Genomic DNA, 238,846 nt, shown 5'->3' on the forward strand with positions numbered 1-238,846 from the left:
ATAGAGGGAGTTTTGATGATGTGCTCCTTCAATGTTGCTCAATGTAAAGTTAATATCCAATATTGATTTGTAACATTCAATGGTGTCACTATAACATTTAACTTAGTATTTTTGTTACAATTGACAGAAGTGGACAACACAGTTGTTTTCAACTTAATTATCAAAAAGCACTTTAAGTTGCATGAAATTTGTCAGAAAGTTGTCTTTCCTTTTAAATATGTTAATGTTCCCAAAAAGATACATAAAGAAGTTTTATGTTTATGAGTGTTATGTTTGTAGACAATCATCTCTGCACATTAATTAAATTACTTTTAAGCAGAATAAAGAAAATTGGTTATTATTCTTTTGGAGTTTTAGTTTAGTTTCTGTAAAATATAATTTTAAATGTAATGTAATTTCAAATAACACCAACATATATTTTTGGCCCACAGCCCTCCATCAAGATAATTTTTTGGCTCTTCATAGGAAAGCATTTGGGAGCTCACGATCTCAAGGGGGATATCAGAGCCCTGTTATTTATCTGAACAACTGTCAATGTGTCAGTTACACAACTATAGACAAAACATATTTAAATGTGGATGACTGCCCCAGGCCCGCTAGGAACCGTTTTTTGGAGGTATAGCAAAAGTATTGTGAGGTATTTCCTGCTTTGACTTGGCCCAAGAAGAGCAGGCAGCAGATGTGAACACAACTGAAATGCTCTATCGTCATTCAGAGCACAAATCAGAGATATGTGATACCATACAAAAGTGTATTATGGAGGGGATGATGGTAGTCATGGCCACCCACAAAAATGTATTTCATTCATATTAAATGTTACCTGAGATGGTTCAGCTGCAGCAGCCTGAACAGCTGGAGCAAGTGGGGGGCGGGTCTGTGGATAGACAGGTCTCTGGCTGGAAGCCTGGGCGGGATGGACACACACACATTTTTACAGTATATAATTACATATATGTGCACATATAATGTAATGTAACTCAGTTGTTATTGAAGCGAAACAGGCGCTTCTCTTTCTGTTTATTTTCCTGAGTTGTTGGTTGATGAATATCCGCAGTTAAACTCCCTGACTCGAGTTTTTAAATATACGTATTGAACTCTTGACATTGGACTGTGGGAAACAACCACACACACAGACCTTTTCCTATTCTTAGTTTTTTTTTTGCTCAATTAATATGAAGTCAAATTTAACATGTTCTTAAGTGTTCATCTCTTCTCTGTTCAAAAATGTATGTTTTAATAAAACCCAGAAATGCCTCCATACTGCTCCTGTGGTGTGGTCCAAGTGTGCGTAAGCCCAAACATTAAAATTCGACTCGAAATGGGGACATTTACACCATGTTGTAAGCCCAAAAGTGTGATAGCGAAAGTAGCAATGCACCCTTCATGAAACCTTGGGCGAGGCCTTCTGTTTATTGTGTGCGGCCTGTGTTACTAAATTGAGAAGTTTCCCTTCCCTTCGAAGTCAAATATAACTTGATGAGGCTTAAGATATCAAGTTCACCTGTGTGGCACCAGCAGCGAGGACACTGAGTCCAAACAGCATAGCAGTGATACAGATCAACAGCTCCAACACCAGGAAGACCACCAGCGTCCCCAGGATCCCGTCAATCAACAGCTAAGTGTAGTCAGAAAACAGGAGAGTCTCAGGACATGTTTCTTATGAGTTTATGGCATTTTTGTCTTCTTCATGCACTGATTAAGACGTAACATCAACATGACCTATCTGACCAAAGTGTTACTTGTAACAGTAAGTAAGTCACTTACTTTACACTTTTGCTCGATCAGCCCGGTGCATTTCCTGAAACAATGTTGCTGCAGTAAATAGTAAAGACAAAGAAACATGGAGTGTGCTTTTTCACAACTTGTTGTGTCTACTATAAATTCATCTGGTTCATTTATGTGCAGTCATACATCAGTGATTTCTCTGTGTATACTACATAGCCAGTGTACACAAGCTACTATAGGTTTGCTCATTACCTCAACCAAAGACAAAAAACACACAGCCAATTTCCATGAAATGATGTGAAGGAGTGGAACTGTCCCAAGGGACCCTATTACATTTTAGGGTACATCCTGATCAGGGAACAGAACAAAGAATTTCTTTCACTTTCTTTTTTATTTAAATTTGTTTTAATTGAGTAATTGAGTAACTCATGGATCTTGATTTAAAAAAAAAAAACACTTAAAAGCTTCTTTAGGGGACTGATATTTATGAGTGTGTGCAATTTGGTGCAAATCCAAACCAAAATCTGGATCTAGTAAATAGAAATGTGGTTTCATAAGGGGACAGTTGGGCTTTGGTGGAGGTAAGCATTCTAATTGAGTGCCACTGGAGTTTTTATTATTCCTATTAATTTACAAAATGGGTGAAGAAGTGAAAAAAAATGTCCCTTATAGATCCCTTATATTTCCCCCCAAGACAGACTGTATTTCTAGAAATGGTACATCTGTTTAAAAACAAAAAGTTTAAGTCCAAATCATCCTGTGTAAATCATAATTTTATAAGTAGTATTAAATAAAAATTTACTGAAAATTGAATTATGAAAATCAGACGTTCCTTTTGAATTGTCTTTCAACAGAAAGATTTAAAAAAACAAACTTATGAAAATGGCCTGGACAAAAATGATGGTACACTTAACTTAATATTTTGTTGCACAAATTTCCTCCACATCCAGGGAGGTTGGTTACAGTCCTGTGGACCTTAAACTTCTAAATAATATGTACAACTGTAGTCAAATGAAAATCAAGCTGCTTGGAGATGGTCTTATAGCCTTCACCTTTAAAAAATTGTCTATACTATTATTTTATTCTCCTGAGACAACTCTCCTTAGCTTTCTGTGATCCATGTTCCGTGTGGTACACACCATGATATCAAACAGCAAGCTGACTACTTTTCAACCTTTAAATAGGCAGACACCTGCGATGCTAATTAGAGGACACGCCTTAGTTTAACATGTCCCTATGGTCAAATTATTTTGAATCTTTTCTAGGGATACCATCATTTTTGTCCAGGCCATTTTCATTAGTTTGTTTTTACAAAAGGAATGTCTGATTTTCAGTAAATTTTTATTTATTATTCCTTTTGTCAGTTTCAGGTTATTTCAGTGACCATTCAGGGTTTTTCTTTCTTTAACAATGGGTACCAACAATTTTGTCCAATTGTGTATATAGAGAGCTTTTCTAGTCCACACACAGACTTTTTCTATGGCACAGCCATGTTCAAATCTGGGGCCATATATCATATCACTAGGAGTCAACCTGTCATCAAGAGTTGACAGAAAAGAGGTTTACACTTAGCGTTCTCTAGTCACCAGCTTATTGAGAGTACATTCAACATTTGGAATAGGTTTTAATGGTGGTTGATGAAACCTTTAAGACTTAACTGGTGAATGCACTCCAAGGCCGAGCTACTTTACATGATCAAAGATGACTGTACGCTTAGCTCCAATGATATCACTTACTATATTACATAAATGTCTCTGAATAAGGTTTCAGTGTATTTGCTATTTGCTCATTCACCACAAAATCAACCTGAATAACATTGTCAGAATATGGTCTTATAACAGCAGCTTGTTTGCAACCAAACTCAGCCAAAGACTGCTGTCCTAAGTGATCAGATTACAAGGGGACTGCATTAAGTTTGTCTTGTTGCACCTGGCATTAAATTGTGTCCTGTTTGTGTCTCCACATGTGATTAGATCTCACTTCCCCACTCTATATGCAAGCAATAAAGTACGTTATTTGTGTTTGCACAGACCAAATTATGTTTTCACCCAGTATACATATGTGTCCAACGATAATGTTTGTGTGTGTATTTCAGAACAAGTGAGAAAGAAAGACAAAGAGAGTGAGGAAAGTCAGTGTCAACATGGCCAGTTAGGAGCTATGTTTAGCTTGGAGGTTTTGAATATGACCCCCAATGATTTTATTTTTGTAACATTGCAATTCCACTTGTTATTGAAATTGTATAGTCCCTTACATTGGTCAAATTTCCAATAATGCCCCCCCTTTTTTCAAAATTTCAGTCAGGCTCATTTTTGTTTTTGAAATCAGTTTTTGAATTCACACAATAATAATAATCAGCAATATTAGACAAAATAATGGACTGCACTTTTAAAATTATAATAAGCGGAGTTGACACATTAAAGTACAACATATGACACTATCAACTAATCGTGATCATTTAGTTATTTGTGTATATGAAATAAATGTTTATAACAAATGAGTAACAGTAGTTTTCACAGTGACATATGACATTCATTGTTTGATTAAAACTAACCGACATAGAGAAAAGTGTTTTATGTATTTAGGGATACATTTCTGTCCTGCAAACATTGTTTCAGTCTTGCACCAGGCAAGACTTATATTTTCTAAAACAAGCACAGTTTTAAAGACATTACCACGGCATGTAGCTCCAGTCTGCGACAGTGTTCACAGTGGTAAGAGTCCTGGCGGTAGGGGAGGTGTTTGGACATCAGACCCAGTGCAGCAGTGGCAAATGCGGCACTGATGAGATGCAGCACGAGCGTGCATTTGACCTGCAAATTAAGAAAACAGTGCACACATACAATAATGTTTGTTATTTTCGTTTTGGTAACATATATTAAATACTGTCTTGTATTTATTACTACCACAGTACAAACACCACATCCTTTAATTTTTCTCTCACTCTCTCACTCTGTCACTCACTCACTCTCATTCACAGCTATCTAGTGAGGATACTCATTGGCATAACGCAGTCCTTGGCCCCTTACCCTAACCATCCAAACTAAATGCCTATCCCTTGACCTAAATCAAGCAGAGTTAGAGACACTACCTATATATATGTAGTACAGGGTCCCTCAAGGTTCCGTCCTGCGTCCCCTCCTCTTCTCTCTGTACACCAACTCTCTCAGCTCTGTCATTCACTCACATGGCTTTTCCTACCATAACTATGCTGATGACACCCAACTAATCCTGTCTTTTCCCCGATCTGAAACACAGGTATTAGCACGAATCTCTGCCTGTCTGACCGACATCTCTCAGTGGATGTCTGTACACCACCTGAAAATTAACCTTGACAAGACTGAACTACTTTTCCTCCCAGGGAAAGACTCTCCCACTACTGACCTGACTACTAACTTTGACAACTCTGTGTTAACCCCCACTCAGACTGCTAGGAACCTGGGGTTGACACTCAAAAGCCAACTCTCCCTTACTGCCAACATTACTGTAACAACTCGTTCCTGTAGATTCATGCTGTAAAACATCAGGAGAATACACCCCCTTCTCACTCAGAAGGCGATGCAGGTTCTGGTCCAGGCCCTAGTCATCTCAAGCCTAGACTATTGTAACTCTCTCCTTGCAGGTCTACCTGCTAGTGCCATACGACCTCTGCAGCTCATTCAGAATGCAGCAGCTCAACTGTTTTTAACCTAAATTCAATCACACTACTCTGCTACCCTTCACTGGTTACCAGTGGCTGCCCGCATCTGTTTCAAAACATTAGTACTTGCGTACCGTGCTGTGAATGGATCAGGTCCAGTCTACATCCAGAACATGGTCAAACATAACCCCCCATACCGTTCACTCATCTCGGTGTCTGACAATCAGCTTATTGTTTCCTCACTGCGAGCTAAACACTCATCAAAATCACTACTGTTTGCTGTCCTGGCTCCTAAATGGTGGAATAAGCTTCACATCGACATCCTGTCATCAGAAAGTTTACACATCTTCCGCCACAAACTAAAAACATAGCTCTTCCGCCTATACCTTGAATAACATTTTGAAACTAACAATTGAGTAGTACTTAGATGGCACTTACTTATAGCACTTTGTAGTTTATCTTTTATTTTGAAGAAATTGTACTTTCTTGATTCTTGTGGTTCTGGGTTTGTACCCTCATTGTTGAATGCACTTATGTAAGTCGCCTTGGATAAAAGCGTCAGCTAAATGAAATGTAATGTAATGAAAATATATATATATATATATATTTAGTTATGAAATGAGAGGTCACTAGGACAGGCTAGGGTGGGGTTGTGCAATATATCTAAGAACAACAAAAGAAGGTTAAAAAAAGGTGAGGATGTATTCTTCTTATAAACAGGCAACTCAGGTAATTCTCTTTCAAAATGAAAGTCAACTAACAAACGAAAAACATCCCAGAGGAGATAAAGATTCTTTCAACTGCACAGAATTTGCACACAATATATATATATGTCAGGATATTTCTGTTAATTGCCCTCCCCCAACAATTTGATGACCAGAGTGACACACAGAGCTGCAGCCCTATCCGCTGGTACTACCACTTCATCACAGTGTAACTCAAAGCCTCAGTGCTGAAGGGTGATCGGCTCATCTGTATCATTATAGAGTACTTGAAAAGGTCCAGACTGTATCACAAAGCTCTGCTTCTGTAGAACCCAGACTTACCCAGAATAGAGTAGGTCTCCTCCCACTATGGACCAACACAGAACCAGACAGGGTCACCTAGAGGGGTTACAGTACAACACCCTTAAATACAGAATATGGAAGAAATGTAAGTGTCTATAGTCAAGTCGATCATCATGCAGTTCTGAGAAAAATAAGAAAGGCAGATGTAAACTGAGGTGGGATATACCTATGCATTGATTAACACTACCCACAGTTTCCCTGCCTCTAAAGCAGGGTTCTTAAACGTTTTTCCGGCAGGGGTCCACCAAACTGGTGGAGAGATGGCGCAGGGACCCCATACTATATATATTGTATAAAATTGTGTTTTATTTTAAACTGTGCCTAGTGCCATGTATAAACATAGTTACCCTGTTATTGTGCATTCAATACTAAGCTATTCAAATATAACACAAGTTCATATATTCATGTTTTTAATTTAAACATGTGCTAGGTACAGGGTGGCCATGCCACTGCCATTTAACATACATCTTGCATACAACACTGAGCTATTAAAGTAATTCACGGAATCATTTTTTTATTTTAAATATGCATGTAGAAGAGACAGTGAATCCTCAAGCCATCTGTGGATGGCACACATACTCCAACATTAGTGAGATGTCGGACCCTTATATGGGTGGCACACAACTTATCTAACCATGGACGGATGGAGGTTGTCAGGCAGAGGGTCAAATCAGCCTCTCAATATGTTGGATTCATGTTAATGTGCATTTAAAGACATTTATATTTGTGGGAAAAAATTGTGTTAGAAAATAAATCAGATTATAAAAATTAAAAAAAATGATCTACTCAACCAAACATTTGGCAAGCCCCCTGCAGTAAATCCACGGACCCCCTAGGGGTCGCAGACCCCCTGTTGAAGACCTCTGCTCTAAAGCCATTCAAAGACATGAACTCCAGAGGATGTCCACACAATTAGGTAGCACAACGTAGCAGGACATCCTCTGGTCGAACAACAAAGAAACCTTCGTAGCATTTAGATAAGGTGTGGTGCAGCATGCAGAGGCAAGACTAAGGGATGAATTTCGCTGTGGAGTATATTTTTTACAGCCGATTGACACCGGTGTCTGCCTTAATCACCAAAAGTTCTCTTGACATCTTCGTAAATATTTTCTATGTATATGGGACTGCTATTTCACCACTACAAAAAAACTGGTTTAGTCCTTGCAGCATGCAATTGAAGGGAGTGACTGATTGCTGGAGAAGTGATTTTCAATATGTCAGGTAGGTCAGGGAATAAGAAAAGAAAAGAAAAAGGAAAGAGAAAGAAAGCAAACGGAGGGCAAATGACTGTTGACTTATTTATTTTCACACAAAGGTGAGAGGTGATAGTAAAATAAGAATGTGGACTTGAACCAGAACGACATGTCCATTTATTTTTCCACACATAGTCAGATCTCGCTCAAAAACGACAACCACTTTGCAATAAAGGTCTCATACAGATACACTGCTTATTACACAAATTCACTGAACAACCTTTCAAAATAAGGCAACTAAATATTATAGCTGACATTCACACAGGGTGATGATCTACCTGTTCTACAGCGGAGCTGTGTTTATACAGGGAGCTTTTTATCAATGTAAGTTTAGAAATGTAAGATGCTATTTTTTAAGATTTGTTTTATACTTTAGGGAACAGTGTTAATTTTGGCAGCTATTTTTGATTTAGTCTTAGTCTTAGTCTTTTGACGAATATGCAAATTAGTTTTAGTCACATTTAGTTATTTTTATCCACATGCTTATGCGTTTTCACGGGCCCGTAGCGCAAGAGCCCTTCCGGGTCACTTACGTGCTTATGTATCCCTTCTGAGTTCTTTTGCTTTCACTGTGTCTCTCTGAGCGAGTACGCGGGGCGGGGGGGCGGAGCTACGGACCGGTGCTCTATCTGGGAGCGCACAGGCACACACAAAGACACACAGACTCGCCCGCTCCTGATACTTCATGACGGCCTGATACGATGATGTTTTTAAAATGATTGTGACTACCACCAACATTTTCGTCTCTTCTCGTCTCGTCAACGAAAGTTAAAATAGATTTAGTCATAGTTTTTATTTTCAAAGATCCGTTTTCGTTACGTCTTCGTCATGGAAAAAGGGTCGTTAACGAATATTTTTCGTTATAGTTTTCGTCAACGAAATTAATACTGTTAGGGAATTACTATAATAAATGTTAAATATTTTGGCAATTGAAATGTGGCAAGATTTCATATTGTGCTAAATTAAGCTTATCAGATTATTATTACTTATAATTATTTGGTATCTACTGTTAATTAGTGGCAACCCTTATGAACACAACAGATTCCTTTGTATAGTTGCAACTGTTATTTGCAGAATTATTTTTCTTTAAATACATTAGGGACATCATGAATTTCACATATGGAGCTCCTTCAGAGAATTTTCAGAGATTCTAAAGGGTTCAGTAGATATCCGAAAGCAGCTTAACTGACCTGTATGACAACAATCAGGAAAAGGGCCACATCCCCTGTAAAGTGGACCTCATGGATCTGGAGCACAGAGGCACTGAGACAAAGAATCAAAGCCCCAATAACAATCTGGATCGCCTGAGTGGGGGAAAAGTGGAGGAAGACAGCGCATTTAGCCTTATCAGAACAGAACAGAACAGAAAAGGCTTTTTGTTTGACAAATGCATATGAGAGATAATAATCACTGACTGACAGCATATTTTGTATCTGGTCTGGAATGAATCTGTACTATATGCTTGCTCGTTGTGGTAACTATTAGGTTTCTCAATAATATTGTAAGTCTTGACCTTACGATGTAGATACTATTAATTAAAAATGAATTGAACTGAATTGATTTTTAATTGAATTGAATGCTCACGCCCAGAGTCTTGGGCTCCATCTTGAGGTGGGACTGCAGTTGGCCTGGGGAGAGGGTCCCCACTGCAGGTATTGGGTCTTTATCATTAAGAGCCATCCTGCTGAAGAAAGACAAATGACAGCTTTAACAGAACAGTAGATACAGATGTATTGAGTCCAAGAGAAAGTAATGGGTAGGATGGGTAAAATGTTACTACGGTGATATGATTGACCTCAGAGACTGGTCTGTCTAATGATGTGCCTTGGTTTAACATAATTCGACTGATGTGCTGGCAGGAACCTGCTAATGAGGAAGCAATACCTTGATTACTAACACAAGGGAGGGACGGCTACTAACTGAAAGATGTACACACGGTATATGCTCCAAGAGGAAAGAAACATCTTAATAGTGTCTCTTTATCTTTAGGAGTACTCACAAGCCAGGGTTTACTGGGAGCAAATACCTGCTTTGTGTTGTGGTATGCTCTGCACAATTATCTTGTATAGATATAATGTGTAATATACAATAAACATAATATATAGTGGCATATACAGTAGTGTGTGAGTATGGTCAAAAATGATTTAACACATGTGTGTCCTTGTCTGCATGTACAGAGAGAGTGGCTCTACAGCGCCACTAGAGGGAGAAAATCCACAGGGTTACTTTGACACAGAAGCCTTGTGACTTAAAATTGATATGGTCTTCAAATGGTGCATAAACACAACAGGAACTGTCAAGCACAAATAAACACAAATAGACAAAAACAAATAAATACACAAATTAATGATAAAGTATTTAAATGGTATGTAGATAATTCAGGATCCATACTCTGACTGATGTTTCAACTTCGAGTACTGTGAGATGCATGTTTAGGCACAGAAATAGAATTTCTTAACTTTGGGTTGAACACTACAGCAACCTATAGGCAAAGCAATTCGTAAGCGACTCTACTTTCGATCAATCAATCAATCACACTGTATTTGTAGGCCATATTCACAAATCACAATTTGTCTCAGAGCTTTAACAGGGTGTGACATCCTCTTCCCTACACAGACTTAATGTCTTCAATGCTGAATGCAAATAATGATGATGTTAATATCTTTTATTTAGTCATTTTGGATCTTTTCACTGATACGACTTTCAGTCAAAACGTCGACGTTGCTTGGACACACACACTCTAACCATAAGCCTCAATGTGCTAGCATGTTCTGACAACACCAAGGAGGTTCGTACCTCAATTTTTGCCTCATTTTACCCTAATGTTAGATTAATTTTTTTAATGTCAAAGTATTGGTTGGAGATATATGTTATGGGTCCCAAAATTGATACCACAGCAACAAAGTATATCTGTAGAATACAGCATGAATGCAGCAGCAGTAACGACACGGAGCATTCAGTTCCACATCCAGACTGCATCTTATTCAAATTAAACACAATTTCAAGTACAAGCATTTCTTTGAGTGTAACTGCATTTTAAGTGCATAAAACATACAATCAATTATTATGGTGTCTCTTTCCTCCAAACATCTTAATATACATCATCACTCATAAAGAAATATAAACATTTACAATATAGACCTATTGAACATGAGCTTATAACTGGTCTTTATAAGGCACAATAACAATACATGAATTACAGAGTCTATGTGTGTCGGAGCTGAACTACACACTGTAAAGTAAACAATATACTATCGCGACCCGCCTGCAAGACGACGTGCAGGTAAAATAAACACCTATACAGGCGAATGTAAAGTTTTACCAGTCAACATGTCTCAATGACACCCGTGGTGATCAAGCGAGGCTTTAGGAGCTAACGTAGGTGACTCTCACCCACTACTACCCTGTAGAATACAGGATGGAAGCAGCAGCAGGAACGACACGGAGCATTCAGTTCCTCATCCAGACTGCGTCTGACAGTACGGGGTGCAATTGCTCCCGTGCCAAACGTTCCACCTGAGTGCTGCTGTCATTTACAGATTTCTCTAATGAAACTACTTAAATTACTGTCAGAGTAATTAAATACAATATTTTTGGCCATACCACATAGAGAAGGGGGCTTCTCTATGCTGCATGCAGGTGATGTGGAAATGTCGCATCTAGGCCTATCTTTGTGAAGAAAGCCTGCAGACTGACTCCCAGCAGTGACAGGCAAACAGTCATGAGTCAGCAAAACCAAGGACCTCTGCTTCTCTAGCAGCCCAAATGCATGTATGAACAGAACGACCTCTGTAGGCTACAGCAGCGGTCATAGCACAAGTATTTCTGTGAACTCAGAGCAGAAACACAGAGTTGACATCCAGTCATTCATGGAGTTTAGAATGAGCATACATGATCTCCGATGAGTGCGCAGCGAACCTGGCACTGCTCCAGGAGCCGACGCGACATAACAAATTAATCTGAAATGTCCAGGTGTCCCACGTTGATTTATTGGATATACATGATCAATACCCGAAGTAATGTTTCGATATACACACAAACATTAACGCAAAATGAACACAGACGCTTGTTTTCAAGGACACTCCGTCCCGTCTCAGACGACCTGTCCTTGTTTGTCCTGCGTGAGGAAATGCGGTGAACAGAGCCTCTTACCTCAGCTGTGTTGTAGCAGCTCGACGAACCTCCTCGTGATGATACACCGCAGAATGTGCTCAGTGTGGCTCCTCTGGAGGCTGCAGAAGGGTGTGTTCAAGAGCTGGATGTCACTGCAGCAAAGTGATGCTGCCACTTTTTTATAGACTTCGCAGTCTGATGCATTCTTAAAGACCCCCTCCGAGCGCCCCCCCCCCCCCCCCCCCCCGAAAAAAAAGAAGCAATGCACACATTTCTGCACAACACAGTATAAGTTACAAATGCCCAACAAAATGAAAAATAAAAGTGAATGCAATACGCTTCTGTATTCTTCTGTTTTTTTTTTTATCTTGCCATTGAAATAGGCCATCACTTCACTTCATGACTTTAATGCTGTATCTAGACCCATGTTAGAATATCAAATTTAATCAAAAGGCTGTTATGTGGGGTGGAACTTCTAGCTCTAGGTCCAACCCTCCTCCTTTGATGTGCGGCAGGATGATGTGCTGTGGGACGATGTGCGCCACAGGATGTTGATGTGCACCGCAGGATGATGTGCGCCACAGGACTATGTGGGCCGATGTGCGCCCCAGAATGATGTGCGCTGCAGGATGATGTACGCTGCAGGATGATGTGCACCAGGATGATGCCGCAGGATGATGTACGCCGCACCAGTGATGATGATATGTGCTGCAGGATGATGTGCGCTGCAGGATGATGATGTGCGCCACAGGATGATGTCTGCCGCAAGAGGATGTCTGCCGCAAGATGATGTGCGCTGCACGATGATGTACGGTGATGATGTGCACCGCAGGATGATGTGCGTGGCATGATGATGTGGGGTGATGATGTGCGCTGCAGGATGATGTGCGCTGCAGGACCATGTGCGCCGCAGGATGATGTGCGTGCACCGAAGGATGAAGTGCGCCACAGGATGATGTTCCCCGCATGATGAGGTGCGCAGCAGGATGAAGTGCGCCCCCCAGGATGGTGTGTGCAGCAGGATGATGTGTGCTGCAGGATGATGTGCGCCGATGATATGCGCTGTGTGGTGTGTGCTGCACGATGATGTGCGGTAATGTGCGTGATGATGTGCTACGTACGATGATGTGCGCCGCAGGGCGATGTGAGCCGCAGGAAGATGTGCGCTGCAGGAGGATGTGCCCTGCAGGAGGAAGTGCGCCGCAGGAGGATGTGCGCCCCAGGATGATGTGCGCTGCAGGATGATGTGCGCCAATGATATGCGCCATGTGGTGTGTGCTGCAGGATGATGTGCAGTGATGTGCGGTGATGATGTGCACCATGCCATGATGTGCGCTGCAGGAGGAAGTGCGCCACAGGATGATGTGCGCTGCAAGACGATGTGCGCTGCAGGACATCATCGTGCTGCGCATCCTGCGGCGCACATCATCCTGCAGCGCACATCATAGTATGGAGAACATCATCCTGCTGCGCACATCATCACTGCACATCATCTTGCTGCCACATCATCCTGCAGCGCACAGCATCCTGCAGCGTACATCAACGCACATCATCGTGCGCATCCTGCTGCTCACATCATCCTGTGGCGCACTTCATCCTGCAGCGCACCTCATCCTGCGGCGCACATCATCGTGTGGCACACATCATCCTGCAGCGCACATCATCCTGCGGAGCACATCATCATGCGGAGCACATCATCATGCGACAGACATCATCCTGCAGCGCACATCACCGCACATCATCCTGCAGCGCATATCATCACTGCACATCATTGTGCTGCCACATCATCGTGCGCATCCTGCGGAGCACATCATAGTATGGAGAACATCATCCTGCTGCGCACATCATCACTGCACATCATCGTGCTGCCACATCATCCTGCAGCACACAGCATCCTGCAGCGTACATCAACGCACATCATCGTGCGCATCCTGCTGCTCACATCATCCTGTGGCGCACTTCATCCTGCAGCGCACCTCATCCTGCGGCGCACATCATCGTGTGGCACACATCATCCTGCAGCGCACATCATCCTGCGGAGCACATCATCATGCGGAGCACATCATCATGCGACAGACATCTTCCTGCAGCGCACATCACCGCGCATCATCCTGCAGCGCACATCATCACTGCACATCATTGTGCTGCCACATCATCGTGCGCATCCTGCGGAGCACATCATCCTGCCGCGCACATCATCTTGTGGCGCACTTCATCCTGATGCGCACATCATCACCGCACATCATCGCTCAGCGCACATCATCATGCGACAGACATAATCCTGCGGCGCACATCATCACCGCACATCATCCTGCCTGCACGTCATCGTGCGGCGCCCATCATCTTGAGGCGCACATCATAGAGTCGCAAGATAGCCAGAGTATCTCTTTTGAATCATTTTGCCGGTCCAAAGACCGGATAAATGAGGAGGGCTGGACGTAGAGCTAGCAGTTCCACCCCAACATTTAACAATACAGGACAAGCTCTCGATACAGCATTAAAGTCACAAAGTTATTTAGAGAAGTGAAGCCTACTTCAATAGCAATATAAAAAAAAAGAATCAACAGAAGAATACGGAAGCTTATTGCATTCACTTTTATGTTTTATTTCTTTAAGCATTTATCTCGGAATTTCCACGAAAATTATCTCAGAAAAACTTAATTATTTTTTCATATTTAGTTCTAAACGTATTTAGGGTGATTTTTTCTCACTTTCTGTACGTCCTATAGCGACCATTACAATTATGCAAATTAGGCGATGGCGTCATTTAGCGACATCTAGCAACTTTTAGGACAGCCAATAGCTACTTTCCCTGATGAGGAGGTGGCAACACTGTGCAGGACTCCTGCGTTAAGGCGGAAGGGCTCACGGCAGCACCCGCTGGTCGCTGAGGACAGTAACTGCAGAACGATACGTGCTTTCACGTCAGATTCCAAAACACCAGAAAGTTGGTAACACAGTGTGTGTGTGTCTCATAGGGTGTGTCTGAGAGAGTGAGCAGAGCGGGGGGCGGAGCCCCGGCGCCTGATTGTGTGTGCTGTCCGCGACACACACAACACTGTTCAGGAAGCCACTGCAGAGGGGCGGCTCTTCAGATCCGCGGGTTGCAGACCTCTGTCTCCGGCGAAAGAGCAATTTATTTACTGCTCCGCTGTTGAAGAGATGCGGACGTTTAAACATTCGGCGCGCCACACAGTTTGATAATCACTGCTCTATACAGTGGATCCCCCCCCCCCTTCCGTTCTATTTTGGAGACCCAGAGGTGAACTGTCCCCCGCGCCCCATCCCCCTTCTCACACAGCATCAAGCAGGGGCGCTGCAGTTGCAGGGGGCGCCAATTTGCCAATTCAACACACCGTGATATGATAGATAATAGAAATCCGCTTAGCAGGCCAGATTACTTTTTTTTTTTTTTTTTTTAAATGCTCGTGCCGCCCCCCACGTGACATGAGAAACCGCCACTGACTGCAGCTTCCAGCAACCTGACCTTTGCATAACGCTAAATTTTAAAAACAAGTAGAACCGCCCCCCCCTCCAAAATAAAAATCCAGATTCTATGAAAATGCTGCTAATTATTTTACTTAAATACTAAGTTTATACACAAAATAAATAAATAAACATTATGCTATATACCCTGTACTTGCCATTTACTTATTCTGCCAACTGGCAAAGAGTGCTATCTTATTTCTGATAATTTTTTACATATAATTAATGCCTCAAGGGGTTTTAAGAACTGTAATACCTTGGCATCAGGACGGAAAGGGCCGGCCTTGGCAATGTTGGAGTCCTAGGCCAGATTTCAGATTGGTTACATTCATTAGTTAATAAAACCACTTAACAAAAAAATTATTTAAAAGATGAAATACTGGATTTGTGTAAAATGCACATCAGATTCCACTTGATTTTTGCATTTTAATGCAATAATAACAGTGTTTGACATCGTGAAATGTAAAACGTGAGGAAATGCTATACATTATTTATTTCACATGCATTCAAATAGCCAGTCAAATAATCATGTATCCCCAAGAACTTTGGGACTGTGTACAGATGAAAACACAGGCAGACAAAAAGCTATAAAAAATTATATAAAAGAGTCTGAAATCTGCTGTACTGACAGCTAGCTAGCTATTTATGTCGACAAAAATAAACATTAATGATGTGCAATTCTCGTGTGAGAAGCCGTAAACAGGAAGCACATTTCTCTACGCCAGTTCGGGGGTAAATTATAACGTTTTTTACAGGTGACTGACCTACTGAAGCCTATAGATGCCACCTCCACAGAATAGATTGTGGGCTTGTGTGTGTGTTTAGACACAACTGACAAATGTGTGGAATAAGTACATAATTAAAGATGTGGAAATTTCATCATGTGGGGGCCCGATTCGCTTGCGGCCGCTGATTGCAAACCCGAAAAACACAAGCTACAACCACTGGGGGCTTTGCATGTGTTCCCTGTTTTGTCTTTGCATGCTGCCTGGCAAATCAAGGGAACATCCAAAGAATAGAGCCATTTTTGCAAAATACTTATTTTACATAGCAAATTAAAAGTTACACTTCACATTGTCTAAGTATATTTTCCTGGTCATTTGACTCAGGCATAAAACAAGTATCCGCAGGCTGCTCCCATCACAATTTCGTAGGAAATGTTACTAAAAGTAATTCGTATAAATTCCACTAAATTGTGAGTCAGGAGACTGGGGACACGTGACCTATGCGCTTCTCTCTCTTCGTGAAAACAAAAAACATGGCGGACATTCATCTAACCCTAACTCAATATGAAAAATACATATGAAGTCTGCACTACGGTGATTCACCAGAGTGACAGCCGCAGGAATAAGTTGTTCCTGAACCTGCTGGTCCGGGAACGGAGGACCCTGTAGCGCCTCCCAGAGGGGAGGAGGGCAAACAGTCTCGGACTGGGTTGTTAATGAACAAAGCTGTCTCTAACTTGATCCAGAGTGAAACATATGATTAAGTATAAAGCAAACCTACATATTGACTAGCCATTAAATACCACTTAAAACAGATTTGACAGATTTGATCCAGCTTGGACCACAACTACACCTGAGATGGCCTGTGTTTGGAGCAGGATGAAATGTAAACTTTGTCGTAGAACAAAATTAAAGACATCGTCGTAAAAGTCTTGACCTCGGGAGTAACATTATGTCAGTGGGAAAATTGTGGATGGCTCCTGCTCCTCAGGGATGACTTTGAACCTTGCACCGGAGTCAGTTTTGATGGCTTACAGGATAGAAACTACCAGGGGCGGCCGGCCAATAGAGGGCGATAGGGCGCCGCCCTCCTTGAGTCAAAAAAAAAAAAAAAAAAAAAAAAAGATAATATGCCTAATATTTTTTTTTAATAATATATCATATGTATATATTTTTTAGTGATAATGATGCTAACCAATACATTTTGTAAAAAATTAAGCCTGTTTTCCTCTGAGCAGTTGTGTTTCATACCAACCGAGCGCTATGGGCGATTTCAGCCTGCCTGGAAATCGCCCCCAGCGCTCTCATTGACTTTCATGTAAAAGCTTTTTTTTTTCAAACTGCAAGCCCTGCAATGCATTCTCTATGGGTTCCGGGAGTGCTTGCACTAACGTGATTCCGTCATATCATACGTACACTACAGTGAACGTCACGTGGTGCTTTGCTGCCGCCGCAGTCACGTTCACGATCATCATGGCGAATATTACAGCTCAGAGCAACTCCATCATTTCATTTAGAGAATTACCATTTAGTCGTCGAAGCAATCAGGAAAAATTGGCTGTTAAACAATTAGGACCACCCCGACCAAATTTAAATATAAAACAAATATCAAAGAAAGGAGGCAAGTCGTACACCAGGGGATTTTCGCGGTGCTGGTACGAGAGGAAAAACTGGCTAGCAGGATGCGAGCTAGCCAACGGACTCTTCTGCTACCCCTGCTTCCTCATCCACCCTGATGGCTGCACCACAGAAACACCTTGGACTACAACAGGTTTCAAAGATATGCATCATCTGTCCGAAAAAATAAAAAAGCATGAAGCATCGAGGATCCACATTGACAGCTGCTTAAAACTGTCAGCGTTTGGGAGCGTCAACATTGCTACGCAGTTGGACGATGGCTACAGGCTAGCACTGCGTCGGCACAATGATGAGGTGGGAAAAAATCGCCACATTCTGGGCCGCCTGATCGACGGTGTTAAGTTCTGCGGTGTATTCGAGTTGGCCTTGCGAGGCCGAGACGAGAGCGAGGGATCCAGCAACCCCGGAATTTTTCGAGGATTGGTACAGTTTATTGCATCCCTAGATGAAGTTTTTGAGGAGCATTTAAAAACGGCCACCGTCTTTAAAGGCACATCCAAGACCGTCCAAAATGAGCTGCTCGACTGCATGGCAGCTGTCATTAGGGCACGCATTACGGAGGAGGTGAAGTCGGCCAGCTTCGTTGCGATACAAGCTGACGAAACAACGGACGTCTCGACTCAGACTCAGATGGTCATGGTATTGCGATACATTGATGGGAGCCATGCTGTTCAAGAGCGTTTTTTTGAGTTTGTCCCCCTCTCGTCTTCAACGGCTGACTCGATTGCCACTGCTATTATGGAGAGACTGAACAGTCTATTCACCGAGGAAGAGAGGGGTAAACTCATCGCGCAAGCATATGACGGGGCCAATGTGATGAGAGGAGAGAAGGCTGGTGTGCAGCAAAAAGTGCGAGAGCATTACAAAAATGCACATTATTTACATTGCTATGCACACCAGCTGAATTTGATCATGCAGCAAGCCACTTCTCAGGTCCCAGCAGTGAGGGTTTTTTTCTCGGATCTGAATGGCATTTCTAGTTTTTTTAGTCGGTCACCCAAACGCACCACCATCCTCGACCAGGTTGTTGCACGAAGGCTGCCAAGAGCATCGGCCACAAGATGGAACTTCAACAGCAGGGTCGTGAACACAGTCTATGAGAACCTAGATGACCTCATAGAGTGTTTTGAAGCCATCAGCACAGACGGCTCATTTGACTGCACCACAGTGAGGGAGGCATCTGGCTACCTGAGGATGCTGCAGGACGATGACTTCAAGTTTTTCCTGCATCTATTTCATCAAATCATGCCTCACGTTGACATTATGTACCAACAGCTGCAGAAGAAGGACATTGATGCAGTCTTCATCAAACGTGCTCTGCAGAGCTTCACAAGCAGTGTTCAAGCCATACGGTAAGATAAGTTACACTTTATTGTCACCATGGGGAAATCTGTCTTGGGCACAGTGAATGATTGATTCATTAAAAACTATTAACTATAACTATTGCACTTGAACTTGGGAATAAGGTGCAGGTGCTAAAGTATGAGTGCTAAAGTTAAGTACTTTCCTATTTATTGCACATTATTCTATTGCACGTTCTATTGCATCAGCTTAATGGAGGCCAGAACAAATTATCATTTTAAGCGATTTGATTTGCATCTTAATACACATTCTTCTGCCTGATGGCAGCGTTTCATATTCAGGGAAACTATATTATTTGCCTTTTTCCTAACTCCCTTTTAATATAGGCTCTGTAATGGCTCGTATAGGAGATCTTAAAACAGGACAAAACATACTATTATTACTGGTTTTCTAAGACAGGAACTGTAGGTAATTGCATTGACATACTGAATACGTTCATATACTAACACACACTCTCCTTGTCTGTCGGTTTCAGGGACCAGAGCTCATCTCCAGAGCAGCAGCAAGTAGCAGCAGGAACTACAGGAAAAAGGAGGGCCTTGGGAGAGCAAGACAAGCAGAGGCTGTCTAAGGAGGTAGATGATTTTGTAGTTTTGTTTGTTTATTTTCTTTTTTTGTTCTATTTTTCTCTCACTTCACTTCATTGCATACCTTACTGTATTGTATTCTAAAGTCATGCAGACCTCCTTTTTAAGGCCTCTGGAACCTAGTGTTAAAAAATCACCCCTTCTGTATTTACAGTTACATTCAAGGATGGATGGTGGCAGTGTTTTTAACTCATAGTGTACTTCCAATTTGTGATATACTCTCTTTATTTTGACAGGTCTGTGACACCATCTTGGGCCATGCAAACGAGAGGTTCTCTTTCACAAGCCACCTTGTGAGTGCAACGCTGCTACAAGGAGACCTGTTTGAGCAGTACTCCCATGTGTTCCCTGATGAGGCTCTGAACACCACTGCCAAGGCATACCCCATGCTGAATAAGGCGAAGCTCAAGACTGAACTGTCCCTTATCTACGAGAGTCCAGATTTCAAGGGCTGCAGTGGTGCATTGGCACTCTACCAGGTTCTACAGAGGAACAACCTCCACGAGACCCTATCTGAGACTGTGGCTCTGTTGAACATCCTCATAACCACTCCCATGACAACTGCTGAAGCTGAGAGGTGTTTCTCGACCTTAAAGAGAATCAAGACATTCCTGCGAAACTCAATGGGACAGGATCGTCTCAATGCTCTGGCCATGCTTTCCATGGAGAGGGAACTAGTCAGGAACATGCCTGATTTTAATGAGAGGGTCATTGATCACTTTGCTGCTTTGAAAGAGAGACGAGCAAAATTTCAATACAAGTGAGAAATGTTTTTTTAATGTTGTTGTGTTGTTGCACTACTCAAATGTTGAATTGGAAATAGCTGTATTAATTGCATATCATTAGCCAATTTTTTTGTTTGCTTTGTAATGTACATGTGTCTTATGGGTAAATTCTTGTTAAATAGCACCCAATGTTTTGATTATCACCTTGGATCATTCTTGTTTTAGGAATACTGTAAATATTGCAATGAGTAGGCTATGCCACTAGTTTTTATATATGCTGTCATCAAGTTGTGTGATGAGAACTGTAAATATTATAATTACTAGGCTATGCTAACATCCATTTTTTGTTAAATCAGAACACAACTGCTGCACTTAAAATAAATGTTATCAGATGGAGAAAGAGTATTGTGATTTATTGTAAAGCAGTCTCTTTTAACTTTCCGAGGTATTTAAGGAGGCAAAATGGTAGATGAAAATGTACCGTTAGATGACCACAGTGGGATAGTTCATTCATCAGCCAAAAGCATGTTAACATTCACTATAAACTTGATTTAGCTGTATCAAAAAAATCATATAGAACATGCAGTCGATGTCTGATGTTGCCATTTAGCTGTTCGATGAGGTAAGCAGAAAACAATCTGATTGTACCGTGGATCTTAGCCATCATCGCAACAATTGCCCCCCCTGAGAAATTTGTCAGGAGCAGCCACTGGAAACTACATATGCAACAGACATAGTATGAACTATTTTGGAAAGGTCTTGAACTCATTTACCATAGCCCGATGCAAAACTATGGGGGGCGCCACTGAGTAGGGCCAAAATTTGGAAAAAACTAGATTTGACCGTTTTATTAGTAAGAAAAACTAAATTTGACTAAACAGGTGTTTTTCTCACACCAAAAAAACATAAAGAAGAATGCAAGGTTCCCGGTCGCAATCTCACATATTAGTGAAAACACAAAAGATGGGAACAACACACACACGTACAGGAACGCCATTCAATTTGTAGTTCTATGTATGATTCTTCCTGCTTGAGAATAGGGTTGTGAAAATAGGGTTTTGTAAACATATTAGTGTTTTTTTTTCTAACCATGAATGAAAATATTGAAACTGAAACACACATATCTCGACATAGATATCATCAAAACAAATTTTTAATGAGAACGTTGATAAAATATAGCGTTTTCCACAAGGAATACAGCAATCTCCACCATCATGCTTTATCAGAGCGCTGCGGAGGTCTGCGGAGGTGCATTTTGTAAGATTCTGTACGAAAATTTGGACATAACTTTTAGTACGATATCTTACGAACCGTTTCATGAGACGTGTTGCTTTAGGACAGCCTTCCTCCACCTGCACAATATCATAAAAATTAGACACATCCTTTCTCAAAACGTTGCTGAGAAAGTAGTCGATGCACTGTTACTGAACTAGACTGGATTCTTGTAATTCCTTATTATCAGAATGTCCCAGTATGTCTTTGAAAAGCCAACAGTTGATCCAAAATGCTGCATAAGCACTAACAGGAGCTAGAAGAACAGATAACTTTACTCCTGTATTAGCTTCTCTGAATTGGCGCCCTGGTCACTGTGACCTCTCAAAACACGTTATGTCTTGTGAATGAGATGTGAAGTCATAGCAACGTTAACTCCTTCAAGGTAAAATAAGTGTTTTGTGTTGCTGTCGACTAACAAAGTTTTAAGGTTGCACTTCATGTGCACTTTGGAAACACTACCAAAACGCTACACATTACACTCACAGATAAATGATCACAATTAATTTATTTCTGAACAAACAACTACATAAGTAAAGAAATTGCTTGAGAATATATTTCTAATGCCTATCAGAACAACAAAGTACTTACATTAATAAACATTTCAGTAGCCCACAGGGTTACATTTAACTGTGCTAAATTGGGAATTACTTCCATGTGCTTTCAATTTACGAAGACAATGGGACACATTACCAGGAAAAGAGACAACTGTAACAGATGCCCCCTGCTGAATTTATTTAGCAGCTTGCATAATGGTATGAGAAAAAAGCTCAGATTGAGTTTTTTGTGAAACAATACCGAAAAAGTGCAAATACAATTAAGCAAATAGTCCATGAAAATGTGGGCATATTGAAAAGTGAGACATTGAATGTCGGGGCTTACAGACACTTGACATTTGGCAAATTCGACTCATAACTATGTCATTTATACCATGTTTTAAGCCTCAATGTCCGCTGTTATCTTCAACCGGAGACGTGTTCATGTTCAAGCACACACACTGCACAACCTTGCGCCTCTATGCCCTTGCCCAGGGGGCACATGATGACATCAGCGCTACTCAGCAGTTACTACAGCTTTGCAGTGATGCTACCGGAACTAGTGATGCTACCAGAAATTTCATGAGTTCTAGCTGATTGACCTTGCAAACCCTTGGGCAATAGCTTGTTTGCGGTTGTGCGCACTATCATGAATGTGCCTCCAAGCATAAGGATGACAACACCAGCTTAGGCTAAAAATATGGTGTAAATTATGCCGGCTCAGGACATATCAGATTTTCTGAGTTTACGGACACTTGGATGACACCACAGGAGCAGTATGTAGGCATTATATGTTTTTTTCTCTAGTTTATTTTACATTTGTGGTCACCAGGATCCTCAAACGTATTTAATTTATCCTGAAACACCACAAGTGTTTTGTAGACGCAAACACTTCACCCACCCCTCCATCGGCATAGTGGTGAGTAGATAATGAATGAATTTGTCATGATGGCACTGTAAGAATAATATTTAAATATGGGTACAGACATGTAACGAGAATTGATTGAAATTTAACACACAAGCTCAATATTCTATTCAAAATGCAGGCTGGACCATATTGGATTTTTTGCTAATTTGCATAGTGTGGAGAACATTCAAATGAATTCCTTTAAAACTAATGACCATTTGGATTTTGGATTAATCAACACCAATTTTGATATACAGCGTTGGGGTATTGAGATACAACACGTAAAATATCCTTAGAATCTGAGTAATGATGATACAGCAGGCAATTTATTTTTAATATTCTCATTGTTCCTCTGTTAGGCCTCAAACAAAGCCCTCTGCCATTTGTGATGTTCTAAGGGAGGGAAGGATAGGGTTCAGTATAAAATAATTGTTCCGTCGCAAGGTGGTGCTAAAACAGTGTTTGTCAGCACTGGTTCCTACAGCAGCCGAACAGTAGTAGGACCTCGGTGCTAAAATAGGAAATTACTGACACTTTAAATGTTGTTGTACTCTTTAGTATTTTTGGTCTGTGAAGGCCTAGGTCATGTGCAACTCTTTAGTCTTATGATCGTCAGAAAGTTGCTTTATATTGGCTTTGATGCACACACAGTTTAAGAACTGTAGTTCAGGCATACGCACCACTTACCCTGACTTCTTCAACGCTTACTTAAATCTTAACAGAATATTCTTAATATGTGAAGTATTTTAAGCTCTAAGGTGAGGTGTGTTCAATATGCAGCTAAAGTGTCTTGGTCAGAGTCAATTGTTGGGCTAGTTGTGATGTCTTAAATGTGTGGGTTGAGGTACAAAAGGCCTGTCTTTCATCTTGCAAGCACTGTGTGCAATCCCAGCAGCCAGCAAATCCTTGTCTTGTTGCAACAGCTGTGTTCAGTGTCATGTTGTGGAACTAGAATTTTTTTTTCAGAGATCACAATTTTAGGGAAGCTGCAGCTGGTTTGATACAATATCACAAGTAGAATGGCACTCAGTAGCGCACATACCTCTAACAAGACCCAACAGTCCCCTAAAATGGAGTCAGGCTGCACCAAATTACACATACTCATAGATATCAGTTCTGATATAGGCCTGATTTAATCAAGATCCATTAATTATTCCCTGGGAAAACAGTGCAAATTTTGAAAAGCAGCCCATCTCGCAAAGTTAAAGAAAGTGAAAAAAAACATCCTTATACCAGGTGGAAATCTATTAAGTTACTTTTGTGTCGGGGATTAAGGATTACATCTGAAGTAGGCTCCTGAGCATCACCGTAGGCCAAGCCAACGGTGCATTCCAAACAAACAAATTATGAATGAGAACTGCACTAGTCTAACTAGTAATTCCACGAACGTTTGTCTGTCAGTCTGTTTGTGGAATGCATATCTTGAAAACTGTTCATCTAATCAATTTTAAATTGCCTGAAGAAGCCATCAATATTAATATTGGTATAAAATTGGATGAACATGCTGTAGAAATCTCCGGGGATGGGGCAGTGTGCCTTGAGTCTGGACCGAGTTGAACACGTCTTCTTCTATACGTCCTATGATAAACTAATGCAGTGGTCAGTATCTGGGTCAAACCGCTGGTAAAAATTGCAATCAGATCTTTTAGCATTTAATGAAATATCTCACCAATCACCGAATGACAGATGGTGCTTCATGACAAATGCTCAGAAAAACTTTCATATCAGTTTCAATATGACTTTGTATATCAAATGATCAATATGAATGAAAAGAACCATATCAGAATGTCTTTGAGAGAACACTTTTTCACTATTTTCCAGCCTTTCAGATTTCCCCACCTTTGCAATCAATAACAGTTAGAATGAGCATACCCTTTTTGAATTGTGAAGGATTTTGACTGCAAAAGGTTGTGCATAGTCTGACAAAAAATATCACTGTGGAAATTTTCTATTTATCATATTTGTCCCGAGTTAAAATCATCACTACATGCAGTTGATTATATAAAATATTTTTTTCAGCTTATTTATGACCCCAGAACCTGAAGGAAAGTAACAAATGTTTTGTTTGCAATAACTCCACAATATCAACACTGATCGATGCTTTTCTTAATGAGTTCATCAGACGTACCGCTCGCTCTTTTGCACAGGTGTGCATGCACGCACACAATAATGCTTATAATTACTTTTCAGAGTCTACATATGCTACTCACTGTATGGGATCTATTTACGCAGGGAAACTGAAGCAGAAAGACTTTAACACCGTATACTCAAGCATTTGTTTATTATTATTAAGTCATATCATCATTGCAATAGTCAGTTATCGCATGTTTTCCTTATATCGTGCAGCCCTAGATCAAAGACTGACTGAACTGTAAAAACACAGAAGGAACAAATTGTACTGGATCAGTTTTCACCTTCTAGTAAGTGAAAAATCCAGAACATCACAGCCTGTTTTTCACAAGAAGAAGTATATGCCTGCAGTTAAGTACCACTGGAATTACCACCCACCTCACCTCCTACCCCACTCTAATCCGGTCTTATCTGTAACAGCTACAATTTCAGGAACTGTTCAGATGGGAGTGTTGGGCAAATGTCCATTAGAGCCTGTGAGTGCTCCGTTACAGCCTGAACCACTGGCTTGTCCACTGTTCAGGGTTTGTCCATTGCGTTTACTCAGAGACTGGTTCCCCATGAGGGCCTCCTGCTCCACAGGGGTCCTTCTGTCTGAGTCTCTGGTTGGAGTCCCTGAATGCGGGGCTGTTCGGCTGTGGCACCGCTGTCTGATGACATACAAAAGCATTGTGATCAGTAAACTGATGGAGAGTACCAGCAGAATTGATACAGCCACCAGCTCCTTTAGATAGCAGGGGCCCGGAACCAACTGCAAAGGGTCCCCATCCTGAAAGCCAACCTCCTTCTGCCCAGATTGATGTGTCCACATTGTCAGGTTCCTGCCCTGCTGCCTGGTGATGACCTGAGTTTCCCTGCTTGACCGTGTTGGCTCAATCTCTCCATTTCTTATTTCCATCCTTTGAGTCCCAGAGGTGTGCAATCGCGGTCCACCTCTAGACACAGTCTGCATGATGGTTATGGGTTGTGTCTGAGGCAGGGTGGAACTGGTTGAAGTATGAGCAATTGGGTTGCTCTTCTGTTTTACATGATAGATGGCCATAGTCTGCTGGTAGCCATTCTCAGTGGACAGACATAGGTAGTGGCCCAGCGTGGCAGGGGTGGCCACAAAGCTTAGACTCCCGTCCCCCAGTTGCAGGTACAGGTCGGTGGACAGCCGGCTGTTAGGACGCTCCCACATCTGCTGGGACAGCTGTGATGCCGCGGGACACTTCAGTCTCACCACTTCATTTAGAATTACAGACACCAGCTCACCTGTAGGACATGATGCTGACACAGAGATTACAACTTAACAGAGCCCAAAATACACAAGGAGCCTCCATGTTATTATTCACATTGCCATCAGATATGAAAACTTCCAGAAGTAGTCTAAACCTGCTAAAGCATCTGCTGCTCATTCAGTAAATGCATACATGTGTAAAATAAGCATTTCTACATCGCATTACATTACACTATATTAGGGGCAGCCATGGCTCAGGAGGTGGAGTGGATCATCGTCAGTTCAATCCCAGTCTCCACCATTCCACTTGCTGAAGTGTCTTTGGGCAAGATACTTAACCCAAACACCCCCTGACACCTCTGCTGGCAGTGTGTGATAAGAGAAAGTGCTTCATATATATGCACCGCATGAATGTGTGTGAAGGGCAAAACTGCACACTGAAGCATGTTAAGTTATCATCAAGACTAGAAAAGTGCTTTATAAATACAGACCATTTACTACATGCTCCATGAAGGCTCTTTACTGTGATATGGGTTGTGGACTACACATTTTACCAGTTTACATAATCAAAGTTTTCAGTTACCTTGGTTAGAACCAATTCATGCATACAATGTTTGTTAGAATATTTATTGAAGAACATTTCTAGAATGAATACTGTAATGTCAGCTGACACTTACCTGCAGACAGTTTGGTTGGTCCGAATCGGGCTCGATGTGGTAATGTTACACTTTTGCATGCCTCCTCAACATTCCCTTTGTCTACATCCTGGCATCTGCAGAGGTAAAACTACAGTCAACAGAGAGGTTGGTACAGATGTCACAGACTTACTGCTGATGACTGTCATCTTGAGTCATGAGTGAAAAGGTACTTCCATTTGCTCAAAAACTGTCTTCAGGTCCAATATTGTGGTTTTAATTACATTTAACAAGCTTGTAGCTATAGAATAAAAGCAGTTAATATCAAGTCACCTACTACTCCCTTTCTTCCAACTCCCCCACAAAAGATGGCCCACCAGCTTTACAACCTAGAAAAATATTTCTACATCAAAAACCAGACTTTCCTTTTTTTTAATTAACTTTTTTTGTAAAGCACCAAATCAAAACATATTATCAGTCAAGAATAGAGAAACCCAACAGTTACCACAACAAGCAAACACTTTGGGGACTTTGGTGCAAAAAAACTCCCTTATTATCTGGACAAATCCTCCAAGAGAACCAGATTCAATGTGGGCGGTGAGAGTGAGATGTTTATGTTGTAATGTATCGGTAGGATTTTTTAGACATGACTAGAGAAGCACTGTAAAATACAGACCATTTACCATTTAAAAAAATAAAAAATGATAAAGCTATTAATTAAGAATAGTAATATAATAATTGGAAATGTTATGGTTATCAATTAATAATATTTAAATAATTAATGAAAACAATACAATTATCAATTAAGAATAATATAATCTGTAATTATTACTTATTCGTCGCGGGGCACCACCCTGGGACCAACAAGTCAATCTTTAAAGATCAGTCTCAGTTTATAAAATTTTAATTAATAATCTTGTGTGTGTCTGCCTGTCTGTGTCTCTGTGTGTATGTGTGTGTGTGTGTGAGACAGAGAAGGGGGAGTGGCAATGGCGTATTGACGCAAGCGTATCGCGCCAGGAAACACACTGAAAAAGGATTTTAAACGATATTGATGACATTTTATATGATACAAATTATCAAATAGGCATCCCATACTTTGAATTCCCCTTCTGTTGTCCTGGAGTTTTAATTTTACCAATGACATTATTAAATGTCCCCCTCTGCCCATCCACTACAGCCAAACAAGCAGTGATAAAGATAAAAAGAGAGAGAGAGGGGGGCTACGTATTCTCCACATAGGCTTGAGTGGAGAATACGTAATTTACCCTCGACACCCAACATTTAACGGAGCAAACAGCGGAGAAGTTCTTCAACATGGATGACATTAAATTAATAATTGAAGTGGAGAAGTACAGTGAGTTTTATGATCCTCGGAACATGTTGTATAAAGACAACACCAAAAAAGACAAATGATGGGACGCTGTTGCTTAATGTTGGAGCAACAAGTAAGTATATGCTTGAATACTACTGGATCAACGCGTGTTGCAATGCAATTCACCGCCAGAACACTAGGTGGGGTAACGTTGTTTGTCTAAGACAAAACACACAAAGAACAGACATCTTCTTTTTCAGGATAAGTTCTCAAGGAGCGGCTAGAAAATCAGCAGGAGTCCCCAAAGGACCCCCATGACATTTTCTACCACCAGGGGGAGACTCCTAGGCCTGCTGGAGACTTCTTGAAACCGCCAGGGGAAATTCCTAAGCTGGATCAGAATGTCCCACAAGGCCTCAAGTTAGATTTTCCTTGTGTTGTGGCCAGCACGCTGGTTCTCTACCCCAACACTATTTAGGTAACACCATAATGTCTCTCAGGACAGACCATCGGAAAATGTGCTAAATAGTTGAATTCAATATAAAGAACATCCCCTATTCCCTTTTAAAATATCCAATAGTATAGCTTTATGGGAGTATTGATTTTTTTTTATTTTGCATTAAATTTGTATTATTACTTGACTACTGGGTAAATTACTTACTGTTGTTTTAATACCTTTTTATCTAAACACAAAAAGCTTTGCATTTCTTTTAAATAAAATAAAATCTGTAAACAAAAAACTCAAATGTTATCTACACCCCATAGTGAAAAATATCAAAATAATACAGCTTAATAAAGCAATTTCAATAGACCAGTGCTATCATTTTCATTATATCAACATATCTATCATCAAAGGACTCAACAGGGCACATTTTTACCAAAATAAATACAAATGTAAAAAATGTGTTGTACTCACAAACTGGTCTGGGTGATAGATGCCTCCACGCAGGCCCTGTTGGCATTGTCCCAACCACAGAAGGGGTCTCGGGCCAGCACACATTGAGCACATGTCCAGTAAAAGGAACAGTTTGCCGTTGGAACCCTCACCACACCCTCTGATGTGGCAACGTATATCACCCCCTGCAGTGGGACAGAACAGGATCGAGCAAATTTAACATAACTGTAAGATTAAATTTACATGAAACTCTTTGAACCTGTTTTGTTTCAAAACAGAAGGATACAGTCCCTTGAGCAACGGAATACTGGAAAGAAACAATCAAACACTCACAGCAGTCACCTGTAAGGTGAAACGGGAAAATGGATGTGACTGGCACGCTACCCTAGACTGGGCCCTTATGGCTGAGGACAGTATGCTAAATTTTCATGGCTACAACCCTTGTCAACTGGTATTTTGGCAGAATCCTAACCTCCCTTCTGTATTGTCAACCGTTGATAGTCTTAACATTGAACCAGAAAACATAGATGCTGATGTACTAAAGACATCTCTTTTAGGGCAGGCTGTGGCTGAGGGATAGAGCGGTAAGGTTGGCAGTTCAATCCCCAGTATTCCCGATATGCATGCTGAAGTGTCCTTGGGCAAGATGCTGAACCCCGGATTGCCCCTCATAGAACAAAAACATGCTGCTAATAGTTGCACTGTATGAATGTGTGTGTGAATGGGTGAATGTAAAACTGTAATGTAAAGTGCTTTGAGTGGTCATCAAGACTAGAAAAGCGCTATATACATACAAAACCATTTACCATTTAACAAAGCCATTTAATGTAGCCAAACTCGAAGAAATAAAGAACCGGCACAATAATGATGTTTTTGAAGAAGTTGAAGGTGCAAGTCAAAAATTATTGTGGTATTGTCTCTAAAGCACGACTTGTAGCAAGAGGTTGTTGTGCAATAGTAGGAGTAGAATTGACGTTGGCTAATTATTAATAATCATGAAATATGATTATTAAAATAACAATTATTTCTTAAAAATAATCAAAAAATGATAAAGCTATTAATTAAGAATAGTAACACATTTAATTAGAAATGATACGGTTATCCATTAATAATAGTTAAAATAATTAATGAAAACAATAAAATTATCAATTAAGAATAATACAAATCTGTAATCATTGCTTATTGTCGCGGGGCACCACCCTGGTTACAGGGACCAACAATTCAATCTTTAAATATCAGTCTCAATTATATAGGTTATATTAATAATCTCAATATTTAGTATTAATGATTATATAATAAACAATGAAGGGTTTTAAGTTCGAACACAGGCTATAGTAATCCAGCTGTATACACATACATATGCACAAATAATCACAGAAATACAAATACTTTAATTACAAAAGTATTTATTAAAAAGGGGAAATAAAGTTAATGTTATTTCAATGATTCTTCATTTAACAAACTCCAATATTTCAAAGATGGTAACAGCAGCAGAACTTATCACAATTGTCACACATGTAACTTTTATTCAAGGTATATTCGGAAGAGATGTGTTTTTAGTTTGTGGCAGAAGATGTATATACTTTCTTCTCTCCTGATGTCAATACAGAGCTAATTCCACCATTTAGGAGCCAGGACAGCAAACAGTTATTATTTACTTGAGAGGCTAGCTGTCCATCGCAGTGAGGGAGGAACAAGCAGATTCAGAGCGGAGTGAACAGGCTGGGGTGTAACATTTGACCATGTCCTGGATGTAGACTGAACCCGATCCATTCGCAGTACGCAAGTACTAATGTTTTGAAACACGCCTAGGTGTAGTGGTTAATGTTGTGGTGTAAATATAATGGCGGTTGCAGTCTGTTTCAGTTGAAGAGTTGAATTGAATAAACATGTTTATTAGGTATAATAATAAAACCTGGATATTACGCAATATTCCATTATTAAAACAAAACAGAAGTTGTAATAACTTGCCTTTATCACCTTAGAGATGCATTATATAAGGATATAGCTTCTCTGGATGGCATCGCCTTTGCATCCAAATAAACTGTGTGGAATCTGAGCGTTATCTCTGAATTGGACAAATGCTTTGACTCACATTTAAAACAAATTTCAAGGACTGCCTTTTATAATTACAAAAATTAGGCATGTCTTAATAGAGCGGGCGACCTCTAACCAGAAGGTTGGCGATTCAATCCCAGTCCTCCCCATTCCAAATGCCAATTACTGAACCCCACACTGTTCCTGATAGCTGTGCTGTTCTCATAGAAAGTGCTGCCCATAGGTGAACTGTATGAATGTGTGTGTGAATGCTATACAAATACAGACCCTTTACCTATTATCAGGCTCCACCACTAACTCTTTAAGGACTCTGCATCTTGTCCAAATGCTGCAGCAATTGGACTTAGAACCAGAACAAGAGATCACTTCTCCTGTAATAACTTCTCTACTGTGAATTTCAGTTAAATTTTCTACATATAATTCTCTTCCTCACCTTTAAAGCCCTTACTTAGATTTCCCAATCATACCTTACAGAGCACATAGTACCATATCACCCCACTGGAGCACTGCTCTCACAGGATCCAGGCTTACTTGTTGCCTCAAACGTTTTAAGAGTAGGAGCCAGAGCCTTCAGCTATCAAATGAAGATGAATGTGTTATTGTGCCTGCATCCCGTTTATAAAAAAAGCAAAAATAAAAGACACAATATAAAAATAGCACACAATAGTATTACAAGGTAAAATCTGAAAATACAATAATATATGTTATGCTGCTATAGGCAAAGTTTGTCGGGGGACACATAGAGCAACTCTTTACTCTTCTCCCTCTTGATCACATTAATGTCTAATCAAAACATGTTCGTAGATGACCTCTTCCCCAGAGTGTTTGTGCTTTACCGTTGCAGATCAAGTAATGCGGCTGTGGCTACTTTGTGAATTGTGCTGGCAACTGATCGTGGACTATGATTAGAACTAGATTGTTTAGATATATAATGTTCTTGCCAATACTATTACTGACAATAACACAGTCATTAATTACATAGGCCATGTGTCTCATATAGGGCACATGGCCCTCTCAGTATTTACCTTGGGTATGGATAGCTTCAGGCTCTTGATAGGCTGAGTTTGTGCAAAGACCTTAACCTCCTCAATGATATGGGCCCCACTTGGCAGCAGCACTGCTTTGTGTAGATAACCAGATTCTGAAACACAGTTAGTGAGAAGATAAAGATAATGTTAATACAGTAGACAGATATTATATTGTACAACAGAGTTGACAGCAACATCCGTTTGCATTGAGTTTCAAGCCATATCTCCAAACCGATAGTTCCTCTCACCAGGTGTGACCAGTTTAAACTCTAAACAATACACTGAAATTAATCCAAAGAGATGAAGGTGAAGAAAAAGAGTAATTTCATAAACCCAATGCACTTAGTCTATTTCCACAACTTCCAAAATGCTTTCAGCGCAGAGTTCATCTGTTAAACACTCAACTTAACTAGGCAACATCTCAGGACTGAAATGAACAAATATAATATCACCAAAGCTCCTACAATGTTCATAATAGTGACACTATTCCCCAGGCATCATGAAAAGGGGAATAGTATATGGATAATTATTGGCTGGTGTAAAATTACATAAAAACGGTCCAATCCACTATAGTATTGATTTAAAATAAGGTCACCAGTCTAGTGACCATGCCAACTTGTGCAGTAGAGTTTAAGATCATCTAATCTTCTCTGATTTAACTCAGGTTTAACAAACAACGTCTGGGTTGACAAACCCTGACTCATGTTAAATGGTACTACAAAGCTGGCTAAGAGGTTGGTCATTCATAAGAGAAATATTGTTGTCACATATGGTCTCTATAATCTTAATATGTCATTGGATTGACATGTAAGTGCACTAAAAATATGCCAAAACTATAAGGATACTTGCTATTTTTAACTCCAGTCTATCAATTAATCCTAAACCTAAACTCAGCTACAAGTCATTTGAATGTCTGGTTCTTAGTCTTCCACGCCAATCCAGGAACCACCAACAGACAATCATATTTGCCGTAGTTTACCGTGCTCCCAGGGCTCATACTGAATTTTTAAAGGAATTCCCTGAGTTTTTATCAAACTTAGTCCTAAAGACCGATAAAATTATTATTGTTGGTGACTTTAATATTCATGTTGATAATAATAAAGATTGCCTTAGCGTAGCATTTATTTCAATACTAGACTCTATTGGTTTCAGTCAGTGTGTGCACAAACCTACTCATTGTGGTAACCACACACTTGACCTTGTATTATCGTACGGTGTCGCAATTGAAAATTTAACAGTACTTCCGCGCAATCCAGTTCTATCAGACCATAATTTAATAACCTTTGATTTTTCAATAACTGAATATATGCCACTAATAAAAAATTCATTTTCTAGATGTCTACCTGATAGTGCTGTAGCTAAATTTAAGGAAATAATCCCAATTACATTTAAACCCGTATTAGCAGTAGATATAAACAACAAATTCTTTAAAACCCTGAGCTCCATTGAGATCGACCACCTCGTCGATAGCTCTGCAGACTCATTACGATTAACATTAGACTCAATAGCGCCTCTAAAAAAGAAAAATGTCAAACATAGTAAATTAGCTCCGTGGTATAATTCCCAGACAAATGAGTTAAAACAATTATCAAGAAAACTAGAAAGGAAGTGGCGCTCCAGCAACAATGTTGAAAACCTCATAGACTGGAAGAATAGTGTTAAAGAATATAAAAAGGCTCTCCACAAAGTAAGAGCCGCCTACTATTCAAAACTAAGAATAAAAATAACCCCAGGTTTCTCTTCTGCACTGTAGCCAGGCTGACAGAGAGTCACACCTCCACCGAACCCAGTATTCCTGCATCCCTAAATAGCAATATCTTTATGACCTTTTTTAATGATAAAATTCAAACTATTAGAAATAAAATCAACCATCTCCTGCCCTCAATTGGCACTAATACCCTCCCAACAACAGAGATCTCAGAAACGGCTGAGAATCCTACCCATTACTTAGACAGCTTCTCTCTGATCACCCGTGATCAGTTTACCAAATTAATCTCAGGTTCTAAACCAACAACCTGTATCTTAGATCCCATTCCTACCAACTTACTTAAAGACATTCTGCCCCTAATTGATAGTTCGTTACTTAACATTATCAATCTGTCATTATCATCAGGTTATGTACCACAGTCTTTTAAAATAGCTGTCATCAAACCCCTACTCAAAAAACCCACCCTAGACCCAGAGGTTTTAGCCAATTACAGACCAATATCTAACCTCTCCTTCATTTCTAAAATCTTAGAAAAAGTGGTAGCCAATCAGCTGTGTGAGTTTCTCCAGGAAAATAATATATATGAAGACTTTCAATCGGGGTTTAGAGCCAATCACAGTACAGAGACAGCCTTGGCAAAAGTCACTAATGACCTTTTAATAGCTTCAGATCAGGGACTTGTGTCTGTCCTCGTTCTGTTAGATCTCAGTGCAGCATTCGACACAATTGACCATCAAATTTTATTACAAAGACTAAAACAGTTAATTAACATTAATGGAACCGCCCTTAACTGGTTTAAATCGTATTTTTCTGATCGCTCCCAATTTGTGCAAATTAATGATGAGTCATCTGTGCGCACCAAAGTTAATCATGGTGTTCCACAGGGCTCTGTGCTCGGCCCAATTTTATTCTCATTATATATGCTTCCACTAGGAAACATTATCAGGACACACTCTGTAAATTTCCACTGCTATGCGGATGACACCCGGTTATATTTATCAATAAAACCTGAACAAAGTAATCAATTAACTAAACTTCGAACATGTCTCAAGGACATAAAAACCTGGATGACCCGCAATTTTCTCTTATTAAACTCAGACAAAACAGAGGTTATAATACTTGGCCCCAAACACCTTAGAGATGCATTATCTAATGATATAGCTGCGCTAGACGACATTGCCCTTGCTTCCAATGAAACAGTCAGGAACTTGGGAGTGATCTTCGATCCTGATTTATCCTTTAATAGTCACTTAAAACAAATTTCTAGGACCGCTTTTTTCCACTTGCGTAATATTTCAAAAATTAGACATGTCCTTTCACAAAAAGATGCAGAAAAACTAGTCCACGCCTTTGTTACATCGAGACTGGACTATTGTAATTCATTATTATCAGGCTCCAGCAGGAAGTCGTTAAAGACTCTACAGCTTGTCCAAAATGCTGCAGCACGTGTCCTGACGAGAACAAAGAGAAGAGAGCACATTTCTCCAATATTAGCATCGCTACACTGGCTTCCAGTTAAATCTAGAATAGAATTTAAAATTCTCCTCCTCACCTTCAAGGCCCTTAATAATATAGCGCCTTTATACCTTAAAAGAGCTGTTAATACCTTATAAACCCACTAGAGCACTCCGCTCCCAGAATTCAAGCCTACTTGTCGTCCCTAAATTCTCTAAAAGTAGAGTAGGAGCCAGAGCTTTTAGCCATCAAGCCCCTCGGCTGTGGAATAATCTACCACTTTCAGTTCGGGAGGCAGTCACCATCTGTTCGTTTAAAAGTAGGCTCAAAACCTTCCTTTTTGATAAAGCTTATAGTTAGAGCTAATTAGTGCGCCAGAACGTTACTTGTTCTATTTTATGACACATGACACACGGAGCTTCTCTTTCCAGCTTCTCCTTCCTCTTCTCCATCCCTATCCCCCTTCCCCGGAATCCCTTTGCTTTATCACCCGCAGATCCAGGGCCTCTGTGGCCGCACCATGGATTACGGTTTGTGGATCGCGCACCGGGGGTCGCGGTGTTGGATCCAGTGTGGCGGATTCTGAGTCATGTGGGCTGATCGTGGTGCTGGTGGCGGACCCTGTATCGCGTTGGCATTGGGCACGGGCAGTGGACCAGGACCGCAGTGGTGACTTGTGATGGGTCCTCCTGGTGGGCGGCGGTGGACGGTGACTGAGGACTGAAGTGGCGTCTGGTCTGGATGGTGGATCGTGGTCTAGATGGTTGCTGAGCATGGACTGTGCTTCATCAATGCTGCTAGAGACTTTGATTATTGATGATGTTCTCCTGCACGTGGCATCTATTGCACTTCTGTCCGTCCTGGGAGAGGGATCCCTCACATGTGGCTCTCTCTGAGGTTTCTACATATTTTTACCCTGTTAAAAGGTTTTTTTGTAGTTTTAACTTACTCTTGCTGAGGGTTAAGGACAGAGGATGTCACACCCTGTTAAAGCCCTATGAGATGAATTGTAATTTGTGAATATGGGCTATACAAATAAAATTTGATTGATTGATTGACTTGAATTTTAATCTATGTATATACTCAATTTCTGAAATTGACTTGTTACTCACTGAAAATGAATCTAGAAATTATCCTTAAAGGAGGAACGTGCAGAGCTGGCTCAGCAGGAGCAGTAACAGTGAGGTGATTGACACAGCTGCATTGAATTGCCTAATCATCTACTCCTTTAAATGCAGTAGCGACATTAAGCAAGGACTTAAGACTCATATTTAAAACGTTGCTCTGTGTCCCGTGTGTTCCGTGCTGCCTCAACCCACGGTAGTAACTGCTCGTGTTTTCAATTGTGTAGCAGCCTAATCCAGTAAAGTTAAATGTGACCCCCTTCTTCAGTCCTCCTCGGATGCATGTTCATACGCACAGTCACAGCTGAGAAATGCAAACACTCGCTCATGGGTATGTGTGGCCTGCTAGCATTGCCACTTCCAATGTGGACTTTTAGACTTAAAGGGCAAACTATACCTTTAAGCTGTAGTGGACCTAGCCGATGTGGTTTAACTTTTTTGCCACACAAAGGTTTTATGGGGCACACCTCTGTACACTCAACTTGGTTCTGCACAAATAACTGTTCCCATTGAGCAGGTGGAGGATATTCTTCTCATTGACATCACACTGGGTTTTTCCAAATACTTTGTGGAGAACTTCCATGTCAATACTGGCCTAGGCAGAATTGACTGACCCTCAGTGGTTGATGGCAGAGAAGAATCAGAGTTATCTTCTCCAGCCCCAGTCACCGGGTTGGTATGTGTACATCTCAAAATATATTTCCCGTAGATGTACATCTACGTGCCTATAATACACATGAAATCCAGACCCTAGACAATGGCACAAGCAAGGGCTACTGCTGGCAAGACCACTACAGGTAAAGTGCATGTGTGACCCTGTAATGTTAATGTTATCTCATGTTATCTTAAAAGGCCATCTTCCTCTGCGATCAGCCAGGTATAGAGCATTTCCTAAAAATATATTCAGATCCACACCTTCCCCGTTTGAAAAAATCCCCAAAACTCTTCACTCGGTAGGGTGTATGATGATCCAGCATCCAATGGTTAAAGTCCCGAACAACTGACATGGTAGAGGTCTTATAGGTGAGAAAAGGAAATCTTTCATTCTTGGCTGTGTTTGTAAATAAATGCACTATAGAATTGCTTCCAGCAGAGAACCCAGCTGAAGTTGTCGCTGTTGCTGTTGAGCAGACTTAAGGTGGGTGGGAGCTTTTACGTGGCAAACAGAGAACTGATGTTTTTTTTTCTAATGATTGGCTGGGAGGTGGTTGTAAGGCCTTTCGACTGGGACTGACAACTGTCTGGGGATGTTTGGGAGCAGTAACATACTTCTTATACATACTGCTATTGTCGTCCTTCAGCAGCCACCTGCTGTGACTATTTCTATTGAATACTACTCCCTTGAGTCTGGGGTACCACTTTTATGTAATGGTTAATAGCTGTTAATCCCCGGTGCCAGTCAGAGTCAGTCAAAATATAATTTAGATTAGGTGCCAAAAACCCTTCAAAGGAGATGGTTCTGTGACCAACGCCTTAACCCTCCGCACACAACAAATATAGCAGCAAGTAAACAACAAGCTAGAATAACTGCAACAAAAAACAGTATTCCAGTGTATGATACAGAAGGGAGATGTCTGAAAATTCACAATTAAAAAAACAATTCATAGTACTGCTTCAATCTATGGCGGGAACAGGGTACATGTGCATGTCACTCTCAGACACAAATGATTCAGAGTGACAGGTACACAGACTAACGAGTGAAATAAAAGTTATTGTGTGTGTGAGAGAGAACTCCATTGTATTACACAACTGCACTGAAACTATGAGGGAATGACTCGACACAAACCAAGTTAGAGATTTCTTGTGTTATTGTATGAATGTTAAACTTGTTTTGGTTCATTAAGAATTATTGACAGAAAAAATTTGAATATTTTGGGCTGCCAAAATCTAGATAATTACTGGAAAACACTGCCTCCAGTTTGAGATGCAGCCTAATCAGTCTGGAAATGAACTGCAAGATTAACAGTGCTTGTGTGTGCAGTGCAATGAGTTTGTTTGTTCTGACATGGCTGGCACCCCACTCAAGCCCGCTAAATTCGTACCTACCTGTAAGCAGAAACAGGACAGTGTAGTCTCTGCTGTTGGCAGCCTGGATTCTCTGGACAGTCAGGTGGCTGTACTTATGCTCAGCAGACACCATGGTCAGACTTCTTCTAACTGGCCGAACACTCTCGTCTGTCAGGAAATTTTCTTTGACAAAGCGCAGGGCGTTGTCTGATGCATTGTGCAGTCCACACTACCACACAACAACGCAATTAGACAGTAGTACAAATTAAACAAGCTTTTTTACAGTTTTATTGTATTAAAATGATTCTTACATGTAGAACTGCATTTATCCAATTCAGCATGCCCTATGACTTGTTGTCATAGTTTTTCCTATCATGTTATTTATTATTCAATCTAATTGAGGAGTTCTGTGAACTGTGATAAAACTGTGATAATAACAGACGTGTTTTATCATTTAAATTGTTCATCTTCACTTTTTGTCTCAGAAGGTTTGTTTTAATCCGGTCTGTCCTTCTTAATTTTTTGGTAAAGATGTGCTCACAGATCTCAGCTATTCACTTACTGAGTACAATGTCATTGTGTTCAAAAGTTTAAAAAAGGCCCTATATAAAATAAACCTTATAACTTGAATCTTGGGCACTTTGAAACTATATGAAACTGAAACAATTTAGGTGAGTTTGGCTCGTAATGGCCAATACATCTGCCTGCATGGCTTATAGTTTTACAAACTCTTAGAGAGACCCTTGTTTTTTCCATTCAAGGACTATATGAGCGGTCTTGTTCCCGTCCCTTCCCATATAAATGAGGAGTGACCATTTACCTCTCCTGGATTTGCGACCTTCTCTTGAACACGTGTGCTCCACTGTAACGTGTCTCGGTTCAGGACTTTGTAGTTACCAGAGAAAACTGATTTGATGTCACTCAGACGGAATGAACACACTGCTGATTGTCCAGAATTGACAGACCTAGGAAAAAAAGATAAACATTAAAGACTCAATGAATGAGAACAACTGACAAAATTGATCTCAGAATAGATCTCATGTAAAAAAAAAATAGGAATGACTGAAATTGGTCTGAGCAGTGCGAAGATATGGTTTCCTGCTGATCGAGGTTTACATATTGTATCCTAACTGCTTTTTAAAACTGCCACTCTGCCTTGTCCAAATTTATTATGTTGTTTTTTCAACAGTTAAAACTGTATATACATTTTATAATAGTAGGTTTTTATTTTAATGACATCACTCCACTCATCGTTTTATGTGATGAAGTAATTGAACTAATTCTCAGCTAATATATTGAATACAATTTGGGGCCAACGTGGCTGCCCTCAGAGTTCCCATGGTTTTGCAACACCCACCTTAGGAAACATATCATTTATCTGCTTTCAGCACAACATATAATGTGCTTTGTAAGGCCACTGTGACCTTTGACCACCAAAATCGAATCAGTTCATCTTTGAGTCCAAGTAAATGTATGTACCAAATCTAAAGATATTCCCTAGTGGGTTTTTGAAATATCGCATTCACAAGAATGAGACAGACGGCCTAACGGAAACACAAAATGCCTCCGTCCAATGGCTGTCACTGGCACGGAGGCATAATGACCGTGATGCAGTGGGAACACAGGCCACCAGAGCTTTAGGTAAAGGAGACAAATTCATGTCATTGCCTTAAGCTTACTAACCACTGTGAGGTGAAGATACCATAAAAAAGAGTATCATCTGCAGAAGCTCCCTCTGCTGGTGGGAGGGTGTCAATATCCTGGATCACATTGTAGGGTAGCTCATTGTCAGCCTGGCACAACAGCTGAGCCTTTGCAAATGTTGTCCAGCGTCGCTGCAGGGTCCTCTGGCCGCCGATGTCACTCTGACAAAGAGGGGCAGAAGGCATCAAGCACAATGCAGCACTGTTACCTGCTTGTAAGAACCCACAGTGTTTCATCTAACCCAATGAAGAGGCAGCACCTCAACCCCCAAAGGAGTGAACAACAACAAAAAACTGAGAATATTCCAGCCTTCAGCATGTAATGTTACAGTGTCAGGTGTTCTAACAGCTCAGAGGTCTGCAAAGACTGGAGTCAGCTGCTTGACTAAGTACTACTGAAAATATAATTTTCTGAAATGATTGATAAATGTGGCTCAATATATTGGGTAAGGCAATAAATTACCATTCAAAAAGAGACTGACCCAAGGTAGCAGCCAAGACAACTATGAAGAGACCTGAAGACATCAGCTCACAGACACTTCCAATCCCATCTGACGGAGCTTCAGAGAATAAACTGCTTAAACAGCTAACAAAGGGGCTTAAACATAGAGCTGAATTAAGGGTACGAGTATTGTTTTACCTGAGAGATTTCCTAAAATGTCAAAAAACATGTCTTCATTGAGCCATTATGGGTTGTTGACTTTAAACTGATGGCAAAATCAAAAAAGCGTGTAAAATGGGAAGGTCTCTGAAGCCATAACAATATTTCTCCACCATTCCACAGCAAACTAATGCATGATGTACAGTGGATATAAAAAGTCTACACACCCCTGTTAAAATGCAAGGTTCTTGTGATGTAAACAAATGAGACAAAGATTAATCCTGTCTGAACTTTTCCACCTTTAATGTGACCTTTAACGTGAACAATTCAGTTGAAAAAACAAACTGAAATCTTTTAGAGGGAAAAATAAAAAACGAAAAAATGTGGTTGCATAAGTGTGCACACCCTCTTATAACTTGGGATGTGGCTATATTCAAAGGTAACCAATCACATTCAAACTCATGTTAAATAGTAGTCAGTACACACCTGCCATAATTTACAGTGACTCTGATTGATCCAAAATAAAGTTCAGCTGTTCTAGTAGGATTTTCCTGACACTCTCCTAGTTGCAACTTACAGCAAGAGCCATGGTTCGCAGAGAGCTTCCAAAGCATCAGAGGGATCCCATTGAAAGGTGTCGGTCAGGAGAAGGGTAGAAAATATTTTCCCAAGGTATTAGATATACCACGGAACACAGAGAAGACAGCCATCATCAAGTGGAAAAAATATGGCACAACAGTGACATTACCAAGAACTGGACGTCCCTCCAAAATTGATGAAGAAAAAAACTCTTGGAAGTCAGGGATGCTTCCAAGAGGCCGACAGTAACATTAAAGGAGCTGCAGGAATTTCTAGTAGGACTGGCTGTGTACTACATGTGACAACAATCTTCCGTATTCTTCGTGTGTTTGGGCACAGGGTGGCAAGACGGAGGCCTTTTCTTACCAAGAAAAACATCTAAGCCCGGCTAAATTTTGCAAAAACATACATGAAGCAGTGTTAATTTTGGCAGCTATTTTTGATTTAGTCTCAGTCTTAGTCTTTTGACGAAAATGCATTTTAGTTTTAGTCACATTTAGTCATTTTTATCCTTCTTAGTTTTAATCTAGTTTTAGTCGACGAAAACAAATTCCATTTTAGTCTAGTTTTAGTCACATTTAATAGCCACATTAAACTCCTTTTCTATAAAAACATATAGCTGGAGCCTAATAGCTCAAAAATATATATTTAGTTTTAAATGTGAAAACAAAAAGGGAGAGCAGGTCAGACTGGAGGCGAACACAGAAACTGCAGCTCGGTAGAAACCAACTGCAGCTCTTGCTCTGATCAAGAAACTGAGGCGCTGATCTCTGATCAGCTGAGACCAGAGAAACTCTGTGTTTCACTGTTTCCATAGTTAAGAAGCAGTCAGTCACTGAGAGGCTTCTTCACGTGTACTAGCTATGATCTTGTGTCTCTGAGCGAGTGCGCGTGGCAGGGGGCGGGGCTACGGACCGGAGCGCTATCTGGGAGGACACACACACACACACACAGACAACCAGACTCACTCGCCCGCTCCTGATACTTCATGACGGCCTGATACGATGATGTTTAAAAAATTATTGTGACTTAGTCAACCACCAACATTTTCGTCTCGTCTCGTCTCGTCAACGAAAGTTAAAAATAGATTTAGTCATAGTTTTTATTTTCAAAGATCTGTTTTCGTTACGTCTTCGTCTCGTCTTCGTCATGGAAAAAGGGTCGTTAACGAATATATTTCGTCATAGTTTTCGTCAACGAAATTAACGCTGACAAGAAGTCTCCAAAAAGCATGTGGGGAAATGTGTTATGGTCTGATGAAACCAAGGTGGAACTTTTTGGTGATAATTCCAAAAGGTATGTTTGGCGCAAAAACAACACTGCACATCACCCAAAGAACACCCTACCCATAGTGAAGCATGGTGGTGGCAGCATCATGCTTTGGGGATGTTTTATACCTCAGCTGGAACAGAGGCCTTAGTCAAAGTGGAGGGAATTATGAACAGTTACAAAATACCCGTCACTTTTGGCACAAAACCTTCAGGCTTCTGTTAGAAAGCTGAAGATGAAGAGGAATTTCACTTATCAGCATGACAAAAACCCAAACATACATCCAAATCAACAAAGGCATGGCTTCACCAGAAGAAGATTCATGTTTTGGAATGGCCCAGCAAGAGCCTGTAATGGAAAATATCACTGACCAGTGTCTAAGGTATTGGAAATCCCCTTACCAAGTGTCTCACTGCTGTGATACTGTCTACCTGACAGGATGGAACCCTTATTTGGTGATGTTTTTCTTTAATTGGTACCAGGGACGGTAGGGTGAGGTTTTTCATCTAACTGGTACCGGGGACGGAAGGACACAGCAGATAAGATAGAGGATGATCTCATGTCTTTCATGTCTTCTTTTTTTTTCATATCATGTCTTATGAAACGCCTCTTTGTATAAGTTCTGGCTTCTGTGAACTTACATCCAGTTGTTCCATTTGGAGCACCCGTGCTCGTTGTGTAAACTCTGCAGAGCTTATTGTTATAAAGACTCAAAAGCAACTCCGGTCTGAGAATTTCATTATTTCAAATCTCAAGATGAATTTCCATCACATTTTTGGCGTCACGAACAGGATCCCTTGAAAGATCATCTGGACCCGAGAAGTCTTCGGTGGCTGATCACCCAGGAGAGAAAATCTTCTGCCTCTACCTCCAACACTGAAGAGAAGAGAGGACCGAAAAAAAAACTGGGGCTCTGGACCTTCTTCACAGGGATCCAAATACCTCTCTTTGGTCATCTTAAATCTGGAGAGATGTTGAAATTCTGATTTTTGTGACTGTTAAGGTGATTTCTCAAATACGAAATACGAAATAAGAAATCAAACATTTAAGGGTTTTATTTGGAACAGGTGTATTAGTCATTGTCTCTGGATTATTGTGGATTATTATTGTTAATCTGACCCATTTTGTGGCAATCATTCTTGTGGCATTTTTCCTGTTTTGCCAGAGAAAGAAACAAGGATTCGTGGAGACGTCCACGTCTTAAATTAGAGTGTTGTGAAAACTGTTGATGAGTCCATTTTCACACAGCTAATTAATAAGGTTATGAAAATTGTTGATAAGCCAATTTCATAGACCAGACAGGATGGGTAACAAGGGGAGTCAAGGACCCCAAAACCCAGAGGGTCCTATTGTGGACGCCATGGTTGCAAGGCACGGATGGGAAAGTGTGACATATCTTCCAGTATGGTCCAGAGACTTTGGTTTTCCTCCTAACGGGTCATTCAGTGTCGACAAAATTAAACTTTTAAAAGAGAAGCTCCTCGAGAGAGAGGAAGAGTTAAAAAGCAAGAAAAAGGTCAAGGTCACAATGTGGAAAAACATTGAAGACAATAAAAAGTGTCTTGAAATGTGGGAAAAAGAGGCAGAGTGTAGGGACAGGAAAAAAACATTTAAACAGATGGCTAAGGTTGACAAGAAGGAAACTGAGAATGTTGAAAAGAAAGTTGAAAAGAAATCATATACATCTCTTTATCCTCCCCTTACAGGGTTTAAAGGGCCTCTCCTCGACGCCTGCCTCCCTCCTCCCCAACGACAAAACCCCCCTCCATATGATGTGCAGATACCAGACTCCACCGCCGCTCTGCCAGTCTATGGAGACGGGGCAGCTGGAGGACTGAATGATAACGTCACCTCTTCCTCATCTCTGGGCTCCGATTCCTTCTCTCCCATTGCAAATAGAACTCGTCAACAGCAGGGAGAAGTGATAACTGCTCCTATGATAAATGTCATGGGACCAACCGGCCCAGCCCTCGTCTACCGCCCCTGGACTGACGCAGACATGACCGAAGCACTGAATCACCTCCCAGACCCACGGAACTCTGGCACAGCATTTTCCCTCCAGTTGGAAACATTTTGCCGTGAATTCATGCCAACAGTGTCTGAAATCAGACGACTTCTAATGAAGAAATTAGGCCCCACTGACTTTGCAAAAATACGTCAGCACTGTGGAGGTGACCTCCGTCTGACTTCGCCAGACTGGGAGGATGCGGGTAATGCAGCATATGTCAACGCTCTCAACACACTCCTCAACGCCCTGAAGACCGCCTTCCCCAATAAAATTGACATGTCCAAAATAACGGGGTGCAAACAACAACCAGGCGAAACCGTAGGAGATTTCCTCACACGTCTGACTGTCCTGTTTAATCAACAGAGCGGCATCCCCATACCGGACGACCTTGGCAATGAGCCAGGGGCTTATGAAACACATCTGAAACAGGCCTTCCTGAATGGTCTGTTCCCCCCACTACGGGCAAACGTAGGCAACACCTGCATCGGGCTTGAGGATGCTCGCTTGACAGAGATCAGACGTCATGCTGAACATGCTGAACGCCAACACAAAGAAACCAAAGACAGAGAAAAACTAAAAAAGGATCAACAGCTCCAGAAAGCACAGCTAACCATGATGCAGGCTGTTTCAGCCTTGTCAAGGCCAAGTAGCAAAGATAACGCTGATAGCAGAGCCAACTTCAATGAACCAGGAAGAGGGGGGCGCGGGCGTGGACGTGGTCGTGGGAGAGGCTTCTATCGACAATTTCAAATTCCCAAAGATGAGTGTATGATCTGCAGAGAAAAAGGACACTGCGCGAAGAACTGCCCCCACCGGCGAGAGGAGGGAGAGACAAGAACTTTCACTGCCGACTGAAAAAGAGAAAGGGAGGAGATGGCAGACGGGGAGGAGACGACCAATCAACCCGCCGAGGATCAAAGAAAGGAAAGTGAATCACACACACACACAGACGCTAAAGCAATGAAGTATTCGCTTGCCAAACTAACCGAACACATAAAAACAAGCTACAGCAATGAAGAAACGCTTGCCAAATTAACCGCACACACACACACACCAGATCACACACAACTTTGTGGTACTTATGTTAAGTACAATAGTGATGCTTTTAAGAAAATGCCACAACTCGAACTGTGTGTTAACGGTCACAAACTTAATTTCATGGTTGACTCTGGTGCAGGTTATTCTGTGGTTAGGACTTCAGATTTGCCCACATCTCCTGAGATGAGTGGTCGCTTTATATTCTCTCAAGGTGCCAGCGGTGCCACTGTAAAAGAAAACTTCACAAAACCTCTCAAATGCACCGCTCAGTTTGACAAACATCAACAACATCCCATAAAGTTTGAACATGGTTTTCTGTTGTCTCCCTGTTGCCCAATTAATCTATTAGGAAGAGATTTGATGATTGTGTTAGGCCTCAACTTAGTATCCTCCTCTGAAGGAGTGACGGTTACACACAATTCTTCTTCACCCACATTCACAATGTCACAGACCACACATGAGCAGATGTTTGCATATCAGTGGCAACTTCCTATAAATGCCTCCACTGATCTGCTCTCCACGTCGCACTCTCTTGTCACTCCTTTTTCGGATTTCATGCACACTGATTCATTGCATTGCACCTCACATGTGACAAGCACAGCAGATCACGTTTATGAATGTCTGTTTTTGCCTTTTTCTGATGATTCTCTGAAAGTGTCCAATGTTTTTTGGTCTGGTTCCAAAAGTGCAGCTTTCGTCTCACTCACTGACCAACAGTTGGCACTGTTTCACGTCTCGAATTCCAGCCCTCACATCCCGCTCTCCAAGTCTCATGATGACAAGTGGCAAGACTTAGGCCCATTTGTCAGATCATGCCAGGCTGCCGTTGATTGGCAACCCACAACCAGGCCTGACGTAATGTATTCCCCCAGTCTGAGTGCATTTGATCTAAAAATGTCTCCAACCTTCTGTTGTCCAGCCACACGCTCATTTGTTGTGACTGAAAATCACCTTCATTCTTATGCAATGTTGTCTAGCCCCTCTGACATTTCTCCTTTACTTTCAGATCTGCCTGAAACACTGTGGGCAAAGGACAAATATGATGTGGGCCTCATCAGAAACTGTGATCCAGTCAAAATCACTCCAAAATCTGATTACAGGCCATGTAAACAACAATATCCACTCAGACAAGAAGCAGTGGAGGGGATACGTCCTGTTTTTGAATCCTTTTTGCAGGCTGGAGTAATTGTCCCCTGCCCTGATTCACCGGTCCACACTCCACTGTTCCCAGTTAAAAAGATCAGAGACAAAGGTCAACCTACTGAGTGGCGGTTTGTGCAGGATTTGAAGGCTGTGAATGATGCTGTAATTTTTCGATCGCCTATTGTTCCCAACCCATACACGCTGCTTTCCCAAATTCCGCCTAATGCAGTGTGGTTTTCGGTTGTAGATTTATCCAACGCTTTTTTTAGTGTTCCTGTCCACAAGGACAGCCAGTACTGGTATGCTTTTAATTACGAAAACAAGGCCTACACGTTCACACGCTTATGTCAGGGCTACTGTGAGTCTCCGTCATTGTACAATCAGGCTCTCAGGAACAGTCTTGAACCCCTCATCCTCACTCCGGGTTCAGCTCTCTTGCAGTATGTTGATGATCTACTAATTGCCAGTCCCACACAGGAGCAATGTGAAACAAATACGATCGCTTTGCTGAGGCATCTGGCTCGTGAGGACCATAAAGTCAGCCTCAGCAAACTACAGTTTGTACAACAAACTGTCACGTTTCTGGGTCATGTCGTCACCAAAGATGGCAAATCCCTGTCTGATAAGAGAGTAGAAGCTATTGTTAACATGCCAAATCCCTTGACGAAGAAACAACTCATGTCATTCATCGGCACATGCTCTTTCTGTAGAACGTTCATTCCTGACTTTGCTCTTCTTGAAGCCCCCTTAGGTGCTCTGTACCACGGCAAATCACTCACTCCTCATGAACGTGTCGTTTGGACTCCAGAGGCAGACGAGGCATTTGTCACACTGAAGAAGACGCTGCAGCAATCTCCCACTCTTGCTCTCCCTAACCCTGACAAACCTTTTGTTCAGGCTGTGGATGAGAGAGACCGCTGCATGACTTCCGTCCTCCTTCAGTCTCATGGTGACAAGTTTCGCCCTGTCGCCTACTTCTCTGCCAAACTTGATCCGGTGGCAGCTGGCCTTCCACGTTGTTTGCGTGCAGTGGCCGCATGTGAAAAAGCCGTTCTTGCCTCACGAGACATAGTAGGTTACTCTGACTTGACACTCCTTGTTCCTCATGCTGTCTCTCTCATTCTTACAGAACAGAAGACCTCACATCTCTCTGCTGCTCGCTGGTTGTGGTATCACACTGTTCTTCTTGACATGCCCAACATCACAGTGAAACGCTGTTCAACTTTGAACCCAGCCACGCTTCTTCCGCTTCCGGAGGAACAACACAACTGTGTGGCTGAACTTCAAGTCCAGTGTTCCCCACGACCTGACCTCTTTGACGAACCTCTTTCTAACTCTGACTTGATTCTGTATGTCGATGGGTCTGCCTCAAGTGACCCTGTCTCTGGTACTAACTGTGTTGGTTTCTCTGTTTGTTCAGATAGCGAAGTCCTCGTCTCGAGTTCTCTTCCTCATCACCTCTCAGCACAGGCAGCAGAGCTCATCGCACTCACGGAAGCATGCAAACTGGCTACTGGTAAAACACTCAAAGTCTACACTGACTCCAGATATGCGTTTGGTGTAACTCATGATTTTGGTGCCCTTTGGCAACACAGAAACTTCCTCACATCCTCTGGTAAAAAGATAGCACAGCATTGTCTCATCACAGATCTTCTATCTGCCATTTTGCTCCCAAAAACGGTGGCTGTATGCAAATGTGCTGCACACACACGTGCTACGGATGTGGTGTCTCGGGGAAACGCCAAAGCAGACACAGCGGCTAAAGCTGCAGCTCGCTTACCACCTCCTCTTTCAAACAAACAATTGGCTGCACTCACATCTGACATGTCCTCCTCTCTTTCTGCAGTACAGTCCACTGCTACTCCTCCTGAGATCTCCCTATGGAAGAAGTCCGGTGCTATGTTCCAAGCTGGTGTGTGGTATGGTCCTGACAACAAACCCTGTTTGCCAAAACATTTCTTTCCCCATTATGCTAAGTTATCTCATGGCAAAGATCACACATCTAAAATGGGGATGTTATCTATGATAACAGAACATTGGTTCACGAAAGGTTTCTCCACCTATGCTCAAAAGTACTGTCAGGCATGCGTAATCTGCGCCACACACAACGTTGGCAGGCCAGTGGCTGTAACCAGCCAGGCAGCTCACCAACCACCTACTCGACCTTTTGAACATCTGATGATGGACTTCATAGAGCTGTCACCATCAGAAGGTAAATCTCACTGCTTAGTGATGGTCGACATGTGGTCAAAATGGGTTGAAGCTTTCCCTGCCTCAAAACAAACTGCAAGTGTGGTCACCAAAGCATTGTTAAGAGACATTATTCCACGATGGGGAATTCCTAGCAGGATTTCCAGTGACAACGGCAGACACTTCGTAAACGAAGCTGTCAAACAACTCGGTTCTCATCTAGGTATGGATGTGCGAACACACTGTGCATATCATCCAGCCAGTGGTGGAGCTGTGGAACGAGAGAATGGCACACTCAAAACTAAACTTGCAAAGTGCTGTGAAGACACAGGTCTTGCATGGACAAAAGTCCTGCCTCTGGTGCTGATGTACATGAGGATGAGAAAACGAACAAGGTCTAATCTTTCACCTTATGAGATTCTTTTTGCAACTCCTCCCCACATTGGTGTGGCTCCTCCATCTTCTCCGCTTCCATCCACAGACTTGTGTGATGATAACATGTTGTCTTATTGTGCTAACCTAACTTCGTCTCTTTCAGACATCAGGAGACAGGTGACCTCCTCCCTTCCTCATCCAGCTACTGAACCGCTTCATAACCTCCAGCCAGGCAACTTCGTGGTGGTCAAGGACTTCCGGAGAAAGAATTGGCGCTCACGCAGGTGGCAAGGGCCTTACCAGATACTGCTCACAACCTACACAGCCGTGAAAGTTGCTGAAAGAGCCACCTGGATCCACGCCAGCCATTGCAAACGAGTACCATCTCCATCGGACCAGCTGACGCCTTCAACTGAAAGCACACACACTGATACTCTCCCTCCAGCTTGCGTATGTGTTTCTTATTGATTTCACTAGACAAAAACAGCTATTGCAATTATCCTTTCAACTTCATATTTTATGATGCCTTAATTTAAATCTCTGAATTCTTAAGGTTGATGTGTTACTTTATCAATCAAATTTTATTTGTTTGAACATACTTAATAATATATACATACCACTTCTGTCCGTCCTGGGTGAGGAATCCCTCACATGTGGCTCTCTCTAAGGTTTCTACTTATTTGTCACCCTGTGAAAAGGGTTTTTTGAGTAGTTTTCTTCCTTACGCTTTATAAGGGTTAAGGGCAGAAGTTGTCACCCCATGTTTAAGGCCTATGATATTTTCAACCTTAGATATACTTTATGTTGACATTTAACATTTTATTACATTTTAATATGAGTTACTTTTGCCAATCAATACAGTATGTTACATTTTGATAATGGTTAATGAGAAAATGATTTTGTTTGACCTGATTTCCTTCCATATTTTTTCATTTTAAACGCTTGCTCCATTACAGGAAAATAACTTTTTTTTGTTTCCTTTCCGCAAAAACAGCAACGGCTACCTATTGTGGCCTCATCGCCAGTGACTCTGTATATAGGATTGCAGACTCTACGATTTTCTTCTATGATTTGATGTTTGTTACTGATGTTGATTATGATGTTTCTTGATTATTTTTCGTTAGTGATCATATTTTTATTGATGATCAAATGGGGGAGTGTAATGGAAAATATCACTGACCAGTGTCTACTGACCAGACTAAGTGTCTCACTGCTGTGATACTGTCTACCTGACAGGATGGAACCCTTATTTGGTGATGTTTTTCTTTAACTGGTACCGGGGACGGAAGGACACAGCAGATAAGATAGAGGATGATCTCATGTCTTTCATGTCTTCTTTTTTTTCATATCATGTCTTATGAAACGCCTCTTTGTATAAGTTCTGGCTTCTGTGAACTTACAGCCAGTTGTTCCATTTGGAGCACCCGTGCTCGTTGTGTAAACTCTGCAGAGCTTATTATTATAAAGACTCAAAAGCAACTCCGGTCTGAGAATTTCATCATTTCAAATCTCAAGATGAATTTCCATCACAAGCCCAGATTCCAATTGAACATCTGTTGGGTGATCTGAAGAGGGCTGTCCACAGGAGATGCCCTCGCAATCTGAAAGATGTGGAGCCCTTTTGCAAATAAGAATGGGCAAATATTGCCAAGTCAAAATGTGCCATGCTATAAGACTCTTACCACAAAAGACTGAGTGCTGTAATAAAATCAAAAGGTGCTTCAACAAAGTATTAGGTTAAGTGTGTGCACACTTATTTAACCAGGCTATTGTAAGTTTTTTATTTTTAATTTTTCCTCCTAAAAGATTTCAATTTGTTTTTCAACTGAATTGTTCACGTTATAGGTCACATAAAAGGTGGAAAAAGTTCGGACAGGATTTATCTTTGTCTCATGTGTTTACATCACAAAAACCTTGAAATTTAACAGGGGTGTGTAGACTTTTGATATCCACTGTATATATAAACTCAGTGACACTTTATGAAGCTCATATGGTCTGTTTCTTATTAACTTACATCTTCTGTAAATTTGATGTACAGTAGATATTTTATTGGAACATTACCAGATATTGAGATGTCTTTCCAATATTCTCTACCTGGGATTAACATACAGTATGTAATAAGAATATTAATAACATTTCTGAATGTAATGCAGTCCTGTACAACACCACCACTGACTTTGACTTCAATACCATTACTTAAGACAGATTTGAATTAATACCTCTATGACAATGACAAATAACTAATCTTCTTGTATGAGTGGCTGTTGCATCAAGTTTGTTGTTTTACACTTACCATGCAGATCTGAGAAACACGAGAGACAATAAATTTGTTGATGAAGTCATACTCTCTGCCCACTTCACTGAAGAAGAAGTAGATCTTCTCCTCATCAGGAATGAAACTGGAGCTGATGAAGGTTGGATCTAAAGCAAGCCGATGGCAAAGTATTCAGAAATATAATTTTTGGAAATATGTCATCATCATTAAAGCCAATAATTTTTTACATTAAAACAAAATTATATAATACAGCATATTACCATGTTTGTTAGTCCTCTTTCAACTCAGTTAGGGATTGAAAATATATCAGAGTGTCAAATCCAATCATCAGTGCAATAACCATCATCTTGACTGAGATTCTTGCAGTCAAATATATTTTAGGTGAGTCAGTGTCTCTTAGTGAAGATGCCTGCCATGAGTACAGGCCTCTGCAGACCCAGAATCAGGGTGAGTTTGAGCGAGATGGAGCCAGCAGCCCTTTCAGGCTCTGAAATAACATTATCTTCTGCTTAGAAGAACAGCTTAATATTGTTTTGATGTAGCTAGCATACATTTGCTCGCAAGGATAACATTAGCATTAAATCACTTCCTTGCCATCATCACAGTTTAATACTCTTACCACAAAACTACAATGGGAAAGATTTTAAAATCCTGAAATACTGATACAGCTCTGGGACACAATTATTTAGGCCTAGACGTAAAAATGCGCTAGAATTAATATTCTAATCTAATGCTTAATCAAGTGCTTGAAACTAACATTTGTGTTGCAATTAACTGTGTGAACATTACACAGAAATAAATTCTAGTTAGAATAACGTGACGTTGTAACTTAACCAGAATATTTATAGGGTCATTTAGAGACAGTTGAACAGTGCCAGCTTGCTAAATCCATTACACTTTACTTAGTCCTTTAAATAAATCTGTATACATTATTATTATTTTTAATTATCTGTTGCCATAATTAACAACATCATTAGAACATCTATAAATATCACAATTATATTTTCATTTTGACAACCAGTCTGACCAATCTGGTCTCTCTCCTCACTCTCATTCCCCTCTCCTCCACCCACCTCTCTCCCACATTTGTCTCCACTCATCCCAACTGGTGCAAGCAGATGGCCGCCCACATGGTTTCGGATTCTGCTGGAGGTGACTTCATGTTAAAAAAGACTTTTCTACGGTGGCCCTGAGAGCTCAACGAACAGCAACTTAAGAAAACACATGCAAGTTGATAAAACACAAGCAAAGTAAGAAAACAAATAAAGCTGTCCCAAATTAGTTGAGCACTTGGCAGAAGCGATCCGAAAGTATGACCTCTTGTATAACCTCTGAGGAGCCGGAGTGGCGATGTATATAAACACTCGACGAAGAAGAAGACGTCTCTTCTTTGTGTGTTTGTGTGACAAAAAAAGTTACTCCGCCTAGTATTTTGGCAGTGAATTGCGTTGCAAAATGTGCAACACATTAGAGAAGCATAAACCAAAACGAGTCCGTCGATGCAACTGCGTGGCCTTCCGCGGTTGCAGTCGCAGGACTATAATTCGGCCTTAACTGCAGCTGGGACTGCTGTGCCAGGCTACTGGGAGACTGAAGGCCGATTTATAGTCGGGTTGTACGCACGCACGCAAGACACGCAACACGGCCCTCGCGTGCCCTCTTGCGGCTTATGCGCGTCCGCCATTTTTTCTAACTATACGACAAAGCGACGCGAGCCTCATGCAGCCCGCAAGGCTTGTGATTGGTCTGCTTACTACATCCCGTCCGGAGTATAGTTTCCGGTTTGGTGCCCCATAATACGCGGAAATGACAGAAGATTTAGAAGAACGAATTAAGTTTGAAATAATATGAAAACTGATTTGTTAAATTCAGCGTTCGCGAAACTTATGCACAACACTGTACTGTAAAGCCACTGCAGAGGGCCTGAAAAGCCGCGTTCGGCTCCAGAGCCGCGGGTGGCCGAACCCTGTGTGGAACCAAATTTGTATGATGTATTGGATGTTTTTGTGTCTGCTGTGGCAGCAGTGTCCATCACTTTTAGCTGTCCTCTGGAAACACTTCCGTTGTGTTTTCTCCTCTACTTGCAGCGCGTTTGTCTATTTGCAGCGCGTTTGTCTATTTGCAGCGCGTTTCTTTATTTGCTTCGCGTTTGTCTATTCACTGCGCGTTTCTGTAATGTGTTGTGTTGTGAAATTCATGAAGTTGTTTTATTACTTTGCTTGTGTTTTGTTAACATGTTTTCATAAGTTGCTGTTCATTGATCTCTCAGGGCCTACATACAGTTGCAATCAGAAATATTCAACCCCCTCACCTCAACAGACATTATAGTGATGTGGATGACAGATAATGACAATAAATGACAAAAAAACCTCATCAAACAACAAAAGATATTTATTGATGCGTATTTGCGTTATTTTGACAACAGAAGTTGACTTAACTTTGAAGTTAGGGTTAGTGGCGCATCCTCTAGCTTTTATAACTTCTAAAAAATATTTTCGGTAAGTGCGGACAAGCTTCTTACACCTCTAGATTGGAATCTTTGCCCATTTTTCAAGTGCAAAAGCCTCTAGATCAGTGATGTTTGATGGCTTCCATGCTGCAACTGCCTTCTTTAAATCCCACCAAAGATTTTCAATCAAATTTGAATCTGGTGACTGTGAATGCAACTCCAGGACGTTCCAGGATCTTTTTCTCAACCAAGCTTTGGTGGACTTGGAGATTTTGCTGTGGATCATTGTCTTGCTGGAAAGTCCAATGATCACCAAGGTTCAATTTGTCAACAGAAGGAATCACATTCCTCTTTAAAATGGCCTGGTATTTCTGTGAATCCATGATGCCATGTACACAATAAAGATTGCTAGTTCCTGCCGCAGAAAAACAGCCCAACATCATCTTTGACCAACCTCCATGCTGGACTATGGGGATGGTATTCTTCTGGTCATAAGCCTGTCTTTTAACACGCCAGACATACCGCTGGTCCATACGTCCAAACAGTTCCAGTTTGGTTTCATCAGTCCATAGAACTGTCACCCAAAACTCTGTAGGCTTATCCAAATTCCTCCTGGCATATTCTAGTCGACTTATGATGTTGCTTGTGGTCAAGAGCTGAGTGCTTCTTGGAGCCGGCCATTAAGTTCTTTATTATTCAGTGCACGTCTTATAGTTGCCACTGCAGCACTTGTACCAGCCTTCATCAGGTCATCCTGTAGGTGTCTTGCAGTCACACAGGGATTTATCTGAGTTGTTCTGACTAAGTTGCTGAGGGTCCTTGATGAAATGCTGGGCTTTCTTCCATGGCCAGGCATGTTTGAAGCTGCTCCATCAGTTGTAAACTTCCTTATAATGTTTCCAATTGTGTCTCTTGGAATATCATTTTTGGGGGAATTCTTCTTCTACCCAAGGCCTTTCAGGTGTGATGAAATAATCTCCTCTCTCAGCTTTTGTGTAAAGTCCTTTGTCTTTCTCATGATTGAAACTCACCTTGAATACCTTCATGGGTGGGGTTTATATATGCATCACAGCTGAAGCAAATGAAGGATCAGTGTAGCGTTCCCAAAGGCTTAATAATGTTTCAACTCAACTTTAGGACAAAAAAACTGTCAGACAGCTTTAAAAACAACAATATTATATAGGGGTTGAATAATTGTGACATGGCTATCTTAACAAAATATACTGCTAAATACAAATACTACATCATGCATTTTCCGTGTTGATTTTCTTTATCACTCAACTCATAAAGAAGGCATCCGAAGCAGAATCTTGATCAAAGAACAAGATTCTGTCTACTTTAATTGATAAATCCTTAAAATCTTTGGGGGGTTGAATATTTCTGATTGCAACTGTACTTTTATATATGTCTTTATCATTAGCTGGACGATTCAATACCATTAAGATGAGCCTTCTCCCTAAATTCTCATATTTATTTCTATGTGTTCCATGCGTCCTCCTAAAAGTATTCTTTAAAAAGATTGGCATCCTTATTTCATTGTTGAAAAAAATTGGTACCTGCATAATCTCTTACTGGATGGCAACTATATAAAAGTATTGTATACGGGATACACACACCTTTGACACTCCTGCTTGGCTGCAAATTGAATCTAGCTCTCTGCCCTATTGGTTTCATCAATTCCCTTTCTCACCCTCAGACTGTGATTTTGCATTTCTTGAAAAATTTAGCAATTTAGAAAATTCTAAATACCCATTTCTACTTATACTCCAAATGCATCAACTATCTTTTTCCAGCTTCCCTCTTAGACAATGCATTTTGTCAGTGGTTCAAAAAGGGTATTTGGTGCATTAAACATCTGTATAATGTTTGGGGGCGGTGGGGTAGAGCGGGCGTGAAGGTTGCCGGTTCAAACCCCACTCTTCCCTATCTGCATGCCGAAGTGCAAGATACTGAACCCCTAAGTGGCCCCTCATTAATTTTGAGTGTACTAAAAATGTACTAAAAATGTCGCTTTGGACAAAAGCATCAGCTAAATGACATGTCATGTATAAAGACGGCATTTTATGTCATATGACAAGAGAGCAGCCTTCAGAGAAGCAAAAAGCCTCCTGCGGACCTGCACGGGGGTCAGATACGGGCTACGTTACCCGGCAACACTGGTGATTACGCCAGAAGGAGGACAAACGAAAAGCTTTGAGAGCCCAAAAGACGCTGTGGACTACATCAAGAAGAAATTGAGCCCCGGGTCAGACCTATAGACGGATCTGATTCTGGCTGAGTAGATACTATACATGCTTACACTGTTGAATTGGTTGGGGGATCAATGTAGGCAGGATATTGTTCACCAGTCCTGACAACATTGACAAAATATTTGGCTTCAGTGTATATTTAAAAAGAAGTTATGTATACATATTTATAATCCTCATCTTTCTACAAGCTACTATTGTCCTCCCTCATACTACTGTTTTACTCTATTCAAGGTTTGAGGGTTGAATGTTCCCCCTTGACTATTGTTGCCTACCCTTTATGGCATTGTTTTCATTTCACTGCTTTACCCTATTCAGGACCTCATTGTGGAGAGCTCCCCCTTTTTGTTTTTCCCATTAGGTGAATAAGTTAACAGGGTGATGTTATACTTTTCAGACTAAGAGCGATATGCACGGAGCTGCACACGGTAGGCTTGGTGTGCAGGAGATGGTGGACCGGTTGGCCACGAGAGAGCTCGCTAAAGAGCATTATATTTGGGTTAGTGTTTATATATGTTATGTGTTATGTATTGGCTGTGTCTGCGTGTGTGATGCCCCCCCCTTCCTTTCCAGACCCCCTCCTTTTAACTTTTTTGCTTTTGTTGCCAAAGGCCACAGTCTTCTGCCATGGCACCAAACATGGATCCGAGCAGAATGGCCACAAAACTGATGAGCTGGAATGTAAGGGCGATCAATAATCCATTTAAACGGAGTAAGGTATTTTCACATTTGAGAGACCAGGGAGTAGAGATAGTATATCTACAGGAGACACATTTGTTGAACAGGGACCACCTCAGGCTCTGTAGGGGGGGATTTTATCAGGTTTATCACTCGGATTTCAATAGTAAGGGTCTGGGAGTGGCCATCCTCATACACAGGAATGTACAATTTGTAGAAACAACCACTATAAAAGATAAACATGGTCAGTATGTTATTGTAGTTGGAAAATTATTCAATATGCCAGTGGTTCTGGCAAACATATATGCACCCAATTAGGATAATGTTCAATTTTTTAAGGACCTATTCTCATTATTACCAAATTTGGAAACTCATAGTCTGATCCTAGGGGGAGACTTGAATTGTGTCCTAGATTCAACTCTGGACCACTCTAGTCCAACACCCAGTGTACTGAGCAAATCAGCACAATGCATTAACTCCTTCTGTAAGGTATATGGTATATTTGATCCATGGATATACGTAAACCCAACCTCCAGGCAGTACTCTTTTTATTCCCCACCACATCTGACGTATACTAGGATTGACTACTTCTTATTAGACAATAAACTGACCCCTATAGTAACAGGTATAGAATACTCTGGAATAGTAATATCCGACCACAGCCCAGTCATATTGAAACTTCACTTTCCAGAAAACACGCCACCTCAGAGAATGTGGCGCCTTAATAACAGGCTATTGGCAGATGATAATTTTACCAAGTTTATAAACTCACAAATAGTTTTTTTCTTAGAGCTTAATGACACCCCCGACATAAGCAGTGCCATTTTGTGGGAATCCTTAAAAGCTTATATTCGAGGACAAATAATTTCATACAATGCTGGTGAAAGGAAAAGAAAGATGAAACGTACCACAGAATTAACAAAGGCAATAAAAGAAGTTGACCTGGCAAATTCTAGGGCTCCCTCTGAGGAGCTACAGAAAAAACGTATTTTGTTCCAAACTGAGTATGATATCTTAATAAATCAGCGTGAGGAGGATCTATATCTTAGGTCGAGACAGGATTTCTATGAACATGGTGAACGTGCAGGTAAGCTCCTCAGCCACCAGCTGAAGCAGTCAGCAGCCGCTGATATGATAGTGGAGATAGGGGATAACCTGGGGAATAAGATTATAGATCAGAAAGGTATTAACAACCAATTTAAGTCTTTTTATAAGGATCTTTATACTTCGGAAGTAAATGACAGGGGGCGAGTGAAGGATTTTTTTGAAAATCTGGAAATGCCATCCTTAGAGAGGGCAGATAGGGATAGATTAGAGGGTCCCCTGACTGCAAGGGAGATAGAGAATGCGATTCGAAACATGAAGACAGGCAAAGCGCCGGGCCCTGATGGGTTCCCGAGTGAATTTTATAAAACATTTGCCTCTAAACTGATACCCCTGCTATGTAGAGTATATGAGGAGGTCCTTGACAGAAAAACTTTACCTCAAACAATGTCACAGGCTATGATCTCTGTGCTCCTTAAGAAAAATAAAGATCCACTTAAGTGTGGATCATACCGCCCGGTGAGTCTACTTGGATGTGATAAGATATTGACCAAGGTACTGGCAGCTAGGATTGGGCCTGTTATAAGTAAGATAATACATCCTGACCAGACAGGGTTTGTTGCTGGCAGACAACTTTCCAATAATCTTCGTCGCCTTTTTAATGTGATATACACGGCCGAGGATAACATTGAGCCTGAGATTGTGATATCCTTAGATGCCCACAAAGCCTTTGATAGAATAGAGTATCTCTATTTGTTCACGGCCCTTGAGAGATTCGGATTTGGTCCTAATTTTTGTTTGTGGATTGAGATAATATGTGCGAACCCCCAGGCTATGGTAAGAACAAATAGTATAATATCTGATCCTTTTCCTCTGTTTCGGGGAACAAGACAGGGGTGCCCCTTGTCACCCCTGCTCTTTGATGTGGCAATTGAGCCCCTTGCAATAATGCTGAGGAATGCTGCTGGACTGGGGGGAATACGCAGGGGGATGCAAAACCATAAACTTTCTCTATACGCTGACGACCTCCTCCTTTTCCTGTCGAACCCTGTCACAAGCATCCCGGTGGTTCTGGATATTATCGAAGACTTTGGGAGGGTTTCGGGTTATAAAATTAACCTAGAAAAAAGTGTTATTTTCCCAATTAATAAACAGGTGAGGAGACTATCATTCCAGGCCTATCCTTTTACAACAAACAAAGATAAATTCACCTATTTAGGTGTTACTGTAACAAGTAAATACAAAGACTTATTTAATCATAACTTTAAAGTAACATTGGACAAGGCAAAATTAGATATGGAAAGGTGGTCATCTCTCCCAATATCATTAGCAGGGAAGATAAATTCTGTTAAAATGACTGTAATGCCACGGTTCCTGTTTTTATTCCAGGCAATACCAATTTTCATTCCTAAATCTTTTTTTAAAGAACTGAATAAATCTACCTTTATTTGGACAAAAACAGTCCCCCGGATAAGAAGAGAGTTCCTAGAGAGGCAGAGAGAAGAGGGCGGCCTGGCCCTACCAAATTATAAGCATTACTATTGGGCTGCTAACCTACATAAGCTGTTGTTTTGGGTCTCACAGTTAAATGATGATGAAACCCCAGTGTGGTTACATATGGAAAGATATGCATCTAGCCCGGTATCCCTACGCTCCCTGGTCTGTGCTCCTCTGCCCTTAAGCAAACACCTTTACACAAAGAACCCTGTTGTACGTGACTCTATCAAAATCTGGGTCCAATTCAGAACTCATTTTAAAAACGGAAACGCCCTCCTGTCTGCTCCCGTTTATGGCAATCACTTGTTTTCCCCAGCCCTTGGGGGAGCAGCGTATAAGGAATGGTATAGAGCTGGGGTGGAATGTGTTAAAAATCTGTTTAAAGATGGTGTATTTATGTCTGCTGCTCAGCTGGAGAAGGAGTATGGAATCCCCTTAAGGACTAACTACTTCAGATACATTCAGATTCGAGATTTTGTGAGAAAGACATTCTCCTCATCCCTTGAATTACCACAGAATGGGTGGATAGATGGGCTATTGGACATGGACCCGACTCTTAAAGGGACAGTTTCTATGCTTTATGAGAATATCCAGAGGATGGCTTCCCCGTCCCTTGATTGCATAAAAAGGAAATGGGAGTAAGAATTAGAGTTGGACATATTACATTACATTACATGTCATTTAGCTGACGCTTTTGTCCAAAGCGACTTACATTTTTGAACATTTTTTATAAGGGGCCATTTTAGGGGTTCAGTATCTTGCCAAGGACACTTAGGCATGCAGATGGGAAAGAGTGGGATTCGAACCGGCAACCTTCTTGTTGCAGAACACCCGCTCTATCCCCTAGGCCACGCTCTCCCCGTCTCCCACATATCAGACGATGAATGGAGATGGGCAGTAGAACTAATACATTCTTCTTCTATATGTGTTAGACATGGATTAATACAATTTAAGGTGTTACACAGACTTCATTTGACAAGGGACAAACTGGCAAGAATTTACCAGGGAGCTGGTCCAACTTGCCCTAGATGTAAACAGGTGCCAGCCAACATATGCCATATGTTCTGGTCTTGTCCCAGGCTCAAAGAGTTTTGGACCAAAATTTTTTAAACCTTTTCATCCATCTACGACAAAAATATAGAGCCCGGTCCTCTGGCAGCCATTTTTGGTGTGGCACCAGGGGAAACACAATTAACGATTGCTCAAAGGGAAGCAATAGCATTCTCTTCATTGTTGGCCAGGAGACTGATCTTATTTAACTGGATAAAGGCAGCACCGCCAACACACAAACGGTGGGTAGAGGAGGTGATGGCACACCTAAAATTAGAACATCTTAGATTTACTTTGCAAGGCAACACTAAGATATATTCTAAGGTCTGGCAGCCTTTTATTTCCTATTTTGAACGTGAGTTTTCATCTGCTCCAACATAATTGGCAGCTTCTGAACCCCCCCCCCCCTCCCCCCTTTTTTTTTTTTATTTATTATTATTATTATTGTTGTCATTTCTATTTAAGTATTTATTTTTAACCCGAGAGTGTCTGGACTACACGGGTGGTGGGTATGTCTGTTGTCTAGTAGTAGGATCTGTCTTGTTATTGTTCTGTCTGTGTACTGTCCTGTACTTGTGATGTATGTTTTGAGTCCTACTATTTTGTTTTGTATGGGATGTCTGATGTTTGAATATGAAAATCAATAAAAACACTTTGCATTATTATGTCATATGACTAAATCAAGAATGAGTTTGCTTAACAAACACATAATCTTTTCAAAGTCAGTTTCCCCAATTTCAGTCCCTGCTACTAAAAGCTCACCTTTACTTAATCTTAGAAGCCATACCAGAGGTAAAGGAAATAGTATCCAGGCTATATACAACTATATTTAATATGGAAGATTCACCACCCAAATGATTCGGAGACTTAAATATCAGATGATCAATGGGCTCAGATACTTAAAAGTATTTTCTCCTCATCTATTTTTGCAAGGCATTCTCCTATTCAGTGTAAGATTGTGCACAGGTTAAGGCTGACCCTACCTGTGATAGCTATAAGCAGGTCCCTGCCAGCCTTTACCACACATTTTCATTATGACCCAGCACAACTACCTTCTGGTTCTCTATATAAGATTTACTCTGAGTCTGAGATGCATCTCTGACAACTTAACCATGCCCTTTTCTTGGACTTTTTGGTGTAACATCAGAGTATCTTACCCTGACAAAAGAACAATTAAACAGTATGGCCTAATCAGCCCTCTTAGCAAGAAGACTCACTCTCTTGAATTGGAAGGGGGATCACCCCCCCTTCTTTGACAGACAGATTTGTGAGGTCATGCACCTTCTTAAACTGGAAAAAATAAGATAAATGCTGCAGGCATCTACTGCGAAGTTTAATGTAGTGTGGCAGCCTTCTATTTCTTATGTGGGTTGTTTGACTCAATCCTTGATTCATCACTGTCGATCCCAGAACTCTCTAGACTTACTGGCTGTTGTCGTGCCCCAGATCAGCTCTGTGTCAGTTGGCTGTTTTTCACATGTGCTGCTTGTCCACTACTGGTGGCAGAGCTGCTGGTTTACCTCCTGCATTTCCTTCGAAACAATTTTGTACTAAACTAAATGTCAGGACTCTACGGTATGAAGATGCGCATCTTCCGATCTGTTGATAACAATCAACTCGCTGTAGGAAAATTCCACTGATCAGTGTCTAAGGTTCTGGAAATCTCCTGACTAGGTGTCTCACTGCTCTGAACTTGGCAAACAGGGAATTTGCTACAATATCTGTAAGCGTTTCTGTTGATGGAATCTATTCCATTGGTTAGTAAGGGCTTTTTTATTTTGAAATATTTGCAGGAGCGGAAGATGCACAGGCTATATTCAAGTCAAAGCCTAAATGTAAAAACATTGTGCTGCAGTAGCAGCTCCTCCGCAGAACATATTGCTGAACTGAGAAGCTACATATTGTGCATTGAACAGATGCTATAAATATGAATTTATATTAATGTAAAAATTGTGCATTGAATAGATAAAGTTGCACAACCGCCTTTCTTTGTGTATATTTATGCTCGTACGTCCAGACTTTAACAGACATTGCTAAAAATAACAAATATGACCCTTCTGAGTGGGTTTTTCAGAAGATATCAGAGTGGTAGATCTCGGCTTACGTTTTGAATTAAAAATAGATCTTTGGCTCGAAAAGGTTGGTGAACACTGATTTAGACTATCTGTGTTATCTTTGTTAGGCCTGTATGTCGCTTGAAAACACAATAAAAACATACCTTGACCATAATGGAAGTTTTGTCAATCCACAGTCACCACATTGTCTCTTTAGTTTTATAAAGTCTCAATCTTACTATGTTAAGTGCCTTGATATAATGTATGTCATGATTTGGCACTATACAAAAACAAATACAATTGGATCGTGTTCATCCGTTCTTGTAGTAGGCTACTCCTCTTATGTTGGAAAAGTGCTATATTAATCGTAGAGACACCAGACTCACCCTCCAGCCATCCTAATGTGTCATCCAACTTCAGGTCAACACGTCTGCCCTCACTGAGATGCCGGGAGATAACTGGTCGGTTCCCCCTATAGTCTGCCACTGTCCCAGTATACAGCTCTCCATCTGAGAAACAGACCAACACATAGAAAATAAAAAGCAGATCATGTCTCTAGAACAATTGATGGTTTCTTGCATGAAAACAAATATTCCACGGACTGGTACAGGACAGGGCCCAGCCTGAACTTTTCTCAAAAGGGGGGGTGTTTCAAATCTATCAATCTTCTCTCCCCTCTTTTCTACCCATCTCTCTTCTCCTCCCCATTTTTCCCTGCTCACCCCAACCAGTCAAGGCAGATGGCCATCTACATTGAGTCTGTTTCTGCAAGAGGTTCGTTCCAGTTAATGAGGGAGTTTTTCCTCTCCACTCCAAGTGCTGCTGTGGGAACTGTTGGCTTTCTCTATAAAAAATGTTTAGGTCTTGACCTTCAATGTAAACTGCCTTGAGATAATGTATAGTATTATTTGGCGCTATACAAAGAAAATTGAATTGAATCTCCAAAACAGAAATCACTCCAACAATTTCATTTTACCTGAAAACAATAAAATGTTTGCATTTGTTCAACTTTTGTAGGGAAATTAATCTCATTTTTCAGATCAAGATGAACTGTAGTCTAAATTCATTCTATTGATCATGCCTTGGCTTTGTACCTGGAGCCCAATACACACATTATGTGAGAATACATTTAATCAAGGTTAAGTGCCAATTATACTGTATGTTCACTTTAATGTCAGTGAATCTATACATCCCTTTTCTAAATCATGTTGATGTTGCTGCTGATGTGGGATTTGCACCCATCCTAATAAAGCTTCTCTCTAGGATCTATAGTGTGTGACTGTCTGTGCATCAAACCTTTGTTGTTTTATATCTTTTACAATTGAAGGTTTTTATGGAACAGTTTTATCGTGCGATCTAAAATAACACTGTCGGTGTAATGTTTATAATAAAATGGATTCTATAAACTAAGTTTAATTCATCAGCTCACGTCTACATCTCCACTTTCCAGAAATGTTTATACGCATGCTAGTTAGTATACAAGTATGCACTTTCTCCCACCAAAGTTTGAATTTATGGATCCTAACTTTTGCATGAGAGGAGGCGTGCGCATCTTTCAAACCCACTTTTGTGTGTATCCAATGGTTAAGAATAAGGCCCCTAGTCATCATAATTGTGAAGCTCAATGAAAAATGTTGTAATTATTTTCAGAGAGTGACATACCGATCATCATATCCGCCTGCATTATATGCAAGCGGGATAACTATTTCTTAGTCTAATCCAACTAGAAATCAGACAAAGCTTAAATAGAATGTGTGTGTGAATGGGTGAATAGCAAAACTGTATTGTGAAGTTCTTTGAGTGATCATCAAGACAAAAAAAGAGGCACATCAATACAACTCCGAACAGACTTCATCTCTAGTAAACTAGCCTCAGCTTACATTGTATTCCAGCAGCTGTGATTGCCTTACCTACGATGATAGCAGTGTTGCGTTGGAAGGGGTCATAGGGACAACGACCTCTTCCTTCATCAGGGTTGATACTCATTGATAACGTCTCTGTGTCCTGAAAAGAAAAGAGTAGAAGGTCAAGCTGATAAACAGAAGTATCAATCAATCAATTCACACAACTTTTAATTAACTAATTTTAACTACATGTCCAGTGTAAACTATTAAAATGCATCAACATTACCCATCTGCAACAATGTTGAGCAAATCAATCAGCTCGAATGAGTTAAAATGTTTGAGCAACAAACTTACAACATAGGTGCAGCGTGGGCTGAAGGCAAATGTTCCACAGGCATAGATATGGGAGGCGTTCAAGTACTGCAGTACACGGATGAAATTGGGACAATCAGCCTAGAACAAGCACATAAAGAACAACAAGTTAGATGTTTCCCCAACAGCAAGCAGTGTGTGCCTAATGCAGGACTTTAATCCAAATGTTTACAGAACAGACAGGGATCTATTATCATAGTATGCTTCACCTACTATGAATTCAAAGTGGTTGAATAATATATAATAAGTGTTTACAGTGTCATCAGTATGCTAGAACAATTTGACTTGTCTGGTTTAGTTGGAGTCCCTTGTTTTGAACTTTGAAGTATTTGTGCATCTGTGCAAATCAGCTACTTGCCATTTTCTTGCCTTTCATGGAACATTGCTCAACATCTTTGTCTGAAGGGCTCCAGTCCCGCTGAAAGAAGAGAAGAGTTACACTCATCAGAGATTCATATGCGTCTTTACCACAAGCTACATCTGAACCATGAAAAATAGGGATTGTAAAGATGCAAACACATCTTTACATCCCTATTACAAAGCTAGAGTTCCTGCAAAGTGGTGGAAGAGAAGATCTGGGTAAATGTTCAGAATTCTGTGCAATAATATTTTTACACTGATGAGACATACAAAAACCTTTTATAAATTTGATCAGAACGTGTTTGTGCATCAGTTGTATTTGTTTTGTTGCAGGAAATACTGGGAGAAATACGGTTCTCACACAGTCACTGTTTCAGACACTGACCATGTACTTCATATTAAGACCACTCACATCTCATATCACACATAAGGCACAGTAGAGTCACAGCCAGGAACTGTGCCTTTGCTGTTAATTGAATAGAGAATCAATCGTGATTTAAACCTTGATACCAAATGGCATCATAATATAGAGGTCGAGCTGACACATATCCAATCATCATTTGACTGATACCTCCGCTAAGGTGTGTTTGTTTGTCAGCAGGATTAAACAAAACTACTGAACAGATCCAAAGAAAACTTGGTGGAAGAAACTGACTAGGCCAAAAATGTCTCACATTTTGGGCACGATCCAGAATTTATTTCTTGTCAATTTTCTTCAAAGAGTGAGATAAATTTGATTTCTTACACTTTACTCTGTTCCTATCCATGGCTTAGACTTTGATCAAATCCAAAAAACTAAAGCTGTGATGCAGGTGTGTGGTAGAAATGTGACATTAATTAAAGCCAACATTGTCTGGTTGTATTTTAGCAGATCTAAGCGAAACTTTTCAAAGGGACTTCACAACAATAGGTGTCAGTGAGAAAAAAGGGCCCAGCGTTGTATGAGCCTGTATTTATTTTAAAGTAGGTGGAAGTGTTATCTGTCCAAGGTCAACCAATGTGAATATTTTTGCAATTTCCTCTTCACTAAACATTGTGAGGTAAGAGTGTTTTTAAATATGTGAGTTGCAAACCTCCTCCAAAATAGGCATCTATATATTAAATAGATAGAAAGAATCCGGTGGGAGTGAAAAGCAGGAGTTCCCCTGCTGGATTCACTGTGAGCGAGGTGAATGGCTAACAAGTGACATACAAAAGAAAGAAAAAATTTCTTATATTTTATATATATATATATATATATATATATATATACACACACACATCTCATTGTCCCGATGAACAAGTGGAGCCACACATGTAGAAGAAACAGTTGTGGTGACACCGACGACAGTGTCAATGTGCTGCAAACAAAATCATGTGATCTCCGCAGCGAGATAAATACACAACTTCCTGCCTCTGCCTTCTGTACCAAGCTGCATCACCTCTCGCCTGCATAATGTCTGTGCAGGGAACCTCCTGCTGCGCTATGCACGTGTGAAAAGCAAACTGTGGGTAAAGTCCAGACCCAATTCTCCGGATGATAAAGGCTATACTGTTAGAGGAAGTTCCTTGTTTTTCCTGTTTTGTAGTGGTTGTGCTGCAGTGACACTAATGAGCACTACTTTGTGACTGTAGAATAAAACGGTTCATATTATCTGCATTATCATCATTGTAAATATATTCCTTCAAAGAAGATATTAGGCAAGAAACTCACTTTTATGTATCTGGTTGATGCCCTGGTGTTCTGTTAAAGTAAAGAACGGAGATCCAATTAATTGAGAATTCTTGGCTTCATGATCTGAGAAGATTCAATTCTATAAGTTTACTCTAATAAGAGTTGGTGCCCATTTTTCTTGTTTGGATCACAACACCCAGAGAGGGAGTGAGACTTCATTCGGTGCTCAGGACACCATTACTCGACTTTATCTTTACATAGAAACTAGAAAGTAGTTGTTAGTGCCTACATTAATGTTTAAAACCTCTTATAAACAGCTTTTCAGTAATGATAATCAAAACTGCAGTATCCTGTAAATGGTCAGCATCTGATCATTTGCCTACCTTGGTCTTTAGTATGATGGCGTCCTTGTGGCTTACATCCAGTGCTAACAACGCATCTCGAGCTCCTACATACAGCATGTCTCCACCCTCACTGAGCAGCAATGTGGTGGTGTTGCTGACATCATGGCTATTGAAGCGGGTGAGCTGTCTCCCAGGACTTCCTGTTGTACACAGCACAGCAGTTAACACTGGGATTCTGTTTTTTGTTCAGTTTACTCAGACAATTAAATGCATCCAGGTAAACAGTTTGCTGATCTAGAGAAAATTCAGCCCTATCTGATTGTGTCTCTAAAAGGTGAATGTGGCTTTGCAAACACAATAAGGCAACAAGGGACTGAAGGAGCTATAGACAGCAGCAGATTATTCACTTTACGCACAACTTAACTGACGCTTTTGTCCAAAGCAACTTACATTTCAGTACACTCAACATTTTATGAGGGGCCATTTAGGGGTTCAGTATATTGCCAATGACACTTCGGCATGCAGATGGGGAAGAGTAGGGATTGAACCGGCAACCTTCATGTAGGAGAACGCCCACTCTACCCCCTAGGCCACACCGCCCATTCATCTATGTTAGAAAAGGGGCCTATAGTACGGAGCAAGTTCAAGATACCCAGAATATCTTTCATTATCTGGATTCACTGGAACTAACATTGGCTATCCAGGATGACAGACATCGTAAGAACCATGAATTAAGCACCTAATAGACATTTCATTTTGCAGCTGTATCACCCTGCCGCATGTCCTAAATCTCCCACTGAAATGCGCTCACTTACCACGTTAACAATAAACACGATCACTAATCACAAGTTTTAAGGGTCTAAACAATACTGAATAATACTTTGCGTTTGTTTGATTCCCTGAAGTTAATGTATCAAAACATTTTGTGCGCATGCAGTTCCCGCTATACACAACACAAAATGAGATGTGCAAAACCAGGACCTCAGGGTTAGATAACCTGCTAGCATAATCGGATATAGTGACATCCAATAGCAATAAATTTACTGAGGGATATTTTAAATAATCATTTTTATTGATTTTCTAACTGAGTAATGTTTTTTTGACTCATAATTTTTTTTATAATGAACTGTGTTGTTTTTGCTGCTAAAGCAGAGAGAAGAGAAGTAATTCATGTTGTGATGAGCTCAGTCTGAATGAAATGTTGATTAGTAATCATGGAACAATTGAATAGTGTTTGGATCATTAAGGTATTGAATAAATCTGTGTCCTAAATTGCTCTTATTGTTATTTTGAATGTAGTGATAGAAAATATTAATTATTCAAGCCTGGCAAGAATTCATTAAAGCTACTATATCTGCTTCTCTTTAGAATATCTGACTTGACAACTCTATTGTCCTTTTCATGATTATGTCTCTTGGTCAGTAGTTAAGCTGTTAGCTCGAACTTAACCTCCTCTGGTGGTTAGAGGTGCAATGAAAACCAGCTTCGTAGGACTGAAAAACCTTCGAAACTACAAATCTTGATCCATCGCACAGGCCCCATAGATGATAAAGGTTACAATTAGTCCTCAACCAAAATCCTTTTTTATTTTTTTACTTGCTGGGCATCAAACACACTTGTACTGTGCTGCGGCTCTGCTAAGTGCCTTCCGCCTCAAGTATGGTTTTATATGATGTGCAGGGTTGATCATCAATTACAATTCATGGGACAAATTTTTGTAACTGCCACCAAGTGAAAAATACCAAGTACCAACTACAATCACTGCCTTGCCTAAGTCAACAAGTCCAGTTGCAGGAAACTTGGTAGAAAAGCACTAAGTTGGCAACACAGAGAAATAACAGTATCTGTGATTTTCACCCAATCCCTTTTTCAAGCCTTGCCCATTTGGAGATGTACCTCCCACTTGGTTATCTGCAGTCTGCCCATTAGCGGGGGATGGAGCTTAATGAATCCAGGCATTTCACAAAAACACATAGCACATCCCTGTGCTTAAATCACATCTTAAATTGCCAACAGGAAAAAGAAAGACACGACCTTACTCACCCATAGGGAAGGAGACTCTGGGAGTGAGCCTTGTCAGACACTGGCTCAGAAAACCCAGCAAGGCCACAGTGAGGGACAGCAGGCTGTGAGTCTTCATTGCAGCACTAATGAGGGAGTCTGACCTCAGCTACATTTATGGTCAGAGGGTGACACTGGGTCTGATGCTGTGTCCCCCAGTTTGTCAAAGAATTTGTAGGAGGGGTGGAGGTCCCTGCTGAAGCCACATACTCTGGTTTGTGCAGCAGATCATTGTTGGCTGTACACACACACACACACACACACACACACACACACACACACACACACACACACACACACACACACACACACACACACACACACACACACACACACACACACACACACACACACACACACACACACACACACACACACACACACACACACACTTTTTAAATTTCAGAATCTGATGAGTCTGATTTGAATGTAAAAACGACTGACTATGAATGTAAAAACAAGTTTTGGCTCAAAACCCTTTTTGTGAGGAAATTGTGATAAGTCCTCTCAACTTTTTGATAGTTACGACATGGTTTTGTAGTTAAGATTAAGGTAAATATATATATATATTATAAATAAGCTTTGGGTAAGGGGTTAGGGAATGCATTATGTTGAGCTTGGTCCTCACAACTTTACAAGAGTGCGTTTGTGTGTGTGTGTATGTGTATGTGTGTGTGTTATCAATTATGTGTAAAGGACGTGCCGATACTGACACACGTGGTGCCGTCCTTTATCTCTGCATTGAGCCTCACGTCCTGCTCCAACACTCAGGCTGTGCATTATGGGTTCACCTTGATGCTCCCTTCTCTCAGAAACACTGGTTTCTCTTGTTTGTGCAACAGAAATCGGCCGTCAGATTATCTAAGTCCTCTTGTCTGTAAATGTTCCAGAAAAAACAACACTCCTCCAGCTGATGCAGAACTGTGATCTTACATGTTTTAGCGGGTGGCTTCCGTCGTTCCTCTCTCCCCACTTCTTCTTCCTTGACCGCTCGAACACACAGGTTGCAGTCTCCTGACTCGTTGTCTCTGCTCCGGTGAAAATAGGAGAGAAGACACTTTAGCCGATGGGAAGGAAAGGCTGACCGTGGTTAAGCCTATACTATAACAACAATGGCTGGGACCCTCCTCCCATCTGAAGGTCCAACGGGCTCCAGGCTCCATCTAGAGGCGCGCCCTGCACATCACAGCCTGGGTCGTTTGGACCCCTCTCTGGTCTGAATCTGGTCTGAATTTCCCGTGGGATTAATAAAGTATCCATCTATCTAGCTATCTAAGCTAAAACTGGGTGTGCCACTGAATCTAAGGCACCCCGTCCAATCACAAAAGACATGCCCACCTCCGACAGGTGGCCATAGTACATGACCACTCAGGTCACAGTAGGCTTTCACACTAGAAAGCGGTCACACACTCAGCAAAAGGCAAGGCCCTGATTTAGGTAATAAATATAAAAGACTCCAGTTAATAGGTGGTACATGTGTAGTGCCCTAAATGGGCAAATAATGGAGAAAGAAAAATATCTACAGTATGTACTAGCAATCAAACAATGCAATGCTTCCTGTTAGAGTTGCAAACATTTTAATTTGGGAATATTATGCCTGTCAAAAAGATAATTTACATCAGTTTCTTGCTTTAAATATGCTTTGTGTCATATACAGGGTATTAAGGTTATAGGTTAATATTCAACTCAAGGCCCACTTACTAGTTTTTTCCCTAAGAGCTTTTATCTCTTAGAGTTGATTAGAGCTCAGAGAGATACATTCACCAATAGTGTGTGATGTAGATTTGGGGGGAAAAGTAAGAAGACCTTGAATTAAAATAATTTTGTAAAATGACTATCTCCATATAATATTATCATACATGGACGACAGTGTTTTTGGAAAGGGAAATAATGTTTGAAACAGTTAAGTAACAGTAAATTAAGTATAATCTGTATGGGTACCTGTTGGGTATCTTGATGCTGTCCTTAATCCCTGTCTTGATATTTTGCTGAAGAATCTTCTGATGTTGTCCCCCAACAGGTTATCTCATCTCCTCAGGGTCCTTCACGTACAAACTGTTACTTCAGAGTTGGTGAAAGTATATTGACATGCACAATAATTTCAGGCACACAGTGGATTTTTCTCTCTGAGACGGTCCTTTCTTGGTTCTTCAGAAAGCTACTTCTATATATTCACCATCCAGCTTTATCTTAGAGTTCTGCTGTTGATCAAAAATATCTGTCTGTCTGCCTGTTGTGTCACACCATTTCAGATTAGAATCCAGCGGTGTCTGCAATGAAAAAATTCAGATTCAAACTAAGGCGTGTCAAATTAGTAATAGACAGGCTTCATGGTGAGAGCAGCAGGGAAATGAGTGGGTAAGGCTAATGGCTAATGAGGAGAAAAGAAGATTGGAGAGGATTAGCAGTGACCTGGAAACCGCCACGTGTAACAGGCTATACACCTCCAAGCATCAAACATGAAGCTACTTGCTCACAGGTTGATAGTGAGCAAAGAGTTTTAAATTGTGAACACCAACCTGATAACATGGAAGTGACATCCGTTTTCCTGGGAAGTGTCAATAAGTTTTGGTGCTCAATTCATTGTCGAACACGTATTTGGTTAATTTAGTGTGTGCTACAAATTCTAAATAGTATGGTTAGGGTAAGGTTGTATGTGTGTGTATGTGGGTATGTGGGGGGGTTATTATATTAATATACTATAAATATAACAATGTACTTATAGGGGAGAGCGGGGTAATGTGAGACATTTTTTACATTGGCTCCCCTCTAGGCGAGCAACAGGATATATCAGTAAAATGTACACATTTCCCATTAATTCAGCATGTTTCCTTGAAATGGAAATTATCAGAATGTCGTCAGGACAAAGGGCAGTGAAAATATGATTGTTTTTAAAAAAGGGTCTTGTATCTCACTTTACCCCTAAGCTTGGGTAAAGTGAGACAGACCAGATAAATCAAGGGGTTAAAGTGATCCACTTACTTTTTCCACTTTAAAACTACCATAATAACAGATGTTATAGTTCAAATCCTGACAGCTAAATTGACAACCACTAATATCGGACTAGTAACAGAATCATGGGGATTGGTCAATTAAGCACATTTATGATTATTATGATTCATATGATCTCTTGAATCCCTAGCTTACCTGCACATTGTTTATCTGTCCAATTGGCAGGGACAGGGATATTGTCTTTCTCTGCATATTCAAATACCAGTTCACGGCACTTAACTGGAGCAAGGCCATGGAACTGGTCAGCTAGTTGTTTCAAGTGACGGCCAGCTCCTCCTCCATCTCATCTGTGAATATTCTCTTTGCCTCAGCTACTGCATCCCAGGCTACTAAGTTTACTTCCCCTTTCTCTTTTTCTTTATGAATCTTTTGAGGGTGGTCTTGTTAATATTTCTATCCCTTCCAGCTTTTCTTAAGGACTTCTTTCCTTGCATGACCTCAGCGGCTGCACTCTCCATCTCTGCGTGGGGTGTTTGGCCCTAGGTTGTCTAACTGGTGTAGTTTCTTGGCATGATGGCTTTTCTACAATGTTTATGACATTAAAAATAAAACATATGTAATGTAATATTACACATAAAATATGTTTAAGACTAAACTTCACTTGTGCTTCATGTCTCACTTTACCCCACAGCATTTGTCTCACTTTACCCCACAGCCACCATTTATAAAAAACAACATCTCTTACCAATTCAGGCTAATCTTCAGCTAGCATCAATCACATGGTTTTATATGTTGGAAGTTCATCAACATGTATGATATAAGTTTTTCTACCTGAATCAATTTTTTTTGACACAATTGATGAAGTTCAAAGCAAGAACATTTACTTTTACATGCAAAAAACACATTTTTGTGAAAAAACATACTTACCACAGCACCAGCACCATCTTCTCCTTCATAGCATGGGGGAATGGTAGGGGCTTGAGAACATAATGGTCACATGACCTCAAATGTGTTCCGTTGCCTAGATACAGGGGGTGTCTCACATTACCCGATGTCTCACATTACCCTGCTCTCCCCTACTGATAAGACATTGTCAAGGTGACTTTCTGAGATTGCAGTGACTGTCTTAAGTAATATTGTACTCTACAGAAATAGCTGCTTTCCATCATCAAAATAGTTTCATGCATGTCCCGCATAGGCGTTAATACCTGCATGAAGATACCACTGATTCAGTAAATGAAAGGGAGTAAATTACGATGTGGTAGATTTCATGGAATGCAGTGGACATACAGAAACACAAAGTGTCAGTCATTGATTGAGCTGTTAAAGCTTGTCATGTTTAGGATTGGTCCCTTGCCTGCTGTTAAATATGTATGTTTGTATGTATGTATGTACTATACATGTATAAAGTTTGTTCAGTTTATGCAGTCATGTGTAACTGATGAACTGTGGACTCATTCAATTATTTTGACATTTCCATTCTTATCTAACCAAATGTGGATGGAGATATGACAAGACACTCCTATGCCTAGTGAGTTCACAATGATCTTTACTTCAGCTGCTCTTCACAAAATCCTACAGCTATGCTGAATCCCTATGGATTTTACCTCATCATTCAGCTGTCTTTGGCGGCAGGCATGATTTCTGGTAAGATCAGTGCTCTTTTCAAGGAGTTCTAATATAGAAAGATGATAATGTTTTAAAATGTCTCCTTATACATTTTGAAAAAGACAACCAAAGATAGATAACTAAAACAAACCATGTTCCAAATTACACTGTGGCTGCTCCACTTCGAAAAAAGTTGATTATTTTGAGCATTTTACACTAACGACTGAAAACCAGTGGACTGACACATTAAGTTTTATCTGTTGGGGTGTTTTTGTTTTTACAGATTGGAGCATTCAGCAAACTCCATGCAGATTGAATGTAGGCACCAGGTGAGACATCATATCGTGTAATAACACTATTGTTTTTAAGCCTCGCTCAGAACTGGACTATTCTTATGATCTTGGGTGGGAAATTACTATATGCTACTGTAAAATAACATTGTGTAAATGGAAATAATAAAAATTTACTATCTGTCATAACTACTTCAACTTGAAAGTAAGAAATATAAAGAGCAGGAGTATTATAGTTACAGTATCTATTTAAAAAGTCACATCAGAAAGATAATTGGATATTTGAATGTGGTTTAAGTGTTCCACATTGGTCTGCTTAACATATGAAACATGAATGCAGTCATTAGCATTTAGCTTGAAGCACATTCCAATAGAGTTGTTAAAACATCTTCACAGAATTAACTCTACTATGTGGGACACAGACCCCATAATCCAATAACAATACTCACACACCCAGTGTGGCCCAGGGCTTAAATCATATACATTCCTGCTCACCATTATTGGCACCCTTTCATTTTTTGCATAACCTGTACAATATCTTCGGGGATGTACCAAATTTATGTCATCAGGATCTTTTAATTGAAAATTCAAAGAAATCGAACAAAGAAAATTGTTTTTTCAAAGTGCATATTGTAATTTCAAAGAAGAAACAGAAAAAACATCATGTGCAGCAATTACGGCACCCCTCTTTAATATTTGGTTGCACACCCTTTGGCAGTGATGAAAGCCTCCAGTGATTCTTGTAGCCATCTATAAGCTTCTTGCACTTCTCAGCTGGTATTTTTTCCCACTCCTCTTTGAAATTTGTTGAAGCTCTTGAATGTTTGCAGGGTTCTTTTCCCCAATAGCAGATTTCAGCTCACCCCAAAGATTTTCAATCTGATTGAGATCAGGACTCATTGCTGGCCATTTTAAAACCAATCCATTTTATCCTTTTCAACCATTCCTGCATGCTCTTGGATGTGTGCTTTGGGTCTTTTTGTTGCTGGAGGACCCATGATCTTCTCAAACCAAGTTGTCTTCGACTGGGTAGGACATTTCGCTCTAAAATCTCTTGATAATTCTCTGATTTCATGATTCCTACAGTCAAGGCCTCCAGTACCAGATGCAGCAAAGCAGCCCCACATCATTATGGATCCTCTACCATGCTTAACTATTTGTAGGGTGTTCTTTTCCTTGTAGGGTTCATTGCGCCGTCTTTAAACAAACTGCTGGTGTGCACAGAGGCGGTTATGGGCACGGGCGAACCGGGCAGCCGGATGATGTGATGTGATGATGATATACGCCGCTGGATGATGTGCGCCACATGATGATGTGCGGTGATGATGATATGCGCCGCAGGATGATGTGCGCTGCAGGATTGATGTGCGGTGATGATGATATGTGCCACACGATGATTTGCGCCGCACGATGATGTGCGGTGATGATGTGCAGCAGGATAATGTGCACCGCAGGACGGTGTGCGCTGCAGGATGATGTGCGCCACACAATGATGTGCATGGAAGGATGAATTGTGGCGCACGATGATGTGGGCAGCAGGATGAAGTGTGCCCCCCAGGATGATGTGCGCCGCAGGCCGATGTGCGCCCCAGTGTGATGTGGGCTGCAGGATGATGTGCGCCGATTTGCGCCCCAGGATGATGTACGCTGCCGTGCAGTGATGATGTTCTGAAAAGGATGATGTGTGCTGCACGATGATGTGCGGTGATGATGTGTGCCTCACATGATGTGTGCCACACATCCCGCAGGACTATGTGCGCCGATCTATGCTGATGTGCGCCCCAGGATGATGTGCGCTGCAGGATGATGTGCGCCACACGATGAGGTGCGCCGCACCATGAAGTGCGCTGCAGGATGATGTGCGCCGGATGGCGCACATCATCCTTGGTTGGAGGAGGAGGGTTGGACCTAGAGCTAGAAGTTCCACCCCACATAACAGCCTTTTGATTAAATTTGATATTCTATCATGGGTCTAGATACAGCATTAAAGTTCGCTCGGAGGGGGTCTCGCCTGGGGCGCAATTCCATGTAGAACCGCCACTGGGTGTGCATTGCCAAAAAGCTCTTTTTTAGTTTCATCTGTCCTCAGAACATTTTCCCAGAAGGACTGCGGTTTGTCCAGGTACTCTTTGGCAAAGATCAGTCGTTACTTTTTATGTCTTTTCCTCAGTAATCGTGTCTTCCTTGGCCTTCGCCCTTAAAGCCCTGTTTGGTTTAGTGTGCGGCGTATGGTACTTGTTGAAACCATAACCCCCGACTGTTCCAGGTTGGCCTTCAGGTCTTTGGTTGTTTGACGTGGTGTTTTTTCCACCATCCGCACCAACCTTCGAAGACTTCTAACATACATTTTTCTCTTCCCCCCACGTCCAGGTTCTTGACAGTTCCATGCTTGGCAAACTTCTTAATAACACCACACACTGTTGAAACAGGGATACCAAGGTCTTTGGAGATGACCTTATACCCTTTGGAGGTCTTGTGTATGCTAATAATAGCCCTGCTGATGTCCTCAGACAGCTCCTTTATCTTTACCATTGTGACAAAGGAACAGGGAATAACAGGTGGCTTTTTAAAACATGGAAGTCATCATTCACTGGCTAATATATGTCATATGGGCACAGACAATTTATCAGAGGTGATTCTCATTTGTGATTTACCACAGGTGAGTCTTAATGTGTCTCCATACTGATTTACAGCAAAGGGTGCCAATATCAGTGACACAGCAAGCTTTAAGTTTTTCAATTTACCCCCCCCCCCCATTGTTTATTGTTTTAAATTGTTGTTTATCATTTGCTCTTCTGTATCAAGCATGAATTCTCTATAGAAAAAAGTTGTTTCACTTGATTCATTTTTTCAGGATATTCAACATTATGTTCTTCAACTTCTTGGGTGCCAATATTGGTGAGCAGGACTGTACACATAAAACAATTGGGAAGAAGAAGCCACGATTGGGCCTTTGACTGTTTTCCTTTTAGACTGTACATACACTTCATTCTACTTTATTTTATATACTTCATCATCAATGAAATATCAACATTATTAAATGAAACACTGCATTTATCAAAGACCATATTACAATTCATTCAAGTGAAATACTGCTATAATTGATCACTGGGAGTTGATTTACTTCCTCATTATTCATCCACCACTCTGTTTCTAGGGTCTGTCTTCAGATGATTCCTCCAAGGATCGACCGACCTGATCCGGGAGATGCTAGAAAGTGGCAGACTCACCTTAAAAGTGACACCAAGTCTAGTAATAGTGTAGATTTGTTGTTTACAGACAATAAATACAGCTATGAGAGTATAGTTATTATGGAAGAGGACCCTGCAGTTATTGATTCAGCCACTTACCTGTATGAGAGAAATCCCAGTGCATCAACTCTGTTTTGGTACAAGGAGGGGACACTGTCTTTTCTCAGAGGAAGCTGTTTTTTTCCTAGTAAAGATCATGGTGTCATACTGGTAGGCCATGGCAGCAAAGTTACCAATGAAACAACCCGGCTGGCTGGTTATGACTCAGAGAATCTTGCCAGATTTGTGTCAATCCTGAAAACTCTACAAACCTTTGGTCATCTTAGCACCATCAGTCTCATTAGTTGCAACATTGGAAATGACAAACACTTTATGCTGCAGGTACTACAAGTTCTCCGGTCTCTCAATATAGAAACAAAGCTGCACCTTTATAACTCCGTCTTGTCTGTGAGCTTTGATGGTGAAATCATGACCAGAAATGATGGGATCTGGAGGTCCCATGACCTTAGCCGAAAAGTAATTGCTGAACTTGACCATACTTGCTGCAACCTGCTGACCAAAGTGGAACTTGGCTGCACAGGGCCAGTGATCCCTGATTATAAAGGAAATACTTTGTCTCTTCAGACATTTGAGTGGCCGAGCCATCCTCAAATGTTTGTTCCAATGGAACTGCGCAAAAAGTACCTTTATATAGAATGTCTTGAAGGGCTTACTTGGAGCTTGTTCTTTGAGGAAAATGAAAGAAGGCGGGCTCCTGATCATGTCCCAGACCATGATTTAAGACACGTGAGGGCAATATGGCTTATAAAGCCAGGACCCGAAGAAGAAGAAAACATTGTCTTCAAGCATATTGTTGACATTCATGATCTACTAGTGGAGATAAGATACAATGCCAGAGAGGATGTTGCAACTGACCTGTACTATGTTCTCAATGAATGCATTTACAAAGTAAACAGGAGAAATCTTAGTGTCAGTCTGGTAGGCAAGTTTATTAGCACAGGAAATCAGGCTGAGATTGAACACTTCCGTCAGAATTTCAATGATCAGCAGAATGAGTCCTCCCTGCAGGAGCTGAGAAAGGGTCTCAAAGCATACAAATTCAATGACTTCTGTCGACAGACTTTCCAGTTCCAGCAGTGTAATTATAACTGTGAAAGATGGGGTCGTTACTTCATGGCAGCAGTGTTTTCAGCATCTGTGCGTAACTTCAGAACCTTCTCACTTTTTCTCATGAGTGTCATAGGCTGTGAAGTAGGCCGCTCACGGGGGATTGACAGCCCCCTATGCACAGCATTTGTTGGAGATGACCACCCCATGGTTAATGAGCAGCCCTGGACTGAACATCTTAATCGGGGATTCTATGGTTGCACTGTTGACAACTATGAAATGGCTCCACAAAACAGACAGATTTGGTTAGATCAAGTTGTTGCAAAGGAAAATGCACTTTACATCAAATCAAAGCAGATGATGAACACTGTCAACCACGATGAGCAAACAGAACTGGACATTTTTGGGCGGGTCAAAGTCATGAATAAGTATGTTTTCTCATCTTATCTAGAATTCTTTCGAGGTACGCCTGAGGGAAAGAAGCTAAAGAGAGGATGTACACCTACATTCAATGAAAATCTAAATCTGTAATATTGGTCTTACGTACACAAATGTAATTTATAGCATCTGTCATTTTGAACAGATGTGCCTGAGGCTGATATAGTCTAAGCTTTCTTGCAAAAATAGGAGAATGGAAATTATCTTTACATACTAAATAAAAGCAATAGAATGGCTGTTACATCAGAAAATGATCCTTTAAATATAAACTACTGTTTTCTTCTCATGAATCAAATAAATTATTCAGCAATAAAAATCCCCTTGTTTAATATGTTTATTACATACAATTTTCTTGTGGTGTCACAAAGGTCAGAATACAGAGAATTACAAAATATAAATACAAAGAATATGCAGAATCACAGAGGATGAAGCATTATTATTTGAAACTTTCAAACCACACATGTTTAGATGTTTCTGTTTGGGAGGTTTCTCCAGTTGAAACAGAATTAACATGCTGACATCCGAAATATATAAAAATAATTGTTTCAGTTCAACTTCTAATGCATATAAGGTTAAATTGAGATGATTACAATAACATAGACTCAGACAATGTTTACACTGAAAAGGGTACCTACGATATGATCATTACAGATATTGTGAACTGTCAATTATTATTTATTATGGAGTCACAAAGGAATTGTATTTAAATGTTTTAAAGTGTCTGAAAGTCAATCAGTGGTTCTTCATAATGATCTGGCCTTCACGCGAATGGTGATGAATGCACAGCTGTGCCTGGTCAAGACTTGAGTTAACATGTCTGACATGCAAAGGTGATTATACTATATTATTGTAGATTAACTATATGGTTTGCATTTAAGTGGTTAACTAGTGATAAAAACTGACACCAAAAGACCCTGCTCATATTCCCTTTTCTAAAATTGTGAATGATGATCTTCTCAATTTTAAGATATTGCTTTCATTTGAAAGCTCACATCTTGTGAGCTTTGAGCTGATTGACGATTTCCTAATGATAATGTGGATGCAACAACTTTGGGTATTTCACCCTCCAGTTATTTGTGACAGAAGGCCCCATAAATTAGAGCAAATAATGGAAAGTGATAATATTCACTGTAATAATGTCCAGCGGCCTATTGCACCAGTTAATTCAAATTCAGATCAAATATGTGTCACACTAGTCAGACCACATGTTAACGCCGAGGTATTATAGCCCATTCAGACCCACTCTGAGACAAAAATGAGAAAGAAAGAAATAAAGTACACCTGAGATCGAGAGAAAGCAAGCGTGCACATTCTAAGAAAGGAGAATCTTCACTCCTCACCAATGGTTCAATGTGGCACTAATGCATATTGAAATTGATGTTGGACACATTTGTTTGTGCATGTGTGTGTTATTAAATGACATTTTATGTTTCAAACATATTGAAGCCATTAGAGCATTGATGCTGATACCTGTAGTCATTTTGATCTGGAAACTGTCTTTGTTTAGCTTCATCACAGGACAATCTGAGAAATTGAAACTAGCTTGAATTGTACTTTAACTGGTGCAAAGGAAGCTGGGCATTACACAGGCAGGGGCATGATATGGAAACCAGTCAGATGGAGACCACATCATGAGAACTTGTAATATTTTTGAAATCCTACATGTTGAGAACAGCTTGTTGTGAGCAGAAAAACTTTGCACCCTTGTATTCTGTCCGACACCTGAATAGGAGAATGATTTACGTATTGTTACTGAGTTTGGTTAAATTCCGGGTTGGAAACTCAGAGCTTGCTGATGTGTTAGGCTGAAAGCCTGCTCTTCACAGGAGGATGCAGCTGCATGAGGTGCCCTTCTGGCCGCTGAGGAGGCCATGCTGCGAGCTGGCTAATGACTGGATTAATTTCCAGAAATGCTTGAAAGAGATGCCCTCTCCATCACCTACACCCATCTCCTGCATGATCTTGCCCAGGCCCTGCTCTGTGCCAACGCCCTGTGGGAACACAACAAAACATCAATACTTTTAAAAACAATTGGTGTTTGTTTCCTGAAACCTTGCTCCGATGTTAAAGGACCATTCGGGTTAATTTCGAATTGGTTCTTATTGTCAGTCATTTAGAACACTGTACTTATCTAAGTTCCGCAGGCAAATTGGAACATTCTGATGTCAGTAAATAGAGTCAGAAAAGAAGAGATTGCTTTCAGATGACAGAGACAGAATCTTCTCCATAATAGAAACACCCCACTGTCATTTTCTGACCAAAACTGTGATAATTTAATTTTCTTTGTATGATGAGCTTTATTCACAGAAAAAATTGTATGACATAATTTGAAAAACAATCACATTTTTCGAGGGTACAAAACAGAGAACAGCAACAAAAGGTGGACAATGTTGACAACTTTACAGAATAGTTTTGTTTCACTCATTATTAGGACCTTAACTCAGTTGTATTGGAGTCTCCTGTCTAGCGCTGAGGAACTTTATGGTCATTTTGGAGGCTTCAGTCAGTAGTTCTATTCATTTAACCTGCATAATGCTGACAGAGGTTCCAATCATTTTTGTCCAATCAATGTATCATAGAGCTAGCAACCTGTCCTGGGATTGGCTCCAGCCCCCCTGCAACCCTTAAAGATAAGTGGTAAAGACAATACAGGTGTAAATATTCAGTTTCATCACAATACAATATATCGATTCTTTGGACAACTATATGATATTTGCATATCACAAAATCTGCCACAATACAATATGAGTCAATATGATGATAGGCCTTCAATTGGTATGAGACATTATCTTCCAATTTTACATAATCAGTTACATCCATATCAACTCCCAAAAGCAACTAAATATGATTAATGAAGCAAAGGAGCTTAGAGATTCTCAGATGGATACTAGAGGGAGATTACAGAGAGGCTTGTGTGCGCACAAGCCTGAAGCGGTGCTCTTGGAGGAAAACAAGCCGGTGCTAAAGTTGTTCTCTTTGTATTTTTTCTGTGCCTTTTTCTGGTTTGCTGAAAGGGACTGCACCAAGTTCTCTCACCTTAAGTTCTTTGGGAAGTGGAAATGGGCAGTGAAACACATATATTTTAAAATAAGAGTGCATCAACAAGTATGAAACAATATTCATATCTGTTAATTTAAGGATACGATGGGTTCCGTCAGGCTCAGGTTGAGTATCCACAAATGGTCAGCTGAGGGTTCACATGCAGTGCTGTGTTTTCATGCTCAGATAATTTGTTTTTTCCCTTACCCCTTTCTCTTCTTTATTTGACAATATATATTTTGACCTCCAAGCTTGGATGACTTTTTTTTTACTTCAACTATGGGGCTCTTTCCTGATATAGCTTTCACTGAACGTGTAACTGCATTTAATGTATTATTTTGTGGTATTTTGTGTCCACTGCTTATTTGCAGTATAGTGCCGTCTTTAGATTTTTCGCTCTATCATTCCTGGCTCATTCAATGTTCTCTTCAGTTTCTGTAATTTCTGTGTGTGTACCATAGACTGTACGGCACTGCAGTATCCCTTTTATGGGCATTCGCGGGGCTTTTACCTATGCTAATTGGGGAAAACTGGCATGTGCTTTCAACTTACGAAGACATCGCACTCATCAATAAAAGAACACAGATGTGAATAATTCTGCAGTTTAAGAATGCATTTGTATAAGAACAATTCAATCCCAAGCTTTTTGAAGGCTTGATTAGTGTATCTGTTAGGGCCGCACGATATTAGGAAACATGTGATAACGTTGTTATTGCGATGACCATATGACTTGCAATAAATAAACAATTGCTTAAGTACCCATCGTTAAAGTATTTCTGCTTTGATTTCACTGCTAACATAGACCATGTACAGTGAGAAGCCTATGCAAACACTGAAAAATAAGAGCTGCAGTTGCATCTTGGGACTTAAAAATGTATATTTGTTTATTTTCTTTAGTTTTTTAAATAAAATAAAGCATTATTTCCATTCCAACTAAGGCTGGGCGATATTCCTTAAAATAATTATTGTGATATTTATAGGCTAAATCGCGATAGACGATATATATCTTGATATTTTCGAAATCTTTTCTAAATAACCGCTTTGAGTGGTCATCAAAACTAGAGATTTATCACACAAAAATTTCACTACCCCTCCCGTCCAGAGTTTTCTGGTGGGGTCTCCTGTGAGACGGGCATGAGAAGAGAGAGAGAGAGATAAGAGAAACTCAAACAGAATTACATGCTGCCCAAAACACATTAACGTGACAATTTATACTTGATGGTCGCGATAAAATCAATGTATGCATCGTACGTGGTCAAAGGCGTGATACATTGAATATATTCGATGAATTCCGGACCCCTAATTCCAATAACATGGTTTTATTGAAAAACTTCCACCTGGCTATAGGGATGCAGAGACCATTGACGGCTCCACAGCCACAGCGCCACCACGTCCGGGACAGACACCAGGAAGCCATGCACAGCTCCACTGAGTCAAATTACAGTGTTAATTTTGGGTCTTATTAACTAAATTTAGTATAACAGCTTTTAGCAGCTCTGTCAGTAACTTACTGCTCCTCTGTCTCTCTATTATTCCCTCTGCGCACTGCGCTAACTGCGGCAACCCAAAAGATTACGTCTCCTACGGCTCTACATACAAAGTCTAAGTTTACAAATTCTATTGTTTTTACCACTTAATGTAATGGATTTGACCCCAGACAAGCGTGATCACTAGAAGCATTTATATACCATTTAGTCGGGAGGAGGAGGCAGTTCTTTTTTCTCTCTTTATTGTCTACTTACGACACGGATTAATTGCTGGAAAACCTGTCGGTGATCTGAATATCTCTAATTTACTATCTAGGGCAGCAGGGCTCCATCTGATTGGCCAAATATAATGAAATGCAGAGTTTGAATGCATGGCACATGCAACACCATTTATGATGATATCGCGATGACAATACATTTTCGATATATCGTGCAGCTTTAATATCCTTGATCACTATATCCGGTTTCCGCTCTATATGGCACCTTTATTATCAACAACACGTAGTGAACCAGTAAATGTCACTTTCCAAAGCTTTATACAAGAGTTGAATATCCCCCCGTGTGTACCAGACATAAATTGGAGAATTGGAGATATTGCCAGAGTGCCTCTTGCAGAAAGTCAGCTGTTATGTGGTACAGATACTCAGTGGATGGAGTTTACACTAGTTCTGCAACCTAATCCACTTATCTTCTACATTCTTACCTGGTGTGTTCCAAACAGTCATATTGTCACCAGAACAGGACTGAATAAACAGTATCTGTTTGGTCCTCCCACATATTACCAGCACATAAAGGCTGTTTGTATAAGCCATAAATATTGGAGCCAGCTTCCAAGACATAATTCAATCCTTAAAAAGTGAGATCAAACGTACAGGTAGATGATGGCATTTCCCAACAGTCAACAGAGGCTAGTTCTTACGTGTTTGTAAACAACTTCATAGTGTCTGTTCACTAGTGCAGGTATGAGGCCAGTGTGACTCTGTTATACCTGACTGTCTGTTTGTGAGGAGAGGTGTGTTACCACACCCCATACTGCAGACAGCAACAGACCCAGGTGAGGATGACACCAGAGATGGGCAGTATTTCAAGTACTTTAAGTATTTTGTAATTTGTATTTGATAGTGCCGATAAAAATCAAATGTAATTTGTAACAAATAATTTAGAGTGGAGTAATTTAGTATTTTAAATATTCAAAATACTTTCTCCACTAATCAAAAAGCAGTTCACGAGTTCAGTCTTCAGATCTTCAAGTGCAGCAGATTGTCTGTCAAGGTAAATATTTTATCTGAGTGTGACAGATGTCAACTAGCTTGGATGTATAACTTATTTCAGGGTCTGGCTACATTATATAGCCTATTGTATATACATGGTGGTTTTAATATCAAGCTAGCGATAGATGCTAACATGCTAATGACGCTAGCATGCTGGCTATGCTAGTGCATAGCTAGTGTTTAGCTAGATAACTTATCAGTTGAGTAGCTAGCTATAGGAAGAGGGAGATTGGGGGCTTGTATGTTCATGATAAACTTATCAAGAGACGTCTGACCATCTAATCTTGCACTGTATTACAAGTTTTGCTTTATCTTCTCAACGTGAATGTCATAATGCCATATCAATGGCTGGGTCTCAAGAACCAAAATGGAAGGATTATTATGTCATAAATATGTCAGTGTGAATATTACACTTAACACTGTAATATATAACTATGGCCTACCATGCCACTGGCCAATGTAAGAGAGAAATTAGTAGGCTACCATGCCACTGGCCAAGGTTCAGTAAAAGAGAAGTAAGTAGGCTACTCACTTGTTTAGTTATTTTTCTGTGCAGAACTTTATGTACAGTAATTTATTTAGGCTATTTACCTGTGTAAAACTGGTTTTAATTCTATATTTTGCTTTTATAGTATACATAGGCCTAATGTGTGATGCTATTCATATGTGATGAATATTTGTTTTGGGACTTTTTTCTGCCTCCAAATCATGATTTAATGTCATAATGTTCATGAAACATGCAGATGGTTGCTCTGAGCACAAACAAATAACAGATGAAGTGAGTCCTACTGATTTTATTCACTTTTAACTTTAATATTTGGTACGTTCACCTTTTGGAGCAATTACAGCAGCACATCTCTCTTGCATAGTGTCAATATATTTCCTAAGAACTTCAACCCTAATTTTATCCCATGCCTTCTGCAACTCAAGCCAAAGGCTTTCCTTTGAATGTACAATAGATCTGTCCAGTTTATCATGTTTTTTTGGAAAATAAAAGATACATTTTGTCAGATCCTAATGGTGTTATAATATTTTTGGCCACCACTGTATATATATATATATATATATATATACATAATCAATCAAGTTGTTGTCTTTTATTAGCTCTGCTTAGTTACACTGACATTCCGTGACTGTTCTTCCTTTTTGTGGGGTTCACCAGAGCTTTGTGTAAATTATACAACCAAAACCTGAATGCTCTGCTATACCAAATTGTGAGAAAACTGAAAATCCAGAAAAAGTATTTCCTATATTTCAATTACAAAATACATGTATTGTATTTTGTTACATTTTCTGGCACCAGTATTTTATTTTGATACATTTATTTGAGGGGTATTTTGTATTTTGTATCAAAATACATTTTGATGTATTTTTGCCCATCTCTGGGTGACACACATGGAGAATGAGAATTTTACCTTGACAAGGTTTGGCATCTGGGAGGACAAAAGTCCTTTGAATTCATCAGTTTTCAGTGTTGGACCATTGTCAGCTGAAGCAGAATGGAACTGTGTGACCAGCGTGTTAATGGCCGTCTCCAGGTCTGAGAACTGCTGAGAAGAAGAGAGAATGCGATTGACATCAGCACACACACAAATACCAATTTTATCTTAAAGGACCAGGGCTGGTCTTTCCTACAGGCGACATAGGCTGTTGCCCAGTGCGCCACTCATAGGGGGGGCGCCAAAAACTGCGCCCAGCAAAAAAATAAAAAATAAAAAAAGTTTTTGTTGCACCTTCTATATGTGGTATGCCCCAAAATATTGTATTTTATTACTTTAACCATAATTTACGATTATTCCTAATAATATACGTGATAGTCACGTTGGTTTATGTTTCATTAGAGAAATCCTTAAATGACAGCAGCACTCAAATGGAACGTTTGGCACGGAAGCAGTTGCACCCCGTTCTGTCTCTTTGGGGGTAACGTCCGCCCACATGCCAGATGCAGTCTGGATGAGGAACTGAATGCTCCGTGTCTTTATTGCTGCTGCATTCATCCTGTACTCTACATGTTAGTAGTGGGTGAGAGTCACCTAGGTTAGCTCCTAAAGCTTCGCTTGATCACCACGGGTGTCAATGAGACATATTGATGTCGTTTTTATTATCTACTTAGACTGGTAAACCTTAGAAACTCCGCTGGGCAGTGAGGCGGGAGACAATTGCCCCACTAGGTCGCGATAGTATATTGTCTACTTTACAGTGTGTAGTTCAGCTCCGACACAAACAGACTCTGTAATTAAGTCATGTATTGTTATTGCGCCTTACAAAGACTAGTTATAAGCTAATGTTCAATGGGTCTATATTGTAAATGTTTATATTTCTTTATGAGTGAAAATGTATATTAAGATGTTTTAAGTAAAGAAACACCATAATAATTTAATGTAGGTTTTATGCACTTTAAAATGCAGTTACACTCAGAGAAATGCTTGTACTTGAAATTGTGTTTAATTTGAATAAGATGCAGTCCGGATGAGGAACTGAAGGCTCTGTGTCGTCATTGCTGCTGCATTGCTGCTGTATTCTACAGATATACTTTGTTGCTGTGGTATCAATCTTGAGACCCGTAACATATATCTCCAACCAATATTTTGACATTCAAAAAAAAATCTAACATTAGGGTAAAATGAGCTACAAGTATACAAAACTTTTTTTTTGGGGGGGGGGGGGGGGGGGGGCGCCAGTAGTGAAGCTTGCCTGGAGCACCAAATGTGCTAGGGCCGGCCCTGTAAAGGATATTGCCCCCTAACATGCTTGCTAATTGTCTCTTCATCCTAAAGCTACACCTGCGCAGAGGCAACAAATGTAGGTACCGAGCAGTGAGCAGGAAGAATGTAAAAATAACCAACCACATGTTTATCATCAGGTAGAGAAACAAATTCAAATATAAAATATGAAATAATAACAATTGGAATCGTGGCATTAGACAGAATTAGAGGCCCCAAATTTGTCTTTTTCTTTGGCCTAGACGCCCCCTAGCTGGCTACTTTTCCAACTGGCTTGCTACTTCATATATTGTGGAATGTTTTGGAACAGTGCCTTTTTACAGCTGTTTCTCTACAAAAAATGTTGCTGTAAATTACACAGATGAGGAGGTTGAACCAAATCTTTAAATAAGCTGTAAAACCAAAACTACAAGCAAAAAGACTGAAAAACAAGATAGAGCTTTGGAGTTGGTAAGAATATATTTTGTAATATGGTTAATTGAGTCAGTGTCGATATAAGTGTGGATTTGAACATCAGTTGGCTGTCTCCAACACTCAATGGAAAAAATGTAGTTGGAAAACACTCAATTTTTGCTACAATTATTAAATACATGTGGGCCAACAGCTCTGTTGAAACCACACCCTTTCTGACGGATGTACCACAAGCCACTGCAAGCCCTCTTTACCTCAACTAAAAACCCTCCCAGACTGCACCATTATCCTGTGTGTAGACAGGGCATCATGTTGTACTGTTGTACAACATTTGAACACCTCATTAACTAAATATTACATTCAGATTATGTTAGTATAAAAATCCCAAATGAGTCAAATTATTATTATTCGGGGTATGGAGGTGGCACACCGCCTGCTGGAAGCTATAATGAAGAATATGCATCAGAGGATTTCAGGAAGCTCCGAAAATAAAGAGGATGTCATGCTGCATTGCACAATCCTGGATCCCTGCCTGAGCTTCACCTAGGCTCTACATACAAAAGAGCCCTAACCGGCTGTTTTCTTTAATCACAGCTATACAAGTGTTCTGCTTTTGTCGGTTACCACTATAAAGTTGTCACAGATTAGTGCAGTTGAGGTTGTGAGTGAAGAGTGGGCTCTTGTGTCAACACTGACTGCTCCACAGTAATGGTTCTCAGGGAGGGGCCGCGTCTTCAACGTCTCCATTAAAATAAGTTGAAGTAAGAACTCGAGGCTCCTGAACCCTAGCTTCCCTATATGTTATGTAATTATTAATCCTGAAACGGTCTAAGTGGGAAACCTTCGGTAAATGCCTCATCCCGATTCTGATTACGTGTCTTATACAGTTTCAAAAGTTCGACCATATGAAGGAAGTTGAAGGAAAAAAATGCTTCCTTCCGACTAAACTGAATACAAAGTAAAACAATTAAATCCTCATTAGCAGGATTTGATTGTCAGTGTTAAAAGGAGAGTTTACTTATCAGTTCTTACCTGAGACATGTCGACTGGGAGTTTTCTTCCTGCGTTTACAGTGGCCTGTTGTTGCCGCTGCTGCTGCTGCTGCTGTGCTGTGTGTCAGTGGAGCTGCTCTGTCACCAGCTGGCAACTGTCCTCGATCCTCCCACAGCATGGGAGCAGCCAGGAAGGAGCTGAGAGCCGAGGCGGCACCGCCATACCTTTTGTCAATCAACAGCATTGTGCTCCAATATTCGTTGATATAAGAATGACTACGTTGCATTCACTTCAAGAGTCAACTAAAGGTTCCAGCCTGCTTTGGTTAACGAGCCACTGTCTACTCTACACCATTCCTTCAGTGGCACGAGAAAAACCGAGGAAACCAATAACTGGTACCGCCCATATCAAACACGTTATTGCAACCTTGAAATGATCAGATGCAACATTCAGATTCAGATGCTTTAGCCTATATTTCTACATGTACTGCAATGTAAGCCATCTCTTAAATCAGGCTCAGTGGAAAGTCAATTTTTCAGGAAAAGTTTAACTCCAAGATAAAAAAAAAAAAAAAAAAAAAAAACACGTGACGCGTTTGGATCCTCCACTGGAGCTCCGCTCACATTCACCAGGCAACTCATTCCACATCTGGAAACCTTTAGTAAGAATTGGACACTATTGTTTTACGCAATAACAGCATGCAAGTTTAGGCTGGTATTCTACTTTTTTTTTAACCCTATTTAACCTTTTGACTACCGGCTGCTAATGTAATCCCCAATGACATTAGGACAGCAGAACGTCTATACATCAAACTAAATACACATAAACTTTGGCTATACCTTGAATAAAAAATATATTAATATATTAAGTTGAAACAAGAAATTTAGTAGCACTTAAATGACACTTACTTATAGCACTTTGTAGTTTGGTTGCCTTGAAGAAAAGTGTACTTTCTTGATTCTTGTTGTTCTAGGTTTGTATTAAGTTGAATGCACTTATTGTAAGTCGCTTTGGATAAAAGCGTCAGCTAAATGAAATGTAATGTAATATGACACAAGATACTTGTGATACTGCAGCTTTAAACACAAACCGATTCAGACTTCATGTGAGACCTTCAGAGTGTGGGAAATGCCAGTTGGAAAGGAGTTTTTTTTTTACACTTAAAATGGAGGGAGAGACAGTGAGGGAGAAGGAAACTGGCGTGACCACATTCTTTCTATTCAGTTTATGACCTTAAACAGTCATTGGGGTAGGTGCAGAAGTTAGGGGAAAGCTTAAAGTTGTTTCAAAGTAACCACAATCATTTATCTAAGGAAAAAAACTTGCACACGCACACCTCAAACAGATCTGCAGTGTAAACTCAAAAGAGAGTATGTAGGTAACCGTCGACAGCAGCTGACGTCCTCAGGGTGAAGGGTGTGTCATTGCAATGATCAGGGTCCCACCTCCCTATCCCTACTTCTCTTCCAGGAACTTGAATATCTGAGTGGGAGGAGTTGATGCCACACCCAATTGAAGAAGCCACAGTGAATTGTTTCAGTATGAGAACATCATCGTTTCCCACTGTTTCATCCTCTGTGACACTGCACTGAGCTGTTTACAGATGTTTTGCATTAATACACAGACATGAATATATAAAAGCAACACACATTAAACTTTCAGTAAACATTCCTACCATAAAACATAATGCTCCCAAAGAAAATACCTAAAAAAAAGTTTCAAAATTTAGGGAACTATTAGAAACAATGTATGTGGGTGTATACAAACAAGTATGCAGGGGTTATTGTTAGACCCTAGCTGCCAGGTCAACACCGAAGTCACGAGTAACTCTTGATTTCCCCATTTAATTATTGAAAATTATGCACCTCTCTAGCAGCTGATATGTTTGATTCATTATGCTCCAACATGTCCTAACTAGTGTCCAGACTGTGAAAACTGAACCACCTCATGTATGGGGCCACTCACGTGGTTATGGAGAAGGGACAGTATACCTTTGTTCTCAAGTGGGTTGTGATAATGATGCCAGAAAACACAGATCAACCTTTTAGTATTTTGTTTCTTATCCTGTCCTCAGTATTAACATATTTAGTTGCTCACGTTTGTTTAATTTCTGTTATTAGGGGATTGTAGTTTGCATTTAAAACTGAATGTATGAATCCAGTCCAGCAGTCACCACCTTGACTCCAGACAGATCTGTCTGTCTCTCTCTTAATTGTATTTCAATAGGCTTTAATGGCATGACATGACACAAATGTGTTGCTAAAGAACAATTACATCATCATATTATATTATTACTACAATAATGTATAGATATATACTCTAGAGACAAACTGAACCGAGAATCACCTGCATGTTATGCATGCGTGAAAGGCAACCTCCAGAGAAATTTCTGACCCGATTCTCCAGACATTCTTCAGAGGACAGGTGACATGTAGTTAAGTGATTACAATATATGTGGGGTCAGAGGTAGGGATACAAAGAGACAGAAGTGTTCAGTGCATAATGGGACTTCCCCCAGCAGTATAGGACTATAGCAGCTAAGGGCAAACTTGAGCCAGCCCTGACTATCAGCTTTATCAGATGTAGAGAGTGTGCCTCCCTAATACAAAGTGAGAGCTGGTTCCACAGGAGAGGAGCCTGGTTGCTGAGAGGTACCAGGCTGTTGTAAATGGGCATGTTCTGCTTAACTAGTCAAGCGTCACTGGATTTCAAATGAACAGGTGAACATCTCTTTGTGGCTTCAGAGCTCTGCAGACTGTTCTTTACCTGATGCAGCTCAATTACCACAGGTCACTCCTGCTGTTTCAGATAGAAAGCTGCAACCGGCATTACCAAAGGTAAACAGTACATTCCAAATACGCATGTTCACAATGGGCACTGCACTGGTTAAAGGAAAATAAAGGAAGGGAAAAGCAGGTGCTAAAGCTGTTCACTTGTTATGTGTTAAAATTGTTAGAGAATTGGTTTGAGATTGTTGATAAAAAAGAGTTTACAGAGGGAAGAAAAAGGAAACTTGAAAGCACATCTTTGAAACATAAAAAAAAAAAGTGTATTTCCTGAATAAATCAAATAGGTTATATACAAATTGCTGCACAAGGTGTGTCATATATTTAATCTAAATATAAATTAGGTTTACACCTCATTCAACATGTTCGACTCTGCTAGCAGAAAAGACAAGCACAGGTCCTTTTATTATTTACTCTGTAATTACAATTTTTTTTTTTCATTCAGAACATGCTGTCAATTTATAAACTCGCTGCTCAGCTGAAGATGAAATCCCTCCAGGTGTTCTTTAAGTTTCTCCCTCACATCTTCTCTCCTTTCTAACATTGCACTGTTGATAACAGAATGCTGGTCACTGTGTTCATAGTCACAGGCTGTTTCAACTCTTCCCACACCACCACTGTTCCTTGTCGTGTATCCTAAGTATCTTTTAAGATCCACTTCTGACACGAATATAGTCTTTGCTTCCTCAGCGACCCCTTCTGTCGTGAGAAAGCTTTGTAATCTCTCTTTAGCAGGAGCAGGGACCACAATGACCTGGCCCTCAGTACTGTCCGGAATCCAAAACAGCTGGTGCTGCAGGTCCATAGCTTCGGAATTCCCTTCATATACATCAGACATGAACAGCTTCTGCTGAGAGTGTAGAAACTGTGAACTCTGATGGTGAGTAGCAGGCACAGACACACAAGCAGGGATTACATGTTGAAGGCATGGAGTTTGGACCAGGACTTGGGAATGTGCAATACCTGGATCATTAGTTTCTACCGTTTTTTCAAGCTGTCTTTCCAGCCTTAATTTCTGTATACCTTTGGCATTTTTGGCTCTGCCACATCTACTGGTTTTAACACTTCTTTGAATCCTCTCTGAGTCTTCATGCACTGTGGACTCGACATCTTTCTCAGTCTTTGAAAGTGTGAATGCTACCTGACCACCAACCTGAACCTGCCCTCTCCCACAGTAAAAACAGTATCCCTTCTCCTCCTCAGACCAGCTGTTAGTGTCTGGAAGAAAAGGACTGGCACACTCCATGGGATCAACACATTTGTCCTCAAACAACTCTGTCTCCTCTGATTTAGCATCAGTCTCACTCTCACCTTGGTTACAACATTCTTTCTCTCGTCTCTTCTTTCCCCCTAGTGTCCCTTTCTGTTTACTACCATCTTGTGAAACCAGAGTTGTGTTCTTCAACCGTCTATCCCGGAGCCTCAGCACAGTGCTCCGCAAACGGTTCTCCCTGCGCCTGGCTGCATGCAGCAGTCGCAATGCCTTCTCTAGGTAGTCAACAGCCTGATCATACCGTCTCCTCCACAGCAGGGGGCAGTGCTGAGCATAGCTGTGCTCTTTTGCCAAGTAAAAGCCTGGAGGAGGGGGCAGGCGCCTCATGTAACGTGATGGGGAGATGGAACGTGACTCTGGTAGTGGTGAAAAAGCATGTTCTTGCTGTGAGAGCTCCTCCAACCCTGATGGCTCTTGGAAATATGCGGGGTTCTTTTCATTAGTCTCATCACATGCTTCTGCTGACCTCTGGACTGTGACTTTTTCTGAAGAAGGATACTGATCTGTGTCGTGCGGAGTGACCTCATAGTTACTTGAGCAGGGACTCTGCCTAGAGACAAAACAAAACAGTTACTTTCCCATTGTCACAACTTACGCCTGGGGGAAAAAAGCGAATAGTTAACAGACAAAAAAATAAACCAGAACATTATATCTTCGGTGCCCTTATCAGCTCTAAAGCTGATGCTGTACAGTACTGCACTTGTTATTGTTGTGTTTCTTCTGCACTGGGTCTTGTAAGTTATACTCAACATAGTTAATTACTATTAGGTCAGCAACAGTACAACATTAGGGAACAGCAGTGACACATTTGCCCTGTCCTAATTCACCCGTTAGCCCAACCCCTTCGTTTTGCGCGTGAAAAAAAAACTTCCCTGCTCATGGCGTAACATTTTTAGAGCGGGTGAGTCTATGGACACGAACAAAGACAGAATGTTGGATAAATAAGACCGATGTAAACACACTGACTGACTTTGTATTTTATAAATAGATCAATCTTGCAGTTGTCAGATGTGTCACTATCACAATGTTGGTTGATAACAGTTGTTAATATAATAACTTTAGGTGATATTGTAAATATAATACTTGAGTTGATATTGTAACTGAAATAAAATTGGTTGGCTGCTGATGACGTAGCGAGTGGTGTCCCAATTCCTATAGGGGGATTTTCTAGCCTCTCCCTTGTGGCTCTGTTTGGATAGGGACCCTACCAGCGAAGGGCATGTCATATCTGGGGCAAAGGCAAGGGATAGGATTTGGCACAGGGTTAACATAGGGCATAATTTTCAAGGCTCAGAATATTTTATATTCTCTGTTGAGTGAACACACAAGGATGGTATTCCCAGAATTAACTCTTGAGTAAAAATTAGAAAATGTCACTCTGTACAAACTATTTTTACCTGACAAGGATGTCTTCTTGTTTCTGCACTGCTCCTGCCTTGTTGCATTTTGTTTTTGAAGAGGAATCAAAAACTGTAGGAAGCGCATCTTCTTTTAGTCTTCGGACTCCACTGTGAGTGAAAAGGCCAAACACATTTCAGGAAGCAATTTTAACACTGTCTACACTAGACAAACTAAGATTAAGAGTTAAATGATTGATGGTTTCTATGATATCTTAATGTCCTGACTGAGTTTACAGACCTGCATCCGGTCAGCTCAAAGCTCTCTGGGCTGAAGTGTTTGGAACAGAAGTAGAAAAAGTCAGTCTGAGGATCCCAGGAGCCTGCACGGTGGGAGTTGGTGATCCAGAGGTTCCTCCGAGTGGCACCTTTTGGTAATCTGGCCATCAAAAAACTAATTATTATTGATCATAATATAATATTATCTTAATCTTATCATTGCATTTGTCACTTTATTACTCAAGTTCATGTGAAATTGGGAGACATTTAAGATCAATATAGAAACTTCACACTGCAAGCATTGTAGTTTGAACAGTTGAGCATCTTCGTTGGTGATCTTGTTGGCAGAAAATAACCACAAGTCGAATCCCAAGTTTGAGAAAGAATTTAGTACATTGGCTAGGTAGGCACCCAGGCAAGAGGACTCCAAAGGCCAAATGCAGAATCCTTAATGAGTTAAAAGAAACCCTTGAGTAACAGCTTAAAGGAATCATTGGAGCAGCAGTATTCAGGAGTTAACCGTATGCAAAACATTGAAAAGTCCTGCCATGGACAACACTGAGTAAGCCACTGTTCTCAAAAAACCTTTGTACCCTGACACTCCACAAAACTGCATGGGAAACAGTCATTGGACTGATAAAACTTAATTACAACATTTTGGGGAAGAACACAAAACACTGTTTAGTGTAAAAAGGCAATGATGACAAACAGACACTCAAGAACGTGGGGGGGGGGGGGAGAATCAGGACATAGGCCTGCTTTGCTGCCTTGGGCCTGACAGCTCATTAAGGGGGGAATTAATTCAACTTAATTTGAAGGGGACATATTATGAAAATTCCACTTTTGTAGTGCTTCTACACGTTAATTTGGGTATCTGGAATGTCTACCGTTCCAAAAACTCTGGAAAAAAACAACTACCGTGATTTGTTGTGGTTCCTCTATGTCAGAAACGATACGCTATAGTGCGTTGAATGGGATTACGACCCCGAATTGACGTCACAGTCTGTCTACATGGCATAGCCAGGAGGGCTGCTTTAGACAGGGAAAAAATAGTGCTGTTTTAAATTATCCTTGTGGTATTTTGACCAATTTTTTTTACAGATATTTCATTTAGACCTCAAGGAACCATTTCAACTTGGGGTAAAATGAGCATAATATGTCCCCTTTAAGTTTATTAAGGCATGCTACAGGATAATGTCCGGGTGGTTGTCCCTGTCCCCAAACTGAAGCTTAGTAGTGATTGGGTGATGCAGCAGGAAAATTACTGTAAAATCGTGGTAAAGCAGTTACAGAATGGCAAAAAACAAAACAATAATCAGCCTTCTGTGATGGTCTAGCTAAGGCTCTGACCATAACTCAATAGAGAGTGGAATAACTTCAAGTGAGCCATTCCCACCAGACATCCTCATAGGGCTGAGCAAAAGTTTGGTATGGAAGAATGGTCACAAATTCCTCCTGAACATTGTGCAGGTCTGATCTGCAGCTACCAGATCACCTGCGTGAGGTTATTGCTGCCAAAGGGGGTTCCAACAGCTATTAAATCCAAGGGTTCATTTCAGATTAGTTTATTGTTTAAATGTAAAATATCAAGCCTCACTTACATTTCTATGTCATAAAGGTTTTGTTATAAAATCTTAAAGGGATAGTTCACCCAGAAATGAAAATTCACTTATCTATTAAACCCTATGTCGATGGGGGATGGGTGAAGTGTTTGAGACCACAAAAACACTTTTGGAGTTTCAGGGGTAAACAGTGTAACTGATTAGTGACCTCAAAGTCTAAAGGTCCACCAGAAGTGTCTGAGTTAGCTTAGCATTTCCGACGGTCCCTGGAGGCACCTCGTCGGAAGATATCAGCGTACATTTAGGATAAAAATATGGTATACGATTCGACTATGATTGTCAGGGCTTGAAGTTATGTATTTTCCGTTGTTTTATTCCGTCTGAAGGACTCACCATTGACTTCAATTGTATTGTTTTGCTTTCCAGGGTAGCATGTCCTTTGTGCACGAGCATTTGAAGAGGAGGCACGTTGGACATCGTAACATAGATGATGCAGACTCACCTCGGTAAGATAGCCTGTTATCGAGCCTGCTGTATAAACAGAGTTATCTTGGCAACTCCTTCAATGCCTGTGTGCAGGATTCTAGAATCCATAAAAAAAATATGGTTTGAATGTTGATATTTTTTCAACGAGTTTAAAAGCGCAATGTTATCCTATTGCCTGACAAACGTCTTTTTTAATCACAATTATGCAGTCCGAAGAAGACTGTAGTTTTGTTTGTTGATGTTTTAATTGCTGCTACTTTCCCTGTCCTTTTGTTCATAGAAAAAGTGGATACCTGATTTTGAATTAATTTTGCCTATCCTTGGTTTTTCTAAATGGACAAAAACTTAAATTGTCTTTATTTTTGTATCAATAGTAGCTGAATATGCAGCAGAGTTTATTGAAAGACATTTTTGGATGAAGTATCTGTCTTTATTGTCTTTATTTTCAGTCATCACAAGCCGCAAACAACCTCAAGCAAAATGTAAAAGCTAAATAAGAGCCAAGGAGTATTTGTGTGATTCATAATCCGATTAGTAGATTAAGCGTTTCAATAATCTATAGATTAATCGACTATCAGGATAGTTGTTAGTTGTAGCCCTACTTACGACCTGCAACTGCATGCTCCATCACCCCTCATCTGAATCCTCCAGAGGCTGCGCTGTGTATGTGTGAAAGAAAACCTCTGTAGAAAGTCTCCTTAGTCCCTGATGTTTTACAAAATGTGGAAAATTCTCACCTGTGAAAGGTGATCCCAGCATTACGAGTTTCAGGGTTGTCCCGGGATTTGCAGCCACCTGCTGAACAATGTCTTGGCATCTGAAAGTGACAGTGTAGAGTGTAAAGAATGTGACTTTGCATTTTGATGTGTTTGACATGTAGTTGATCACAAAATATAAGAATAATTCAGTCTGAATGTTTGTGGCTCTTTGATAATAGTGTCTAATATTTCTACCTGCTCAAGTTAGTAAATTGAGTGGGCCGAACATTAGAATCACGTCTTACAATAATGTAGTCCAGTTCAATATCACAGCAAACTACAACCAAAATGGGTCATTATATGTCAAATTGTCACACCTTTGGGCCACAAAGATCCTGAAATTCACCATTCTGATTAGGTCATAAATTAATCCTATGACCCTGCTGTGGAGATCATAGGATTTTGTTTGCAGCACATTGTCAATGGCATTGACTCTTATCACCACAAACTCTTATGGCATTTTCGTCTGTGTACTGAGCATAATTACTATCTCAAATGAATGCAATACCTTTCTATACATTCACAAATGTGTCACCACCTGATGGAGTCGTTGGCTTGTTCATTGATTGTGTGGTAAGAGGTAGGTTAGAGATGGTCTTGGTCTGACTGCGGCTGACTTTATCCGTCGACGTGATCTGCCAGTGGCTGCAGTTTAAAAAGACAGTCATTAATTCTGACACTTTCTACTTCTTATGGCATGTCAAGTGATCCAACAATGAAGACTGATCAAAGCTTTTCTCAGTTATAAACACTTGTAAACAACAGGTTCATAGGGGAAAAGACAGGAGAAGAGGGAGCACCGATACCGAACACAAAGCAGTAAAATAAAGACACAAAACATAATTTTCCGATTTTTTTCACAGCAGTTATTTTCTAAAGCAGAGGAAACAACTAGCTGGAAGGTTTTGAGTAAATACAGACATGAATTCAGCCCAGTGCAGCTTGTCTGCTCTAAGTGACAGAGACTATGGCAGTGACAGACAGACATCCGGTGACCCAGACAGCTCCCTCAAACAGAGGCACAGCCAGAATTAACTTTACAATATCATCTTGACAAATCACTTTCACTGTGACTACCAAGGATTTTTGTTCAAGGTATATCATTCAAACTAGTCAAAACACTATCTTTCAAGATCTGAAATTACATAGAAAGATTCAAACTACTTTTGTCATTCATGTGTGTGTATAATTTCTCATTACATATATCTGCAATTCAATGGAATTATATTATTAAATCTTATTATATTATATTATTTAACTCCAGTTTCAGATATCTCCAATTTATTGCGACAAGTCTTATGAAATGACCAAACTTAAAGTTACTTAAAATTGTGTTTGAACTAGTCAGTGTGGTGCTTCAGATATCATGAACTTGAATTAGGACATCTTGAATCTGGCTTATGACTAGTCAGAATAACGTTTTTAGATGTCTGAATCTGGAATTACCATAACTAAGTTGCAGTTGTCTGTTATACATTAGAAACAGCATTGTGCAAGAAGTTGCCCTTGAATAAACAGCTGGGAAGGGTAAAATGTAGCTTTTGTCTTTTTATCTGATGAATTATGGATATCTATGTTTCAGTAATATATGCCACTTGATTTAGAGCATTCAGAAAAACATTTTCATTACAAAACCTGTCTCTTTTTTTGACATGAAAATGTTTCCTTGTTTATGAATTATATTTATTTTCTCAATGAGTAGCAATGTGAATGCTATAATGTATTTTAATGTATAATGTCATTTCAATTTAAAAAAAGAAAAGCCAGAAATATAAATCTAAAGGGTCAGAACACAACCTACAAGAGCATTTCTTATTTTACACCACCAACTGTCTTTAGAGCTGAACACGTAAACTAAAGTGTACAGTGGCCATACATTAGTGTGCTGCGCACAGCTGCATACAGTGGAACGCAACCGAAGTCACGAATGAAATTTTATTTGCGTCCTGAAAGTCGGAGGAGAGCGGCTCAGAAACAGGCTGTTCCCGTAGTTGGTTATACCAGCTGAGCCTCGTCACGTATGAAACTTAGCAGCTCTCGCGGGACGGGACCACAGGCAACGTTATCATAAACTAAACCCTACGCCGTCCTGCTAATACCCGACTTTACCACGTCAAACAAAGGACACCATTAAGTAACTGATGATATTATATATACATAAATTAAAAGTAATATTACTTCAACCTCACGAAGATGGCAGATCTATCCTCACTCACCTTTACCCCCTTTGCAGTTCCTCTTCGTCTTTATTCCTCTTCTTCCTCTAATGGCGAATTGCAGCGGCCCCAAGCTGCAGCGTAAGACTGCTACAATTGTCTGTGAATTTTTTTTTAAATTCATGTGTTGAAACCTTTTCTCTTACCATTTTTATGTACACGTTCACAGGCTCAATTTGACTCGTGCTGCGGTCGAACAGATTATTTTGCTTATTAAGATTTTGAGTGAGATGACCCGGAAGTATTTCAGCGGAAGCCATAACAAAGCTGTTCAAATTCTTTACAAAAACTTTATTGAAAAAGATTAAATAACAAACATCATTGCGTATACATTATGACATCAGGCGTTATTTTGATACAATTGCAGCACATACACACAAAGACTGTCAGGTGCCAGGGGTGCATCTCACCACTTAAGGAAATAAGTCTGTTAATAATGACCAAACACATAGTAAATTCCCCTCTTATTCCTAATTTCTGTAAATGTGATGCCATTTTGATACAGTTCTTGATAGAAAAGTCCGTTTCACGTTTTGGTTTGGAGTGCATCCATATCTTCTTGTGAAAGTAGAATTTTCCCAATAATAAAATCAATTCTGCAAAGAAAATTATATATCTCACCATCTCATTACTGTCGAAACATAGACACATTTAGTCTTCCTGTAGAACCTGAAAAATAATTGTTTCTTCAGTTTTTCGACTTATATAATTCTAAACCTCCATCCAAAACATAATTGTGTATTAATTGTGTTTCATATACAAGTTCAAAGAGGGTGCAATCATATTTTATATTAATTATAAATATCTGTAATTACTTTTGCTAGGTATATTTTATGTAACATTTTGAAAGTAACCTATTGGAAAATAATTCAATGTATGTTAATAACTTCTTTTTTTTTAAATAACATTAGACATTTCTAAGCAATAGGATATGTAAATGGTTCTGGATATCCCTTCAGCTAACCATTTATAATATATATATTAATCTCATGTTAAACTTTTTAGTTACATTCTCAACTGTGGGCTTGATGTTCAATCATTCAATCAAATTGGATTTGTACACCCCATATTCACAAATAACACTTTGCCTCATAGGGTTTTACACAATGTAAATGCTCTTCCCCATGCCTTGGAGAGAGCATCCACAAGCCAGGGTTTTCCCACGGCTGGCCTGTTAACAGACGATGTACACACAGGAACCAAGACCTGCCCATAAACTCTGGAGCTATCAGGGTCACTGACTGCCATTCCTCCCACACTCAATCCAGAAGCTGGCTGATCAATGGAATAGGTACAAAGGCAAAGTAAAGGAGGGCTCTGGGTCAAGGCCAGTGCATATTTGTCAAGAAATGGCCATATAAAAAGCAGGAAAACCACAAATGTAAACCATGGATTAAATGTAGGATTTGGAGAAACATATTGATCATATATGGTACTGCAGGGGTGACAATTTACATTATTGGGAGAAGCCGACATTAGGACTTGCTAATTGTGGGAACAGTTGGCCTTCGGTGTAATGTGCCTTGAGATAATGTATGTAATGTTTGAGTGCCATTAATATACAAATTATTTGAAATGAAAACTGTGTCTAGGAGTGACATGAGACATGAGTCAATATCTGTCCTTCCTCCTGTTCTCTATCCCCTGTCCACCTGTCTCTGCTGCGGCCCGAAGGCTGTGCTCAAACTATTGGTAAATGATTTTGTATTTATATAGCACTTTACAGTACAGTTTTACATTCACCCATTCACACACACATTCATACAGTGCATCTATTCGCAGACCTTTGTTATTCTGTGGGGGGCCATTCGGGGTTCAGCATATTGCCCAAGGACACTTCGGCATGCAGATGGGTCAGACTGGGGATCGAGATGCCGACCTTCAGGTTTGAGGACGACCACTCTACCCCTCAGCCACAGCCGCCCGTCTGAGCATTGGGGCTCAGACTCTTAAGCCACCCCGTTAAAGTCTTCTCCAGAGTCTTGGAATGGAGGCTCCAATCGATAGAAAAAGTTAAAGCTGGCTGTGTCACTGATATTGGCACCCTTTGCTGTAAATCAGTATAGAAAAAAATTAGGACTCACCTGTGGTATATCACAAATGAGAATTTAAAATTATATGTTAACACGGTAAACAGGATGGAAGATTTTAGCTTTATCTTAAATGAGGTTAGTATTCCAGCATTTCCACTAGGAGTGTTTGTGTGTGTGTGTGTGATTGTGTCTGTCACACAAACAGACTATCATATATTGGATCTTGAAACGGGATCGTTCCGGTCACTTTAACCCTGATAACCTGGCTGTGTTGGACACATTACGTCTCCTGGTTTGTGTGGCAGATGAAAAGCATGCAATAGACATGTGCGTAACGGCTGTGACGACATCCGAATCCGCACGTATACTTGACTCAATCGCATCACCCACCCCAAGGATTTTTTTCTTCCAATTTTGAATATTTTTGTCTTGTATGTGAATACATGATTTCGGTAGAAACAGGGAAAGACACTGGAAAAGAAATAGGAGTTTGTGCAGGATGTTCAATTTAAGGGAACTAATTCTGACGATCAGAGAGAGTGAGGGGGAGCAAATTCCAGTGATTCAAGGCAGATCAATTTCCATAGCCTTAAGGCTGTAAGGATGCGTAAAATATAATCTATTCATTGAATTGGGTCTGTTAAATAAAGTAAGAGATCATCGGCTTAAAGAGATACTCAATGTTCCATCCAACTCTATGTCAAAATTGTAGAGAGCAGGTGGACCAAAATGCAGGAGCGAGTCAGGAGGCAGGTTCAATTAAAAAAATTAAAAAATGACGGGCAGTCCCGGCAGGAAACAAAACAGGCAAACTGAAACTGTCCATGGAAAAACAAGGTAGGATAAGGGACTTGAGATGAAACACACAAAGTTAGGAAGTAAATAGAACAGAAAAAAACAATGAACGGAACTTCACTGTGGTGCCCTCTGGGAGGCACTACAGGTCTTTCCAAACACTCACTGCCAGGTTCAAGAAAAGTTTCTATCCAAGTAGAATTAGAGAACTAAATTCTGCGCAAAATTTTAAATCTTGATTAAATCGCCTTAAACGCATATTTGGTTACGCCTCAAATGTGTTTTTCTTCTCCCTAATATTCTTGTTGCGCCCTGTTATATAAACAGCAAGAATATATTTTAACAATCAACTATTTGCACTTCAAGTCTTTTTACATTGGTTGCTTTGCAAATTGTTACGCTTAAATGTGGAGGTTATTGGATTTGAACAGCATATGCCTACGTTCATATACAATTTGAATAATTAGGTTGGTAATAGATAATTATAGTCCTGTGTGTGGATCATATAGTTTTGATTAAAGGTGTGGGTGGGCGCACACATTTTTCCGTTTTTAAATTGGGCGGCGACATTCTTAAGTTTGGAAACCACTGCTCTAGCACAACCAAAATTTGGAGGAGAGGAGAGATGTGTGGGAAAAAGCGGAGAGAAGAGAGGGGTAGGAGAGGGGGAGAGAGAGACCAGGAACAGTTGTGTACCATCAGGTTTCAGCTCTGACAGAGTTGTTATAATGAAAACAATAAGAGGGATAATTATGGATGTTAAGATGTTATGAATGATAGCAGCAATAATTCATATAATAATAATATCTATTTTATTATTATAAATTATTATAATTATTAATAATAATAATGTGATAATAATATAAATAGTTGTTGTCTGAATCCTGCAGCTCTGGGGTCAGAGATACCTACAAGGAGATATATATATAGAGAGAGTGAGAGCGAGAGAGATAAAGAGAGACTATAGGAGGGAAAAAAGTTTGTGACATATAGTAAAATAAATAAATGTGGAAAGAAAGAACGTAGAGAAAGAAAAAACAGTGGTCAGTGCATGATGGGAGATCCCCCAGCAGTCTTGACCTATAGCAGCATAACTAAGGGATGGTTCTGGACAAACCTGATCAAGCCCTTACCATAGGCTTTATCAAAAAGGAAGGTTTTACGTTTAACCTTAAATGTAGAGATGGTGTCTGCCTTCCGAGCCCAGACTGGGGGCTGGTTTCACAGGAGAGGAGCCTGCTAGCTGAAGGCTCTACCTCCCTTTCTACTCTTATAGATTCTTGGAATTACCAGAGCGCCTGTGTTTGGGTGCAAAGTGCTCTATAGGGACAATACAATGCTATCAGCTCTTTAATATATGAAGGGGCTGGATTGTCAAGGGCTTCATATGTGAGGAGCAGGATCTTGAATTATATTCAGATTTTACATGGAGCCAATGCAGAGAAGCTAAGATAGGAGTGATATGATCACTCCTTCTAGTTCCTTGAGACGTGTATCAGAAATGTGACAGTCAACATGCTGTTGCATATTTCAAAGAGATGTTTTTGGCCCCTGTTGTGCAATAATGCTTAAAAAGTGATACCATAGAATGGTGTGCCCTTAGGCATTCAATACATTTGGTTATCAAAATAAAATATAAACAATAATCTTTAAAATATTAATATTAAATCATAACTTGAATTGGTTAAAGTTATCTCGGGGCACCAAACTTCAAAGGAAGGGAAAAGATATCCTATTTATTGATTAAGATCAGTCTCATTTAGATCTAGTTCAATTAGAAATCTCAATATTTACTATTAAAGATATATAATGAACAGTGAAGGTCATGGAGTTCTTGACAGTGTAAAGGCTGGCAAAATTCACTTGTGCAACATTAATGAAAGAACACTGGTAAAAGAAAACATTTATTATGAGTATAATAAAGTATAAAAACACAAATTACTAACAATGGACTAGCTAAACAAAGATACACTCCTGATCAAAATCTTAAGACCAGTTAAAAAATTGCATGAATTTGCATTTTGCACTGTTGGATCTTAGGAAGGTTCTAAGTAGAGCTTAAAAATGCAAAAAGAAGAAATGAGAACAAGAGACCAAAAGTTGTGAGCAGGCAATTTATTGAAAACAACAATTTAACTCAAATAGGCTGTTCATCAGCTGATCAAAAGTTTAAGACCACAGCCTTTAAAAGCCAAAATCTGTGCACAAATTTGGATTCCATGTCATTTCCTGTCAAGTAATCACACTGTGAAGATCTCTTGATGGCAAAGGCAGAAAAGCTCACCGTCTTTGAACGTGATAGGATTTTTGAACTGCATAAACAAGGCCTCTCACAACGTGTCATCGCTGCTGAGATCCTCAGGGTTATGGAACAAAAAAATCAAGTGGTAGACCCCAAAAAATCTCACCGGTGCTGAGCCGGAGGATCCGAATGACTGTCCGTCAAGACACGGGACGATCCTCGTCCCAAATTAAGGCCATTACTGGTGCTAACTGCAGCCCAATAACCATCAGACGGCATCTGCGAAGGAAGGGCTTCAAAAACAAGAAACGTCTTCAAAGGCCACGTCTCCTTCAACGCCACAAAATTGCCCGTTTAGACTTTGCAAGGGAGCACCAAACATGGGACATTCAAAGGTGGAAGAAAGTTTTATTCTCTGACAAGAAAAAATTTAACCTTGATGGTCCTGATGGCTTCCAACGTTACTGGCATGACAAGGAGATGCCACCTGAGATGTTTTCTACGCGGCACAGTGGAGGGGGCGCCATCATGATCTGGGGTGCTTTTTCCTTCAATGGAACAATGGAGCTCCAGGTTGTGCAGGGGCATCAAACAGCAGCTGGCTATGTGGAGATGTTGCAGCGGGCATCCCTCATGACTGAGGGCCCTCGTCTGTGTTGGTAACGACTGGGTTTTTCAGCAGGACAAACGCTCCAATTCACAACACCCGTCTGACCAAGACTTTTTTCAAGGAGAATAACATCACTCTTTTGGACCATCCTGCGTGTTCCCCTGATCTTAATCTAATTGAGAACATTTGGGGAGTGATGGCAAGGGAAGTTTACAAAAATGGACTTCAGTTCCAGACAGTGGATGCCCTTCGTGAAGCCATCTTCACCACTTGGCGCAACATTCGCAATAGCCTTTTGGAAACACTTGCATCAAGCATGCCAAAACGAATTTTTGAAGTGATCAACAATAATGGTGGAGCTACTCATTACTGAGTCAGTTTGACACTTTAATTTCTGTTTTAGGAGTTTTTTTTTTTTTTTTTTAGCTGTGGTCTTAAACTTTTGATCAGCTGATGAACAGCCTACTTCAGTTAAATTGTTGTTTTCAATAAATTGCCTGCTCACAACTTTTGGGCTCTTGTTCCCATTTCTTCTTTTTGCATTTTGAAACTCTACTTAGACCCTTCCTAAGATTCAAAAGTGCAAAATGCAAATTCATGCAATTTTTTAACTTGTCTTAAGATTTTGATCAGGAGTGTATGTATGTGAGTGTGGGTGTCTATGTAAATCAAGGTGTTCTTAAACACATTTTGAAAGCATGCTTTCAAAATGGTCGCTAAGCCCCCCTAAAGTTAACAGCCCCCCCTCCCCTCCCTTCTGTAACCACTCGCGCTGGCTCCACCACGCACATACAGTGCCTTGCATAAGTATTCACCCCCCTTGTACTTTTCTACATTTTGTCATGGTATAACCACAGATTAACATTTATTTCATCGTGATTTTATGTAATGGACCAAAACAAAACAGTCCATCATTTGGAAGTGGGGGAAAATATTAAATGGATTTCAAAATTATTTACAAATAAAAATCTGAAAAGTGTTGAGTGCATATGTATTCACCCCCTTTACTGTGAAATCCCTAAAAACAATCTGGTGCGACCAATTGCCTTCACAAGTCACATTTGCAAGTCACATACTTAGTAAATAGGGTCCACATGTCTGCAATTTAATCTCAGTATAAATACACCTGTTCTGTGAAGGACTGAGAGTTTGTTATAGATCATTTCTGAACAAACAGCATCATGAAGACCAAGGAGATCACCAAACAGGTCAGGGATAAAGTTGTGGAGAAATATGAAGCAAGGTTAGGTTATAAAAAAATATCCAGAGCTTTGAACATCTCACGGAGCACCATAAAATCCATCATCAGAAAATGGAAAGAATATGGCACAACCGCAAACCTACCAAGACAAGGCCGTCCACGCAAACTGAAAAGCCGGACAAGGAGAACATTTATCAGAGGAGCAACCAAGAGGCTCATTGTTACTCTGGAGGAGCAGCAGAGATCCACAGCTGAGGTGGGCGAATCTGTCTACAGGACAACTATTAGTGGTCTACTCCACAAATCTGGCCTTTATGGAAGGAGGGTGGCAAGAAGAAAGCCGTTGTTGAAAGGGAACCATAATAAATCCCATTGGAGTTTGCCACGTGGGAGTCACAGCCAGCTTGTGGAAGAAGGTGCTCTGGTCAGATGAGACCAAAATTGAACTTTTTGGCCTCAATGCCAAACGCTATGTGTGGCGGAATCCCAACACTGCCAATCGCCCTGAGCACACCATCCCAACAGTGAAACATGGTGGTGGTAGCATTATGCTGTGGGGATGCTTCTCTTCAAAAGCTACAGGCAAACTGGTCAGAACTGAGGGTAAGATGGATGGAGCTAAATACAGGGAAATCCTTGAAGAAAATCTGATGCAGTCTGCAAAAGATTTGAGACTGGGACGGAGGTTCCTCTTCCAGCAGGACAATGACCCTAAACATACAGCCAGAGCTACAAAGGAATGGTTTGGATCAAAGCTTGTTAATGTCTTAAAATGGTCCAGCCAAGGCACAGACCTAAATCCAATTGAGAATCTATGGCAAGACTTGAAAATTGAGGTTCACAGACAGTCGCAATCCAATCTGACTGAGCTTCAGCTTTTTTGCCAAGAAGAATGGACAAACATTTCCATCTCTAGATGTGCAAAGCTGGTAGAGACATACACCAAAAGACTTGCAGCTGTAATTGCAGCGAAAGGGGGTTCTACCAAGTATTGAGTCAGGGGGGTGAATACTTATGCACCTAACAGACGACAACTTTTTGTTCTCATTATTGTTTGTGTCACAATAAAATATATTTTGCACCTCCAAAGTACTATGCATGTTGTGTTGATCAAATGGGAAAAAGTTTATTTAAGTCTATTTGAATTCCAGTTAGTAACAGTACATAATGGGGAAAAGTCCAAGGGGGGTGAATACTTATGCAAGGCACTGTATATGAAGAAACGCCTTACGGCCTCTTCAAACAGCGCTCAAAACAGAATATACTTGAATATAGAAAACACAATATACAAAATATAATTCAACTGTACAAAACTTAAACTACACAACTTGGACAATATAAGAAAATATCAAACAACATAAATATTTAACTATACACACACACTTGCTGCATAGTGGCCCTTACAGGTACAGTCTTAATCTTGCAAGGTTTCTTAAATTATAAAACGCAATCTTTGGAACATTGTTCGTGTGTATATTAAAATCTAGTTCTGAGTCAAGTCTAACAAATGGTGCTGTATCCATTTCTGAAACCAGACTGAAATAGTTTTGTATTACTCAATTTATATAAAGTCATTGGTAACAAAGTAGTTGCATTTCTTTAATGTCACTGTCCGCTTATTAAATGTAGTTAACAGACTTATTTTTCTGGTAAAGTGCATAAAATTGATAGAAAAAAATCAAAAATACCATTCATTTAAGCATACTTTATCAGTGATTAATATTTCAGCCACAGAAATTGTATATTTGACACAGGTCTTGGTATAGGTGGTCGCACCGCATGATGAGTGGTTGCTCCAAATGATATGAAAACCTCCTATCGTTTACAAAGGTCAATAAACAACAAATTCCATACAAAATTTAACTTGAACCCGATTTTATTCAAATTTCATAGAATTTTCATGAACACAAACATTTCCTGTCTCTGTACGCTCTGGATGCAGCCCTCCAGTTCTCTCTCTGATAATTTTTCTCTTTCTCTGTCAACTCACTCGACTTGGCATATGGAATTGCTCCCTTCTGTTTATTTCTCTCATGTTATTTCATACCATTAATCAACAAGTTATTTTGAACTAATGATATATGAACATTTTAATAAATTAATTAATATGAATTTCGTCCACTAATGAAAAACACATAAGAGCAATATGCACTTCATGTTGCTTCATTTGTAGTTTTCCTTTTAAAATGTTTTGACATACCTTTCTCTTCTCTGAGCAAGGAGCTCCGCTCATGCTACAGAGTCAGAATTAACCTGATGCATATTTTGTCTGGATGTGGCATCAGTTATAAATAAATAATCTAAATAAATAAAAAAATGAATAATAAATTAATAATAACCTAGATAAAATTACATGTTACATGTTTGGGGTGGTTTTTATTCATGATATTGTACACAAATTTAAAATAAACCTTTGTTTCTGAAATACTGATTTTTTTAAAAGAATTAAGAGTTTGCTGCGAAGTTGTTTATTTTCATAAACATGAAAATAAAAGCTGGCTCAACTAAACATCTTGCTGAATTAATTAACTTACCCTTTAAGGCATCCAGTCAACTTTTTCAGGAATAGTTCATCTTAATCGCAAAGTTAAGTTCATTCAATAAAGTGAACTGTGAACGTTCAGAATGCTATTTAATTTAATTTAAAAACTGTGCAAAGCTGAGTATAGTGACAACATTTCATGTTTCAACACATTTTTCTAGCTATTAACATTTATTGCATAAGATAATATGCAAAATAGTCTTGAAACTGTGTTTTTACAATAAAAGAACATCGGTCAAGTTATAAAAGCAGAAATGCTGAAATATTAAAAGTTTAGTGCTAATCCTCTAGTGCTGTAGTTAAATGCACAAACTTTTAAGTAGCAGCTTATCTCTGAACATAGAATATACTACAATATTCTAAAAAAGAACAATTTGAGATCATCTGCATTGTGTTTTTACTGTGACTTTACAGGCCTTTTTCTTTTCATCAAAGGCCTTGTGTTGCATGTTCAAACAATGTAATGTGGTGTGCTCAACCAGACTCTCTCCCTGGCACTGATCCCGGAACCCCGTCCCCACTCTTTCACTCCTGCAGCGTACACTGCAGGTGTATTCCCTAATTAAGCATGTACTGTCAGTATACGAAACTTTTACTAACCTATGTTAGGCTACATATAGCTGTATTACTCTCATTGAACATTTACTCTGATTGAATATTTTAAGTACACCCCACATTTTAGTTGAACTGACTAAGGACAATGAGCTGAGACAGCTAACACCTCAAATAATTTTTTACAGTGCATTTTGCCTCCATGCCGAAACTTTGAAACAGCAAACAGGGGAAGCAATAAAAGACTTAGACCATATCCAGTTAGCAACCTCTGTTTCTCATATGAAGAGCGGGAGGTGTATGTTGGTCCTCACCACCTGCCGGCTGCTGAATTCTGTAAATCGGGTCTGTCCGGATAAAGCTCCTTTATCCTCTTTTTTCCTTGTTTGGGTGTTTTTGTAAAGAAATCAACGGATTTGCAGCAGTTCCACTTGTAGTCACCATATCTTTGCTGGTCAGCTCACAGCGGAAGTGACTCAGATGTACCTAAGAGGGTGTGGAGGGTCAAACAATCACAATGGATTTTCTGTGTAACGACAGGTGACAGTGAAAAACCTTTTCCACAGAGGCTTCCAGATTAATGAAATAAAAGGACCCTGTAAAACCTTAGGGGAAATTGAAGCTTGGTTTGGAGTTGGAGGGAGAGAGCCATGTCCAATAATAAAGGGGCAAGTTGTCAAGACAGGTACTTCCTGTAATTGTAAAGATTTGTCAAAAACTTACTTCTTACCTGAATCCAGATTATTTTAACCAGTGGCCACCATTTCAAGCCAAACGTCACTTTTCAATTCCAAACGTAAGCCGAGCTACACCACCCCTATATCTTCCAAACAACCCTCCTAGGAGGGTGATATTTATTATTTTAGCAATTTCTGTTAAAGGCTCAATGTGCAAGAACAAATATACACAAACCAGCTATTTATGCAACTTTATCTATTCAATGCAAAATATTCACATTAATATCAATTCATATTTATAGCATCTGTTAATGCACAATATTAAGCTTCTCATTTCAACAATATGTTGTGCAGAGGGGCTGCTACTGCCAGCACAAGGTTTTTGCATAGGCTATGCCTTGAATATGGCCATAAGGTGATAAAGTGAGAAGGTGATTTGAAGCGAGATTATTGATCCACTTCATCATTAACATTAAACCCGAAAGCGTTATTTGTGCTCGTGCGACATCACTGTTCCAGAAGAACCTTCAAATGAACAAATATTGTAAATCGTTGTGACGACTGAACAATCGTTTCTTCCTTATCCTTCTGTCTGTGTGGCCATATTCAAGGCAAAGCCATACAAAAACATTGTGCTGGAAAATGATGATGTCTAATCAGCTGATATAGATTCTATAGAGCTTTGTGTTGAACTGAGTGCAATTCTACATAGACCTACCCGACGGAACCAAACCATCCCATTACAAGCACAAATACTACAGATATGTGTGCTAGGTTTCTAAGGTGATTCACCACTTAATGCCATGATTCATGGTAGAGACCCATTGGTTAGCAGGATTCTTTAATATTCATGAATTAATTTGCATTGACCATTTATGGTAGGATGTGGGCATATAGAGGGCAGAGTATGAGGCAGATCCATGGACGCATGTTTAGTGTAATTTATAATGGGAACATGGCCTTTTATAAATCTAAAACTGCAATTTTTTTACAGAAGCCATTTTCGCCGTTTGTATGAATTCTACGCACTGATCTGTAAATGGCAAGAATTAGTTTGTGTTGTTATTGTTTATTTTTTCAGGCCATATTTGTGCTATACAATATAATCTGTCCTCCTAATACAGCCTTTAAAGTTTATTAAAACAACGTGAGGGACGTCGACTCTGTTCTAGTAAAGAACAGAGAGAGTAATACTCATCTTCTTTTAGATAAAATCACAGAACTCATTGTTTGCTGGCAGCCATGTGTTAAGCCTCCATTGTTTCTTAGTACCGGGTACTAAATCAAAAGTAATAGTGTATTCAATTAATTTTAAACACAGAAAAAATCGAATCAAGAGAAAACTCAAACTAAAGGTTGCATTAAAACCTCTGAAAAGTTTTATATTGCTCCACAAGTCCAGTTAGTTCCAACTAACCAGCCTAAGAAGACCCATTTGAATGCATTCAGGAAAAGTTTCCATTAATGGAAAAAAGAAAAAAAATATCCCTCTACACATCAGAAGTCAAAACGCATAAACATTTGGAAAATGTTTTACTCAGAACTAACTGGCAAATTATAATCTAAGCCAGGGGTTCTCAAACTTTGCAAGCTGGGCCCCCCCAAAGCTGGTTAGGGGTAGTTGGGGACCCCCCCCGCCTGCTGCAAGTGCAGGAAGGTATTACTAAGGAAGGAGTGAGTCTTTAAAAAGACTGTTATAAAGCAATGAATATCTACATTATAGAGGAAACAAGAGCAATCGCACAACCTCTGCAGGGTTTCGTCTCAGGGAGGGTGAGCGCTGACCATGCCTGCAGTTACTTTTATACTAGGAAGCTTACGAGCAACTCACGTCTAAATGATAACACTCCTCTTTTGATTGGTGGATCAGTAACGAATAATTCGATTTTTTTGTGTCAGTCCATCCCCTAGCATGTCACCACTGAGGGAGCTTTCACTAACCAGTGACAGGTGGTCGGTCTTTTTTTCTTTTTTTTTTTGTCTTTTTTTTTTGTCTGTGACATTGTGCCCCCCCTGGAGAGTGTCCGCGCCCCCCACTTTGAGAACCACTGTTCTGAACTAACCATAATGTAACACGACAAGTTTTAGGATTATGTTACACCAACCAGTTAACTATACAGTGGACTGTGCCTCCTGAGGTCCAGTACAAATGTCATATAAACATTTTAACAGTTTAAATTACATTACACATTACTATAAGAGTCGAGAAGCTAGCAAAAATTTGACTGGGCCAGTCAAACCCTTATGATGTATTGATTAAAAAGAGAGGAAGCTAAACTGGGTTAAATACTTTTCATAAACCCAAACATGAACATATTATATAAATGTATGTAAATATGTGCACAATAATGTACCTGTACACATTTTCCTGTGAAGCTTTAAATCTCAACAGTAGGTGGCAGCACTAGGTGACATTATAAAAAACTAAGAAATTGAGAAGCCGTTCTTTTAATAAGGCCTAGTGAGAACAGAACGTAGAAGGGCTTTGTATGTTAGAAAATAGGAGTGAGCTAAATACTCCTTGACAGCAAAAAGACTAGACACTTTAAACATAAAAGCCTCAGATCCATGTATTAACACAAAATAAATGGTCAAGTTATAAAGCAACAAAGTTAAACCAAAGATATTATCTAGCTATAGTGCAGAGGCTGCGAAGGGCCTGATCCATTGCATTGTAAATTACAACTCAGGTAAATGTTTTTCAGACAAATTAATATATGATTCTGTAGAACTTACGGTAAGTATGGTGAGTATAGTGTTATATAGTATAGAGTTACCCTATCATAAATAATACATTAATATTAACCATATAAATTGATAGGTTACCCATCGAATACAGGAAGTTCAGATGTATTCTGAAATCCTTACAACAGAGACATGAGCAATGAAATTTTGATGAACTACAAAATAATAAAAGCGCTTTGTAGATGGTTTCTGATGTAGTAAAGAGCAAATAATTGTCTGCACCAGAGCTTAACACTGTGTGTGTGTGTCTGTGGCTGTGTGTGTGTGTGTGTGTGTGTGTGTAGGTGTGTTTGTGTGTGTGTGTGTGTGTGTGTGTGTGTGTGTGTGTGTGTGTGTGTGTGTGTGTGTGTGTGTGTGTGTGAGGGGGCGGTGATGATTCAGAATTCAGATTTCTCACAGAAACAGCCTCTTCACTAGAAGCAGAAGTACATTGCAGATGGCCAGTGAGGAAATGTTTTAGTTTTTTCGCTTTCTGAGGATCTAGAGAAGCATATAAACATTAATATTGGATATTGAATTTTCTGACTTTCTGATTGCCTGAATCTTCCTGGAACCTCTCATTGTGAGAAAATCTGAACTGTCACAATGTCAAGAGTTGCCAATCTGTCAAAACTGCGGCAAGAAAGGATGAGGGAGATCAGCTTGCGGGTGAGTTGAAATCATCGGACAACTTCTGTCTAAAATGGTGTGACGTGTTTGATTACAGGAAAAGGTTAATTCGCTGAATATATATATATATATATATATATATACAGAGTATCGTACATCGTTTTATTTGGTTTCCTTTCTGTTTTTGTCACTTCCCCTGTTTTCTATATCACTGTGTCCTTCCTGTTCCTAGACAGGGCCTGCTCTTAATCACAAGATTACAGGCATGTCAGACCAAAGGACCTTATATCTGCACTTGTACATCTTATTAGAATATGAAGGATAATGCGGAATGTTTATTTATATGTCTTTTCTTGTACACAGTGTGCTTCAAAGGGGATATTTGAGTACAGCAACTGTTGCCATGGAAATACAAGTGGGTGTGTGTGATATTATTGCTTTCTTTGTGAATATTGTAGGCCTCAATGTTTCAAAATAAAAATACATGTGAACACCAGTGATTACATAATCTAGTGGTTTTATATGAGCCATCAGTTATACACCATCCCCCCTTCCTCTGTTGCACCTCTGACAGCTCTCTATTTTTATTTATTTTGAAAAGCTAAGATGACCTCGGCTTAACAGAAGCGATGGAAACAAGTTTAACTGACTGTGTCATTTGTGGTGAGATATTGGCAGATGTATGAAGGTACAATGTATGACAACTTAATATGTGGAAAACTCAAACAACGTCAAAGGAATAGTTTCAAACGGCCTTGCATTTTAATGGCTGTACCCCTGCGAATAACATATTGAAAGCCGAATCCAATTATTATAATTATGACAATAAAAGTTGTTGCCAAGCAACAGTCAGAGATGGGCAAAAATACATCAAAATGTATTTTGATACAAAATACAAAATACCCCTCAAATAAATGTATCAAAATAAAATACAAAATACTGGTGCCAGAAAATGTAACAAAATACAATACATGTATTTTGTAATTGAAATATAGTAAATACTTTTTCTGGATTTTCTGTTTTCTCACAATTTGGTATAGCAGAGCATTCAGGTTTGGGCTGTATAATTTACACAAAGCTCTGGTGAACCCCACAAAAAGGAAGAACAGTCACAGAATGTCAGTGTAACTAAGCAGAGCTAATAAAAGACAACAACTTGATTGATTATGTATATATATATATATATATATATATATACAGCGGTGGCCAAAAATATTATAACACCATTAGGATCTGACAAGATTTACCTTTTTTTTGCCTCTAAAACATGATAAACTGGACCGATCTCTTGTACATTCAAAGGAAAGCCTTTGGCTTGAGTTGCAGAAGGCATGGGATAAAATTAGGGTTGAAGTTCTTAGGAAATATATTGACACTATGCCAGAGAGATGTGCTGCTGTAATTGCTCCAAAATGTGGACGTACCAAATATTAAAGTTAAAAGTGGATAAAATCAGCAGGACTCACTTCATCTGTTATTTGTTTGTGCTCAGAGCAACCATCTGCATGTTTCATGTAGATGGTAGTTATATATATATATATATATATATATATATATAACAATATATTTATGGGTAAACAGCCCAAAAACAAATATTCATCACATATGAATAGCATCACACATTAGGCCTATGTATACTATAAAAGCAAAATATAGAATTAAAACCAGTTTTACACAGGTAAATAGCCTAAATAAATTACTGTACATAAAGTTCTGCACAGAAAAATAAGTGAGTAGCCTACTTACTTCTCTTTTACTGAACCTTGGCCAGTGGCATGGTAGCCTACTATTTTCTCTCTTACATTGGCCAGTGGCATGGTAGGCCATAGTTATATATTACAGTGTTAAGTGTAATATTCACACTGACATATTTATGACATAATAATCCTTCCATTTTGGTTCTTGAGACCCAACCATTGATATGGCATTATGACATTCACGTTGAGAAGATAAAGCAAAACTTGTAATACAGTGCAAGATTAGATGGTCAGATGTCTCTTGATAAGGTTATCATGAACATACAAGCTCCCAATCTCCCTCTTCCTATAGCTAGCTACTCAACTGATAAGTTATCTAGCTAAACACTAGCTATGCACTAGCCTAGCCAGCACGCTAGCACCATTAGCATCAATCGCTAGCTTGATATTAAAACCATCACCATGTATATACAATAGGCTATATAATGTAGCCAGACCCTGACATAAGTTATAAATCCAAGCTAGTTGACATCTGTCTCTCAGATAAAATATTTACCTTGACAGACAATCTGCTGCACTTGAAGATCTGAAGACTGAACTCGTGAACTGCTTTTTGATTAGTGGAGAAAGTATTTTGAATATTTAAAATACTAAATTACTCCACTCTAAAGTATTTGTTACAAATTACATTTGATTTTTATCGGCACTATCAAATACAAATTACAAAATACTTAAAGTACTTGAAATACGTATTTCAAATACAAGTAATTGAAATACTGCCCATCTCTGGCAACAGTAACATTTCTAGCTGTAAAGGCTAACAGTAGCTAGCATAACACTGTTCAACGATTTTACAACTTACATTAAACTCATAATTTTCTCAAAATATATTGACGATGTCTACCAGACCATTTACTCACACCAGACATTTTTTACTGCAATTTGTTGTACTTAAGCAGAGCTGCCAACTCTCACGCTTTCGCCGTGTGACACACGCTTTTGCATGTTTTCACACGCACTCACGCCACACATCCAATTTCTCACGCCAAATAAAAACGGATCTTTGAAAATAAAAACTATGACTAAATCTATTTTAACTTGTTGACGAGACGAGACGAAAATAATGGTGGTTGACTCACGATAATTTTTTTAAACATCCTATCAGGCCGTCACTAAGTACCAGGAGCGGGCGAGTGTGTGTGTCTGTGTTTGTGTGTGTGTATGCTCCCAGATAGCGCACTGGTCCGTTGGCTGGCTCCGCCCCCCGCCCCGCACACTCGCACAGAGAGACACAGTGAAAGCAGAGCGCGTTCTCGTGGAGCAGCCTCTCAGTGACTCACTGCTTCTTAACTATGGAAAGCTTCTTAATCAGAGCAGAGGCTGCAGTTGGTTACTATCGAGCCTCAGTTTCTGTGTTTGCCTCCAGTCTGACCTGCTCTCGCTTTTTATTTTATATTTCGCAGACTAAAACATATTTTTAAGCTATTAGGCTGCAGCTATATGTTTTTATTTATTTAAAAATAGGGTACTTCTTATTTCATACATTTTCCATAAATATGGGGAGGACTCAAACAGCCCTACATAGCTCTGCGTTTATTTTATTTCAAAGTGGTGTTAACCTTCCCTGTGTATTGCGTTTGTTGATTTCCTTAACCCTTCCCCTAACCCTAATCTGTTACAGTGTCATGGGTCAAATTTGGGATTAATTTGATTTTAATGTTCTTATATCATGTGATATGTAAATGAAGATGAGAAGAGAGGTGTGTCAGGAATGTTTGATGATAATAAGCCTATTAAAATATAAAAACTTACTTGAACAAAATCTGTGGATTTCACCCATGAAAAATATCTCAGGTACGCAGGCAAAATCTAACACTGGGTCTTATTCAGAGGCAGTGCCAATATAAGTCCATGGGAAGCCAGGCCTCCCAAAAAGACCAAGTATATACAGTGGAAGATCTTATGCAATTTTTCTCCATTAAAGCCAATTAGAGGACTTTAGGGGAGAAAAGAAAGGGGAGTGGAGGAGGTGGGAGTGGCAGTAGTGATTGGCCAACAGTAGAAACAATAGCTGTATAGATATTGATTAAGATTAAGATATGTTTATTTATACCAAACACATGCACAGACATGCACAACACACTTATGCAATGGTAGGTAAATTTAACCTCTGCATTTAACCCATCTGGGTGCAGGACACACAGAGCAGTGAGCGACCATGTACGGCACTCGGGGAGCAGATGTTGGGAGAGTAAGGTGCCTTGCTCAGGGGCACTAGACAGGGTAGGGAGACTCTTGGATTTTTTGGACAGATCAATCCAGGTTCGTCTTTTGTTGTCTCTCCGTGGAGTCGAACCAGAGACGAACCAGAGACCTTCTCTACCCATAGTCCAAGTTTCTACCACTAGACCACCGTCTAGCTGTTCTGCTTGGCTGTTGTGCTGCAGTGACTGACATATGGGCATTTATAAACAGAGACAAAAGATGTATTGTGAGAGCTTGTTTCACCCTTTGATTTGTGAGAGTTACTCGATCATTAAAGCATTGGAGAATTTCAGAAGGAAAAACAACTCAGACATTTGAAAAAAATATATAGTTTATTTAATATTTAGTTAAAACCACTGATTTAATCTTTAACAACATGTTTTAACAGCTTGTTTTATTATCGATTGTTTAAAATCTCAATTTTAAGGATCTAAAGCTGTGAAAATAAAAGTGATGGAGTATAACATATTACTTTCTTTGAAATGTATCAGGGACTCCCCCTCCCGGCTCTGGGCGCAGCCCCAGATGATTCACTGTCCAGCTGATGCCCCTGGCCTCAAGTTATTATCTTAACATTCTGGTAGCAATTTTAGAGTTACTCATACTATTAACTACACTGCAAAGCAGCAAACACTATAACTTCTGAAAGGGTGGAATTCATTTAAAACCATTTTATCATTTATATGCATATAAAACACTGAAAGACTTTATGTTATGTTGTGTTGATATAACAACCCAAGTGAGAAGTCATTGCTGGAGCAATATGTCTCCTGTCACTTCTGCTTTTGCATGTGTGTTCATGTGATCATGACAAGAATTCCTCTTTTTTGAGTACCAGCCTACAGCTGAAGAGAGACAAACACTGCAGACAGATGTTACATTCAGTTGCTGCATGCGGGAAGCTCTGACTTATTTCTGAGGAGATGCCTTTTTTTTGTTGTGCAATAGTAGTAGATTTGTAGGTGGCTAATTATTAATAATCATAAAATATGATTATTAAAATAATACAAATTATTTATATATTAAAAAAATGATAAAGCTATTAATTAAGAATAGTAAAATAATGAATTAGAAATTATACGGTTATCAATTAAGAATAGTAAAATAATTAATGAAAACAATAAAATTATCATTAAGAATAATACAATCTGTAATTATTACTTAATGCGCGGGGCACCAACCTGGTTACAGGGACCAACACGTCAATCTTTAAAGATCATCACAGTTTATAAAAGTTAAATTAATGATTTCAATATTTAATATTAAAGATTATATAATAAACAATGAAGGGTTTTAAGTTTGAGAACAGGCTTTAGTTATCCAGCTGTATTCACATACATCTGCACAAATAAACAAAGAATCCAGATACTTTAATAACAAAAGGATTTATTAAAAAAAGGGAAATGAAGTTAATGATTCCTCATTTAACAAACTCCAATATTTCAGAGTCTGCAGGGATGAACAGCTGTGGGGCAGTTGTTTGGGGATCGTGGAAAAGAAAATCTGGAGAGGTCTGGAGAGGTCATCAGTGCAGGGAAAAAGCAGAGGTCTTCAGTGAGCCCAGCTGTTTTATTAACCTGAGGAGGGGCCCGCCTTCTCAAAGAGTTGGTCCTGGGTATCAGCCAATTGATATCAGAAGTCAAATCTCAGGGAGCGGCTAGAAGATGGGGGTCCTCCTGGGGGACACTGGAGATGTCTGCTCCTCCACTCAGAGGAACACTTCTAGGCTCGATTGGAATGTGAGAAAGTCTAAAACTTACAATATTATAGCGAAACCCAACAGTTTGCACAACAAGCAAGCATTGGCGACTGTAGAGAGAAAAAACTCCCTCATTAACTGGAATAAACCTCTAGCAGATCCCTAGACTCAATATGGGCACCCATCTGCCTCGACTTGTTGGGCTAAGAAGAAAATAATGGTGTAAGTGGCGGCTGTGGGGATAGATCAGGTTGTCCTCAAACCAGAATGTCAGCGGTTTGTTCGCAGTCCTTCCTACTCCGTATGCCTGAGTGTCCTTGGGCAAGATACTTAATGCAAGATAAAAGTGTGCCCATAGATACATTGTAAGAATGTGTGCGAGTAGTAGAGCCAGAACATCGCTTTATAAATACATACAATTTCTAAATGTAATTATGTAATTAATGATGGTAACACCAGTTGATAGTGTAAATAATAATACTAATATAATAATAATAGTTATAATAATAATGATATTATAATAATTGTTGAGAAGTCTCAGATCTGGACCCTTCATGCAGTCTGAGAGGGAGATGGGGTGGTATATGCATTATGAGTTCCCCCAACAGTCCAGGCCTATGGCAACATAACTAAGGGATGTCCTGCCCCAAATATAAGCTTTATCAAAGAGGGACATTTAAAGCGGGTGCTAGTGCCAAAGAAGAGGAGTCTGTTAGCTGAAGTTTCTACCTCCCATTCTACTCTTTCAAACTCAAGGAAGTAAAAGTGAGCTTTCAGGGAGCAAAGTGATTTTTTTGGATACTAAGGTGCAGTGTGAACTCTAATATATGATCGGTCTTGATCGGTAAGGGATTTTTATGTAAGGAGCAGGATTTTCATTGACCTTCAGTTATGCTTCTAATTGTTTATTCTAATCAATGCTGCAAATTCCCTTATCTTGCTGATGTTCTCTGTGCCTCTCTGAGGTCTCTACATTATTTTTACCCTGTTAAAAGTTTTAGTTTTTCCTTACTCTTGTTGAGGGTTAAGGGCAGAGGATGTCACACCGTGTTAAAGCCCTATTAGACAAATTGTGATTGGTGAATATGGTCTCTATACAAATAAAATAACAGTTTACCCTCTTAACAACTCTACCAGCACGTGTCCTAACTACACTTTGTGTGTATAGTTGTGTGTATGCTTGCCTATCTTGGTTGTGTTTGATGTTAACTGTCGGTACTGCAAGAAAACTGTCACTCTCTGTAGCAACCTCAACATCAGTCTGTAGACTGAGAGAGTTGTGCGTCTTTGTGAGTTATTTCTCCACTCCCAACTTCAACACCTTCCTGACATGGTTGATTGATGTCTTGTCCTACCCTCTGAATCCTCCTCCCCGAAAGAGTTGACAAGATCCACTGAATTAGACTGCTATTCAGAATCATCAAATGAGCTACATTTGTGTCTCCCTCAGCAGATTCAATGGGCAAGAAACTGATATCATGGGATAAGATTGCGATGTACTACTTTTGTGTTCCCCTCATCCTCTTCCAGCTTAAATATGTGTGTCTGTGGGTGTTTGTCTATGACGGTATATACTGTCTCCGCCCATTTGACTGCAAGCTTCTTCATTTACCTTAAAGAGATGTTAGTACCTACTAGAGCACTCCGCTCCCAGAATTTAGGCCTACTTGTCGTCCCTAAAGTCTTTAAAAGTAGAGTAGGAGCCAGAGCTTTTAGCCATCAAGCTCCTCTGCTGTGGAATAAACTACCACTTTCAGTTCGGGAGGCAGACACCATCTGTTCGTTTAAGAGTAGGCTCAAAACCTTCCTTTTTGATAAAGCTTATAGTTAGAGCTAATTAGTGCGGCAGAACGTTACTTGTTCTATTTTATGACACATGACACACGGAGCTTCTTTTTCCAGCTTCTCCCTCCTCTTCTCCATCCCTAGCCCCCTTCCCCGGATTCCCTTTGCTTTATCACCCGCAGATCCAGGGCCTTTGTTGCCGCACCATGGATTGCAGTTTGTTGATCGCGCACAGGGGGTCGCGGTGGTGGATCCAGTGTGGCGGATTCTGTGTCGTGTGGGCTGATCATGGTGGTGTTGGCGGACCCTGTGTGGCGGATTCTGTGTCGTGTGGGCTGATCGTGGTGGTGGTGGCGGACCCTGTGTCGCGTTGGCATCGGGTACGGGCATTGGACCAGGACCGCAGCGGCGGCTCGTGGTGGGTGGCGGTGGACGGTGACTGAGGACTGGAGTGGCGTTCTGGTCTGGATGGTGGATCATGGTCCTGCTGGTTGCTGACCATGGACTGTGATTGCAGCGGGACTGCTTGGCATGTCATGTTGGGGTTGTCCTTCGGGAAGTCTACCCTCATCAAATGCTGCTAGAGACTTTAATCTTTAATCTTGAAGACTTTAATCTTGATGATGTTTTCCTGCACGTGGCATCTATTGCACTTCTGTCCGTCCTGGGAGAGGGATCCCTCACATGTGGCTCTCTCTGAGATTTCTACGTATTTTTACCCTGTTAAAAGGGTTTTTAGTAGTTTTTCCTTACGCCGGGTTCACTCCGGACGCGGAAGCGACGCGGAAGCGAGGCCTGTGCGCAGCGCCAATCCTCTGGCTCCCATCCACTCCCATGTTAAATCGTTGTGCTGAACACACCGGACGCTGAAGCGTAGCGTTGCGCCGCGGCTGCCTCGCACCGTACAGCGATCGTTTCGGCGTCGAGTCTATTTTTTACGCTTGACACGAGCGTATCGCGCCAGGAAACACACTGAAAAACGATTTTAAACGATATTGACGACATATTTTATATGATATAAATTATCAAATATGCATCCCATACTTTGTATTCACCCTCTGTTGTCCTGGAGTTTGAATTTTACCGCTTTTACCGACCACATTATTAAATGTCCCCCTCTGCCCATCCACTACAGCCACACAAGCAGTGATACAGATAAAAAGAGAGAGAGAGGGGGGGGGCTACGTATTCTCCACATAGGCTTGAGTTGAGAATACGTAATTTACCCCAGACCCCCGATTTTTTACGGAGCAAACAGCGAAGTTCTTCAACATGGATGACATTACATTAATAATTGAAGTGGAGAAGTACAGTGAGTTGTATGATCCTCGGAACATGTTGTATAAAGACAAGACTAAAAAGGACACATGTTGGGACACTGTTGCAGTTAATTTTGGAGCAACAAGTAAGTATATGCTTGAAAAAAAATATGAAATGCCATTTTTACTGCAGGCTGATAACAGCGGCGCTTCGGTGTCGCTACCGCGCCCGGTGTGAACCGCCAAGCGCCGGCGTGCTAGGGATTAGCGCTTACGCCTCGCTTCAGCGTCGCTTACGCATCGTGTGTAAACCCGGCGTAACTCTTGCTGAGGTTAAGGACAGAGGATGTCACACCCTGTTAAAGCCCAATGAGATGAATTGTAATTTGTGAATATGGGCTATACAAATAAAATTTGATTGATTGATTGATTGATTCATTCCTCTCTCACCTTTGTTGGCGAGGAGTACTCTATCACCCTCGTTCAGATGCTCTTTGATGCAATGTTTTTGCGCAATAGTTACTGCCTCTTAGAGGTTGGAACACGAGTGTATTCACATAGCTGCTATAGTCAACAACCAAAGGGTCCTGTAACACATGTTTGAACATGACATCAACAGGGAGTCTCGGAACACGGCCGAACATGAGATGGAAGGAAGCGTATGCAGTCATCTCATGCACCATTATATGCAACAGTTAGAGTATGTATTTGTTGGCGCCACTTGGCCTTCTCTCTCAATGGCAACAAACAAAGCATATTACCCAGAGTCTTATTGATCTCTCAGAGCCTCCATTCCCCATTGGGTGGTATGCTGTAGTGTGCGACTTGGAGACTCCTGATAACCTGAGTAGTTCCGCTATAAGCTCACTTTCAAAAAAATTGGCCCCAAACTGGAACTTTTGTGGGAACTGTATTTACCTTGTCATATACAGACATAGATATAAACATTTTGTTTTGTCATAAGCTGATTTGAGCCCTGAGGAAATCTTTGTGGCATTCTTAACATAGGTCTTCACACAGTATTTGCAAATGTACACAGCCTTTCCTTTTACATTGGCTGGGGTGAAATGTCCAAACAGATGAGAGAGTGCACGTCGCATTGTCCTGTAGAATAAAATGGGAGAAAAGCTTGTAAAAAGACACTAATGCAGTCCTGGAGATATAAATAGCAATTGGAATCGTATTTTGTTTACAATTTACTTAAACATACCCAATAGAGATTTACTAATCGGCGCAGGTCAAGTTTATTACCGATGCGCCGATGGCAGTAAACGTTACCGATGTACGGCCGATACATCGGTGCACCACTAAGAAATACTAATCATTTTTTTTTACGTTTGTATAAAAATGAAAGTAACCTTATCTCAGTATAGTGAAGAGAAAGTGTCAGACATCCCAGGTTTGATCCTCAATGTATATGCAGTGATCAAGAGACCATCTACTACCACAAGAGGGCATGAATTAAACATGAATGCAAGGCAGCATCAGGCTCTTTATGAGACAAAGCACTATTCTAGGATCAGATGTAAGGATTTAATTCTAGATAAAGATATACAATGGCTTTAGACAATCTCTGCTCTGAAAGAGCGCATCATGTGTCATCTGACTGATTAGCTCCAAAAGCAAATCAATCTGGAGATAATGTCCCAATAAATATTCCCCCCAAGACTTTTGAAAATTTGTCCATGCATTGAATGTTATCCAATGCAATGCATGTAACGGGACATCTAACGCTGGAGGTGCTTGCAGCCCAGAACAACATCAATTAGCAGTCTCAAATCTTTTTGTCACAATAACACAATACACCAAAGACAGCAACAAGCTGAGAGCCCTTACCATGTATTATGTACAGGACTTTTGAACTCTGTTACAGTGATCAATTAGGAGATACATTTATTATTGATATTATTGTTAATGATAATAATGTTAAGAAGAAGTATATTGTTATTATTAGTAGCTCGTGCCTGTGACTATGCTTCCTTGGTGTTGGTGCCTCAATTTAGCCTGGTACCTTTCACCCGGGCCACACTGACTGTATACTGCTGCATGTTTCGGTTGTCAGTTGTTCACACTGGTTGGGATGTGTTTGTGTGTGTGCGTGTATGTGTGAGACAGAGAGAGCGAGGTAACAGTTTGGCCTGGGCGTTAGCAGTGGTGCTATTTCGACAGTCGGTTTCTTTTTCAGTTTTTGTGACATTCATAAAGAAGTCATTTTCAATTTTGTTTCTATTTCTTCTCCAGAATAAAGAGAGAGAGCGCATGAGGGAGCAAGAGAAGGCAGCAAGGGAAAGGGAGGCACGTTACAGCAATGGTCATCTCTTCACGTCATTGACAGTTTCAGGAACTACACTCTGTACAGCATGTAACAAGAGTATTACTGCCAAGGAGGCCCTCAGCTGCCCGAGTAAGTAAGAGTTTGTGCGCTTCTACTTCTATATACACTGAATGGTGTTAAAGTGGTAAAATCTAACAAAGTAATCAAATAGTAAAAGTTCTTAGTTATTCTGGTTTCTCTGGTCATAATCAATATCTGCAGTTGTAAAATAGAAGAAAGAATGAAAGAGATATATGTTTATGGTCTTTGCTTTAATGTCTAATGTTATTTTTCTAGCATGCAACATCACTATTCACAACCGCTGTCGAGATACTTTGCCCAACTGCGCTAAAATGAAACAGAGGGTAAGATACACGTTACACAAATCTATACAAGTCAAATTATTATTATAAATACTTTCTCAAAATTATCTTAATACTGATTTTAAGTTACTTTGTATAAATGTAATTGAACGGTATGAATGCAACTTGATAGCGGTGCTCAAAAAAAAGTTTTCTCAGAGAGAGGGACACCAAGCTCAGAAAGCTTGTGGGAGGGAGAGAGAGAGAGAGAGAGGGAGGGAGAGAGGGGGAGGGAGAGGGAGGGAGAGAGAGAGAGAGAGAGAGAGGGAGAGAGAGAGAGAGAGGGGGAGAGGGGGAGAGAGAGGGACTAAACAGTATGAAGTATGAACCTGCCTGCTTGAGAATGGCGCTGTGCGGCGCTCTGGTGTAAAGCCAGCGTAAGCTTTCTGCTCACCGGATGTCCATGGGGAGCTCATTCTACCATTTAGGAGTCAGAAGCGCAAACAGTCCTGATTTTGATGAGTGTTTGATGAGACCAGTCGAGCTGCTGCATTCTGGATGAGCTGCAGAACAGTAAAGACACAGAGTTTCTCTTGTCACAGCTGCTCAGAGATCAGTGCCGCAGCTTCTTGATCACAGCAGAAGCTGCAGTTGGCTTGTACCGGGCTTCAGTTTCTGTGTCCGCTCCAATCTGACCTGCTCTCACTTGTAGTTTTCATATTTCGCCAACTAAAATATATATTTTTAAGCTATTAGGCTGCAGCTATATGTTTTTATTTATTCCAAAATAGGGTTCTTCTTATTTCATACATTTCCCACAAATATGCCAGTGTATTTTCTTCTCCTCTTAACAAGAAATTGGTGTTTTCCTCTGTTTTAAAATGTCAATAAAATGTCATACATTATGTTGAAATACAAATTTCAACATACTGTTGAAACATCACACAGTTTGTTTGTCCCCTATTACCACAGCAGCAGAAGACTGTCCTATTGAAGAATAACTCAGCCTTGCAAAATATCACTCTGCGTGCAAAAAGTAAGACATATTCAGTCTCTTCCTTCTATCTCATTCATTACTCCTTTTGACACATTTCTCTTCCTCATGATTACCATTTACCCATTCACACACACATTCATATTATGCATCTATGGACAGCACTTATTCTATGAGGGGCAATTCAACATGCAGATGGAGAAGACTGGGATCAAATCATCTAACTTGTGGTTAGAGTAAGACCGCTCCTTCCCGTCAGTCACAGCCGACAAAATGCGGTCCTCTTCTACATTATCAAACTCTTTTTTCCTCCATCTACTACAGTTGTTTTTTTCCCTTGTCTTGCCCTCCCTTCCCTAATCCTCTAACTGCATCATAATTTTTCATAAGCTCCAGGAATGCGTGAACGCCCAAGCTCGGCCATCTACCCTTCTGATAGCTTCCGACAGTCCCTGCTGGGATCCCGCCGAGGTCGCTCCAGTCTGTCCCTGTCTAAGAGTGTCTCAACCAACAACATTTCAGGGTGAGCCTCACTTCCAGTGACCAGCTACTACAATAGAAGGCAAAATTCAAGATGGTGCTGTGCCAAGTGGCAGCCTATTGCATAAGCACCCGGTCTCTTTTTGTGTAACTTTTATGTCTTTCTTTTTCTTTCACTGACCACCATCACCGACACAATGGCTGTGTGGCAACTTTTTGTTTCACTACTTAGCTTTCTGTTTTATCAATCAAATCAATAAAAAAATTGTATAGCATATAGCATATAACATATTCACAAATCACAATTTGTCTCACAGTGCTTTAACTTGGTGTGACGTCCTCTGCCCTGAACCCTGAACAAGAGTAAGGAAAAACTACTAAAAACCCTTTTAACAGGGTAAAAATACGTAGAAACCTCAGAGAGAGCAACATGTGAGGGATCCCTCTCCCAGGACGGACATCAATCAATCAATCAATCAAATTTTATTTGTATAGCCCATATTCACAAATTACAATTCATCTCATAGGGCTTTAACAGGGTGTGACATCCTCTGTCCTTAACCCTCAGCAAGAGTAAGGAAAAACTACAAAAAACCCTTTTAACAGGGTAAAAATATGTAGAAACCTCAGAGAGAGCCACATGTGAGGGATCCCTCTCCCAGGACGGACAGAAGTGCAATAGATGCCACGTGCAGGAGAACATCAGCAATAATCAAAGTCTCTAGCAGCATTGATGAAGCACAGTCCATGCTCAGCAACCATCTAGACCACGATCCACCATCCAGACCAGACGCCACTTCAGTCCTCAGTCACCGTCCACCGCCGCCCACCAGGAGGACCCATCACAAGCCACCACTGCGGTCCTGGTCCACCGCCCGTGCCCAATGCCAACGCGACACAGGGTCCGCCACCAGCACCACGATCAGCCCACATGACTCAGAATCCGCCACACTGGATCCAACACCGCGACCCCCGGTGCGCGATCCACAAACCGTAATCCATGGTGCGGCCACAGAGGCCCTGGATCTGCGGGTGATAAAGCAAAGGGATTCCGGGGAAGGGGGATAGGGATGGAGAAGAGGAAGGAGAAGCTGGAAAGAGAAGCTCCGTGTGTCATGTGTCATAAAATAGAACAAGTAACGTTCTGGCGCACTAATTAGCTCTAACTATAAGCTTTATCAAAAAGAAAGGTTTTGAGCCTACTTTTAAACGAACAGATGGTGACTGCCTCCCGAACTGAAAGTGGTAGATTATTCCACAGCCGAGGGGCTTGATGGCTAAAAGCTCTGGCTCCTACTCTACTTTTAGAGAATTTAGGGACGACAAGTAGGCTTGAATTCTGGGAGCGGAGTGCTCTAGTGGGTTTATAAGGTATTAACAGCTCTTTAAGGTATAAAGGCGCTATATTATTAAGGGCCTTGAAGGTGAGGAGGAGAATTTTAAATTCTATTCTAGATTTAACTGGAAGCCAGTGTAGCGATGCTAATATTGGAGAAATGTGCTCTCTTCTCTTTGTTCTCGTCAGGACACGTGCTGCAGCATTTTGGACAAGCTGTAGAGTCTTTAACGACTTCCTGCTGGAGCCTGATAATAATGAATTACAATAGTCCAGTCTCGATGTAACAAAGGCGTGGACTAGTTTTTCTGCATCTTTTTGTGAAAGGACATGTCTAATTTTTGAAATATTACGCAAGTGGAAAAAAGCGGTCCTAGAAATTTGTTTTAAGTGACTATTAAAGGATAAATCAGGATCGAAGATCACTCCCAAGTTCCTGACTGTTTCATTGGAAGCAAGGGCAATGTCGTCTAGCGCAGCTATATCATTAGATAATGCATCTCTAAGGTGTTTGGGGCCAAGTATTATAACCTCTGTTTTGTCTGAGTTTAATAAGAGAAAATTGCGGGTCATCCAGGTTTTTATGTCCTTGAGACATGTTCGAAGTTTAGTTAATTGATTACTTTGTTCAGGTTTTATTGACAAATATAACTGGGTGTCATCCGCATAGCAGTGGAAATTTACCGAGTGTGTCCTGATAATGTTTCCTAGTGGAAGCATATATAATGAGAATAAAATTGGGCCGAGCACAGAGCCCTGTGGAACACCATGATTAACTTTGGTGCGCACAGATGACTCATCATTAATTTGCACAAATTGGGAGCGATCAGAAAAATACGATTTAAACCAGTTAAGGGCGGTTCCATTAATGTTAATTAACTGTTTTAGTCTTTGTAATAAAATTTGATGGTCAATTGTGTCGAATGCTGCACTGAGATCTAACAGAACGAGGACAGACACAAGTCCCTGATCTGAGGCTATTAAAAGGTCATTAGTGACTTTTGCCAAGGCTGTCTCTGTACTGTGATTGGCTCTAAACCCCGATTGAAAGTCTTCATATATATTATTTTCCTGGAGAAACTCACACAGCTGATTGGCTACCACTTTTTCTAAGATTTTAGAAATGAAGGAGAGGTTAGATATTGGTCTGTAATTGGCTAAAACCTCTGGGTCTAGGGTGGGTTTTTTGAGTAGGGGTTTGATGACAGCTATTTTAAAAGACTGTGGTACATAACCTGATGATAATGACAGATTGATAATGTTAAGTAACGAACTATCAATTAGGGGCAGAATGTCTTTAAGTAAGTTGGTAGGAATGGGATCTAAGATACAGGTTGTTGGTTTAGAACCTGAGATTAATTTGGTAAACTGATCACGGGTGATCAGAGAGAAGCTGTCTAAGTAATGGGTAGGATTCTCAGCCGTTTCTGAGATCTCTGTTGTTGGGAGGGTATTAGTGCCAATTGAGGGCAGGAGATGGTTGATTTTATTTCTAATAGTTTGAATTTTATCATTAAAAAAGGTCATAAAGATATTGCTATTTAGGGATGGAGGAATACTGGGTTCGGTGGAGGTGTGACTCTCTGTCAGCCTGGCTACAGTGCAGAAGAGAAACCTGGGGTTATTTTTATTCTCTTCTATTAGTTTTGAATAGTAGGCGGCTCTTACTTTGTGGAGAGCCTTTTTATATTCTTTAACACTATTCTTCCAGTCTATGAGGTTTTCAACATTGTTGCTGGAGCGCCACTTCCTTTCTAGTTTTCTTGATAATTGTTTTAACTCATTTGTCTGGGAATTATACCACGGAGCTAATTTACTATGTTTGACATTTTTCTTTTTTAGAGGCGCTATTGAGTCTAATGTTAATCGTAATGAGTCTGCAGAGCTATCGACGAGGTGGTCGATCTCAATGGAGCTCAGGGTTTTAAAGAATTTGTTGTTTATATCTACTGCTAATACGGGTTTAAATGTAATTGGGATTATTTCCTTAAATTTAGCTACAGCACTATCAGGTAGACATCTAGAAAATGAATTTTTTATTAGTGGCATATATTCAGTTATTGAAAAATCAAAGGTTATTAAATTATGGTCTGATAGAACTGGATTGCGCGGAAGTACTGTTAAATTTTCAATTGCGACACCGTACGATAATACAAGGTCAAGTGTGTGGTTACCACAATGAGTAGGTTTGTGCACACACTGACTGAAACCAATAGAGTCTAGTATTGAAATAAATGCTACGCTAAGGCAATCTTTATTATTATCAACATGAATATTAAAGTCACCAACAATAATAATTTTATCGGTCTTTAGGACTAAGTTTGATAAAAACTCAGGGAATTCCTTTAAAAATTCAGTATAAGCCCTGGGAGCACGGTAAACTACGGCAAATATGATTGGCTGTTGGTGGTTCCTTGATTGGCGTGGAAGACTAAGAACCAGACATTCAAATGACTTGTAGCTGAGTTTAGGTTTAGGATTAATTGATAGACTGGAGTTAAAAATAGCAGCAACTCCACCTCCTCGCCCAATTTCTCTAGGAACCTGTGAATTGATATGACTGGGGGGAGTAGATTCATTTAGACTGACATAATCATCAGGATGCAGCCACGTCTCAGTGAGGGACAATAAATCTATGTTGTAATCAGAGACTATTTCATTAACTAAAAGAGCCTTTTTTTCCAGTGATCTAATGTTTAAAAGACCACATTTAAAAGTCTGGGTTTCCTGTATTGTTTCAGAGGTTGTTTTAATTTGTATTAAATTTTTGTGTGGAGTTCTCGTTCTATTATTGTTTAATTTCAATAATTTAATCGGACGGTGAACAGACACAATCTCTATGGGGTTTTGTGACTGATCCAGAGGGAGCGCAGAGAAGTTTTTAGCACTGCAGCTCTGCTTCCTGGTCCCAACTATGGGTTGTCATGTTATAGACTTAGTAATATTCCTAGATAAGAGAGCTGCTCCATCCCAAGTGGGATGAACGCCGTCTCTCCTAACAAGACCAGGTTTTCTCAAAAAAGTTAGCCAATTATCTATAAAGCCCACGCCGTTTACAGGACACCACTTCGACAGCCAGCGGTTAAAAGACAACATGCGGCTAAACATGTCATCACCTGTTGTGTTAGGGAGCGGGCCAGAGAAAACTACTGTGTCCGACATCGTTTTAGCAAAAGCACACACCGACTCAACATTCAATTTAGTGACCTCCGACATACGAAGCCGGGAGTCGTTGCTGCCGACGTGAATTACGATTTTATTGTATTTACCTTTTTTAGATTTAGCCATTAACTTAAGTTTAGATTCGATGTCGCCGGCTCTGGCCCCTGGGATACAATTAACTATGGTCGCTGGTGTCGCTAACCTGACGTTTCTCAGAACCGAGTCGCCAATAATCAGAGTTTGTTTATCAGCGGGTGCCTCGCTGAGTGGAGAGAATCTATTTGAAACGTGAGCTGGTGGCTCTTTAATCGTGGGCTTTCTAAGTCTAGCACTATGCCCCCTCTGGAACGTCACCCATCTGCCCTGGGCTCCCGGCTGCAAGGGACTAGTCTGGGGACTGCTCGTTAAGGCTAAGCTACGTGCTAAGCTAGGTGGCTCCGCGGCTAGCGGGAGCCGGCTAACTACAGCTAACGGAGTTTCTAAGCTGCTGAGCCGAGCTTCTAAGTCGCTAAGCCTCGCCTCCATCGCTATCAACACACTACATTTATTACATGTACCACTACTGTTAAGGGAGGCAGAGGAGTAGGTAAACATTAGACACTCGGAGCAAGAGAGAGCAGTAGAGCAACAGGGAGAGAGAGAAGACATCGCTGCTATATAGCTACGAAGGTGAGCTCAGACAGAACACAGAATCACTAAGCACGAAAGAATAAGCGTTGGTATGTGCGAGTGTTTAACTACAGACCGGTGATTTTAGCCGTAGTGCTACAGGGAAACAGTTGTGTTTAGCAGCGGAGCTAATTCGCAGAGCGACCACCACCAGTGGCAAGAAAACAGGAAATGACGCAGCACGCTTACCGTAACAGGAAATGACCCCTGTTACGGTTGCACTTATGTCTATTGCACATAAGTGCAATAGATGTCAAGTGTAAAGGAGAACCTCAGAAAGATAAAGGGTTTAGCAGCATTGATAAGGGTAAACATTTTGAAGCATAACTGAAGGTCAATGAATTGATCGATTATTGTCATTAATGGTCAAGTATCTGAGGAGAAATACTATGTATCAAGCAGTCCGGCTGCAATCATATGGGTTAGGATTAGGGTCTATGGTCAGAAGCCAGCAAGATGATGGTCTACCATCTAGATCGGATGCTACTATAGTCCACATTGTCCATTGCCGCTATTAGGATCCACAATCAGCTGCCACCTCATTCGTGGTACACCATCATTATCAGATGCCAACACGATACAGAATCCGCCATACTGGATCCACCACTACGATCTCTGATACGCGATCCACAGATCGTGATGTGGCCACAGCTGCGGCCCTGGGTCTGCGGATGATCCTGGTACTTTAGTTTCTGTTTGTTGAAAGTCTTGCACAGGTCATTTGGAAGATTTTATAAATATGCGGACAACTGATTTGAACCTGTGTTGCTGCCCAGAGCAAAGCCTGAAATCACAAAGGTGCTGAGGAGGAGATGCCTGTAGAGCTGGAGCTAAACTGAAGGCAAATAGTAGGAAACATAAATTCAAGGTTTCTGTGCTGAGCCAGAAAAGAGCCTCGGTCCACTTCCAAATGTTATTTGTGTAGCCTATATTCACAAATCACAATTTATCTGATCCTCTAACGACATCCTCTGCCCTCATCAAGAGTAAGGAAAAACGACCTACAAAAAAATATTTTAAAGGGGGAAAAAAAACATAGAAACCACTGGGGGGAACCAAAATCGCGTATTAATTTGAATGTATTTAGTTAATTAAAGGAATGTTTAATACTGTATTGTAAGTCCAATGTGTGCTTGGTTATATAGACATGTTTATGTCAATGCTCGCAAACAGAAAAGCAAAGCCACAAGCAACATTCATTAAAATATGATGTATCGGCCACTGTTTTGTTGTTCTGCTTTAAGTTAGCGCTAGCATTAGCTGGGAGAGCAGAGCCATATACAATGACGTCATGACGTGGCTATTTGAATTGCAACGGCCTGTGGAAAATTAAATGCGGAAAAGGGATATTTGAAATAGTTTACAATTAAGTTTAAGGGGGGGGGGGGACAATTTTATCCTATTTAAACATCAGGGGGATATTTCAACAAAATAAGAATATTTACAACATTGATTAGAAAAAATCAGTGTGTAACATATAGCAAAGTAAAACAAAGTTTTTGTCAGTAATGGTAGAGTATGTGAGTAGACACATTTTATGACATTAACAAGCCATCCATGATCAGCACCTAAAATAATAATTCAGCTACCACCTCGATCAGAAATTACCTCAACAATCAGATGCCACAATATTCCACAATCCGTCATCATAATCCTGTCTGAGTTTAAGGAGAAGATGAACCCAAAAATGCAGAAGCAAATAAAGTTGTAAAATAAAAAGTTAAATTTACAGTTAAAAATATTCCACAAACGGATACATTACTTGGAGAAAAAAGACTCAAAAGGCTAAACTAAAAAACAAAATCAGTATAAAATAAGAAGACACCGGAAACATTGAGAAGATACTAGAGAGCAAAAAAGCATGACAAACCATCAACGTGGGAAAGTCAAATGACGCGAGGTGACAATCACGAACGGACAATGACAAAGGACAGCACAGACAGTGAGAATAATTATATCTAAAAGATGCTTACCCTTCATTCACCTTTGGTGAATGTAGCCTTGGCCAGGAAGAGTTGATCTTATCAGGTAGTGTCCAACGTTCATTGCAGTCTTTCAAAAGGTCCTGGTATTTGGCACTCTTCCTTTCAAGGCTCGGTTGCAACCTTCTACCCAAAGGACTGTAAGTTCAATCAGGATGATCTTCTTCGCCTCTTCCCTAAAACACTTTGCTCATGTCCTAGGTGTTTTCTACAGAAGTGGTAGCTTGCTGTGTAAACCATGTACTGCACAACACATGGCGAGGGCAGAAGAATTGTGTCAATGGAAAGATATGAATGTGTGATAGCGCAAAAATGATCACAACACTATCATCATTGGGAACATACAGTCTCATGGGGATTGAGACAGACAAGCTCATCAATACAGGAGGAATAGTGAGATTGCTTCACTTAAATAAGCCTGGTCCATAGCGGCTTCGGGCCTGTTCAAGCAGACAGAGATGTTATGTAGAGCAGTATGAAGAAGGGAGGGGGGATGCACTTCATGTGAGTGAGAGGTGTTGTAATCTCAGATATGTTAGTGTGAAGGAACATCTCTGTAGTCCGGACAGTGAACCGCCATTGTGATCAGGATTTACATCCCTCCCACCACTGATTCAGAGGGAGCTGCTGACATCATTAAAGACACAATAGCCAAAACTCATCATGGTTGTCGCTGAGGATTTTATTATTTTATTGTAAAACTGGACTCATTACTACCCAACTTATAGCAGTGTGTTTACTGCCCCAATACAGACCATTAAACACTGGACCTCCTGTTTGCAAATCCTACTGTCCTCCCGCCACCAGGCAGATCTGATCAAAAAATTGTCCTCTGGTTGATTCAGGAGGCGAAGCAGGCACTGCAGAACTGCTTTGAGTCGACAGAATGGGATGTACTCTGTGAGCCACATAGGGAGGACATTAACAAAATGACAGATTGAATCTCAAAGTACATCTAATTCTGTGAAAAAAAAAATAAGCCAGCCCAGAGTGTAAGTTGCTTCCCCAACAACAAGCCATGGATCACCAGCAGATTGAAAGTACCTGAAAATGTGAGGTGAGAGACAGGCAGACTTCCGGTAGTCTGTAGAGAGTGAATGAGCTCAGGTCACAGCCTCCTTCCTTTTATTGTACCGCACACTGAGTGAGATGCCCCGCAGTTTCCTTGCAATTGATGCTAAACAAAACACACAACACAAGAATACAAATATGACAAAGTAGTGCCACATACACAGGAGACACAAATTAAGATGTTTAGAGATTTTGTGTTTATAAGAGTTGACACCGATGTTGATGCGCTGTAAAGCTGAATTTAGGCGTCATTACGGTAAGCGTGCTGCGTCATTTCCTGTTTTCATGCCGCTGGTGGTGGTCGCTCTCTGTACTAGCTCCTCTGCTAAACACAGCTGTTTCTCTGTATTACTACGGCAAAAAAACGTTCTGTAGTTAAACACCCTTACATACCAACCCCTACTCTATCCAACCCCTACTCTATCGTGCTCAAGGAACACAGTGATTCTGTGTTCTTTTTTAGCTCACCCTCGTAGCTCTATAGCAGCGATGTCTTCTCTCTCTCCCTGTTGCTCCACTGCTCTCTCTTGCTCCGAGTGTCTTATTTGTTTACTTACTCCTCTGCCTCCCTTAACAGTAGTGGTACTTGTAATAAATGTAATGTGTTGGTAGCGATGGAAGCGAGGCTAAGCGACTTAGAAGCTCGGCTCTGCAGCTTAGAACCTCCGTTAGCTGTAGTTAGCCACTCCCGCTAGCTGCGGAGCCACCTAGTTTAACACATAGCTTAGCCTCAACTAGCAGTCCCCTGACTTGTCCCGTGCAGCAAGGAGCCCAGGGTTGCTTGGTGATGTTCCGGAGGGGGCATAGTGCTTGTCTTAAAAACCCCACGATTAAAGAGCTACCAGCTCACGTTTCAAATAGATTCGCTCCACTCAGCGAGGCACCCGCTGATAAACAAACTCTGATTATTGGCGACTCGGTTCTGAGAAACGTCAGGTTAGCGACACCAGCGACCATGGTAAATTGTATCCCAGGGGCCAGAGCCAGCGACATCGAATCTAAACTGAAGTTTCTGGCTAAAAGTGAACGTAAATACTAGGGATGAGCGAGTACAGCATTATCTGTATCTGTATCTGTATCTGTTAACCATATGAATTATCTGTATCCGTATCCGTACTCGGAGTGGGCGGGGCCTAACCCGGAAGTGGGTGTGATTTAACCCGGGAGTGTGTGTGTGTGTGTGTGTGAGTGTGTGTTTGAGTGAGTAAGAGAGAGACATAGAGAGAGAGGGGGAGTGTGTGTGTGTGTGTGTGTAGCTTAATTTGTAATATTTTTTATACCACTACTACCTAGAATGTGTCAGACACTCAGTGCGTGATGTAAAATAAAACTGGTTAGAGCCAACTGACGGTTTAAAAAAAAAAAAAAAAAACTCCAACGACTGGCAGAGAGAGGGAGAGAGAGAGAGAGAGAGAGCAGCCAGACGCTAGAGAGTAGTCAGACACTTAATGCATGAAGTAAAAAAAAAAACTGTTTAAAAAAAAAAAAAAAAAAAAATCTCCGACAGGCAGAGACGCAACGCGAGTCGCTTTCTACAAGCACCACGACTGAACGAACCCACGTTTAACAGAACTCTACTGGTTAATAATAAGTACAAACTGAAATAAAAACAAACTTCAAGCTGAAGAAACCCTAAACGTTAACCGAAAAGACCCGCGAACCTGAGTGACTGAGAGAGACAGAGAGCTGTTCTGTGAGTGAGTGAGCAGAGCGGTGTGTGAAGGGGAGGAGCGCTGTGACGCTGTGTGAGGATTTTCATTCAGTCCGAGCACAGATAATGACTCGTATTACTCGTATAATACTCGTGCTCGGCAAAAGTGCTTTATCCGTACCGGATACTCGTTTCAGCCGAGTATCCGGCTCATCTCTAGTAAATACAGTAAAATCATAATTCACGTCGGCAGCAATGACTCCCGGCTTCGCATGTCGGAGGTCACTAAAGTGAATGTTGAGTCGGTGTGTGCTTTCGCAAAAACGATGTCGGACACAGTAGTTTTCTCTGGCCCTCCCCCTAACACAACAAGTGATGACATGTTTAGCCGCATGTTGGCTTTTAACCGCTGGCTGTTGAAGTGGTGTCTTGTAAATTGTGTGGGCTTTGTAGATAATTGGCAAACTCTTTGGAGAAAACCTGGTCTTGTTAGGAGAGACGGCGTTCATCCCACTCTGGATGGATCAGCTCTCTTATCTAGGAATATTAATAAGTCTATTACATGACCCCCCATAGTTGGGACCAGGAAGCAGAACTGCACTGCTAAACACTTCTCTGCACTCCCTCTGGATCAGTCACATAGCCCCAGAGAGATTGTGTCTGTCCACCATCTGATTAAATTATTGAAATGAAACGATAACAGAGCGAGAACTCCACACAAAAATCAAATACAAATTAAAACAACCTCTGAAACAACACAGGAAACCAAGACTTTTAAATGTGGTCTTTTAAACATTAGATCACTGTCAACTAAGGCTATTTTAGTCAATGAAAGTCTCCAATTACAACATAGATTTATTGTCCCTCACTTGAATGTCTTGTTCTTAATCTTCCACGCCAATCTAGGAAAAACCAACATGTTGACAATAATAAAGATAGCCTTAGCGTAGCATTTATTTCGATACTAGACCCAATTGGTTTCAGTCAGTGTGTTACATTGTTGTAACCACACACTTGACCTTGTATTATCGTACGGTGTCGGAATTGAACATTTAACAGTACTTCAACGCAATCCAGTTCTATCTGACCATAATTTAATAAGCTTCGATTTTTTAATAACTGAATATATGTCACTAATAAAAAACAAATTTTCTAGATGTCTGCCTGATAGTGCTGTAGCTAAATTTAAGAAAATAATTCCAATTACATTTAAACCCATATTATCCTTAGATATAAAGAACAAATTCTTTAAAAACCCACACTCCATTGAGATAGACCGACTCGTCGATAGCTCTGCAGACTCATTACGATTAACATAGATTCAATAGCGCCTCTAAAAAAGAAAAATGTCAAACATAGTAAATTAGCTCCGTGGTATAATTCCCAGACAAATGAGTTAAAACAATTATCCAGAAAACTAGAAAGGGAGTGGCGCTCCAGCAACCATGTTGAAAATCTCTTAGACTGGAAGAATAGTGTTAAAGAATATAAAAAGGCTCTCCACAAAGCAAGAGCCACCTACTATTCAAAACTAATAGAAGAGAATAAAAACAACCCCAGGTTTCTCTTCAGCACTGTAGCCAGGCTGACAGAGAGTCACACCTCCACCGAACCCAGTATTCCTCGATCCCTAAATAGCAATATCTTTATGACCTTTTTTAATGATAAAATTCAAACTATTAGAAATAAAATCAACCATCTCCTGCCCTCAATTGGCACTAATACCCTCCCAACAACAGAGATCTCAGAAACGGCTGAGAATCCTACCCATTACTTAGACAGCTTCTCTCTGATCACCCGTGATCAGTTTACCAAATTAATCTCAGGTTCTAAACCAACAACCTGTATCTTAGATCCCATTCCTACCAAATTACTTAAAGAAATTCTGCCCCTAATTGATAGTTCGTTACTTAACATTATCAATCTGTCATTATCATCAGGTTATGTACCACAGTCTTTTAAAATAGCTGTCATCAAACCCCTACTCAAAAAACCCACCCAGAGGTTTTAGCCAATTACAGGCCAATATCTAATCTCCCCTTCATTTCTAAAATCTTAGAAAAAGTTGTTGCCAATCAGCTGTGTGAGTTTTTTTCAGGAAAATAATATATATGAAGACTTTCAATCGGGGTTTAGAGCCAATCACAGTACAGAGACAGCCTTGGCAAAAGTCACTAATGACCTTTTAATAGCCTCAGATCAGGGACTTGTGTCTGTCCTCGTTCTGTTAGATCTCAGTGCAGCATTCGACACAATTGACCATCAAATTTTATTACAAAGACTCAAACAGTTAATTAACATCAATGGAACCGCCCTTAACTGGTTTAAATCGTATTTTTCTGATTGCTCCCAATTTGTGCAAATTAATGATGAGTCATCTGTGCGCACCAAAGTTAACCATGGTGTTCCACAGGGCTCTGTGCTCGGCCCAATTTTATTCTCATTATATATGCTTCCACTAGGAAAAATTAACAGGACACACTCGGTAAATTTCCACTGCTATGCGGATGACACCCAGTTATATTTGTCAATAAAACCTGAACAAAGTAATCAATTAACTAAACTTCAAGCATGTCTCAAGGACATAAAAACCTGGATGACCCGCAATTTTCTATAAAGCCCACGCCGTTTACAGGACACCACCTCGACAGGTTAAAAGACAACATGCGGCTAAACATGTCATCACCTGTTGTATTAGGGAGCGGGCCAGAGAAAACTACTGTGTCCGACATCGTTTTAGCAAATGCACACACCGACTCAACATTCAATTTAGTGACCTCCGAAATACGAAGCCGGGAGTTGTTGCTGCCAACGTGAATTACGATTTTATTGTATTTACCGTTTTTAGTTTTAGCCATTAACTTAAGTTTAGATTCGATGTCGCCGGCTCTGGCCCCTGGGATACAATTAACTATGGTCGCTGGTGTCGCTAACCTGACATTTCTCAGAACCGAGTCGCCAATAATCAGAGTTTGTTTATCAGCGGGTGCCTCGCTGAGAGGAGCGAATCTATTTGAAACGTGAGCTGGTGGCTCTTTCATCGTGGGCTTTTTAAGTCTAGCACTATGCCCCCTCCGGGTTGTCACCCAGCTGCCCTGGGCTCCCGGCTGCACGGGACTAGTCTGGGGACTGCTCGTTAAGGCTAAGCTATGTGATAAGCTAGGTGGCTCCGCGGCTAGCGGCAGCCGGCTAACTACAACTAACGGAGTTTCTAAGCTGCTGAGCCGAGCTTCTAAGTCATTAAGCCTCGCCTCCATCGCTACCAACACACTACATTTATTACATGTACCACTACTGTTAAGGGAGGCAGAGGAGTAAGTAAACATAAGACACTCGGAGCAAGAGAGAGCAGTGGAGCAACAGGGAGAGAGAAGACATCGCTGCTATAGAGCTACGAGGGTGAGCTCAGACAGAACACAGAATCACTAAGCACGATAGAATAAGGGTTGGTATGTGCGAGTGTTTAACTACAGACCGGTGATTTTAGCCGTAGTGCTACAGAGAAACAGCTGTGTTTAGCAGCGGAGCTAATTCGCAGAGCGACCACCAACAGTGGCAAGAAAACAGGAAATGACGCAGCACGCTTACCGTAATGACGTCAGACGTGAACAATGTCTGTTTACTTCCAACAGGAAAGTTCTCCAGAACTTTCTATTCTAAATCTAGAATAAAATTTAAAATTATCCTCCTCACCTTCAAGGCCCTTAATAATATAGAGCCTTTTTACCTTAAAGAGCTGTTAGTACCTTATCAACCCACCAGAGCACTCCGCTCCCTAAAGTCTGTAAAAGTAGAGTAGGAGCCAGAGCTTTTAGCCACCAAGCTCCTCTGCTGTGAAATAATCTACCACTTTCAGTTCGGGAGGCAGACACCATCTTTTCGTTAAAGAGTAGGCTCAAAACCTTCCTTTTTGATAAAGCTTATAGTTAGAGCTAATTAGCGCGGCAGAACGTAACTTGTTCTATTTTCTAAAATAGGAAGCGTTTAGTCTTAAAAGGCATGGAGCTATTGATGGCTGATCTACTGAGTGGGCCACATGGTTTTTATCGTACTATCATACAAACAGTGTTGCCACAGTTACTTTGAAAAAATAACTTAGTTACTTTACAGATTACTTGATTTTAAAGGTAACTTAGTTACTTTAGAAGTTACTTGATTTTAAAAGTAACTTAGTTAGATTACAAGTTACTTTATTAGTTACATTCAGCAGCTGCCGTCAACACCCCCCCCGCCTCAACATAAACATGACAACTTGTTTTGCCAACACTCACTTTATTAGAAACAGCCGGAGCCCCCACCCATCCCCCCCCACCCCCGCAAAAGGACGGTTCCCCCAGCGGGCGCCGTAGCTGAGGTGATCCGTGACACGGGACGACAAACGTCCAGAGTCGCTGCCGCCGACTACCGTACCCAGTCCCCTCCAACCGGTCCCTGCCTTCCGCACCGCCGACGGACACCGCCCCGCGGCCCAAGAGAAGGAAAGCCCCCGCACCAGTGACGCCATGAGGCACTGCGGACGAGGACCCCCCCCCCCAAAATAAACATAGAGGAGTGCCGCACACCGAGCCTCTGGCGGCGTGGAGAGGAGGGCGACGGGGCGACTTCTCCCCCAGCCGCGGCACGTGCCCAGCGGTTTAACCACAAATACCAAAATAGTAACGCAAAGTGACTTGGACAAGTAACTTTAATCTGATTACTGGTTTGGAAATAGTAACGAGTTAGATTAGTCGTTACTGAAAAAAGTGGTCAGATTAGAGTAACGCTCTACCAAGTAACGCGTTACTGGCATCACTGCATACAAACCAGTAGCCAGTCAGATTTACCTTGAGCCTCAGTGTAGCCTCAAGTTCGGCCTGTATCATTGTATCATTGATTACAGTGCAAAAAACCCTGATGACGCTAAGACGCAAAGGGAATTTATGACATGACACACGGAGCTTCTCTTTCCAGCTTCTCCTTCCTCGTCTCCATCCCTCTCCACCTTCCCCGGAATCCCTTTGCTTTATCGCCCACAGATCCAGGGCCTCTGTGGACGCACCATGGATTACTATTTGTGGATCGCGCATCAGAGGTCGCAATGGTGGATCCAGTATGGCGGATTCTATATCGTGTGGGCTGAGTATAGTGGTAATGGCGGATCCTGTGTCGCGTTGGCATCAGATACGGGCAGTGGACCAGGGCCGCGGCAGCGGCTCTTGATGGATCCTAATAAGTGGCAGAGGACAATAACTGTGGACTAAAGTGGCATCTGATCTAGATGGTGGATCATGATTGCAGCTGGACTGCTTGACATATCGTATTGAAGTTATCCTTCAAGATGTTTACCCTCATCAATGCTGCTAACAACTTTAATCCTGATGATGTTTTCCTACAAGTGGCATATATTGCACTTCTGTCCATCCTGGGAGAGGGACCCTCACATGTGAGGGATCCACAAGAGAGGCGGTGGTCTAGTGGCAGAAACTTGGACTATGGGCAGAGAAGGTCTCTGGTTCGTCTCTGGTTCGACTCCACGGAGACAACAAAAGACGAACCTGGATTGATCTGTCGAAAAATCCAAGAGACTCCCTACCCTGTCTAGTGTCCCTGAGCAAGGCACCTTACTCCCCCAACATCTGCTCCCCGAGCACCGTACATGGTCGCTCACTGCGCTGTGTGTCCTGCACCAGATGGGTCAAAAGCAGAAGTTAAATTTCCCTACCTGCATGAGTGTGCCTTTGCATGTCTGTGCATGTGTTTGGGACTAATAAATAGATCTTAATCTTAATCTTAATGTGGCTCTCTCTTAGGTTTCTACATATTTTTACCCTGTAAAAGGGTTTTTAGTAGTTTTTCCTTACTCTTGCTGAGGGTTAAGGACAGAGGATGTCACACCATGTTAAAGCCCTATGAGACGAATTGTGATTTGTGAATAAGGGCTATACAAATAAAATTTGATTGATTGATTTGATTGAATTTAAACCTTGAACTTTGCTTGTCTTCTGCATCACCACTCACCTGTATCTTGCAGAGATTTTGTTACTGTTACCAACGCGTCTAAGCAGAAAACCTCCCATTGTGTTGTGCTTTTGTAAAAGGCAAACCGTGGAGAAAATCTGGACCCAATTCTTTGGAGATCCTCCGGGCTGATGTAACTGAGACCATGTAGACAAGGACAATGCTAATTAGCAAGAACACATGTCACAAATCCTGTCTGTGCATTCTTTATTATCACTCATACCCTCATCAGTTCTGTTTATTTAGTTCTGTCAGGTGTTTATACCTGTCAGTTCCTCATGCTCCCTGTCAAAGACTTATGTTCTTACTAGTAACCTGTTATCAGGAAGACAGGCGTGAGTACACAATGCCTGTCTTCCTGATGCTGCTTTGTGCCTTTTTCAATTTCTGAAGTATATTCGATTACCCTGTATCGTTATATTTTGTTCACCTGATGGAAAACTGTATTACTGCATTGAAGAAAACAACAATCATAAAAAGGAGCAGAAAATAGTTTCACTCATCTGTGATAGTTTGACATTGGAGTGTCAGCCTCAAGACTGCGTAGGTTTATTAAACAATAAAATACTTGTACTGGACAAGTGACATATTTGGGCTGTATTAAAATATACCACCAGGAGTCAAGCACTATCATAAATACATAAACCATGACACATAAAAAATAGGAGTTTTATCCTTGGCTCACACTTTTCCACTAGATTTCATTAAGATCTCTCAGGAGGTTTTCCAAACCTTTTAGCATCCTATTAAAACACAAACAGAAATATTGACTGATGCTTACTTATATAAGTGAAATAGTTCCTAACCAAATTTTTCCATCTGTGTGTGTGTGTTTTGTAGGACCTTTATTGATGGCTCTCCCCTGGGGCTGCGCAGGATCCTATCCCAGTCCACAGACTCCCTCAGTTTCAGGACCAGAGCTATGTCAGTGGAGTCTCTCAATGATGATGGTATTAGAACATTCCCAATATTCATTCAAAAACATCACACAGTACTCAAGTGGAATTAACATGTATTCCTTATTTACCTAATATGGTTATTTTAGTTAATTTCAGGTTAGAAAAACAGTGAACGTCAACATTGTATTGAAACACAATTTTTTCTGAAGTCTTTTAACTTTAAAGTAGTTTTACAGCTGAGAGTTCACTAATTTCAAGTAATTATGTTTTAAAGAGACAAAACAGGCATACAGTATTTTCCAGCTTGCATCGTTTGAGATTTAAAAAATCTACAGAGACTCAAACCTGATGTTAAGTTGCTGTGGGTTTTTAACTTCAAAGTCCTTGGGCCTGTACTATGAAGCAAGTTCAACATGCCCATGGCATGTATGATAAGCTTCAGCTCAGAAAGTGTAAACAAAAGCCAAGTGGTGGAAATGTCTCTATTAATGGTCATTCAATCGGGCATGTAAAATTCAACAAGCCCACCCCGATTTCCACCTTAATATTCTGCCATCATAGAGCCCTGTCAGGTTCTGTTTATGCTGATGTTGATCTGGAAAAAATTTGTACTTTTCATATGCAGGTTTACCGGTTTTCTGCAAAGCCTTATATATACAGTGGAGGAAATAATTATTTGATCCCTCGCTGATTTTGTAAGTTTGCCCATTCACAAAGACACAAACAGTCTATAGTTTTAATGGTAGGTTTATTACAATAGTGAAAGATAGAATATCAAAAGGAAAATCCAGGAAATCACTTTAAATAAAATATATAAACAGACTTGCATTTTATCGAGTGAAATAAGTATTTGATCCCCTGCCAATAAATGGCTTAGTTCTTGGTGGCAAAACCCTTGTTGGCAAGCACAGAGGTCAGACGTTTCTTGTAGTTAATTACCAGGTTTGTGCACGTATCAAGAGGAATCTTGGTCCACTCCTCTTTGCAAATCATCTCCAAATCCTTAAGGTTTCGAGGCTGTCGCTTCGCAACTCGAAGCTTCAGCTCCCTCCACAGATTTTCGATGGGATTAAGGTCCGGAGACTGACTTGGCCACTCCATGACCTTAATGTGTTTCCTTTTGAGCCACTCCTTTGTTGCCTTGGCCGTATGTTTTGGGTCATTGTCCTGCTGGAAGACCCATCCACGACCCATTTTCAGTGCCCATGGCGGAGGGAAGAAGGTTGTCACTCAGGATTTTACGGTACATGGCCTCGTCCATCTTTCCATCAATGCGGTGAAGTCGTCCTGTCCCCTTAGCAGAGAAACACCCCCAAAGCATAATGCTTCCACCTCCATACTTGACGATGGGGATGGTGTTCTTGGGGTCATAGTCAGTATTTTTCCTCCTCCAAACACGGCGAGTCGAGTTGATGCCAAAGAGCTCAATTTTGGTTTCATCTGACCACAGCACTTGCTCCTAAGACTTCTCTGAATCATTCAGGTGATCACTGACGAACTTCAGACGGGCCTGTACATGTGCATTCTTGAGCAGGGGGACCTTGCGGGCACTGCAGGATCTTAATCCATTGCGGCGTAGTGTGTTCCCAATGGTTTTCTTGGTGACTGTGGTCCCAGCTGCCTTGAGATCATCAGTGATACCCCACGAGGTGAGATTTTGCAAGGAGCCCCAGAACGAGGACGATTGATGTTTGTTTTGTGCGTCTTCCATTTTCGAACGATCGCACCAACAGTTGTCTCCTTCTCACCCAGCTTCTTGCCTATGGTCTTGTAGCCCAATCCAGTCTTGTGCAGGTCTACAATCTTGTCCCTGATGTCCTTAGACAACTCTTTGGTCTTGCCCATGGTGGAGAGTTTGGAGTCTGACTTATGAATGCATGTACAGGTGTCTTTTATACAGGTGATGGGTGACTGATTGACACACAGGTGTCTTTGCTGCAGGTAACATGTTTTTTTCAGTGTATCTAAGGAGTAGGAGTATTTAACCAGTCTGTGGGAGCCAGAATTGTTGATGGTTGGCAGGGGATCAAATACTTATTTCACTCGATAAAATGCAAGTCTGTTTATATATTTTATTTAAAGTGATTTCCTGGATTTTCCTTTTGATATTCCATCTCTCACTATTGTAATAAACCTACCATTAAAATTATAGACTGTTTGTGTCTTTGTGAATGGGCAAACTTACAAAATCAGCGAGGGATCAAATAATTATTTCCTCCACTGTACTTTGATGTACTGTTGATGCAGTGTTTTTACATTCACTCAATACCACTCAATATTTTGCTGGAATCCGCTCTACTTCATTGTCTTGCTAAATATTTTAAATACCTGTGTTCTTGTGCACCTTATCTAATAATTGTGACATGTTCTCTTCAGCCCAAATATCCAGGACGCATCTCACTTTGTCCTGAGTCCACGTGTCTCCCCTGCCATTTGACACTTGGTTTGGTAGCTAACCGGTCATTGAAACAGAAAGAGAAAACTTTTTTAAACCAATGAAAATACAAATATACTAGTACGCTTCCTGCTATCGGTTCGTACAGTGTCACACCAGAAATTAACGGCTCCAGAATTCACTTGACGGCGGTCTAAGACCACTTCTTAGAAGCAGAACAGAGTGCGGTTGTTAGCTCGAGACCAGTGTTCAACCGGACTAACTAGGCTCTTCATGTTCTGAAATGCATCAATAGAATAAGACTAGAAGCATCAATATGCTCAGATATTATGTAGGAAATATATAACGTCTGTATTGGGAGAAGGATCCCTCACTGGTGGTTGACAGGGAGGGATCCTGTGAGCCAGAGGCATAAGATGTCACACCTTGTTAAGCCCTATGAGACAGATTATGATTTGTTTATATGGCTTACGAATCAAATTTAAACGATTGATTGATTAGGGTTATAAATTCTCCCTCTGTTTTAAATCGAGAGTAGATACATGAAAGTTCTAGTACGAAAAAAGATTGCCTTTATCAATAAAAAAATCAGATGACAATCATTATTTCTCACTTTAATGTGGCCTAAACTCTTTTGTCCCAATCAGGATCATTTAGATTGATGACGATGGTTTTCAGGTTATCTGAATGGACAGTTACAGGTCTTGGTTATAGTACAGGAGTCTGTACTACAAAGCTGGTTAAGAAGTTACTCTGATAAGTTAGTGTTAACTGAAGTGCACTATATTTCACAGAGGAAGAGTGCACGTTAATTCTGAGCGGATTTGAAGAGATTAAAGAAAGTTTCATAGTGAAATGTGAAACTGTCACAGCGAACAATGAGGTTTATTAAAACACACAACTGACTGAGTACATTCATAAGAGAAGTAATTTTCATTGACACATTTATGTTTATTTTATTCTTCTAAAATTTATTTTAATTATGATTAACAAGTAACTGAACGTTAATTATGTGAAAATGATGAGGGTACTTGAATAATAGTCTAAACTGACTCGTTAATCAATCAATCAAATTTTATTTGTATAGCCCATATTCACAAATTACAATTCGTCAGGTTACTAGTAAGAACATAAGTCTTTGACAGGGAGCATGAGGAACTGACAGGTATAAACACCTGACAGAACTAAATAAACAGAACTGATGAGGGTATGAGTGATAATAAAGAATGCACAGACAGGATTTGTGACATGTGTTCTTGCTAATTAGCATTGTCCTTGTCTACATGGTCTCAGTTACATCACCCCGGAGGATCTCCAAAGAATTGGGTCCAGATTTTCTCCACGGTTTGCCTTTTACAAAAGCACAACACAATGGGAGGTTTTCTGCTTAGACGCGTTGGTAACAGTAACAAAATCTCTGCAAGATACAGGTGAGTGGTGGTGCAGAAGACAAGCAAAGTTCAAGGTTTAAATTCAATCAAATCAATCAATCAAATTTTATTTGTATAGCCCTTATTCACAAATCACAATTCGTCTCATAGGGCTTTAACAGGGTGTGACATCCTCTGTCCTTAACCCTCAGCAAGAGTAAGGAAAAACTACTTAAAAAAACATTTTACAGGGTAAAAATACGTAGAATCCTCAGAGAGAGCCACATTATAGTTTTTATCAGCATTTGATGAGGGTAAACTTTCCAAAGGACAACACCAACATGACATGCCAAGCAGTCCCGCTGCAATCACAGTCCATGGTCAGCAACCAGCAGGACCACGATCCACAATCCAGACCAGACGCCACTCCAGTCCACAGTCACCGTCCACCGCCGCCCACCAGCACCCACCACAAGCCACCGCCGCGGTCCTGGTCCACCGCCCGTACCCAATGCCACAGGGTCCGCCACCACCACCACGATCAGCCCACACGACACAGAATCCGCCACACTGGATCCACCACCACAACCCCCGATGCGCGATCCACAAACCGCATCCATGGGGCAGCCACAGAGGCCCTGGATCTGCGGGTGATAAAGCAAAGGAATTCCGCGGAAGGGGGATAGGGATGGAGAAGATGAAGGAGAAGCTGGAAAGAGAAGCTCCGTGTGTCATGTGTCATATATTCCCTTAGCGTCATCAGGGGTTTTGCCTTGTAATCAGTGATACTGGCCGAACTTGGGGCTACACTGAGGCTCAAGGTAAATCTGACTGGCTACTAGTTTGTATTATAGTACGAAGAAAACCATGTGGCCCATTCAGTAGATCAGCCATCAATACCTCTATGCCTTTTTAGACTAAACGCTTCCTATTTTAGAAAATAGAACAAGTTACGTTCTGCCGCAATAATTAGCTCTAACTATAAGCTTTATCAAAAAGGAAGGTTTTGAGCCTACTTTTAAACGAACAGATGGTGTCTGCCTCCCGAACTGAAAGTGGTAGATTATTCCACAGCAGAGGGGCTTGATGGCTAAAAGCTCTGGCTCCTACTCTACCTTCAGAGACTTTAGGGACGACAAGTAGGTCTGAATTCTGGGAGGTGAGTGCTCTAGTGTGTTGGTAAGGTAAGCTCTTTAAGATAAAAGGCGCTATATTATTAAGGGCCTTGAAGGTGAGGAGGAGAATTTAAAATTCTATTCTAGATTTAACTGGAAGCCAGTGTAGCGATGCTGATACTGGAGAAATGGGCTTTCTTTTCTTGTTTCTCGTCAGGAGACGTGCTGCGGCATTTTGAAAAGCTGTAGAGTCTTTAACGACTTACTGCTTGAGCCTGATAATAATGAATTGCAATAGTCCAGTCTCGATGTAACAAAGGCGTGGACTAGTTTTTCTGCATCTTTTTGCGAAAGGACATGTCTCATTTTTGAGATATTACGCAGGTGGAAAAAGGCTGTCCTAGAATTTTGTTTTAAGTGACTATTAAAGGATAAATCAGGATTGAAGATCACTCCCAAGTTCCTTGGAAGCAATGGCAGCTATATCATGAGATAATGTATCGCTAAGGTGTTTAGGGCCAAGTATTATAACCTCTATTTTATCTGAGTTTAATAAGAGAAAATGCGGGTCATCTAGGTTTTTATGTCCTTGAGATATGCTCAAAGTTTAGTTAATTGATTACTTTGTTCAGGTTTTATTGACAAGTATAATTGGGTGTCATCCGCATATCATTCATTTGCACGAATTGGGTGCGATCAGAAAAATACAAATTAAACCTGTTAAGGGCAGTTCCATTAATGTTAATTAACTGTTTAAGTCTTTGTAATAAAATGTGATGGTCTATTGTGTCGAATGCTGCACTGAGATCTAACAGAACGAGGACAGACACAAGTCCCTGATCTGAGGCTATTAATTATTATTTTCCTGGAGAAACTCATACAGCTGATTGGCTATAACTTTTTCTGAGATTTTAGACATGAAGGGGAGATTAGATATTGGTCTGTAATTGGCTAAAACCTCTGGGTCTAGGGTGGGTTTTTTGAGAAGGGGTTTGATTACTGCTATTTTAAAAGACTGTGGTACATAACCTGATGATAATGACAGATTGATTGCGTTAAGTAACGAACTATCAATTAGGGGCAGAATTTATTTAGTCATTTTGTAGGAATGGGATCAAAGATACAGGTTGTTGGTTTAGAACCTGAGATTATTTTTGGTAAACTGATCACGGGTGATCAGAGAGAAGCTGTCTAAGTAATGGGAAGGATTCTCAGCCGTTTCTGAGATCTCTGTTGTTGGGAGGGAATTAGTGCCAATTGAGGGCAGGAGATGGTTGATTTTATTTCTAATAGTAAGAATTTTATCATTAAAAAGGTCATAAAGATATTGCTATTTAGGGATCGAGGAATACTGGGTTCGGTGGAGGTGTGACTCTCTGTCAGCCTGGCTAAAGTGCTGAAGAGACACAGAGGACCATATAGACTAAATCAAACTTACTCTCATTCTCTTACCATTGACTTTATATATTAATGCATATTTCCCTATGCAAAATCCATCTGGATGGATTTTAACGTTTTCTTTTTAATCACTGATAATGAATTCAGATATTCTCTCATCACCTTCATCACAAAAGAACTTTTCTCAACAATGTGTTGACACATTTTTACATTAACAAATTTTTCAAAAACTGTTAACACAGATCTCAAACAAAGACCCAAACTGCTGTTGATTTTAAATGCACTAAACAAAAGGAAAAATGCTGATAGTACCATATCAACCCACTAGAGCACTGCGCTCCCAGGATTCAGGCTTACTTGTCGTCCCTAAAGTCTCTAAAAGTAGAGAAGGAGCCAGAGCTTTAAGCTGTCAAGCTTCTCTCCTCTGGATCACCTCCCCCTTTCAGTTCGGGAGGCAGATACCATCTGTACGTTTAAGACTAGGCTTAAAACCTTCCTTTACGATAAAGCTTATAGTTAGAGTTGGTCCATGCTTGTTTTAGACCTGCTCTTAGTTATGCTGCTACAGGTCTAGAATGTCGGGGGACACAAGACACATGGAGCTCCTCTTCCCAGCTTCTCCTTCCTTTTCTCAATCCTTATCACATAAAATAATTGAATATCTCATCAATACAAGTGCCCTGGATTTTTCACCTTAACAGATGAAATTGTTCAGTATTTCAAGGGAAAATACTTTTATTAATAATCATAATTAATCTTTGCTACAGCCTTCTTGAACTTGACACTAACAGAAGCAGGCCTTTTGTATGTTGGATCATTTGAGCAACTGGATTATGTTTCCAGTTTCATACACTGGAAACATAATCTTGTTTCATAATCCCAATGATGAATTCTGGAGACCTAGATGCTCGAAGCGTACGAGATCAAGGCTCCTGGGTTGACTGTGTGAAAATGAGCCAGTCCGCAACGCCATTATTTATTGACTGCACGTCTTGGATTATAATGGCGGACCATGAATCAGAGATTGTGATCGTAATGGTGGATCCTGTATCATGCTGGCTGATCGTGATAATAATGGCGGTTCCTGTTTCGTGTTGGCATCTGATAATGGTGGAGGACCATGATTGAGGTGGCTGCTGATAGTGGATCCTGATGGCAGCCGTGGACAATGACTGTGGACTATAGTGGCATCCGATCTTGATGGTGGATCATGATCGTCTTGGCTGCTTACCATGGACTATGATTACAACATGTTGTGCAATAGTAGTAGTAGATTTGACGTGGTTTTAAGTTCGAGCACAGGCTATAGTAATCCAGCTGTAGTCACATACAAATGCACAAATAATCACAGAAATACAAATACTTTAATTACAAAAGTATTTATTAAAGGGGAAATAAAGTTAATGTTATTCAATGATCCTTCAATTAACAAACTCCAATATTTCCAAGATGACAACAGCAGCAGCAGCACTCATCACAAATGCCACATGAAATATGTAAGTGTAGGTCGGGACGTGTGTAAAAACAGGTTAGGGAGAAAAGAGAGAGAGAGAGAGAGATAGAGACATCAGGAAAGCTCTCAAAACATCGTCAGAGACAAACTTCCAGCGAAGCAGGCAGTCCAGTTACGTGAGATTTATCTTTTAACAGATGTAAATCTCCGCACAATATCTCTGACGGTAACACTTAAAAAGGAAGCGCCGGTTAGTTACCGCGCGCTTCTCAGAACACAGTAGACAAAGGAACCGGATGTGACGTCTCCAGTTCGTCATGCGTTTACACGGCTAAAAACAGATCAGCGATCTACAAACAAACACACTCATAAAATGACACGCTAAGTATTTAAACTAGTCTCTGCCCAGACAATAAAGCCTCTTACTGTGACCTCCGCGGTGTTGCTTGCGCGTGGGGCGCAGATTTTCTGGAAGTCCAGTGAATCTCTTGTTAAACCTCAGGATGCGTGCTCGAACGGGCGGATTCCTGGAAAACAAATGAGTGAAGTCCGGGCCTCTTAAGCGGTGCTACGGTGGGTCTCGTGGTTGCAACGGAGGTCAGCGCTGGGCCGAATAGAGCGAATTTCTCTGGCTCTTGGAACGGAATTAACCTTCGTCCTTCTCTGATGCAGGTATGATCAGCTGTGGCGCAGCTGTGGATTGTGGAAAGAAAGTTTCTGAGCTTGGCCTGCGAGCGAGTTCCTGTGCGCTGCCTTTTCAAGTTAAAAACAAAAACAGTTTTTCAAAATAAGATTCAACTTAAGATAAAAGAAAAATGAAAGAAATAAAAGAAAATAACTCTGTTTGCCCCCTTTAGCAACTAAATCATCTGAAGACCTGGAGGGGTCTGTTGACGTCTTCAGAGCAGGGTAAAATGGTGGAGATTATTTGGAGTCCCAGGGCTTTTAAATTACCTGAGAGGTCCTCATCATAGGATGATGCTGTCTTTAAGCCAATTGAGTGTCAGAGCTGGACCCCAGTGGGAGGGGCTCGGCCCTCACTGGGCGTCTACAGACCCAGCAGGGGTTCCCCTGGTCCTGCGGGGGGCTTGAAACCTGCTAGGGGATACTTGAAACTGCCAGGTAAAAGTTCTCACAGGTGGATCGGAATGTTCCACAAGGCCTTGATCTATACATGCCTATGTGTAGATTTTCTTTGTGTTAACCTCTGACCTGTGTCTGATGGCGATCTGCTGGGCTCTGGCCCAACAAACAAGACTGCTTGATATACAATATTTCTCCTCAGATACTTGACTATTACTGACAATAATCCATCAATTCATTGCCCTTCCATTATGCTACAAAGTGTTTATTCTAATCAATGCTGCTAAAATCCTTATCTTTCTGATGTTCTCCATTACACATGGCATCTATTGCACTTCTGTCCATCCTGGGAGAGGGATCCCTCACATGTGGCTCTCTGAGGTTTCTATGTTGTTTTTACCCTGTTAAAAAAAAATTCTGAATATGGGCCATACAAATACAATTTAATTGATGATTGATTGATGACTGGATCTGTGGCTTTGTCCCTCGCCTTAAGAAGTGCATCTCTGACTCCTGAAGCTTGGTATCTTACAGCCTCTTCACTCTTGATCTGACTCTCCAATTTGGTATCTGACCAGGATTTCAAAGTTGTTTTGACATGGCTTTTTAAGATGGTCCATCCTTAAGTGGAGGCAGAGAGCAATATATAAAGTAAGTGGCATCTACTTAGCTTTTTGCCGCATCAGCTTCGACCAGATTCAATGTATGTGCTCTACATGACACAAATAAAGCTCTCTGATTTATATCCAGAAGTCTGGCCTGGTCTCCCTTCCCATTGCCTTTCTAATTAGCACCATTGCCATAAGACTGACCCCTATAGTCTTCAAAAGGGATGTTGAGCTCTTCTAGTCTCAGACTGACCCCTACAGTCTTCAAAAGGGATGTTGAGCTCTTCTAGTCTCTTCAGAACCGGCCAGACAGAGACATGAGGGCAGAGAGAATTACTCCAGTGGACTCTTCAACCTCAAGGAAACCCAAAAAAATCTTCTTTTATGGGTTTGTTGGGTGTGTACACCATTGCAACAATTTGTATAATAACTGACAGTTGGTCTATATGGCTCAAATTGGGAGTGCAATCCAAAGTAATGAAAAGTAATTTGGATTATTTTATTTCATCTACCATATGCTCCATAATCTTTTCAATGATGCAATCAGTTCATTATTAAATGTTTTTCCTAAATAGGATCTATGGGTTCCTCCTCTTTCCACCATAGCAACATGTTGCTTCAGGACTTGGTCAAACTTAGCCATGACCTCTACTTCTGTCAGAAAGTTACCATTAATTGGCTAGTTACTTTTGTCTGTGGGCTGTCTGGCTCTGTCAGTGACAGAATTATGGCATGCAACATTTCAATCTCTAGAAGTGCGTTTCTATTTTAATCTAGCAGAAGGGCTATTTTTTTCTTAAAATATACCACCAAGCTTCTATTGATTTTCTCTCCAACAACTAATTTTCTGTAAAAGTGCAGGTGATGGCAACTTCTCCCATCCTCTCTTTGGGAAAATGCAGGAAAATCCAAACATATATATAAATATAGTTATGTGATGGAAATTAATCTTGAGATTCAAAATAATGAAATTCTCAGACCAGAGTTGCTTTTGAGACTTTATCATAATAAGCTCTGCAGAGTTTACAAGCACGGGTGCAGTAGCTGTTTTTGTCTAGTGAAATCACTAAGAAACACATAAGCAAGCTGGAGGGAGAAAATAAAAAAAAAAATGAAAATGAAAACTAAAAAGAGTAAAAATAAAACTAAATTTGACTATCGTCATCAGAATCATCTGTGCTGTCAGTGTTCAGGTAAGGAGGACACTGCAGGAAAACAGGAGTTCGTTACCTCTTCAGAGACTTTAACAGGAGTGTGTCTAGATACAACAATGGGCAAAACTACAATCAAGGAGATCATGCATAACACACATAGTGAGCCTCTGAGGCCACACAATCCTTGATGTCAAAATGGATGCCAAAGCCGTGGCCTGTCAATCGTTTCAGCTGTCAGGCAAATTTCTTCTGTGTCGTGACAGAACGGTTGTGTAGTTAATCATACACCACTCTCGGTGCTTCTCAATCAGTGGGAGTATCAGTGTGTGTGCTTTCAGTTGAAGGCGTCAGCTGGTCCGATGGAGCTGGTACTCGTTTGCAATGGCTGGCGTGGATCCAGGTGGCTCTTTCAGCAACTTTCACGGCTATGTAGGTTGTGAGCAGTATCTGGAAAGGCCCTTGCCACCTGCTTGAGCGCCAATTCTTTCTCTGGAAGACTTGACCACCACAAAGTCGTCTGGCTGGAGGATGTGAAGCGGTTCAGTAGCTGGATGAGGAAGGGAGGATGTCACCTGTCTCCTGATGTCTGAAAGAGATGAAGTTAGGTTAGCACAATAGGAAAACATGTCATCATCACACAAGTCTGTGGATGGAAGCGAGAAGACGGAGAAGCCACACCAATGTGGGGAGGAGTTGCAAAAAAGAATCTCAAAAGGTGAAAGACCTGGTTCGTTTTCTCATCCTCATGTACATCAGCACCAGAGGCAGGACTTTTGTCCATCCAAGACCTGTGTCTTCACAGCACTTTGCAAGTTTAGTTTTGAGGGTGCCGTTCTCTCGTTCCACAGCTCCACCACTGGCTGGATGATATGCACAGTGTGTTCGCACATCCATACCTACATGAGAACCGAGTTGTTTGACAGCTTCGTTCACGAAGTGTCTGCCGTTGTCACTGGAAATCCTCCTAGGAATTCCCTATCGTGGACTAATTGTAATGTTCTGTCATTTTAGTTTGTTAATTTCATTCTTTGTATTTTCTGTTTCCTGTTTTATTTTGTAGTCCCGCTTTCCTTGTGTGTTGTTTCGTTCTTCACTTCCTGTACTTGATTGTTGTCCCTGATCCTCATGTGTTCCACCTGTGCTTAATTGCCCCTTCCTTTCCTTTGTCTCTCTATTTAAGCCTCTGTGTTCCCCAGTGCCTTTGTCGGTTCGTACTAGTTGTTCCTCCACACGTCGTGAGATATGGTTTGTCTGTTCCTGCTTCCTCGTTCCTTGTTCTCCGTGCGCTTTGTCACCAGTGTTACCTGTTAGTGTTCCTGTTTTGTTTTTGTCTTGTTTAAAGCCTTTTTTATATTAAATCTAAAATCTGGTGTTGAAATTTACTTAAGTATCAAAAGTAAAAGTACAAGTACCAAAATTAAAAATCTAAAGTGCTTTTTATAGTCTATACAGACAGAAAACTACCAAAAATGTTTCTCCTCAAGATTTATTTCAACTGACTGAAAAATTATAACAATATGCATATAATCTATAATTTTACAAATTTTGAACCCTAGATACTGAGGTTCAAATAGTAATTGATCAGTGCATCTGAACTTCTAGAGACAACAAAGAATCAACACAACAGAATAAAAAAGTGCCTCTTGTGTCTGCCTAAAGGCCAAATTATACTCGTGTTGCACGGACGCACGCATGCACGCAAGACACGCAACACGCCCCTTTCGAGCCCTCTGGCGGCTTGCGTGCGTCCGCCAATTTTTCTAACTACACGACAAAACGACGCGAGCCTCACGCAGCCCGCAAGGCTTGTGATTGGTCGGCTTACTACATCCCGTCCGGAGTCTAGTTTCCGGTTTCATGCCCCACAATACGCGGAAATCACGGAAGATTTAGAAGAACGAATATGGACCAAATAGAAGAGCACTTGGCAGAAGAGATCCAAAAGTATGACCACTTGTATAACCCGTAACTGACTGGCCGATTTGTCCGCCAGAAATAGGCTATGAGGAGCCGGAGTGGCGATGTAAATAAACATTCGACGAAGAAGAAGACGTCTCTTCTTTGTGTGTTTTGTTTTCGAAAAAAAAAGTTACTCCGCCTAGTGTTCTGGCGGTGAATTGCGTTGCAACACGCGCAACACGTAGGAAGCATAAACCAAAACGGATCCGTCGATGCAGCTGCGTGGCCTTCCGCGGTTGCAGTCGCAGGACTATAATTAGGCCTTAAGAACATTAATAAACCACAGTATAACAACTAAAACATTCTGTAAATATCACAAAACCTGGACCTTTATCAGTAGCAGGAGTGATACACAATGCCCCTTCTGATAACTCAGTAACCGGAAACAAGTTCTAGGCACACAAATTAAGATATTTTCTCTTTTGTTAACAGGTGCACTTTGCTAGTACAAATAAGAAAAACTCACTGGACACAATCTTGTTTTGCTGCCAAATTTCAGACCGAATAATAAAAACTGAACTGAACCGAGCTCCTGCAGGAGAACCTGGATCATTATAAAGGGAATAAATGGATGGGGATATCTTGCATGCTGATGTTTTCTCTTGTTTAGGAGACATCTATTATAATTCAGTGCTGGAGGAACTTGAGATGGAGGGCCAGGACTTTAAGGCGGATTCTTGGAGCATGGCTGTGGACAGTCGCTATTTGCTGACACATCGCAAAAACATCATCAAGAGGCAGGATGTCATCTATGGTGATAACATCTTCAATTTTTTTGTAGTTTATTGATCTTTAGAACAGGTATTCTACATAGTGCTGAACATATAACATCTAGATTAACAACATACATAGCCACTATTTAGTGTAGCGACACATGATGAAAAATATGCAGTACCTCTTGCATGTTCTCTATGACTTCTGCTTTGTCTTACATGACTTTCATATCTGTGTGCATGTGTGTTATTCTCAGAGTTTATTCAGACGGAGCTACACCACATGCGAACGCTGCATATCATGGAGAGGGTGTTTCAGCAGGGCATGCTGGAGGAGCTTCAGCTAGAGCCTAGCATTGTGCATGCTATTTTCCCCTGTTTAGAGCCACTGATCAGGATGCATTCTCAGTTCCTGGTACAACTGCTCCTTCGGCGTAACAATAGCCTCGAGTCTGGATCCAGCTACAATTTCACCATTCGCCAGCTGGGAGACATTCTACTACAGCAGGTGACTTCCAAGCATTACCACATACATACAAACGGATACATAATTTCATAATCACAGCATTTTACAAAACATGCTGACGTTTTACAATCCCTCATTACATCGACATTTGAAAATATTTTCATTTATAAACTGAACAGCAGTTTTAACTGCTGGACTGGTTTGTCTCATTTCTCAAGAATCACTGATGTGTGTGTGTCATTTATGCTTGCTGTATTCTCTCTTAGCTCATGGTCCCAGAACAGAGCCAGCAAGATTTTAACAAAACAAACTACATCATGTAATACATTTTAGAAACATAAACATTTAAAACATAAACAAACATTGACATTTCACATAGCACAATAGCATTGGTCTCTGTTACCTATATACAGAGACATAATAACTTGAAGGTATGTTTCTGCCAGTTCTCAGGCCAGTGTGCAGATGAGATGCAGAAGACATATGCAGAGTTCTGTAGCCGCCACTTAAAGGCTGTAAAATTGTACAAGGAACTGCTGGCCAGAGACAAGAGGTTCCAGTCCTTTATACGGGTAGGTTAAACACAGGATGTGAACTGTATTGAGCTGTTATTTTACCACTTTATTCTGAGCTATGTGATTATAATATAAATTAGTTTTATAAAGTTAACCAATTTGATTATAAATCTTGTAATTATATAAATATAAAATTTGTTTTAATCAACAAGATTTGATTTGTAATTTTTGTCATTCATAATTTCATTGGGAATTTTGACTAGTACTATCACCATCTGATATGTACACTTTGTTGTCAGGGTACTATGGTAACACTACCATATACTGTATTAATGCACTTGTATTCTGCATTATTATCACCAATAACATTAGAGAAATTATCTACAGGTTATTTAGATTTTGTCCTAGCCACAATTTCACATTGGCTTTTCAATATCAATTTGATTGCCAAATATCAAACTTTCAATTCAAATTATATTTAAATTCTTGCCATTTGGAATTTTTGCACTGAAACATGCTAGCTCATTTTTCCTGTTTCTTTTGCTGTCTCAAAGTTGTCCCTATACTTTCATTAACCATCTTACACTAAAGCTGAGAAATACTGAATATAAGGAAGCCCGGCTCCGAAATGACAGGAAAGAGTAAAGGCTGATGAACTAACAAAAAATATATTTATTATTACGTTGCTTATGATTCTCCTATTTTGATCTGTCTATTTAACTTTATGTTGCAACAGCAGCATTTTAGTAACCTCATTTACCCTTTCAGATACAATAAAACATAAATGACAAATGTCTGTCTCTCTCTGTCTCTGGACAGCGGGTGAGTCGTGGGCCACTGCTGCGTTGCCATGGGGTTCAGGAGTGCATATTGTTGGTGACTCAACGGATCTCCAAGTACCCTGTCCTTATTCAGCGCATTCTGGACAACACCACTGGTGAATCAACCCTCAAAATCGCTAAATTACCAGTTTCCTTTTTATAAATCAATACAACCTCAACGCAAAATCAAATACTGTTAAAGAAAGTTTGATTGTCTAGGTTATTATTACAGTTTTAAAATCAAGCATCAATGAAGCCATTAGTTGCCAAAGCCATAAATAACGTCATAGTGGAACTTTAGGTTACTTTCGTAACCCCGGTTCTCTGAGTAGCATGAGTGAGATGTCTCACTATGGGATACGCCCCTCGCGCGTATTCACAGAAGCACTTATTCCAATTCGCCAGCCCTGATAGGCTGGCAGTCGTGACGTCCGCGTCAAGGTGCCGCACCTTAAATAAGGTGGACGCGGCGTCACACGTCATTCAAAACAAGCACACCTCTTCTCGCTTCACCCCAGTAGCAAGAAGGGCGGTCTGGTGAGACATCTCACTCATGCTACTCAGAGAACCGGGGTTACGAAAGTAACCTAAAGTTCTCTTTCTTAGCATTCGTTTCGATGTCTCACTATGGGATATGGAGACTCCCGTATTGCCAGACAAGCTTATCTCGGTGACTGACCACCAGCCCCCCCCCCTCACTTAAAAGTGAGATCCACATTGGAGCCCACGCTCAAGACAGCGTGGGTCAGGCCAGGGGATGTGACATCCAACCTGTAGTACCTCGCAAATGTGAGGGGAGAAGACCAGCTAGCTGCAGCGCAGATGTCTTGGATAGAGACTCCCTTGAACAGGGCCCAAGAGGTCGCGAGACCTCTAGTAGAATGTGCCCGTAAACCAGTCGGAACCTGAAGGCCTGAGCTGGAGTAGGCCAATGCAATGGCATCCACTATCCAGTGAGAAAGTCTTTGTTTGGTGACAGGTTTGCCCCAGTGGGGCTTAGCCCAGGACACAAACAACTGATCCCCTTTTCTAAAGCTCCTCGTCCTTTCCACATATGTGTGTAAGGCACGGACAGGGCACAGCATGTGTAACCGCTGCTGTTCTGCAGAACCATAGGGAGGTGGCTGAAAAGCTGACAGTTCCACTGGGGAGCATGGTTTAACAACCTTTGGAACAAATGCAGGATTCGGTCTCAGCGTCACCCCAAGGTTCCCCGGGGTGAACCGCATACATGCTGGATTTACAGACAAAGCGTGAATATCACTTACACGTTTAGCTGTAGCCAAAGCCAATAACAGAGCCACCTTCAAGGATAACGTTTTCATGTCCACGTTATCCAATGGTTCAAAAGGATGACTAGAGAGGGCTCCAAGCACCACTGCTAGATCCCATGATGGTGACATAGTCTTAGAGATGGGCAGCAACCTCCGTGCACCCTTCATAAAACGACAAACCAGAGGATGTTGACCCACTGGTTTTCCATCAAATCCAACATGGCAAGCAGAAATAGCTGCCAAGTAAACTTTGACAGTAGAAAATGCCCTCTTTTGATCAATCAAGTCCTGCAGGAAGGACAGGACTGTACCAACTGGACATTGAAAAGGGATTTCCTGTGCCTTAGCACACCAATCCTCAAACAACCTCCACTTACAGTCATAAAGAGACCTAGTGGATGATGCTCTGGCATTCTGAATTGTGTTAACAACATTATTTGATAATCCAGTCAGGCTCAGATTAAACCACTCACGGGCCAAGCCCACAGGGCGAGGCGCTCCGGGTGAGGGTGAAATATCTGTCCGCGCGCCTGGGAGAGCAGGTCCCTGCGCAGCGGGAGAGGCCATGGGTGACCGTGGAGGAGCTGTCTCACTTCCGCCAGCCAGTGCATGGACGGCCAGTGAGGAGCGATCAAAATTACTGACAGACGATTCTCCCGCACCCTGAGCAGTGTCGGGGGAATCAGAGCCAGAGGTGGAAAAGCGTAAAGCGGGACGCGCGGCCACTCGTGAGCGAACGCATCCAGCCCCAGCGGTGCGCTCTGGTCGTGCAGGGAGAAGAACAGTGGGCACTGTGTGTTTCCCCTCGACGCAAACAGATCCACTGTTGCGCGGCCGAAATGTGACCAAATCTGAGCTACTACAGCCGGGTGAAGTTTCCACTCCGCATAGAGAGGATTTCCCCTGGACAAAAGGTCCGCACCCACATTCTGAATTCCGGGAACGTGAGTCGCTCTCACTGAGAGGAGATGCTCCTCGCTCCACAATATCAGTCTGCGTGCAAGAGTGTGTAACTGTAGAGAACGTAGACCCCCCTGACGATTGATATACGCCACCGTGGTCGTATTGTCCGTCCTCACTAACACATGATGTCCCTGGAGGAACGGCAGAAAATGTTTTAGCGTCAGAAACACTGCCATCAACTCCAGATAATTTATATGGGCATGTTTGAGATCTGTGCTCCACATCCCATTCGCGGATCTGCCCTCGAACACACCGCCCCAGCCTGACAGACTGGCGTCCGTTGTGATCACTTTTCTGGCAGATATTGCGCCCATGCTCACCCCCGCTGTCAACATAGACGGGCGTTGCCATGGTAGCAGCGCGAGGACGCAGGACGCGCAAGCCGTTACACTGCGGCGTCTGTGGCGCGCAGGATCCAGTCTGAGAGAAGCCACCCAGCGCTGAAAATCTCTCATGTACAGCCTGCCCAGCCTCACCACCAATATTGTTGAGGCCATCAGTCCCAATAACCTGAGGCACAGTCCGTATGTGACCCGACGTGTTATGGCAAAATGAGAGAGAGTGGACCTGAAAGTGCGCACTCTCTCGGCTGACAGGCGAGCCGTGTAGGTCAGTGAATTTAACGTGAGACCCAGAAAGGCAATTTCCTGTCTCGGCGTTAACACACTCTTTTCCCTGTTCACCACAAAACCGAGATCGGCCAGGTGAGTCAGTACAATGCTCGTGTGCGCCGCAGCCTCTTGCTCTGAGCGCGCCAGCAGCAGCCAGTCGTCCAGATAAGTGGCCACGCGTATACCCCGCTCCCTGAGGGGAGCTATAGCGGCGTCGACACATTTCACAAACACCCTCGGGCTCAGTGACAGGCCAAATGGGAGTACCAGATACTCGTACACTGTGCCCTGAAAAGCGAACCTCAGATATTTCCTGTGCGGAGGATAAATGGGAATGTGAAAATACGCGTCTTTCAGATCGATTGATGTGAACCAGTCCCCCGGTCGGATCAAACGTATCAGCGTTGAGTGTGTCAGCATGCGAAACTTGTATCTCCTGAGATACGAGTTCAAAATGCGAAGGTCCAGGATGGGACGTAATGAGGTCCCCCCTTTCTTTGGGACCAGGAAATACCTCGAATAGAAACCCTCCAGTCCCTGCCTGTGTGGCACTATTCGTATGGCTCTTTTGTTTAATAGAGCTGATATTTCTTCCCGTAACACCCGGGCCGACTCTCCCTGCGCACGGGAAGCGATGAGGCCGGGAAAACGGGGGGGCATTGTGGCGAATTGAAGCCTGTAGCCTTTGGCCAGTGTTCTCAATACCCATTCTGACGCTGTGCATGCTTTCCAACTCTCTAGCCTCAAAGTTAGGGGGGAGTGAAGCTCTGTCTGACACAGACGATCTTTGGGGGCCCGTACCAGCTGCGCACTTCCGAGTATCACTGCGCATGCGCTGTCTGATAGGCTCGGAGCGAGCGGAACGGGATGTTTCACCACAGGTGGGACGCTGCTTCCCCCTTGTGGTGTTATGGGGAACAACAGTGTGCTCTGCACCTCTGTGTTTCGTTGGTTTTGTTTTTGTGTTTTTATGATTTTGCAACCCTGCGCCCTTGGCTGTGAGCCTGGATACGTCAGTGGAAAACCTTTTATTAACACAAACCCTGTGTGCGTGCTTGTGAGACATTGATGTGGCGTTGAACAATCCCGCATCTGAAACATGTCTCTTCGCCTCTTTACTGGGACGCACGAACTGAGCTCTGGGCCCACGCGTCGCCGAGAGGGATGGGTGGCACTGGGTAATTTCTCCCCTAACACACGTGATAGCTGGGCTGCCAGTGAACAGGGAACGGGTGGCAGCTCCGCTCGCGGTGGGGTTGACCGCTAAGTCGCCTTCTTCTTCCGCCTGGCCTGCTGACTGGTCGACGGACCCGGTTGAGCAGCCTGGGTTGACGGGGAATGGAAGGGCTTTCTCGGCCAAGCGGGCTTCGTTTCCGGGGGGCCGTTGGCGTTCGCACCCGGTTGAGCCCTGGGGCGCTTCGGGATGCGGAAAGCAGGAGCGGCGCTCCTAGAGGCAACCTGAGCGAAAGTCTGCCGGGGGGGCGGAGGCGCCGCGGCAGGTGCTTTCCTCGGAAGGCAGAGCTGTAGCGCCTCATCCTCCTTTTTCTTCGCCTCACAGCGCTTTTGCATTGAGGCGAGGGCGGAGCCGAAGACACCCTCGGGGACAATAGGCATGTCCAGGATGTCCTCCTTTTCTCTATCAGACAGATTGGTCAGATTCAGCCATCTCGTCCTCTCTTGTAACACCAACACCGACATGCACTTCCCTGCCGCCTGTACAGCGCATCGCTGTACGCGTAGGCAGATATCCGCGATTGTGGTGATCTCGTCCCACGCGGAACTTTCGGGCATGTCGGCTATGTCGTCAAAAAGCTACGCTTGGTAAGCTGCCAACATGGAGGTGACGTTGAGAGCCCTCACCGTCAAAGCCGCTGCTTTATAAGCTCGCTCAGTCATGGCAGATTGGAAGCGATCGGCTTTCGTGGGAAGTGTGGGGGCCCTGGATGAGGCAGCTGACAGCCGTGGATGAAGGTGTGCTGCCACCAGGGGCTCCATGGGAGGCATGCGGGCCATGGCATGCTTATCCATTCCCTCAATATCCAAGGAAGACGCACCTTGAATGGTGGTTTTGCTGGAGTAAGGGTTATGTTTCCATGAGGCGGTAACTTCCTCCAGGAGTTCCGGGAACACCGGGAGAAGTTGTCTCGCAGCCCTCTTTGCTTGGGGTAATTTCTTCCCCTCGTAGCGGGACCTTGGGGCCTCCGCCACGACCGCGGGCCATGGAATATTCAGTCTCTCTGCGGCGCGTTTACACACATCGTGCATATCGCCACTGGGCTGGGGCGTAATCGTCCCAACCGAGCCCTTTGCAGGGCTTGGAGAGCTGAGAGCCTGTGAAGGTGGGACAAAGCAGGATTCATAATCCTCGTCGTCACCGTCCGACACCAGACAATCCCCGCCGTCGGACTCATCCTCCTCCTCATAATCCAACATGAGGGGAGGCTCCGTTAGCGGGTCAAGCAAATCCAGCGTGGAGCCCCAGCGCCGAATCTCTGATTCGGGAGCGTCCTCCTCGTCCACACCGGGTTGGGGTTCCTCAGTAGTGGCACTGGAAAGGATAGGGTCCCTCTCAGAGACGCTAGCTTGGCGTGCTAGTCGTCGGCGGAGACTCTTCGCTGTGAAGCGGGCGCAGTCGGCGCACGAGCTCGCGTTGCTGACAGCGGCGCGGGCATGTTCCAGCCCGAGACACGCGGAGCAGACCTGGTGAGTGTCCATGCTCGATATTTTATTTCCACAGGTGCACAGGCGATGGGCATCGCCTGGTTGCGAGGTGGAAGGAAGCTTTGCAGCTTGATCCATTTAGCTTGGTGTGCTAAAGGGGAGCGAATTATCTGGAGTGATAGTCGCTTTTAGCTAGCTCCGGTGGCAGGCAGTGTGGTGACCGCAGGCTCCCGGTGCCGTTTAGCTAATCAAATAGAAGCAACTACCTATGGTGAAGGCAGTCGCATCGACGTTAATTCCACTAGCGTCCGGCGATGGAGGTGTTAGCTCCGGTCTGTGGACAGCAGCTAGTTAGCATCAACGCCGATTAGAAAATTGCTTGTTCGTGAAGCGAGAAGAGGTGTTTGAATGACGTGTGACGCCGCGTCCACCTTATTTAAGGTGCGGCACCTTGACGCGGACGTCACGACTGCCAGCCTATCAGGGCTGGCGAATTGGAATAAGTGCTTCTGTGAATACGCGTGAGGGGCGTATCCCATAGTGAGACATCGAAACGAATGCTAAGAAAGAGAACTGTAAACACTTAGAACTCAGTTTAGTGTCTTTTCAGGGACCATTAAAAAAAGGCACAAGGAGAAGGTGTAAAATAAGATATTTTCTCCTTTAATATTGGACGAGTTAAAAATTTGCTAGCAAGTTAAAAAAGTCAAGAGCCAGAAAAGAGCTACAAAATTAAGGGCACTTACTCAAAAAGAGGTTGACTAAGCAATAAAGAACACAAGTATAACTCAAACAAACAACCAAACTGACCTGCTCACAAATGACAATTGGAGCTTATAAACACATGGACTAGTCCTAGACAAACACAAAGAAGGACTGTACTAACATTAATTAACTAAATTCTTAAGATGTTCAGACATAAATACCCTGTCAAAAAATATATATCTACAAAGAGATTTTAGTGTTAAGCAAATGATAAAGAAACCGTAAAAAGTTAGGATCTTTGTCAGACTTTGAACCTTTTATCAGGGGAGACGGTTGGGCAGCTGCTGCTGTGGCCGCCACATGTCCTCCTATATAAAAGACACCAAGTGAAGCCACTCTAAAAGCAACGGTAAATTCAAAGAGCATAATCTTTCAGCTGTCAATAAGCAGTAATCACAAAATGATGCTTAATTGTAAATAGCTAAATAAGAGTGCCTCTTTTGCTTTATTTGTTTTAAAATAACCCACTTTGTTTGTTTCTCTTTCCAGAGGATGAGGAAGAAGTCTCTTCTCTGGCACAGGCTCTTACAATGGTCAGAGAACTTCTCAGTTCAATAAATCAGCAGGTACCAAAGATCTCTTTCAGTATTGGAATGAGCAACCCACTCCTACCCTTACATTTGAATAAAATCCAAATCTTGCTTCTGCATCTAAGATACACCATTTGTACAAACGTAATCTACGCACGGGCTGAGCATTAACACTTGAGCGTAGGTTTGCGTGAGTCTCACTGCAATAACTCCACCGGGACCCTAGTGGAGAAATACTTTCTATGCTGTTGAAGAGTGTCTGGCCAGCTTATTTACACATTCTCTGGCGTCTCTGTTTACTTCAGAACAATGTTGAGTGTTATTAAGCGGATCATGTTGGAGTTGGAGCTGATAGATGTTGAGGAACAATTACATTTTTTTAAATCAGCAACGAAGAAATGAAAGACTTCGGCTGTGTTCATTCATCTCAATTCAATAATGGTGGTGAATCTGCCGGAATTGCGATGCTACCAAGTTGACCAATCAGAGCTCTTGCGGTCTGCGATGAAGGAGTCATTGGGAAGAATTAGTTGGGAGCTATCACATTTTCTGCACCTCTCATTGTGTATATTCACGACTTTTTCAGGCAACAGAACATACTTATGTCATCAAAACATCTTCTTTTTAACCCCTCCCGGTGCCCTTATTACCATGGCAAGGAACACTTAACAGTGCAACTACATATCTGCGCAAGTCTCATCAAACAGGCTTTGGTGAGTTCTCCCCCTCAGATGTGTCCACTACAAGATACATTTTTGGAAGGTGCATGTCAGTGTGCGGCATCGAGCTCTGCGTAGGGTACATGTCTACGCGTAGGCTATGGCGTAGCTCTGACACATGAGCACTTAAGGCCTGCGTTTTCAGGGCCCGCAAGCGCAAGAGCCCTTGCAGGCCCCTTACATGCTTACGTATCCCTCCTTACGCGCTTGTGTATGTCCCCCAATTTTTCTAACTATACGGCAAAGCTCCACAAGCCTCACGCAGCCCGCAAGGCTGTGATTAGTCTGCTAACTACATTCTTTCCAGAGTCGCTTTTCCGGTTTCATGCCACATAATACAGGCAGAAACAACGGAAGATTTCGAAGAACGAATATGGACCAAATAGAACAGCGTTTGGCAGACGAGATCCGAAAGTATGACCACTTGTATAACCCGTCACTAACTGGCTGATTTGTCCGACAGAAAAAGGCTATGAGGAGCCACAGTGACGATGTAAATAAACAGGCGACGACAACTGCCACAGACAAAGAAGGCGGAACGCTTGGAGAAACATGAATGACAACAAGATCAGTGTTGCCACAGTTACTTTGAAAAAGTAACTTAATTGCTTTACAGATTACTTGATTTTAAAAGTAATTTAGTTACTTTACAGATTACTTGATTTTAAAAGTAACTAAGGTAGATTACAAGTTACTTTATTAGTTACATTCAGCAGCTGCAGACAAAACCCCCGCCGCCTCAACATAAAAATGACAACCGGTTTTGTCAACACTCACTTTATTAGAAGCCGCCGGAGGGGGCCCCCCTGCGCGAACGGAGGGTTCCCACAGCGGGCGCCGTAGCTGAGGTGATTCGCGAGAAGGGACGACACGCGTCCAGAGTCGCTGCCGCTAACCACCGTACCCGGTCCCCTCCGACCGGTCTCCGCCTTCCGCCCCGCGGCCCACGAGAAGGAAAGCCCCCGCACCAGCGACGCAGTGAGGCGCCGCGGACGAGGACCCCCCCCCCCAAAAAAAAATAAACATTGCGGCCTGCGGCACAGCGAGCCTCCAGCGGCGTGGAGAGGAGGAGGATGGGGTGACTGCTCGTGCCAAGCGGTTTAACCACAGATACCAAAATAGTAACGCACAGTGACTTGGACAAGTAACTTTAATCTGATTACTGGTTTGGAAATAGTAACGCGTTCGATTACTCGCTACTGAAAAAGGTGGTCAGATTAGAGTAACGCATTACTATGTAACGCATTACCATCATCACTGCCGCAGACGCAGTTGCAGAAGCATGCACCGGCCATCACAGTGTGAGGACCCTATTGGAATTGCTGAGAAAAGTGGGTCTATAAATGGCTCGATAGTGCCCCCTACAAATTTTTCCAGAGCGTCTCTCTAGTCAGTTACTCTAGTCAGTTAGTTAAAATTTGGCACACATGTATCAAATCCTCCTGCCACTTTTCACCCCACCCAACAGGAACTCGCCCATTTCGAATTGGACATGCTAATTTGTTGTGAATTTTGGGGTTTTCACACGCACTACAAAATCCTACTCCTACAGATTTGATTTCATCAACTTCAAATTTGGTATATGTAATGTTTTGGACTTTTTTTGATGAAGGAATTCTGTTAATTTGCCAGAAAACAGGGATTCCTTATAAATTCCATGCATATTGTTCAATCTGCCTAAAACTTCACTTGTACAGGTCCCTCCCTGAACAGATTGATTTGATTGTATTCAATGATAATCAGCAGAGCATAAAGGAGTTAGTGATGCCATACAATGAAACTTGTGAGTTTTTGGTCAGGCTTATTTTGATGTCTCGTAATGAAACTTCCAAACACCTGCAACTTCCATGTTTTGCTTTAATCACTCTCAAACTTCATTAGTAATAAGGGTCCTACCCTGAACACATATTTATGCAAATATACTATAATAGTCACCATCTTTGGTCAGAAGTACCATGTTTTATACTTTGATGCACCTCAAAGTTGGTCAGGATATCTATGAAGGATGCAGTGTAGTCTGAGGATCCAATTGCACGACTCTGAGACAAAGGTATGTGCTATAGAAAACTCAACTGCTTTGGTTTGGTACAAGAATAGGCAGTCCATACACAAGTTAGCAAATCCAAAGGAACAGGCAGTGGCAGAGTCCGTAGTAAGTTTGGTCCAAGTTCGGTACACGAGCAGGCAGACGATGATCAGGCAGAGTATCCGGAAAGGAAGAGGAAGAGACGTGATCCGTTAAACAGGCAGAATTCGGCAACAAGAGAGCTGTCAGTAAATGCTGGAACGCTAGGGACATGGAGAAACTAAGACGAACTGGCAACGCGACACAGGAACACACAGACTTAATAAATTGGGTGATGAGGAACAGGCGCAAACAATCGGGGAGGAGCTGACAATCAACAAGGTGGAACACACACAAGGGAGGGAGTGAGGAGTCTGAAACGAGAGGAGAGATGAGTAGGTAAACACAACAGAACATAATTAATGACCACACAGGGGAAACAAACTATCGGACAGGACAGGACTTGACAATATCCTTGTGACATTGAATGGAACACTAACACACACACGGTTGTAACAACACCGCACATCAATCTGACTAAAATTTGACATGTATGGTGAGAGTCTCTACATAAATACACCTCAAGGACAATATTTGGCTGGTGAAGTAAAATGGCTTAACGGTGCAACCTGCTGGAAACAGGAAGTAGTCTTCTGGGTTAAACAACATAGGTTATACCTGAAATTGTCACGACATCCTAGCTTATTCATGTGACATAATTAGTAAGCAGGGACACGCTCTCTGCCGAGTCCCAAGCGAGTGCCTCTTTCTTTTAATGGGGCAAAAGTGATGCATTTTACAACTCATATGTGTTGATGAGGCCACAGCCATAATTGTGTGCATCAGTACAAGAAAGTAAGGTAACTTTTTGGGGTATTTTATGCCTCTGTGCCATCAACAGCTAGTAGCTGGAGGGATTATGTTTTTGAGTTGTCCTTCCATCTGTCACCTTATGAACATCTTTCTCAAGAGCACCCGGAGGCAAATTCTGTCAAATTTTGCTTAAACATTCAGTAGGACTAAAGAATGAACTGATTAGATTTTGATGACCTTGAGTCAAAGTTCAAGGTCACTTTGACCTCACAAAACATTGTATATAATCTTGTGAACACAACAGCTCAGATATCCCATGAGGGAATTTGTTCAAATGTTTTACAAACGTTCACTTCTACAAAATGTCTATTTTGATGCTCTGAAGGTCAAAGATCATGGTCACATGACCATTGGAACATTATTACTTTGAGCACAAATATTCAGCTGAAGTGAAGGATTAACTTATTAGAATTGGGTGGTCTACTGTCAGGGTCGCTCTGACATCAGATCTTGGAACACAGAGACAGGCAATTAGTTAAAGCTAGCTGTCAGGCGCAAATAGCAAACAATGTAGAGCCGAGTTGATATGCATAGAAGTGACAGAACGATCTGAGTGGTTAGTGGAGAGCCGGGTTTAAATGCAGCTGAGGATGATAAGGTGAATGAGTCACAGTTGTGTAGGCCAAGCAGGTGACTCACATGAGAGGGGAGGGTAAACAGCAAAGAGGAACCAAGGTGAAAAAAGAGAGAGGAAAGGGATCATGGAAATTAGCCGAGCCCAAACCCCATTTGATCAACACTTCAGAATATTCCATCACTAAGGACTTAAAAAGGTACCTGACAAAATTTGAGAAAAATCTCAGTAACCTGTAAGAAGTGTACAGCTGATAAATTCGTCTTGCTAGTAGGTGGTGCTATGACTATGATTCAATGTTGGCAGGGCAAGACATGCTATAGACATGCCCTTTGATATAAAAAATAAAAACCTTTAGAGTTGAATATTGTGAAAGTCTTTAAATTCGACTTGTCACATTTTAAGTCAATCAGATAAATGCATTGCTATGAGTTTATCAAAGTGCGATGCAAATTAAACCAATTATTTCAAAAAAGGGTTAGGGCAGTGGCGGCTGGTTCAAAATATTCTTGGTGGGGCTTTGCTGTGCAGTACTCAGTTTTCAGTAACCATCCCGCTACGATTTAACAAGAATGGCAGGATACCAGTTCTTTGTGTAATAGTAGGTAATTATTTTATACAATAATTAACATGTCAGTCATTTATACATTAAAGCAGATTGCTAACAGTATACTGCATTCTGAACAAACTAAACTTAGAAAACGATATCAAAATAATATGGACAATAATATAATAATAATAACTAGGGCTACGTTGTAGCACTAACGGGCCCAAGCACAGGCAATTTCAAGTCTGTTGTGGTCGGTGAAGAGAGAACGTTAAATGACCAAGCGCTAGTCTCCGCATTGCATGCGATTGCCTTCTGCGGCAAGGATGATCGCTCCACTTCCTGTAGCCAGCCGGTTGTGCTGAACTAGAGGTAAGTAACCTTCAAACTATACAATAACATAACCTATTGCTTTATCTATCATCATATGCTTACATGCCTCAAGTCTTTTATGATATTTAATTGTTATAAAAGTTACCGTTTATTTATCACGTCTAATGAACAGATTGAAGCAAGTTAACTCCACAGTCTTGTTTTGGTTATGACTTTATTTTTTATTTTAATAAGTTAAAATCAATCAAACACGTGTAAGTTCCATGTCATAGTAACTATGTTTCACCAATATTCTGATACAGGCTGGTATATCCACCATTTCTATTTTCACCTCGTGTATTTAGTCTGTCATGGAGTTGTAGAGTGAATTAGACAGTTTAGATAAGATTATAATCTCCACACATCAGTGTTGTAAACAGTTCTCAAATTAATTCTATAATATGTTTTCACACTGAGGGAAGTGGAGAGACTTGATGTGGACTGTAATCAATAGCTCTGTGGGAGATTATCACCTTGAATATTACTGATGAGGTAGAAAGACATTTTATCTATTTGTACAATGTTGTATTTCTTTCAGTACTTTTATCAGAAGGGACTTAAAATATGTACATTTAACCATGAGGATACAAACCAAGACCACAGTACAACAGTTCTATCTGAAATCTGTTGTGCTTCATGAACAACACAAAACATTCTTTAACAGTGCGTTTTTCTCTTCATAGATGAAGAACTGCAGCACCTGATGTCCTCAGCAGCAACATGGTGGAGATCTGATTTGATACACTTTAGATAAGAACCCAGTGTTTTATATTTCTGCTTTGCCATAAGAGACAGAACATGGTCATCACAGCTGTGTCCTTCAGGCTCGTCCGTCCCTAATAAAATGATAGGAAACATGAAAGTATGTCATTGTTGTAGAGGAAGAGTTACATATGAACAAAGTGTGTATTCTTATTTTCTGTGGATATTCAACTTTGTATTTGAATATGCTTTTGGATTAAAACGTGCACTACCATGACAATGAATGTTTAGTATGGAGCTATTTCACGTTAAAAGTACTGCATTATAATTTAATACATTATGTATTATGTTTAATACTTTGATTGTTTGTAAGTAATGAAAACAGGTCTGTACGTGGAGTCAGTGTTCAGTCTGGTTGGATTCAAGTTGTGTGTCAAGTTGGACCTTCTAGAGCAGTGATTCTCAAATGGGGGTACGCGTACCCCTGGGGGTACTTGAAGGTACTCCAGGGGCTACTTGAGATTTTTTTTTAATATATTTAAAATTAGCATCCATTCAAAAATACTTGAAAAATTGTTATTTAACAAATATTCAATAAAATATAAGTGTAAGTTCATGAACTAAGTTTTATATTCAGTAGGCTTTTCAATTTAATTATCCTAAAAAAACAGAGTCTCCCCCATACCGATGGTTTGACCCAACCTGGCACACGCCACCTGTCATCACCTGTCATCACCTGCCTTGAAAACTTCAACAATGGAGTCGAGTTGAAGTGCAGCAGCAATGCTGCTGAAACACGGAGGGACAAGTACCAAAGATGGCGAAACCAGAGCAGAGAGCCTTCCCTAAACAACACCGTGAGAGCTAGTGCCTCTTCGGAGGGGCGCTAAAATGGAAAAGTTTTCCGTTGTGAAGTTAATGATTCATAACAATAAGTCCGCGTCTCTACTGGTACCCTTTCAAAATAAAAGCATGTAATACAAAAGCGGAAATGAAATTGTATGAACCTAAAGCGATCAAATATGTCACAATAAAATAACAGAAAGACACTTCAATAATATTAACAATAACATAGATTGGGTTATTTACACTTTATGTTTTTTCTGTGGGGAGAGATTAGCCAGCAGTGGCATTAAGCCACCACATCTTCAGCGGTATCTCCAGACAAAACATGAAATTCATGTTGGTAAGCCACCTGAGTTTTTTAAGAGGAAACTTTCTGAATTCAGGTCATCTCAAGACACGATGCGAAAAGCCTCCCCAAAGCAAACGGAAACAAGCTACCTGTCAGTATTCTTTTCGATCCTTAAAGAAGATATTTTAAGATGATGAATATTAAAAAAATATGTTTTGAGCTAATCTTTTATTTAAAACTAAGTTAATGATTTCTTTTTTGGGAAGAAGTGTTTAGCTATAATTAAGTTCATGAGTTCAGTTTGAGAACATATCTTTATTATGATCCCAAAAGAGGTCACTTTAAGTTGATAATTATTTTGAGGTGCACAAATCTTTATTTAAATTGAGATAATAATAAAAGTCTTTAGTTATTTTATATCTTTTTATTTCGTAATAGTTCAATAGAGACCACTACAAATGAGCAATGTTATGGACATTGATGGAGTTTTAAATTTGAATGTGTCTAGTTACAAGGCTTAATAAATCACATTACATCTTTCTTTCAACCAAAAATGCTTTGCGCTGGTTAGGGGGTACTCGGCAGAATTTTTTCTTCGAAGGGGGTACTTCACTGAAAAAAGGTTGAGAACCACTGTTCTAGAGGAACATAAAACAAATACACAGATATGTAAAGTCATACATGGGCCAGGTTAACTAATTAACAGACTTTTACATGGTAAAAATAAAATATTAATTCAAAGTTAATCAGATCATAATCATTTCAGCTTAGGAAATATGTAGTGCATATTAGCCTACAACTCTGTATGACACTGTCTGTTCTAGTAAAGTTACAAGGCTATGATTTAATCATATTTAACAAAAGAATTCAGTGAAGTCTGTCTGAGATTAATGATTTAAAGAGTGAAGGTGGCAGACACGGTTACTTTTCACTGTAACACGTTACAACACTACTCTGAAGAAAGAGCTTTAGGACACGTAATGCTCCTTTGAACAGCTTCTCTTGCAATGCAGATGTGACGTTAAACACTCAGGTTTCAGCTAGCTCCTTGAGCCGACACACAGTCTCCTTTCTCAGATTCATCCTTATAAATTAACGCTTGTCTCTGCTTGGTGGACCTGGGTTCATGGTGGTGTGTCTGTAACAGCTGGCATTAGCATCGAACCTGTTAGCAGCTGGTATGTAGCTTCCGGATTAGCGTTGCTAAGCTAGCACGCCTGATTCAAAGGCACCCTGCGAATCACTGCGAACACATGTAAATAAAATACTCTACGTGACTTACCACAGAAACGGGAGCGCAGACGTCGTTAACGTGTCCGTCAGGAGAAGGAGCAGAACATCAAACTGTGTTATTTACCGGATATGTGAGTGCAAGCCATTTCACGGTCTAATGAGGCGTTCACGTGCAGCTGTGTTAAATGGACTTTCGTTTGTCATGGCGAGTTGAAGAAGTCTGCTGCAAAGCTATGAATAATCCGCATGATGAAAACTCACAGCAATGTTATGCCTACATTATCAATATCTTGAGACCCATGTGACAAAGTTTGACATGGTTTAGCAAAGTGAATGAGGAGAAATACATCCAAGTGTGAGACGTAACAAAACGAAAGCGGTCTCATGATGCGTTCATGGTAACTCCGTTAAAATTGATTTCGTTTGTCATGGTGAGCAGATGAACTTTGATGCCACACCAATAATAATCCGCATGATGAAAATTCACAGTAATGTTATGCCTACATTATCAATATCTTGAGACCCATTTCACACAGTTTGACATGGTTTAGCAAAGTGGCTTGGGAGAAATACATCAAAGAGGAAGATGACCAAACAAAACATTTCCTAATGCCCCCAGGGGGCGCTGTCCTTTTAAGTCATGATTTCTAGGTATATGTCTTCCGGTCGCGACTCTTGTGTTATATGTGTAGTTTGGAGTCGATTGGACAAAATATGTCCAAGTTACAGAAGCTCGCTTATATTGGCGTTTAGTCGAACTTTGAGACCACACCACGGTCACACGTTATGATGAAAAGTTTCAATTTTGATAACTTTAGATCTTCATCTTGTTTTGTAGAGTCTCATCTAATTTTTAAGTTGATCTGATGAAAGCTCTCCGAGTAGTACATGCAAATATAACACCTACCAAAAACAAGACATTTCCTGTTGCCACCAGGGGACGCTGTGATTTTATGTCACGACTGCTGTGTTGATGTCTTCAGGTCGGGACTCTTGTCTTACGGGACTCTTGTCTTACGTTTAGTTTGGAGTCGATTGGACAAAATATGTCTGAGATACAGACGCTCGTGTTTTCATGGCGTTTCGTCACACTTTGATGCCACGCCACGGTCAGACGGTGTGTCTAAAAGTTAATTATTTGCTAACTTTAGATCTTCATCTTGTTGTGATGACACTCGTCTAAATTTTGAGTTGATCTGATGAAAGCTGTACGAGAAGTATATCAAAGTAAAAAACATGTTATATGCCCAAAATGGCCACTAAATCAAAAATGGCGGGCTTCCTGTTGAGTTTTTCATAATGCCCCTTGAGGCTTTTTTGTGCATCTGGTCATGATACACAACTGTCTTCATTTTCGTGAGGATCAGTGAATGCTAAATGAGGGGCTCTCCGTAAATGAGGGGAAGCTCCGTTGGTGGCGCTGTTGAGCCATTTTGGCACACCCACTTCCAAATACCCCAGAATATGTCCATTTTCACGACTTTCTAACTTACTGCAAACTTTTAAAACTTTTTGAGCATGTTAAAGCCCTCAAAAAGCCAATTCTAGTAAGCGAGGAAAAATAATAATAACTAGGGCTACGTTGTAGCACTAACGGGCCCGAGCACAGGCAATTTCAAGTCTGTTGCGGTCGGGGAAGAGAGAGCGATCGATGACCAAGCGCATGTCTCTGCCTTGCGTGCGTTTTAAGCTCTGCAGCAAGAATAAACGATTCACTTGCTGTAGCCAGCAGGTGGCGCTATGATTTTAAGTCATGGTGTCTTTGTAGATGTCATCAGGTCGCGAGTATTGTCTTACATGTCTAGTTTGGAGTTGGTTGGACCAAATATGTCCAAGATACAGACGCTTGTGTTTTGATGGCGTGTGATCAGACTTTGACTCCACGCCATGGTCAGAGTTGGTGTTTTCCTATTTTGTAACAGGTAAAAATAGCAGTTAAATGTCAACAGTTGTCTTTATTGTCGTTCTATTATTTAATAAATGCAACAAACTATAGTTTTTATATATATTGTATGACTATATATATATATATATATATATATATAACTTTATAACCTGTGTTATCAAATATGTTGTGCGGCACCAGACAGCTTGAAATTGGGGGAAGAGTGGAGGAAATAGTAAAGGTTGCCTACCCCTGCCTTAGGTGACACAATTTGTGCCTTGGTCAAACCATGATCCTACACTGCCCTCTAGTGACTTAATATTGCGGTACAAGTAGGTGGGCCGGCAATATAAAGCCACTAGAGGTCAGTATAAGACAATGAAACACAGACATGGTTGAAATGAAAACAAGTCTTTTCATTTTGCACATCAAGCTTGTAAGCCTCACCACGGTCACACGGATTGATGAAAAGTTTAAATTTTGATAACTTAAGATTGTTTTGAACACATGCATCAAATTTTTACGTTGATTTGATGAAGGCCCTTCGAGTAGTGAATCAAACTGTAACACTAACAAAAACAACACATTTCTTATTGCCACCAGAGGGCGCTGTGATTGTAAGTCACAATTTCTGCACCGATGTCTTCTGGTCGCGACTCTTGTCGTATGTGTGTACTTTGGACTCGATTGGACAAAACATGTCTGAAATACAGAAGCTTGTGTTTTGATGGCGTTTCATCAAACTTTAACGCCACACCACGGTCAGACGGTTTTGCTAAAACTTAATCCTTCAATAACTTTAGATTTCCATTTTGTTGTGATGACGATCGTTTAAATTGTAAGTTGATTTGATGAAAGCTGTACGAGAAGCACTTAAAAGAAAAAATATGGAATATGACCAAAATGGCCACTAAAGTCAAACTGGCAGGCTTCCTGTTGCGTTATTCATAATGCACTGATGGACTTTTTTGTGCATCTAGTCATGATACACAATAGTCTTTGGTTTTTTTGAGGATCGGTGAATGCTAAATGAGGGGCTTTTCCGTAGGTGGCGCTCTTGAGCCATTTTGCCACGCCCTTTTCAAAATACTCCAGAATACGTAAATTTTCGCCGCCTTTGAATTTACTGCAAACTCTTACAACTTTTTGAGCACATTAAAGCCCTCAAAAAGCCAATGAGTTTAAACAGAGAAAAATAATTATAATAATAATAATCATTTCAATTTCAATAGGGCCTCCCACCGATTTCGGTGCTCGGGCCCTAATAATAATAATCATTTCAATTTCAATAGGGCCTCCCACCGATTTCGGTGCTCGGGCCCTAATAATCATTTCAATTTCAATAGGGCCTCCCACCAATTTCAGTGCTCGGGCCCTAATAATCATTTCAATTTCAATGGGGCCTCCCATCGATTTCGGTGCTCGGGCCCTAATAATAATCATTTCAATTTCAATAGGGCCTCCCACCGATTTCGGTGCTTGGGCCCTAATAATAATAATTTCAATTTCAATAGGGCCTCCCACCGATTTCGGTGCTCGGGCCCTAATAATAATAATCATTTCAATTTCAATAGGGCCTCCCACCGATTTCGGTGCTCGGGCCCTTATAATTAATTTGAGAACTGTTTACAACACTGATGTGTGGATATTATAATCATATCTAAACTGTCTAATTCACTGTAAAACTCCATGACAGGCTAAATAAACGAGGTGGGAATAGAAATGGTGGATATACCAGCCTGTAACGGAATAATGGTGAAACATAGTTACTACCACATGCAACTTACACATGTAGGATCTTGATATTAACGTAACATTTTGTATATTAAAAAAGCCTTGAGCCATGTAAGCATATGATGATAGATAAAGCAATAGGTTTTGTTGTTGTATAGTTTCAAGGTTACTTACCTCTAGTTCATAGAGCCACCTGCTGGCTACAGGAAGTGAAGCGATAATCCTTGCCGCAGTGCACAAACACAGGCAACGTGTAGACGAGCGCTTGGTCATCGAACGTTCTCTCTTCCCCGACCGCAACAGACTTGAAATTGCCTGTGCTCAGGCCCGTTAGTGCTACAACGTAGCCCTAGTTAGGGCCCGAGCACTGAATGCTGAGAGGCCCTTTTGAAATTGAAAGGATTATTCTGAGAATTTTTAAACATGCTCAAAAAGTTGTAAAAGTTTGCAGTAAATTAGAAAGTGGTGTAAATGTACGTATTCTGGAGTATTTGGAAATGGGCGTGGCAAAATGGCTCAACAGCGCCACCTACGGAAAAGCCCCTCATTTAGCATTCACTGATCCTCACGAAAATGAGGATAGTTGTGTATCATGACAAGATGCACAAAAAAGCCTCAATGACCATTATGAAAAAATTTACAGAAAGCCCACCATTTTGGATTAAGTGGCCATTTTGGTCATATTCCATATTTTTACTTTGATGTACTTCTCGTAGAGTTTTCATCATATCAACTTAAAATTTAGACGAGTGTCATCATAACAAAATGGAGATCAAAAGTTATTGAAAGATAAACTTTTCGTCACACCGTCTGACCGTGCCGTGGCCTCAAAGTTTGATGAAACGCCATCAAAACACGAGCTTCTCTATCTCAGACATATTTGGTCCAATCGACTCCAAACTACACATGTACGACAAAAGTCGCGACCTGAAGACATCTACAAGATATTGTGACTTAAAATCACAGCGCCTCCTGGTGGCAGCAGGAAATGTCTTGTTTTTGGTACATTTTACACTTGGATGTATTTCTCCTCATCCACTTTGTGAAACCATGTCAAACTGTGTCTAATGGGTCTCAAGACATTGATAATGTAGTCTTACGATTACTGTGACTTTCCATCATGCGTATTATTAATGGCGTGTCATCAAAGTTCACCTCGCCATGACACACGAAATTGCTGTTACTTCTGTGTTCATGGGTCCAGCTCCCTCAAACTACATGTGTGTATCAACAGCCCACCCCTGAAGATATACAGATAGTTTTAAGGAATGGGCGTGTCAAAATAACTGACTAGCGCCCCCTAAAGGGCAGCCCCGGCACTACGATTGGTCTACATCTACAAAAATCGATAGAGACATGTGTCTTTTAATGACAAAGAAATAAGTCTCTTGGACAGATATGTTAAACCACATAGGAAGCCCGTCATTTTGGATTTGGTAGCCCTTTTGGCCATATTCCACACTTTTACTTTGATGTACTTGTTCTAGAGCTTTCAACAGATCAACGTGAAATTTAGTTGAGTGTCATCACAACAAGATGGAGTTATTAAAAGATTGATTTCTTGTCTCACGGTGTGACCACGGCGTGACTTCAAAGTTTGATTACACGCCATTAAAACATGAGCTTCTGTATCTTGGACATATTTGGTCCAATCCAGTCCAAACCAGACATGTAAGACAAGAGTCGCGACCTTATGACATCTACAAAGACACCATGATTTAAAACGATAGCACCACCTGCTGGCTACAGAAAGTGAGGCGTTTATCCTTGCTGCAGTGCCCAAACGCATGTAACACGGAGACGAGCTCTTGGTCATCGAACGATCTTTCTTCACCGACCGCAACAGACTTGAAATCGCCTGTGCTCGGGCCCGTTAGTGCTACAACGTAGCCCTAGTTCTTATTATTATTTTTCCTCGTGTTAATGAATTGGCTTTTTGAGGGCTTTAACATGCTCAAAAAGTTTTAAAAGTTTGCAGTAAGTTAGAAAGTCGTGAAAATTTACGTATTCTGGGGTATTTGGAAGTGGGCGTGCCAAAATGGCTCAACAGCGCCACCAACGGAGCTTCCCCTCATTTACGGAGAGCCCCTCATTTAGCATTCACTGATCCTCACGAAAATGAAGACAGTTGTGTATCATGACCAGATGCACAAAAACGCCTCAAGGAGCATTATGAAAAACTCAACAGGAAGCCCGCCATTTTTGATTTAGTAGCCATTTTGGGCATATTCCATGTTTTTTACTATGATATACTTCTCGTACAGCTTGTATCAGATCAACAAAAAATTTAGACAAGTGTCATCACAACAAGATCAAGATCTGAAGTTATCAAAGAAACAACTTTTTGCCACACCGTCTGACCGTGGCCTCAAAGTTTGATGAAATGCCATCAAAACACGAGCTTCTGTATCTCCGACATATTTTGTCCAATCGACTCCAAACTAGACATGTAAGACAAGAGTTGCGACTTGAAGACATCTACACAGCAGTCGTGACTTAAAATCACAGCATCCCCTGGTGGCAACAGGAAATGTCTTGTTTTTGGTACGTCTTACACTTGAATGTGTTTCTCCTCATCCACGTTGCGAAACCGTGTCAAACTGTGTAAAATGGGTCTCAAGACATTGATAATGTAGCCACAAGATTACTGTGACTTTTCACCATGCAGATTATTAATGGCGTGCCATCAAAGTTCATCAACACACCATGACACACGGAATCGCTATAACTTCGGTGTTCAAGCTTCAACCTCCGTCAAAGTACATGTGTATAAACAGCACCCCCTTGAAGATATTCAGATGATTTTTAGGAATGGGCGTGGCAAAATAACTGACTAGCGCCCCCTAAAGGGCAGCCCCGGCACTACGATTGGTCTACATCTACAAAAATCTATAGGGACATGTGTCTTTTCATAGCGAAGAAATAAGTCTCTTGGACAGATATGCTAAACCACACAGGAAGCCCGCCATTTTGGATTTGGTGGCCATTTTTGCCATATTTCACACTTTTACTTTGAAGTACTTGTCGTAGGGCTTTCATCAGATCGACTTAAAATTTAGGTGAGTGTCATCACAACAGGATGGAGATCTAAAGTTATTAAAAGATCGATTTCTACTCACACGGTGTGGCCGTGGCGGGGCGCAAAAGTTTGATCATTAAATCAAGATAATTGAGCTGTACCTGCACTATTGCAATATTAAGTCACTAGAGGGCAGTGTAAGACCATGGTTTAAATCAAGATGATTGAGCTGTACCTGCACTATTGCAATATTAAGTCACTAGTTAGCAGTCTAAGACAATGGTTTGCCCAAGGACCAAATCTTCATTCCCAGGGCTTAAGAATTTCGTTCAGTTAGTTTTAATGTGTTTGAAACTAAATTACACTTATGGATGTTTGACAATTATTGTTGACGGATTAACTTTAGTGTATGTTTGAGGGTAAAAGGAGAGTTTTTAACGTGAACGTTACACGTTGTGACCGTAGCTTGGTGTCCAAGTTTGATAACAAGCCATCAAAACGCAAGCTTCTGTATCTCAGACACATTTGGTCCGATCGAGTCCAAACTAGACATGCAAGACAAGAGTCGCGACCTGATGACATCTACGAAGACACCATGACTTAAAATCATACTGCCAACTGCTGGCTACAGGAAGTGAAGTGTTTATCCTTCCCGCAGAGCTTAAAATGCTCGCAACATGGAGATGTGCGCTTTGTCATCGATCTCTCGCTCTTCACCGACCGCAACAGACTAGAAACCGCTTGTGCTCGGGCCCGTTAGTGCTACAACGTAGCCCTAGTTATTAGTTGTTGCACTTGTGCTTGGATAGTTAGAAGAGTATTCATCTACTAATTAGTAGAGTATTCATCTTGTATAGACTACAAACTGAGTCCGGTTACTAGTTTTTACTAAGTACACATTCCTGAAACATACAGTACTATTAACAAACACTATTAAGACTAAATAAAAGGAGGTGCCATATACTGCTGGATATCTTATGAGGTAATCTATAAACAAAAATTGGGTCAGGGGGACATGTGTATATGTTGTTGCCTGCTGCATGATGACGCTCAAATGGCTAACATGGATAGCTTCATTGTATTTTCCAGGTGTGCCCTCGTAGATTCCTTGTGACAGCATGGGTGACAAAAAATAAAGTACAAAATAAAACTTTACTGCAACAAACCAGAGGTCATACACGGGTAGGCAGTCAGAGAAGCAAACAAGTCCATTCAGGGAAAGGCACAAGATCAAAAGTCCGTAATCCAGGCAAGTAGACATACGGAACTTAACACTGGAGAGCATGTACACACGAAGGAGACAATGACAATCTGGCAGAGGGTGAGTTGAAACACAGGAATCAGAATCATTATTTTGGACAATGATGATTGGCCAAATTTACTTTGCTATATGGCTGAGCTCGTTCTTGGTTCTGACACGGTTAGAAAAGATGAGCAGTAGAGGTGAGTCCAGTTGGTTCCTTTGACCGTTTATTGTAAAAAGGTGGATTAAAAATTGGTGGAAATAAACTACAAGATATTAAACGAAAGAGTCTTTTTTAGAGCACAGTTCTCCTGGCAAACGTCAAAGCACACGGTCGAAAAACTGTTGCCTTCCTCAGCCATGCCCAGATGCTCTCTGCTGGCTCCTAAAGGCCTTTACCCCTTGGGCTCCATCTTCAGCCTCTCAGGTCCCGCTTAGGTGTCCTCTAGGTGGGGGTAATAACACCTGCAGACATAGTGTCACTCATTCATTCTCACATACACACACATGCACGTACTAATAAAGAAAGATAGCATAAGAGTCAACATAAAGGTTAATTTGGCTCCTACAGGCAGTGTTTCCAGTGCCCTTAACCATAGACTGTACCCTGAGCACTCGTTTCCCACACATTTCCACTGAACATATTTATTTATATTTGCTACAACACATGTTATTGTAAATTTTAAACACATAAATACTTTCAATAAATAAATAAAAAAAGGGCGGTGCCCTAGTGCCCTCTATTGGCCACCTCCCACTGGTTGATAGCTTTGAAATACATTATTTTTAGTGTCATTCTAAGTGATGTACACCCGGAATTTCAGGGTTTCCGGGTAAATTAATTATCTGGGACCACCTACCATTTAACCACACTAACACTCTCTGCTTTAATTCAGACCAGGAACCTTTATCTTTCCATGATTCCTGTTTGTCTCAAACTGTTCTTGTCAAAGGCAAACAGCACCCTTATAGTAATAAACAAAGAAGCAGTATTAAATAAAATCTCTCAAGAAGTGTCAGATTCACCTCCACCCTGATACATATGCATTCAGTTTTATGTTTAACCTATTGTTTATAAAGCCTTCTATCTACTATATAAACTATTAAATAGTCTTGGTTCATTCATGTTTATTAATTCTGTCTTTTACACAAAAAAATGGACAAAGACATGTATTCTTGTTGGCAGATGGGGGAGATGGAGAAAATGCAACGGCTCCAAGAGATCCAGGCCAAGTTGGACCCAAGGGCTGAGGCCCGAGTCAGGCTTGGTGGAGTTTTCAAGCCTGCAGAATTGTTTCGCCGGAAACTAGTACTTGAAGGCACACTTTTCTGGAAAACTCCAGGATCCCGTCTCAAAGGTACATTTGTTGTGTGAACAGTAGGACAGTGTTAATTCCTGCACAAAGCAAAATCCTGCAGTCTGATATTACAAATTTAATAAAGTGAAAATTGTACTATGTCATCAATTTTTAATGGCTACAGTCATGAGTAAAATTCAACTTTGGGGCATCATTCCTTATGCTTTATTTTCATTTTAATCAATAAAACTTTATTTGTATAGCCCATAATCTCAAATCACAATTTGACTCTTAGTGCTTAACGAGGTGCGACATCATCTGTCCTTAATCCCGAACAAGACTAAGGAAGGCCTACCAAAAAATGCTTTTATCAGGGGAAAAAATAACATAGAAACCTCAGAGAAATCCACATGTGAGGGATCCCTCTCATAGGACGGACAGAAGTGCAAGATGCCACGTGTAATGGAGAACATCAGCAAAATAAAAGTATTTACGCAACATTGATGAGAATAAACAGTTTGTAACATAATGGTAAGTAAATTAATTGAGGAGTTATTGACAGTAATGGTAGAGTGTAAGAGTAACGTGAACAGGCATATAGTATATCAAGCAGTCTTGTTGAAAATAATAGTCAACAATAAACTGCCACCACAACTAGGATCCACCACCACAATCTGATGCTGCCATAATCCACAATCCATCATCGTGATCCACTGACAATATTGAGATCCACAATTTGATCCACAATCAGCTGCCTATGCGATATAGGATGCGCCAATAAGATCACGATCAACCAACACAGTCAACCAAAACGATCAAAATCTCTGATTCATGATCGACCACAGTGATCCACGATGTGGCTGCAGCTGCATTTCTGGATCTGCAAAGATAGAGCACAAGGACTCCATTGAAGAAGTCAAGTCTGTAACATGTATTGACGAGTCATGGAAATCCATTGGTCAAAATGTGTATGAACCCTGTTATTAGTAAGCCTACACCAAAAGCACTGCGATACTGTATACTATACATATATTTATGTGATGCTTGATGTTATATGTTGTGTATATATACTAGTGCTGTCAAAAGATAAAAATATTTAATCACAATTAATCGCATTTATGTCATAGTTAACTCAAAATTAATTACAATTTAAAATAATGATTGTGACTTAGTCAACCACCAACATTTACGTCTCGTCTCGTCAACGAAAGTTAAAATAGAATTAGTCATAGTTTTTATTTCAAGATCCGTAATTTTCTTGCCGTGAGAAATTCGATGTGGCGGGAGTGCGTGTAAAAAACACCGGCGTCACACGGCGAAAGCGTGAGAGTTGGCAGCTCTGCGTTAATCTCGCGAGAAAAAATCGACGTCGGTAAAATGGGTTTGCGTTAACGCCGTTACTAAAGCGTTCTCCTCTCCAATGCTCGCTCCCTGTGTAATAAGACTGACAAACTTCGCCTTCTCATCCGGACAAATAGAGACTTTTCCCTTTCTTCTGTCTTGTGTTTTACGGAATCGTGGCTGACCGAAGTCACACCGGACTCCGCTGCACAGCTGACCGGCTTTCAGCTGTTACGCGCGGACCGCGACCCGATCCTCTCACACAAGGCAAAGGGTGGAGGGATTTGTTTTTATATAAACCATGGCTGGTGCAGTGATGTGAAAGTAATTTTACAGTTCTGTTCTCCGGACCTGGAAACTTTTTTCATCACCTGCAGACCATTCTACTCTCCCCGTGAATTCACCTCTTTCATCCTGGCCGGAGTTTACATCCCCCCGCAAGCTGATGTGCGCTAAGCTCAACAACAACTAGCTGAGCAGATACTGGGAGTAGAGAGAAGGAGAGAGAACACGTATTCCCCCGTTATTGTTCTTGGGGACTTTAATAAGGGGAACTTATCGAAGGAGCTCCCGAAATACAAACAGTTAATAAAATGCCCGACCAGGGGGGATAACACCCTGGATCACTGTTAAAGCACCATCAGCAAGGCTTATCATGCAGTTTCCCGCGCTGCCCTGGGTCTATCCGACCACGCTCTCATTCACCTGATCCCGGCTTACAGACAGAAACTTAAACTTTCTAAACCTGCTGTGCTGAGATCCAAGAACTGGAGCAACAGGGAAGCTGTGGAGGAGCTGCGTGACTGCCTTGATAACACTGATTGGGACATTTTTAGAACTGCTTCTAACAGCCTGGACGAATATACAGATGCTGTGAAGTCCTACATCAGCTTCTGTGAAGACCGATGTATTCCGACACGCACCAGGGTGTGTTATAACAACGACAAGCCCTGGTTCACAGCAAAGCTCAAACAGCTTCGGTTGGAGAAGGAGGTGGCCTTCAAGAGTGGGGACATGGATAGGTTCCGACTGATTAAATACTCGTTTGGCAAGGAGAATAAGGAGACAAAACGACAGTATTCAAAGAAGCTGGAACAACAGTTTGCAGCCAACGACTCCTCTTCTGTCTGGAAAGGCCTTCGTGTGATCACCGGTTGCAAAATCAAATCCCCCCACTCTGTGGAAGACCTGAGACTTGCAAACGAACTGAATGACTTCTACTGTAGATTCGATAGACAATCTCAAACACCCCCCCCCCCCCGCATTTATCACACCTCTTCTCCCCAGCCTGGACAAAGACAATAGCCCCCCCCCCCACAAAATGGCCCCAGACTGCCCCATCCCCTCCATCCCCCCCATCACACATCCATCCCCCCCATCACACCCCATCACACCTCTCTCAATTCAGGAGAGAGATGTAAATAAGCTCCTGAAGAGACTGAACCCCTGTAAGGCAGCTGGACCAGATGCTGTCTCCCCCTCAACACTAAGGCACTGTGCGGATCAGCTGTCTCCAGTGTTCACAGACATCTTCAACACCTCCCTGGCTGAATGTGTTGTACCCGCCTGCCTTAAAACATCCACCATCATCCCCGTTCCCAAGAAGCAGAGGATCACAGGCCTTAATGACTACAGACCAGTCGCCCTGACCTCTGTAGTGATGAAGACCTTTGAGCGCCTCGTGCTGAACCACCTCAAGACCATAACAAACCATCTCCTCGAACCGCTGCAGTTTGCCTACAGAGCCAACAGGTCCGTAGACGGCGCAGTCAACATGGGACTCCACTTCATCCTCCAGCACCTCGACTCCCATGGCACCTACCCCAGGATCCTGTTTGTGGACTTCAGCTCCGCATTCAACACCATCTCCCCAGCTCTTCTCCAGGACAAGCTGACACAGCTGAGTGTGCCTGAGCCCACCTGCAGGTGGGTCACTAACTTCCTGACCGACAGGAAGCAGCGCGTGAGGCTGGGGAAGCTTGTCTCTGACACCCGGACCATCAGCACTGGAGCCCCCACAGGGTTGTGTGCTCTCTCCTCTCCTCTCCTCTTCTCCCTCTACACCATCAACTGCACCTGCAGCCATCCCTCTGTAAAACTTCTGAAGTTTGCTGACGACACCACCCTTATTGGATTAATTTCCAATGGGGATGAGGCCGCCTACAGAGAGGAAGTAAACAGCCTGGCTTCCTGGTGCAGCCAGAACCACCTGGAGCTGAACGCTTTAAAAACTGTAGAGATGGTAGCAGATTTCAGGAGGAGCCCAGCTCAAACCGTCCCTCTCACCATGTGCAACTCCCCTGTTAAAACAGTGTCTTTCAGATTCCTGGGGACGATCATTTCACAGGACCTGAGATGGGCGGAGAACATCACCTCCATCATCAAGAAGGCCCAGCAGAGGATGTTCTTCCTGCGGCAACTGAGGAAATTCAGCATGCCGCGGAAAGTGATGGTTGAGTTCTACACAGCCATCATTGAGTCCATCCTCACCTCATCCATCACCGTCTGGTTCGCTGCTTCCACTGCCAAGGACAAGGGCAGACTGCAGCGGATCATCCGGTCAGCTGAGAAGGTCATCGGCTGTGACCTGCCGGCTCTCATAGATCTGTTCCACTCCAGGACCAGTAAGAGAGCAGGCAAGATCATCGCTGATCCTTCCCATCCCGCTCACCACCTGTTCCAGAGACTCCCGTCCGGAAAAAGGTTCTTGGCCATCAGGACTAAAACCTTGCGTCACCTGAACAGTTTTTTCCCCCATGGCAGTGGGGCTCACAAACAAGCCCCCTGCATCACACTGACTCCGCATCACACTGACTCTGTTGTTTGTAAAGTGGCAATAAAAAGAATTCTGATTCTGATCTGATTCTGATTCTGATTTAACTGACAGCACTAATATATACATGTCATTATTATCCTGTACATTATATCAATGACGTTTATATAATTTTATTGGTGATATAACATTTCCAAGTTATATATAGAGTCAAAGCTTTACTTACATACAAAACAGATAGTGGACAAACACAAAATGCCTAGCAAGTAGAAGAAATCAGGTGAAGCTTGAAACGTCTCTTTGCCTTCTCTGGGGGCCTTCTGGCAGAATCTGCTCCAGTGTGTAGATGTCTATGGTGTGTAGCTGTGTACTTCAGAGTAGCTTCTAGTCTTATTTGGAGTGAGGCACACAGGTCTGTGTGCTCCTGGCTGTGGAAGGTTTGATCCATGTCATCTGCCACCAGCAGTCTGCCCTGCCCCCTCCTGGCTGAACTTTTCAATGCTGCTGCCTGAGCCGCAAGGTCGGATTTACTGTACAGGATGTTCTTTATCGTGTTTTTCATTTGGGCATTTAAGAGATAAGAGAAAAAATAAATTTATTGGTCCCACACACATGCACACACACGACATGCAAATGGGGGGAAATTTTCTCTCTGCTTTTGTCCCATCTGGTGAACACAGGAGGACACACAGAGCAGTGGGCTGCCTTGCACAGCGCCCGGGGACCAGGCGTTGGGGGAGTAAGGTGCCTTGCTCAGGAGCACTTAGACAGTGCTTTTGTTTTGTCACTCCGTGGAGTCGAACCAGAGACCACCGTTGGATTCTCTGCCCATAGTCCAACTTTCTGACACTAGTCCACCGCCTCTCCCGTTTTACTGGAATACTTGGTAAATTTAATAACTACAATAGGACAGTTTAATGCCAAATAATGCAGCAATGCCAGTGGAGTCAAAAGCTGAGTGTGCCATGGACATGTGAATATGGTGCTGACTTTGCCAGTATTTTGGAAGGACAAATGTATGAGACATTGCCACGCGAAGACACAGCTATAAGCGGATTTGCATTTGCAAAGCTCACAGCATTGGGGGGTCAACTGCAAATCTTGTCAGGCTTGTAAAACTGCTAGCGATTGGAACCCCACGTCATTTCGCAGCAGTTCCTGGTAGTTTTCTGTGCTGCTTGCAAATTCCTGTGAACAGTCGTCAACCTGAACTTTCACAGAAATGTAAAGTGCAGTTTACCAATAAAAATCCCTCTTCTCATTCAGTATGAGCCAGTTCTAGATCCTACTCTACTGTAAATAAAGCTTCCAATGATTAGGCAAACATTTGCAGCATTGCAAAGAACAAATAAAAGAGTAAACAATAAAGAGAGCCTTACTTTTTTGCATATCGTATTCACACAACAAAGCATATACTCGCCTCACTCTCACCACAAACTTTTTCCTATGTTTCCTTAGATCCCAATGTAATGGGTCAGATTAGGCTTTTAAAGATTTACTCAAAAAAAGATTATTTAAACTTATTTAAGCTGGTGGCGAGGAGCAAGCTTAACATCTAACTGCCTTCATCCATGCGTCTACCTTGCTTCCACTGAAAAGTATTAATTCTGAATAGACATGTGAGAAAAAAATAGTCTTGCAGTCAAGCCTGTTACATTACATTACATTACATTACATTTCATTTAGCTGACGCTTTTATCCAAAGCAACTTACAATAAGTGCATTCAAACCCGAGGTTACATACCAAGGACGACAAGAATCAAGAAAGTACAATTTCTTCAAGATAAAGCAAAACTACAAAGTGGCATAAGTAAGTGCCATTTAAGTGCTACTAAAGTGTTAGTTTCAAAAAGTTGTTAGTTTTTTTTTTATTCAAGGTAAAGTCGGAAGAGGTATGTTTTTAGTTTCTGGCGGAAGATGTGTAAACTTTCTGATGTCCGGATGTCAATGGGGAGCTCATTCCACCACTAAGGAGCCAGGACGGAAAACAGTCGTGTTTTTGATGAGTGTTAAGCTCGCAGTGAGGGAGCAACGAGCTGATTGGTCGAAGCAGAGTGGAGTGAGCGGGGTGGGGTGTAACGTTTGACCATGTCCTGGATGTAGACTGGACCGGATCCGTTAACAGCATGGTACACAAGTACTAGTGTTTTGAACCGGATGCGAGCAGCCACTGGTAACCAGTGAAGGGAGCGGAGGAGAGGAGTAGTGTGAGTGAATTTAGGTTGGTTAAAAACCAGTCGAGCTGCTGCATTCTGGATGAGCTGCAAAGGTCGGATGGCAGTGGCAGGTAGACCTGCCAGGAGGGAGTTACAGTAATCTAGACGTGAGATGACCAGAGCCTGGACCAGAACCTGCACCGCCATCTGAGTGAGAAGGGGGCGTATTCTCCTGATGTTGTAGAGCATGAATCTACAGGGCCGTGTTGTTGCAGTAATGTTGGCAGTAAGGGAGAGTTGGCTGTCGAGTGATACGCCCAGGTTCCTAGCCGTCTGAGTGGGGGTTAACACAGAGTTGTCAAAGTTAATAGTCAGGTCGTGGATGGGAGAGTCTTTCCCTGAAAGGAAAAGAAGTTCAGTTTTGTCAAGGTTAATCTTCAGGTGGTGTTGAGACATCCACTGAGAGATGTCAGTCAGACAGGCAGAGATTCGTGCTGCTACCTGTGTTTCTAATCAGGGAAAAGACAGGATTAGTTGGGTGTCATCGGCATAGCTATGGTAGGAAAAGCCGTGTGAGTGAATGACAGAGCCGAGGGAGTTGGTGTACAAAGAGAAGAGGAGAGGACCAAGGACAGAACCTTGAGGGACCCCAGTAGTGAGGGGACAAGGTTCAGACACAGATCCTCTCCAAGTTACCCTATAAGTGCGTTCATTGAGGTAGGAAGAGAGCAGGGAGAGAGCAGAGCCTGAGACACTGAGGTCCCTAAGGGAGGAAATGAGGATCTGGTGGTTCACTGTGTCAAATGCAGCAGAGAGGTCTAGAAGGATGAGGACAGAGGAGAGAGAGGCTGCTCTAGCAGTGTGAAGCTGCTGAGAGACAGCAAGGAGGGCAGTCTCAGTTGAGTGACCTGCCTTGAAACCAGACTGGTGAGGGTCAAGAAGTTTATTGTGGTTAAGATAGGAGGAAAGTTGATTAAAGATAGCACGCTCAAGAATTTTGGAAACAAAGGGAAGGAGAGAGACAGGTTATTTACTTCAGACGGGTCCAGGGTGGGTTTCTTCAGGAGAGGATTTACTGTTGCCTCCTTCAGAGAATTAGGGAAACAGCCAGTTGACAGGGAAGTGTTGATTAGATGGGTAAGAAAAGGAAGAAGGTCAGGGGCAATAGACTGGAGAATGTGAGAAGGGATAGGGTCAAGGGGGCAGGTTGTCGGGCGGGCGGAGGTTACCAAGGTCAGAACTTGATTGGGAGACAGGGGGGTGAAAGAGGAGAGCGAAGGGGATGAAGATGAAGTTGTTGGAAGTGTGGTTATAGAAGGAGGATCAGAAAATGAAGAGCGTATGTCATCTATCTTTTTTGTAAAGTAGTTGACAAAGTGGCTTGGTAGAAGAGAGGAAGGAGGAGGGGGACTGGGAGGGTTGAGGAGGTTGGAAAAGATGGAGAAGAGTTTTTTGGGGTTAGAAAATGAGGCTTGAATTGCAGTTTGGTAAAAAGTGCTTTTGGCTGTGGAAATAGAGGCAGAAAAAGAGGAAAGAAGAGACTGATAAGCTAGCAGGTCGTCCAGTTGTTTAGATTTCCGCCATTTCCTTTCTGATGCTCGCCTAGTGGCTCTGACGGCACGCACCGAGTCAGACAACCACGGAGCTGGGAAGGACTTGCGGACCTGTCGTGACGTAAGAGGACAGAGAGAGTCAAGAGAGGAGGACAGAGTAGAAAGGAGAATGTCAGTGGCAGAGTTAGGATGCTGTTAACTGCAGTTATCCTGTTATAATCTGTGCACTTGAAAGTTGCTCTTTAAGTCCAATGAATCATTTAAAAAGTTGACTACAGAAACCATAAAGAATCAGTAAGTTGTTAAAAATCACCACAGCATCTAATCACTGTCTAACTGAGAGCATATTTTCTTTAATTGTATATTTATTGCAATGATTTAGCGGGGGCAGGGCGTACAGCGTGGATTAAAATCTAATATAAAAATGTAAGTAACGAGTAAATATACAAGATAAAGATGACAAAATGCTGTAGAAAGGCGGAAAACATGATGAAATCTGGAGAGAGACAGGTGACTCGGCCAAACTCACTATATTCAGAAACTCCAGCTCTCTACAAACCAACTGCAGCTTATGCTCTGATCATGACGCAGCGGCGCTGATCACTAAGCAGCTGTGACCAGAGAAACTCTGTATTTCACTGTTCTTCTACCATGTCACTGACCGGATGCTTAACGTGAACAAGCTACGATCTCACTGCATGTGTCGCTCTGAGCGAGTGAGCGGGGTACATGCAGCGGGTCATTCTGCGCATGCACAAATTAATCATTTGACGTGTAAAATTAAATAACCTGATCCCTTGTCTCCTATGGAGTTTTAATAGTGTGAAATCATATGACACTATATTTCTTTGTGACAGGTAACTTTGATTTTTTCTGTTCTGTGTTCCTTTACAGGGTTTTGAACATTTTCCACTTGTTCAAGATGTATTTCTTGTTTGACAACAATGCAAATAATTGGGGAAACCTTAACTTCCAGACTATTAACAGGACTGTGTGCTTTAAATTATAACCACAAAATTTGTAGAAAAGCTTTTTCAGACTTTGTTTAAGGGTAGTTTGTGACTAGGTTTCACATGTAACATTGTATGTATGTGTGTGTGTGTGTGTGTCTGTAGATATACACGTCTTACTGATGACAGACATCCTGGTGTTTCTGCAAGAGAAAGACCAGAGGTACATCTTTCCAAGTTTGGTAAGAAAAAGTAACTCATTCATGTCCAAATTAAAAGTGATTTCTCTGATGGTCATTTGTTGTGCAGGTGATTGAAAGAATGGCTGTTCATACTGCTGTTCTTTCGCCTTTCCTCTATCTATCTGTCTACTTTGTATCCTAGGACAAATCTCCAGTACTCTCCCTCCAGAACCTTATAGTGAGAGATATAGCCAATCAGGAGCGAGGCATGTTTCTCATCAGCGACTCCTCTCCTCCTGAGATGTACGAGATTCATGCTGCCTCCAAGGAAAACAAGAATGTCTGGATACGACACATTGAGCACACAGTCAGCAAGTGAGCAAATGCACCAACACAGTGTGTCCATGTCATTGACAGTCATACAGTTAGACTTGAGAAAAACTGTTTATTTAAACACTAGAAATAGTGATCAGTATAGTAATTGTGGAACATCATTCATATTTGCATATTTTGATGTATCGGTTTAAGTTTCTTTTGAGGCTAGACAATTGTTCCTAACCTGAAAAGCTGAATGTTACCAATGCTTAAGTTCCCCAAAACTAAGTAGAATATGAGTGAATAGTTTAACATTTTATCTACATCAAATGTTTTAGCAAATAATAATCTTCCAGCTGGAAGTGAAAATGTAAAAAAAAAAATTGGAGGCTCTCATTACTGGAAATATGGATGTTCGGGCATATCTGAGTAAACACCTGAGAAGGCCCCTGTCTCTGGCACCACAGATTTACTTTGAGACGTATTCATTTCTCAGAGACAATGCATATTAGGTCATCATAAGTGGGAATGGACTCAAGCCCACACCTACCTTTACATCTTCAATCATTCACATGTTGCAACAAACTACCAACTACCCCTAACCAGCTTTGGGGGGGCCCAGCTTGCAAAAGTTTGAGAACCCCTACTTTAGAAGAATATGTTCTGTTTGTAGAACTACCAATTCACATATTAGAACATAGACCAAGTATTTTATACTGCAGATGATATGCGATTACATTAAACTGTTAAAACAGAACACATGCATCAAGCAGTTTAGTGACAGTAGGTGCCAGTTGTGAACTGCACAGATACAGAATTATTGATCATGAAACGGGCAACGAGGTGTAAGTCTGAACGCTTTTGCCTCACATTCAACATGACTGTCACTGGTGTGTGAATTCAAACAATAGAAGAAATACAATCCGCCTACCACACGGGAGACCCAGGTTTGAATCCCGACTGATCCTTATAGCAAGACTCAGCCATGGAACCAGACTCAGCAGAGGCAAAGGCTCCCCTATCATCTGAGTCCCTACGGACACCGACATCAGCTGATTAACTCTACGTGGCAGTGGTCAATCATGATGCCACAGTGTTTCGTCACGAGGCTTGCCTAACCCACCATGAGGCTGCCTTCACTCGCCAAGAACAAGCCCTGCATGGCTTTCAAAAGACTTTGATGGATGTACTGGCTCGCATGCCACCACCGGTCCCCTCTGGAGCTCCAGTACCAATCGCGCTCACATTGCCTACGTCATAACTCTCCTGACCAGAAAGGCCCAGGCATGGGCCACAGCTGTTTGGGAACAGTAGGTCTGTGATGACTTCAACACCTTCCTGTGCGAGATGCGTTGGGTGTTTGACCATCCAGTAGGGGGGTAGAGATGCAGCTAACCGCCTTTTCCAGCTGCGTCAAGGCAGTGCTAGTGTTGCTGAGTAAGCCGTGCTCTTCTGAACCTTGGCAGCTGAGTTTAAGTGGAACAAGGAGGCCCTGAGGGCGGCGTTCCGGCAGGGGCTCGCTGGCGGTATCAAAGATGAGCTGGCAGATAAAGGTCCTGTTTCAGATCTGGAGTCCCTAATTGACCAGACATTCCGTCTCGACCACCATCCACATTCTTGGACCCCCCCCCCCCCCCCCCCATGGTCTCCTTCACCCTCTACCCATCCCCAAGCGACCCTGGTCCCACAATTCCATGGACTTTATTACAGGTCTTCCCCTCTCTCAGGGAAACACTGTTATTCTGGTGATTGTCAACCGCTTTTCTAAGCGTGTCGGTTTGTCCCCCTGCCCAAATTCCCCTCTGCTCTTGAGACTGCTGAGGCTGTTTGTGAGAACGTCTTCAGGGTCTTCGGTCTTCCCCTTGATATGGTCTCAGATCGTGGGCCCCAATTTATGGCTCAGTTTTGGAGGGCCTTCTGCAAACTGATTGGGGCTACTGTTAGCCTCTCCTCTGGGTTCCATCCAGAGTCCAATGGACAGACGGAGAGACTAAATCAGGACCCGGAGACCACCCTCCTATGCCTCCTCTTATCCTTCGTCTTGGAGAAGGTATGTGATCTCGGCTGAATACGCTCATAACACTTTGGGCTCCTCTGCTACAGGTCTCAGTCCCTTCGATTGCCAGTTTGGGTTTCAGCCTCCACTGTTCCCCGACCAAGAGTTAGAGGTTGGTGTTCCCTCAGCCCAGAGCTTGTCAGACGGTGCAGGCGTGTCTGGGGCATGGCCCGGTCTACCCTGCGGAGGTCTGTCCAACATTACCAACACCGCGCCAACTGCTGCCGCAGACCTACAACCCCTCCACGTCCTGGACAGAGTGTCTATCTGTCAACACGAGACCTTCCTCTGCAGGTTTTTGGGGTCCTTCAAGATTGTGAGGAAGATTAATCCAGTGTCCTATTGCCTCCAACTCCCCCGATCCATGCGGGTCAACACAACGTTCCATGTCTCCCGCCTACGCCCGGTCGCCAGGAGCCAGCTGGTCCCACCAGGTAAGCCCTCTCCGCCCCCCAGAATCATCGATGGCGGTCCGGCTTATTGTATCCACCGTCTAATGGATTGTTGCCTTGTGTGGAGGACTCTTCAATATCTGGTGGACTGGGAGGGCTATGGTCCGGAGGAACTGTCCTGGGTTCCGTCTCGGCATGTACTCGAGCCCTCATCAGGACATTCCACCAAAGTCATCCAGATCGCCCTCGAGGTAACGTCAGCAGACGTTCATAGGGAGGGGGGTCCGGTCTAGATTCTGAACTTTATTGCTGCATCCCTGCAGCTTGCACCTTCCTCACCAGCTATTCAGAAACCGTTGGCACCCAGCCTGTCTTGCATAGTTACTGCTCCATCATCTCAATCACAGCCTTCTTCATCACATAACACCCCTGTTTCACTTGTTTGTAACATGCTGCACCCCCACCTCCTGTCATTCCTAGACTTGTTGACATATATATATATATATATATCAAGATATATATATATATATATATATCAAGAGAGGAGTTCCCCCTAATAGAGACTGAGCACAAGGTCTCAACCTCCTGTCATTCCTAGACTTGTTGACATATGTCCCTCTGTTAACGTCCCCATACCAAAGGGCGTTGACAAACGCGGTAGGCTAGCCCTCTACCACAGGGGCATGATGGTGCGCAATAACTTCAAAAACCTGGCCTGCACATTTTCTAACTGTATGTGTGCTTCTTCTGCAGATGCACCAATGTCTGTAACACCTGCCCCCACAATCCGACCACTAAAGGGTTGCTTTAAAAAAAAATATATATATGTTCTATTTCTTTGCATGGCTTCCCTGTCAACAAATATACTGATTGAAAAAATAAATCAAATATCAGCTCAGGAGATTTGACTTAGACTCTACCCTGCCTCCCTTCACGTCTCCTGCACATTGGTGACCACCAGAGCTGTGGACATTTCTCCATTCTTAGATGCATCGCGACGCGGACTTGGACTCTGCTGACTTACTATAATCAGCGCTGCTTCAGTATCAGAGCAGACACACATTAAAGGTTTACTCATCCTGTATGTGTCAGAGGCTCTGTCAGAGTCTATTTTCTCCTCATTCCCCCTCTGACCTGCGCTCACTTTCCACTAATTTAAATCTAGAATAGAATGAAAAATTATCCTCCTCAACTGCAAGGATCTTAATCATATGGCACCATTTTACCTTAAAGAGCTGATAGTACCATAACAATCCACTGACTAGAGCACTGCGCTCCCAGAATTCAGGCTTCCTTGTCATCCCTAAAGTCTCTAAAAGCAGAGTAAGAGCCAGAGCTTTCAGCTATTAAGCACCTCTCCTGGGGAATCATCTCCCACTTTCAGTTCGGGAGGCAGACACCATCTGTACGTTTAAGAGTAGACTTAAAACCTTCCTTTACGATAAAGCTTATAGTTAGAGCTGGTACATGCTTGTCTATACCTACTCTTAGTTATGCTGCTATAGCTCTAGAATGTTGTGGAACACATGACACATGGAGTTTCTCTTTCCTCTTCTCCCTCCTTATCACTTCAAAGGTCTTAAACTTTTGATCAGCTGATGAATAGCCTATTTGAGTTAAATTGTTGTTTTCAATAAATTGCCTGCTCACAACTTTTGGTCTCTTGTTCCCATTTCTTCTTTTTGCATTTTGAAGCTCTACTTAGAACCTTCCTAAGATCCAACACTGCAAAATGCAAATTCATGCAATTTTTTAACTGGTCTTAAGATTTTGATCAGGAGTGTATCTGAATGTTGTTTATCCTTGGGAACAGACTTCCTAATTTGCCAAGTTTGGAACTGTGATTTATCCACAGAATCTGACCAATTGGGCAGAAAATGAAAAGCATTAAACATTCTCCAATCTGACACCAGTAAATAAATGTCAGGATAGCACAGTCCAAATTTCAGTCTCTTAGCCCTAGGCATTGTGGAGCTGCATTACTGTGTTAAAAACGTACTATGCACAACAGAAAACAGTTCAATCAGTCAAAATAAATCAGTAAGCAGGAACGAGTGGGCTTTATAGTAGGGCTGTAATGAACACCTACTTTGATAATCAAATGTGTTGATTATTACTTTGATTATTAATAAACTAGTTTAATTAAAAGGTAAAAGCAACATCCTTTCCAGCGATACTTATTAATCTTCTTGTATAATGCTATTTCTATAAGTATTAGGGATATTGTCAACTTAATTTGAACTTAATTCCAGTTTCAGATATGTATGTGTCATGGTTTTGTCATGATTGCTGACTGTTTATTTTCCGCCGCTTTATGAAGAGTGTTTTCAGTTGAATTATTACCTCCTTGTGTGTCATGTTCATCCCTGTCTTTATGTTTGTTTATGAATTGTTTCTGTGTCTCGTGTTTTCCCACTCCCTGTGTTTGTTTTTTTTTAGTAGTTTCTGCTGCTAGTATGTTTTCTTTCTTTCTGTTGGGACATTTTCCATTAAAAGGACGCTTTCTGTTTAAAGCTCTGCATCTTGGGACCACCTGCTTTAACATGACCCTGACACTACGATTCCAGTCAGACTAATTAAAATTGCAGTTCAAGATACCTTAGTTTGCGTCAATTCAAGATACTATAAATCAAGTTTAACTGGTCAGAATGGCTTTGTAAATATCATAAAGTTCAATTATGGCCTAGGTGGAACACTAGTTGAATTAAATTGTAGATATCTGAAAATGGAATAACGAAAGTTGATATCAGTAATGTTTTAGATAGGTAAACTTGATAAAGCAATGTTAAAACGGCCGTAACCTGCTGAATGTGTCTCTCTGTTACAGAGAGCTACATGCATGAATTTGTCTGTTTGAGTAGAGGCTTGGCTGTCACTCATACCCGAAAGGCTCTGTCAGGCCACAGCAGACAAGCTGCTCTCAGCTGAATGAATGGCTGTATTAACACATGCACATGTAATGCTAACAATGCAGCCTCTTCCAGCAGATCATTATTGCTGTATCTCTTCCTCTTGTTTCAGTGTCCAATATGTATCAGTACATCTTTTACATCTAAAATAACTTTTACCAATACAATGCTCTGTCAATCTCCTCACTGATAACAGGATTTGTGTGGTCTGTGCTATTGTGTGTTTAGGTGTCCATCAAGAGAGGAGTTCCCCCTAATAGAGACTGAGCACAAGGCCCATCTGAGGAGACTCAAAGGTCAGGAGACACAATTAAGGATATTCCAATATGGCACACTGCATGGCCTCTATTTCTTGGCAGGCAGATTTTTTTCTCATTTTCCCTGCTCTGTATGCAAGAAAACAGTTTTTGAAGGCCAAATTATGTTTTAGCTAATCTGACTATGTCTGTTATCAAAAGGGGTTTAACGCTACACAAAAATCACAGCTCGGTAAGTATCTTGGTTTTGAGTTCACCGTTCAGTACGTTTTCATCACAGTAGACACAGAGAATATTTTACAGATTTTTATTTATTTTGATCAAGCCTTGTTAAGTGAGCAGCCTATAACTGTCTTTCTTACCTAAGTAAATTTTAAATAAAGAAGTTATTGTCTCAAGTTACAAATGAATATAAATTGTAAATTAAATAAATAATGAGTAAGGTGCAGCGTGAGGTAAATGAACTGCTCTTAAACTGCACCGTATTGTATTTTATATTATTCAATATACTGTATGTATTTATTTTTTGTTTTTCTTCAAAATAGTTAACTACCACCACATTGTTTGTAGAAAGGTAAATTATTAATGGTTTGTATTTATATAGCGCTTTGCTGGACTTGATGACCACTCAAAGTGCTTTATATTACAGTTGGCCATTCACCAAGTCACACATAAAGTACATCTATTAGCAGCCCTTTTTTTCTATGAGGGGCAATTCAGCATTCAGCCTCTTGCCCAAGGACACTTTGGCATGCAGATTGGAGAACCCTGTCATGCTAAGGACAGAGGTTTATAAAGGGCTGGTATGACTTGCAGACTGAAATGCGGACGAGAGGGAACTATGTAATGGAGCTTGTTTACTTTCAGTGTGTGTTTGAGCGGTCAAATGTCCGCTGCTATAAAAACACCTATGTCGCTAATTTCTGCTTTGACACAGTCCGAATTATTTGGACTGTGTCAAAGCAGAAATGAGCGACAAAAGTGTTTTTATAGCAGCTTTAATGTGTGTACCAAACCAAAAGGCCTGTGACGGAAACACCAAGTTGTCAATGTGTTTTTGTACGAGAGGAAGAGATAGAGCGATAGAAAAGATCCAGGACTGGCTGAGTGAATACAACACGGAGAAACAACAAAAAGACGAACATCGATTGATCTGTCCAAAAATCCAAGAAGATTCTCCCTACCCTGTCTAGTGCCCCTGAGCAAGGCACCTTACTCCCCCAACATCTGCTCCCCGGGCACCGTACATGGTCGCTCACTGCTCTGTATGTCCTGCACCAGATGGGGCAAAAGCAGAGGTTACATTTCCCTACCTGCATGAGTGTGCCTGTGCATGTCTGTGCATGTGTTTGGGATAAATAAATGCATCTTAATTTCGTCACAAGCGAAATAGGAGTCTCTTTTACACGGCATCAACTTGTGGTAAAATGGGCATAATATGTCCCCTTTAACTCTTCTCAGGATTTCTCATGCATTGATTGATATCATCATTGACTGCCACATATAGAATAATAATAATAACCCTTTTTTTTCCACATTAAAAGAATGCATTCCTTCCTTACTACATACAGACACATTATAACAACTCTTTGCATAGTTGGACCAGATATAAACAATGACATGGTGTAACTGTTCACATATAGAGGAAGAATGTTAGATGTAATCTCAAGTTGTCACAGGAGACACATGGACATAGTCAAATGCCAAATGTGAAGTGATGAACTCAGAGCTATCCACTCATGATCGGCTTACCAGACAGATGTCTGAACAGGGCCTTATACACTACAGTCAAGTCGTTCCTATCTTTCAAATGCTTGTCTTACCAATTGATCCCCCTCAGAAAAAAATGTTCAGCCACAAAAGCCTACATTTTTTTGAAGAGGTCATTGGCAGGGAAGTCAGGGTGCTGGCTATTTCACTCTTAAAACCTCATGGCAACCACCTCTCAGTAGGACTAGGATATGGAGGTACGCTGTGCACCAACTCAGGTTTGTCTCCTTTCTGACTATTGATAACGTTGCTGGGTTTTCCCACCAGCATTTTATCAGCAAAGCTAGAGCTGAGACCAGCTACCCTAAGTGCTTAGAGATATGACTAACAGACCTATCTGACTAACAGTGGCGCCATCATGTGTCTCTATCTTTGTAACCTGTCGGATTAGGAAGAGGAAGGTAGACTTGAAATGGCTTCCTTATGCCTCTCCCGCATTATGAAAGCGCTAGCAGATGCTAGAGGTGGGGTTACTTTTGGTTATCCTAGTCCTAGCTCAGGCAAAGGGATTAGAAGTTTGTACTGATATTACTAGTGGAGCCTTCAACTATATTTTACGGTGGCTCTGAGAGCTCAACGCACAGCAACTTAAGAAAACTCATGCAAGTGGACAAAACACTATCAGCTGTCACACTTAACTCTTTATTTACCTACCTGGATATGTGTGCGTTCATGTGGAATAATGCTGGGAGTCTCTGCAGATGATATTCGCTTTAGGTTCCTGCTGTACAGTGAGGAATAACATAATTGGAAATGCATATCTGCTCATTTATTGATTATAGAGTTTGGTTTTAACTTTGCAGTGTGCCACTTGTGAAGATTAGTGTCCAGTCACATATTTGTGTTTAGAGTTTTGGGAATTAGACCACAATTTCATGATGTGTCTTTGCATTTAAATGAGTGTCTGCCTTACACCAAACCAGCAAAACCTTATTCATCTCTCGTCAAAGCAAACAATTAATACATTTGGATAAGCACAGAAGGCAACAACTACACCCTTTTTGGTGTGCTGGCTATAGCTATTAGTTATAACTTTTTGACAAACATGTTGTAAGCACACAGACAAACAGGTATCCAAATGTATTAATGGGGAATGCGTAGTATGAAGTTACCCTTAATTTTCCTGAAAAATAAATGTAGTTAATAAGAATTGTAGTGTGAAGGAACTAACCTCAATAGATCAGGAGCCTGTTCGAAATAACTTTTTATCACTGAGCGACATCCTTTCAGGCATAAAATTGTCTTTTGGTGAAACCGAAACAGATAGACGTTTTAGATTCAATAGTGATGTTTAAGATTGTCTGGCTGGGTTTTTAACATGTCTCTACACAGGCTTCACAGGCAAACAGGAAGGCTTCATTAGAGTGAAAAATCTGTGACTAACCAAATCTGGAGCATAGCGAACGGCTAATGTAAACAATGATCACCAATTAACATTATCACCGGTTTAACTGGAATAACAGCTGACGCAACCATGAGAACAATGGATAACCCCATCTCGACTTGCAACTTAGTTAAATTAGACGTTTAGATTTCGGGGTACAATTCAAGGTAGTTCGGTGATATAACTTACATACCATGAGTAACCCAACACAACATACAATTTAAAAACAGCCTCTATTACCTATAGGTAGCAGTCATGGTATGAGTGTGATAATGCACATTGTGTTGTCGCTGTGTAGAAAGCATTAGACCTTGGAGTGCATTATTGCTTATGTGTGTAGTAGGGCTGTGTACTACATGCTCATGGGTGTTTTAGGAGTGTGCATCATGTCACAATGCAGTATATAGGCGTTGAGTGTTAACTGGGTAACATTAGGCAGGAATTGTTTTCATGTTTTTTAGATTTGCATTAGATTCATGGTGAATTCATTCTGAACTTACTACAGCTGACCTTCATCACAAGGACCAGGAAATGCTTGAGCTCCTGCAAGAGAGGGTTACAGTATTCTGTGAGCTGGCAGAGGTGTCAAGTGGTCAGGAGGGCCTACAGCCTCCCATCACACGTTACCTATTCAGGGCAGACACACCCCAAGCTCCCCGTGCAGAAAAACTCCTACTGGAAGCCAAAGCTGAAGGTAACACACCAAGTTTCTGATCAACAACAAATTATGGTTTTCTGTTTGTTTGCAAGAGAGGTGTTCAGATTAAAGATCAACTGGACAGGACAAACTTTAATAACTGCAACAATTTCCAAAAAGACCTGTATCAAAGCTTAAAATGCTTCTATTCATTGTTGACAGTTTTTATTCTTTCATGACTCACTTGACAGGACAAATCAGCATTTTCAAAAAATATGTATTTTAAATTTGAGCTCCACTACACAATTCATATTGTCAAATGATTGGCTTTTTATGTGCAACCATATAACAGAGAAGTAGTTCAAACTTGCATGCTGCTTAGGGTTTCTGACTATCTGGTAAAGTGTAGTTAGGTGAACTGGTGTTAATATACTGCTTTAGGGTTAAAGTGTCAGTTGGAGAATGCAGCTTACATGTGAAAATGAAAAGAAGGCAACAGGACATTACTTTGCCTTAAACAATTTCTCAGTTGTCACAAGACCCAGCGAAAATGTATTTTAAACAAGAAGTGTTCTCTGCTCTGAAATGCTAGGGTATTGTCTGTTAAAGGTGTTGAAACCACAACTATTTCCAAGTTAGGTTATGTGGCCGAAAGAGTGTTATGTTTTATACTAACCTGGCTAATTAATGGACCTAAGATAATTTAAGCAACACAGGTTCGATTGTGAACAGGCACTAACAGCCCTATGACAAGCAACCTGACAATATGCAAAATGGATGGATAAGTCAGTAATTGTAATGATACAAAAACAGAGGCAGGCGCCAGTATTATTTTACAACTCCTAGATAGGCAAGGTGTACCTAATGCCATTACATATACATATAAAATCATAAGCACAAAAGGTAACCTCTACGTGAGTCCACCACTGTAATGTAGAATGAAATAGTTCATCAACTGCTATTTGGATTGCTATGAACTAAGCTTTGAATATTAATGATCAACACTGGATGAATCCTACTGACTTTAAGTCATAATTTCTAATATGTTAAACATGTATTCTTTGTTAAGGATCTTACATTAAGCTAAAAAGATTTAGATCAGATAATGTTTAAAAGTCAGGACTGATGTTTTTCTATCACTATTAATTTAGAAGGCAATTAGTGGTGTGTTAGAGATGCCATCTAAATGTCTGTTTGTTATGTTTTTTTGTGTGTGTCTGGGTGTGTTTTTCAACAGTGGACAAGTTGAGTGAAGTCCTTCTGGGCTCCAGTGTGGACATCCCTATTCTATGCCATCACAACCGCAACGTGGTAGAAGCCAGTGAGTCCCACATATTTTCTCATACAACACTGTAGATAGGATGTGACCATATGTTCCCTCAGCATCCAATATGTAGATTTTCATTTTAAGCTTTAAATCACATATTGTTGTGCCATGGTCCATGCTAGTAATAGTCAAGTTTAAGGATGTAAAAACAGCAACTTCTCTGTTTCATTAGCTTGAATAGTCACATATATGAATTTAGTTAGTTGACAACTGAATGGCTGCTATATCTGTCTCTACTCAGGTAATCAGGATCTGTTGATCAATGGAGCCCATGATTTATGTGCAGCAAAGGTGAGCTGATGGACAAGATACTGTTCATACATACATACATACGTATATTTGAATTAGTAGTTCAACCCCACAATGAAAGAGAGACCTTGCTTTGACAACAGCATTTTTTCCCATTGTGTTTGTGATCACAATGACAGTTTTAGCTTTTGCATTACAACATATGTAAAAGCAACATCAAGTTAAACATATATGGTTGAACATCTAAGTAACCATCCAGGACACCAAAGGGCATTCAGAAAGGCCTTCTCAGGTTTTTGGGACACTTAACATGGACGATGTAATATTATAAAAAGGCAGTGGCCAGGGCAAAGGAGATGTCCAGATTGCCATTATCAAAAAGCATCTAAACGCTATCAATCTTCACAGTGATGGCCTGCTCTGAAGGAGGTAATTGGTTCATACACGTGTATGAACCACTTATCACTCAGAACACATGTTGGTGTTGGATATACTGGATCCTTAAAATGCAGTAATAAAAAAAGTCTGACACACTGCATTGTATGAAAATGAGACAGGTTGTTAAAAAAAAAGTTTGAGGTAGTCAGGCTGCCCCACTGCCAAAAAGATCCTAGAGAAAAAAGTTGATAATTTGTTGCGTTTTTTAAGCATACCTAAGGTCCTCAAAAATGCTTTTCCACAGCGATATAATATCCACAAAAACATGGCTCCTGTACCTTCAGTGCTATGGACCGTTCCACTCCTACCACTATCGGTGTTCAGGCCTTAATGAATTTATATGATACAGACAAACATTTTGGTAGCCTTCCGCTAAAGAGGAAAATCCCACACTGGTCACTGAAATAACTTGAAACTGACAAAAGTAATAATAAATAAAAGTTAACTGAAAATTAACTAATGAAAATCAGACATTGCTTATGAATTGTCGTTTAATATAATTATTTACAAAAACAAACTAATGAAAATGGCCTGGACAAAAATAATGGTACCCTTAACTTAATATTTTGTTGCATAACCTTCTTAGGCAACACTGCAATCAAGCGATTTTAGTTAGATGTAAAAGTGTGTTTCTGTGTAAAATGTTATCACAGATAAATGCTTTTACCGTAACTGTAGATCTCCAGCTACAGGCTAGAGGGCAGGAAACAGACAAAGTGGTGACAGAAGTGCAATAGATGTCAAGTGTAGGAAAACATCATCAAGATAAATGTTTTAGCAGCAATGATGATGATAAACATTTTGAAGGATAACTACAATAATATATGTCAAGCAGTCCTGCTGCAATCATCTTTGTTCAGCAGCCAGCAAGATCATGATCCACCATCAAGATCAGATGCCACTGTAATCCACAGTCATTGTCCACTGCCGCCAGTTAGGCTCCATCATCAGCTGCCACCTCGGTTGTGGTCAACCACCATTATCTGACGCCAACATGACAAAGGATCCGCCATTTCCACTACAATCAGCCGGCACGACATAGAATCCACCAGACTGGATACAACATTGCGACCTCCAACACGAGATCCACAAATTGCAATCCATGATGATGTGGCCATAGCTGCGGCCCTGGATCCGCGGGCGACAAGGCAAAGGGAGTCCGGGGAAGGGGAACAAGGGTCAGAAACATGTATTGATGTGATATGAATTACTTTGATGTAATAACGATGGAGAAGAGGAAGGAGAAGCTGGAAAGAGAAGCTCCGTGTGTCATGTGTCATAAATTCCCTTTGCACCATCAGGTGTTTTTGGGGCCGTCTCTTATAACTTCAACTGTTCACCACGCCGCTCTCTTCATGAAAAACGGATGACCTCGGATGAGTGGCACAGAGTGGAACAGACAGTTCAGGAATAACTATGCTTTCTGTGTTTAACAGGAGATCTGTCAAAGGCTGGTGAATCTCAGTGTCTATCTCCATGCACTCCAGGTGAGTAGGTTTCACCCACTTCATTCAATCAATCAAACTTTCTTTTTATATGGCACCTTTCATGTAGTTTAGTGCAGTTCAAAGTGCTTCATACATGATTGACAATATGATAATAAGACCGACATAAGAATGGTTATACATTTCATTTAGCAGACGCTTTTATCCAAAGCGACTTACAATAAGTGCATTTAACCCAGAGGGTACAAACCAAGAACAACAAGAATCAAGAAAGTACAATTCCTTAAAAATAAAGTAAAACTACAAAGTGCTATAAGTAAGTGCCATTTAAGTGCTACTAAATTGTTAGTTTCAAAAAGTGTTAGTAATTTTTTTATTCAAGGTATAGTTGGGAGAGGTATGTTTTTAGTTTGTGGCGGAAGATGTGTAAACCTTCCGATGTCCAGATGTCGATGGGGAGCTCGTTCCACCATTTAGGAGCCAGGACAGCAAACAGTCATGATTTTGATGTGGGTTTAGCTCGCAGTGAAGGAGCAGCGAGCCGATTGGCCGAAGTAGAGCAGAGTGAACGGGCTGGCGTGTAACGTTTGACCATGTCCTGGATGTAGAGAGGACCGGATCCGTACACAGCATGGTACGCAAGGACTAATGTTTTGAAGGGGATGCGGGTGGCCACTGGCAGCCAGTGAAGGGAGCAGAGGAGCGGAGTAGTGGGAGAGAATTTAGGTTGGTTAAAAACCAGTCGAGCTGATGCATTCTGAACGAACTGCAAAGGTCGGATGGCACTAGCAGGTAGACCTGCCAGGAGGGAGTTACAGTAGTCTAGGCGTGAGATGACCAGGGCCTGGACCAGAACCTGCACCAGCTTTTGAGTGAGAAGGGAGCATATTCTCCGGATGTTGTACAGCATGAATCTACAGGAACGTGTTGTTGCAGGAATGATGGCAGTCAGGGATAGTTGGCTGTCAAGTGTCACACCCAGGTTCCTAGCGGTCTGAGCGGGGGTTAACAGGGAGATGTCAAAGTTAATAGTCAGGTCGTGGGTGGGAGAGTCTTTCCCTGGAAGGAAAAGTAGTTCAGTCTTGTCAAGGTTAATCTGCAGGTGGTGTGCAGACATCCACTGAGAGATGTCGGTCAGACAGGCAGAGATTCCTGCTGCTACCTGTGTTGGCAGGATTAGTTGGGTGTCATCAGCATAGCTATGGTAGGAGAAGCCATGTGAGTGAATGACAGAGCCGAGAGAGTTGGTGTACAGAGAGAAGAGGAGAGGAACCAGGACAGAACCTTGATGGACCCCAGTAGTGAGAGGACAGGGTTCAGACACCGATCCTCTTCAAGTTACCCGATAAGTGCGGTCATTGAGGTAGGATGAGAGCAGGGAGAGACCAGAGCCTGAAACACCCAGGTCCTGAAGGCAGGAAGTAAGGATCTGGTGGTTCACTGTGTCAAATGCAGCAGAGAGGTCTAGAAGAATAAGGACAGAGGAGAGAGAGTGTGCTCTAGCAGTGTGAAGCTGCTCAGAGACAGCAAGGAGGGCAGTCTTAGTTGAGTGACCTGCCTTAAAACCAGACTGGTGAGGGTCAAGAAAGTTATTGTGGTCAAGAAAGGAGGAGAGTTGATTAAAGATAGAGTGCTCAAGAGTTTTGGAAACAAAGGGAAGAAGAGAGACAGGTCTGTAGTTGTTTACTGCAGACGGGTCGAGGGTGGGTTTCTTCAAGAGAGGATTTACTCTTGCCTCCTTCAGAGAATTAGGGAAACAGCCAGTAGATAGGGAAGTGTTGATAAGATGGGTGAGAAAAGGAAGAAGGTCAGGAGCGATAGACTGGAGAATGTGAGAGGGGATTGGGTCAAGGGGGCAGGTGGTCGGGCGGGTAGAGATTAAGATTAAGATACATTTATTTGTCCTAAACACATGCACAGACATGTAGGCATACTCATGCAATGTAGGGAAATGTAACCTCTGCTTTTAACCCATCTGGTGCAGGACTCACAGAGCAGTGAGCAGCCATGTACGGCGCACGGGGAGCAGATCTGGACAGAATCAAACAAACACTAAATGACTTCATAAGCTGATCAGGTCCTGATAACTAGTGATGAGTGTTTATTAGTTCAAGTGAGAGCAGAGTCTTCTGCAAAGTCACTGACCATGTCAATCAATCAATCAATCAAATTTTATTTGTATAGCCCATATTCACAAATTACAATTCATCTCATAGGGCTTTAACAGGGTGTGACATCCTCTGTCCTTAACCCTCAGCAAGAGTAAGGAAAAACTACAAAAAACCCTTTTAACAGGGTAAAAATATGTAGAAACCTCAGAGAGAGCCACATGTGAGGGATCCCTCTCCCAGGACGGACAGAAGTGCAATAGATGCCACGTGCAGGAGAACATCATCAATAATCAAAGTCTCTAGCAGCATTGATGAAGCACAGTCCATGCTCAGCAACCATCTAGACCACGATCCACCATCCAGACCAGACGCCACTTCAGTCCTCAGTCACCGTCCACCGCCGCCCACCAGGAGGACCCATCACAAGCCACCACTGCGGTCCTGGTCCACCGCCCGTGCCCAATGCCAACGCGACACAGGGTCCGCCACCAGCACCACGATCAGCCCACATGACTCAGAATCCGCCACACTGGATCCAACACCGCGACCCCCGGTGCGCGATCCACAAACCGCAATCCATGGTGCGGCCACAGAGGCCCTGGATCTGCGGGTGATAAAGCAAAGGGATTCCGGGGAAGGGGGATAGGGATGGAGAAGAGGAAGGAGAAGCTGGAAAGAGAAGCTCCGTGTGTCATGTGTCATAAAATAGAACAAGTAACGTTCTGGCGCACTAATTAGCTCTAACTATAAGCTTTATCAAAAAGAAAGGTTTTGAGCCTACTTTTAAACGAACAGATGGTGACTGCCTCCCGAACTGAAAGTGGTAGATTATTCCACAGCCGAGGGGCTTGATGGCTAAAAGCTCTGGCTCCTACTCTACTTTTAGAGAATTTAGGGACGACAAGTAGGCTTGAATTCTGGGAGCGGAGTGCTCTAGTGGGTTTATAAGGTATTAACAGCTCTTTAAGGTATAAAGGCGCTATATTATTAAGGGCCTTGAAGGTGAGGAGGAGAATTTTAAATTCTATTCTAGATTTAACTGGAAGCCAGTGTAGCGATGCTAATATTGGAGAAATGTGCTCTCTTCTCTTTGTTCTCGTCAGGACACGTGCTGCAGCATTTTGGACAAGCTGTAGAGTCTTTAACGACTTCCTGCTGGAGCCTGATAATAATGAATTACAATAGTCCAGTCTCGATGTAACAAAGGCGTGGACTAGTTTTTCTGCATCTTTTTGTGAAAGGACATGTCTAATTTTTGAAATATTACGCAAGTGGAAAAAAGCGGTCCTAGAAATTTGTTTTAAGTGACTATTAAAGGATAAATCAGGATCGAAGATCACTCCCAAGTTCCTGACTGTTTCATTGGAAGCAAGGGCAATGTCGTCTAGCGCAGCTATATCATTAGATAATGCATCTCTAAGGTGTTTGGGGCCAAGTATTATAACCTCTGTTTTGTCTGAGTTTAATAAGAGAAAATTGCGGGTCATCCAGGTTTTTATGTCCTTGAGACATGTTCGAAGTTTAGTTAATTGATTACTTTGTTCAGGTTTTATTGACAAATATAACTGGGTGTCATCCGCATAGCAGTGGAAATTTACCGAGTGTGTCCTGATAATGTTTCCTAGTGGAAGCATATATAATGAGAATAAAATTGGGCCGAGCACAGAGCCCTGTGGAACACCATGATTAACTTTGGTGCGCACAGATGACTCATCATTAATTTGCACAAATTGGGAGCGATCAGAAAAATACGATTTAAACCAGTTAAGGGCGGTTCCATTAATGTTAATTAACTGTTTTAGTCTTTGTAATAAAATTTGATGGTCAATTGTGTCGAATGCTGCACTGAGATCTAACAGAACGAGGACAGACACAAGTCCCTGATCTGAGGCTATTAAAAGGTCATTAGTGACTTTTGCCAAGGCTGTCTCTGTACTGTGATTGGCTCTAAACCCCGATTGAAAGTCTTCATATATATTATTTTCCTGGAGAAACTCACACAGCTGATTGGCTACCACTTTTTCTAAGATTTTAGAAATGAAGGAGAGGTTAGATATTGGTCTGTAATTGGCTAAAACCTCTGGGTCTAGGGTGGGTTTTTTGAGTAGGGGTTTGATGACAGCTATTTTAAAAGACTGTGGTACATAACCTGATGATAATGACAGATTGATAATGTTAAGTAACGAACTATCAATTAGGGGCAGAATGTCTTTAAGTAAGTTGGTAGGAATGGGATCTAAGATACAGGTTGTTGGTTTAGAACCTGAGATTAATTTGGTAAACTGATCACGGGTGATCAGAGAGAAGCTGTCTAAGTAATGGGTAGGATTCTCAGCCGTTTCTGAGATCTCTGTTGTTGGGAGGGTATTAGTGCCAATTGAGGGCAGGAGATGGTTGATTTTATTTCTAATAGTTTGAATTTTATCATTAAAAAAGGTCATAAAGATATTGCTATTTAGGGATGGAGGAATACTGGGTTCGGTGGAGGTGTGACTCTCTGTCAGCCTGGCTACAGTGCAGAAGAGAAACCTGGGGTTATTTTTATTCTCTTCTATTAATTTTGAATAGTAGGCGGCTCTTACTTTGTGGAGAGCCTTTTTATATTCTTTAACACTATTCTTCCAGTCTATGAGGTTTTCAACATTGTTGCTGGAGCGCCACTTCCTTTCTAGTTTTCTTGATAATTGTTTTAACTCATTTGTCTGGGAATTATACCACGGAGCTAATTTACTATGTTTGACATTTTTCTTTTTTAGAGGCACTATTGAGTCTAATGTTAATCGTAATGAGTCTGCAGAGCTATCGACGAGGTGGTCGATCTCAATGGAGCTCAGGGTTTTAAAGAATTTGTTGTTTATATCTACTGCTAATACGGGTTTAAATGTAATTGGGATTATTTCCTTAAATTTAGCTACAGCACTATCAGGTAGACATCTAGAAAATGAATTTTTTATTAGTGGCATATATTCAGTTATTGAAAAATCAAAGGTTATTAAATTATGGTCTGATAGAACTGGATTGCGCGGAAGTACTGTTAAATTTTCAATTGCGACACCGTACGATAATACAAGGTCAAGTGTGTGGTTACCACAATGAGTAGGTTTGTGCACACACTGACTGAAACCAATAGAGTCTAGTATTGAAATAAATGCTACGCTAAGGCAATCTTTATTATTATCAACATGAATATTAAAGTCACCAACAATAATAATTTTATCGGTCTTTAGGACTAAGTTTGATAAAAACTCAGGGAATTCCTTTAAAAATTCAGTATAAGCCCTGGGAGCACGGTAAACTACGGCAAATATGATTGGCTGTTGGTGGTTCCTTGATTGGCGTGGAAGACTAAGAACCAGACATTCAAATGACTTGTAGCTGAGTTTAGGTTTAGGATTAATTGATAGACTGGAGTTAAAAATAGCAGCAACTCCACCTCCTCGCCCAATTTCTCTAGGAACCTGTGAATTGATATGACTGGGGGGAGTAGATTCATTTAGACTGACATAATCATCAGGATGCAGCCACGTCTCAGTGAGGGACAATAAATCTATGTTGTAATCAGAGACTATTTCATTAACTAAAAGAGCCTTTTTTTCCAGTGATCTAATGTTTAAAAGACCACATTTAAAAGTCTGGGTTTCCTGTATTGTTTCAGAGGTTGTTTTAATTTGTATTAAATTTTTGTGTGGAGTTCTCGTTCTATTATTGTTTAATTTCAATAATTTAATCGGACGGTGAACAGACACAATCTCTATGGGGTTTTGTGACTGATCCAGAGGGAGCGCAGAGAAGTGTTTAGCACTGCAGCTCTGCTTCCTGGTCCCAACTATGGGTTGTCATGTTATAGACTTAGTAATATTCCTAGATAAGAGAGCTGCTCCATCCCAAGTGGGATGAACGCCGTCTCTCCTAACAAGACCAGGTTTTCTCAAAAAAGTTAGCCAATTATCTATAAAGCCCACGCCGTTTACAGGACACCACCTCGACAGCCAGCGGTTAAAAGACAACATGCGGCTAAACATGTCATCACCTGTTGTGTTAGGGAGCGGGCCAGAGAAAACTACTGTGTCCGACATCGTTTTAGCAAAAGCACACACCGACTCAACATTCAATTTAGTGACCTCCGACATACGAAGCCGGGAGTCGTTGCTGCCGACGTGAATTACGATTTTATTGTATTTACCTTTTTTAGATTTAGCCATTAACTTAAGTTTAGATTCGATGTCGCCGGCTCTGGCCCCTGGGATACAATTAACTATGGCCATGTCACATGAACGAGCTATGATCTCACTGTGTGTGTCGCTCTGAGCGAGTGAGTGGGGGCGGGTATGGGTACGTTGAGCGGGTCATTCTGCGCATGTTTTAATGCAATAAAAAAATGCAGTAATTCCCCAAATTATTCATCCTGTATTTATGTGTTAATTTGGACAGCCCTAATATAAGTATGTATATATTAGTGCTGTCAGTTTAACGCGTTATTAACGGCGTTAACGCAAACCCATTTTAACGCCGTTAATTTTTTTATCGCGAGATTAACGCAGAGCTGCCAACTCTCACGCTTTCGCCGTGTGACACACGCTTTAGCATGTTGGTGGTTGACTAAGTCACAATAATTTTTTAAAACATCACCGTATCAGGCCATTGTGAAGTACAAGGAGCGGGCGAGTGTGTGTGTGTCTGTGTGTGTGGTTCCAGATAGCGCACCGTAGCCCCGCCCCCTGCACCCGCGCACTCGCTCAGAGAGACACAGTGAGATCAGAGCTCAGTGACTCACTGCTTCTTAACTATGGAAACAGTGAAAACAAGGAGTTTCTCTGGTCTCAGCTGATCAGAGATCAGCACCGCAGCTTCTCGATCAGAGCAGAAGCTGCAGTTGGTTTCTATCGAGCTTCAGTATCTGTGTTCGTCTCCAGTCTGACCTGCTCTCGCTTTTTGTTTTAATATTTCGCCAACTAAAATATATATTTTTAAGCTATTAGGCTACAGCTATATGTTTTTATTTATTTAACAAACAGGGTACTTCTTATTTCATACATTTCCCACAAATATGGGGAGGACTCAAATAGCCCTACACAGTTCTGTGTTTAATTTATTTCAAAGTAGACCGACACTTGCCTGTGTATTTTGTTTGTTTGTTATTTTGTTGCTTGTCTGTTTGAGAGGCCTGACTGCTATGTTCACAGCAAACTTGAAAAAAAGAAAATATTAAGCCATGGTTTAACTGCATTATAGGCTGAGTCCTTGTTTATCTGAAATGTGCACTTTATCATTTTATTTTGTAGCGCCCTGTTTGGCAATGTTGTTTTTCAATAAAATAAAACATTTGCATGAAGCAAGCCAATCCACTTGTCCATGTTGATAGAGCATTAACAAAAAAAATTATGGGGAAAAAATAAATGAAGGGACATTTAGAATAGATACAAATTTACGATTAATCGGGATTGATTTTGATTTAACTATGACATAAATGTGATTAATCGCGATTAAATATTTTAATCTATTGACAGCACTAGTATATGTTTATATATATATATATAATATATATATATATATATATATATATAACAGACTCTGTTACTTTAAAAAAAAATTCTGTCCCCTGCATTTAACAAAACTCTATTTCCTCAAAGAGATCGGAACACTGTACAGAACAAATGCACCCTCAGTTTTAATTTATATGTCAATTTTCAGCCTGTAAAATTGTTGAAGATGGATTCTCTGTCATGTCCTGCAGGGTGCTATCATCAAACAAGACTCCATCTTGGAGCTGCTGCTACAGGACACCATTGTGCCGGCTGTAGGAGGAGAATGGCGCCCTCTCTGGCAAGATGGTGGAAATCGGGAGACCAGTGTAGGATCAACCATTGGGGAGCTAACTCTTTTGCAGAGACAACACAGCCTGCTACAGGAGGAACTGCTTAGGTTGCGGAATGCAGAGAACCGGTTCAAGGACAGCGAGAAGGCCCGGGCCAAGCTAGAGAGACAAGTTCGAAACATGAGGGTCTGCAACAGGGCTGCACCTGACTCCAAGCAGATGGAGGAGCAGGCTTCTCAAGTAAGAGCAATTGAATTGCAGTTCAGTAAAATAAAGGGACTAATAAGGGATACTATCAGTAGGCTTATTTATACCAACATTTTGTACCTGATCAGTTACCAAACTGCAACTCGCCATCTCTGTTTCTTTAGGCACCCCATGTTTAGTAAACATATTTTTCTATCAAACTCCACAACCCCACTTTGTATCTAGATCAGCGGTCTTCAACAGGGGGTCCGCGACTCCTAGGGGGTCCTCGGAGGTACTGCAGGGGGGTCGCGAAATCTTTGGCTGATTAGACAATTTTTTTAATTTCTTTAATTTTTTTATTTTCTAACCAATTTTTTTCCCACAAATTTTGAAATACACATTTACGTGCATCCAACATATTGTGATTCTGATTTGACCGTCTGCCTGACAACCTCCATCCGTCCAAGATTAGATAAGTTGTGTGCTACCCATCAGGGTCCGACATCTCACTAATGTGGGAGCATGTGTGGCATCCACAGATGGCTTGAGGATTCACTGTCTCTTCTACATGCATGTTTAAAATAAAAACATGAATCTGTGAATTACTTTAATAGCTCAGTGTTGTATGCAAGATGTATGTTTATAAATGGCAGTGGCATGGCCACCCTGTACCTTGCATATATGAATAAATGAACCTGTGTAATATTTGATAAGCTTAGAATTGATGGCACAATAACATGGTAGCTATGATTATAAATGGCACTAGGCCCAGTTTAATATAAAACACAATTTTATACAATATATATAGTAGGGGATCCCTGCTCCATCTCTCCACCAGTTTGGGGGTCCTTGGCCTGAAAAACGTTGAAGACCCCTGATCTAGATAATTTTGTTAAAATATTCTCAATCCCAAACTGAGAGAAAGCTGTAATGATATCATGTTAAATTAATCAGGGCTCTTATTCTGTCAGACAAATCTAGAACCACTGAGACCTTGTACAACCATAAAATGGAAACGGATTTTGGTATCTCAAATGGGTTGCTCCTTAAGCACTTTGCTAAAGAATTATACATTTTACATTCATTAGGTTTATTTCACAGTACATGATGGCACCAACAGGGATTCTACATACTGTTTCACCCTTTCTTGCTATTGTAGCCTGCATCTCTGCAACCAGGAAGGTGTGTCATAGCTGACACCCTACGGACCAGGCAGGAGCCAATCCACCCATCAGATGGTGGACAGGATGAAAGTGATGTGGAGGTAGACATGACATCAGACGATGATGATGGGACAGCATCTGCAAGCTCCAAAGGTCTGATTATAGTCAAGACAAATACTAACATTCATCACTTAGTTATCATATTTTTTTAGGTTATGGTTCCTCTGATGTTAATTACCCTGGAAGCTATAATTTGGTTTGGCAAACAGGTATGGCACATTCTTTAATTTAAAATTAAAAATTTCCCTATTACTAACTTTGAAGTTATAATGTGTAAGAACTGACCAACTGTTGAATTACTCCAAAAAACAGGGATGATGTCAACTCCTGTTATCTTGTTGTTACATGAATAGAGGTATAATGATTTACACAGACCTTGCAGTCTGATCATGTTACTGTTGTAGTTGTTGGTTGTTAAATTTGTGCTAGTCTACCAAGTTACAGAGGATGTAAGGTAGAACAACTGGAGCAGCTGCATTGCTAGCTGAGCATAAGGGAAAAGTTAAGGAATGTTATTCAGATAAGGGACGAATAGGTTTAAACCCTACTCACAGTTACTACTACTTCATCCTTCATCCAAGTTTTGAAATTCAATACATTTCACCATTCAGTTAAGCTGGGAAAAAAAGTGGTTTGTGCAGGATTTTGAGTGCTTTGCTCTGTGTAATGCCCCCCCTGAGAAGCCTAAGTACCCAACTCAATTATGTTGATCACATGGATCTTCTTCACAGTCTTCCAGTTCGAAGGTGCGATCTAATTAGCATATACATTGGAGTGAAGCTGTTGGATGAAAACACAGACCTTTGAAACGAAAAGTCAATTGTGATTAGCTAGTAGATCTGCTGCTATTGGTCACCCTGGGTCATTATAATACACACATGGGTAAACCCCTCCCACACAATATTAATAATAATAATTAATACATAGTTGTTACTAATAATTTATATATTGATATATATTATTATTTATTAGTAAGCCTTTACCAAAAGGACTGCAGTTAATGAAGATTATACATTCATTCATGTGATGCTTGATGTTATATGTTTAACATATTGTTCAGGGAAAAACCATGAACAAGGTATATGTTGAGTCAAAGCTTTATTTACATACAGCACAAATATTTTACAAACACAACTGGCCTAGTCAGTGAAAAACTAATCAGGTGATCCTTGAAATGTCTCTTTTCCATCTCTGGGTCATAAGTTATTTGGGGGACTCTGTCTGAATCTGGCCCAATGTGTAGACGTCATCAAAGGTGCCGTGTTTCCTCGGTCACGCAGTGAGACTGAGCCGGAGACAGAGAGAAAAGCGCGCTTCAGGGAGCGAGGATTACGCTCACCTCTACCGAATATACTCCTCTCCAATGTTCGCTCACTGTCCAACAAGATGGACGAACTGCGCCTTCTCATCAGGACAAATAGACTTTTCCTTTCCTTCTGTTTTGTGATTTACAGAATTGTGGCTGACCGAAGCTACACCGGACTCTGCTTCATAGCTGACCGGCTTTCCGCTGTTATGTGCGGGTCGCTACCCGATCTTCTCACGCAAGGCAAAAGGCGGAGGGATTTGGTTCTATATAAACCAGGGCTGGTGCAGCGACGTGAAATTGATTTTACAGTCCTGTTCTCCTGACCTGGAATCTTTTTTCATCACCTGCAGACCGTTTTACTCTCCCCATGAATTCACCTCTTTTATCCCGGCCGGAGTCTACATGTGATGTGTGCGAGGCTCAACGTCAACTCGCGTAGTAGATACTAGGAGTAGAGAGAAGGAGAGAGAACACATAATTCCCCTGTTATTGTCCTTGGGGACTTTAATAAGGGGAACTTATCTAACGAACTCCCCAATTACAAACAGTTAGTCAAATGCCAGACCATGGTCTTGTTCATCTGGTCCCAGCTTACAGACAGAAACTCGTTTGGCAAGGAGATTAAGGAGGCCAACGGGTCTGTAGATGTCGCAGTCAACATGGGACTACACTTCATCCTCCAGCACATTGACTCCCCCGGCACCTATGCCAGGATCCTGTTTGTAGACTTCAGCTCCGCATTCAACACCATCGCCCCAGCTCTTCTCCGAGAAAAGTTGAGCCTGCAGGTGGATCACTGACTTCCTGACCGACAGGAAGCAGGGCGGGTGGCTGGGCAAGCTTGTCCCTGAGCCTCGGACCATCAGCACTGGAGCCCCACAACGTTGAGTGCTCTCCCCTCTACTCTTATCCCTCTACACCAACAACTGCACCTTCAGCCACCCCTCTGTCAAACTCCTGAAGTTTGCAGATGACACAACCCTAATTAGATTAATCTCCAATGGGGACGAGGCCGCCTACAGAGAGGAAGTTGACAGCCTGGCTTCCTGGTGCAGCCAGAACTACCTTGAGCTGAACGCTTTTAAAACTGCAGAGATGGTAGCAGACTTCAAGAGGAGCCGATCCCAAACCGCCGACCTCACCATGTGCAACTCCCCAGTTAAAACAGTGGAGTCTTTCTTATTCCTGGGGACTATAATTACACAGGACCTGAGGTTGGCGGAGAACATCACCTCCACCATCAAGAAGGTCCAGCAGAGCATGTTCTTCCTGCAGCAACCGAAGAAATTCATTGACATCATTGACTCCATCCTCACGTTCGCTGCCTCCACTGCCAAGGATAAGAGCAGACTGCAATGGCTCATTCGGTCAGCTGAGAAGGTCATCGGCTGCGACCTGCCGGCTCTCCTAGACCTGTTCCACTCTAGGACCAGTAAGAGAGCTGGCAAGATCATTGCTGATCCTTCCCATACCGGTCACCACCTATCTCGGAGACTCCCAAACCCGGAAAAAGATTCCCTATGGCAGTGGGGCTAAAAAACAAGCCCCCTGCATCACACTGACTCCCCCCCCCCCCCCCCCCCCCCTCGCACATAATTTATATATTATTGGCTTTATCACAAACCAATTACTGCATCTTAGCGCTGTACTTCCATAATTATTGTTCTCTATAACTTATTGTTCTCCATAACTTATTGTCTTACTGTAGATAAGTTGTTTTATGTTCGATTGTTGTTTTATGTACAGTGCACAAACCACATCAAGGCAATTTCCTGTATGCAACTTTCTCGCTAATCCCACAGTAATTAACACGCTATTCAGATCTAAGAGTTAGCTTAGCAGTTAGCTTCTCTCTGTAGTTAAGCTCTTACTGTGATTTTGGAACTGTGCGCCCGTCTTCACCTAGAAGCTTTGACTCGTCCACAGTGGGCCCGCAGCTTTGCTGTCCAACGCACTCATCTTCTCTGTTGTGAAACTGTTGTGTCGACTTCAGCAAGTTATTTACACCGAAAACAGAGTCACTCGTCGGACCACGCAAAACACCAGCCGGTAGCTTCTTGTCTGTGGGAGACCGAGGCTTCATTCACAAGGCTGTGATTGGACCAGTGGCGATTTTAGCCTGAAATTTCTGGTGGGGCAATTTTGTATGACGCCTTGTCACTCTCATAAAAATAGAGATAGCTGATTATTATAAGCAGTAGGACTATATAGAACAGTAAGATATACTATGGGCTGCATTTTGAGTGCCAGCAGGGAGCAGAAATCCCATTTCAAATACATTTCACATGCTTTAGCGCTCAGCGCGACACAAAGATGTTGCCTATAATACAGCATTAAAGTAAAATGATTGCAACAAGGTAAAAAGATTAGACAGTCACATAGCTCAAATAACTTGCATAATTTATTAAACAAAACTTTGTAAAAAACAGAATCTGGAGTCTGGAGTGCAGACGTCTTTAGCTTCTCTGTCAGGAGTACAAGCAGAACATCAAACTGTATTATTCCTCCGATATGTGAGTGATGCCTATCCACAGACTCAGGTCGTGTTCACTGACGGGTCACGGGGGATAGCCTGTTCGCCTGTTAGCTCAGGTGAAGCCGAGCAGGCAACTTGGCTTGGCTGTTCACACCGGACACTGAAGCGACGCTGAACCGCCGGTAGTGATGGGCAGTTCGGATCTTTTTACCGTATCGGTTCTTTGAATCTTGTTCAGTAAAATGAACGAGTCATTCATTCGTTTCAACGGGGGGGGGTTGCAAACGATCCAAAGACTCGTACCCGGCAGATGACCGAATCGTTCAACTCCAGACTGTGTTTTCGGATCAATGATTCGGTCATTTGCCCACAGAGTCTTCGGGCGACGTGTCGGCCACACGGAGCGAGCTCATCTCGCCGGTGACCGCGGTGCGGGCGGCGGACGGGAAAATCGCTCCCCGGGAAAGCAAGCAGAGCTCCGGGGCGGCGGGGCTCCAGAGACCCCCCGTCACCTACATGCACATCTGCGAGAGGTGTTCAGCATGGGGGGGTTCCTGCTGGGGACCGGAGCCTCCATACCGCTGCACGTCCACCCGGACATGAACGGGAATCTACGGAGCTGCTGATCCCCACGCTGCCAGCACATCCAGCTGGCCCGCCGCATCCACGGACACAGAGCTTAAACTGCTGCTGATCCACTGACTATAACAACGCCGCATTCCTACACTTATAAAATGCAATTCAATGTGGAAGGAATCCAAGTATTCAGAATACGTTACTCAGATTAGTTAATGTAACGGAATAAGTTACAGATTAAATTTTTGGGCATGTATTCTGCATTCTGTAACAGAATACGTTTTGAAAGTATCATTCCCAACACTGAAAATGTTAGACTTGAGAGTAGTAAGACACCTATATTTAAAAAAAAAAAATTCTCAAGATGGTAAATTTGCATACAGGTTTTATAAAGTGCATGCCTTGTGTTTATACTTACAATGACTTTGATTAAATTACTTAAATGCACACCGATTTGTTATTCTTGTTTCTGTAATGAGCAGTTAAATAAAAATGTGGGAAAGAATATTGTACAGTACCTAATATTGTGTTGGTCATATTTAAATCATTCATTACGTTTTTTTGGGGGGGAAAGAGAGGATAAAATAAAAGAATCGCATATTAAATCTTAATCGCAATATTTGGGGGGGGGGGGGGGGGGGGGGAAATCGCAATTAGATTATTTCCCCAAATCGTTCAGCCCTATTCACAAGTCATAATGACTGGTTTTGTTATTTTCACTTTACATTTACACTTACAGTTTAGTGCAGTGAAATGATTACCCGTGATAATTAAATCATACAAACTGTCATGTTTTACTGTATATAATAGAGGAGGTTTTCTTAAAAAAAATATGATCTGCCACACAAAAGCTGTCAGTCATGGCTGCTTTTTAACACGCGAAAGGGAATGAGGTAACTGTTTCCTCTTCTGAGCCTATGGAGGTCACGTGGAAAAGGATCCAAAGACTCATACCCGGCAGATGAACGAATCGTTCACCTCCCGACTGTGTCTTCAGATCGGTGTTTCGTTCTTCTGCCAACAGAGTCTTCGGATCAGTGATTCGTTCATCTGCCGGATACGAGTCTTTGGGTCCTTTTTCACGTGACCTGCATCAGCCTATGCAACAGTCCCGATGCGCGGCCACGAGAAAATGAACGAATCTCTCTTTGAGAGGACTCGTTACTCCCGAGTCCCTGTAAGGATTCGTTCAAAACGAACGAATCGTTCATGACCGACACATCACTAACCGCCGGGCAGTGCTAATAATATCACCCGTTGATCCAGTAGTATTCAAGTATATACCTACTTGTTGCTCCAACTTTAAGCAACAGCGTCCCAACATTTGTCTTTCTTGGTGTTGTCTTTATACAACATGTTCCAAGGATCATACAACTCACTGCACTTCTCAACTTCATTTATTAATTTAATGTCATCCATGTTGAAGAACTTCTCCGCTGTTTGCGCCGTTAAATGTCGGGTGTCGAGGGTCGAGGGTAAATTACGTATTCTCCACTCAAGCCTATGTGGAGAATACGTAGCCCCCCTCTCTCTCTTTTTATTTTTATCACTGCTTGTTTGGCTGTAGTGGATGGGCAGAGGGCGACATTTAATAATGTCATTGGTAAAATCAAAACTCCAGAACAGAAGGGGAATTCAAAGTATGGGATACATATTTGATCATTTATATCATATAAAATATGTAATCAATATCGTTTAAAATAATTTTTCAGTGTGTTTCCTGGCGTTATACAGTCGCGGTAAGTGCAAAAAATAGACTCGATGCCGAAAAGATCGCTGCACGGCGCTAGGCAGCCTTGGTTCAGCGCGGCGCTTCAGCGTCCAGTGTGACCCGCACAAAGGTTTAACATGGGAGTGGATGGGAGCCAGCTGTTATTTAAGGCTTAGCTGCGCTTAAGCAACACTTAGGCGTCGCTTCAGAGTAAATAACTCACAATGAGTCACTTAACATACGTCACATACTACGTTGCTCTGATTGGTTGTAAGTCTATCCAATTGAGACAAGAGGCTTTTTTTTTTTTTCTGGTTCGGTTGAAACAAGCCCCATAATCACAGCCCAATGGAGCGGTATCAGACTCACATTCTGACTAGAATTGTGAGTATGACCACGTCAGGCTATAATTCTTACACTCTGAACCTTTAAATAATGTATGATTTGTCCTTTAATAGTCCCTTAAAACAAATTTCTAGAACCGCCTTTTTCCACTTGCGTAATATCTCAAAAATCAGACATGTCCTTTCGCAAAAAGATGCAGAAAAACTAGTCCACGCCTTTGTTACATCGAGACTGGACTATTGTAATTCATTATTAACAGGCTTCAGCAGCAAGTCGTTAAAGACTCTACAGCAGTGTCCTGACGAGAACAATCGTCCCACTAGAGCACTCCGCTCCCAGAATTTACGCCTACTTGTCGTCCCTAAAGTCTTTAAAAGTAGAGTAGGAGCCAGAGCTTTTAGCCATCAAGCTCCTCTGCTGTGGAATAAACTACCACTTTCAGTTCGGAAGGCAGACACCATCTGTTTGTTTAAGAGTAGGCTCAAAACCTTCCTTTTTGATAAAACTTATAGTTAGAGCTAATTAGTGCGGCAGAACGTTACTTGTTCTATTTTATGACACATGACACACAGAGCTTCTTTTTCCAGCTTCTCCTTCCTCTTCTCCATCCCCATCCCCCTTCCCCGGAATCCCTTTGCTTTATCACCCGCAGATCCAGGGCCTCTGTGGTCTGTTGATCGCGCACCGGGGGTCGCGGTGGTGGATCCAGTGTGGTGGATTCTGTGTCGTGTGGGCTGATCGTGGTGGTGGTGGCGGACCCTGTGTGGCGGATTCTGTGTCGTGTGGGCTGATCGTGGTGGTGGTGGCGGACCCTGTGTCGCGTTGGCATCGGGTACGGCCATTGGACCAGGACCGCGGCGGCGGCTCGTGGTGTGTGGCGGTGGACGGTGACTGAGGACTGGAGTGGTGTTCTGGTCTGGATGGTGGATCGTGGTCCTGCTGGTTGCTGACCATGGATTGTGATTGCAGCGGGACTGCTTGGCATGTCATGTTGGGGTTGTCCTTCGGGATGCTTACCCTCATCAAATGCTGCTAGAGACTTTAATCTTTAATCTTGAAGACTTTAATCTTGATGATGTTTTCCTGCACGTGGCATCTATTGCACTTCTGTCCGTCCTGGGAGAGGGATCCCTCACATGTGGCTCTCTCTGAGGTTTCCACGTATTTTTATCCTGTTCAAAGGGTTTTTAGTAGTTTTTCCTTACTCTTGCTGAGGGTTAAGGACAGAGGATGTCACACCCTGTTAAAGCCCTATGAGATGAATTGTAATTTGTGAATATGGGCTATACAAATAAAATTTGATTGATTGATTGATTGATAATTACCACTGTGTGAATAATTTGTCAAATTTTGTAATGAAGAAAAACTTTCAAGCATTCTCGCAATAAAATAACCGACCATAATTGCGAAACTACACATCTGATTCTACAGACTAATTTCACCATCTGAACTTGTCAACCAGACAATATCATGACAATCAGATGCAGAAAGTCAAAGTTAAAGCCTTTGGAAAAATCATAAATTCACTGTTTTGGTTGTGGCAACTGAGAAGGTGATTCAAATGCCACTTGACAATTAGGACGTTATTGAAAAGATGGCAGAGGGCAGTAAATTACTGCATCGCCTACTTGTTTACTCGTCTGGTAACTGTTACATTAATAAATAGGGTTAGCCGATAAAATTTGAACTCTGGTGCTTTGCATGTAAGGAAAGCTAAACAATCTACTAAATGTCATAAGTAGATGTTTATAATACATATATAACTCTTAATTAGGGAAGATCTTGTCTTGAAAGATAAAGGTCTGGACCGAAATCGCTACTGCCGAATGAGAGAGATGTCTGGTGCACCGGTTGGTCTGTTTTGTGGACTCTGCTGATGACAATGTTGAGATGGTTGATGTATCGTCTAGACACATTAGTCACTGTGAGGACATTTTATCCCCCCGACATATTTTAATTACTATTTGTTAAATACCCCAAACCAAGTTTTGGAATTGAATATTTAGATCTGTCTCACACAAATGTGAACACAGAATTCTCTCTCAACACAGACAGCTTAAGAAATCTGGTCCTGCAACTCGGAAAGGAATCCATTATTGTGAATAAATCAAGACTTTTATTTATTGAATTTTCTTCATCACAAGAATGTATTTTCTTTCCATTACTGTCCCACTTCTGTAATGACTGCAGAGGTCAAAAGAGTGATGGACACATACATAAATTTGCTGATGATGTGGTAATCATCAGCTTACTTTATGATTAGGGAACATTCCATTGGTCTGATGAATTTGTTCACTGGTGTGATGACCATGATTTAAGGCTTAGGGGTAGGGCTAAGGGATAGGGCTTTATATCCCTCAAAACATTGATTTTTTTAGACCCACACCTAAGGCTGAGGGGTGTCCAGACTACCTTGCGAATCACTGGCGAGTTGGGAGAGAGACCCACAAATATAGTATTTTCTCCATTAATAAGGATTAAAAAATTACAAAAGTGATTGTAAAATCATAGTTTAATATCATTTCAATGTATTATGGTCACTTTTATCACAATGACCTTAGAACAAAAGATTGCGACCGCACTAGCAATCTTTTTTTGGTATGATAATCCCGTATTTTCACATAATTTCATATTGCATCCCCCCCTCTTTGAAGATACACAATGCACTTTATTGAACCCACGTATAGCAGCGATGTTACTGAACTTAACTGCTCCTCTAATAACAAATCATCCTGGTGTGTGTGTGTGTGTGTGTGTGTGTGTGTGTGTGTTTGTGTGTGTGTGTGTGTGTGTGTGTGTGTGTGTGTGTGTGAGTGTGTGAGAGTGTGTGTGAGTGTGAGTGAGTGAGTGAGTGAGTGAGGTTGTTTACAGACCACTGCTGCACATGAAATAATGCTGAGCATCAAAAATTTTCGATTTCAAATGTCATTGATTGCCAAAACACTGTTCCTCCCCTCAGGTCAGGTGTGAAGTCTGAAAGTTATTTGCTGGCAAATTCAAGCAGCAGTACCAAACAAATTACAATAACAATCAGACTGTAATTTGTATAAGCTCTGAATACATGATATTTCATTATTATATCGTACTGTTGTGTTACTTGAAATGTATCTAATTATAGAATCATGACACAATGGTCTTGTCACTTTTGGGGAACAGGACTAAATTATTTTTGAATTTTGTTTTTCAGATCTTCAAGATATTCCAGAGGACATCTGATTGTCTGAATATTTCACAGTGCTGGTCAGGTCATATGGATTTTGATGTAACCGGATTGACTTCAAAAATGTGTATCTTATACTCTTAATATTTATTTAGCTGCTTTGAATGGATGGCATGTGGCAGTGAGTGTTTTGATTTTGAAATTGTATGTTTTGTATTATTTCCATGATATAATCCATCACTTGACTAAAAGGTGTGGAAAATAGATTGAGTTTTGACAAGGTTCCGAGGGATAGGGTATACAAGTTTTGCTGATCTTAATTATTTTACGTAGTACAAGTTAAACATCAAGTTTTTTCATCAATATTTTTTTCTCAAAATCTAGGAATTTAGTCGGAACTCGTTTTATATTGAAATAATTGTTTTCTTTATGAAAATTGGATATGAAAAACGGAATCACACCTTTGTGGTTTACACCAGAGGTTTGGTGAGGGGGAGCAACCAAACAGTTCTGGGGCTGGGTCAGCAGTGTTGCCAACTCCTCAGTAAGGGAAGTAGCTATTGGCTGTCCTAAAAGTCGCTGGAAGTCGCTAAATGATGTCTTTGCCTAATTTGCAGAATTGTAATGGTCGCTGTAGGACGTACAAAAAGTGAGAAGTAAACACCCTAAATATGTTTAGAACTAAAAATGAGCTTTCTTCTACGGAAGCGTATCACATTCACTCGGGAAAAAAAAAGATAATTATCAGGGAATTATCTGGGAAATTCGAGATAAGTTCAAAATAAAATAAAAACAGAACTTTTTTTTTTCAAGTGAATGCAATACGCTTCCATTTTCTTCTGTTGATTCTTGTTTGTTTTATTTCTAATCTTGCCATTGAAATAGGCCATCACTTCTCAAAACAACTTCATGACTTTAATGCTGTTAAATGACCCACATACATATATCAATTTTGTCCTCTATTGTTAAATGTTAGATCACAAATTTAATCAAAAGGCTGTTAAGTGGCGCAGAACTGCTAGCTCTAACTCTAACCCTCCTTTATCTGGGCTTGGGACCGGCAAAATGATTCAAAAGAGACACTCTGGTAGAGCAAGTTTTGAAAGGGTTCAGTTTCACCACGTTCCACACTAGAGGTCTGGAAATGTCTAGATTTTTAGATGCATCACGAAGTGGACTCTGCGTCGATGAAGAGACTGAACTCAATGACTCATGTTTTCCAGTGACAGTGAAGATACATTGACACTAAAATCCCGCTCTGTAAGCCAGATCAGCAGCGGCTTTGCGCACGCGTGATTCATGTCGCTCTGACTGCAGCTGGGACTGATGCGCAAGGCTACTGGGAGACTGACCGCCTGTGAGTACTTTGGGATGGCGTAGGGGCTCACGGCAGCACCCGCTGATCGTTGAGGACAGTAATGTGAGAGTCTCCAAAACACCAGAAAGTCTCCAATATCACCAGAAAAAGTAGCTAGATTTGTCGCTAGTAGCTTTTGCCAAAATAAGTCGCCATGAGGATTTGGAAAGTCGCCAGGTTGGCAACACTGTGGGTCAGTGAATGAGCAGAATAGCCTGAATGGGTGGGATTTGTTTAGAGTTCCAAGATACAATAGTTTAAGCAAATATTACAGATTTTCCTTATTTACCCTGCTGTGAAATTAATAAATGCCCCATGGACATACTGTTTATTTGTGTATTTGACTGTGTATTTGGTTTTGTCTAAAGCTATGTCAGCAATGTTAGGCTAAATTTACTCAATTGAGTGTCTATTTGATCATATATAATGTTTGACCCAGATGAGTTGTTTGGACCAGGAGGAAGTGTGCAAGGCGATAGAGAGCCTACCACAGTCTCCATCTCCTTGTTCATTCGTTCTGAATGACTATTGGACTGGGGGGGAAACCCTGAAGACAGACTGAATGACGCTCCCAGGAGCCTGCAGAGCTCAGACCTGAAACCAGAGGTAAATTTTGGCCCCCCCATCTGAGACGACGTCCCTTGGAAGGCCATGAAGACAAAACACCTGATTTAGCATCTTCTCAGTTTCTTTGGCAGTAGGTAGTCATTACTTGGGCAGTCTTACAAAAGCAGTCTACAATGGGGGCCTGTGTGAACTTCCCTGTGTCTTCTTCCATGGAGGGCCCCCAGAAACGCTGTTGCAGCAGGGCAAAGGTGTGTCTCACTTCAGGGTGACAGGCAAGCTGGATGAGTGATCACATTGAAAAACCTGAGATCGCAGGGTGTCAGGACCATACAAGCGGTTATCATGACAGGCACTGGGAGAAGGATATTCAGTGTCGATTGCTTAACCTTGTCTTCAATTTCCCAAGAAATGGCGCAGATGAGACAGGTGGTCACCAGAAAGGATAGATAGATGGAGATAGATGGATACTTTATTAATCCCGAGGGAAATTCAGAAAAGGATGCCTTCTGTGACTATTCTATAAATAGCTGTCTGAAACTGGCGGGACAAGTCATCAGGTTTGCTGTTCTAAGATCCTGGGCGGTAGTAGAGGGAAAAGTTCAAGCGGTTAAAAAACAGTGCCCGTCTGGTTGGCAAGAGTTCAACCGCTTGGCCACGCAGATGTATTAAAAAAATCCATCAATCAATCAAATATTATTTTTAAAGCCCATATTCACAAATCACAATTTGACTCATAGGGCTCTAACACGGTGTGACATCCTCTGCCCTTAATCCTCAAAAGGAGTAAAAAAACTGCTATAAACCATTTTAACAGGGTAAAAAGAACGTAGAAACCTCAGAGAGAGCCACATGTGAGGGATCCCTCTCCCAGGATGGACAGAAGTGCAATAGATGCCACGTGTAAAGGAGAACATCAGAAAGATAAGGGTATTTGCAGCACTGATTAAATTAAACACCTTTTAGCATAATGGAAGGTCAATGAATTGATGGATTATTGTCAGTAAAGTAAAGTATTTGAGTAGAAATATTGTATATCATGCAGTCTTGTTGGACTCTATGGTCAGCAGCCACCACGATCCTGATCCACCATCTAGATCAGATGCCACCATAGTTCACAATCATTATCCACTGATCAGGCTCCAACATCAGATGCCACCTCAATCGTGGTCCACCACCACCATCAGATGCCAACACGATACAGGATCCGCTATTATTATAATGATCAGCCAGCATGATACAGAATCTGCAATTGCGATCACGATCTCTGATACGCAACCCACCATCATAATCCACGATGTGGCCGCAGCCGTGGCCCTGGATCTGCGGACGATTATCCATAGGCACTCTGGGGCAGAAGTCAAGTCATTAACATGTATTGATGAGATAATTTCTCTGATGTGATAAGGAGGGAGAAGCTGTAATTTAACCTCTGCTTTTAACCCATCTGGTGCAGGACACACAGAGCAGTGAGCGACCATGTATGCCGCCCGGGGAGCAGATGTTGGGGGAGTAAGGTGCCTTGCTCAGGGGCACTAGACAGGGTAGGGAGTATTAGGGCTGAACGATTTGGGATAATAATCTAATTGCGATTTTTTTCACCAAATATTGCGATTTAATATGCGATTTTTTTATTTTATCCTCTTTTTTTTCCCCCCCGAAAAAAACATAATGAATGATTTAAATATGACCAACACAATATTAGATACATTTACTGTACAATATTCTTTCCCACATTTTTATTTAACGGCCCATTACAGAAACAAGAACAACAAATCAGTGTGCATTTAAGTAATCTCATCAAAGTCCTTGTAAGTATAAACACAAGGACTTAATTATAGATGTCTTACTGCTCCCAAGTCAGTAACATTTCCAGTGATGGGAAGAATAGATGCCAAAAAATGTAATCTGTAACGTATTATGTTACATTAACTAATCTGAGTAACGTGTTCTGAATACTTGGATTACTTCCACATTGAATTTCATTTTATAAGTGTTGTAATGCGGAGTTGTTATAGTCAGTGGAGCAGCAGCAGTTTAAGCTCTGTGCCAGCTGGATGCGCTGGAAGGGCAGCTTGCAGATCAGCAGTTATGTAGATTACTGTTCATGTCCGGGTGGTCGTGCAGCGGTATGGAGGCGCCGGGCCTCAGCAGGAACACCCCCATGCTGAACACCTCCGTCTCGAAGATGTGCATATGTAGGTGACCGGGGGGCTCTGGAGCCCCGCCGCCCCGGAGCACGGCTTGCTTTTCCGGGGAGCGATTTTCATGTCCGCCGCCCGCACCGCGGTCAGCAGCGGGATGAGCTTGCTCTGTGTGTCCGACACGTCGGCCGAAGACTTGAGGGCCCTGTAGGTGATGCAGGCTTGCTTCGCTATCTTCTTGATTAGAGGATTTTTGTGGTCCCGCGGCATTCTTGCTGCAGGTGAGGACAGCAGCCCAGTGCCCTACTCTCATTCGCACGTTTAATCGTGCACGTTGCGATTAGAAAATCGCGTTTTATCATATCGCGATATCCCAAATGCAATTTATCGTTCAGCCCTAGGGAGTATCCTCTTGGATTTGTGAACAGTTCCATCCAGGTTCGTCTTTTGTTGTTTCTCCGTGGAGTCGAACCAGAGACAAACCAGAGACCTTTTCTGACCATAATCCAAGTTTCTGCCCCTAGTCCACCGCCTCATCATGTGTCGAGAGCGTGAATGCTGTGTCCCTTGAGGTTCAGTCGGTGGCACAAGTAAAAAAAGGACCACTAGATCTGACAGCCCAGGATGAGAGGCTGGTCAGTGGAGTCTGCTCTAGGAGTGAGGGAGAAAGTGAGGACATCCATCAAGAACCTACACCAACAGGTTACTTACTTCATAATTCTTAATATGAAATTTGCAATTTCTTGTGTCTTTTGTAATTAACGAATTCAATTCAATCAGAATTTTTTTTTTTATTTCAATGAAAATAGCATTGCTACTTGAAATAATTCATTAGGCTAAACAATATAATTTATTGGCCAGGATGATTCAGGACCAAAGGATGATGCTCAGACGACCTCTCACTCCCAATTGCCAGTGCCAGCCAAACAGTCCACTTCCCAGTCCTCTTTCCCGGAGTTTGTCAGCATGCCCTCGTCCTAACCGACAAGATTCTGCAAAACCAGCTGGCTCCCCTGGATGCAGTGAAAGAAATAGCTACAGGAATAAACAACATAAATGAAACACTTGATGTCCTTGAATGTGCGTGTGTGTCATTTGCTTCAGAAAACTTAGGATAAAACCATAAGGAAAAGTGAATATTTTATTCGATAGTTATTATTAATAACTTTATTCAGTTGACATTTTGAAATAAGGCATTTTAACTTAGCATCATTAAAGACGCTGCTTTTTATAGGAGGTGTAGCGAGACAGCACGCAGCCCTGCCAGGAAGCCCCTCATTTGGCTGTGCGTTTTCTTGCCTGTCTGGTTGTGGTTCTGCTCCGGGTGGTAAGTGGATACCATGAGCTAGATTGTGCAGGACACAGTGCGCCAGGATTATTCTGAACACCATCTCAGATGTATAAAGGAGCTTTCCCCCAGATGTGTTCAAGCTAATCCAGCGACCCTTGAGCTGCCCAAATGTGCACTCTATCACGCCGCATGTGTGGGCATGTATGTTATTATAGCACACCTCTCAAGGGGTTTGAGGGTTGGCAAAATGAGTCATCAGCAAGGTTTAAGGCAATATCCCCGGTCTGCTAAGTATAATAGCACATTGTAGCTTAAACGAATAGAGGTAATTAAATAAAGGAGTTGTGGGTGCCTCCTGGCCAGCGAGCAACAATGTAGAGGATGCGGTACTCACCATCACAGATTACCTGCACGTTGACTGAACAGTAGTTTTTTCTGTTCATGAATTGCATGGTGTCTGCAGATGGAGCTTTAATGCGAACGTGGGTAAAGTCTATTTCTCAAACAATATTTGGCATTTCAGCAATGGCATAGAACCTCCTCTTGACATCACTCTGATGTCGTTCATCATAAGCATATTTAATGTAAAGGGGCATTTGCCAAATGATGCCATTTAAAACCTTCGGGATAACACGGTTCAGTGAGTGAAAAATTATAATCCATGGATCTTGTATCTGGGGCTAAAAGCAAGAAGACCTGACCATTAAGGGGTGTGGAGCCAGGGAGAAGGAGGATGGTACAATAATAGGGGCAGTAAGGAGGCAGCGACATGGCCCGGGACTTATTCAGCACTTCTTTTAGGTCCAGATATTCAGGGGGCATTCCTGATGGGTCAGATAACTCGGGCAGGGAGGGGGGGGGGGACTGAGAGGTTGGAAGTGGAGGGGCAGGCAAAATTAGGGCACACAACATAAAAAGGGAAAGGGAATAGTCTCAAAGTGGTTACCTGATATGCCCAGGCGAAGAGGATCCGTCTGGTGGGTAACCGTGCACAGGAGTCGACCATCCAGGGACATGCAATGTTGACCAATGCAGTAAAGTCACACCATCATCCGCTAACCCTGGAGATACACCAGAGACAGAAGCGCCGAAAAGCATCTCGAAAAGCTATACGCCTCATCTCCGCCCCCGTTCAATTGGGCTGTTCGCACTGGTAGCGAAGTACTGTGAGGCTCCGAGAAGCGCCGGGACGCTCCGGCGATGGTTTCTAGGTCTGTGCTATTTTCTTCGCTCGACGCGTGTGAATCAGGCCAGAAAACAAATAGAAAATCTATTTTAAACAATATATATATCAAATAAGCATCCCATACTTTCGATTTCCCCGACTTTTGCCCCCACATGATGAAATTTCACCATCTTTAATTATGTGCTTAATCCACATATTTGTCAGTTGTGTCTGAACAGACAGACACACACAAGCACACAATCTCTTGTAGGGGGTAGGCGGCTATAGGCTTTCGTAGGTCAGTCACCTGTGAAGACCATCATCATTTACTTCAGAAACCGGCGTGGAGAAATGCGCTTCCTGTGTGAACAGCCAGGCGGCTGCTCGCACGGGAATTGGACATAATTTATGTTTATTTTTGTTAACATTAATAGCTAGCTAGCAGTCAGTACAGCAGATGTCAGACTTTTTGTATATTTTTATTATATATTTGGATTTTTACAAAATAATTTGTGTGTGTGGGGGGGCGCCAATCTGAAATCTTGGCTAGGGCTCCAACATTGCCAGGGCCTTGGTCTCTCCAGAGAAACCCGTTGAAGGTCCAGCTGATCAGTAGGTAGAGTATCCATCAGGTTGGTATCTGCGCAGGAATCAATGAGAACAGATACTTTAAAACCTTGTCCCAGGCAGAATAGCTGTGTATGGAGCAGAGGCAGAGAGGGCATACTAGAGTTCACAGTCCGGCTCAGCAGCCCCCTATGGATTTCTGGTGGGCCATAGCTTTTACTGGACAGAAGGAGACAAAATGGCTTCTTTTTCCACAATACAGCTGTGGCCAAAAGTTTTGAGATTTACGAAAGTATCGTTTTTCACAAAGTGTATTGCTTCAGTGTTTTTAGATATTTTTGTAAGATGTAAGTATTAGGGATGCACCGATATGGAAATTCTATTTAAAATATTTCAGCCCTTTTTTCACTATTATCTTTTGATGAGCACAAATTCAATCAGATTTATGAAACAATCTTTAGTTTAACTAAACTTTATTTAATATAACCTTTTGTAACAGAAGACATCAAGCCTTTATAACTTTCAATCACCACGTATCTACCTACTCAATGACAAAACATGTGCTTTCTGTACTAACAGTAACAGAGTAGACCAATGCAAATTATATGTGTTAAATTAAATAACAGCCCAATGAAAACATTTTGTTAAACAAGTTAAATTAAATAATGTTAAAGTGACTAGAAAAGCAACATAAAATTAAATAAGTATGAAAAATTAAATAAATACAAAGTTAAATAGGGCTATCTTTCACATTTTCACCTCTATTTTTCATACACAATACACCTTCTTTTGAATCCATTGCAGTAGGCTGGCAGAGTTGAACATGTGCCTCAGTCTTTAACAAAACTAAATAGACACAAAAGAAAAGCTTTCCCTTATGGTGGGCCACTACTTCCTAGTAAGATGCATGTTTTTCTTTACAAAGACGAGCATCTCTGCCTTGTCAGGGGCCAGTCTATTTCTCTTCTCAACCAAAACGTGAGCTACAGTGCTGAAGAGCCGCTCACTGTCCATGCTTGTGCATGGGGCACACAGGTATTTGCAGGCCATTTGCTCCAGTCAGTGTTAATTTTGGTAATTTTTTTGATTTAGTCTTAGTCTTAGTCTTTTGACGAAAATGCATATTAGTTTTAGTCACATTTAGTCATTTTTATCCTTCTTAGTTTTAGTCTAGTTTTAGTCGACGAAAACTCAGAACTTTTTAGTCTAGTTTTAGTCGACGAAAACTAAATTACATTTTAGTCTAGTTTTAGTCACATTTAGTAGCCACATTAAACTCCTTTTCTTCCCTTCTCAGGCCCAGAGACCTTGTGTTGTGTCTACAACTGCCAAGCTTGCAGTACTTAGGTTGTCCATTAGATATCCCTACCAGCATAGGTCTATAGCAGGGGTCGGCAACCTTTACTTTCAAAAGAGTAATTTTGCCCTCTCTTCCCCCAAATAAAATTTGTCTGGATAACAAAGCTAATAAAGTTTAATATAGTTATACTATACAAAATTATAGTTTGTTGCATTTACGAAATTATAGAACGATAATAAAGAAAACTCTTGACACTTTATTGCTATTTGTACCTGTTACAACAAAAGAAAACACTGAACGCTTATTAAGAGAAGAAAATACACAGGCAAGTGTACGCCTAATTTGAAATAAATGAAACACAGACCTTTGTAGGGCTACTTGAATAAGAAGTACCCTATTCATATTGCTGCAGCCTAATAGCTTAAAAATATATATTTAGTTTTAAATGTAAAAACAAAAAGGGAGAGCAGGTCAGACTGGAGGCAGACAGATACTGAAGCTCGGTACAAACCAACTGCAGCGTCTGCTCTGATCAAGAAGCTGCTACGCTGATCTCTGAGCAGCTGAGACCAGAGAAACTCTGTGTTTTCACTGTTTCCATAGTTAGGAAGCAGCCAGAGAGCGGCTCCTTTACGTCAACGAGCTCTGCTCTCACTGTGTCTCTGACACAGTGAGCGGGGAAGGGGGCGGAGCCTCGGGACCGGTGCGCTATCTGGCGCACACACACACACACACACAGACTCACTCGCCCGCTACTGATACTTCATGACGGCCTGATACGATGATGTTTTAAAAAATTATAAGACTTAGTCAACCACCAACATTTTCGTCTCGTCTCGTCTCGTCAACGAAAGTTAAAATAGATTTAGTCATAGTTTTTATTTTCAAAGATCCGTTTTCGTTACGTCTTCGTCTCGTCTTAGTCATGGAAAAAGGGTCGTTAACGAATATTTTTTGTCATCGTTTTCGTCAACGAAATTAACACTGGCGCCAGTGCTGGGAAACGCTGGTGATGGTCCTGCTAATATCTAACTGCAGCTGCATTTCTAGGAATGGTAGCCTCCGCAAAGAAACTATCCAGATGCTCTGACACTCTCGTCCTTTAAGAATAATGAATCAAGAGGTTACTTAACTTTACTTACTCACTCACTATCCATACAGGTTGTCTACAAGGCAAGCAGTGAAATGCAAGTGTGGTCAACAATACTGTTCTAACAACAACATAATAACAACAATAATAAAATAAATAAAGTAATATACCTTGGCATTTCTGGTCCCTTTCCCTGCAGAATCTCCTCAAACATGTTGTGCAGACTGGGCCCTTCCAGTTCTTCCTCGTCTGTTCGTGCCCTCTTCTGCGGTTGTTCGGCCCTCGTTGGGTGGTCATCTTCATCAGCAGTCTTTCTATGCGACTCATCCCCAGCAGAGGTGTCCACCAGCGTGTCAAGTGCTGATCGAGCTCGTAGCTTAACATCCTCATCACAGTAACGATCCTTATAGCGGGGGTCCAGTAACGTTGCAATTAAGAAAGTGGGATTAAATCCTTGGTGCCCCCTGGGATTAGTCTCGTACTCACTGAACGGTTTGTTAACAGACTCTAATAATGCAGTCTTTGTTGTTTTAACGGCATGGTCTGTATCAGCAGTCTTGCTTAAAAGGCATCTCAGAGCTCTCTCCGAGGGGATCACGTCAGCAACCGACGCCTCTGATGAGCTGATATCTCGTGTCAGTTGTTCGAATGGGGAGAGAAGATTGATTAAGTTTTCATTAATCCCCAGTGTTGCTCTGTGAGGTTTGCAGGGAGGTCGTGGTCAGCGGCATATGTAGCTAGTGCATGCTTTTGTTCCAGTAGGCTTTCCATCATGAGAAATGTACTGTTCTTCCGAGTGGGGACATCTTGCTGTAGTCTTTCTACTTTCGTCTATATAGCCTGCAGGCGCAAGTAGGCAAGCAGTGAATGTTTAAAGTGTCAAACTATTTTTCGGCGTGGGGTAATCATGAATTACTAGTTGCAGAGAGTGCGCCATGCAACCAAAGCTATTCAGCTTACTGTCCTTCATGGCTTTCACCATATTTCTGGCATATCCCTCACGATAGCATGGACTTTGGACTTTGGAATTTTCCATGTTTCCAACATCTTCTCAAAAGTCTCTGAGATAACATATGCGGCGTGGGAGCCTGTGAACTCCTGGGAGTGTAACACTGCTTTCACCAGGTTAAGCTCTGTGTCAATCCACTGTGCCGTGAGGCTAAGCAAACTCACAGGGCTACAGTCTGAACTCCAAATATCAGTGGTGAAACTGATGGCTGGGACGTCAACAGACAATAGATCATGGATAAGGTCAGCCACTATGTTGTATAATTCGGGTATACAGACTTCGGCCTAATGACGGCGACTGGGAAGTGTGTAGAGGGGCTCCATATACTCCACCAGACCTCGAAAACCCACATCCCCCACAACAGAGCAAGGCTGGTCGTCTAATGCGATGAACTCCATAACTTTCTTATTGAGGTTTTTAGCTTTGGCACTATCCGTTGGGAATTTATTCCCTTTCTCAAATGCTGTTGCTATTGACTTAGTTTTGGCTCTACTGGTGGATTGAATTTTCTTGGCAGACAGTGCATCTTACCGCTTCTTATCAGCTTTCAGGAAATCATTGTATTCATCAATGTGTCTGCTTTTCAGATGAGCTTTCAGATTTGTGGTGTTGAAGTCTTTAGTCGTATTACCCCCTCTTGAAATGACGGCTGAACAACTTTTGCAAATAGCCGAACGGCGATCTTTCACTTGAAAAAGTCCCACACAGCCAAGGCTGCCGCCATCGTCTACGCTGTTTGTATGTTAACAGGAAGCACATGTGCAAGTCCTTGGTGCCAGATGTGTGCGCCCTCCTTGCCGCTGTTGGGCGCTCTACCGGGTTGCTGCGGAGCGCTCTACCGGGTTGCTGCGGAGTGCCTTCCCTAACGCTGCGGAGCGCTCTACCGGGTTGCTGCGGAGCACCCTCCCTGCCACTGCATATCGCTCTACCGGGTTGCTGCGGAGCGCTCTACCGGGTTGCTGCGGAGCGCTCTACCTGTTGTTGTGGACCCGTTTCGTTTGGTTTGCAGAATCCATACGAATGAACATCGGTAAATGATATTGGTGAAAGTCAAGTTTATTACCGATACGCCGATAATAGTAAACGAGGCGAACATCGTCCGCTAAAGATGTTCGGCCGATACATCGGTGCACCCCTAGTTTATACTGAAGTATAATTACAACTATTTCATGAGTGTCAAAGGGTTTTGTTGACAATTACATTAAGTTTATGCAAAGAGTCAATATTTGCAGAGTTGACCCTTCTTTTTCAAGACCTCTGCAATTCGCCCTGGCATCCTAATAATTAACTTCTGGGCCACATCCTGACTGATGGCAGCCCATTCTTGCATAATCAATGCTTGGAGTTTGTCCGAATTTGTGGGTTTTTGTTTGTCCACCCGCCTCTTGAGGATTGACCACAAGTTCTGAAAGGGACTAAGGTCCAGGGATTTTCCTAGCCATGGACCCAAAATTTCGTGTTTTGTTTCCCGAGCCACTTAGTTATCACATTTGCATTGCTTCATCATGCTGGAAAAGGCATTGTTTGTCACCAAACTGTTCTTGGATGGTTGGGAGAAGTGGCTCTCAGAGGATGTTTTGGTACCATTCTTTATTCATGGCTGTGTCCTTAGGCAAAATTGTTAGTGAGCCCGCTCCCTTGGCTGAGAAGAAACCCCACACATGAATGGTCGCACGATGCTTTACTCTTGGCATGACACAGGACTGATGGTAAAGACCTTTTCAGCAGTCCAATCCATGTACCTTTGGCCAAATATCAATCTTTCCCTAATGTTTTTCCTGGAGAGAAGTGGCTTATTTGCTGCCCTTCTTGACACCAGGCCATCCTCCAAAAGTATTTGTGTCACTGTGCATGCAGATGCACTCACACCTGCCTGCTGCCATTCCTGAGCAAGCTCTGCACTAGTTGTGCCCTGATCCCGGAGCTGAATCACTGTCGTCTCACAGCAGAAAGGCGGGCTCGACTTAGTTGCATAGGCTCAGGGAAGTCCTGAGATTAAAATGACTTTTTCATGCAATCATGCACACACAAGCACTACATGCAATGGGGAAATTGATCCTCTGCTTTTAACCGATACGTGTGACCACAGTACACGGAACACAGCACATACATTGACCACACGGACCAGTGGGCAGCTTTGGAAAGCGCCAGGGAAGCAGATGTTAGGGGAGTAAGGTGGCAACTAGACAGTGAAATAGGGACAGTCCATCTGTCCTCTTGGACTCGAACAGATACAGGTCTGGTCCATCCTCCTGGTCCAGGTTTGTTTGCCACTCGTGGCCTTGAACCACGGACCTTCCAGTCTGATGTCCCTTTTTCTAATCACTATTCCACCGCAGCTCCTGAAAAAGCCAATTAAACCCTTAACATTGTTGTTTTTGCCAATTATGCTCAAAATACTATAACATATTACTAGTATTAAGCAGATAAATGATGATCTCACTGATGGCCAGAGAGATAAAAGATAGACAAAAGTTTACATAATTTGTTTGAATTACCAATATTATTCATAGTAGTGGCGTTAATGTATAATTATATTTAATTTGGCCTTCTATAGTTTAACATTTGCAACACTTCAACACTACCCCCACACACAGACAAGTCAGACAATCACAGACTTTTGATTGTAAATACAACTTTTATTCATAAATCCAAGTGACAGTCGATGAGAGCAAGTTTTGCTCTTCTAATTATGGCAATGAGCGAATGAGCTGCAGTTGTGGTGACAGGTTTGACTAGTCCCTGTTGATGCTACATTGAATTATGGTTAGCCGGTTTCTTTATATGCTGGGAGGGGGGCCTCAATCAGAATTTGAGGGCATATCAACTATTACATAATCCAGATTATGGAAATATCAATTTGAGAATATCTTGCACCTTTGACATGCGCAGCAAATAAATGTAATGTTATTCATAGCTCAAAATGCCCACGACAGTTAATGTTTTGCTATGTAACATGTGACTTAATAAAAACTAGATTGATTAATAATTACTTCTGAGTACAACAGGCAGCTGGAATGTTCTATCGTTTAAGACTAACATTCTATCTTTGACAAGCAACCCTCCAAACACATAATCAAATTGTCAATTCTTATTGTCCTCAGTTTTCAGATGCATCTGTCAGCAGTCCTAAATAAATTTAAAAATCAGTGCCTTCTAATTAGAAATAACTGTTATACAAACGATTAGTAGGTGTTTTATCCATATAAACTGTCACTGCTATGGTTTCGATATGTAAAAGACCTGATTGAGGTGGGGGAAATGTAAATGTTAAAAAAAAGATTGATAACAAGTCAGGGTCCTGGTTTCATTACCAACTGCTGGCATAAGATTGGAAAGTTAAAATATGTGTGTCACTGCCACCCCGAACAGCCGTTACTTGAACTAATCCTGTGAGATTTAAGAGGGCCATTGGCAGACTTTGGAAAATAATTAGGGTTTTTATTCATTGGGGTCGAGATTCTCCAGCAATAGTCAGTTTTCAATGGTGTTTTGTATGTTTTAAACCTGTCTTCTGTGACCTCTCCATTAACTATCCATCCATCCATTGCATCAGGCACCATATCTTCAGGAAATAGCTTTACGGTGGAATTGTAGGGTCAAATATGATTTAAAGTGGTTTGAATACCTGTTTGATTAATTAAATGTTTTTGTGTCTGTGCTATCTTGAAATTTGACAACAGGTTTAACCGGATTATGAAATGGTCTCATTTTAATATTGCTGCCTCTTTATGACCCACAACAGCAAATGAGACAGTCAGGAAGAAAACTGGCTTTTTTCCTGTATTATTGTGTGGCAGATGTAGTGATCTTGGGCAAGATGCTGAGCTAGAAGGGGGCAAAAAAGTGTTGCTAATAGATGCAATGTATGAATGGGTGTGTGTCATCAAGACTAGAAAGGTGCAACATAAATACTGTACAAAACATTTACTATTCTCAACTTCTGTGATCTGGTCTGATACCAACAAAGTTAGATAACGACTGACAGGTCAGAGAAACCTATGTTTAAGCCAGCCTGGGGTTCAGTTTCAACCTTTCTTTTATCCCCCGGAGATCTTACTTACCCCTAAGACCACAGAAATGGGGGAGGCAAGCAGGGTTCTCACTTTGCTTAAGGCTGGCCCATACTGACCAGTGCTCCTGAGTCTGCTCCTCGTCAACCCCAGGTCTCTTACAAACAAGATGGGTGTGATCAGAGTGGGATTACGCCTTTTTTTGTGACTATCATTCCTCGCTTAACAACAGCATCCCAGACGATCGAAGTAGCTGGCTGCTCTGTTTACAAAGCAGACAGAATGAGGGAATCTGGGAATTGTTCGGCTTTAAGACAAAATTAAAGATTGCTGTAATTTTTTTATTTCCATTGAAAGGGGCTCAACTTACAACCTTCACCAACCCTATTATAACTTTAAAAGGTATGAAAAACTTTCCAATAAACAACTCAATGAATTATACACAACTTTTTCCCCTTAATATGAGACTAAGGCCCTGTCACAATATACAGTGAACTATCAGGCCACACTAGTTTGGCAACATGACTAACCTCAAAACCTCTAGTAGAAAAGGTCACAGTCCAATATACCAACCAACAGACACACAGAGGGGGAACTGATAAGTCTTCTCATCTGATTGCTGCTTTAATTACAAACAGAAAAGTACTTTTCAAAATGTAATGTACACGATAACGAATTAATAATTTTGTCAATTTTATGTGTTCATTCTGCTAGTGTATTTGTGTGCATATCTGCAGACACAGTCGCTAATCCTCTAGACAATGT

The 238,846-nt window shown here is 41.4% G+C and overlaps 6 protein-coding genes and 1 long non-coding RNA gene across 17 annotated transcripts in view; 2 read left to right on the plus strand and 5 right to left on the minus strand.

Annotated features, from left to right (window-relative positions):
- si:dkey-81h8.1 (uncharacterized protein LOC100034657 homolog) overlaps nucleotides 1-11,984 on the minus strand; it is a 16,431-nt gene extending 4,447 nt beyond the window's left edge. For 2 of the 4 annotated variants that reach the window (XM_062410630.1, XM_062410627.1), the window contains exons 1-8: nucleotides 11,838-11,984; nucleotides 9,270-9,369; nucleotides 8,876-8,989; nucleotides 6,412-6,468; nucleotides 4,401-4,538; nucleotides 1,765-1,812; nucleotides 1,502-1,615; nucleotides 821-904 (exon numbers count right to left, since the gene is read on the minus strand). In XM_062410630.1, coding sequence (XP_062266614.1) covers nucleotides 821-904; nucleotides 1,502-1,615; nucleotides 1,765-1,812; nucleotides 4,401-4,538; nucleotides 6,412-6,468; nucleotides 8,876-8,989; nucleotides 9,270-9,365 — 651 coding nt within the window. In that variant the 5' untranslated portion in view covers nucleotides 9,366-9,369; nucleotides 11,838-11,984. The remainder of the gene's footprint in view (nucleotides 1-820; nucleotides 905-1,501; nucleotides 1,616-1,764; nucleotides 1,813-4,400; nucleotides 4,539-6,411; nucleotides 6,469-8,875; nucleotides 8,990-9,269; nucleotides 9,370-11,837) is intronic. The other 2 variants (XM_062410628.1, XM_062410631.1) reach the window with 2 other exon arrangements.
- Nucleotides 11,985-17,133: 5,149 nt separating this feature from the next.
- On the plus strand, nucleotides 17,134-20,723 carry LOC133972873 (zinc finger MYM-type protein 1-like). The gene is made up of 3 exons (XM_062410479.1): nucleotides 17,134-18,999; nucleotides 19,485-19,584; nucleotides 19,833-20,723. The coding sequence occupies exons 1-3, from the start codon at nucleotides 17,375-17,377 to the stop codon at nucleotides 20,358-20,360; spliced, it is 2,253 nt and encodes a 750-aa protein (XP_062266463.1). The 5' UTR covers nucleotides 17,134-17,374; the 3' UTR covers nucleotides 20,361-20,723.
- Nucleotides 20,724-25,300: 4,577 nt separating this feature from the next.
- Nucleotides 25,301-71,737, minus strand: sema4ab (sema domain, immunoglobulin domain (Ig), transmembrane domain (TM) and short cytoplasmic domain, (semaphorin) 4Ab). 2 transcript variants are annotated; one of them, XM_062409872.1, is made up of 17 exons: nucleotides 71,386-71,737; nucleotides 70,378-70,475; nucleotides 69,427-69,682; nucleotides 67,423-67,583; nucleotides 67,079-67,108; nucleotides 65,384-65,443; nucleotides 65,008-65,106; nucleotides 64,720-64,813; nucleotides 63,196-63,318; nucleotides 51,810-51,937; nucleotides 40,294-40,475; nucleotides 39,431-39,575; nucleotides 38,650-38,839; nucleotides 32,314-32,429; nucleotides 29,252-29,415; nucleotides 27,063-27,157; nucleotides 25,301-26,435 (listed from the first exon to the last, which is right to left on the minus strand). In XM_062409872.1, exons 3-17 carry the CDS (start codon nucleotides 69,521-69,523, stop codon nucleotides 25,606-25,608), a joined length of 2,514 nt encoding a protein of 837 aa, XP_062265856.1. In that variant the 5' UTR covers nucleotides 69,524-69,682; nucleotides 70,378-70,475; nucleotides 71,386-71,737; the 3' UTR covers nucleotides 25,301-25,605. The 2 variants fall into 2 exon arrangements, with proteins under 2 accessions (XP_062265856.1, XP_062265857.1); XM_062409873.1 differs by lacking the exons at nucleotides 67,079-67,108; nucleotides 71,386-71,737 and having other exon boundaries at nucleotides 70,378-70,562.
- A 7,673-nt stretch (nucleotides 71,738-79,410) lies between these two features.
- On the minus strand, nucleotides 79,411-89,210 carry s100v2 (S100 calcium binding protein V2). Of its 2 annotated transcripts, none has more exons than XM_062410443.1 (3): nucleotides 89,054-89,210; nucleotides 86,303-86,434; nucleotides 79,411-81,081 (listed from the first exon to the last, which is right to left on the minus strand). In XM_062410443.1, exons 1-3 carry the CDS (start codon nucleotides 89,060-89,062, stop codon nucleotides 80,911-80,913), a joined length of 312 nt encoding a protein of 103 aa, XP_062266427.1. In that variant the 5' UTR covers nucleotides 89,063-89,210; the 3' UTR covers nucleotides 79,411-80,910. The 2 variants fall into 2 exon arrangements, with proteins under 2 accessions (XP_062266427.1, XP_062266426.1); XM_062410442.1 differs by having other exon boundaries at nucleotides 86,303-86,437; nucleotides 89,054-89,201.
- A 2,966-nt stretch (nucleotides 89,211-92,176) lies between these two features.
- Nucleotides 92,177-99,945, minus strand: thap7 (THAP domain containing 7). Of its 5 annotated transcripts, none has more exons than XM_062410441.1 (7): nucleotides 99,712-99,945; nucleotides 98,034-98,140; nucleotides 97,475-97,554; nucleotides 97,344-97,396; nucleotides 94,712-94,849; nucleotides 94,471-94,581; nucleotides 92,177-93,623 (listed from the first exon to the last, which is right to left on the minus strand). In XM_062410441.1, the coding sequence occupies exons 4-7, from the start codon at nucleotides 97,373-97,375 to the stop codon at nucleotides 92,255-92,257; spliced, it is 1,650 nt and encodes a 549-aa protein (XP_062266425.1). In that variant the 5' UTR covers nucleotides 97,376-97,396; nucleotides 97,475-97,554; nucleotides 98,034-98,140; nucleotides 99,712-99,945; the 3' UTR covers nucleotides 92,177-92,254. The 5 variants fall into 5 exon arrangements, with proteins under 5 accessions (XP_062266425.1, XP_062266420.1, XP_062266423.1 ...); XM_062410436.1 differs by lacking the exon at nucleotides 97,344-97,396 and having other exon boundaries at nucleotides 98,004-98,140; nucleotides 99,712-99,785; nucleotides 99,858-99,927; XM_062410439.1 differs by lacking the exon at nucleotides 97,344-97,396 and having other exon boundaries at nucleotides 99,712-99,944.
- A 13,587-nt stretch (nucleotides 99,946-113,532) lies between these two features.
- arhgef1a (Rho guanine nucleotide exchange factor (GEF) 1a) lies at nucleotides 113,533-225,267 on the plus strand. 2 transcript variants are annotated; one of them, XM_062409871.1, is made up of 22 exons: nucleotides 113,533-113,756; nucleotides 124,664-124,826; nucleotides 125,034-125,101; nucleotides 126,011-126,074; nucleotides 126,423-126,555; nucleotides 143,221-143,330; nucleotides 156,425-156,568; nucleotides 156,785-157,035; nucleotides 157,440-157,565; nucleotides 158,328-158,445; nucleotides 165,093-165,169; nucleotides 182,421-182,592; nucleotides 191,471-191,547; nucleotides 191,690-191,862; nucleotides 197,388-197,455; nucleotides 201,076-201,264; nucleotides 202,445-202,528; nucleotides 202,776-202,825; nucleotides 204,658-204,708; nucleotides 212,512-212,832; nucleotides 213,941-214,097; nucleotides 223,609-225,267. In XM_062409871.1, the coding sequence occupies exons 1-22, from the start codon at nucleotides 113,694-113,696 to the stop codon at nucleotides 223,635-223,637; spliced, it is 2,688 nt and encodes an 895-aa protein (XP_062265855.1). In that variant the 5' UTR covers nucleotides 113,533-113,693; the 3' UTR covers nucleotides 223,638-225,267. The 2 variants fall into 2 exon arrangements, with proteins under 2 accessions (XP_062265855.1, XP_062265854.1); XM_062409870.1 differs by lacking the exon at nucleotides 223,609-225,267 and adding an exon at nucleotides 221,074-223,591.
- Nucleotides 134,320-151,761, minus strand: LOC133972421 (uncharacterized). The gene is made up of 3 exons (XR_009924454.1): nucleotides 151,437-151,761; nucleotides 134,706-134,838; nucleotides 134,320-134,559 (listed from the first exon to the last, which is right to left on the minus strand). It is a non-coding gene; the product is annotated as an uncharacterized LOC133972421 (long non-coding RNA).
- Nucleotides 225,268-238,846: the final 13,579 nt, after the last annotated feature.

Source organism: Platichthys flesus, chromosome 17, assembly GCF_949316205.1.
Source record: "Platichthys flesus chromosome 17, fPlaFle2.1, whole genome shotgun sequence".
NCBI lineage: Eukaryota > Metazoa > Chordata > Actinopteri > Pleuronectiformes > Pleuronectidae > Platichthys > Platichthys flesus.

What these genes read in the sequence shown, in the direction of transcription:
- LOC133972873 (XM_062410479.1), top strand. Translation starts at nt 17,375, where the DNA reads ATGGGTTCCGGGAGTGCTTGCACTAACGTGATTCCGTCATATCATACG. An exon ending in AGCAGTGTTCAAGCCATACG is followed by an intron (nt 19,000 to 19,484) that starts GTAAGATAAGTT and finishes TGTCGGTTTCAG; the next exon opens with GGACCAGAGCTCATCTCCAG. An exon ending in AGCAGAGGCTGTCTAAGGAG is followed by an intron (nt 19,585 to 19,832) that starts GTAGATGATTTT and finishes TTATTTTGACAG; the next exon opens with GTCTGTGACACCATCTTGGG.
- sema4ab (XM_062409872.1), bottom strand. Translation starts at nt 69,523, where the DNA reads ATGAAGACTCACAGCCTGCTGTCCCTCACTGTGGCCTTGCTGGGTTTT. An exon ending in GCCCACGCTGCACCTATGTT is followed by an intron (nt 64,814 to 65,007) that starts GTAAGTTTGTTG and finishes TTTTCTTTTCAG; the next exon opens with GACACAGAGACGTTATCAAT. An exon ending in CACATTAGGATGGCTGGAGG is followed by an intron (nt 51,938 to 63,195) that starts GTGAGTCTGGTG and finishes GGCTTGCTTTAG; the next exon opens with ATCCAACCTTCATCAGCTCC.
- s100v2 (XM_062410442.1), bottom strand. An exon ending in AGATGCCAAACCTTGTCAAG is followed by an intron (nt 81,082 to 86,302) that starts GTAAAATTCTCA and finishes GTGTTCCCACAG; the next exon opens with GGCGTTGGCACAGAGCAGGG.
- thap7 (XM_062410436.1), bottom strand. An exon ending in GCTGGGATCACCTTTCACAG is followed by an intron (nt 94,850 to 97,474) that starts GTGAGAATTTTC and finishes TTTGATGGCCAG; the next exon opens with ATTACCAAAAGGTGCCACTC. An exon ending in TTTGAGCTGACCGGATGCAG is followed by an intron (nt 94,582 to 94,711) that starts GTCTGTAAACTC and finishes TTTCACTCACAG; the next exon opens with TGGAGTCCGAAGACTAAAAG.
- arhgef1a (XM_062409870.1), top strand. Translation starts at nt 113,694, where the DNA reads ATGTCAAGAGTTGCCAATCTGTCAAAACTGCGGCAAGAAAGGATGAGG. An exon ending in GAGACATTCTACTACAGCAG is followed by an intron (nt 157,036 to 157,439) that starts GTGACTTCCAAG and finishes TGTTTCTGCCAG; the next exon opens with TTCTCAGGCCAGTGTGCAGA. An exon ending in CATTCTGGACAACACCACTG is followed by an intron (nt 158,446 to 165,092) that starts GTGAATCAACCC and finishes TTCTCTTTCCAG; the next exon opens with AGGATGAGGAAGAAGTCTCT.